Consider the following 209521-nt stretch of genomic DNA (forward strand, 5'->3'; position numbering starts at 1 on the left):
GTTTCGTGTTTTTGCTTGATCTCCTCTCACCGGCGCTACTAACTTACACACAAACATGAGAACACAGACGTACGCCGTACCAGGGAGCGTTTTATTATGCAAAAGCTTTCGCCCTGCGCAGCGGCTGGGCTGTTCTGGCTCTGACGGAGATCCATCCCCACATCGGAGAGGCAGAGGCGGAGGAGGAGGAGGAGGAGGAGGAGGGCAGCGGGGTTGCCGTGAATCACGTAAATACGGGCAGCCATTTTGCGATAAACTTTTTTTCAGGTGCTCTCGAGAGGGAGCAAGAGAACGAGAGAAAAAGTTGGGACATGCATGGCGGTAGCGGCAGTGGTTCCACAGGGCACGGAGGTCGCGGAAAAGAGACAAGGAGGGTGGCTGGGTTAGGTTCGACGGTAGAAGGACGCGTCGAGAACGACGGCGAGGTGAGGGAATGGTGGTGGGGGGTGGGGGAGGGGGCGCTATGATCCCGACGCGAAGAGGTTTCGTGGGTGTGGGTTATAAGAGAGGCGAACAACCTCGCCGAGCGGAAAAGGGAGAGACAATTAATCTGCCATAGGGAAGCCCGCAGTGGTGTTCGGGGTCGACTCTTTTCTCTCCTTTTCTTTCTCCCCTTCAGTTTTATTCTTTTAAATTCCGTCACCCCCTGAGCCAGATGTGTCTACTCCGCCGAGTGGCCGCATCGCCCTTTCCCGGCTCCTCGCACCGCACCCCCGATATTCCACACGCTGTAGAACTCGCGCAAATGAAGAGGCTCGAATTTGGCCACCAAAACGGGCCCCAACGTTCGCCGCCCCTGCCGAAGCATCGCCGATGCGCGGGGGGGGGCGGGGGGAAGCCCTATAAGTTATAAGCGGGCTGTCCGGCGAGCCCGAAGCAATTACCGCGCGGAACCTCTCGCCGAGCGTACCTAATGGAACCATTAGCGTACGGGCGATAAAGTATCGATCATAGTTATAAGGCGGGAGAAGACGGCCAAGACGATCTAAAACCTGACTGCGGCACCCGATCGAGCCGCACATAATTGACGCAAGGATCAGTGGGTCCGAGCCGGGCATGGCACGAACCCCGGACTCGCGTATCATGCATACGTCATCGGCGAGCGATGGGTGCAGGGTAGAAGTGAAGTTAACCTAACCTAACCTAACCTAACCTAACTTAGAACGCGTTGCAGATTCGCAACAACAATTCCCGCGCATTATATTATGAACTGGAATTACCTAATTTCACCGGGGTCTCATCGCGCATCCACACATACCGACGTGCCACGTTGCGTTAGGTCTAACCTGTCCCGGACTTGTGCCGTTCCGGTCCTGCGTCCCGAGTAAACCACCCCATTTGGGCGTTTTCCAGCCCGGCGACCTCACCCGGGGGTAAATATATCCCTTCTTCAAGTTCGCAGTCCGGTCCGCGCGGAGTAGAGTTCGGCGGGAGCGAACCAGTCCGTTCGGTGGAAGCTCTTGACGAATCGGGATACGGCGTCGGCGGCAAAACGCCTCTCGCTGCCGCCAGACGCGCGCGGTCCTGCGGAAGGGCCAATCGCGGCCGGATCTCGGCCAATCGGAGCGCCGGTTTCGCTCGACGCGCAGCGCCAACCTCGACTCGTCAACTCCGCGTGGACTCGCTAGCTGTTCTCCATTTGGCGTCGTGCGGTCGACGTTTTACCCGATGAGAAACTATTGCCCCGTGTACACGGTTGTGGATGAGCGGCGCTGCGTCGAGGCGGCGGTCGGAGTGGAGGGGAGCCTTTGGAATATAATGGTAAGGGTTCAGACGCTCGTCACAGGCGAAGCTTTTTCAGGCCTACCAGCGACAGTCGAGCTTGTACCATTACATACGGTAAACTTGGGCGTCATATGTTCGAGCCGTACGGACAAGCGAGCATTCCCGAGGTGGCCCGAGGAGACGTTCAGCCCCCTGCTCCTTCCTTGATGCCCCCTCCGGGCCCTCCTGCCGCCCATCGATATAATACGTACCTACTCGGGTTGTCTCTCCCTGTCGGTTCGTTGGAACTTTTTATTTTTATGTATATAGTTTCTTTTTCATTCTTTATTTTCTTTTCCTTTTTTTAGCGCGCCCCTGTCGATAGCAATTATTAAAATACAGGCCCGGTTTTATCGCGTCAGGCAACACCGGACGGGGGAACCGCGTTTTCGAGCTACTGCACCGGTCGTTATCTTCGTCGCTTCTCTTGTACCTGTGTACTTAAATGTGTGTATGTTGTAACGATATGTATACGTATATGTGCTCACGTAACCAGGCCTTCCCAGGTGTAAATTAAACTTTTTTGTTTCCGGGATTTTAAGACATCTGTAATCAAATTTTTCGACATTTTTTTGAGAACCGTTTACAATAGTGCTTTCGAATATTACGCAATGCAATGTAGTAATTGCTTCAAAATATGCGCACACAGAGAAAGGATTTGTTGAATCTACACACGAGACGAATAGTATGTAGTTTCGGAAGCAATCGTTCGCCTAGAGATCTTGTATTATTGTCGAGTTATGCCTCATGTGAGTGTGGAAAATCACACATTTGACGATTGGTATACGCCATAAAAGTTTTTAAATCTTAACGACATTCGGTTAAATTCAAACAGAAATTTGTCGTATCTACAGTCTTTACAGCTCTCCGCAGTTATCTACATTTTCATGCATGTACGATGTGTTACAACAGAGACCGAGATTTCAGGTGAAAAATCGGGGATTTTCGATGAAAATGTGCGACCAAGTTTATTCAACCGACTCCTGCCTTCGGTTTCATCGTAAAACGAATACTGCCCTCGGCTTTCGTTCCTGTTACACAAATCAAAGTCAAAACTTTTCACGTCATACGGTCCAGATTAAAATAGCCTTCAAGATTTGAACGTATCGATAACTTATTTAATTTCAGCTCGACGAATATTAATCCTCATCCTGTATCTTTAATTTGTTCCAGTTGGGACTTTATGACTGTCTGAATTTAGAGCAATTTCCTGGCATTCTTATATTACATATTGCAATTTAAGGTTACTTGGAGCGTACGTGGGTATTTCTTGACGGATGCTTGTTCCGCCTCTCTATGGTCATTTTAACGCCGCGCCAATTGTCTCCGCCGCTCGTATACGTACCAGCAAACGAGCGAAACGCGAGTAGCTCAGCTCAGGCGACCGATTACCGATTTCCCGCCTCGCCGATTCCATGTATATGACGGAATGGGTTTTCGTCAAGCCATTAGGTACTATCGTTGCGAATCGCCAGTGCGCTAGGTACCCAAGCATTGACATACCTGCGATGCCCCCCGTTTCTTGCCATGATACAGTAATAATTCTCGTCGACGAAAAAATGCGCTGCACTAAGAAGTTTATGTCGTGATCCAGGGCCTCGAATACGTAATTACAGATCATTGCCTCGTACAGGGTTGATGTGGTCGGCACGCTGCAATACAAGCTGGTTGCAATACGTATGCTGTTCATGTGTCGTACGCGAGAAAAAGTCTTCTTTCTTTGTCCCGGGGTGCGTATTCTACGTATAACGGACCAAATCTATCCGCCTGCCGAAATCTCCCTCGTTTTTTTCGCCCTTCTTCTCACTCCAGCCGTCACCCGACGAGGGGACGGTCGAGTCAACGATTCGGGACAAACGGACGATTAGACGCAAATGGAATCATTAAGTACCTATATATAAATACTGCAATGTAACTTTGTAGAGGGTTAGAGCGAAGAACTTTGAAAGTTTCTTTCCAAATCTATTTGTTACAGAAAGAAATTCCAAGTAAAAAATAACATCATGAAGACGGAAAAAAAACGAAATTGAATAAGGAATAAATGGATGAGCAAAAAAATTTAATCCGTCTATAAAATCTTTCGCGGTGTATCCATACGTGTGTATTATGCAGGGTACCGTGTAATACGGGTACGTGTATATTGGAATATACGTTTCACGATCTGGCATTACTTGGCGACGTTCAAACAGCCTTTTTCGTTTCCTTTTTTCTCCTTCCTCGTCGATTTTTTGTTTTTTCTTCAGGTTAAAATAAACACAGGTTTCTAGCTATGTTACACCGGTAGTCGCCGCAGAGAGACTCTAACTAGCTACTGGTTTCCACAGTGCAGCTTTCGTTCGCCCACCGCCACACGGCGGCAAACTCTTCTTTCCGCAGGCTGCACGGATATATTATGAGATACGGGGCTCCATTTTGTACAGGTGTTCAGATATGTTTGTTGTTTTTCTCTATTTAATTGTAAGACATGTTATTATCATCTCAGTTCCATCTCGTTACAGAAAAATAAACGTATAACACGGATAAAAAATTGAAGGAATACGTGAAATACAAGGAGAAAGGAGAATGAGCAGATGAAATACAAATACCATTTGCATAGCAAAAATGTTTATAAGATACCTATACCAGGTATACTTCGCTTTCAGAGTCACGAAACACGCAGGGTTTGGAGTTTTAAACGATATTATGCAACGGAATTCGTTTTCTCGAATAGCATGTGCAAGGCTGCATATTCTGGTATATGTATTATATGTATATGTTTGAAAAATACATAATACCCTTACCATCGGCTATTCCTCGCATTTTCCCTTTAAATTCATCTTCGAAACACCTGATCGAAGGCAGTTTGAATTGACACGAAACTTCATAAGTGTACAATGTGTATGAGTGGTGTACGAAGGATACGGCGACGGCTTGAAAAGATTATATTGCATGCGTACGTACCTATACGCATACCGTATACGGGTATAACGTAAATGTGCCGTATAACCATAGGCAGAAGCGGAAGGATCGGTTGCCTGAAACAATGTTGGCCAGCCGTCACTACCCCGGAGCTTTGATCATTTTTTTTCCTCTCTCCGCCGTCCCTTTTTCGTTTCGTTTTGTCGTATCTTTTTCCCTTTTCGTTTCTCTCTCCCTGTCTTCTCTCCGTTTCATCTATTTTCTCCTTTTGTCGTCTCGAGTTTTAATTTTTTTATTTCATATTATTGTATTTTTATTTTTTACTCCCCCCTGCTTTATTTTAAACGCAAACCCGTGTTTCACAAGCCTGGCGGACGGACTTAGCGACCGACCGACCGACCGGCAAACGGTAGCCGAGGCTCTGAGGAACGACCTTCTCTAACCCGGAATATCTCGTGGGACCTGGCCACCGGGTATTCTCTTTTGGGGCTCGGCACCCTCCTGGTAAAACTTTGTTTTGACATTGACTGCGGCGGTCGTTCGCCACGCGCGATACCCACACAAACACCGTAGGAACTGAGTCTGGTTCACGAACAGAGGATGGGTATTGTTATCTGGACAAAGATGAGATTACGAACACAGTTATCACTACGAAATGGAGATTGCCTTTTATCCTCATCTATCTTGCACAGATATCCTGCACAGACCTGCCTATAAAACAACGCTAATGAAATAAAGTTTGACGCAAAGGAAATTCAAATATCCGTGACGTTTGCCTGTGAAAATCATATACGTATTTTCATTCAGGATTTGGATATCACGAATGAATGTTAGAGGCTCGGGCGTTAATTTAAGAAAAAATTTATATTGAGTCAACAGAAGCGAAACTAGATCTCTCGGTGCAAACATTGAACACGTTGCTCTGAGCAACGCGTGCAAGAATTTAATTACCACGAGAACAAAACATGCCCAGACGATGAGACAAATCGGCCACTGTACGAACAAGTGCTTAAAGTTGTGGAATATAATGGTACTTACTTCGCTATCTTATCTAAAGGATGCCTAACTTGCGCAAGTTTCATCCGGATTACGACAAGTCATATGAAAAACGGATTCGATGAAAAACGTAGCTGCATAACCGAAGAAATAATTGCTACCAAGTTACCACAGCTTACAGAGAAATCCTTGATAGTCCATTTTCTGTAACACAGTACGCATACAAGTACACAATGGTTTCTCTTTCTGACGTAAGACCAATTCGTACTACACCAAGTTCGCCGGTAACGAGAGAGACGTAGACCCTGTTCTGTGTTGTATCCATCGGGCACCGTACAATGAACGATCTCGGTGGATCGTGAATGGGATGACGTCACCGGGAAGGGAGGGGAGGGCATCCGATGCAACGCCGTCGCCCCGTTGCAGCAGCATCCGTCGGTTCGTTCTAATCTAATCTGTATACCAACATCGGGACTCGCGCCCCGGCTCGCGTCTGCTTGCCATTAATTGTGAGTTTAGCGTGCAGTCACGTGTGCTCATGCTGTATGCATTAGCATGTGTGTATCTCGTGAATCCGCAATGCGATTTGAAGCTGCTGCTGCTGCACGGGTGTCAATCTACCGTGGAGGGGGGGGGGGGGGGGGGGGGGGGGGAGAAAAATGACGACCTTAAGCACTTTGACATGATTTAGGTAATCCGCTAACTGAGAGAAGCAGAATGGGAGATAGAGGGAGATAGTTGAAGAATTGCGGTAAGCCTGGTTAGGGGACTTGAACAAAGAGCGAGGAGCAAAGGAGGTAGACGCGTTAGCCTGCATGAAGTGGGTATGCGTTCAAGAACGAGGAGATTTCGCATCTGGTCTTTTAATGAAATTCTAACGACCCAAAGGAACGTTTTAACGCGTAAGTGACCCCGAGCAATTATCTGTACGATTATATATATATATAATCTATACGTGTGTATAAATACAAATATACGCTTTAGTTGAGTATATAATATACACAGCGTATAAACGAGGCATGTTACATACCTACATAAACGCTCACGGCAAGAGCGGGAAAGAAAGAGATGGAGAAGCGGCAAAACAACAGAAATAAAAAGGACCTATGCACGCATAAACTCCGCGGGCTATGAGTAAATACGCTGGGTGGAAAAGCGTGAGAGGGATGCAAAGGTGGGGGAGGGAAGCCGTTTGATTTTTTCGTCTCCCCTTTCGAGGAGATACGGAGACCTCGAGTCGAGCTAATAATTTCTGGTTAAAGTGACGCGATACGTGGCTGAAACGAAACGACAAACCACGCCGAGTCTTCCGTTCGTTGAATCCTGATCGGTCAGCGTCGAGGCGGGAAGAAACCCACAGCGGCGATAAGACGAGGCGGTCGCACACGCATACCTACTCACCTCGTTTAGCGTCTATTGTCTCTCCGGCCGCGGCGTCGTCTCCTCTCCTGCAGTTGTATTGATTTTCACTTTACTTTAACGCATTAACATTTCCAAAGTGTACACGCACACTACGAGCGAGGCCCGTCAGTCTCGAAGTCGGGCGATGCGAGGCGACCAGACTCTCAATCTCACTCTCCGTCGGCGGAAGATATACCTACCTGGCCATTGTGTGTATGCACTGTGCATTCACGCTACGCGAGACAAAAGGGGCTCGGCTCCTTGGGTGGTTTGGGTCGCTCGGTGTGCCGCGACGAGCGATGTTGACGCTTCGAAGCCCGCGCTCTGATTGGCCGACACCGCGCTCCGATTGGTCGGCGCGCTTCGCTCCGCGCGGACTCAACTTCTGCCCGCGTTTCCACAAGCTTCTCTCTCTCTCGCTCTCTCTCACTCACTCACTCAATCTCTCCCTCTCTCTCGCTCTCCGCGCTCAACCGCTCCCGGGCCCGAGCGAGCTGCAGGGAGAAGCCTCGAGAGTTGAGAGGTCTCTCTTGAAAACAGTCTCTCAGCAGCAAAGCACCGAGATCCCCGACGAGATATGGATTTTTCTTCTTTTTTTTTCTCTCTTTTTTCTTTTTTTTTCTTCCTTCTCTTCCTCTTTTTATATTCCACGCTTGCCTACCCTCCATTTTGCTTGCTACGGGTCTTGTCTGCCTCCCCGATCTCCGACTACCGTATGTGTCCTCTGTGTCGTGTGTGTCAGCTGCTATCTCGCACACCAACCCTCGACTTTCCTTATACCCCTCTCTTGCCTACCCCCCGGGCTATCCGCTGCGACCGCGGAGAGAGGCAGCACCGGCTACGTATATACGCGATCATCTACCGCCGACTAAGCCGTGGAAGTTGAAAACCGGTCCGGTGCACCGCGTGCAGCGTACGGTTTTACGTATACCGGAGGCTTTCTTTGTCAGTTCGGATGTTTCTTCGCGTCGATTTCTTTAATATTTTTGCACGGTAATCCGTCGAGATTCAGTCGTTCCTCAACAGTCGTCATGGCTTGTAAATTGAGTAAAATTATCACGGATTCAAATTTGTCGAATTGAGAGAAAGCGTTTTGGGTTAAATAAAATTTCAATTTTCGAAAAACTCACACTTGATGTGAAGACTTTGAGTGATTGAAATGCATTTCAACTGCATTAGGTTGGAATGTTCGTCATACCTGTACTCAAAATTGAGACAAAATAAGGCCTATTATACTATATCTGTGGAACACGACTGTTACAAATTTGTTAACGTTGATAATTTACTCACCGTGACGATTGTTTTCTGCAAATATGGCAAGCCATCCGAGATCCGCGGTGTGTGACGTATTGCGTTGTTGTCGCGGATCGAGTGTTGAGGGTGCGGACGTATAAGCTACGCGGCAGATGCTGTAGGTGTTGATGTTCATCATTGGGGCTGCAGGCTGCAGAGCAGAGATCTGGCGTTTCGATTTAATTAAGCACCCGCCCGCGCCGGCAGCTGCCTCTCGATTTCTTTCATTATAATTTTCTCTAATATTTTAATTGGTATTCGCCGGTATAATTACGTTACCGTCCGCGAAGCTTTGCGCGAAATTCTCAAGCATCGTTGTGACTGTAATTAAAGGCAATGATTAGAGCGGTACCCATCCGATCCCTCGACGGATTTATTGTTTGTACAGCTTGTGAATAAAGAAATAAAACAGCAAATTTGAATAAATAATTGTAACCGATCACCGATCTGTGCATAGATTGGCTCGTACATGAGTCAAATCTAATAGTGTTGAAGGTTTCAACTTCGCGACACGTTTTTGAATTTCAGAATATGACAAAAGTCTTATTACCCGTTATCGAAAGCTGTGTCATATACCTATGTACATCTGTTGAATAATTTTCGTCGTGCACGACGGAATTCAGAGGAACATTGTGAAATATGAGGTTATTTGATTTGCCTGCAGATGTTTTTTATTTGAATAGAACATGTTTTTAATACTATGTAAATACCATTTAAAAGGTTTATTATCATCGTTCCGTGTATGTGTTCGTTATGAAATTTTCAAGATATTAACTATACGAAAATTTTTAGCGGTAACATCACCTACTTCAACTTTTGCAATATTTGATATTTTGACTGGGCGCCTTACACCACTCAATTGCATACATCAATCAAACGAACGAATCTACCGGAAAATCTGTCGATGAACACTTGTAGTGTAACAAAATCAATATCCCGTCTTCGCTCTGATCACTGATACACTTGTAATATTCTGGGCTTCTCTGTTAAAAATGATTATGAATTTACTACACATTTACTGTACAAAAGAGTTGTCAAACTACAAAATCAGGCTGCAAAGTTACAAATTCTATATAGCGACATTAATTAATATATATTTGTCTTAAATTCACGGTAAAAATGTTCGATTTTACTAAAATTTATTAGAAAAACAAAACCCTAAAAAGTAATTTGAATTTACTAAATTTTGTAGTAAATTTGTTGTATTTGTAAGTTGCTGAATTCACTGTCCCGTATCCGAATAAAACTCCCGATACGGTGTAGGAAGTTCGATAAAGAAATTTTTAACAGTGTTATTCGTTGTCTCTGATTTCTCTTTTATCCGCAGAAGAAACACACCTGAAACTTGGCGATGAGACGAAGTCGCTAGTCGCATAGAAAGACGCAGCGTTGCAGCTGCTGCACGTTGCTCATCCGTTGATCGTGAGCGGGTTTCTTAATGAATTAAACTAATCGGTCAATGGGCAGCTGTGAGTACACACGCGTTGTACCGACGGCCAAGAACCTGCGGGAACCGGAAGCGCGATCAAATTTAGCCGCACACCAATGTACCTGCCTGTGCACGCGTATTGCATACCGGTACATCCAACATGTATGCAATATGCGTATACCTATACATACACTGATACGCAGGCGAGGAAACACGCGTGGAAAACGGTGCAGAGCGTGAGCGAGCCGAAGCTTCGGAGGCGAAGAGGCGAGGACATTATCGGTCGTCGTTCGCGGTGCGGTTGTGCGGTGATGGCAGCGGGGTGGTTGGCGCCGGGGGTGGGGGTCGGGGGCGGAGGACGGCACCGCAAGGGTGGCCAGACCGCAAACGAGACCGGGGCTCCGCTATCTGCTATCTGGATAACCGCGCTCGCCGTGCCGCGACCCGACGCCCACCCCCGCCCCCGATTCCGACCCCGACCCGACCTCGACAGAGATACAACCCGCCGGCCCGGGGTTGTATTCTCGCGCGTGATAGCCAATATTACGCGTATTCACCGCGCTAATTTCACCCCAATTGACAAGATGAACGAGCCAGAAAACAAAATATAGCCGTTGTCCGTCACGTATGGAACGCTCATCGTTCCCGCCCCGCGTGCACTCGCCTCGCTCCGTCCGCGTGTCACGGCTGCGTTCTAACGGTGTTAAAGGTTATGTTATATCGCAGACATGTAGATTCTTGATCGAAAAAAATTGACTAGTGGTTGATTTTTTATAACGCGTGCGATTGGAAATATTTTACATGTAATTTACACCTTTTCGATCATTCGTATATACAACGTTCAGATATACCTAGATACATGCCTGTGTTTCTGGTACCTGCCGTGTGACGAATTGAACAGAAATTTGGTAAATTTGATACGAAATTTCAATTGACTTCGAAGATCGACAAAGTATGGGTATTATGTTTTACTCAATTATTGCGATTTGTCTCAAATGAATTTTGTAACCTAAAGAGCACTTACAATCTTGATTTCGAGATAGAATTATATTTTTATCGAGTGCAAATTGGATTTATAATCAACGTACGTTCTTTTGAAGTCATAATCGTTGAAGAAAAACTCTATTTGAGCCATCTCGGTTTGGGGATTTATTCTTTTTAGTACCTTATATATTACCAAAGTGTCACAAAAACTAGCAAAGTGGAATTTCGATTAATTTTGTAACACACACATGATTTCGCAAAGTTAAACATCAATTTCACATCTGTCGTAATGACGAAAACTTTTCAATGGTCCTTCTCGGATAATTAAAAATGTTGCAATAAGCATATTTCTTAAAAAAGTGGCTTGTATATATAATACAGTACGTACTGCGAGAAGTGTGACCACTTTTTGTAAATTTTATGGTACATACACCGATATTGCCTCGGTAAGTATGTTTTATTATCGAATATTAATTTCGTTTTTTACAAGTAGCACCACTCAATAAACCTTACATTACGTATCAGAGGCCGCAAATCTTGTACATTTATAGGTCTATCTGGTGTTTATTCGATATTATGAACGTAATAAAAAATGACGAACATGTTCAGTATCACTGATAACAATAAACTGCTGAATTTATAACCCAAACGACGATTTTTGCATGCCCAGGTGATTTGTAACCTTCAGATAATCGCAGAAAAATAATTATGTATAATATTCTTATTTTCCATTGAAATCGATCTGCACTAAAATTTGAAAAATTCTCAAGGTAATTATGAATATCATCTCTGATACATGACTGGATTTAAAAAAACCGTAATTTTTAATATTCAAACCGGTCCAACGTAGACTCTACTAATCCTGAACAAGTTACGTACTCGAATCACAAATCTATCATTCTATTAACTGTGTTTTGAACATAGCCGTGTTGATCTCGAATAATAATATCAAGACAGCAAAATATTTAGCTTAAATATACATAAACATGTGCCTTGACTATCAGGTAGAAGATACTAGTCCAATTAAAGTTTTTTCTTACAACGCTTTGGAAAATTTTTATTAACCGAACGTCGTCTTTCGCTGGAAAGTAGATTTGAGAAAAAAGTTTAACTTTTCTGCTTCAAGCGGTAAAATAATTTATTACAAGGTCAAAAAATTACCGAGACTGCCATTGACATGGTAAAACATTCAGCATCGAGCGATAATCACCCCGCAGTGAGGAAAGTCAGATTCTCCTGACAGGCGGACCTAAAAGCCTCGCGCTGTTCGGCGGCTTATTATTCCACACAATGAATCCGTTCTTGGCGATGGTTGATTAAGAATTTCCGAGTGCTTAATAGCGGTCAGGTTATGCACTCTGGGCGTTCGTTTCCTCGACGAGCACGGCTCATGGCCACCTGCGGCAAAGCCTGGCCGCTTTCGGATACGTGGTACGCTACACACTTGCATACATATGTATAATACGCGAACGGGTTTCGAGAGCAGCTATCAACGCCTCCGTAAAAGTAACCTGGATGGGTAAAACGCGGCTGCGTTGCGCACCAAGTGCAGTGCATGCGGCACAGAAACGGAGGTGCGGGAAGAATGTCGTTGGCTGTTATAAAAGCGACGTGGACTAGAAAGTAGGCACCTGTCGACTTTGTACAACACTAGCAGTCCGTTGGGGTTCCGCTCGCTAATAATTTCAAATGCTTCTCGTGGCAAAACTGTTAAACACAGGGATATGCTCTCGCGGACTTTATTGTAAAGCTTTTCGCGACCTTAAACATAACTTTCCTCTATCCGCAAGAGTGTGTGATTCCGTTGCGACTTGATCAACAAATATCGTTATACATATCTTCAAAATCGTTGATCTGGTTGCAACGAAGTGTAGCTTAAGACCTGGCCAGACATTGTAGCTATCCGTAGTAAAACAAAAAGAATCAAAATCGGTTCCGTGGTTCTCGAGTTGTAAGCGAACATGCATCGGAAGGACTTTCGAGCTTCAGGCATGTAGAGATTCTTACAGGCTCGTATGAATACAACCGAAGAAACTCAATCGTTACAGATTGCCGGCTGCAGCAACGCCGGGCCCCGCCCCCTTCAGGCCCAACCAAGAAAGACGTAATGATATGCATAGGTTACGCATGCATAAGTATATGAGGCGTCAAGCATGCATAATTACCCCGAGGTCGAATATTATACACTATGCATACCTACACGACATACACGTTGCGCACACTAGTTCTCCGTATACACGATATAAATTATTATCGCTCTGGGGCGTCCGCGACGCACGACGTTGATATTTACAAAATATATCCTATACGTATACATATATATATATGTATATATGTACACACGTTTATTATTGCATACGTTGAAAAGCGTTTACACAACTTCTTAATTCAAACTGTAATGTAGGCACGTTATACGGACTTTGGTATGTAAACGAAAAGCGATACAGGCTGCGGGCCATGCGTGTCGGAAGCTAAAACGTCATGTCTATAACGTACCAAAGTATAAAGCCTCGATTGCGGAGTTCTCACTCATCGCCAGATAGTTTGCCACAATGGGTAAATAACCCAACGGTACAATGTGAGCAGTTACAGAGCTGATAAGTCGATAAAAAATTGTATGCAAAGTTCAGTAATTAAGGGAGAAGAGTTGCAGATAACGTATGAATGTTGTCATCGGAAAGTTACTTGCAGTGCGATAGTTAACTAACAAGCCTGACGTTATATTTCATAAAACTTTCTCATGCTGATGTTGCGGAAAAAGCGTAGACAGAAAGAAAAGTAGCAGTCTCGTTTCTTATTACATAAATTGTAGGTACGATATCTCATGATGCAGTAACGCGCGAAAAATATTCAATTAGCCGGGGAGAAATCGTTCTTTTTTCAATTTAGATCGTTTCCAAGATTTACAGATTTTAAAGCGTTCGACTCAGTTTCGCAGAATACGAAGTATGCACCAAGTTTCAATCGTAGATGAACACTTCGATTCGCTCATAATTTCGAAACGAATTATTCATTCACATTAGTTTTCAAATATAGGTACATAATGCGAGATTGATACATTGATCCGAGAATTGATAAGAACGAAATGATGTATGGAGAAATCCGTACCGGACATGGGATTTATCAAAATTTATACGTAGAAGTACCGATCGTTTTGTTAATCGAACAGGCCATAAATATATGCAAATCAAATCACCTGGAAACACGTTCATTCTATGATGAACTTATCAAACTCATCCGCATCTCGTTCCAATTATTGAATATAAAAGTGTGTACAAGTTCAATCAAATCGATAGGGTTGTCCACCCGCTTTCGTAAATTCTCGTCTCTTCCCATTTTTCGCTTTTCAACTCCGAGACATCGCTTAGTTGAAATTCTCTACGGGTGCGACGCGAACAAACGAACGTCAATCAGTTCGACAACCGGGCTGCTGTATCCGCATGTCATGTACACGAACATACGTGTTTTTAATTAATCACGGATCGAGGAAAAAACCTCCGATGTTACCTCGCGGAGTGTATAAATCCGTGAAAATATCAGCGTGCGAGGCGTAGAGAAACACAAATGTGCTCTCCCCCGACGGCGGCGTGTAGTCTGCCGGGTGGGATCGGCTCGCTTCGCCCGCCAGTAATTTCGTTATTGTATTGTTGATCCTGCATGCCCACGCATCGACCGCAAAATGCGTTGGGACGGGGCGAGGCGGTAAAGGGCGCGTCGCCCACTCAGCACCGACCTCGGCTCAATTCTGCAACCACGCAACCAGAGATAGATACAGGTACCTGCCAATATCGCCTCTACCTACATCACCTAAGCCTTCCGTCCGGAGATCATTGGGGAATTATGTTAGCACATATGTTCGCAGCATCGTATATTCTACAGACAGGGTGGCCCGTTTCATATAGAACGGTCATAAGTATCTCGAGAATTGATGGGGGGTCTCATCCACCGAGAAAAGTTTCATTTGTCAAGGATACTAGAAAATTATAGCGTAACGAGTGTCGTTATAATAACGGTTCGAGTATTGTTGAAAGTTCAGGAAGAAGTACGAGAAAATTTTGCACGAGTATAATTCTTCAGTGTAATTATTATACTTGGAAATATAAATTTTATGCTCGTTGAAATATTAAGTCTGTTCAGTTTACTACGGTTTTCTTGTCAATATGGGACACCCTGTTATAACATAGCCATATGGTTTACAGACCGTGCAGCTACTACAGTGCAGGCACTTAATCAGCGCGAACTTATGGAGCGGGAACTTGGAGTGCAGATATTCCGAGACATTTTGCTATGTATAGTGACGTGTCGCGCAGAAATCGAGGCAGGCGTGCGCGTACAGGGTAAAGGGGTAGGCGCGTCTGCACGCACGTTGGAGCGCTGTTAATTTACCGCGGACGCCGTTGGCTTACCGAAGCATTTCGAATCCGTTTATGTGGAACGTAGGTATTCCGTACGTTGTATGGGACTCTCCGCACAATCTAACGCGCTTCAATGCACGCTGGACGAGTCGAGTGCCGTGCGTGACTTTGCTGCGAATTTTTTAAGGGTAATACAACGTAGAACACAACGTGCCTAAACGAACAACTTAGGAATTCATCAGCAAAGAAAGGTACCGCGATGCTGATCGTTGGATACCTGGCCAAATTATTCTTCCATTTTAATTACAGATACATGTATAGCGTCAAATTAACGAACTTATTCTTAACAAGTATAATGTGAAGCTCGTACGCTCATAGCTCATATAAATTAATTGATATTGGCCCAAAACATTACACTGAGAGAAATTTTTAGTTCCGGTTAGCGCTCAGTTCTTAACTATTTCATTTCTTACCACAATCGAAAAATATAGGTTTAGGTAGAAAATGAAAATAAGTTTTCTAGCTGTTACCGGAAAGTCTAGTATCTGTTACTATTCTTTCTCATTTTGATCACTGTTACTATATTTTCTTGTAGCTGTTGCGAAAATTTAATGCTTGTACAACAATAAATTGACGTTAAAGCCTCGTTTAACTAAAAAAGTAGAGTAAACCTCGCAAACTGATTTTGCGTTGCAATTACCAAAAAAGGATCGACGATAGCGCAAAATGGTTGCGCGTACCTCGTTTTTCGTTATTCCAACAATATTCAAACAGTTTTTTTAACGATACCTGTTTTACTGAATTTTTCTAGTTACTATAACTATTGAAATTTTTCTCAGTGATACACACCGCATTTTACAAAATATGGGATAAAGGTATATATTCAACAGAAGGATTTGTTACTGAAAAGGCAGCAATTCCATAACATTAAATGCAAACAAAACGAATTTGACACAACTCAAGCAGCGTTGACTTTGTCCTGAAAGCTGCAGCAATATGGTTTACTATTTCCATTTCTTTCAGAAAAAAATGTGAATCTGGATAAAGGATTTCGTTTCATGCTGAAACAGATTGCGTTCGTTCTAAATAGTTTGTTTGAAAAAATCTGGCACGAAAATAAATCCAAGCAACGTGACGATTTTCACACTAAACTATCATTGAAATCCGCGTGCGATAATGTGATTGAGGTTTGAGAAGGTATCACGTTTACGGTAAAACTGCACGAACGTCTGATGCAGCATGAGTCTATGTCTGCGTTCCCCTTTCCAATTTCGTGTTTTCTGTTTCTCTTTCTGTGTCATGTAAGCGCACCCGCGCGTTAAATAGAATTACGCGCGATCCAGCCGTTGATTTTAGTGGGTATTCAAACACACCGGATCAGATAGTTGGGTAAATAGAGACTGAACGCGGTTATAGGATCTATGTAACATGCGCGTACCCACAAAGAGGGAAGAGGCGGTGGTCAGAGGTAAGTCGGAGCCTCGGACCGGCCTTTGACGTTCCCTGACCGAATGGCCGCCACCTAAATTGAAGCTCTAAATGCATCGTGAAGAAATACAAACAGCCGAGGTGAAAACCGGTTACGCATCTGTCTAAAACTGAGCTACCGCACGACGCCGTTAGTTCTCGGGGTCCTTTTACCGCACCGCGCGCCGCTGGCTCATCGCCGACCCAAAATTATCACATCCTAAAACGCTTCTGGTTATTACAATAACCACTTTTTAACAGTCTCATGTCAATTATCAATTCCCCGAAGAGTTTCCCAGCATTTCGTGATGCATTTTATGATTTGAATTTGGCGCCAGCCGTCGAGTATAAGCGAGTGTAAATCTTACATAGCATATTGCGCATACTTTAAGCAAAGTGTAGAAGATCGGCAAATTCCTGCTTCGCGGTGAACGTTGACGAAGTTTTAAGTTTGCGGTTGTAACTGTGAAGGCGGTGTAGTATATTGCGTGACAAGGGACGAAAGTTGGCGATTGCGACGAGTGTGAAGTTTGCGCCTGAGCGAAGCGACGGCAAAAATCACACGAGTTGCGGTCACCGACTTTTGGCCCGAATCACACACGATAGTTTTTATCACAAGCGAATGAAAAGCGGTGGAGCTTTGCGTGGTAGTTTTGCAGGACGCGAGTGTTCAATTTCTTGACAACACTGAGCTGAAATTCGCTACTTTCGTCCCGCTAAACTGCTACGCAAAGCTCCATATTTCATGCATGTGTGATAAATAGGAATTTATATAATGCGAGAGTATTTTACTTGTTTTTTCATGCATGTTTTCCGTACAAAAAGTACCTGTCCCTATGACAGGTAGAGTGAGTCTCCGAATGCATATGCGCGGAGTACAGAAAAGACCACTTTTAACTAGAAGTTAGAACTAGAACTAGAAGTTAAAAGTGGTATTTTCCATCCTGCGAGCATGCGCTGTTACAAATAAATCTGGTAGTACGCGACCCTAACCTCAATTTTGTGCTTTGTGAAGAAACGCGTAACATACTCTTGTTCTATATAAATAATCGCAGCCTTTTCGCCTCGCGCATTTGTAATATTCTTCTTCGGCTCACCTACGACTCATATTGCAACCCGAAAAGACCAAGTTTACCTCCTTATTACACAATGTACTATTTCTCCGCTTACGGTCAAATATCAATATTTCTAATATTATTTGAAACCATTAGCTACTTCGAGTTTGCTTGTTCCCACAGTTTGAAATTGCAGAGTTAGTCTCATGCGTCATATATCAGGACAACTCTGCAATGTACGATATTGATAAAGGTTGTGAATGAATTGCTTTTGAATGAAAAAGAAAAAACATAAATTACAGAAGAAAACTAATTCCCGGAAAAACTATTATTATTGCAAAAGGGTCCGGAAGTGTAAAGATTAGAACATTCATGGAAAGACGTTACACCAATCTTCGCGATTTGAGCGTCAAGAGATTCGGAATAAGAATAGACAGTGAGAATAACCTGAAATGTAGAAAACCAACAATCAAAAGATGGCGACAGAAATCCAAAGCCCGGGTAACATTGAGCGTATATATCGTATGTAACACGTGTGCGTGCGTATGGAAGACGACGAGCGGTAATAACGTAATTGTTACTTGTACGTACGTATTTTGTGGAAGTTTCTCTCTCCCTCTTTCTCTTTCACTCTCGTACCTGTCAAATTAGCAGTAACAACTAATAATAGGCATATTCAGCCGGGGGTATGATATTCAAAACACGCGGCATCCACTATGCTTGTAGATAGATATAGTGTGCATACGTCTATCGTAAATGTATGTACGCTTCGCACGCATATTATTATCATCATTCTCTTTATTATCATTATTATTATCATGCAAATACGCGCGGCGCAGGCAATAAAGCTGACGGGGTGGAGTGGAGAGGCGCATATGCAAAGCGTTCGTATGTATATGTTCGTATCCGCTAACCGGCGTTATAACAGGAATATATGCATAATACATATATATACACACGCTGCGATGGTGATGAACCTTCCATTGAATGCGCGAGCTGGCGGCGTGCATGCACGACATTACTAATTATAATTCTAATCTACATTCCTATATATACATATATATATATACACACACACCTGTCTATACGTATCGTATTTTACTTACGTATACGCAGTCCGTGATGTGACACCGTTAGCATACTCGCAGAATATCAATCCTTCGAAGATCTAGAGTCCTGCGCCAATATGGGCTATTCCGCGTCAACCGGATCAGTCATCTCTCAGATATTTTTTTAATTTGGCATGTGGATTGTGTGGGAGGAGTTACATTTTTGTGCCAAAGCGCGAATCTCATAATGCAAAATTCGATTTTTTATTAACAATAACAAATTAGACTCCCATTTTTTTCAAAAATTCATAACTTCGGCAAAAAATTAGATACAATATATTTCTTTTTTTTCAAATTACGCGGAAAGCTCCATAGAATTTAAAAAAAAATACGAAATGGTAAAAACAAGTTGTTATCAATTGTTTATTTAACAATTAATTTTTCAAAGATTTTTAAAACAGTGACTGACACGATCAAAAAATTTTTTTAAAATTCTGACATGTTCCTTGAACTGTACTACAACCTGTGAATTAATTCCAGAGGGGTGTTTTTCTTCGTTTTCGAGTAAAAAATCATTAAAGGTGTCGATGCGCATGAAATTGCGGCCCGCCGAGTCTCTACGTCATGGCGGGCGGCCGGTTGCCGTCCACCGCTACACCGCGGTGGCGTCGCAGCGTTATTTTAGAGTCATTTTCACGATGTAGGACATGATTGAAGAATCTGAAAAAAATACTGTACCTTCACAAGGCCTGCTCAAAGCGATAAGTGAAGTTTCAGGAATGTGTTTTTCACCGTTTTTTTATTACAGAGATTCAAAATAACGGTTACACACCATGAGAGTGCACATAAATGATAATAATTACATAACTTGCTACTTATTTTAAAATAAAAACACATTCTTGAAACTTCACTTATCGCTTTGAGAAGGCCTTGTGAAGGTACAGTATTTTTTTCAGATTCTTCAATCATGTCCTACATCGTGAAAATGACTCTAAAATAACGCTGCGACGCCACCGCGGTGTAGCGGTGGACGGCAACCGGCCGCCCGCCATGACGTAGAGACTCGGCGGGCCGCAATTTCATGCGCATCGACACCTTTAATGATTTTTTACTCAAAAATGAAGAAAAACACCCCTCTGGAATTAATTCATAGGTTGTAGTACAGTTCAAGGAACATGTCAGAATTTAAAAAAAATTTTTTGATCGTGTCAGTCACTGTTTTAAAAATCTTTGAAAAATTAATTGTTAAATAAACAATTGATAACAACTTGTTTTTACCATATCGTATTTTTTTTTAAATTCTATGGAGCTTTCCGCGTAATTTGAAAAAAAAAAATATATTGTATCTAATTTTTTGCCGAAGTTATGAATTTTTGAAAAAAATGGGAGTCTAATTTGTTATTGTTAATAAAAAATCGAATTTTGCATTATGAGATTCGCGCTTTCGCACAAAAATCTGACTCCCCCTACACAATCCACATGCCAAATTAAAAAAATATCTGAGAGATGACTGATCCGGTTGACGCGGAATAGCCCATATGCGATTTGCTCTGATTGGTTCCTCTATATTCAAAGCCGAGCGGCGAAATCAAAATAAATATAATCGATTCGCTCTAATTGGTTTCTCCAATATACGATCCCAAATCGCAGAAAAGATTACAAGTCTGTATCCACAGGGAACTCTGCCGCAGGCTGCTGATACTGCTGTGACGATACGCTGTGCGCAGTTGTCTTCGGTGGTTGATGGGTTTCGTTTGACCTCCTGATTGCCCCAATAGAAGACAATTTAGTCTAGAGCTACACGGCGTTCACACGAGGGATAAAAATGGGAGGGTTTTATCTTCGGAAGTGAGACTAGACTAGGGTTATGTTCAATAGTGAATCGCACCGTTTCGAACCAGATGAAATAAGATGATACCTGCGTACGCGAGTATATTATTCCAAACGAATTTTGTAATATCAAAATCTTTTTATCCTGCAGCCTGTTGTGCAGAAATAATTTTCAAGTTAAAAATATTTAGCGACAAATACCCGAAGTTTAAAACTAGCCGAAGCTACGAAAGATATGTTTAGGAATTATTTGGCTCGCTGCTTGAAACGTTGGTTACAGAATAAACATGGCAGTCATTGACACACTTACAATCCCATTACGCCTGTACGAGTCTTTGCAATGCCACTGGTTGTGAAGCACTATTTTATGCCAAAGACGATTATGGCAATAATTATACTCAGTTCCTAATTAACGTTTCGTTCGCTGGCCTACAAAATAGCTAAAATTTTACCGAATAGAGCTGAAACTATTTTGCAAAGGTCGCGATGCAAATTTGAAGTAATGTTTTTCAGTAGGCTTCAAAAACTAGTGTAAAAAGAATTAGATAGATTCGAGATCCCTAGGAATTTTACGACCCACGGTGTTGGATGAGCACCATTTGCGCTACCGGCTGCGCGCGTAGGGCTGAGCAGAAAACAAAAAAGAGTCTGCGGCCGATGGGCAGCAATGCAAGCGGTGCTCATTCAACACCGTAGGTAGTAAAGTTCCTAGGGATATCGAACGTGTCGGAATTTATCCAAGTCTCTGTACTTTCTAGGATTTTTGCAATCCTATATTTCTGGTTGCGAAATCCTCAATTTGATTAATAAATTCTGAAATGTTACTTTTTGCAATAGTTCAAGGCCGAAAATTTTAGTATCTGGAGTAAGAGTTGTACTGTAAAATATCAGGACGAGGAGTGGTAATGGGAGATAAAATTTTTCAATAATTCTTATCGTCATTATTACTATTTTTATTATTCATATCATGATCACAATCATTATTCTCATCATTTTCATTGTTCTGTCCAGACGTATGAGTATGACGTAAACAAATATTTACACTTCGAATTTACCTCCGCGGAGTAGAAAAATATGATAGCATGTATGATGTAATTTATATACAAAATGTACATATGTAACGTCAACTTGTATTAATAATAGTATTTATATCCATGTATATATGTATAAGTGTTGTATTAGTATGTATAACTAATAGTGTATTTACAATAGACTCGGACATCTTGAGATCTTGCTGGAAGGATTTCTTTCTTTCACCTGTTATTCATAGATTTTTCTTCTTTTTTTTCAAGTATGCATGCTATAGCGGGCAAGGGAATACTTGGGTTCAGTACATCACTTCGTAGACCGTCGCTTTCTTGTCACCGGATCCTGTAACGATGTACTTATCGTCGGCGGAAATGTCACAGCTCAACACCGACGAGGATTCCTTAGACTGTAGAAAATGTAGAATCCCGTAAGATTAGAAAACTGGTTAGCGGACGAAAGAAAAAAAAATCACTGTAATTCTAACTTCCGTCAATTTACCTGAAAGATGGACGCTCCGTAGGGCGTACGCCAGGCATTCAGAAGGTTGTCTTTTCCAGTGGAGACAAACCACTTCCCGCAGGAAGCAAATCTGAGTGACAGGACGCAGGACTCGTGAAGGTGCAACTGATACTTGTCGGGTTTTGTTGCGTGGAGGACTTCGACGTTAGAATTCTCCATACCAACGGCGAGCCACTCCCCGGTCGGACAGTATCCCAGGGAGAATATCTGGGACGTAAAGTCGTGCTGCTGGAGTTGCCTGCCTTCTCGGAGGTCCCAGGATCTGACGGTGTTGTCGAGACCTCCGGTCCAGAGCTTCGAACCGTCGGCGGATATATCAATGCACGAAGCGCCGTCCGTGTGTCCTTGGAACTGTCGGACAAGCGTCTGGTTTTGGAGGTCCCAGACCGCGATGTTTCCGTCGCTGCAGCAGCTGAAGCAGACCTTGGAGTCCGGGGAGATAGCCAATGCGTAACAGGCCGGTGCTGACGAGGTGAGCTCGGCCTTGATGCGGGGCGTGGGACTCGCCAGGTCCCATATGCTGAGCTGACTCGCCTCCCCGCCGACTATCAAAGTCCGACCATCCGGTAGGAGCTTCACCGATCTGATGTAGTTGTCCCTCTGAAGGCAATCGAGCTGCGAGACGGGCTTCACGTTTCCGCTACCACCCTGCCCGATGTCCCAGACCTTGACGCACCCCTTGCCTCCGGTGTAGACGTACTTGGTGGGATTCGATATCGTCACGGCGCATACGACCTCACCGTGCGTCAGAGTGTTTATCTGACGCGCATGCCTAGGTATGCCGGGACCGATCAAGGCGTCCGGGGGAAAAGGGACCGGCTGCATCTGACCCTCACTGGAAACGTGGAAACTGTACGCCCTAAAAAAATCATCCGACTCCGCATCAAGAGAGAATCCCTCCACCTAAAGGAAGACTCGAATACCGCGCACGCGGCACCGACCACCGAGGGAAACCAGGACTGGGAAATATTCAAATATACTCACGGCTTGCCACCAGGCACTCCCAACGATCCCATCGGCGCTCGCATTCCCCCGTGAGGATCGTAGAGCTGCTGCGGCGGCGGTCTGGGCGCCGCATACCCGTTGTACCCCAGCATGTCGACGTGGGGATGCTGAGCGGTCGGGGGAAGGTGATGAGGCGGCGGTCCTGGTGGATAGTGCGGGGGATAAGCGCCGGGAACTCCGGACGGCGGTCCCTGCATCATTTTCCCCGATCCAGAGGGTTTCGATCCGCCGCCCGAGCCGGAGGTTGGGGTCATAGGTTTCGATATCGGTGTCGTGGTCTTCTCTCTGTCGTCCATCTTCTTGGCCGACGGTGTGCTGGCGTTGCTGCTCGTACCGCTCCTCGGCGAGTGCGGTGGGGCCTCCTTCTTCACCTGGCCGCCCATCGGGACCGAGGACGAGCCGATTTTGTCGAGACCATTTTCTCGCGGCGAAGACGTGCCGTTTACTGCTGGGCTGACCGGACCTTCGCTAGCGTCATCGACCACCAGGTCCTGGTCACTCTTTTCACCGTCACTCTGCTGCAGAACGGAAATACAGAAATCGGATATGAGGATGCGCCGTGCATAAGAAGCAGAACTGTGGACGTGATCTGTGTGCGGTAAGTTGGTTCTACTCTGTCTTCGTCGCGACGATGCGACGACATCCGATGCGATCTTGGCACGGTAGTTTAAACAATGAAGTTGGCCGGAGGGAATGTCAACTAGGCCCTGGTATTATAGGTTCTACATACAGGTACTCTCAGGTAGTTGGCAAGGACGGGAGGTGGGGAGAAGAGGATGGAAGGGAAGGGAAGGGAAAGGACTCGTCGCGGTAAGAATAATGGTGTATACGTACGTGGGCCATGTCTTTTTCTTGTTCCTTCTTCATCTTCTTGACGTGCATCTGGTGCTCGTGGTGGTTCTGAGAGTGGTGGGAATGATGCTGGTCAGGTGGACTCCTGGGCCGACTGTACTTGTCCCCAGGCGATATGGAACTTCTCTAAAACACATGAGACGCATCCATGCTTTCGAGAAGTGGCTTTTTGAACAGCGTCTATGTACTAAACTACTTCGGCGATATTATTATACCCACGACAAGGCGCGAGTCCAACAGTGTTTATACATGATCTTGTCATCAAGACGCGTTTATGGACACTGGTGAAAGTGTTTTATACCGTGAAGTACACGCGTTGGCGTGTTACTTAAGGAGGCGATCTTAAGAGTTGTTGCTTTTATATATATATATATAAAATTGCTAAGAGATGATGTTTTAGCCTCTGTCGCTTTCAAACAATGCTATCAACACTGCTCGAATCCAAGTACATTTTTTGTGAGAGTCATTAGTTTGATCACTGTTGTAACGCAGAGAACGTTCGAAAGCTTTGGACATTCCAAGTACCAGATATTAAGAGTTCGTGCGAAATGACTTACCTAAAAGACAACAATTAGTGCCAATCTTATTTCTTAGAAAACGTGAAATCATATGTATACATGAAATCAGATTTTGGTTTTGAGCAAAAATAATGGATTTGAAAACTGAGAAAATTTACAAGATCCCTTCGTTGAGGAGGTTTAGATTCATAGCTGCCGCGTGATAATTCTCATTTTTCCGTGTCAAGGATTAATTTTTGTAAATGCGAATAAAAGTGAAACTTGTTTCATTAAGTGAAATCCTAGCTTCGGACAAGTTTTAAAAATCGTTCAATCCAATTTGAAATGCCTTATATATTGTTGCAAACGTTGCAAAAGGCTCGATTATTTTTAGTAGGTAGATCCACGAGAAGGTGTCTCACGGCATATCGTAGAAAAACTACTTGATTTGTAATTGCTTTTCCGTGGTTTTTTTGCTTCCCTGCAACAGACACGCACGCGTTAAAAGAACTCCACTTTTTCTAGAAGTATAGAGAGTCGTATATCCTCTTGACTGTTATCCATAAAGATTCAAAAGAACGATTCGAAATTCCGATGGTATCTCAGACCGTCGATATATTCTCTGAAATATCAACACCATATCGATATTATTACTGCGGTATCGGTAGGCTGAAACCGGGCAGGTTTAATGCGCGCGTTTGCCGGTGCCAATTACGATTTAATTGCCTGCTCATAAGATTTATTGCGCTACTGCCCCGTGACTGTTGTCCATGGTGCTGGAAGCAGGCGGGTACGTACAGGAAGACGCGCAGGTGTGGGTACCGACAAAAACTCAGGTGAGTAAACGCGCTAAGGCTTTAACGGCTCGCAGCTTACGTCCGTCGATCCGATGGGATCAGACACTGATTGGCTCACGCGTTCCGCGAACTCCGTAAAACGTCTACGATTTATTCGCCGCGTCGTGCCTTCATGCTCTCAACTGGACTTGACTCGACCCAACCTCAAACCTCGGCAATTGCTTAATGGGATTCGGAAATTCCACCCACGGCACGACGTTCGCTAAATTCGATCTTTGTTTCGTTTCACGGTTTCTCTGCATCCGCATACATACGAGCAAGACTTCTCATAATCGTGTGCGAGTGAAGCATGAAAGTTCGTCGAAGATATTACTTATACAATTTAAATATGTAGATCTTTCTAGATGTAGTTCCATGTATACCAATAACCCTGGATGTCAATTGAAAAGAAAAATCTAACGGTATTCGTAAGGTTCAGCCTTTAATGTGATATCGCAACATTTCCAAGATTTTCCTCAATTTTAAAATGATTAGATCAGCAGAAATATATGATCGACGAAACGCAAAGAGTACAAAATAATTCCGCAACCCGACAATGTTCACATCAATCTGCATACGTAAATAAGGCAAACTACATCATTTGCCGTAGAGAATTACTTTCCGATTCAACAACGAAGTTGTTCTTATCGTGTACCCTGTGTGTATCCACGGAAGTTGAAAAATCACATGCGGAGGATAGAGTCGTAGCAGAGCGGAGAGGTTAGCACGTCTCCGCGGCAGTGTCAAGCAGAGTGCAGAGGTCGAGGGGTTCAAAGGGCATCCGACACGTAGACGTACCGACGTTCGCGCTTTTTTTCAATTAACCAACCGACCCAACCAACGCGCGGACGAACTCGGCGAAACCCGAGCCTGAACCATGTAACGGAGGACGATAATGGAGCTCGGAATGTCCGCATGTAGACACAGCGGATACCGCGGCACTCGCGTCAGGTGCGTGTCTTCGTGTCGGTGTGTAATACGTGGGTGTTGATAGTGATAAAAATACAGAATGCCTATGTGCGCCGACTGAAGGAAGGGTCCTGGAAGAGGCAACAATGATTACAGGGTGCAGAAGAGCCTTCCTGCCTGTATATAATACGAAGGGCAGAGATGAGCCGTCGAGTAGATGAAGAGGAGAGGAGAGGAGAGAAGAGATGGAAGAAGAGGCATGCTATGGACGAGAGGACAGAATGAGAGGGCGGTCAGGGGCGGGACGCGGTCTCGAGGTGATCACAGACGAGGACGCTAACCCGTAATACCTGCCTATCTTCTCTCCCCGTCTCCTTTGCCTTCCTCTCACTCCCCGATTTCTGTCCGTGATCTCTTTCCTCCGACCCTCTCTGGTCTCCTCTGTTCGCTCCGAGGTCCCTATAGAAGTTGCGCCCCGGGTTTTTCTTCCCCCCCTTCCCCGACCGTTCCCGTCCCCTATTCCCATTCTTCTTTACTTTTTACTTCATTTTTTTTTTTTTATTTTATATACCGCGGCCTCTATTTGTTCTCGTTCGATTATAGAGATTGAAGCTGTAGGCCCGGTAATGGATAGATCACGAGACTATCTATAGAGTCCCTTGTACCATTTGTAACCAAGTCGTGACTGGGCCAAATCGATCCACGTTTATTTCGGCCTGGTTCGGACGGCGGCGGCAGCGGAGATGATGACGATGAATTCCACCGTACCGATAACCCATTACCTCGTAAAGCTATGCGGCGAGCTACGAGGCTCGGTCTCATTGTAGGCGGTGTACGGTTAATTTGGTACAGCGTTATACAGATGAATATCTGCTCGGTTAAACTTCTGGTATGATTCTGCCTAATTACCGCTTCGAGAAATTAAATCCAGGTGTCGCGTTGCTTCGATTGCAAGTTATATTTCATAAAACGTATACAATATTACACATATACATGTATATACAGCTGAACATTCGGCGACTGTCACGAAGGTTACCACGGAACCAAAGACTTGATATGAAACATCTGAGATTTGACGAAAATAAAAATTCATTCGCGATGAAGTAAAATTCGTAATGATGCTTTGGAAACAAGCTAACAATTCTCGATCATAATTTGAACAATAATTTCGCCCGCATGGCCACCACGGATCCGAGGACACCACCGGCCGAAGCTATTGCCGCGAGATGCACTCCGAGAAACAGTAAACTGTAATTGTGCATAACCGTAAAGATTGTGACGTTTTGCCGGACGTATGAAAAATGCGAGCGAGCGGAGATAGATAACTGAATTAAAATTTTTGCAGCGGTAAGCCAGTGCTTGCCAAAGTCCCGAGTCATGTCGTACGATGCAGGTTAAAACGTATATCAGCTGCCGCTGAGAGAACGGTTACGGTCCCGGCAAACCACGCATCAGACATTGCCGAGCAGCCAAAGATCAAACCTTTGATCGCGCAGCACCGAAATGACAGACCAATTGCCAACGTGAAATATGATGAGAAGAACGCCAAGGAAGGTCTGAGCAAGACCGTTAAGATTGGCAACAGATTGAAAAAGATCCTGCGCAAGATTCCAGCGTGAGTTCTGTGTCGTTTGGATGTACTCTATGTATACATATGTTGCATGCAATTAGAACTTGCTTTTCTGTACGAAATCCTGCTGTGACGACTTTGAGCACGAGGACGAACTTTCAGCATTTTATACACGGTACGCCGGTGAGCAAAGTACGCGATTCGTTACAGTCGGCTTTCAGGATTTCTGAAATCTACTTCAGTCCGTTGACGATGTCTCGTCGATGATACGTAGACGAAAATAAACGAATTATCAGTTTGCAGTATGATGATTGGCTCGTTGTAGGTAACCCCGTGAGTCGAAACCTGGTGTAAGAGTTTCAGAACTTTGTCAAAAAAGCATTTATCGGATGAATAAAAAATATTTTTACAAAAAATTTGTTGAAAAAGATATTAGAATATTTGTCAGAAAAGTGTAATTTTTTTTTGTTTGTTTCGATCACACTTCTCTTTTCAAATCATTGACAATCGGTTTCTTTTTTCTTAGGACACAAAAAGACAGTAAATATTTAACCAGGCGGATTCCTCTCCTTCGCTTTAAGAAAATTCGTATCGTATCGAATTTTATATATTACAGGGGAATCGGTATGGGTGATCCGTCTGTGGCTACCGCTGAAAAGGCTGGTAAAACCCCGGAGAAAAGAGGAGCAATATTTTCGTACGAAGCGAGGGATTTGTACTATGAGAAAAGGGCTGCGTTAGCTGTAACAAAAGACGCCAAGGTTCGTTTGCGGCAAAGCCTCGGGAAATTCACCATCTTATTGTCTACTACTACTTTGCTTCACGTACCTACAATAGAACTACATCTGCAGAATAGTGTATTTAGAATTTTAAGGCTTTTCATTTCTGATTTGTTATTTATTTTACTGCCGTCTAGGAGGAAAAATGGTATTCGGCAGCGGCAACAGCAGCTAAAAATCAGATCTCCGCAGCATCAAGCGGCTTTACACCGATTTGGGAGTAATTTTCTGCTCAATCACAATTCCGAATATTACGTTATATTCTACTTCGTGGATTAATCGAATGGAAAAAAGTGTTAAACGTCGATCTGTATAAATGAATCATATATAGATATAATTTTCCGTAAAATTGCAAGTATACGGTACTTGATCTAACAAATTACGAAAGGGTGGAGCTATTCGTCGTGTTTATAGGAAGCTTTGTAACCCTCTACGAGAAATAATTTTTTTATTTAGCAGTCGAAGTCACGGGCACGTGAAGCTCACCGCAGTTTTCTCGATACGAGCGTATACGGACGAAGCTTTAAAAAAAAAAAAAAAAAAATGAATAAATTGACGAATAAAAAAAATCCCCCCCAAAAAAATTACGTCCGTCTCTCTCCGTTTCTCTCGCTATTCTAACACTTGCCAGTCGCAACTATTGTTTACACAAGCAATCAATAATTGTGGTATATACTCACGTGTCTCTCCTCGGCGGAACTCATTCCTGTAACAGAAATGAAAAAGAAACATTAATATAAAACGAGGCGCTAAATGACAGAGTACAACGCGCATCGATGTAGAATAATTATATTGCGTGGGTAACTTTCGTGCGTATATTCGACGAGTATTTAAATTGACCAATGCCTAGTTATTCGGGCGTGTTTTGCGTTGTGTTCGCCGGCAGGGTGAGAGGGGCGACATTTTAGAGAGAACACTAGGCTTGCGAGCGTGTCTAATACGTATACAAGCTACACCTACCGGGTACGGACGCACGGCTCGTACAAAATGTCAATAACATTGAGCATACATCGGCCATGCCTCGTTCCCCGGCGATTGCATTCATGCATATTTATATTTCATAACAGGGCATATTTCTCGTGGATGGGGTCGCGAACGGCGCTGGGGAGGGTGGATGGAACGGGGGCGGAACTGTGAAGGGTGGAATATAAAACGTAATATACACTTTGAAACGGGATATTGTTTGGATATTTTGCAAACAAACTAGTGTGTATATTCATTTAATGCATTTCTCGACCCCACGGCCGGGGATCGGAACAGCCGGATGGACGATCACCGGTGAGCCGGACTGAAGGCTGTCGCAGATCGTTACATATAACCTATATACCTACGTTATATATCTATATCCAGTATTCAGCCGGCCCTCGCATTGCCTGGATTCTATTTTACCCCGGGCGATTCATTTGCGCACCTCACACCCTCGTCGCCAATTTTTAACCGACGATTCGTACGACGTGTAATAATTCCGTCGGCCGATGATGCATGTTGTTGAAATTGTAAATATACGATTTTAATATTAGCTTCAAACAAATCCCGCCTCGACGAAAAAGAATTTTTATTATAATTTTTATTTATATATCTTCATCCGCCCCACTGCCACTTCACCCTTTGATGTGATTCTCATACACGCAATCTAATGCAAATCTAAAGACGAGTAATCAGTTTATTTAAGTTTTTTTTTCTTAGCTCCTGTTTATGTTCAACAAGAACAAGTGAAAAATACGTTGCAAATTGACACAGCGTAGCATAAAGTTAATGTCGAAGTATCTCGTGAACATTGCCGGTAGAAACAAGAAAAAAAACATAAACACTAACCAGGATCGGCCTAGTGAGGCTTTTTGATTCGCACTCTCTGAATCAGAGGGAAATAACAATCGAACGATAAGTCGAACGATGAAATTTGGTTTCAACGCGATCGTCGAGTATCGCACAGGCGCCACGTGTTCGTCCACGGATCTTCTCAATGTCGTGTGAAATACCAGATACGCGGGGTAGATTTCTCTGCACCGATGGAAGAACACGTGGACGTACAGCAGCTTCTGGGATCCAGAGCTAGCTGCTGGCGCAAGGCTCTAAAGCTTCACAGATTGGTGACATTCCTCGGATTCGCAGAGAAGCCCGTCCTCGAATTGCGCGAGGTATTCCGTGCCCTTCGTACGGTATGATCAGAGGTTTGTACGTGTTACGTCCCGCGTTCCCGAGCCCAAGAAGAAGTGCCTGTCTACCCGCCACTTGGCGCGACGCTTCTCTGGAAGCATCTCGCTCTTCCGGGACGTCCAAGGAATGCGAAGCGTCGTCTCGGCGGCAGGCATCCCCTTTATTCATCCAGGATAACGAGCCTTCGCAGCTCCGAAGTAACGTGGCTTAGGGGTGTTTAATGCGAAGTGGTTTAAGCGGGCAATCCGTCTTGAGAGTTTGAAATTGAAACTATTGATATGGATCGGCAGTCATTGCGTGCGTGGGTATCTTTAAATACAGCAAAAGTCAACACCTATGCGATTATTGTAATTATTACCGGAGGAACATTTTTAAACTGGGGCACATTTACGTAAGGCATTTTTTGGCGATCCACTGGTATAAGAACCAAGGTATACCAGAACGATATTGTGCGTCACGTAAACTATACTTTGGTTCATTTTGGTACCTGTACTCAACGGCTCGCCAAAAAATGCCTTTTGTAGAAGCTTCGAAGAACCGATCAGATCGAAGCGCCATCTGGCGAACCTGTAATAAGTTGGCCATGCGAGTAGAGCAACATTCCATCTCGTGGTCATTCTGAGTATCCAAATTCTAGATATTCGTCATATTTACATTATTTTTACAACTTACAAAGGGACGTCGCGTTGGTCCAGTATAAAGGAATTAAGTATTTTCCCACACAGTATGGAGTCACATTAAATTTTTTTTTCACGAAGTTATAAGGTACTTAAATTTTCATTTATTATACGGTTTACAATTAATTAAAGCTATAAAATCGTATATACAGCTTTATTTACATACTAAACTTTCTCTTGGCCTTGTATTACTCGTGGTACGATCAATTTCACTGTGTACCTACACTTGTATTGAACATACGAGTGACTTAAAAATCAAACTAACGTAAGCGAAATAATTAAATAACAACCGATGACTTTGTACCAAACTCATATATTCAATTGCTGATTAATTTTTTTTTTTTTTTTTTGGTCACGCGATGATAAATGATCAGATCTTTGAACGTTCAAGTAGAATCTTACGCCGTCTTTAAAGCATTACGGAATATAATAAACTTGGTCATGCGAATAGTCGAGAACGGTAAATAATTCTCATTGAAGCATGGACGTCGAAAACGAAGCACTAATTAAATTCAGCGGGAAATCGGCATCTGCCATCGGCAATCTGACCTGAGTACATTGGTTAATTTTAACAATTAATTAGCTACTAAATCGATTTTCAGGGAGACTCTTCAATTTCGTTCCAACTTCGGTAAATGACAGATTATATTGAAGCCCCGATACACCCGTGAATTCAAAAGAATAATCAGGTTCATGGTCAATTCTAAAAATAGTACTTGCGTTGTTCTTTTGCTCCATGGAGAAACGACATTTGTCAATAATATCACAATGTTAGAAATGCGAAAATATTCTACAGAAGTCCGCATCATTTTGTGGTTTTCATTTTACACTAATCGGTGTGGACTTTTATTGACACCGTGAATTTTCTGACAGTGCATAGGGTCCAACGTGAAAAACTGAATTATACTATTTTTTCACCTCATAATTCATTAATCTTAATTTACCGATTCAAGAGAGATAAAGTGTTACACAGTTAGTTAGTTAGGTAGGCGATAATGCCGTAGGCGAAGTTAAGATTTATACCTTGAGAGAGACGCACGCTTGTATTTTCTTTCACAATCAGCCATGCTGAAATGTAAGAAACATGATACAACACTCTGTTTGAAAAACGAGATTATACATACAATTTGATGTTTTCCACCAACTGTCTCGTTATTTTTTCCCTATCTAAGCGCTGTTACGAATATCTATCGCGATTAGCGGTAAAGCGTTTTTTGCCTTGCATTAAATAAACTTGTACGCAAGAAACTTGTATGCAATAACTGTAGATGAATTTTTTTCAAGCTTTCGCTTCCCTCGTTAGGCTTTGCGATCCGTACCAAATCCCGGATTACGTATACCGATACGTTGTAGGTAAGTGAACAAATGATTGAAAACTCGCCTCAGCTTGTTTTTGTAATTTTTCAACAAGCAACGTTTTCATTGCGCATCTTTTTTCTTTTTTTTTTATCTATTTCGTAAAAACGCTGCAATCTCGATAGGCCAAGTTTTCGAAAATCAGACCGTTGGAACTGTGAATAAAGTTCTACATAAAATCCTACCAATTGACATAATGCGCTCATAAATATACTTAAACAATTAATTAATTAATACAACAAACAAATTCTTTTCAAAACGACATAATATCAAGTCATTTTCAAAAATGAAATCAATTTTCACTAGATTGTTCCCACGACTTTCGAACATTGTCGACAAGTGAAAGTGAGGAATTTTGGTTCCAATTTCGTTTCTAGCTCCAGCAGAGGTAACTCGATTCGACATTCACAACAGGAGAAACTCTGCCTAGAAATGAGTAAATGGAGAAGAAATAACTTACCACCGTTGCTCTTCATATCGTCTGGCTGTCCTCGATGATGATCGGACTTCCCAAGGATGGAGAGAGGGTGACCGCCGCTTCCCCCGGGCGCCGCTCCGGCCACCGGAGGCAGACCCAAACCCTGGAGCAGAGCGGCTGAGGCGGAAGTTGGCACGGGGATTCCGGGACCCGGGCCGAGGCCGGGAAGCCCAGGCAATCCGGGGTGAGGTCCCATCGCTGCACTGGGAGGCAATTGCTGGGCCTGCATTTGCTGAAGAAGTCTGGGAATGTCGGGCCTCTGTTGCTGAAAAGCGTTGTTTTAAATAAGTCACAGAAGGCGGGCGGATTGCATCATCAGTTAATATCTAAGAAGCTAAAAAATTACTTAAACTGCTTGAAAATTCGCTAATTTTTAGCGAACTTATACCTTTGTTATATACTTCATATACCTTTCAGATAGTTTACGTAACGTGGATTTTACAAAGGGTTGAAATTGCGACATATCATTTCTGACAGTCTGGATTATCGAAGTGCTACAAGGTTATTACGGACGGTGAATGAGCGTTTTATGGAAAATAGAGAAGACTTGAATGGATCCCTCTCGTAGATTTGAAACAGGGGGCTAAATGAATCTTTTCGAAAATAATGAAAAATTGACAATAAACAGGTTACGCAAAGTGTATTGACGGTTGTATAATTAATCCAACTGATCAGATTTGTATTGACGTTAATAATTTATGAGGTTGCAGTTGGTAATGTTAACGTAACGAAACTTGGCGAGAAAGACCATCATTTTCCAACTAATTAAGGATATTCTCTGAAAATGCGCACAGTTACGGTGACGTTAAGGGGATGCCCTGGTGGATTTCGAATTTGACGTATAAATCTCCAAGTATCGACAGCAACATATCTCGAACGCAAAAAAGGACTTAACAGCCCCATTCTATACGCAATTCTGAACAAAAGCACTCCAATACATTTTCATTTGCCGCAGAAATAAAGAAATAGCATCGATTCTACGAAAAAGCAGTAGTAAATTCGTCGATTTCATGCCATTTCTTTATTTCTGACTCAAATGACAATGTATTGAAGTGTTTTTGTTCAGAATTGCATATAGAACGGGGCTGTTAGTCCACTTTCGCGTTTAAGATACGTGGACATTGATATTTAAATATATATACGTCAACGTTGAAATCGATTAGGGCACGCCCTTAAAATAACTACACTCTCCTAATAATTTGTACACTCGATTAATTACATCTGCACAAAAATCAAGAGCCCCATACTCGCACTTAGAACATTGATTCCATGGTTCAATTAATTTGAAGTACAATTGACCAAAATACATAGACGCAACCTCGTCTGCGTTCGATTAATCAAGGCGCGAATGTCTAACGCGCGGAATTCGATTTGTAACAGTAGTTTTACTTTTACTTTTTTACTTGGATCGATTTTTTGTTCGACTCGTTTTTTTTCTCACTTTTTTGCCTATTGAAAATCACTCTGTGTATATTCGACAGATTACCGGATACCAAAAGACCCGTAGAAAGTACATTTTTCCTGAACTTTTTTTAGCGTAGAAGACTTCCAATCATTATCGCACGTATTTTTAACACAGACGTGGAAAATTATACCGGTAATATTCCGTCGGGGCAATTGACTAGAACTCGGCGTGACACAATTTTGTATCTTCTTTTATTACCAATGCCTTTTTGTGTTCCCTTGCAAGTTTATCGATATACGGATGAGAGCAAAAACTATGAAATTTTACGCTCGATCGAGTATACGGGTGATTTATTCGCGGTGAGTAATCGTCCCGGTTGACTGCGTGTTGAAACAGAGAGGCTACGGTAAAAAGAGAAGCGAAAAAACCACCGCGTGTATTACGTGCGAATGCGTGACACAGCCGAGGAACGACCTGACATACTGCTCGTTGTATCCATCCGCGGAACAACGGAGAGGAGGTGGGGGGGGCTGTTCTTGCCATAATCATTAATTGGACCAAATAATTAATATCGTTAAAACGAATCAACGCAAATACTAGACAGACGCGAGGGGTTAATAATTCATCAATTGCGGTATACTCGGCCTGATTCCAGGATTTCAAAAGATTTCAAGAGATTTCACGAAATTTCACGAAATTTCAAGGATTCCAAACGATTGTAAAGATTTAAATGACTATAAACAATTTCATTCGGGGAGCCGGGCCTCGTTGTCACAAGGCTTATACACTGAGTAAAATTTCATTTGTTATAGTATCTAGAAAAATTCAGTAAAATAGGTATCGTTAAAAAAAACTGTTTGAATATCGTTGGAATTACAAAAAACGAGGTACGCGTTACCATTTTGCGCTATTGTCGATCCTTTTTTGGTAATTGCAACGCAAAATCAGTTTGCGAGGTTTACTCTACTTTTTTAGTTAAATAAGGCTTTAACGTCAATTTATTGTTGCACAAGCATTAAATTTTCGCAACAGTTGCGAGAAAATGTAGTGACAGTGATCGTAATGAGAAATAATAGTAACGTATACTCGACTTTCTGGTAACAGCTACAGAACTAATTTTCATTTTGTACCTAAAACTATATTTTTCCATTTTGGTAAAAAATGAAAATAGTTAAGGACTGAGTGGTAACCGGAACTAAAATTTTCTCTCAGGTATTATGTATTATCTCCGCCGCTGGATATCGGTACGAGCGGTGCTATAAATTGAAGTTGAAGTTCAATGTTTGTAACAAATGAATGTTGTTAACTAGATTATTACATCATATGCGGCCTCGCAGTGATTGAGAAAACTGAAATTGGACATAATAAGTAATTATTTCCCATCTTCTAAATATGTTGTTTTTTTTTCATTTCAATGGCTGCGTTGGAATATTTCGCAGTCAGGTAATCGGAAAGGTGATTCTTGCAGCTTTCATTTTATATATATATATTTTTTTTTTGATGTTTGAATAGCGGGTCAGTAAGATATTCAAATTTTTAAATAAAATCACCAACGGTATTCCGGACTTAGAAAACCATGGATTTCGTGTTTTCCATGGTTTTTTAAATCCGGATTAAGTTTTTCGAGTTTTTTGAAGTCTGAGTAAAATTTTTCATAGTTTTTGGGGTTTTTGGAGTCTAGGTCGACTATTTGATGTATTTTAATGTGGTTTCCAGGAAAAAATACACTGGAGAAAAGAATTATTGCTTAAAAATATACATTGAAAACCCAAGTGTCTCACATCAATACAAAAACAAAAAACAATGGTGAGAAAAACAAATTATTCATCATTTTTTACTAGTTGTCGTCATTCAAAATACTTGGGACGCCACCATTTTTTTTTTTTTTTTTTTGAAAATTCGGGAAACCGATTCGATAATTCGATAAACACGAATTTTCTTTAGGTGCGCAAAGAATGCATCTATAGTGCCCATGTCCAAATTGAATGAAATTTTTATTTTAAAAAATTCTATAAATCAGAGAGTCAAAAAATGGGACAACTAGCATCGGTCTCCACTACAAAGATTTCAAGAATTTCATAAATTTTCAAAGGATCTCAAATGATTTCATAGATTTTAAGGGATTTCAAGGATTCAGAAAGGGGCACACACCAGATTTCATAAACGATTAACCCCTCGGACAAACCGTTAATATGTCACACACGGTGAGGGGAACTTGCATTGCACGCATTTGTATCGACACAAAATATACCTCCAGATTTATATTATTCCTAAGGCACGTCTATGTTGAAGATGATGTCTTTCGTTTGATCCCGTAAATCGTTAGAATAATCGGTGGAGTTTGCCGAATACGGGAAACTGAAAAATTAGGGCCCATTAACCCTCCGCGGATATACCGGCTCCATAAGACCCCAGAAACGAATGTATTTCTGATGGGACGAAAAATAACAGTGACCACGAAGGTTTAATGGCTTGGATAAGAGGCCGTAACTACATGCACATTGTACATGCATATTAGGCGATTTCAGATCAGAGCAATGTTTAAGTTTTCTTCTGCATTATTCTTATTCTTTGCAAATAAACTTTCTTTCCCAGGGTTCAAAATTCTTGAATAAATACGAAATGTAAAATCAGGGCTTACAAAAAAAAATTGAAGAAATATACGAAGTTTCTGATCATTAACAATGATTCATTGATCGGTTGTACAAAACAGTGATAATACTTTGGCGTAATACTCGCAACGATATAAGACGAGCAAAAAAATTAATATTAAAACCGAAAGAAAAAAAAACGTTATTATGAATAATACAAAACATCAATTTTCCATACTTTTTCCGTGATGACGTTAAAGATTGCAGGTAATAATTTTTAACGTTCGACATGTATGCATTAGCGTCACAATTATAGGAATATGTTATTGCCGTTTTACTCGGCAACCCATCGACATTGCATTATTATACACGCCTCTGTGCCGTCACGTCGTGTAAAATAATCCAATAGTGCAGTTATTACAGTGTGCTTTTGGACGTCACTGATTAATACGGGAACAACGTGCACCCTGACTGTAGGTACGAAGTACGAAAATGTTAATTGACGCCCGTTCCACGTGACATTTAAATATATACATATACGTACATGAATTTTTTCCACCCTACTTCCCTAAATAAACTTTAAATAATTCAAAAACAGTTGCTTCATTTCTTCCGATTTTTACCTGAACTCTACAGAACAGTCTCGACGAATTGCACGACCTCGAAACCTGACGTTATTTTATTTAGAAGAGCAATTCGTCTAGATTGCCTGGTATGATGATATGTATTTTTTCCAGATAGTAGCACTAATGCCCACTAAGACCTTGCAGTTACAAATTTTTTGAAACATTAATACTCTCACAATGAAATATATACTGAGAAAAAAGTTTTTCCCATGTTATTTCCACAAGAAACTTCGATCACAAAGCGGACTATCTTAGATTTGAGGTACAAATCTGAAAAAATTAGACAAGTGATTTTGAATTATTTGAAGTTGTTTTGGCGAGTGGGAAATACTTCGTCGACACCCTAAATAAGTACCACCCTAATATATATAGAATATATTGTGACGCCGGATTTTTAGTGCATTCGGCCACCCGGAAAACTGACCAAGAACTTACCGTGAGCACAACGAATTGGCACCTTGCGATGAAAGATATTGTAGGGTGCCTGGCGTGATCAACAAGCCTTGAAATCTTTATCTTTGCTAATCCTTTGCTGATATCCTCGGTAGCTCACTGTCAGTACCACGGATAGGGGAGGCGTATTTTTGGATAAAGAGAGAGACTCGATAACGACACACCATTTTGAAAAATAAAATAAAAATCATATATTTTGTATAACAGAAGCGATACAGCACGAAAGAAAATAAAATAATGCAATTTCGCTCTTCGAGAGTCAACAACAAAGTAACAAAGGATCCGTAAACACGGCAAGAATAAGAAAATTAATCGAAAATTGAACCAATTCTTAATTCATCGAGCTTTCTCGTTCGCCAACTAAAACTAGAATCAATCTGAAAAATTCTCAAAATCTCAACTACGTTCTGAATTCTGACATTAAAGGTAACAGAATACGGTAATCGCCACGAGTACAAAACTTGCAAATAATTCTTGTCGGCGTGCCAAACACGCCACCGACCAGATGGCATCCTCAATCATTATTCGGCTCGGAGCGACGACGCAAGCCACGAGGTGACTTGAAAAAACTAAACCAAACATTATTCTCAAACTGTAATCTGACAGAACGGAACCGTAATCGAAACCTCAAGCGAAACTAGACTAGAAATTAAACTTAACTTAGTCTCAAACCAAAATGAAACCTGAACCGAAATTAGTCGAAACCCTAATGTTTACTGAAACTCAAACAGAACAAAATTAATTGACTTAACACAACCTAAACTCACCTGCATATCAACAATTCTGAAATTCGCCACAACAAAATACTTATCGTGATCGCTAACTAAATCGATACGACTAAAACTCAAATCGTAACCGTAACCTTTAATCATAAATCCTCGCATAAATCCCAAACTCAGACTCAACTCGACGCATCCAAATTCGAAACTTTTTCAAAATTACTAAATGGTCCATTCGCTATTACGAACACTCACAATCAGTTGCGGCAATTTGCGACCTACCCGAGAGGCGACACTGAAAAAAACACGATACCGCGATTTGACCCTGTACAACGGAGTTTGAGTATTACTTTACACAAAAAATTACTCAATTCGGAACCGTGACTCTGCTCGAAATGTTTTACTAAGCAAAATTTTCTCTACTCGACAACGCGAGATTCGGGGAGATTGCGGCCACCAAGCAAGAAGATCGCTAAAAGAATTTCGAGCAAGTATCGATATCGCAAATCCAAAATGGCAAGCCGTTACTTCGTTACTGTTAAAATTCGGTCGCAGGAAATTAAGCAACGCTACCATTCCACCACCACCGCAAGAACGCGCCCCATTCCTTCGAAATCTCGGCCGATCGCCATCCTCGCAATTCCAATAAAAACCCAAACGAGAACTTGGTAGCAACGGAAGACCTCCGTCACAAATGGTCGCCAGAACTAGAGAGATTTTCAAATCAATCAACCTACCGCAACGCGAATACTTTTGGATCCACCTGCGACGCGACGTTGTGCCCGCAAGAATCCGCAACAATTGACTTTAGATCGATTTCGTCGATTGCGCAATCCAACGCGCACCTGCTGAAACGTCGCGAGGCAGAACTTAACGCTAGATCGCAATTTCTTCAGCCGCGCAGTTCTACGATGAGTCCGGCGGCGAGGGGGGGGGGGGGGGATCCTTCGTACCTAGTCGATCCTTCGCAAGTCCGGTGATCGGCCGATGGCGACGAAAATGTGGGCAGAGGCTGCGGCTCGACGGCCACCGGCGGGAATCGCGTCCGCCTTGGTTTCCAACGATGCGGGGATCTTCGTTGACTCCCCCTCCGCAGCCTCGACATCCTTCCTTCGAGATCGTCGCTGTTCGCCGTTCCACAAAATCGCTGAATCGTCACCGACTCCTCGCTTGGTGCCGTCGATACTCAAAAATAAAAAAAATAAAAAAATTCTGAAACATCTTATTCGCTACCCAGTACCAATGTCCCCCGTCCCCTATCGAAATATCGGATGCGTGACTCTGGTTCTGGCGATCTTTCCGAAATACTTCGACAATCGTTACCGCAAAATCTTTACTTCTGCTTCTGCCTAAGGTTTAGGGAACCGTTTGTAACCGGCATTAAAGATACGTTACTACGGCTACGTTCCAAATATATATACCGAGTGCATCGCTAACGGCTGAATGGTTTAATGCGCATGCGCTAAAATTTGAAAGCAAGAGCAATTATTTTGTCAGAGCGACCAACATTCATAAATTCAGATTACCGACAGCCGTCAAAAGTTTTAAGGTTACACACATCGCGGCGAACTATCACCTGAATTTATGAATGTTGGTCGCCCTGACAAAACAACTGTTCGTCCTCTCGAATTTTAGCGCATGCGCAATGAACCATTCAGTCGTTAAAAATTCACTATGTATATATCAGGGTTGTCCTTAAAAAATGTCATTTTTAATTTCAACCGGCTCACCCCCCAAATCGGTTTCGAATTATTCAAAAATAATTCCCGAATTTTTTCAGACTTTTTCATCTCAACTCTGACCTGCGCCCGCAAGAGGGTGTACCTTGTAACCTCCGTTTAACCATTTCCGGGGCACATTAAATCTACCGAACGGATCTCGATAAAATTTGATACAGGGGGGTTTCTTGGGTCGCTGATTACAAATCTGAGCTGAAAATTTTTAAAATCGAAACGACGGATCCAATATGGCCAACCAATATTCAAAAAGTCAAATTTCGCCGAGGTCCAAATTGAGGACCACGCTAGTCTACACTCCTGTTACCTGTTGACAAAAATGTCGGAATAAGGCATCGTTCAACACACGACGCGATCTCCCCTCCTCCCTACGCGTAATATATCCCAGCGTTTTACTTCGTCAGCACGGCGACGAGCCGTAATTGCTGCTTCATTAGCCAAGTTTTATTAATGTGATCCCCGCAGGCTTACGCGTTGCAACATTGCCGAGAGGGGAGAGGAAAGTGAATATTTTGTGGTCGTATTATTACACCGTGACCTGCGTACAAGCCGACGTTACCAGCACCCGCATAAACACCCACGGAATTCCGCGGCCCGTAAAAAAATCTCCTTCCGGACCGGCGCGGCGAGGCCGCATCTCTCTTTATGGCCCCGTTATTAAACGAAATATTGATTCAACCCCTGTTTACCAAGTGATACATATTCATCGGTGCTTGGCGCCTACGTCCCCTACCCCTCATCGCTCTCGGGTTTCCCACCCCTCGCAACGGTTTCGTGTTTGTACATGCACTGATTACCGATGCTAATATAATACGCCGAAGCCTCGACCCAGCCGCAAACACGAACATCCGCGATTGCCTAATCGAGCCTAGTTTTAGAGTTACGTTGCGTTGCATCGCATCGCCCTCATCTCTCACTGTTTTTGTTTCATTCTTGCATTATGGAATCTTTGAGCAGGGTTGCCGCTAATTATCGATTGAAAAATGCCCCGACTGCGATTCAAGTTTTTCATTTGAAAAATTTCAACTTTCCAGATAAGCACTTACGTATGTTATTATTCAAATTATAAAATAAAAAAATTTAATCAATCGTTACAATATTACAGTTTATTTCTTTCAATGTTTTTGTTACATTATACTTAAATATCAAAGTAGGTTTTCATTTGAAACTAAATCACGCATACACTGCGGGTATGCTATAAGTATTTCGCTAAAACTGTGACATACGGAACGATGTGAGAGTTTGACCATCACAATTCAGTTTTTTCAGGAATTCAACAAATATCTAAAAATATTCCAGTTTTTCATGAGGCTGGAGTTAACAACGTTCAACGTAACGAAGCGTTGAAACAAAAGTTACTATTCTGGACTTTCGGAATATCCGAAGAAATTGAATTTACAAAATCCGTATACTTCAATATTGTATTACGGTTCTAGAGTTGCAAAATAACGTGTTTTTTTTTTAATGCATCATTACGATAACGTTGCACACTGCAGCCTGTTAGATTTTTCAGGTTTTCAGGTCTAGCAACAACCCTCTGAACATTAGTTCAAACTCTACAGTCACGTGAACCATTCTCTAATCGTATTCCGCAGCGTATATAAAAGTCACAAGAAGCCAACTTTGATCATCCGAACGAATTCTCAATTGCAAATTTACATATATTAAACAAAGTATACTGTTAAAAATTTGGCCGAATCTCTTATGAAACTAACTCCAAATAAACCGAAACAAAATCGGCATTTTTTTTCCCTATAATTCACATGACATCAATTTGCGTATAAAATTTGTACAGGTTTTGTCTAATAATATTAATCCGGGTAAAATTTGCACCACTTCGTATATATATATATATATATATATATATATATATGTTTGAAACAACACTTGAATGTACATGAAAATTTTTAAAATTGCATTTTCAGGTGTATTTACATGTTCGAACAAGTCAAAAAATTCGGACGGAATAATGCGCACATAAATACATAAATTCCCAATTAAATTTGAAAATTGTAAATTTCAAACAAAATAACGTATTTTACTCAATGACGAAATAATTTTAAATGTCTTCTTTTGTGAAAAATCTTGTGGATTCTCCAACTGTGGAGTACTTTGCACGAGCTACGGTTGTTTCATATTTTATTTGTTTATTTGTTGACCAAAAGATTTCACGTATTCGCGTATCTAATTGCCTGTTACTTATCAAGTTGTTCAAAGCACGAAAACGTGAAAAAAAAAGTAATCTAGCAAGATAGTAAAAAATAAAGACAGTATCGAAATTGGTTATACCAACATGCTGATTTGTACATCAAAGTTCCATCTAAGACTGGCGCGTCTAATCGTAAGCTGCTGCGATAAATATATCGAAGCAAGGGGGATTCGTTTTCTCTATCCGTGCTGCCCAATTTCCGTTGTAGGTACGAAACAGGCGCAGCGCCAACGAAATACCAAACTGGGATTCCAGAGGGTCTCTAACCATGCGCTAATGCGAGGAAGGCTGCGAGGTGATCATCGGTAAGCAACTTTACCGATTTAAGTAGTACTGGGGTAGAAGAAAAAAAAAATCGTTTCTTAATATTTAAATAACTACATGTCCGTCATTACCAAATATACGTACATTCGTTTAAGTTTAATTAATACGAATCAAATGATAGAAATTATTTGATCCAAAGTTTTGTCGTCAATTTCGACCAACTGATAGCAAAACTTTTTTTAGGCCATCAGTATTACACACGATTCTAGGTCACGAAAAACACGTTTGAATTTAGTCTTTTTCTTTGTTTTTAATGCTGAAACTTACTGTTCGTAACTTATCCGCTACGTATTATCGTGTCACATACACCGTCTATCATATCCGAGTTATGCTTTTGTTCCGATTTGTAATAATTCTATATACAGGTTAGTTGATCAATCTCGATAAATTTCGTGTTTTTCTATAATTATTGTACAATATAATATAATACAATTCAATACACATGTGCCTATAATGTAATTGCAAGATTGCGACGTTGTTTATTTTTCAATTTTCTGTACTATCACTGCCTGTAATCTTCCTTGTTATTTTTTGTTTTTTTCTTTTTCTTTTTACCACCGAGACCATCGGTACAGATAGAGTATAAACCGATATTATTTGGATCCATGCAAGATAGAATCTTATCGTTAAGCGATGTTCGAATACACGGCGTCCTCGTCAATCAAAGCTTGACAAATACATACGTAGACGCAACGTATTAGCGTTAATACGCACGCGGCAGATTCTCGCGCGGATCGACTAATTACAAGGGCTAAATCATCTTTCCAGTCAGGCAGCCTCGCGGCTACACGCGAAATATAATGGCTCTAATTATACTGGCTTACCCCCACGATTGTGTTGAGCTCCGTCATGGTTACTGTTTTCGCCCTTTCCAACGCCGTCGCTACTTGCTGCTGATGCTCCTGCGAGAGGAACGGAAGAATCTGGACGATTATGGCGTTCAGTCTCTTCGCGATCTCCGTCTGAAAAAGGTAAAGGAAACATTTAATTTAAGCAATGAACTTGGGTCAAAGGATAATTCGATCCATCCAGGTTAGTAAAATTTTATCACCGAGAAAATAGTTCGTAACATAGCTCAAGTGAAAAAAAATGTCTGTTGGGTTACAACTCGTCGTCGGTACCGGGAACGCATTATACGTAAACTATTTTGTTAAGTAATATAACAGACGTGGATACGTAGAGACAAATGACAAAAAGAATCTTGTAAATATGGCGTAGTTTTATATTAAATATGCATGAAATGTTAAATTTCTTTGCATTTCGCAACAACAATTGTTTTTTTAACCAAAACACACACGACTTCGCAAAAATAACCGTTTCAACAGTATTTTATACATATAAATACTATTTTCGTCATGCGATTCAAAGATCGATTTCGCATTTTTTTCAGCAAACGTTACTATGAAGATTCCTTAATTGTTCGCAAGTAAAAAATGATTTCATCTTTAATTAAAAAAAAATAAATAAAAATATTTTTTTATATTCACAGAGTGTAATTTTTCAAATTCCGCTTTTAACAGGTCTGTTGCGATTCGAATATGTACATACACACGGTATATTGTAGGCACGCGGCATGTTACCAGGTGAATTGGGCAATCGATGCATATTTGATTACCGCCACTCCCCTAAACCAGTACAGACATATGTATATGGTTTACACTGTAAATAGTAGCATGCATGGCCGTATCATTGGATGAAAAAGATGACGATCGTTTCATTCGGCTCCATAAATCACCGCGTAAACACTGCAATTAGTAAAGCTGCTGGGACGAGTTAAATGGAGAGGGTGTTATACGCGAGTCGCCGAGGGGGCGACGAGAGAGATGGAGAGAGAGAGAGCGAGTGAGAGGGGCGGAGGGGGGGAGGGGGTGTAGAGATTGCACGTTTCACCGCGTTCAGGGTTATTCGGGGTCTATAATAACGGGCACTTTGCATGTTTCCCGCGTCGAGTTGCCTTTTTTCATCTCCGCTTTCATCCCAGAAGCGTCAGGACTTATTTAAAGAAAAACTCGCGCGGCGCCAACGTCGCGGGAGACGATAAAAGCTGCGAAGCACCACCGCGTGGGGCGGGGAGGCACTCGTCACGAATCCCGACGACACTTTGCCGTTAAAGAGAAGGGACATTTTTTTTCTTTCTTCCTTCTTTTTTGTTTCTTACAAGGACTCAGCGTGGGGGGTTTGTAACGTTTGAGAAGTATACCTAGAAAAAAAAAAATGTGCCAACACGAGCCGAGTTGAGATGAAAAGTGATCGGTATAAACTGTTAATTTGGAAAATGAAAAGGATTCATTGCGTTTACCATGAATTTATTATTCGCGTCTGACAATTTGCAACTTTTTAAACTAGATGGTACGCTTTACAACTTCATATACGATTATACGCTATTTTTTCATTTTATACGTAATTTCTCGCTTGTTTGGTATAAGGTGAATTAATTTGACAAAAATAAATATATTAATCGATGCTAATTTGCGGGCTAAGGGATTTTAACGCGACCTCAAATACTGGTGTAAAGTAGTTAAATTTTTAAAATTGCTGAGAAATCTTTGAAATCTCTAGTTATCGTTATTGTATGTAAGCGTCAATTCGCGTTTTGATATTATGCGGTGTTATTGAAATATCCATGCATAAGTTCGTAACGTTAATGAGACGATACAATAGTGATAGGAAAAATAGTTACTTTGTAAGATTAGGATTATCTGACATTCGATAAACCGTAATCAACCCGAAGACACTCATATTTCAATAATACAATGTTTAAAGTATAATAATAATGTTAAGTAAATGATAATTTAACATAAAGTAATTCGAAAGTTGTGAAACAGTGATTATTCGTTTCACAGTTCCGTTATACGTTAACATTTCCAACTCGAATCTCTTAAATACACGATATTTTTCCAAACAATACAAGAAAAAAATCCTAGAATATACACCAAACGATAAAATCTCTGGGCAACCGCAAGGATTTGGTGGAAGAAAGCCGAATGAAATACGGTATAAAATAAGCGTACCTATATCTTTGCATAATATAACGATACAGCCTCGGATGGTAAAACGGCTATCACAAACAAGGCGAGGTTTGTTTCAGTTTTCATATATTTTCACACATTTTCACCCCCTTATTAAATCGCGCTCTCGTATACAAACCAGCGTACGTTATACTATACAGTATACTATACATACGTATGGTACATACAAACTGCTAGAAGCAGGATTTCAACAAGCAACGAGTTTTGTACCCCGTATATTTATTTGGAAGTAGAGAGAGAGAGAGAAAAAAAAAAGAACGCAAGAAAAAAAGCAAAACTACGCTTCGTTAACCTCGGATATACAAAATGTTTGTTTATATTCACGAAAACCCGCGAGCTCGTTCCCGAAGCTTTACCTACCCCACGAGTATAAACCTTTTCCCACCCCCCGTTTTGCTCTTCGTCCTCCCCCCCGCCCCTTCTCATTTTCCCTTCTTTTCTCTTTTTCGACTCGTTCTCGTTTATACCAAGCCTGCGCCATTTTCAAAACCCTCGTTATCACGCTCGTTAATTATTCATCCAATTTTTTGTGCCAGGATTTCAGCTCGTTTGATACGTAGGCTTCAGCTTATCACGTTTGGATGATAGGTATAATACAGCTGCTACCTCATGCATACTCATGCAGGTGTAATGATAAAAACGACGAATGAAATATACCAAAATATCGAGGGGAAAAAATGGCCCGTAGCTGTTATTACAGCTATAACGTTCCGCGAAAGGATCTATCTACGTATCACGCAAAATACCTGCGGTAATTATTTCGACTACACTATTATTCTGATTGGGTGCAATGAAAATCGGTATATTCAAATTGCGAAATTATCATTCGCGACGCGTCGCGTTCCTGGGTTCCCAGGCCATTCATTTTCATACCTACCTATAATATTATACACAGGTGCAATTGTATACGCATACATAAACAAATATGGGCAAATAATATACATATGGTATGCATAGGTACCGCATGAACTACATCATGAATATGCATATACATATATATATATATATATACATATATATGTGTATATAGAAATTTTTACGCATAGTGATGCTGTATGTATACATATAGGTATATAATGAATAAATATGAGTGTATTACATGTACATACGTATATATAATGCACTCGATTCAAGTACATAGATTGTAAAAATCAGCTATACAAAAACGGACGCAAACATTTTTCACTCGTACATTTTTTTTTCTTTCTTTGTTTATTTGCACATTATGTGCAAGAGTTATGAGACGCTTGAGCAACGGTCTGTGTGTACGTAACGTAAGAGCCTCATAGAGTCTACACGGAAATTAGCATATTTTAATTATGAAGATATAAACGCGGCGCGAGGCTCTCTCCTTATGGAAAATACAAGAGAGATTTGAAAATATGACCGTAAAACATAATCATGTCGTCTATCACGTGATAATTAATCCAGAATTGAATTCAACGAATATCATCATAGGCGACACTTCAATTATAGCCAGTTACGATCATTTATCAACAAATAAATTTTGTTTTACCTTGAAATATTGATATACAGAATTGAAAATACATTTTTTGGAGATTAGCTGTTTTACTTTAAAAGAAGAGAGGGGGGGTGGGGGGGGGGGGGGGGGGGGGGGAATTGCCCCACATAAAAGAATGATGACGGTAATTTTCTAATACAAACTTGTTGTACGTACTTCGTGTATAATTCAGAAGTTCTGTAATTTCCCGTTGTTAACGGCGCGACCGCGTCAAGTAAAAACATTAACTTCCAACCGGCAGAAATCAAAGTCGACGGAACTTTTCCAAGAGTTTCCTACTACAAGTAAGCATATGTACGGAATAAATATAACACGCTTATTGCGTTATTGCGACATTATGATTTTTGACTCGGGAGGTAATTTATTTCGACACTTCTATACATGATGTACAAACACGCGCCTTTCTTGCCCACGCATATTTTAGTAATTCACGCGAAAAATGATCCGAGTTTTGTTCAATTCATTTATTAATCATACATGACGGTAAATTTCTCTCCATTTCTATACACATACACAGTTAAAAATAATTTGTGTCAATGTTCAAATTTTTGTGTTAAAATTATCACGTTATTTCGGAGTTGATTTCACATTTCGTATACTCGTGTCAACTCTCCGAAATTCGTTGCTTGTGACAATCTAGGGGGAATTCTACAGCAAATTGCATCATCCGCTATCTTTGATAAGTTAAAAAAAAATCATCACATACCACTGCAGTTATATCTTTAATCCGGCATCGTAACGTTGAAATCCTCTTTCATCAGGTCAGATATAACATATTAAATTATAATGTTATACAGCAGCTAATGCCTTGAATCAACTTCTTTGACATTACGATATACTGTAATTTAACTATTAAACCTGCGTATCATGTATCCGCTGTCAGGCGCATCGTTTACATCTTAGTTTACATTATTATACGTAGTCATATTATACTCTGCCCGCTATTTGCGCAGAGACCATCCCTTGAAACGTAGGTATGTACGGTGATGATCATTATTGGGTTCCCAGTGGCTCAATATTTTTTTGGAATCAAAACTGAAACGAGTTTTCCTCTTATAGAACTATGATGTATCTATGATCAACGTATCGTTTGTTTCTCCCGTCGCTGCGTCGCTAGTCATTAATTTAGGCACATAAAAGTTTTGATTCAAAAAAAGTAGAGAGCCACTGGAAATCGGTTAACGAATATTACTGCACTAATAATTTGGCGCGTGAAAAAACGTCCATTGCGAGTGAAATATAATTTAGAAAAAAACACACAAAGAAAAGAATAAACAACGGTGAATGAAAATAATACAGTAGGTTGCAGAAATTTAAGAAAAAAAAAAAAGAAACAAAAAATGCGTCTCCACCAGAGAATAATAAAAGAAGTGACACAATCGTTGCGGTCGAATTGTCGAACGAACGAACAATCGAACGAATATCGTCTTTGTCTTGCTTTTCAGACTCCATAACAAATCTTTGTCTTTTTTTCCCCCCGAGCGAGATAAGCGGGGGGGGGGGGAAGAAGTCGGAGGAAGGATCGAGGAAAGCGAAAAGAAAAAGCAAAAGCAAAACGAAGCACGAAACACCTTTGTCAAGTTAATCGAATTCGTGACGGCACCGATACGGGAAATTGTTACAGAAATCGAGGATACGAAGTTACTGACGGACAAGGCCAACTGGAAGATATCCTGCAGCGACAGACTCGTCTGCTGGTTAACGTGGGTCGGTTTTCACCCGTGTTACGGACACGCAAACGTTGTGCGAGGGTATCCGGTTCATCCGGACGACTCTTGACCAAACGTGGAACGATATTGGGGAAACCATCAAATAAATTCACCGCCGGGACCGTAGATAAAACACACAGACACAGAAACGCACGAAGGCCTACGTCTATATACACCGCAGGGCGTATAAATACATTCTCGGACCGTGCGGGAAATAAAAATATACAACCACCTCCTCCTCCTCCTCCTCCTCAGAGCTTACTCCGCGCGGAGATAGGAGAGGAACCTGCGGTTTTTCCGTCTAATTTCAAAAGCTTTCGCGGTATACGGCTTCGTGTATATTATTATTACCTTTCCTCATCCCGTCAACAGGCTTGTCTATTTCCGAGCTCGTCTTAAGCTGAGTAAACAGACGGAAAGTTATACTGAATACGTATCGCCTACCGACAGACGAGCGTAAAGTCTCTAACCATTTCCTCCGCACCTTACGTCGTCCAACAGTTCGTACTCGGAACGCGAAATCTGTGTCACGTTTAGATACGGGTTTAGCACAGCTCTCGTAGAGTTTTCATTGTCAAATTTTCAGCTCACTATTGCCCGTTTTACTAGATACGAAATCGAGCCAGTTTTGTCTCGGTATGCATTTTATACTCGTTATTGCGAAAAGTATTTTCTATTGATACACGATGTTACGTTACTCAAAGTTATTTGAATAGACACGCCAAGCTGGCCGAAATCGTGGAAAGTCATTTAATTTTACTCGAAGTCACATGAAGCAACTGGAGAATTTCAAGTAGTATTATAAGAGATATTTTCAATTAGCTACGTCACTTATTAAAGTGTTATAATCAGAAATTAAATACGAATCAATTGAGATAAAGACGAATAAAATTCACCGCAGAGCGGCAGGCAGCAAGAAACTCTTATAAATAACTTAAATAATAGTTGGCATCGGATCTGCGACTGTGTGAAGTTTCTTCCAATTTTTCCAACAAATTTAACTTTATAGATAACGATCGATGTATAAAGATAATATTGAGTCGAATTAGACGAGCTGGAGACGTTAATTGACAATCGATTCGTGTAATTAGAACGACTGGTGTCAGGCTAATTGGCAACGTCGCTTTCGCGGAGTGATAATTAGAAGGATCTCTGTGCAAACGAGGTTTATAGGTGCCAAGAGATTCGGGGGCGCGCGTAGAGTAAATATAAAGACATTACTCCGCCTCTCTCTCTCTCTCTCGACTTGTCTAGGAAACCTGATGAATCTATCCGTCTGCCTCTTCCTCTGCAGCGAATAATTCATATATCCAACGTCGACGATCAACTATTAAGGGAATAATCGAGTGCCAGGGATGTTCGGAGGGATGAATCATTAGTCAGTGTATGCCTGCGTTCAGCGCTGCCACACGGAGCGGAATATTCTCGTACCGAGTCAAATATTATTCTTATCCACCATTCCACCCGCTTTCTTGTCTGTAAATACCGCTCTTCAATTAATATATATCTAAGGTTATTCTTCCCGTTCGTTTATAATCCGTGCAGCTCCGACTCCAGGAGAGGAAAATTACAGATAAGGTAGATGATCGAAACTGTTTTCTCGAAAGTGTGAGGCTAGACGAAAAATGAAAATATATCCAAAAAACAACTCACTGATTGTGAGAGATGCGATTGGAACTTGATTGAATTAAATTTTATGAAAAAAAAAATGACTCGAGTGAAAATCGTTAATAATTATGTAACTTTGTCATTAAGACCGAAAAATATTTTCGACATGTACGTAAAATTAAAGACTGACATCCTAGAAAAAAGGTTTCCATGAGGGGAGAAAAAAAAAAAAAAAAAACTACTAACGCAGTTACACTGTTTCAAATTGGGCCAAAGGGTTCATAAGAATATACTTAGCTCAAATCTAACAATAAGAAGTGCCTAACAGCATGTGAGTCTAGTCCGTTTTAATTTTGTGCAAAAAGAAGTTTACTAGTTGTTGCTTTGCGAAATTTTACGGCAAAATCTATAATGATTGGACCTTTTATTAATATATTCGACTTCAATACGTATGTGTATATATAATATTGTTTTAATTCGAAAGAATCTGACTGTACATCGGTATTCGGAAAGGGTAACAAGGTGCAGGATTGACTTGAATCTGTCGCAAACCACCAAAGAGCGAAACAGCGGCTTTTACCCGCAGGCCAAGAGTAAACAAGTTCTATACATATACATATACATATACATTCGTGAACCGGTACGGTTTATACGATTTCATCCCTTCCAACAAACTCCAATCAGTCGCCTACCCCTCTGCACTTATCAATATAGATGCGAGATCCATGCCGAGTAAACTTTGTCCCTTCCCGCCACTCGCTTCACAATCAGACGGTATAATGTAAACGTATATAATGTACAGGGAACGCCGAGTGTCGGTTTGCCTAGCGAAAGCTTAATATCCAGCTTGAGCAGGATGTAGAATCCTGCACGAATGCATTGTGGTGGCGGGTATGTGTGCCTATAATGGGGGGGAGGACATCTTCTTGAACAGATAGAGCTTCGGTTTCTCCGCCCGCACCCTTTGCCGCTCCGCGGATGTGTATCGCCAATATTGACCGAAGAAGCCGTCGCCATCTCGACTCGACAAACCTCGACTCCGTTCGCCTCGCGTCTTCCTTTCACCCAGCCACCCTCGCCCCGTCGTCCAACAACCACCTCCTTCCCTTCCCTTTCCTTCCCATGACTGCGTCCTCTTCAGGGTTTCATCCCACTGGCGGGACAAGGACTATTTGACTTCACCTGTTCAAACACAGTCGGCACACATGTCTTTCTTCCCTTTTCGAACCCCCCCTGGCGGTCTTCTCGTACAGAGGGATCTGTCGGCGATGTGCAAAATCCGAGATTGAGACTTCTAATAAGAATCTTATAACGTCAACTCGTCGATTGTTTTTCTAGTCGGTAAGATTGACTGGTATATTGTCTCTGTAAGATTTCGGAAATTAGTCAAGTTTTGTAGGTTATTGGCGCGGATCTCTTTGCATCAATATTCATCATTTCATCATTTTAAAAAGTCAAACGGACACGTTGTACCGAAACGTTTAATGATTCAATTGCAATCGTTTAGTTTTCAAACTAAAATCTAAATCCATTAAGTAACAAAATTTCAATGTTAAATAAAAATTCACACCCCACAAAGTTGAAATATCTGAGCAAGTCGTTAAAAATGAGTAATTAAAAACGTTATGTCTGACGCAGGGAAAGCCTGCAAGAATTTCCTTCTTTTTTTTTTTTTTTTTTTTACTGTATCTCGCGCTGGTTCATTAATTAACGCGTTACGCGATTCCACTCTCACATTCGTCTGAGGAATAAAGCAACCGTGTACGTATACGCGTAACCAAACACCGTACACATACATACGCACAATACGCGGAGGGAAAAATAAAGAAGGGAAAGCACTAGCGGCGCTACCATTTTTTACGCCACTTGACCATCACCGCGTACACGTGGGAGGGGGGGGGGGGGGTTCAGCCTCGTTGCCTTTACCTATATCTAGATATACGTTAATACATCACGTCCCCGTTGTCTCGGGGGGATAACGCTAACACAGTCCCTGGACACTTTCGCAGCTGCTAAAAGGGCGTGTCTGACATTTTACGACTTTGCCGAGTATCCACACTTATTTTAACGCCACGCCTGATCGCGTGTCCCCAACTAATCGCCACTCGAATCGACGTCCTTTCGATCTTGCACACGGCCTGTATACCCTGATACCTTGTATAATATATCGATACGGTTAGGTATGCTACCACGACCCATATCCGCAGAATCAGGAACATAAGTTGCGCACATAATAACGTGTTATATTCGTACTTGAGAACAGACGTGAGCGATAAATCAAATCGCTCTTCAGCTTCGGAAACTGTAAGATGAGATGCGGGAACTTGTACGGAGTGACAAGTGGAAATAAAAATTATACGTCGATATCAGCGGTAGCGTACTGATTGTGTGAGAGAGAAGTTTACTCAGGTGATATTGATCAATGAGTTTGCATAAGAGACCACTTCGAGTCAGAGTAACGGATCGTACGGCAAATTTGAGAAACGATCGTACCAATTAGAAACCATCATTTGAAATATAATTACCAATCGTAGCTATGTAATTATACTCGACGAAACAGCCGAGGAAATCGATGATTGTATGATATGTTCTGTAGGAAATCTATTACACTGTTATGTATATTATATCTACAAGCTTGGCGAACATGCCTCTTGGCATTCTTGACACTAACGAAGAATGATTTCTTCTATTAGGAAAGATACAAGACACTCTAATCCAGAACTTTGGTCACTATCCGAAACGGTCGTTGCCTGCTATAAAATATATCACGAGGTTGAAGTTTGTAACGTTACTTTAACGTTGCACGTTTAGAAAAATCGTTACTTCGCAACCTCGGGATTGTTTGAAATTCGGCTAGTAAATCATAACAAAGAAAACATGTTAATATTTTGAACCGCCAACTCTTTGAAAGTTGTTCTAAAATTGTACATCGATTTATTCCACGATGTTTCGTTACGTTAAAATTACCAACATCGACATGGCAATGCATCGAATATTCCGTTGGATATCCACCCGTTACATAGCCATGGTTAAGAATTTTGTGTAAACTGAGGTGAAAGTTTCGTAGGGTAATTTCTGTATCTGTATTTACATTTCTAGTATAGTACAGTACGGTATAGTACAGTACAGTAAATGTGGGCGCTTATAGAAACTGGTCTACGAGGCTCTAGGATCTTCCGGCTTATCGATCATCCGGGGAGAAGAGAGGAGGAGTACAAGGGGAAGGATGACTTGCGGCGAGTAAATATTTGCCCAGATATCACTCTCCGCGTTTATCTCTTTAATGCGCTCTGCAAACAAGCCACTAAGTCTCGAGTGCGACACTCCGACCCCCGTACTAATAATAACAACAACCAGAAGGCGCGGGTCCCCGAGGTGCAGATTAACCGTTTCTTCTTGCCAGCTTCCTGGCCCGTTTTTCTCGTCAAAACAAAGGCTCGGTATATAGGTACGAGAAATGCTGAGGGAGAGAAAGAGAGAGAGAGACAAAAATTGATATCTGCTTAGCTTGGAAACAAGCCAAGCTACACGCGATATGTTGACTCCCTCCACCATCATAGGCGAATCCCTTGTACAAACTCGAGGAATTTATTGATATTCATCACGAGAATACTTTCGGAATTTGAGGAAGACCGAATTCTCGAATTTAATAAAACTCGGTAAACATCGACTGAACTGACCAGGTGCTGCCTTTGATCGACGCTTTAAAATTCAAACCGGAATTAATTGGCGACGGTAAACGTTTGATGTTGCGACTTGATTTGTTCTATCGGCGGTGTATCGATTCCCACGCGGAGAATCGAATCACGAAGTCACGAGTAAAAAAAAGCCCGTGACTAATGAACTCTCCTCGAGACAACGTCCGCCGATTCGTTCCGCAGTTGGTTCGATGATATTGTAAGAAGGATTAAGATTACAAAGCGTCGGATCGACTGATTGATTCGATCGTATAACCCTTATCTCTAATGTAGACTTCTACACCAGACGCGGATAAGTCGAGAAAAGCCTGTCCTCGATAAAATCAAAGCTGCCGATGATCTACAATATCCATACATGTATGATAATCCCAGAGATTGGATATGAGATCGATTCGATTCTCGCGCAATACCTCGTGTGAGAAAGCATTGCAATAATAATTTTAAATTAGAAATCAACACGTCAGATACACGATTTGCAAACGATATAAAAAAATGTCTTGCACGTGTCAGATATGTAACTATTCTGTTGCTAAATATATAGTCGTAGAATAGTCGGAAAGACGGTGAGTTTTATATACACTACGAATTGCTTACGACGGAATGGTGCGTCGACTGTTATCGTTTAATGCGCATGCGCTACAATTCGAGAGCAGTTGTTGGTCAGGACGACCAACCGTCATGAAGATAACCTCAAAAATTTTGACAGTGTCGTTGGAAGTTGTGTTCAACATCAACTGCTGTAAACATTTTTAAAGTTACATGTATCACGACGAACTGTCGGCTAAATTTATGACGGTTGGTCCCCCTGAGAAGCAATTGCTCTCCGATCTTAGCGCATGCGCATTAAACTACAGCAGACGACGGACCGTTCTATCGTCAATAATTCACACTGTTCGTAGAGAAGAGGATGATACTTGGATGGCTAAAAAGTATCGAGTTGGCTGCACTGTAAACGCGATTTGATGAGTATCGCAGGGTAGGCAACGCAAACGAACGTACGGTTTCAAGATGATGAGTCAGCAATAAAAGGCAGCAGACACTCGTCGGAACCAGCGGACCTCTTCTCTCCATGGGGGGACACTTTTTCATCATCGCCCCCCTTCGCCTGCCTGAAGGAGTTACGTCATGCGGGATCCCTCGCTCTTTCCGGCCACTTGGTCTTATTAGGGGAAGCCAATCAACGGGACCGCGTCCGAATGAAGCGGGTGCGGGTTCCGTAATTCCGTACGGCCATGACAGCAGGGGACTTTCGTCTGACGTATGGGGATAATTGGCGTGGGTGAAACGACCGCCAGTCAATGATAAATCGTGACTTTTAACGCCGACCTGAACCGCGTGAAAGGGGACACGCGATTATAGTTTCCTGAATTATACGGCCCTGTGACTCTCGCGCCATCGGGGCTCGGATTTAATATTACAGTACAGGATACGGGCTTAGGACGACCTACACCCATCCAGATCAGGGTTGCAATTTTTTTAATGAAAAACTAATGCATTAACCATTACTTTTTCAATTCGTAATGGAAATAATTTCCATTACAACATTAAATTACTTTCATTAAAAAATTTGCAACCCTGATCCGGATGATAACTATTTTTCAGCAATTATAATACACGAAGAAACACATCGCGAATTGGTTGCCTAACGAAATTCGGTCCAGGCTGCCCTTAATTAAAATTAATGCGGTGAATGTCTTTTTCAACTTTTTCACCTATTCGGTAACCAAACGAAATCAACACTGATCGAAATTACGAACAATTACTACAGGGTTACCAGGTATAAACAGGTGAGTTAATGCTATTGTACCTACACCCATCTGTATACTCATTGAAATTTTTATGACAATATACAGAATTTCATTACCAACACGATGGTATAAGATTGCCTAGGTAAAATCGTTTAAGATTATTACCATTCGCTGCGATAGAGTAGAACGCAGCATAAGCTGCTGCTCGTGACGAAGGTACATCAAAAAAGACAACCCTACTGCCGGGAATATCGAGAATAATTTTTTCAGACTTTTTCTACCCTCCCCGCAACCCTCCGAGTGTCTGAAACGATGATATATTGACAATAATAGCAACATTTGTGAAAATTATGAAAAAAACATTACATAAATTCTGTGACCAAAAACCAAAAATATTCCGACTATAATTTAAATGGTCAGACTCTGGGGGTGCCGGGGAGGATATAAAAAATTTGAATAAAATCGCGGACCAAATCCAAGAGGGTGAGGGTCAGACCCTAGTTGAATTGAAGTAGAATGCTCCATATGTAAGTGAACAAAATGGGTTTAACTAGATATTATACTTAAAACGCATATTATAATTTACTAACTACATATCACACAATGTCTCTACATTATGGTATTCAGGATGGTATTCAGGAATAAATAATGGCTGATGAATCATTACGTAAACTATATTTACCTGTTTGTGCATTTCCACGTTGAGTCCGTACGACATCTCGTAGTACTGAAACACAAATTACAATTAATTATGCAAGCAAAGCTCCACCGGAGTCTCCAGTCAAATTGTGTCCATGCTGTAATCAATATTCCCGTAAACATTCACCAAACTTGCCATTCAACATCATTGGCAAAATTGTTTTCCTTGAAAATGATTCTCTGGCAAAACTGATAGATGAAATTTTGAATCGTGTTTTGACATCGATTGACAAGATTCTAATTCGGTAAAAAAAATTATCTTCATTCAACGGGGGTAAATTATTTTCTCTTCCCTCGAGTTTTTCCGTTATTTAAAAATTTAGGGACAATATGAAACCAATAAAAAAGGAAATAGTAAACAAGTGCACAAATCGACTGGAGACCAATGATAATATAGATTGGTAATTGATCGAAAGGTTTGTGATGGCGTGCGGGAAAAACATGCGTATTTATGCAAATATATATATAGGTATACATGCAATGTATACAAAGTATATACAATATTCAACCACAGGCCGATCCTCGTAATTATCTCGTTTTCTTACATGTTTTACAACCGGAAATCTATACTTAGCAAAGATTCTCTGAATTATTAGGTAAGCTTTGGGTATAAGCTGAATTACAAGAATATTTAACGTGTCAGATACGACATGAGAAAATTGTATTTTTGTCACACGTGCATGAAAAATGAGGCTTTGCGCAGCAGTTTAGCAGAACGAACGTAGCGAATTTCACCTCAGTGTCGTAAATAAAGTTTCGCGCATGCGCGGTCCACAATTGCTTCACTTTCGTCCCTAGGGCGAACAAATCGACCACTCGTGTCCCGCAAAATTACCAAGCAAAGCCTCGCCACTTTTCATTCCCGTGTTACAAAAACTACCGTGTGTGACCCCGTGCCAAAAGTTGACGATCGCAACTCGTCGCAAACTTCACAATATATACCGAGTTGTATACACAAAGATGACGTAATTTAAATCGTCAAATTCTGCTGCTAATGCCCTTATTCTGTGGGTTTTCCTTTTTTTTTTCTTCAATCAATTTATTACAAAATTTCTCAAAAGAAAAGAACTCGCACCGCAACGGAATACCCCCATTACGTATTAACCGCTTCAATAAACAAATGACGGGATTTCATCGACTTTCGCAGAACTCCGAGAACAGAATTATAGCCGGTTTGCGTTATTGCGGTCGCCTCGTAGTCAACTAACATCAACTTCATTTGCGTAAATTTCTGCGCTACTAGAATATAATATAACGTATGCTCGTATTCCGAAAGCCAATAAATACCAAACTTCCGGGTATTGAAGATTAACCGTATGAAAAGGGATCGAATGGATCCGTCGATGTCTGTTGCAGCAGCGTAACTTTTATTCAGTTGTAAGAAATCAAATTGAATATCAAGAAACTCGAGCTTTTACTATAATCGAATGATGCGAAAGACCAGTTTAATGGATTCTGAACCGTTGGGTAGGGTGCGAACTATACCGATATTCGTTCTTCGATTACCAGCTTCGTCCTCCGATAATTATAAATATGTAATGACTAAAAATGTTTTCTCGTGTCAAACGAATATGTATCGTACAAGGAATTGTCGTTTCCGTTTTTTTTTTACTTATTTTTTTACCCACAAGAGAATCCAGTACAAACAAATCTTTTTATACAATCTCGAGAAATTTTTCTATTTATTAGGCATTCAACGAAGAAAAGTTACATACTATCGGTATCGATATGAAAAGTTACTTGTACCTCACAAACGCGAGATGCTACCTGTGATTGAATGGAAATTATTGTTTGTCACCACGTGACGTCGAGGACGTCAATTCAACTGCGACGGATGGTTGAGCAATACAATGTTGTACAACTTGCGATTATCATCGATGAAAAATAATCGGAGCACAACGTTGTAATCAGACAATTGAAAGGTTTTTTTTTTTCTTCAATTACCCATAATTCGCGCAGTGAATTGTACGACTAACCCCCCTCAAATCGACACAAAATAATTCAAAAACAATTTTCGCAATTTTATAATACATTAATTCGAACTCACACCCTCTAAATCTGAACTTTTTTTCATTTAGTGTCGATTGATTCCGCCCGTTAACTTTCCCCGTTTCCTCTCGGTTACAGGTAAAACGTGATACGAAAGCTGCCAACCCACGTCGACAACGAATGACAAAGATTGAGATTTGAATACTTACAACTGCATCAATCATCATCGCAGTTGAATTGGTCATTATAATAATACGATGCCGTGACTGGAGACATAAATCGTGATAACGGTAATCAGGACTTTGCTGCTAAATACTCCGCTATGAGAACTATACGTATGCATAAACACTATAGGCGTATGTACGTTAGAAGAGAAGTGAGCGTTGCGTATTCGCATACGCGATACGTGATAAATTGTACGTACACTGTATTTACGTGCACATGTGTGCATATGCATGTAGCATATACTTACTTGATTGATTTGATTTCATTGTCAGTTAAAAAAAAAAAACAAGCACACAAGAGCGCATAATTGATATTTTAAGAAACGATCACGTATCTGTAGTACCGTACCACCTATACTTTTAAACTATGTACGTTACCTGTTATTCAATTTATATATCCCGGTCACGGACATTATATGATAACTTTTATAGATGTACACGATAATTATGAAAGCCAAGCCAAGCCATGCCGAGTGAGTGCGAGTGTAGTGGAGGAATTCGATATTATGCCGGGTCAAATGCTCTCCGATCGCCTTTTCGCTCCCAAGTGCATGCGAAGTCACCACCTATACGTATGTGTATATATATATATATGTACATACATACTATGTGTAATACGATAAACCTATTAATCGATCTATACGATCCCCTGCCGTTTACAATAATAATCGCCGTGCGCATTGAAGAAGTATAATATACTACACACATGCGAATATTTTGCGGTGATAATAAAATTTCCACGACGGTTTTCTGTCAGCAAGTTTGATAGTTAGCCGTATAAGATTAATCGTCTTGCAAATTTTTTCACGATCACGAATCAGCTTCGCTAATAAATGATACTTTGTTACAAAGTGAAGCGATTCATGTGACGTGTATTCGTCGTCGATTGTTAAAAATTGAACCAACAAAATTTACATCGATAATGAAAAGAGACTTCGTGAAATTGAAAGAATTGACAAAGTTTTCTATGACTTTATAAAATACCACGACTCTCAGATTTGGTAAATTGGGAAAGAAGCACTTCTTGTATGAAAACTTGACACCGTAGAAATTCGTCGAACTTAGGACCACCTGTTATTCAATCGTTATTAAGATCATTCGAACAACAAAATTCGAGAGTGAAAACTGTCCTTTTCCGTTGAAAAAACACGACTGCCATTGTGAGATTTTTCGTTCGTGTCGCGTGCGACTTTTTTTCTGTTCAAATATTCTAACGGGTCATTTGAAATAAGAGACCCTTCGTACTCGAACAAAGGAAAAAAAAGTGTAGAATAAGAAGAATGACGAAACAAACTAAGAGCTGAGCAAAATAGAAAAAAACAAAACACGCCCCGGACAAATTAAATAATGTGATTTATTGATTGACAGTGTCTCACCATGACGTAGTGCCGCTGCATTTCTGTCTTCTCCTGAGCCAATTTCTCCAACTCCATTTTAATGCTGGACAGAACGAAAAATGCGGGAAAACGTGCGTATTAGTACAGTTAAGTTAACAAAAAATCATTCAAAGGCAAGGCGTCAATTCGCCGCATAAATCAACATTATCAGGTGATATTATTTTTGTTCTGCCTTCGAGCCATCGTATTTCAGAGACGTTGTATTTTACAGGTTCGAGGGTTAGAGTGCAGAGGTCGAACGGATCTACATATATTATTAGGCGGAGTACCAAACCTGACGTGTGGTATCAAACGACGAATTAGAATAAACGAAAAAGAATTAACAATGGTAAATAAGAAATATAATATGCTGGTACGCATGTACATAGTATAATTTATACACACGTGTAGGTGCCGTTATTAAAAGGATAATAATAATAACAATAATAATAATAATAATAATAATAATAATAATAATGATGACAATGATGACGATGATAATAATAAGCAGCAGGATTAGGGTAAGTACAAAAGTACCTGTTCCTAAAAAGCTCATTCAAACACTGGTTAGTGGGCCAAAACACACGCGGCTGAAGCTAGCAGCCAAAATTAGCAGCCAAACGTTCTAATATTCATTCGCATAGGGTAATGAAGTGAAAAAAGACAAAATTTTGTTAAACACCTCGAAGCCCCGATACTTTTATGGAATTATGAGGATAAAATCGAAGTGCATTTTTTTCTATTTCCAAGAAGTTTAACACGTTTGGCCGCTAACTCTGGCTGCTAACTTCAGACTCGTCCAAAACACACATGTGTGATATGATCAAGGTATACACAATAGAGTTCTTCTTCTTATAAATGTAAATTTCAATCAAACCAGTGTACACAATAGACGAAAACACGAACATGCTGTAGCATGTGTGAAAACATTTTTTTCTCAACTGGACTGACATTTTGTTCGTCGGACTCTCGGATTTTTTACAAATATATTTGAAAGAATCGAAAGTATTATTGATATAAGATTACAGTTTCATAATCGTTGAAAATTTGTAATCATGATTCACTTCGATAAGATTTCCAACTGTTTCGCGCAACGACTTAGTGAGTTTCTAAAAAATCGAATTTGAGACAAAGAATAAAAACATATCAAAAATGATTGCGTGTGAAAAAAACTCGCGTAAAAAATTTCACACAGCTTTCGTCGCTCTGAAATCATAAAAATAATCTGAGAGATCGACGAAAAGAGTATAATAAGTCCAGTCAACAAAGAAGACCTCGTGTCTGTGTTGCGTGTGATATGCGTAAGACTTTGACCAGCATATCGCATAGCAAAAATCTCTGTAACGATATAATCATCAAATGTAATGAGGTATGCAAATGCGTGTATGCATATTGAATTGTATATATATACATACACGCGTATATGTATACCAATGTCAAAATAATAAACACATGTATGCATTGGGAGATTTGTGTTAGATAGACGTTAGAGATACGTGGCAAGTAAATATGCGCATCCATATAACACGATATATAACATAAATATGTACACATAGTATAGAGAATAAATGATAAAGCTTTGTTCGCTCAAATTCTCTGTCTCCTCACCATGACGTAGTGTCGTTGAATCTCGATTTTCTCGGTAGCCAGCTTGTCGCATTCAAGCTTTAAGCTGTTGGGAGGAAAAATTGATTAAAATAAAGAAAAAAATCAGAGAAAGTGTAAATTGAGATTTCTCGTTGACATGACGGGTCAAATATTCCTGTTATATACTATATACTGGGAGAAAAATTAGCAAGAAAAACACAAGTAACAAACACTGTATTAAAAAAAAAAAAAAAAAAAAAAACAATATTTTACCATAATAGCTAACTACGTACTGTATACGTATTAGAATGTCGTGAAATGGGGTTGTAAGATGAATATAAATATTTTATCGCCACATTAATGAACAATCGCTGTGAGAAATGTGAATTGAGAAAGAGAAAGCGGAGAAAAGCGAATCAGGATTAATCTTCAAACTGTTTGTACGTAATACTGAATGAAAATTACACGGTGTAATCATAAAAAGCATAAAAAGACGTTCACGTCACTGATGTTAAACCTCCGATCGCGAGACCGATAGTGACGCTCATTTCTAAAAATAAGAGTCTAATTATCGCCAATTAACAACGTCACCCTAATCCGTTCGTATGCGGCACTGATTCCAATTCTAGGGGTACAATTTTTTTTTCCACGTCTTACAGCCCCATTATTTGCCACACGAAGGCACTTTACACACGGAAATACGTTTTCAAGATTCAAAGATAAACAGTTTCATTCCGTGTGAAAAGTATGAAAAATTTCACGACACATAATATATAATAATGCAATGATGTTCGTTCGGAAAAAAAATCTCATTAATTATATTTAAAGAATATTATTTGTCAACTTGGCAAAAAATATTATAAGTTGGTATATCACCAGTTGATGATTTCTACATTTGATGATAATATAAATGCCAATGAGTCTATAATTTATCCGCTCAAGTTCCAATATAAACACACTTATTGGTAAACTGAGATATTTTTTTTCTGAGTACATGATATTGCTCTGAAAAGAAAATACGTGAACGTTTTATTGCAAAAAGGGACCCCGGTCTTCGTTCTTGAAGACATAAAAAAAATCTAGTCGTAATTTCATTGAAAATTTGGATAACTGATCGAAGGTTAACATTCGTCAAGCTGTAACAAGTAAGTAATGTAATCATACGTCAATGTGAAAAATTCAATTTGTTAGGGTTACTAGAAAATTCCGGTCCAATGGGTACCGTTACAATGACGGGTTGAATATTGCTGGAATCACAGGAAAACGTGGTAAAGTAGCTGGTTTTACTCCCCCGTCAAACTGGCAACGTAGTTTATGGACGACCCCTTACGGTGACCGTAACGTTAAATCTTTACGTTTATTGTCAGTTGACTGAATTTCTTCGGTCAAGTAAGGCCACAACGTCAATTTACCGTTGCGCCGACATCAAACGATCGTAAAAGTTATAAGAAAATATGGTACGAATGATCGTAATAAAAAAAGAATAGTATCATATATATCAAATCTTGTGATTACAACCAAAAAGCTCAATTTCATTTTTTACTCAGTACCGTAGTTTTCGGAACTAGTTATTTACGGGGTCCCTACTGCGGTAAGGCGTTCGTTCGTAATAACACAAAATATGGTAAAGAAACCAACGATAATGCCTGGGTGTCTCATTATACGCTAAGTGTATAAAATCTATGCGCTTTATCCGACGTTGCAGCAGACAAACAAACAAGTTGCACGTCTTCGGTCGCGTTACACGTTTTTCTAACGGACGGCAAGGAGGATATACGACAGAGGTATACATATAATAAAAGTTATATGCATACTGATAACAATAGCGCGTAGTGTAAAACAAGCCAGGAATATGTTTACACAGAAAATATGGACACTGTAATACGGCTTACGCGTTGCGTTGTATTACGGACGAGGATTTATCAGACACGTGTCTAATATTTTGCCTATGAATCATAAGCTTCGAAGTAACGCTCTCTTGCATACTCAATCTGTCTAATAGGCACACGGGAGTTATATACGTGTAAGCCGAAAATAGACGTTTACATAGTTTGCACGTCTGTTGCAACGCCTTGCGGGAAGTGTGATTATTATTACGGTATTGAAAAAAGATACATCGGGTAACAAAAATATTTAATATAAAGAAATAATTGAAATAAAACGTCGCTGAAACTACAAGCTTTTTATTTTACCTCAAACAATTATGTAAAATTCAAATCAACAACAATAATGTTTGCTGAAACAATTTTATTCGTCATCCAGCAATTTTGCAATGAATGACGTTTTTAATTTATTTCTGTAGTCAACACAATATCATGCGTAAGATTGTATTAACAACGACTGATGTTCTTGTAGAATCTACCTACATTACAATTCTTGAACAACTTATTGTTAGTTTATCAGTCATTTTGCGTAAATTCAATCATTATTTTGCAATACTTAATACACACTGAACCAACGTATGTATAATATCGTTACGAAATATTTAAACTCGTCGCATGGCATTTAAAAGAGCGGAGTATTGGCCAAAAATTGTAATGAAAGTAAATTTTCAATGAACATCTCATCTTTTAGAACCGATACAGGGAATTCGAGGCAAAACAGGCACTCAGGTTGAACGTGATAATTTTAGAGTATTCCGATGTGTTTCGAACTAAGGAAACACGGGCATTTATTTTACAATGAATAATTTAGCTCGATTTTCCGCCCTGTGTTTTTATTTCTGAAAAACATCGAGAAACGTGAAAGACTGTTATCAAAAAATATATTAAAGACTTTTGATCTTACCGACCGTTTTGCCTCGGACTTTCCCGCACCGAAACAGGAAAAAAACGATTGTAATTACAGCACACAAATGTTGTATAACTATTGAGTGGCATGAATAATATAATAATTGAATTATACATGTTTTCTTCCATAATTTTCTCTTTATAGGGCAAATTGAACGGTCAAAATATCTACATAATTGGTGACCTGGAAACAGTTGAAAATTGTTTTGTTTCACCATGCGTTACGTATTGCGATGAAAAGATAAATTTATAACAAACGCACACACGACGCGACGTTCGTCACTTCCCCCTAAAGCATTTCTCGATTACACAATAATTAATAATTAAGTATGTTTGCATCTTTCGTCGTCACATTCACTTACAACGTTTATTCAACAATCTAATCTAACCGCGCTCTGTAATCTAATTACATTTTCCTTTCTACTTATTTTCGCATGTATGTACATATGTAAAAATTGTACTTGAGCTGGTGAAACAGATTGTTGGGTATTTAAATAGCCGGGATATTTACCAGGGATCAGGATGAGGTCAAGATACAGAATTTCACACGATTCTTGACACCGATGCACCATTTGTTTTCCTCTGGAGTTGTTGGACTTTTTTCCTTTCATTGATACAAAATGTTTCTATTGCTTTTCTACGGTCGCAAAGATACGTATGGTTTTGGTACAAAGAAAGTCGATATCGAACACCGTGTCAAGAACTCGAAGAAAAAAAATCGAATGTTAATAAAAAATAAAGTTTTGCGTTTCCACGTCTAAACAACAGAAATTCAAATTCGCAATCTGTCATGACCTTCGGATTTAGTACTTTCAATTTCATCCACGTCTTGGCTAATTACATGGCGGCATTTGATGTTGCGCAAATACGCGAATGATGGGAAAAAAGAGACGAAAAAAAAACACTCATAATTTGTTTGATCCTCCAGAAATTCCTCTCTATCTGTTTACCATCAATTACTAGCAACTTACTAATAAACTGCTTTAAATGCTTACACAACCATTTACTGTAAGGTTATGCTAAAACGTTTAAAGCTTTTTTACACGGTTAGAGTAAAAAACAAAGGTCGCGTGATCGTGGTAATCAGTTTCTTGCATAAAGAGTTGATGAATTTCGCACGTCGCGGGTTCGTTAACACAAGTATTATACGATATACCCGAATTCAAAGACACTCGTGACTCTGCGATAAAGCCGTGATACAGCTCAATAACCAACGAGCTGTATAATATTTGTATAAGAAAAAAAGAATTAGAAAAAAAATAAATAAATAAAAAATAAGACGAAGATGAAGATATAGAAATTGAGCAAGCTACACGCATATAAAAACTTGGGGTGTGACGTGTGGAGAGGACTGGCTTTTATCTAAATTAGCACATCGATGAAGTGTGCAAAAAGCGAATCGACATTTACCACATTACAAATTCTCTTCATATTGTAGGTTAATTAATTAATTAAATTATTTTTATTCATGCCACTCATCGGAATTGCGTTTTACCATACGTGGTACTGGAGATTAGTGCAATTTTGAAACACCACCGCGAATGGCACGTCGTAACGGCATTATCAAAAAATACGATGAACGCCGATCTGCTTACGCTAATCGATGGATCTACTTACTTGTGATATTGTGCTTGGAGAAAGCTGAACTCTTCCTTTATCCTGTCGCACGATTCTACAACTGTGAATTTGAACGGTTGTCCAGGCTGGGGGGGTCCCTGAAAATGAAAAAAAAACATGACGTCATGAGTCGTTTCAATTTTATAGATGATCAGTGATGGTCTTCGCATGCTTCGCGAAGAACCGAAAATCCGTCATTGAGAAGTAAAAATTAAAATCGAGTACAACTGTAACAGCGTGAACTTTCTGCGTGGTAAACCTACTAAATTTCCAAAATTATACAGAAGTGTAAAAAAATCAAAAAATCCAATAATCCAATTCTTCGGTAGAAAAATACTTGTAGACCAATTTCTACGACGGTATATTTCGAATAACAATTTCACGGAATGTAGGGAGGAGTAATGACGGCTAGTGAATGCTGCACTAGAGTAAAATGAAAAGCATTGCATGATTCCTGCAATTTGAGCAATCAACGTGCCGTAATGAAATAACGAACCCCGCACAATTCTTACAGAAAATTGGCAACCGGCGAAAATTGCTGAAACTGTGCCACTTTGCGGATCAATCTGTACTGACCAACAGTTGTTATCATCGCCACGAGTCGATCCGATGAGCCACTTTGCTTCTACAAAAAATTGTTGTCAAATGTTGGAAAGTAATTGGACCCGAGTAGACCGATGTATGGGTTGTATACCGTAAAAATATCAATGTCATATCATCAATTCTTCACGTTCATAGTAGAAGAGCATACGTTGAGAATAATCCCTAGTAGTTGCATTTCAACAATTAATGGAAAATAAAAAGGCAATCCACAATTCGTTTCGTTGATACGCGATATCTATTATTATACCATGTCCCTGCGACGATTACAAAAATAACTGTGGACAATTATAGTTCGAACAATATTTTGATAAGAAAATACAATTTTCACAATTATTCATAGTCAGCGTTGTACGTATAATCGTTTGAGTCACAGTGATAATTTACCTATTTTTACCAGCTATTTTATATCCATCGTTAGTATATTTAGATAACTTTTCAACATATTTCTTTGCGGTTTTTTTTTACTATTTCTGATAGTTTACTATTCGGCTTTGAATACTCGAGAGTAATTATTGCGATACAATGTAAATTATTATTGCTAGAAACAAATTGATTGAAAAAAATTGTGAAGGTTGAAGGAATAATTCATTTCCGAAAAAGTTACCTCTCTGCATCTATACATGTATTACATAGATTACAAGTTTTCGTGACCGCTGATTACGAATCTGAAAGCGGATTTTGAAAATTCAAGACGACCGATCCAATATGGCGGGACGAAAATTTCAAATTCGATCGAATCCAATTAGCGACCCCAAAAACCCCTGCATAGAGTTTTTTTTACAGTATTCGATGAAATTTGAAATCTTGGTCTATCATATCGGATCCGCTATGTTGAATTTTCAAAATCTGATTTCAGATTTGTAGTCTGCGACCCCAAAAACCATCGAATACTATCTTGTTATAAAATTTGACTCGGCACGGCAATGCGTGTCTCAAAGGGTATGCGTATAGGGTGAATAGAAAAGGTGTAAATTGCGCTATTAAACAGCAGGAGTTTCGTCGTGTGTGTAGATGGCTGCAGCTGCGCATGCATTTGAGCATTATAACAACGATTACAGCTGCTGCCGGAGAGGAAGAATTAGCCGCGGCTGCTCAAGGTGTTGCTCTGCACCCGGTAATTAATTCGGTATGGTAGTTTTAGGTGCAGCGGAGTATTAATACACGATGAGGATCGAAACTGGCACGGCACGTTGCACCGACTACGGTGAAAGTGCGGAACCTGTAGACCGTAACCCTCCGACTCAAGCGCCTGCACGAGCGCGACGGTGGAAACAGGTGTTAATTACATGTTCACAGTGTCCACCAGGATTACACGCTATGGAACCAAAACTATAGGTGTCGTACCCTACGGTGCACCGAGATACGCGAGCCCCAGTCATTACCTCGCATCATGGCGGACCTGCCGAGTTTAATGGGCCGCACATGCGAGGGCACGCTATTCCAGCAGTGGCACAATTTTGCAATACCATTCTAAGCGTCCTGTGTTGACCACCTTACGGTTCACGGTGCGATCCGAAAATCATGGAAAATGAAGAAACTCATTTATCGGAGAATGGGCCACGATACAGGCCCACGAAACAAAAGTGTAGGAACTTGGATTTTCAGTAAATTGCTGTTGAAAGTGAGAAAAATAGTAATACACAGTCGTACTGGGGAATTTAAATTTAAATTTTCATTTTAATTAGGTGCTTACATCTGATTTTCAAAATCTTCTCACCTTCAACAGCCATTTACTCAAAATTGGCCCGGAAGACGCCCCATTCTGAATTCAGATTCGGATTCAGCGATAAAAAGTACGTAAGAAAACATATTTCGCATGCCGAGTTCAGACACTGTTCTTTTTTTTTTTCGCGGGCCTGTGTTTTCGCTCGCGAACTTTGTATTTTGCGTGTGGGACGCATATTAATCCTTTTTTTTTTTTTAACAAATGGGCTCTGAACCACGATTAACAGAACATTAAACGAGATTCAATATTCAATTTAACAAAGACACGTCGACCAATTCAAGATTCTCTAGCAACTGTTCAGAATAATGGAAGAAAGCAACGTCGACCCTGTGCTTTAGTAGTCCTCGACGAAATGTCGAGCGGTGTAAAACTAACTTGAGCACGGTTTTATGTTGCAAAGTGAGAAGCGCGAAGTGATAGGCATTTCAAACAAATGCCTGTAAGCTAGTGAACTCTGTGCTACTCGGTCCGAGCTTATTTGAATCTGTTTCTTTCCTTAGTACGTTCTTTATTATAAGAAGAAGGCCAAAAGATAGAAAAAGAATAAGAAAAAGTCTCGTTCCACCTGCCGCAGTTCTCTTACATAACGCACTTATTGGTATAGCTTTCGAAAAGAAACATGCATGAATTGAGCCCCGAAAAAGACGGCCGGACAGTCGCGCGTGGGCTTTTAAAATGACACAAAATCGCGAGATTCAGATTTCGCCTAGTGTCATCAATTTTCACTTATCATCTCAACGAACCGTTCGGTCGGTGTGTCATACAATGTCAACATCGTAAGAAATTTACGATGCCCAGATCTATTCCTTTGAATTATCGTCCCAGCTTATTACACACCTACATGTTATACGTAGCTTTTCCGCTGTCTCGAAATATTGAAGAATTTGTAACACGTATTGCGGCTGTGTACGTATAATATCAAACTTCGCACAACGGGCAACAAGAAGGCAGGGAAGGATACCCGCGGGATCATATTTCTTGAATAAATTTGTCACCCCTTTTTGTTCGAATTACGTGCACTCGTGCAGAGCAGACTCTCTCCGGTTAAACGACAAGATGCAGCCACTCGGTTGTATACGAATGACTACTTGGCAGTTTGCCGTTTCTCTCCACCCGCCCACGGAACACCGAGTCAATGTTTGAAATTCTACAGATTAACCCTATGAGTCATACTTGTAAATATTCTTACCACCTATTCTATATATATATATAGGTTTTGAATACACTAGAGTAATTATTGCGATATAATGTAAGTTGATTGAAGAAAATCATGGAAATTGAAGGAATAATTTATTTCCAAGAAAGTTACTCCTCTACACATATATACATGTTTTACATAAATTATAAGTTTTTGGGGCCGCTGATTACGAGTCTGAAATCGAATTTAAAAAATTACAAATGACCGATCCAATATAGAGGACGAAAATTTCAAATTCAATCGAATCCGTATACGTATATTCGTACATGTGTGTGGTGTAGCAGCAACGTAGCTCGTGATGGCATCCAAGAGGAATGACCCCTTGCTCCCGTTCGAACGACCGACTAAGACAAATTGTACAGAAGCTATCACTTTGGTCAACCAGAAAGCATAACAACAACGATAGGTTTGTTAATAACACGTCGATTCGCTTCGTACAATGGGAATTGAATGGCAAGTCTACTCGGAATGAAAGTTAATCTTATACCGACCGTGTAGTGAGCTTTTGTTGATATTCGCGGTGAATCACTGAGCGATTTGTTCCAGTAAGTACTGTGAAATGTTGTTGATTCGCTTTGCACTGAGGCTATCTCAGTTCCAATTTAACCGATATCCACTAAGGACGGTGACTAATTGTACTACTAAATTGATTTAAACTATAAGTCTCCGCGAGGTCTGAAGTTAGTAACGTTAACGTGTTAAAACATTGAGAAAAAACCACGATTTTAAAATTGTACAGTAAAATCCAAAGAATTCGGGTTTTAAAATATGTGTACCTTCTGAACTTTATTGCGATTTTGCGGAATTTCAGATAATCGTAAAGTTGCGAAATAACGATTTTTCCTAAATAAGCATCGTTAAAACAACGTTATTAACTTCTAACGAAATAAGTAACTGGTAAAAATATAACTATATTTTGACTAGAGGTTTAGTCAGATTTGGTGATAACTATATTTAACGTAGTTTGACCAGTTATATCGATAATAACCAGACACAACATCTACCGTAGAAAGTAGTCGATTTCGGTTTGAACCCACATTTGAACAGTGGTTCTCTCAGCGCAGGATTCATTCGTAATGAAAAAATCTTAGCAAATAAATATGGCAAACAATTTATATCATGCTTTTCGTTCTAATTACACATTCGCATCGAAATTTCACTAGAAAAAGAGATTCTTGGAAATGTATTGCTACGGGTATTTCAGAAGCAGGAAAAGTATTAACAAATTGCAGTCTCTCAATAGTGCCGGAACAGTACAAGAAGGTAAGCGATTTTCTAAAAATTCCGGCAGGCGTCGCTTCACGAAAAAGTCGCAAACTCTCTCAGAGCCAGCCACTTATGCACGCGCGTATATATGTATTGTGTACATCGGTTAGACTCCCATTTCAATTTATTTTAACCTGAAAAAATATTTGTGTGTCAATATTTTATCAACACATCCATTTTTTTTTTTTTTTTTTCATTTATACATAATTATTCGTGCAAGCGATTTACATGAAAGACTGTGTGTTTAAATGAAAATAAGTTTGTTTACGTGGTTAAATAGAAATGACAGACCGATTGCGTTTGATACGCTGTCCTATTGAGACAGTTGTGCTTCAAAGATAAACTTGGGCCCGGGAGCGGGGGACAGCAACCGAGTACGAAAGCGGGGAAGCAGCCCTATTGAGAGAATGCACTGTATAGCTAATTGTACATTTTTGCTACTAGGGAGCTTGTTACTGATACGAAAGTGATAAATGGAGCACACTAGGTGCGAAACTCGCTGTAGTAATTTGTGGAAGAAAATAGATTTTTTCGCAGTGACAAATCGTTTGTCTGGCACGGAATCAAAATATTTTGATATATTATCGGAGAAACGTTTTTCGAGATGCAAAGTTCACCGAACTTTGGTTAAGCCTCGAAGCTTAAGTTGTATAATAAGTAGGTACACAAGCGAGCCGCTCGACTGAAAAGCCAAGAATTGTTTTGAATACGTTTTCGAGGATATAAACTTTGTTAAAAATAAAAATTACGCTTACGGACGAACCAATGTCGAAAATTAAAACCGAGTATGAATAAAGAAAAACCTTAAACCAGTCCCAGGCCATTTTTTTAGTAAAATTAATCCCTTTCTTGAGAGGTAAACTTTCTTGGGATTGCGAAGGAATAACCCAGAAAAAGAAAAACAAAATTAGGAACTCCGCCCGGTCTGATTCTTTCAAATTCCAAATCCCGTGATACTTATAAACGTCAGACAAGCTGATGTAACAATTAAGTAGGAAATCCAATTCTTCCGCAACATCAAGCTTACAAAAAGCTTTCCAACTCACCTTGATACTTTGTATAACTGTGCGCATAAGCACACGTTTCTTTTTTTCCTCTCTCTGATCACCTTCTCAAAATCCCCGTTTATACTGTTTTACTGTGTATTACATTTATTTGTAAGTATGCCAAGAGAAGACGGTGAATCTTATCAAGCCGAACGGCTGACTGCGCATGCGCAAAATAACAGATCTCTATCGGTCGGCAAGATCGTACCGCGGTTATGTTTTCGTCTACCAGGCAGAGTTGCCAACTTACTCGAAGCGGGGCACGAGATGTCAAAACTCTCCCGCGTCAACTTGTGAATTGAAACTATGATTTTACGATGACTCATCTCGATAGTCGTCGTTCATCGGTTGGTTGACTATGAAAGTTTTTCAAACCTAGCATCACTACCACCAACTCTCTTTAACCTGCCTTAGCCGACAGTTGAAGCTCGGAGTGGTCAGCCTGTACGCAAATTCGTCAAAGCTCGCGCATGCGCGGTCCGACTTTACTGTCGCCTACTAAGAATAAGTTTCACAGTTTTCCCCTCTCGGTATGGCGACATGTATACGTATGTACACGGAGTTGGAGGATGGAAGCGAGAGGGCTTGAAAGAAGCCTTATGCGTTATAAACGTTGAACAGCTACAGACTCGCGTGTATTGACAAAGGTAGGTATACTAGATGTGTAGATACATACAATGTCGTACAAAAGACGCGCACGTCGCGACGGCGTGGCTTGTGAGTTCGATAATTGAAACGCAAACACGTGGCTAATACGTAGGTACAGGTGTTTAGCAGTTCTGCTGGAAATGCCTTGATAATACGAAAAATATACATCGTCTCGTTCGGTTTGAAGCCGAGGAGCAAAAGGTTCTTTGCTTATTCCTTTCACGTCTACAAAGGTATATTTTCAGCTTCACTAATTGTTAGCCGTATTAAGGCGAAGCGGCCGAGCAACGGCGCCGCATTATGCATCGTGGCATTGTTTTCCGTTCTCTGGCGGTGGTGTGTTCTAATAGAGAACCAAAATAGGGTACGCCGCATTATTAAACGACACGGCAAATATCGTCGCACGTTACAGGTACGTACTGGAAAATTGGCTTTTGAAAAGAAAAGGTTATTAACCCCTGATGCAAGTTGGGCTCTATTGGCACATCCCCTAAGGGAGATAGCCGGAGGGGAAAGAAGAAGTTGGGCTGACTAAATTTATGTACTTTATTTACATAAAACTGAAAGTATGTAAGAATCAAAATTAATGATTTGGAACTTTAAACTATTTGCACTGTGTTTTAGGGTGTATGTAAGTGATTTGACGATTTCACGTGACATCAAACGAATCTCTTATTTAATAACTTGATACTTTTGAGCAGTCGCTATTTTAGGATGAGATTCGATGCTCTCTCTACAGTGAGAATACGTAATGTGTGATAAAAGATTTCAAATCTTTGATAGTAATGATTTCAAGCGGTTTTGGATGATAATTTCGAGTGTTACTAAGGTAACGATTTCAGATTTTCAGTTAGACATTGTAGTAACAAGCTACCGATGATTTTGAGTTCACTGACGAATTGCCGAAAATAGCCGAAACTTTTTAGTTCTAAAATATACATGCCACAAATCGACGATAGATTCTTTAGACCCTACATTTGTTCAGTTGTGAAATGACGTGCTAATAATTTTGTATATACCTGCGATATAAATTCAATTCCAAGCTGTTGGTTACTACCTACCTACCTACTAATAGTAATACTTGTATTTGTCCAGATGAATGAAAAATAAAAAATCGGTTTTGAAACAAAACATTTTACAACCCACGAATAGTACACGTTATACTTCCTTCAGTTTCGTATTCCAATAAGCTAAACATTTGTCCATGTAATAACTTGTAAACGCCGTTCGATAAAAAAGCGGCATAGAATATATTTGTACTAGACGGCAGACAATAGACATACAGGGAGGGCCAAAAAAAAACCTAACGGATTTAAAACTTGAATAAAATCCGAACACATCAACCAATTTTTAGAAGTTTTCTTTTCACTTTGACTCGAAATTAGAAGAATAAACCGTTCGTTTCATGTTTCAAAATCCGAAAAATCTATTGCATGCCGCAGCCTCGTCAATGGATGACAAAAATTTTTTAACAGCGACGTGTATTTTTCTCTCATTCTTCTTATTTTTCATATTTTAAAATTCTCTAAGAATTCTTATGATCAACGTGATCGAAGATTTCAAATATAAATAATAAGCATACTAAGAGACAAACACGCATTGTTCTAGATATTTCGTAATTTATTGAACCAAAGTAAATTAGGTCTACAAATCGTAATTAAAGACGGAAATTAAATTGAACATTTTTTAATATTATTTATTTCACCCAGCAACATTTTTGAAACTCATTTTTCAAAAGCTTGTATTTCAGCAAGGAATAAAGATTTTTCAGATTTCCCAACGCAAAAGTTTTATTCTTCCAATTTCGAGTTAGAAAAGAGTATCTGAAAATCAGTCGACGCCTTCAGATTTTACTCACGTTTGAAATCGATTTAGTTTTGTTCGGCTCACCCTGTAGGTACGATTATCTCCTCATCTTCACGGATGCCGAAAGGTTTTTCCTTCCCCTTGCCTCTCAGGATCAGAAAGGAATTCCGCGGTTTCGACCGATATATATCGCAACGTAATTCGCTGCTATATTCTCGCGAATGCGGATTGTGCCGACCACGGCAGACGACGTATGCCGCCATCCTCTAACCACTTGCCGCTTTATAAATGCACGTAGGTAGGTAGATGGCGGTGGGTACTCGGTGTACGTGGTCAGTGGTCAGTGGTCAGCGGTCAGCGGTCAGCGGTCAGCGGTCAGCGGTCGGTGGCTCAAAGTTGCACCGATCGCTGCTTCGATCCGCGTTATTATACATATGGAGGATTCCACGTCAGTTCGACTAACCTCTGACCCGTGGCTAAATCCAAAAATATTCCAAACAAAATTGAAGTGGGCGGGCAAAACGGTAATTTTTTAACAAATTAATCGTTTTGTTTCTTTGTTTTGGGGGGATTTTCAGAGTTCATCTTCCCTGCAACAACAATCTGTAAATTTCAATCAAAATATTTAAAAAATATAAAAATTTCGAAAATATTGTTTTTTTTTTTTAGTAATTATGATTTTGCAATTTTGAATTTTTATTGAAACTTCCAGATTGTTGTATTAGGTAAGATACATGGAACCCTGAAATTCCCAAAAAAAATTATTTATGAGTTGAAAATTACGGATTTATCTGCTCGCTTTAAATTTTTGTTGAAATAATCTGTCTACCAGGTATGACGTTATATGTAGGTATACTGTGTGGATTACACTTACAGAAATCAACAGAGTAAAAGGTACGGAGGATATCAATTCTACTTTATCCTTTTAATTAACTCTCTTGGAACAGTCGAGGATCCTCGCTAAAATCCCGCCTTCTTGGGTAATTTATTCCATCAGAATGTAGTGCCGCTTTTATTACCGAACAGCGAGACGATGTGTCAAGCCTAATCAGCGATGGTTCATATCATATAACTCGTTTATACACCTATATACGTTACACAGAAAAATAAAATGACACGCGTGTCGAATGAGCGTGCAATTTTCCTAGTATGAATTACGGGGAAAAAATGACGTGTAATAATTACAAAGCACACATGTGCGTAATCATTTATTATAAAATATTTTTTCTATTAATTAACGATAAGAGAAAATTCGAAATACCAAACAGAAATTCGTCTCATGTAGTATATGTATAATTTGTTACAGATAAATAATTTTTTTCGAAACGAAATTATTTAGATGTTTTACCTATGTAGGGGGAAAAAGTAACGCAATGTTTAAAAATAATGATTTCACCTTCTTTTCTTTGCACCTTGTATACGTGCAAATAAAAAGATCAACTGTTTGAATTTAATTCAACTTAATTGACTTAATTATAGCCACTCGAGATTTTGAACGGTTGCTTTTCTGTTCGATTCATAAACTGTACAATGATACCACCAACGTATGAATGATAGCTTTGTTTTGAAAGGGCTTTCCCCATTCTCTTATAGAACGTTATCGCCTTATATTCGCGTTTATATTACAGAAGGCCAGTGATAAAAATAAAATTTTTATCGCTTTATCGTACGTGAAAATAGATAACAACGGCAAACGTTTTACGAACTTTTATAACTCGTAAAATGTTATACGTATATATGTTTGTACATTAGGGTGGTTCGCCAAAAAAAAATTATTTCTTTTCAGTGCTGCTCCCTCATGAAACTGTTGTTTATGATGAAACAAAAATTCCCTGCAAATTCTAGTTCGATCGAATAAGATTTAGAGGGTTCCGTTTTCGAGTTTTCGATTTTACATTGAAATAACACGTAAAAAAATGATCACCTTAATTCACCGTCGATTTTGCGTGAAAATATAGAAGAAAATGAAAAATATCAAGTATTATATTTAGTACAACAAAGGTCTACAGATGTTTTATTCAATTTTGCATATTTTGAGAATTACTGTGAGTTCAAACTGAAAAAATGGACAAAAATCTAAAATAATCGTTTTATATTCAGAGAAAATTGAAGTTTTTATTATTTTTCATTTTCGTCTATATTCTCAAAAGTCAAAAGCGGGACCTCTAAATCTTATCCGATCGAGCTCAAATTTGCAGGGGATTTGTTTTTCACCATAAACACATCAGTTTTATGAGGAAGCAGCTCGGTAAAAAAAGAATGATTTTTTTTTGTTTTGTGGCTGAACCACTTTAATTTACATATAAACACGTCGATGAAAAGATTTTTAAATCGGATCTATTTTGGCCCTACGTGCACGCACACTCACACATACGCAGACCCACCATTAGTAAAATACTGGACGAGACGTATAAAATAGATAAGCGGATTGCTGAGGGATAGATATAAGATATGTATCGTCGCGTAGTAGATGCGTGATTATATAGGTATATAATCTTATAGAATATACGTATAATCTATGTCTATGTACATATAATGTATATACGTGCACAAGTACGTTGCACGGAAGACGGTTTTTAAAGAGCGATAAATGACGAAATTCATTTATAGCGTAAAACTCAGTGCGGTGATTTGTCGACGAGAAAAAGCGCATCGTCATCGTCGCCTTCATTGTCGTCTCGTCACGCCGTCGTGAAGAGAGCGACAAGTTAAATATTTGAACATAGAATTCCTCCGCGAACGGAAAATGTAATTAGTATGGTGACGTATTGTTTGAAAGCTTTACAAACAATTAGCATTGATTGAACACAACGTACTACGTGTACAGAGTGAGTAGCTAACGGTCCGATGATCTAACGCGCATGCGCGAACATTCTAGAGTAAAAGCGGTTGTTTTGTCAGGATGACCAACCGTCACAAGTTCAGATGACTAAGTCGCCGCTATGTATGCGACCGCAAAAATGTTGGTCGTCCTGACGAAACGACTGCTTTTGGTCTAGAATTTTCTCGCATGCGCGTTAGACCATTCGACCGTTAAATACTCACTCTGTACACGTGTACATAATGTTTATTACACTTATTCTCCTATCAAAATGTATAATATAGTATAAGAATGTACTCTGACGGTGAAATTTTTGCAGACGAAGTGTAACGCTATATGCATAGACCTTTTTCGTCTTCCACGATTTTCAGGCTTACGAAGTTTCAGTCTAACCCAAAAATCCAAAATTTAAATATCGTTTCATCACCGTGTCGGATCCGCCATTTTGAATACCGAAAACCAAATTTCAGAATAGAATGGAAATTCATTTATTATTTTTACAACTCGTAACGAGTAAAAAAAATTATCTTTCGATCAAGTTTCGATCGATCGAAAAATCGTATACATGATTTTTTGCGATAAATTAGCCGCGATGAAAGATAACATCTGCAGTCCAGTAATCATAATATTATAAGTATCTATTTGACGCCTGTTATAAACCTATAAAAGCTGATGCAATAGTTATCGTACCGCCTTTGAAATAAAAAATACATAGTAATAATAAGAGACACGGAAATGTTAACGGTATATGCATATCTAAATACGTAGCTCAAAACCGGGGCATTGTTATTGTTGGCTGTGTGGTTATATCTTGACACCAGCATAACGGTATCGGGAATATCCAAAGTGACCCCCTTTTCATGCATTATATTGTCTTATCTAAATACCGCGTTAAACAATCTTTCTTTACACTCAGATTTCATAATAATCCGTGGTCGCTAATCAATTAACGCCGTATACACACAAGCCTCAACGGTTATCCGCAATTGTGATAAAACCACGTGAAAAAGTCCCAACAGAATCATAATTTATAAACAAGGAGAATAACTGTATTACAAAATAAAGAAAAAACGGACATTTATATATTTTCTCAATTGTAATTAGAATAACTCCAAGAGATATTTGAATGATGGAGATAATAACAACGCTGCATTCCAACCTGTTTCAAAAGTTTACTCGACGAAGATTGAACACTTTAACGAATAATTATAATTGATGTTTATAAAACTGTTGATTTTTCATATATGAGCCCAGATCAATAATGTAGTAAATTTTTGGCGACTGATCCAACTTTGGAGAAAATAAAAAAATTAAAGTAAATATATAATGAGCTGCTCGAATAGAGGATAAAATAATAATACAATACGGTTGGGTAACAAGAGCAGATATCGTCAATCCTCCCTCGTCCGCAGAAGAAGCTAAGCTAAAGATCTAACAATAGAAACGACAATATAGCCGGGACGTAATCTGTTAAGTTGGAAAATGGAACGGCAGGCGATACCGAGGACACGTTACAGGCAGGCAGCGGAACGCAGCGGCAGCAGATCGTTATCATTTCGTAGAGATCTGTCTGCAGGTATCTACGGAGCTTTATGGGAACCGAACCTCGGTCGCATATACGTATAACATGTTTACACGTACATGTATTATCAGCGAGTGAATTGAGCACAATCGCAGCAGGGAGTAGAAGCCGTCATTCGGAATAATCTGACACCGGAAGTAACGTCAGCATCTGCAGAATACGTGTGACAGGAATTAATACTCATATGATATATACACACACGATCACGTGTGCGGTGTTAATTAATTGTATCATTTTGTCACATCTTTGCCGACGAGTTCACGGAATATTAGATGATGTCACGTGATAATCGTATGAGGTGCAATATGTACTCGGCATGTGCTCGAAGCTGGTTCAATGGCATATTGAGGATATGGATTTTTAATTTTCTCTTCGATTTATGTACACTTATCGCGTGTAAGAAGAAAATTATTCGTTTTACCATTCTCGCATCGTTAAAAAAGTTTGTCGTTTAATTGTGAAATTCACCCAAACACGTTAGTCGTGGCGATTATCGCGGGTTATTAAACCACATTCGGTAACAAAATCATCATCGATCGAGTGAAATAAAATCGCATCACTGTTTTTTACGATATCTAGCAAATTTCGACGAACCTTGATATGAAATCACGTCGACTATTTCTTATTCTTATTACACACAGAGACAAAAATGTTACTCACTTTGTTGAATATATATTCTTCTAAATAATAACCGTGATAAAACATTTCATTCGCCGGTACGACAGGTAAATATTTCAATTAATACAACTAACAAAAGACAAAGTTTAGGTAATATTTAGTTGAACGAATATTTACATTATACGGATCACTTAAATATGTCGTAGGATCTGAGGAAATAAATGGCTATTCAATCAAGCCACTGACAGTTTTTTATCAGTGTATACACTGACCACTTTCTAAATGTATATCCAACAAAATTAGTCACTGCCAGAATTTGCTTCCGTAATCATCCTGCTATCTGAGATTTCGCGTAGGTAATCTGACGCAGGATTTTCGGCTTCAAATACATACATATAACCAACTCCATTCGCGTAAATTAATCATGATTTCTCTTTCACGTAATTCTGTTAAATCCGTATAGCACGGAAATAACAGAGTATAAAAAAGAAAAAATTCCAAGTTCAAGTTGGTTTAAAACTCCGCAATGCGTGGAGTCGATAATTATTCAGTCAAATCTCGGTCTGTTCGATGAACGACGAAGAACTTTATCCGCCCGTAAATTCCGCCCTGTTAATTACAAGCATCTAGAGAATACGTGATAATTATCGGAAAAATATACAGAAACACAGGTATGTAATATTAATGTAATATAAGGGATGCACAATGCAGCGGTATTACGGGACTGTTGGTAGAAAATTCAAGCTTTCAAGATCCGCGTTGAGAACCTCTGGGACGAATAAACAGAACTGTATTGTATTTGGGGGCTTAGCCTGGCAAATATTAGCCACCATATCGCTTATGGTGCTTGTTGAACGAGGGCGACGCCGAGGGTTCGGGGCGGCGAGAGGGAGAGAGAAAGAGAAAGAGAGAGAGAGAGAAAGAGAGTGAGAGAGAGAGCCAGGGGTGGGTAGAACTTCATTGGTGAGTCACACACGTGCCTACGTATAAGTATTGGGTGGCTGTAGGTACTATATATAAGTTACACGTATTACAGACACACATGCATGGGTAAGTGGGAGGGGGAGGGGTGTTTGTCTGTCCGTTCGTAGGTCTGTTTGTCCTCGCTCTCGGTGTTTGAAGAACGTCGGTGCTCGGTCTGTGCAAACCCCTCATTATTGCGAACAGTGTACATAATCTATATATACACACACGCACGCGCATAGACGCAAGTAAACAAACGCACACATCCACACCCACGTGCTCCGCCGTGCAAAATCCTGCTTTACACCGCGTTGCACATCCTGCTGCAGTTACGCCTCGCGATCGCTTGTGCACTTATGATAGAGGCGTATTAAGAGACCGGCCGAATAATCAGTTTAGTCCTATAGATTCTGCGCATTTTTCGATGCATCGGAAAGCCTTTGGCTACCACGTGGATCGAAGTCTTCTTCATATTTTAGTGCGAGTTTCGGGTTTTGTCTCAATGATAATTCTAGCGTCAGCATCAAGAGTCACGAACTTTGTGCACTTTTTTCTTTTCTTTTTGTTTCGTAATAAGAGGTCAGATATTTTGAGGATACTCTAAAACTTTTTGATTCCTGGCAACTTTTGTAAATTGCCATTTCGATGTTGTTACAGAAATTTACAAACGTCGTGATCATTGAACGTGTATTGACACACGATATATATATACCGTTGTGATATTTTCTGCGGAAACCCTTCTGACCATGGCTGGAATTCCTTCATTTTTCCAGCCTGTGAAAATTCTTCGAAATTTCCGCAAGGTTTTCAAAAATTTCAACTATTTATACGGCCATGGCATCTTGCCGTTACTAAGGAAAAAAATGTCGCTAGTGGATAAAAAAAGATCGCGGGAACGTCATTTTTTTGAAGGTGTTGTGATTGGATTGAAAAAGTAAACAAGTTTTTCGCCTCGCAAACTCGTCCTGAGCACGTAAATCGAATTTCCGTAAAATGACTCAGTCCCGTTAGGTTTTCAAGTGATCGATACAATTGCGCTAAAACACCGTGTCCCTGAAATTGTTTGATAAATGGGAAATGATTTGGGTAAAAGTAATATAATATTGTAATTTTAAGTACATTTAGCTATTTTTAATAGTGTTGCAGGCTCGTTGAACAAATAGATTTCATTATAATGAGTATAGTTTGTGATTGGCAAAGGGACGATGTTAATGTGTCAAGAACTCGTGCGGTCTATACAAGGTCTAGGTTAATCCAGTCCCAAAACAAAGTACAGCACTAATGATTCTTGGAGACGGCCGAATCATTCCCTTCCAGCCCGATGATTGAAAGCCGAACCTTATCGATTGGCGAGAACCAATTTGCAGCCGGAATTTGATCCGCTGAATTTCCGATACAGGATACGAGGTATACGTATGGAAGGTAAAATAAATTTACACCGGTATGATACGATGCGATAGAAAAAAGAAAAAGAGGGTAAAAAAAAAATATCTGTATGTACGTAAGCATGTTTCTTTTCCCCGGGTATATTACATAAGGTGCGAAAAGTGTGTGTGTGGATGACGCTGCTGCTGCTGCTGCTGCTGCTGCTGCCACACTGAAGAATGTACCTTCGGCTAATGGGGTACGAGGGGTCGGAGAAGAGGGGCTTTCAGATTAGCTCGAGGGCTAAGCTGCTGCGCTGCGGTGCGGCCTTTGGGTGGGTCAAGTTGTGTGTAGCGCCAGAAGAATGAGATTTATGCTCATTACGGGTAAATTGGTTAATGGCTCGCGTCGTCTGCAGAAATAGGCTTTCCGCACAGCACTGACTCCTCGGCTGGCCAAATTCGCTCTCTCTCTCTCTCCCTCCCTCCCTTTCTCGCCACGTCGGTGAACCTTTCACCGCAGAGGGTATTCGGTGAAAGAGGCCACCCGAGGCAACTCCGTGTTCTCCGCTACCGCCGAAGGATGACGCGTGCCCGGTCGATCCCGAATTTTGCGAGTACAGCCTCTTTCACCGGATATACACCCAGTATATACCAATAACATGTACGTATTGTACATAGGTGTGTGCATATACGTATATATAATATACAAATACGAATGTGTATGTACAGAGCTGAAAAATATTCTCGGAATGGGATTACCGCTGGCGGATCTCTGGTCCGAGCTGAGCGAAGAAAATTACGACGTAGCACAAAAATCGTTCGCTTTAAGGGGAATTGCTACGGGAGCCGGGGGGAAAGGACCGAAAAACAAACCCGAGGGGATTCGCCGAGACTATATCCAAAACTCCTTTCAATCTCGGTATTCTCTGTTATACCTCACTTATACGGTTTCATGTAATGGCTATGGTTTCTCGTACATCGGAAACGATATCTAATCAATTTCATGCCGGTCGTTATTATATTAAGAGCAAAATGTATCTTGTACAAGCAATTGTGAGCAGTTGTGTAAATCAGTACGCATGAATATACGCAACTTTTTACTTGAAATAATTGTAATTTTGTTAATTATATTGAAAATGTAATAAACAGCATCCTATCACATCAGCCTTTTTATCGTCATTGTTTTTCCACTATTCTCTACAGTTCTTTCCAAAATGTGTACCGATTGATAAAATCGAGCTTCAATTTATATGAAATTTTATCGAGAGCATTATTTTACGTGGCTCGGAACTTCTTGAGGCACAAAAAAACATTCATTCAAAAGCGATTATCATCTCTCAACGAAATATATACGATTAGTATTTTGTCAAACATTCAATTCTTTTAACAACATATCAAGTTAATTGGTATTACAGATTCTTTGACAAAACTTACAAAATCCATTATAAGAAAATTTCCAACACCAGTGGCCAATAAACTGGAAAATTTCAAGCTAGCAGATTGTGAGCGATGAAAATTTCATCTATGAATCTCTTCATAATTTATCGATCTCAATCTTTTCGATTGTCACTTCGTTCCTGCCACCCAGAGAAAAAAAAAAAGAGAGAGATAAAGATGTTTATCGGCGTTTAGAATAAGAACGATTTGAAACGACGAAACTGACGTTGGTAATTCCCCCGAACCCGTAATCGTCGTCGGAATGTCCTCTGTGGACTTTTGAGTGTCTCTGAAAAAGGCCTTCTCCACCTCCTCCTCCTCCTGGTCGGTCCCTCATTCTCATCAAGATTAGGGTGAGCGTGCACGAAAGCTGTGCGTGTGTACACATATACATATATTTATATAATGCAGTGTCACGTAGGTAGGCGCTAGCTGTCCTGGGGGATGGTGTCATGATTATATTATCGGCACCGAAGCCCTCTTCGGCCCCCCAGGGGTGTTCTCGCCCTTCGTTCGCCCTTCCACCCTCCTTCTTCCCTGTCGACGAGGGACTCTCTCTCCACCCCAATATACGCCTGGATCGTCGCACATGCATATAATACGACTTGAACGCGATCCGGGTAGGTACGCATAAACCCACCTTCGCTGCAGCTCTGCCAGGGTCGAGAGTCCTGCGCCTGACATAATAGCCGATGTCCCGAGGGACCAGACGAGGACCCCCGGGGTACCTAGGGGCCCTTTGTTCCACCTTCCTCGAAGGGCAATACGCAGAAGCAGGCAGCTGCAGTTCGATCGCACCTTTTCCCCGATTCCTCGTAGCTCGCTCCGTCGTGCTCGACCCACCGAATCTTTCCTCTCCCTTCCTTCCGTGGAAGGTGCAGGTTACGCCACTTGAAAAAAGGTCTTCTTCGGATTTCCCCTTCAATGATTGCGTGTGCAGTATATACCTACTTTTTGGGGTTTCCGGATATTGCGTTTCTGCACCGGACTCGTATATTTTTTCTATTATTAATTATTGTTATGTAGTTAACGAGCGTTAATTGGTGCTCATAAATACCTTAATGGTTTTATAACAAGTACATATCGCGGCACGTCAACAGATTTTCCGAAACCTCGACCGTTACGAGATTATTTTGAATTATTCAATTACTACAAATGAGAATTTCAACAATTGTTTGCCATCGCAAATTTCAACGCCGTCGGTGAAACACGGTCTTCTCCTCCGTTATCGCAATACAGGTATAATAATATGCGGTACCTAAATACCTACATGTGAAAGGTTTTATTTTCTTCGCACGAAAAGTAGGAAATAAGTAAATGTGTATCATTATAACGTGCATCGAATTGAGTTTAGACTCAACATTAAATACCGTAAACATAAATAACGGATACCAATAGGATGATTGCAATAATTTATATTATAAGCTACAATACATTCAACCTTTATATTCGGCACGCAATTGAAAACGATTGCAATAACCGTTGTTTATATGTATATACCAGTGGCAGTCATATCACCGAATCAGGGGGAGAACGATGGAGTTGGTTGTATATTGAGTAAACTTTGATCGAATGAATCCACAATATGCAGCACTCGGTGTGTGTGTGTGTGTAATGCCAGCCATACAAAGTACAATGTATATACGTATATGATACAATACAGAGCCAGGCGGGAATTGTCTTTCAATTAGTTTACGAGGCCGCGGATCGTTTCGCGCCATCGTCATCCCTTTTGTGTCCTCGACTTTTCACGCAAGTTCCACGATACGCACACATGCAGCGCGTAGATGGGGGTGGAAAAGTGTGCGGGGAATATTGCCGGTGGCGGATATGAACGGAAACAGACTGCATCGAATCCCTCTAATGGATACCCAGCTCGGTGTGTATATAATATATATACACACACACACACACGCGCGCGCACGCACCCTAAATACAGGCAATTTACCGAAAGCCATCGGCTCTCATAAAAGTGTCGTTTCGGGGATAAGGGGTCGTCGCTTTGTAGGTCCCCCTGTCCTCCCTCGGCGACCCGACAACAACCCGGGTTCCAGGAATGAAAATAATCCCCCCCGACCCCGGCTCGGGGGAAAACCAAACCGACCAGCCGAACCACCCCGTCACGATTCATGACGCTTCTATCTATCTATCTATCTATCTATCTATCTATCTATCTATCCATCTATCTATCTATCGCTGGCTCGCTGACTGGGAGCTCGAGCGACGCAACCCTCGCAGGCACCGACACCTAGCAGCTACAAGCCGGTACGAGGGTCGTGTAGAGGAGGCGAAGGGTGTTTGGTTGCACCCTCCCTCTTTGTACGGCGACACCACTGCTCGACGGTGAGATACGAGGGCTGTTAACTGTTCAAACATCCTCGCAGCACGTGCAGGTAGAACCTGGGTTTATAAGGCTTTTACTTTCTAGAAGATATGTAGAACAGCGTTCCTGTGCAGCGAGCAGTCTCCCTGGCGCACCATTTTCCTTCCTTCCTTGCTCATTTCTCCTCGACGACGGTTCGGCTGTACAACTTGTAAGACACCGTGTATGCATTGGTATAATTTAATGCCGAAATCACGTCCGGCTGAAAAGTACGTGGGCACGGAGCCGGGATATTACACCTCGGTGAATGATGTAGAATTTTGCTACGTTGACTTAACGACGCATGGTGTGAAATTCGGTAAGACATGTTTAATTAAAAGGTAAAGCGAAAGACACGCGTACCTTGCAAACTCACTCGTAGCAGCGGTATGTGGCGGTATAAAAAATTACTGTTCAATCAAGTTATTTGTAATGTAACAGGCACAACTGCAATTTTGGCAATTTCACACAAACGGAATACAGAAGAAATATAAAAACAAATTGTGTGTAACGGGACCGATCGCTGCTTCAACGACTAAATTGTTCTGGTTTTTTACCAAACGAATCGATAACGATCACCAGAACGGAGAACCGAGCAGGTACATATTCAAGGTTGAAGGTTTTAGCAAAAGTATCTAACGACCGTAAGTAAATGACAACGGTAGGTACGAGGTACGCGCGTCCTTCAAGACTGTAACAAAAAGGAAATAATGGAAACGGCAAAAGAGATCTCGAGTTATCCAGACGAATCATTGTTCACGCGTCACAGTTTGCTGCCGCTACAAGTATAGTCTGTATGCCTATTACGTACAACCAATACGTATCTTCGAAATTGCTTCCAATTGAATCGTACAGCGATGACGTGTTGAAACTGCAGTTCAAAGATTTTTTTACATCCGTGTTAAAAATTGCAACGGTGAGTTTTTACGCTCTTTCTTTTTACCGTCAGTTTGTTTCGTTTCGGTTAAGCTGCTCGGAATTTTGGTATCTTGGAGATGTTTTATTTTATTTTTTTTTGCAAGTCTGTACAGAATGCTGTGTAACACGATTTGCCGGATGTAGATATAATAAAATACGAAGTTCAACATCGCGGATTCAATTGTGCGGTATTTCAAATTCCCGGAGCATGGTACTTTGTTTTCTATTTCGAAGTTATTTGACGCCCGAGTTCCGAATTCCCGTTACATCTGCGTAACTTTCCGACGTTGAAAATAGCCGCAATCAAGTTTGAAAACTCATACGACTTCCTCGCAAATTGGGATAGCGTGAATATATAAACCATTCTACGTCAAATCTCTAGACGTTTATCGTTCGTCCCGCATGCAAGCCCGAAGAAAAATATGTGAAGAAAATAGAACGAAATCACCGAGGCCGGAAACGAGCGTCAAATGAAATCGTGAAACGATGATAAACGGCATTAATATGTCGGCATCGATTAGGACGCGACGATCGCGATGAGAGATCATATTCTTGTTAGTACCAATAAACCGCTGGTTCAAAAATACGAACGAACGTTGTAACAAATTAATAATAGTGTACGCGGTAAACATAGATGTATAATATAATATACACATGTGAATTTACGTCTGGATGATAAATAGGACAAATATAATACAGCGGTGGCGGTAGGAGGAGGGGAGGAGGTGAAAAGGGGAGAGAGAGCGATAATATTTGTACAGGTTGCACAAACTTTAGAAGCGGTCGATCAACGCGACGGCGTCCATTTCGTGCAACGCGACGGCAACAGTTGTGTCAACTGGGTGAACGCGGCATGTGACGACGATGACGAATAACGCGAACGCGGGCGGTGCCGGCGAAAATAGTAATCGCCAGTTTCTTCATTTCGGTCGGCAATTTCATTTCAATTGCACGTCCAATATTTTTATCGTTCCGAACGTTTCGAACGATTCGAACGTTTCAGAGGGAAATCTTTCGCGGTTATGCTCTCGTTCGTCAAGTGTGTAAAAATAGAAACAAGAGAATGACAAAATTCTCACCGGATGACGGGCAGCTGCCGCGGCAACAGCTGCCGCGTTGATCCCGGCGCTTGGATACATCCTCCGTTCCGTTGGTTTGAGGGAAAGCGGTTTCGTCCGATAAGGGGTTCTCCTTTTTTCTATAAATATACGCACAGCGGATCCAATCACGCGATAAAATGTGCGTAAGGAAGGTTTCGAGGCACGCACGCACGCACACACATACACACACAGAGAGAGAGAGAGAGAGAGACGCAAGCTCACGGCACGCAGGTTTAACCGACGACCTGTATCACCGGTCAGAGCATTGCTCGGCACAAACTGCACAGTGCACACCACCGATCACGGTTCACAGAACCATCGGAGAACACGACGGCATCGCAACACCGCGTCGCACCGCACAATTCACAACGTTGAACAGAGACACTTGACGCACTTGGTTGTGTCGGATTATTATCCATTCGCTTGCAGCGGCACGGACGAGCGTCAGGTGCCCGACTATCCGTTTTCAAGACGCCAACGTGCGAGACTGACGTTAAAACTCGACCACTGCGCGCGCGGGTCGCGTATCAACTATCAACTGCCGGTAGAGCCGAAGGGGAACCGCACTTCCCCCACCCTTGCGACCCGAAGCACCACGTGGCCCGCCAGCTTCTCCTCTTTTACTCCCCTCCGGATACCACCGCCGTACAGCTCTTAAGGATGTGGCGCGCGTACAGTCCGGTGAAAAAGTGAAGAGTGAAATTGAAGGTGAACGAGCTCAAGTACGATATTTTTTTGTTAACTTGATTACATGATACTTGAATATTGGGAATTCGTCAAATTCGTACGACTCTAAGTCACGATCATGATTTTATCGGAAATTGAAATTAAAAAATATCTACACCAAAACTTGAAACATTAACTTGGATAGAGATTCCCTGTTTCGAATCGCTTGATACTGTTAAACGATTTGAATCATAGATTCGGTCAATTTCACTCCACGATGGCTTATTTTGTTGAGAAAATTGGTTTTCACAAATTCACCGAGACAGATTGACTGAAGCAGCCCATTTGAAAAGTTGTCACTTTAAATAGGTTATATTTCTAGTAATTACATGAATGTTGAAACTGAGAGATATCTTCTTGGCAATATCTTCTAATCACCGGAAACATAACCTATTTAAATTGACAACTTTTGAAACGGGCTGCTTCGGTATTGTAAGTGCGGAATAGGAATTGGACCGCACTCGAGTGTAAATGTGGATTATGAAAATTCGAGCCTATGCTATGTTCACAAAGATTGAGCCTATGTCTGCTGATTCCATGTTGCCAAAGTAACAGCCTCGTCGAAAATCGCTGCGGCCAAGTGTATACCGTACAAACGTTTTTGGGATATGCATTTGTAAAAGAAACAAGTCCAGACGTTCTTAGTTTCGTATTCAATTTACTTTACAATTAGCCGCAGATTTGGAATCCTGGTTTTACAGCACGTCTCCGCTTGTTCCGACACATTTTTCTTCGGTCTGTACACCCGATTCGCATCCTTAACGAAGCGCAAAGCCGGCGTATTCCCCCCTCCCCGCCCCGTTCCGGGCCCGTGAGCCAATCCTCGTTGCCATTCCGGCGCGAACCGCTATACTTGGCGGTACGGAAGCAGTGACACTTCGTGTCGCCGCGATGCACCGACGCGGCGATGCGGTGCGGTGCAAAATGGTCGCAGTAGCCGAGACGCGACTGTATGTGTCTTCGTACACCAGCAAGGCTGATCAAAGATTGACGCGCGGGAGACTTGAACCGTGGCTTCGCGCGTCATACATATGAGGTGGAGGAGAGGTGTATCGGAGTTTCCGCGCCGCTGCACTTTGCGTCGAGGAGCTTCGGTTATACGTCGAAGCGTAGTCGAGACGAAGGCGATGATTAAGTTTTGTCACGGCACGTACGTACGAGGCAATAAAATTGTAGAAAGAAACCTCCGCGTGGATGGTTTTGTTTCTCGATACGCACACGTTATTATCCTGTCTTAATTATGTTTATTTCAGAATCGCGTAGCTCTTCGGAACGAAATCGTCCTCTTTTAATCGGACACACGTATACGTGTAAGATGTGTATTATGTAAATGAAATATATCTAACACAGAGAATATCTATCGCGGAAAAATATACGATATTCAATACGCCGATCCGACAGCGGATTACTGCACGTATGCTCCGCGTTTAATTCTGCAACAACAACGAAAAGTAGCTGCAACAAGGAGCATTGTATACACGTCGAATCGGCCGCTGCATAAGGAGCAGGGTCCAAATCGCGTACGTGAAAAGAGGCGCACGTCAAACCATCACGGCGAATAATCACCGACTTACATAGCTATAGAGCACGGAGTGCAAGGAAGAGGGTCACGATGCAAGCGCGCCGTCCGCGTTTGTAATCGGGGGCGCATTCGAGAATGTGTTTATTGGTTAATTGCATCATTCTTGCCGAGAGTCCGACTGCCAATTGGCATCTTCGTCAATTGCTCCTTCCTTGCATCGATGCGCGCCGCACGTGTGATGGACTCTCTCGAACTGCACGCTGCGGAGACACCGCGGATTATTATACATTACTTTCGTTCGGTTGCATGCACGCGGCACGTAGATATTTAGCGCGTATACCGAGAGTTCGTTTTAAAAGGACTTGCTCGAAGCGCGCGCGATTCAACCTACTCGATTTTGATTGGCTGGCATCTGTGCTCGCAGCCTGAACCAAGCCTTCCCTGGCAAGAACAAAATCCCTAGACTCGACCGGTTGACAAGTGACAGTCAACCATAACCTCTGGCCTATTAAGAATCGCCGGGTCACGACGCCACTGAGATCCACTGCGCATCGCTGCCTATCATGCTGGTGACATTTTTACGAAGTTGGCTACACTTGTAAACTAGACGAGTTGCAGTTGTCGCGCAGATCCTTTCAAGAAGAACTCACGGTATCATATTCATTCACACCCCGATGCACAATGTCTTGCATTAAGCGTATACTTTTGTTGGCGTAGGTACGTACCTACTGGAACTATACGTACGCTGTGTAATCTTGAGCAGTTATCTTGTACAATAGATATTTTCTACGCTACGTCAAGGTATGTGTAAGCACGTTATATCGGTTAACGATAATTAATATAGCTGAGCGACTCCCGAACTAGTCGTCGTCTAAAATGTTATTTATATTCAGTATTCGTATAATCAACTAGTATGTATTTATAGACACATACCTATGTGTGCCAATACCCGGCTATTATATTTAACGCCTGACTTATCTGAGGACATGTACATATTTACACAAGTGAGCGGACACGTAGTACGGTGATGGACGCTTGTAACGTTGCATGCCGATGGGAAATCTATCGGAAAACCCTAGAAGAGTCACACACGTATACGGATAAGGACGATACTTTACCGCTAGCATGTGATACACAAGTGTCGTAACGCGCGGTGTAAGAACATGGGTAGCCGGTGTAAGTATAGGCACAGTCGCGGTGTCTGTATGGCGTATGGGATGTATAGTCCCGTCAAAGAAGTTAGAAGATATATACTTCTCAAGACGTTGGGCCGAATGTTATTAAAACACTATCCCGACAACTCGGTTACGTAGCCTACCAAAAACTTCTGAGAGCTGGCATTATTGTATAACTCATTTTAATGTCCAAACCGATACTTTTATTCAAGTTTAATGGATCGCAGCTCATTACGCTTGCGGGAATGATTTATTTGAAAATCTTTCCGGATCGATGTTCCATTGATTAGCTTCTGGATTAATCCGTCGACATTATCCAAGTTATAAATAACAAACCACGGCAATCGGTCATCTTCGGAAGTATGTTGGTGTGTACATTACAACATTAATGCTAATATGCTATATTGCGGTATATTAATCCGATGAGATTTCCGTAGAAGTCACAATCAATTGCGAAGAAAATGAGCCTTACTTTTGCAGAGACTGGTATACTATTGTTCGAATCAAGTTTTATTTCACGACGTTGTGCAGTTGCACGATATTATTTCGTAGTTTGTTTATTTCGACATTTTTGATCAGATTGCTTGATCCCTAATGTAAAGCCACACCTGCAGTCACCCGTGACCACGCCTGAGGTTTATTATGATCAGAGTGATATTTTATCCACGGTGTGTAAGCTAGCTGGACGCGTAAAAATTCTTGGGACATTCGGGAACCGCACGTTATGCCTGCGCCTTGCACAGGGTATATGCGTTATATATATATATATATATATATATATAAACTATATATATACTATAATGCGAGAATAGCGTAGGTGCAAGGAGCGAAGGAGGTATAAAAGAATGTCCGTAATGAGTACATACACTATATCTGCATACATAGATGCCTGCATAGGTCTGTTCAAAATGGCGGCGGGTAGATCGTGTGTGGGTACACAAGGCATGTATGTACGTACTACCTATGTATGCATATGCGCCCATCTGGATATGCATACAAGGGTGGTTTTGTGTACCTATCCGCATTACACGGGGCACATCTAGCCACGCGGGGAAACCAAGAGCGAAGAGCCTGGTAAAACTCCGGAGCGAGTTTCTATACACACCGCGAACTCGCCTCCCGTTCCTTCCGTCCTTCCTTCCCTTGTTCGTACGTTAGTTCGTTCGTTCGTTCGTTCGTTCGTTCTTTGCGAAGTCCCGGTCGGATTGCGCTGCCGCTGCAGTTCGATGCGAAACGCGAATGCTCTTCACTGATTTCCTTCTCTAAATATGGCCGCCGCGTCTTTCCCCCTTTGCGACCGCGTTCCCTCTCGCCGTATTTCCCGGATCCGCTATCCTCGGTCGACCGAAGGTTCTACTTGATTGCCGGGGCATCTTAAACCCGGCGAGTCCGCGCGGAGCGTCGACCCGGGACTCGGAGCCTATAAGAACGCCGGACGAACGACGGGGGCCAATCTTGGCGTGGAAAAATCGGAGTTACGCCCAGCGGGAATAAATAGGCGTATCGGTCGGCAAAAACGCCAACCGCGTTACCGGCTCTTGGCACGTGGGCCAATGGCGACGCGTCTCGAGACGAGCCGGCTCGGCGCTCACTCCGCGCGGACCGATTCCGCAGGCCTTTATTATACTTTATGTACCCCAGGCGGAAGGGGTGCCGTCGAGCGACCCAGGGGTCGTGGCAAAAACATGCAGCACGGAAGGTTTCCGAACCTTTCTGTTCCTAACCCCCGGGCCTGGGGTTTGGGGTTGGGGTCGGTCGGGGCCCGACTCCGGACCCGACACCAGCCTCGGCTCGACTGCCGGCGGAGAGGGTATACGGGGTCTGACGTGGAACCAATTAATACCGAACGAAATGGCCGGGTTCGAGTTACTCGGGACGCAGGAATTTCAAACAGACTCGTTCACAAAGAGCGCCTGGCGTTTAGGCGCTCCGAGCGCGCCCGTTGTGTGAGCGAGTGTGTATTATACCCTCGGAAACGGTTTTGCACCGCGAGGCTAAACACGCCCGTTAACCGGGGCTAAAAACGAGGCGATTTTTATTTCTCATTTCACATTGTTTTCCTTTATTTTTCCCTCTTTTTTGTTTAAACATAATCTTCTTTTATTTTCACATTTTCAAGGAATATATATTACCTACTACCTACCGTATACCGTTTGCCGTATACCTGGAAACTTGCACGTAAACGTCGCCTCCGAGCCACGGGATTTTTCGAATCACGCGAGGAACGCGCGGATAATGTTCGTACCCACGTGTACGTTTGTGTAGAAGAGGTTGTACCTACTCGCGCGCGCTTTTGAAACCTCCGCGACGCGACTCGACTCGACGGGATGGGCCGGGCGTTAATTAGTCTAAACTAAGTGCTATTGTCTCGACTCTCGTTTGCGCCATTCAAGTTTACTCCCGAACACCGCGGTCGGACCGAGTTTCTCGGAGGAAGTGTGAGCCGTGGGTAGGACGGGTGGGCAGATTGGTTGGTTGCAGGTACGCGTCATTCCGTACGGCGACAAGTTTATTACCCGCACGGTCGGAGGATTTTGGTTATGCAGGGCGAGGGCGCGGCGTGCGAATCCACGTACAGCTATAACACCCATTTCTCCCTATATGTATACCGGGGTGTGGGTATTATCTAACCCGAAGTTGTAGGAGATGTGTAACGAGGTTTTGGTTTAACTGGAAAACAGTTGATTACCCTTCAATTATTGGAATTATTACCGCAGCTTCAATCCATTAGCGCGCATATAAACTCGATTTTCAATTACCCCTATACGTGCAGGGTATTTATTACCTCCGTGTATCTGCACCCCTAAGCCTCTACTTATCCACAGCTATACCACGAGCACACAGGCCACATTCGCATATTGCGATACACACGCCGATCCGGCGACTATCGCTACGAGTTTTCACGATCTATATTCCCGAGCTGGTACAATCGTTTCACGTTTATCCGTACTTGTTTCACGAGACTCTTTCGTAAAATCCTAGGCAATTTTCATTTCGAAAAATATTCTTCGCCGCAAGGAGCTTGAACTTTATCGGACTTGATCGAAGTATTGTCACTGATGTATGCCCTTCATACATGCCAATCGAAACTCGAAGCGAGTTTTATGTCTTGTTGCTAACGTGTTGTTCTTATTGTTAACTGCGTTTATGTGTATACAATTCATTTCAAAACTGTTTATACAGGAAACGTATTTAATTACTATGCGGAAGTAAGGATGATCTCTTCGACTTTCTGGCTTGTTTGCACAACGCAACTTATTGCACAAGTCCCGTAAACTTGTAGCTCTTGAATTAACTTTTCGTTGCGAGAAACTCTTTTTACGTCAATTACATCACGGACTCGCAATACTTCGTTATTTAACATCGATTCTGAGCTAATTAATGCTCATGCTGGCCGCTTATTCCTTACCGTTGATCTAACTTATGATATATATTTATTGGCTTGTCAACTAGCCTGCTTTCATTTTACTCCTGCAATGTTACTCGATATTAACAATTGGTTTGAATCGTATAATAATAATAATAATAATAATTAGTAACTAACTTTTTTCAGATTTTTCAAATCGTATGTACCCAGCCGAATGACACAGTCTTGAAATTGTTTCGAAATCAGAAATGAAAAAGTTAAGCCAACTGTCGTTGCTCGAAATCTGACTGTTCTCATTTCATAAGATAATCTCACCCGGTGAAAGATCTATTTGTGTATCCATTATCTCTATGATAGCCTGCATCTTCCGGCTGTCAGTTATAGTTATACATTTGAAATTTATCATTTTCGTTACCCGTAGATGATAGGACACGATTACTACCTGCTTGCCTGCTGGGCTCTTTTGTTTCACTGGCTAGAGGAGGAAAAAGGGAGAAGGGTAAGAGAGCGAGAGCGAGAGAGAGAGCACGAGAGAGGGAAGGAATATAAGCATGTATTATGTACATGTTCATTAGCCTAGGGATGTTACTCCTATGATTCAAAGATCGTATAATATTGCATACAATTTGAATACATAACGAAACTTTGAACTGAAAGTAACGCAACATTAACAAATTACGAGGAGCACGAGTACGGAATAGATAGAAGTCTAACATGCAGACGGTGTAACTTGTGGTACGTATATATTTTACTCACAATCAGGGCCACAGAAGAGTAACGTGGAAAAAGAATCGACCTCAGGAACAAAACCAGACTTCATATGTTTCGTTTCTTATTTTCATTATTGTTTTTCAGCGCCGAATATGTACCCCATTCGTTCCGCTGACTGGCAAACTGCAGAATTTGTCTAGCACAGCTCTTTACACGAGTTCGTACTCGTGGCGTAGTTGTGATACGAAAAGAAAAATGATGGGAAAATAAAATACGGTTTGTGCTACATAGGTGGAAACGAAAATATACAACTCATCGGTTTATCTGCACGGCAGTGCGGCTTCGATGTTTTATGTAGGTGGTGGACCAACATGTGTGCACATATCTATGTACATAATCTATCCTAGATCCGTATAGTGTCGGCGTACATAAATATGGTTAGGCAGCATAGGCGGGTAATGGAAATTGGCCGTTTAGCGTTTATAGGTTTCGGGCTCAGGTTCAGGACTAGCTCCATACACATGGCTGGTAGTGAATTGTCGCACCTTTTTGCGGCATCCGGTTGATTTGCGAGCTTTGGTGACTCTGGTGTTACGAAATCATCCTACAATGTGCAGGTTTACCTAAATTTAACATGTACACGGACAAAAAAGACTGCTCAGCTCGGCAAAATATTCTAATTCGTTCGTATAAATGCCGATTTTAACCCATTCTACGGTACCCTTATTGCGTTGAATAGTAACAGCGTTAAATATTATTGAATCATTTAGTAGCCCAGTTCCGAGACTTGAAAGAATTATGTAGCGAGAGCAATTTGTTAATTATTGCAACACGAGCATAATTATTCAACTTTATAATTCACGTAGCGCATCACGTTGCAATTGCCCCTAAATCGCAGGTGAGTATTATGTTTAGTACGTTCGTCGTCTCTCTCTTGCAAATAAACTAACTCCTCGAACTATTCGACACATGAGCGAATAAACTTGTTTTTTGACGCGAAGAACAAGATGTATTTGAAGGGAAGAGATCTCCCGGTCCGTGGGAAAGAAATTGTTCAATGTGTGATGGAACACCTGACATGTCAGTATAAACACGAAAATTCAGACACCGGTTTTGTTCAACTGAATGAGATATTTTTTTTACATCACACGTTTTACGAAGGAGAAATTTTGTTCACTTTAAGAAAAGCTTGTCAACCTCGCCATATTCGATGTGCATGAACGATATGCCACATGGCATAGAGTCACATGATAACGGCCTTGATAGAGCTGTGTGTATAACACACAGGATATTTCTGTAATTCATGTTTTTAACACATGGTTAGCTTGGCAACTGGGTTAATTGATATTATATTCACTCATTACTAGTACATACGTGCCTATCATGACATGAGAAAGCAGATTAGATTTTTTTTAACTAAACACTGTGTTTTGTACTTTTCATTATACGGAATATACTGTACGTAATAACACACAGTAATGGACGTACAAGAGAAGTTATGATTATCCATATTCCATGTAACGTGTCTCGGATTCCGCAGAGATTATATTATATTTTATCAATGTGTTGCGCGCAATGTAAATACAGTTTTCATTCTACTCCTAGAAGAAATCTTCTACCACAATTCTGCAAAGTCGAATGTTACTTCACTCTCACTTCCTGATTGCGTTGACAAATTCTTCGTCTAAATAAAAAAAAAACATTTGTTTTTTCACTCACAATATCAACCAAATTCTTATGAGATAAATTAAGCGGTAACATGTTTTTTCTTTTAAGCCTAAAATCTATTTAATTGAAAAACTGATCAGGAAGCATTAATAAATCCTGCGCGACGCTGTTCGAGTTATATGAGAGGTATAAAAAGGTCGGGCACGAAAAAAAAAAAATTGCACTCTGGTATCAAGCACGTTCATTATGTAAAGATGATTTTTATATACATGAAAATGATACTTTAAGCTCTGCAATCAGTTACACGTGTATGATAGGCAGATATAGAGATATATGTATAAAGGTCATTTTGTGGTTGCTCAATAAGGTTTTGATCTCACAATTTTGTATTTGCTGAAATTTTTTAAAGTGACTCTCTAATTAGAATCATCTCTAATGCCACATAATTTTTTTTCTATGCATAAAACCGTTTTTCATTTATGAACATTTAAGCCTCTTCATAGTTCCATTTTTTTCCGACTCTCAACAAATTCTTAAAAATGTCATTTGTTGTTCAGATCATTACCCGATAGGCGCCATGATATGAAGTTCTCTGTTTTCTATCTTTTTCTCACACCTTGAACGTTTTTTATTAACAGAAATTAATGTTTAAGATTAATCGAATAATAGGAGTAAAAACGATTCGAGAATTGTTTAAAAAGTCTGAAAATGTTCAGGCGCTAATTTATCGTGAAATCAAAAAATTTTCAAAGTGTTGAACAATACACTCAAAATTACAAAACAAAAAAAAAAGCCAATTGACAATTTCCTGAGAATTTAAAAAAAAGTGAAAGTATAAAAAAAGTTTTAATATTCGCAATTCTGAAACGGTTGCAAGAAGAGAAAAAAAAAAACTTGAATAAAAAATAATTGAGGGTCCTAGAAGTTGTCTTATCGCCTGAAAAAGTTTCCTCTAAATAAGAAATGATTGATGTCAAAACCTGATCGACTTGGCATGGAACATCTTCACACGTGTGTAACTTGTATGTGTGGGTCATGCCTTTAACTTGACCGTAAAAAGCACACGTGACAATACGCGTAATTCGGTTGCGATTCAGGGGGAGGGGGGCTACAGTTGTTTGCCAATCAACATACAAAAGGCTCAATTTTACTTGCGGATTAAATGTCACTCCGGTGGTTCTCTAGGCGGACATGCTGTTACACACATACGTATGTGCATCCTGGTACAGGCGAGTCGGTGTAACATCCGTAGAAAAGCGATATTATTTCCCTCGCAGGAGTTTCTGCGCTAACGGTAACAATGCGAGAGAATAATGCGCGGATACAGATGCATGTACATACGCACATTGTACAATGTACATGGAGAATTCCGTGCGAATCCGACCAACGTCTTACCCTCACAATTTCTGATGTTATTTAATATTTTTTCTGCAATCGTCGCAACTCTGAAACAGTACCCTAGTTTTTTTCAGATTTTTCATTCAATTTCTTAGTTATTTATAAATATTGAATCTGATTTTGAAGAGGAAATTTTTAAAAATTTTCAAAAAATTCTCATAAACTGTATTTCCTATTTCAAATACTTCAAGACCGGGCCCATGATGAGTTGATTTCTTTCCATTTTTTTTTTACGACTCTCAATTTTTAGCTGTCAATTTTTTAATGAAACCGGTCTAGAAATGTTCTAAGTGAAGAATAGAAGTTTTGAGAATTTTCTGGGAATTATCAGACTGTTTAAACAATGTTTTAGATGATCAAAAAAATTAAAAGTGCTAAAAAAAAAAAATTGGTTCGTCATGGGTGCGGTCTTGAAATGTTTGGAAAAGGAAGTACAGTTTTTGTGAAAATTTTTTGAAGATTTTAAAGAAGATCCTTTTCAAAATTACTCTTAATAGTTATAATTAATTGACAAGTCGAATAAAAGTTCTGAAAAACTTCAGAGTACTGTTTCAGAGTTAGGCCTATTGCAGAAAATTTTTTGAACAAAATCAAAAATAGTGAGGGTCAGGCGATGGTCGGGTTCGTATGGAATTCCCCAGATACACATGCTTTTCATCTTGATGGATATGGGGTGTTCCATGCAAACTCGATACACATTTTTTATTTTAGCCAGGGGACTTTTGTATAGTTCAGTCCCTGTAAACAGTTCTTAAAATTTTCTTAATTTTTTAGAACAACTCATGCTCAGTCTATGAATTTTCTAACATGTCTTAAAGGCGTTTCAATTGATTTTTTTATAAGAAATCGCGGAATAAGTAATTTAGTTTTAGATTTAAAAAATTCTTACGCAAACCTCGGAGTCGTTTTTTTTTTTTTTTTTGGTATCTAGTTTTCTGTGTTCATACTTATGTTAGAGTAAAAACAATTTACGGTCGTTCACACCTCAACATATTGAAATTGCACGATAACCTGTATTTTCAAATATTTCATACGAAACCTGTTACGTACAAGGGACAGTTCATACCAATTTGGCCCTTCGAAGATCTGTAGTACTTAGATTTTATTGTTGATTTTGTTTATGTGTTCTTGAGAATTTGAAACGCTCTCGCAACATAAAAAAAAAACTCTTAACCGTTTCTGAATTTGAAAAAAGAAAATTTTATGCAGTATAAAATCTGACGGAAACAATTAGAAAAGTACTTCTATTCTGAAGTTTAAATAAAAGTTTTCTAAATCGAAAATCAAGTAAGTAATTTAGTTTGTAAATGTTGAAAATCAATTGGAACGTTTCTGATAACGAGAAACGTTTGAAAAGTCGTAGTTTGAAATCGAGTTCTTCTGAACATTGGATATTTTGAAAAAAAGGAAAAAAAGGGGAAATTGAAATCTCTGTATGGGGTTTCAATTGGACGTGCTGCATTGTTTTTCGTTCTTTTTTTCTTTATTTATTTTCCTTCTGTCACGGTCCCAGCCTCGCGATGCGCAGCCAGACGTAAAAGGTCTGAGGACCTACTCTTTGTACCTTAAACGTCTTCTTTTTATTACCCGCGCTTTATGCGCTTTGCAATCATATATGCGAGTGAGCTCTACGTGATCTTGCATCTTTCAAGAAAGTGTTGCGATCCCTGCGGCCAACTTAATGTCATCTGTCCGCTATAGATTATCGTATACCCGGTATTTACGTATATTTTTTGCCATTGATTTTTGCTTCTTTTTTTGAGTGCTACATTATAGACAGCGAATGATTGCACATGTGTAAGAGTGCGAACAAGTTCACAATTATTCTATTTTATATTATTATTTCCACTTACACATACTTCTGTAGTCGGTTTTTATCGCCTGGGACGATACTTAAGTAATAATTTTTTTCGTGAAACGATCAAGCATATCAAGTTATGTGCGGTGAGCGTCGCTTATATGGTGCATAGTAAATTAATATATGTACATACGTATGTAAAGATATACGTCCCGCGCAGTTTGATTTACTGACAATGAACGGCGTCGTGGTATTCTTTACAGCGTGATATTCAACACCTTTCATTTCTTTCTTTTCAATGTATCCGCGAACCATCTCCCGTGCAATTACTATAATAAATTATTCATGAATTTTCTGAGAGCTATTACGTATCGTGCAGATACATTTAGGTGGGTTACAGAAAGTTTCAGTTTCGACACAGATATTTATCATCGTTCAGAGGTCGACAAATAAAAAATCTGTATAAACCCACTCGTTTTAAATGCAGATATGTATACAATTTTTTTACATTACGATTAGTCAAATTGATGCAAGCAACAGAACAGTTTCATTAAACGTATATATACCCATACCACATTAATAAAAATCAGTATGTCGAATGAATTAATCAATTCGAGGTAGAATTTCAATTTTTACCGTCTCTAATTTTTCGAAAGTATCCAGGCTTTTGAGTTATAGCTACAGGTGTGCAAAATTTGGGCAACAGTTTTTCTTAGAAATTATACACAAACAAACATTCTTTTGTACATAGTAAACCAATAACCCCAACTTGGAAGCCTACAGAAACAGGCAATACTTAAAATGTTGGTGAACTGATTACACTTCACGAAACAACTATGACATAAAGTTCAAACATTTTTTAATAATATTTCAATAATAAATATTTCTTGACTTTTATACGTGATTAGTAAACTGAGACGAGTTTTAGAAATTCTGGTTTTTTATTTACATCAATCAACACGAGATTTAGAAGAAATACAATGAAACGCAAGCAACTCGCTATTCCTCATTTCTCAAGATGAGCTTCTTCTGTAAATTTTGTCACTGAAGCGGCAGCGATTATTCGCTATTCAGACGCGAGACGTTCAAATCACGCGCCACGTTCAAACGTCGGTCACGTGGCTCGGCGCACATCGGCCATCATGGTATCAGGCGTCTACTTTTCTGCGTCGTTGCGTTACATCTGCGCTGCTTGCATTGTCTGTCAGATATCGAGTTCGCGATCATTTATGAATTCAGTCAATGTTTGTGGCTAGGACTTGGAACCAATCAATCTCTTGCATTGACATATTTATCAACGTTGCAAGGTTAGAACGTGGTTAGAACGTATTTTAAATCTCAATATTGTCGTTAGCGTCAGACTTGGAAATTATATCTGCTACTAAACACCAAGTGAAGTATTCGTCGCTCCGTGCTGTCAAAATTTATTCTTCTAGAAATGCTTACCCTGCACCGATCAATCTTTTCGCTTTTTACGCTACGAACGGGCGGAAAACAGCAACGGTATTTTTCATCGTTCTCTGCGATGAAAGACCCGCACCACGGATGGATCGACGGAAAGATATTGAAGTCTCCGATAGCCAGCGTACCAGCCCCTAACCTCACTTCGCCTGTCTCTTCGTTAATATCTGACGAGGCAAGAATGATTTGTGACAATCAGTGGTTTCTTAATATTTTCGAAGTTTACAATTTTTACTTGAATATTGCTACTAAGGACCGTTCTGGTGATATTCAATTTGTTTCAATCTCAGTACAATGTGATATGTATACTGAATATGCGTTCTTACATCAGTTTTGACTGTATTTTGCAGATATCGTAACACGGTGCTTGAAGCAAAGTTACCTGAGCAACCAAGTGAAAATCAAGTAGTGCTAACTAGCTGTTCGCATTGTGTCTTGGCAAATTTCATCGGAAGACAAACTTCTGGCTTCAGAGTAGGTATAATTATCAAGCTTTCAAATACTGTAAAAGCTTGATATTAACTGGATGCAATTGATGATTTACAGCGATATGGACGACGTTCCTAATAATCCAGAGAATCGTAACAATGCCCTACAACAAAAAGTAACTCGGTAGTAAAAATGAGTAATACCTTTGTTGATTTATATAATTTATCGGCGAGTATTCTAGGTGCTTCTAAAAAGTAAAAAATTCAAAATAGTTTCACAGTTCATTTTATCGTAAACGTTAAAAATTTGAAAACAGGCAATCGTTTCAGATGCAAGGATGTGGCCATCATTTTTTAGCTCAGTCGAGCAATATTTTACTGTATACAAGGTTCAAGACCAATTCGGCCTTCAACATTGTGCCAAAGAAAAAACGTACTCTGCATATCATGTTGTCTTATATATTTACTATGTTTATAACATAAAGTATACAGTATTAGCTGTGTCTTCGTCATATTGAGATGTTGCTCGGAAATAGATTCTACTCCTTCTAAACTATGTCAGATTGTAATTAGGTCAACTCATGCTATGCTACTATTTGCTCCATAAATTGCCTTATCACATTAAACAGTGTCTTCAAAAATAGTTGTAAGTGTGAAACTTATCAAATCAACTATTCGTAAATTTGTATCGGATTGTTAAAATAGCTCAATTCTTAGTACAAACATCAATGGTCTTCTCTGTTTACTGTTCAAACATTTATATCTATGCGTGAGAGTGTTCTAGTAATTTCTTTCTGAACTAAATCATGAGAGTTTTGTTTCAGATAAGAACTGCTTTGACTGATGTGTGAGATATAAATAAACACACCATGTTGTGTCATCTGAGATTGGAGTTGTCAAGTGACGTATGTGAAGGATTGTAGTCAGCCGCTGAGGTAATTAGAACAAAAAATGAATGAATGTATGAAGATAAGCAAGCACAAGTAGTCGTACATCATCACAACCATGGGCTCGTAGGAAACTAGTGCGATTGTGATAATATGCTTACTGCAGCGAAAGGTCAGTTAACAAAATTCTTTAGAAGACATAGGTATTTGGATCATTCAAATAAGACTGATAGAAAATCTCTTGAATGTATGTATCTATGAGTACATAACACGTACTGCCCACTACAATCATGTGTGCTAGAAAATTTATACAAACAACACTGTATGTAAGAACTGGACACAGTTTGCAATATGTCGTTTAGATTATCAGATAGCAGGGACATTGGTTATTAGATCAATCAATTGTTCTTATATCGAATACTTAGTTATCCGATGTTCAGAGTAATAATAATGATTTTAGACAATGCAGATAAGCTTGACAAATAGTAACAACTTCTGAGATACCACGGTAAAATTTCAATAGAACGGGAAGTTCGCTGGATTTTTTCAAAAAATATCCTGATGCAAAGGAATGATGAAAAAATAGCAGATGGGATGAAAATAACTTGAAGAAAATGCGTCTTTTATTCGTCAATTGACTTTTAATACATTATTCTCTAAATGAATCTAATAATGGACTGAACGATTTTGAAGCCTGGAATTTTTTTTTTCTAAACTTGTATGTACTTTATCAAGTGATGTGCTTTTTTTTGTACTATAATGCTAATGAATTGATTCCACATAACACAAGTGAAATAACTTTTCATCAAACTGTGGCTTGTAATTGTAAATGAAATTGGATTGTTCTGGAAAAAGAGTTGGGTACCTGTAGATAAAATAATCGCTGATTGATTATGAAAATTCATATTTTCATGTTACAGAATTCTGTCTTCGTACAAGTAACGTAAATATAGACCAACCTGGAAGCTATTAATGAAAATTTTTGTTTGACCGGTGGTATTATCAAACAAGAAACTGAATTCGATCATTGCTGTCCTCAAATAGCCATGTTATCAATACTGGTAACCCCTCCTTTTCAAGGTAAACTTGATCACCAGCTTTATCTTGTTCGGAACTACTTGAACTCATACTTTTTGGGAGCAGAGTATTTTAGTGAGGTATTGCTCATGCTTCTCAGTATATATATATACGTTAGGCTGATTAAAAAAAAACGGCTAATTTTTTTTTTCAAAATCCTCACATAAAAACTTCCGAGAATGTGTGAAAAGACGCCTGTAAAAAGCAGAGCCCTTAATATTATTATTAAGAGGTCGCGCATCGGGAATTTCTATTTCCCGTTTAAATAACACAGGAATAAATTTTTTTAAATTTTGCAATTTCGTATTTGTGCAACGGCTCATTGAATTAGCGGACCAAAGCATATTTTTGTAGGAAATTTGACGCTCTACAAAAAAAGTCCTTACAAAGTTTTCGATAGTCACACTCCTTCAAAAGTTATTCGAGGTCAAAGTTGAACTTACAAAAAAATTCAATGTTTTTTTTTTTTTGATGATACTATGAATCTTTTCTCATTATTTTGTTATAAAGATATATTTAATAAATATATCTTACTCTAATTGGGCTTTTTCAATCATTAATTTTCCCATCGAGTCAATATAAAGTTACCTTACAAAAATGCGATGTTAAATAATAAACATGTTATCATGGAGAATCCATAACTGATGCATTTGACTATTTAAAAATGTAATTGTTCCGAAATCTATCCTCTTTATAACAAAATAATGAGAAAAGATTCATAGTATCATCGAAAAAAAAAAACATTGAATTTTTTTGTAAGTTCAACTTTGACCTCGAATAACTTTTGAAGGAGTGTGACTATCGAAAACTTTGTAAGGACTTTTTTTGTAGAGCGTCAAATTTCCTACAAGAACATGCTCTGGTCCGCTAATTCAATAAGCCGTTGCAAAAATACGAAATTGCAAAATTTAAAAAAATTTATTCCTGTGTTATTTAAACGGGAAATAGAAATTCCCGATGCGCGACCTCTTAATAATAATATTAAGGGCTCTGCTTTTTACAGGCGTCTTTTCACACCTTCTCGGAAGTTTTTATGTGTGGATTTTGAAAAAAAAAATTAGCCGTTTTTTTTGAATCAGCCTAATATACGTATATCGATAAATCGTGGCTTCGTACATTGGACGTGTTGGTAAAAACTCCGAATTTGCTCTCGCGATCTGTTCCATTGTAGATTCAATCCCCAAGTTAAGTGTAACTGCTCAAATTTTTTCAAAGAAAATTTGCTTCTGTTTTTTTATAATGAATAATATTAAAACAGCAGTATTAACCTGCACCACTGACGATCGATAAATGGTTTGATTTCTTTACTCATATTCCAATATTCTTTCTACTTCGAAATGACGACAAAGAAGAACAAATTTACGATGTGCAGAAATTATCTTACCCGTCTATTCAATCATTCCGATCGAATTTTCAGCGGCATAACCGAATATCAATGCACGAAATGAGACTCTATTTCTTTTCTTAATTTCTTGTACTTCCCATTATATTTTTATTCAAATGGGTTTGTTAAACTAGGCCAAAATTGAAATACCAGGTAACTCTTCAACTTACTGAATCTTATCAAATAGGTAATGTATCGTCGCCAATGCGTGGTAGTACCGTTGTCTTGGAGCAAGAAGTGCAGTTGATACGTATCTTAACGTTTCACAAGCTTGGCACACAGATAAATATCAAGAATTTATTGTTCCTTGAAATGAGCTGTGCTGACAATTAGGTATAGTTGAATTTATAAGATGGTTTTAACAAGCTGTTGCTTTACTTATTGTTAGCAGATATCAATCAGCATCAAGTGGAGTTGACTGAAGTTGGGATTATCGGAATGGAGAGAAAAACCAAGTAACTCAAACCTCCGAACGAAATTTGCTGAAAATAAAATGGCTTTTGACAGCTTAGATTGATTACCACGAGCCGATATTAAAGAATGTATCACAGATGAAATCAGCCACTTGAGATTGTGATCTTGTTTTCCATCACACATCTAGTAGATTGGACATCAAAATGCTTACATATAAAATCCAACGGCACAAAATAATACTTGACAAAGATTTCGTAGCAAATCACAAAATATCAGTTAAGCTTGAATTTAACTCGATAATTAACTTTAGAAGAGCAATCAGATATTTAAGTAGGCACTTGAGAAATACCCGTCATCCCGAATCGTACACAAATGTATATTAATATCTAATTGCCACTTTGATATAAGTACTTTATGCGAAGAACTATGTATGTTCTGTTCTTTATTGCGTTGTATATACGTTTTACAAATTTGTTTATCATGTTGTAAACTCGGTCCATTCTATTACTTATCTCGGTAATTCCAATGCAATCATTCCGTGTTAACTCATTGTCAGGCCCCATCGTTGACAAATTACTGTCAAGTAAGGCTACACGTATTTTTATTTATGACATTAGCAAAGTTACTCAATGTGCTCATATATTTTTCGTCAACCATGATATGTGCCGTGACGTCAAATATGAAGCTCAAACACTTCTATTCGCAATAAAGGCATGTGTATACTGCGTATGCATGCATTTTATATGTTATTAGCATTATTATTATTATTATTATTAGCAAACCGCCAATTAGCTTATATTCTGATTATAGTCTTGTGACTTACACAGTGTAGTACTTTCTTTCTTTCTTTATTACATCGAGTTACGATGAAGTGCAACTTTTCTTTTCGAGTATTCAATTATTTATATTCATAGGCACGGGTGAATACAAAAAAATGCGAATTCGCTGCATTGCAAAAAGTTAGACCTACCTTCACCTAGGTCTTGAATTTTCAAATCTTTACCTGATTTATAAATTTGAATCCCCGACATGCCGGACAATCGTTGACACCACAGACTTTACCTAAAAAAATTCAGCAATGTGAGTAAGAAGATATGCTGAATTTAAATAAATTTTTCTTCATCAAAAACGAATGGATAAACGTCGTAATTTAATTCTTGAATATTCAAAAGTGGCTTGTCCTAATTTAAGAATATCTTGCTATGAATCAGTGATAAAAATAATCTAACAATCCAATCAACAGTTGATATGCTTTCCCATGACAACTACGTGATTTTATATAATTCTTTAGCCGGTATAGAATCCATTGAAGATTTTGGGATAAAAAAAGTGTTACCTACTAGTGGTAAGAGTTTTAACTAATAAGTGAGAGAAACACATTACCTTTTTGTTTTTCTCAAATTATACAAATATTGAGGTAAAAAAAAAAATGTGTACAATTTTTAGAATTTTATTGTTACCTACAATTTACCGTGCCTTAATGTACGCCCAATTTGACAAAAACGATGACACCTCCATTTTCTATCCTAATCATGTGTGCCTATGAGTAAAACTTGCATTACCACGGTCTTTCAGTGCAGACCAGTATTCAAAAAAAATTTGATACGTAAATAACAGTGCCATAAAATACTTTCATCTGTGAGTTGTAGCCCATTTTAAGAATTCTTAGTGATTAGAACTTTGTTAAAACCGAAATTATGCTTCGGCTGTTCTAATTGTCAGTTTATTTTCCATGGAATGATAATTGATACGTAACTAGAGACAAAAATAGTGTATCTAACGACGATCATGTTGATTTCTCCGCTCATTTTGTACCCAAGTTTGAACTTGTTCAACAAATTTCGCAATGAAAAATGTTTTCCTCTGCGTTGTGAACTCTAAATTTTTTGGACATAATTTCATGCCAAACATTTTCATCGAAGGGTTAGTTTTTATACCAAATAGTCGACGAATATTTTATCATTTTTGAGAATATAGTGTACAGAAGTCACCACTTGTGTACACCTACTGCTACACTGAACTGGCATTGTTAACTCTGAAAAGTGTAAGTATCCGTATAAACGCTATAACTTGCGAATTCGCGTGTATCTAGTCATTTTTTTTTCACAAATTAATTTTTTGTATTCAATTTTATGACGTACTGACTGGCTGCTTAAGTGCTCTCCGTCGTTTTATATTTACCATTTGAAATTTATTGTAGAGGCACAATTACTTTTCATCAGCTAAATGGATGTAGGGAAAGTACTGGTTTCTGTCAAAGATGACTTCCCAGTTTTAACAAATTTTCACCTTTTCGAATTCCGGGCATCCGAAAAAGAGGCTTTTAGAAAAATTTATTTCTATTTATTTATCTGTTTACCTATCCAGACAAACTACCGCGATGATCTCGGAAACGGCTCGATGAAACAATCTGATAATTACAAGTTTATACAAAGTACATAGCAAGTATTTTACAAATTACTATAAAAAGATTAAAACGCTGCAATAGGAAACAATTTTATTAAATATACAGAAACCATTTTATGAGTAAAAGAAAATACTAAGTATAAATTTTTCAGATAATAGTCGATACCTCTAGTAACTGAATTGGTTTGACAAGTAACGAAAAGTGCCGCGAAAAGTATTTCTGGGGTCGTATTTGTCACCTTAATTCAGAATACAAAAGAGAACAAAGCGTTATGAAGATATAAGTTATTGACATTTTGACTCAGCAAATCGCATGCGGTTTTTCTATTGAAACAACCTTTTGTACAACCTGACGGAACAAAAAGGAATAGATTCAAATGACATGGGTCAAATGTCGTGGTATATCAAGTCCCACCAGAGCTGTATTATAATGTTTAGCGCACTTGAATCGACATCTCTCCTCGCTGCGCAGGATGATATACCTATAAATATATTTATGTAAGGTCAGAGTGTGGAGGTCCTTTTCTTTCTCATGAGAATCACGTTTAAGATTGGCTGCAGCATTGATGAACGTGTACAGACATCGCTGCACCTACACACCTCAAGATCAAAAAGAGAATGGCTCAGGTCAGACAATGGGAATACTGGAGGTGTACAGTGACGGGTCGTATTTATCGATAGAGGTTAATCCGCAATGTGTTCGATAACAGTTATTTATTATATTTCCTCAATCAATCATAATAAATAATTCATCGCATTTTAAATAAACACCTAAATAAATAAAAAAAACTTGATCTAAATCGGAAACAAGGTCAAGTGATCCAATCTACAAAAATTGTTCTCGAATGCATCCGTTCATTTGAACTGTCCCTGTCCTATTTCTACAGTGTAATTCAGTCTAAACGACTTTTTAATGAATCCAAAATAACTGCTATTAGTTGAATCAAACGTAGGAATTAGTAGTTTAAATTGACGAGCGAAGAAAAGCAATATAGTAGGGAATCGTAGCGGTTTTAGCAGCGTACTGTTCTGCTCTCCAAATTTCCCCAGACAGTAAGCGTAGTTGTAAACGACGACTGTCGCGTTGCTACTAAAGCGAATGAATGAATCAAGGATAACTCTAACTTTTTCTATAATTTATCTTTCATTGTTTCGTAATTTCTTCGTACTATTATCACCTTCTTTCCAAGTTTCTAGTCTTCACAATGGAGTTTTTGTTCAACAGGCGCCAGTGGCGTTCACGTCAAACTTTCTAACGATAACTTTAAACACTTGTGGCGTGGCGTTGCGCCGCGCGTTGCTCTTTTGCAGCCAGTGTCCATTCGTACCGGGAACATTTTCGTTCACAAATTTCAACACAAGAAGAATTAAATAATAATCTCCGTTCACAAATATGCTTCTATTAACACAAGGGTGACAAGCGTATATTATAAACGAAAAATAAAATTCGCAATTTTCACCTTAAAAATTATTTGTCGTCGCAAAATAATACTTTGGCCAAAAAAACTCGAGCGACGAGTAAAACTATCAAGTAACGTTAAGAAAATTAAATACTTCTCGACAGGTTAGAAAATCATTTAGCCACATCTCCTCGAATTTTGTCAAATTTAGTCCACTATTCGACCGAAAGAACATCCCTTTCCTTCAAACGAGTCACGATCCTACTCGCGGATAGAGAAATTTGCATCTATTTCGAGGTCATTCGTGAAGACGAGTTGCACTCTCTTCGACAGCAGAAATTCGGATTCTTCGAAACTGATTCAATATGGCGAGCAGAAGGACGAATTCTGAAAGTCCCCAGAGGTAATAATATAAAAAGAAAAATGAATGAGACAAAAAAAAACATCCCCACTTACTGTTACATCCAACGAAAACGGATGGCGAGGTTGTCACTCTACGATAATTCGCACCGTTGACGCATTACGTAACCGTCGTACGAGCTCGGCGCGCATTGGCGGTTGAGAGACACTGGTGATCCCTCGTACCTGCAGGTAACAGCCTACATTTCTAGTTTTATTTTTCACCGTCTCTGCGCATGCGCGAGAGGTCTCGCAAGCAATGCTTCGCGTCTGGTGTAGGTAGCTCGGTTATTGGTGCTGGCACCGAGGTTTCTCAGTTCGGTTGAACGTCTGATCAACGGCTCGTCGTCGCACGGTGACATATCCGAGACCAGGCGCAGGTGCCCGTCGTGTTTACGTCGTGCCTTTGCATTCGCAACGGTTTATATTATGCTCGCCTCATCTTCGATTCAATGCTAAAATACCCAAAGGCGAATAAGTAGTTGTTTTTGTTTGGTGCTAATTGTTGTAGTGGTGATCGCAAGTGGTTTTGCGGATCAGTTCTGTTGTGTACAAACACACGCACACACAGCGTGTCGAATCGTGCACCCTGCCAAGTAAATTGCAAGAACCCCACACACCCGGGTGCTTTTGGATTACACACGTATACGGAAATTGGCAGCAACTCAAAACACCTTAAACTCAAGGTGAGTCTTCGCCCCTGATCTTCGCTACTTGTCGGTTCATTTTCGCTCCTTTTCTCTCTATCTCTCTCTCTAAAATTATGTGTCACAAGCAGTATGCATACGTTTCCGTGCACTTGCTAATAGGGTCGTGAAATCAATTCTCAATAGTTTTATTCATCTTCGTTGCAAGGATACCTACTTTGATGATTTTTTACGCGGAGAAATGGAAAGCGTTAAGTCAATGTGTATTCCACAGTACACAAGCCCATAATTCGCGTGACGCGCGGTGAAGTTTCAAAAATATTCCTTTGCTGTATTTCACGAACATAGAATACACAGATGAGATCGTGTCCCTTACGTCATTCGGCCGGTGACCGCTGCGCCGTATAGTCTGTATACAGAGTTGAAGTAGGTTGCCTGGAAAGGGGGGAGGAGACATTTTTCTCACACGCTGCATTGAGAATTTGGTGAAAATGTATTGGCGAGATAGTTAAATAGCTGTTTTGCTCGATGCTCAGCTTAATCAAACACTTTTGAATTTTCGTGAGTATTGTTGTCGTTTTGAATTCAACAAAAACAAAACAAAAAACGGAGATGACCGTGACGTTGCGTTGTTTCGAGTTCTTTTCTTCTTTGTTGCTTGCTTCATTTGCTTTTGATAGTCCTGTGTCCAGCGGTTTGTTATTCTTGTTATTGGATCGTAACATTTCAATTGGCAACCGTACAGACGTGGGATTTTAACGATCGTTTTTGTCAAGCTTCACTATTTCAACTACCGGAGTTTTTGTTTTTTCAGATGTCTGTAAATGTGGTTAGTCAGGACTCGATTACATATTTTCCTATTTCTATTCACCCTGACCCGCTTTAGCGCAGTAATTATACGCGTGTCCGTATTCGTGGATCGTTTTTATTCGTACATATCGTTGAAAACACGTATAATGAAGAAACTGTAGTCTACCGCAAAAGGATAACTGGCGGAAGATTGTTGTACACGAAATACAACATAGATTTGATATTTGTAACACTGGGTCTGTGCAAGATCGTCATCAATCGTGTAGTATAGTTGAATGTTAGGAAAAAGGAATATTAACTTTTTGAACCGTAAATTTTTTCTTACAGTCAAATTCCATGAAACTGGGTCCATGTATAAGGATTCTTGAGTTTGCTGATTTCAAAAATGGGTTCAGATCTGAGAAATTTTCAAAACTTAAAATGGCGGATCCAATTTGAGCGAATAGGATCAATTTTTATATCTTCAATCTGCCATATTTTGAATTTTGAAATTCTGACATCAGATTCGTTTCCAGCCACCCAGAAAACCCCCGAATAACAAATTTCAAGCGAAACGGATCATTTTTATATTTTCAGTCCGCCATATTGAAACCGCAATTTTGAATTTTTTGAAATTCCGACATCGGATTCGTTTTTAGTGACTTCAAAATCCAAGATTACCGAGTTCGATTTTTTAGTCTTTAGATTTTGTAAAAACAGGCATTTTCAACACTTTGTTTATCCATAGCGCCTACTATATTCACAGAATCATTATAATCCTTCTTAAAACATCAACATTGATATCTTAGAAGTCCAATCATGCAAAAAACTGACAACGATACCTCAAAAATTGAATATAAATCTTGAATAACCGATTCGAAAAAGGTGTCTCATATATGTTATGCTGTGGCGCAAAGGGTTAATCGGTAATATATACTTGAACTTGTATAAATCATCCTAGCATCGTAATAAAATTTATAAAGTAAACGATTCACGAGTGCAGGTAATGTACATATTTTTGATTAAGGAACAATGTCGGTGGTAATTTAATTTTATTCAAAGCGAAAACACAACGGCAGCCCGTTTCAGAAACGTTAACTCCATGAGACTTCGATCTGCGGCGGCAGGAGCAGAGAGTTTACTTGTGAGTAATCACAAATTGAAGTTGCGCGTTGCGGTTCGTTTTGATTTTAAGTAGGCAGACGGTACGAGGTCGTCCGCATCGTTATCTCAATTGGCATAAGGTTCATGTACGTATTAGGCATGAGAAACGGCGACACGACGACGGGCTTGCACTTGTGTACAAATTTTAGTTTCAGGAATGAGTAAGTATGCGAAGACGACTCCTACCTGTCCATACATGTGTGTTTGATTCATTGCACGTTACAGAGATCCTCACGCCCACGTAAGAAATTTTCTAAACAACGCGATGAATTTTATTCAAATACTTACGGTAACACTCGCTTCATAAGCCGCAGCTGCGAATTCCAGAAGTTTGTCATCATAAATATTAATTGCCGTAACCTCTTTACCTTTTGTCTAATATGGATATACGTACCTTCTAGGTGTCTATTATATAGCAATGGAATTGTAACAACTGTGAAATGACCTAGGAGTTCGTGAAATGATTTAGGAGAGGGACGGAAGATAGATAAATAGATAGGTAGATGTGTACATTAATATCCATATCAATGCTCGAAAAAGCAAAAGAGGTTTATACACATTTCATGATATTGCACATACAATGAGCATAAATCTTCTGAGAAGAGGAAGACGAGTCGTCGAATTCAGTTTCGAAATAACTAAGAGTGATGGAAATCTTTGAAATCTTACAGTATACTTGTTTGGATATTACTGTAACTAAAAGATATGTTAATAGTCAGATATAAATATAATAAATGTTGCATTAATAATAAAACACATTTCTTCATGCTCAATCAAAGCGAATTGGTCGGCAAGTAACGATTTATTTTGCGCAATGGATTTAAAGTACGTACTTTTTTTTTTTTATAAACGAAAACCGCTATTTCGCGACTTGGGAATTGTCTGAATTCGAGTAAATCGTAATAAAGTAGGACACACTCATATTTTGAAATCCAAGTTTCTTTAAAGGCATTGGAAACATGAATATAGTGAATTTCTTTTCAATGTTTTGTTACGATAACGTTAACAACTTCAGTCTCGTTCAAATTTCATACGAAATGCCGAAGAAATAAATATGTCACATCCATCATTCGGAGTAATTTGATCGTTACTTGCCGACCGATTCTGTTTGATTAACCGTGAAGAACATGTCAAGTTATCGATATCCGGACGGATGTGTCGTTGATCTTTCGAAAATTTGAAAAAATGACAAACCATTGCGAAGTAAATTTCAATTCAGATTACATTTTTCGATGAATTGAATTCCGTGGCATGGTTTACAAATTTTTTCTCGTGAATTCCAGTACGAAATGAGTTAGCCAAAGTTTTGTATTGTTCCTCTTTCCAGAAAATGATCACTCTAGAAAAGTTTCGCTCTTTACATTTTTCGATAAAATTTCTCATATTTTTGAAATATATGTATGGATAATTTTGAAAGAGTTAAATTGTTTAATTAATCTATAGCCGAAGGTAATAAGACGATTCGGTGTTTCCTTTTTACTTCCAGTTCCTCGAGTTACTTCCTTTGCTCATTGCTCCGTGTAAATCCTTGTTTAAAAAATTCGCTTCAGATACACGTTGTCAAATATATGTCTTCCGATGAAACGTATTCCTATTAAATGATTTTTTTCTACATCTACCTGTGACGCATCGTGGCACCATTGTTAAATAAACTATTGAATATTTATAGTTACGGCCTGCCGGAATTTTACGAAATCACACGTTTCAAAGCTTTATAAATATCGTTCAATTAGCTCTATGAAATTAGAATAAACCGCCTTGTCAATAATGATAATATTGGTCTGTGTTTATGCTAGAATATTATAATATCAACGCAAGTCGAAAAGGTACTCTGCATATTCGGCAGGTCTATGTCCAGGGTGTCTACTGCTCCTTAAATATCCTTCAATCCTGGAACTAATCTGGGAAACAAAAATTACTCCTTAGGTCCTGGACAAGTTCTGGAATATTTTGATTTATCCTGGAAAAGTTGATATAATACATTTTTGATTGAAAACTGCGACATTTTATTTGTAACACGCGGCCTTGAATGCGTTAAATTTTAACAAATGGATCATGCAGTCCTTAGCAATTCGTTCTGTATATGAACTACTACATATATGCATAAATTTTTTGATCCAACACCTATTCAACTTTCCTATCCTTGAAAATTCGTACGAACACAAAATTAAGGTTCCAGAATTTTTTACAATCTATTGTCCAGAAAACTTCTGGAATGGTCCTGGAATTTAAATTCTTAATTACAGTAGACACCCTGCATCTCGAACGATGTATAGTTACAATAACGAAGTTAATTTCGTGGTGTAGAAAACGAGTTTGTTTTTATGAGTACGCGAAAAAATTCTACGTTTATCAAAAAGAATTCCGAAGATCTGGCAATCGTTATCCAGACGTTTTCAGGGGCGAGGTTGAAATTCCGAATTTTAAAAGTTCCGAAAGCACCAAATTCTGAATTTTTTGATGGCGAAACTTGAAGTAAAGAAATCAAACTTGGACGAAACATCAATGTTTCGAATGGTCCGAAACCCGACACTCAAAGTTCCATAAATGCAAAAGAAAGGGTAAAATTCCGAAAGGATAAAATGCTGAAAAGGCATAACTCCGAACAAGTTGAGATTCCGAATTAGGAACTTTTCAAATTCGGAACTTGAACCCTGCCCCGTTTTTCAAGATGAGTTTAAATGGAAGTGCGTCATTCAATGTTATATTACATGAAACCCAACACATTGCAGGCGAAACCAACGCGATTAGATGCCTCGTGCAACAATATCGAGAACCGCATTGTATTGTGTTACCAAAATAATTATCCATCGAGCTACGCCCCCGTAATCATTGTATATATGGAGTATTCCACGTCAAATTAGCAGTCCATGTTCCTCATTCTCTTCGATTTTAATAATTTTTTGGTATGATGTTCATACCAACCCAAAAAGGTCTCGGAATTTTTTTCAGATTTTTTTCCAACGTTGAACTTTGAAATAAATCGAAAAAACAAATCCGAAAACAACATTTTTAAAAATCTGAAGTAATTCACACAGATTCTATGATTTGAAATGTGATTTTCAAGCATCACATGATAACGAAACCTCAATATTTACTATTTTTTTCGGAAGTTTGTAGTTTTTCCATGTCGGAATTAGAGTTTCTGTTTTCTGATCCCCGATATAAATAGATCACAGAATCATGACAATAATGTGATTCCGCAATCTTTTAGATCGAGGCATATAAAAAATACAAAAGCAGAAAACAATTCCGTCACGGAAGAAAATAAAACTTTGCGAAAAAAATAGTAAATATTGAGTTTCCATTATCGTGTGTTGCTGAAAAATTATATTTTGAAACATAGAAACCGTCTCAGTTTTTTAAGAATTTTACAAACCGCGTTTTCGTAACTGATTTAGCGATTTTGTATAAATTTCACCAGTGGCTGAAGGAAAGTTGGTAAGAACATCATACTGGAAAATGGTTCAAATCGAAGAGGATGAGGTTCATGGGCTGCTAATTTGACGTGGAATCTCCCATATATAACCTGATCTCCCTCACGCACTCGTCCTACGCTATACTTCCTCGGTTTCTTATGGGTCATTCGGAGTCAATTTTAAGATCAGAGCGCGTACCTGGTTTATACACCCTCACATACGTACATACATTCCGACTACCTTCGAACCCTGCAAACCGCTTGAAATTCTTTCTTGGCACGACGAGGTTTAGTCACGAGCTGAGGACGGGGACGTGGCTTGTTTGCCTCTTAGAATTTCACGCGTCATATTATATGCTGCATACCTTTACGTATCGCTCACTTCGCACTCTCCAAAAATCCTTGGATTTCGAATGATCAAGCGTGTATTTTCACTATACAGAAAACTGTGAATGGTGTTACGTATGATAATAAAACATCTAGTCTACGATTGGAACTGACGGCAATGTCGTTTTATACCATTCGGTCTGCGCTAATAAATGAGTATTGGTCACAGAAAGAAACAATAAAATATCTGTTCGTTGAAGATTATCGATTTTATTATGATTCTTTGAGTTTATTGGTGCACCAATTATAACCTATAGGAATAGAACAGGCACTACCTCTATAATACTTGAGTGAAATATCAATAAAAATAGTCTTTATCGTGACAGATACTATTTAAGTCTTCATCAACAGCAATTTACAGTTATAATATTTTGTTTACGGTTGATTTCTTGCGCTATGAAAAAAACAGCGACTTGCGCACAATTCTTGTACTGCAATCCATGATACATAAACTTTATTTGAGTCAGGTGCGTACCACGAGCTTGAGATAAAATATAGAAAAGTGACATTTTTTCAAAGGGTTTTCATTCAGATCTAAAAACCCAAAATATTACACCGAAAAGTAACGCAATGTCGAAACACTGAATGTTTCGAAACAAAAACTTTCCGCCCTGAATTTTCCTGAAAGAATTTTGCGTTTTCTATGGTACCACGTGCACCTCTCAAGTCCAATACTTGGTGAATACTTTTCTGCGCCACATTTAACAGCGAGGAAGCATGTTTCGTTGGGCAAGATGCGCACTGAACAGAAACAGTGAACATATTGTTTTCTCAAGAAAACTTTGGCTTCGTGTGAGTAAGCAAATTTCTGTTTCGAAGGACAAAAATTAAGTGAATATTGCTGATTTTTAGTTCAACTTAGAAATTACTCCATAAAGCTATCCTCCTGACGATAAACGATACTTATACCCAGATATCAGTGCAGTTGATCATATTTTCTTGCAAGACTATACGAAATCCAGAAAAATTAGCCGAAAAAAAAAAAAAAATTTGGCTAGTTCGACCAAAGTTTTTCTTCAAGTGTCGAATTACACAGGTGGATGAACAGCCTCAGGTATGAATTCTTTCTACCAACAGATCCCGGAAACCCTCTGCAATCTCTTCGACCCTAAGCTAGAGCCTGATTCCTGATGCGCCTACAGGAAAGGTGGATTTTTATTGTGATGTAAGTGGTCGTAAGAGTAAAATCCGACCACGAGTTTGAACACATAATTTCCTCGTCGCGATCATCCTTTCTATTATATTCGAATGCTGAATCTGATTCAATGAAAGTCGACTTTCATCTATCTGCTGTATGACTGACTGTTCAATGTTCATGCTCCACGAATTAGCGGTCAGGTCTTGAGTATTCAAGCGAACGTTGCAATGCGCTGCATGCAGCCATTAGAATGGGTGCATCTTTGCAGCGGATTATTTATCAGAATAATTGACGCATTTGCGAATTTGAGTTTAATGACTAAAGGTTTTTCCTTGAAACATGGCACAACTTTCATAAATTTTTCTCATTGCAGAATTATCATATGTACATAATTCATATTACAGGATTTTTTTTCTTACGTAGATACAGTATTAACTGAAATTAGTATGAAATCGGAGAAACCGCCACTCCTTGAGTCTTTAATTTGTTTCGAAATGAAACGAGAACATGACCATGGATTAATCGTATAATATCCAACAGGTGTGACAATCGATTTCAACAAGTTTAAACCCACGTACCTCCCTAATTACCTATTTCACAGTTCTAATTTTTTACTTTGCCGCATATGTTTGTCCGTAAATTTAGGCGTATTGTATACGAGGGTCTAAACGTGTCGAAATTAAGGTTTCGTTGTTTTTATTACAGGCGTACGGCTTCTTCTGCCCGGGGGTTTTGTTCACGGCTACTGGTTACCGCAGGCTTCGTTGTTATAGTTATAACTAAGTATAGAGAGCCGCTCTCTTCGCGTTAACGTATTTATTTACTCACGTGACGGCGATGGGCAGCAAATCAACTTGCAGCCTGTGCTTCCAACGCTTTCAGGCGAGCTTTAAAAGACTCCGGGTAGTCTGGTACAGAAAACAAAGACAATCAGCAGGAATACCTGTATAACACTGCGTCGCGTCGGGTCTTTGTTCACCACTATCGGTACTGGGTCAGTTTACTTTACGCTGATTGGAACGTGTGTCGCGAGTTGAAAGTCTCGACCGAACTCACCTTCGTACGATAAGAATAAAGGAAATGGATACACCATCGGCGGGAAGAATAATAAAGCTGAAGGTTAATATTTGGATTTAACAGGTGTTTGTGATAACGCTGATGGAAATAAGGCTGTGTATTGGGCATTCCGCGTCGATTCGACCAGGGTCTAACCCTCAGCCTCTTGGATTTGGTTCGAGATTTTTTATATTGTTGTCCCAATTCGAAAAATCATTTCAACCCTCTTTCAGATTTTTCCTACCTTCCAGGTGCCCCAAATTATATAAATTCTGTGGTTAAAACTGAAAATGTTTGAACCAAAGTCGAAGTAGGCAGGCGAAACGGTGATTTTGTATTAGATATCATTTTAAATAATATGTAACTTTTTTTAAATTCATTTCGATTTTTTTTCTTAATTTTCAGGGTTCAATATGCTGGTTATGTCTCCACTGACACAAAAACAATCTGTAAATTTCAATTGAAATTCAGAAATAACATTCAAAATTCAAAACCAGTTTTTTAGTTATTTTGATTTTTCAAGTTATAATTTTTATTAAAATTTATGTATTGTTGCTTTATTACGGAAGATACATCGAAGCCTGAAAATTCCCTCCAAAAAAATCTAAGAAAAAAAAAAAAAAATGATGGATTGGTTAAATAATTAATAAAAACTTTCTGTTTTGCCTGCTCTCTTAAGCTTTAATTGAAATATTTTTGGCTTCTCCCATACAATTTATGTAAGTTTTTAATATTTTTCAAAAATGTGGGAATCACTGTTAAAATACCATTTGAGGAGCTCTGAAAAACCTGAAAAAAATTGGAATGATTTTTAGAGTTGAAGCAACAATATAAAAAATCGCGTACTAAATCCGAGAGGGTGAGAATCAGAGGTGCCTCGTATATAGAGTTGAACATTAAATTTTGTCAGATTTCGTGGAGAGCTAATTGTTTTGTAATTTATTACATTGCAAACCAGCTAACTCGATGACGATTTAACTTTGTGGAATATTGTGTTGATATCAGTGCAAAGATAAAAAAATATGTTCATTCCGTGTTCAATTGCAAGTCGCACGAGGCAAATGTTGAAATGAATCTTCCTCAACACAATATAGCTATAAGGAATGAGGATAATACGAAAACAATCGTGACTGGACGAATGGTACAAGGTATAACAATAGACCGGGTTGAGTAGGATTACTCCGTAGTTTTGTGAGCATATGTTGAGGTTCTGCAGTCACGAAATCTGATTAAATCTTCGGCAAGTTAATCACGTTACTGCATCGACGCATGTTTAAGAAAAATTACTAATTCGCACCTTTATGACTTTCCGAAATTTAGTAAACCATTCACTGAGAAAAATTTCATTTCTTATAGTAACTAGAAAAATTCAGTAAAACAGGTGTCGTTAAAAAAAACTATTCGAATATCGTTGGAATTACGAAAAACGAGGTACGCGTAACCATTTTGGGCTACGTTCGATCCTTTTTTGGTTATTGCAACGCAAAATCAGTTTGCGAGGTTTACTCTACTTTTTTAGTTAAGTAAGGCTTTAACGCCAATTTATTGTTGCACAAGCATTAAATTTTCGCAACAGTGATCGTAATGAGAAAGAATAGTAACGGATAATAGACTTTCTGGTAACAGCTAGAAAACCAATTTTCATTATCTACCTAGAACTGTATTTTTCGGTTGTGGTAAAAAATCGAAATAGTTAAGGATTGAGCGGTAACCGGAACTAAAAATTTCTCTCGCGATCAGTGTTGTAAATAAAATGTACTCTTATTTTGAAGAGCCATCTCCTCGAAAGTGATTCTCTTTACCCTGTTGTATCGTCGTAGGCCAACGTTACTAACTTCAGCCTCGTCACAATTGTCCATTGCAGGAAAATGATGAATTGTTCGGTTAGCTGGCAAGCCCGCGTTTAATTGCGCATCTTATACCCGCATTCTGTTGTTTCCGTCTCCTCGTCGTCTGCGTAATGTATAGTCGTATACCCTTTCATTACAATTCGTATACATAACGGGTCCCTGTGTTTAGTTCCACCTCGAAACGTCGTCGCGCAGCTTACGACAAAGATCACAGTATACGTTATCGGTACCTACCTATGTTTGTGTAGGTTATACGGTTACCGGCTGTATTTAATTGCTCGAAACGACCGAATCAGTCACTCGAAATCATTCCATTTTGTATTATAGGCACGTATCCCGAAAGCTTATTACACGGTATTAATCTTCGAGGAAACTGTAAAATGAGTACAGATCTGACATTCGAGCGCACAGACGACAAGTTTTTCGTTTCCCGGATAAAGCTGTTGGGGTATAAAACAGGCTAATGGATGACAAGTCCGTCGATAGTTTATAAATTATTATCTGCACCATTAAACCCGTCTATAGATATACTATACACACATTATACTGTGTAATATGGATATTTTGAATTTTTTACTTTCATTCAGCTATAATTGGCATAATGCTCGAGTACTAAATGAATTATTTAAATGTATTTATAATCCAAATGGGGGCGAGTCGTTGTGATTTCAGTTTGTTGTCTATAATGCTATATCTTCTTTGATCGACAAAATATCTTACTGGGCCTTGTAAATATTATTCGTGTAAACGGACAATTTGTTTAACGTGAAGCGTGTGGATCTCAATCTCTATTTAATTCATATTAATTATTTTTTATTAGTTCTAAATACGGAATTTTTTGATTGAAAACTACTTAAATTGTCGTTTTGAATAAATGTGCGCTTAGTACTATGCAAACGCATAGATTATTTGGATCAATTAATATTTATTAAATATGATAATTTTTTTTTCTCAGTGCACGAAATTACAAATTCAACAGTTTTGATCATGACCAATAGGTACTGTTGGTTGATCTTCGTCCGAATTTCTTCGTTCGTCATTCCGCCTTAAAAAATACGTGTTCATTTAATTTCTATTATTTCGTTAGTCAGTCACTTGCATAGTTCGCAATTAGAACGTGTTCGTCAATTAATTTCCATCCAATGTGGATAAATTAGCCCGATGAACTTTTACCTTTGTAATTTTCACACAACCGTGTTATTGTTTAAAGTCCAGTCCAGAAGCAGTAAGCATTAATCATCAAGTGTTGCGCATTCTTTGGAAAAGCATGAGGAAAATATGGGAACAGACATTGAGTAGTCACTCATACATGCATGCGGTGAATCGAACGAAGCATTGCATACAAAAGATACACCATTTGCATCTGGCCTATCGATGCCCGTTCGTTTATAAATTATTTTGCGTCACTCTACCAGCGTCGTCATTATATATATATATATATATATATATATATATATATTATATATATATAGAATTAGTTCGCTAGGTATCGGCGTGAATCACGTGACAGTATACGAGAAGAGAGGAGGCCATGCAAGAATTTCCGACGCAGGTTCCACGGTCACGTGCAATCGAGAAATTTGTTTAATCAATTGTAAGGTACAAGGTATGCAGAGTTACCCGCTGCCACGTGGCTCGTACAGCACGTGTGGTATGCTCACGATGATTTGTTACAGGAAACTTGTGTATATTCAGCCACGTTATCAGGTTAGTTGATTTTTTATAATATCGACAAAGGTCGATACGTCGTTGAGAAATTTGTGCAGATGCCAACCTATCTGAAACGTGTTTGCATCAGGTTGTGTACACGATTACGTATAATTTAGTATCAGTCGAGTCGGTAAAACTAGAAAATTACCGACGCGTACAAGTTGCGCTTTATTTGTAACGTTCTCACAAACGGCAGAACTATCGTAGCTTCTGCAAAATTGCAACGTAACAAGAAAAACGCCCCTGCACTCTCTCTTGTCGGTTGTTCACTGCCTGTTCGACAATACCATAATTAACCTGAATGATTGTTATTATTCTCTCAGAACTTGCTGAAGTTTATTCAGTCTACCAAAACTGCTGCGTTTTGTGTCATGTGAATTACAATCTAAATTTCTTTTTAATCTCTACTTTGCGAGCGAATAACGAATTCCACTGCGTGGGAAAGATCTAAACAAATATTGAAAGTGTTTTTCTCGTCTTGTTGCGCGAAATGAAAGCGCCGGGTACACAGACGTATGATAATATCAAGTGTCGATTGGCCGAGGAGAGAGAGTACGAATTTTTATTTTCCAACCTTGTAACCGCTTGCGTTCTGTGCTAGCATTTGGTCTTTGATAAACCGCAATACGTATCCACAGTCGCCAGCACTTGCGGTAATGATAACTGCAACTGTCACGGAAAGCAGCGTTGTATGGACGAAATAAAATTATAGATGTATCATATAATGTAATATCCACGATGATACCTTATTCAATGGTATACTTTGCCCAGAGATCTGGCTGTGTTACGTTTCGTTTAATTAAAATTTGATCCTCGTAACTGCTATAACGGTATATGATATAAAATTTCGCAAATGTAATATATTATTTTTTTTTGTTTCCCATCAGTTTTTTAAACATGTGAGCAAAAACTTTTCTGGCAGTTGAAGTTACAATAATTTTGGTATATTGGCTTCAGTTTAGCGGAACGAATATTAATGAGGCTATCTAACTTTTACTCCAATAATTTACTGAATTTACGTATCTGCTCGTATAAATTGCAATAGATTATTTTTCTTTCCAATTGAAGTCATGTTCAACTTTTGTGCGGAAATTTCACGAGCTCAACTAATTTGTGGCAGCGAAGTTTGCAAAGTTGCAGAAATCTCTGTAACAAGACTTACAGTGAGTCATTGTAGACAAAATGTGATTACGTACTCGAATAATGCAGCACGTGAGAATATCACGTTCATTGTTTGCACTTAATCAAGAGGACTACTCCATGTATACAAAATGAGGACACTGCTCAGTGACTCGTCTTGATATCCGGTGAAAAAAAGTTTCCTGGATGGTGTTGAAAGACTTTTAGTGAACTAGTTTAACGTCGTTAAAATTCAATCTCACGTTGAGAAACGTCCGAAAGACGAGAGTATTTTTTGGCGTGAACTTGACGCAGACTACATAATACGTTTGGGTTTGTTCGAAATATACAAAAAGCAAACTAAGTCAAGCTCTTTTTTACTTCTCTAGCTGTACAGGTTGATGTATACAAAGGATATGTAGAGCTACTTATACCTGCAGAAAGATATGTATGGCAGCGATCGATGCTAAGTGGTTTATTATTTTCGTAGAAAAATTTGCAAATCAGTTTAACCTGACGACTAGCTCCCTAATATAAGCGGATTTCCTTCTATACACCGAGAACAGCTCCATATAACACGGTGCTGCCCATCTGATATGGTTCAGTAGAATCAAGTATGTTGGGTTGAAGGCTTTTGCGTCGTTTACAGTTAAAAAAAAAAAAAGGTTGCGGATGCGACCTTATATCGTTTATAAATGTCTTAAATAAAAATACATTTTGGTGCTTAAAGAACGTATCCACCAAGTGTAAGACATTTTTCCTTTATGTATTTTTTTCAGCTAATTTTAATGTAGATATGCGTTTTGCGTACATTTGTAGCCGATGCCATGAAAAAAAAATCGTCGCCCTTTTACTAACAAATTCTATACTGTTGCAGGCACGTTATATATTTGGGACAAATGGAAACGTTTATTTTTACGCCAATTTGCAATTCCTCTACCTCGTAGCAGTCATGCTAATTTTCGTTTTCAACGGTGAAATATTTTGAATAAGTAGGCTATTTGTCTTTAACTTAACGGTAAGTTAGCTTGATGTTTTTTCGGCTCACTTGCGTATTTCTTCACACAGCAAAATATCTATACAGCAGGATAATCTTATAATGACGTGGTGTGTCGACACGTTTTGTGTTATGAATAAGAAGCTGCCTATTACTCGAGGATCATTACTGATATTAACCAATTAATAATTTCATTTTGTACCTGGCGTGTTACTCTCGAATGTAAAAAGTTCTTCAATGTAACGGTTAGATCGCAACTCACTTGGTGAGTATCTATGCAACTCAGAAGTTCTAGACTTTTTCGTGTCAATTATATTCAAACTTTATTGCCCTTTAATGAAGGTATAGTTGCTGGTTCAAGAAGGATTGCCATTACCTTGTGTAACCATTGAACAGTTAAAGTTCCGAATGATGATTATTTTTTTTATAAACATCAAGTCTTCATGGGTATTGTAAAGTTATGGAAAAGAAAGTCGTCAATCAATCTGGCGAAGACCTTAACTTCAGAAGAAAAGATTGAATTCATAGGACGTTTCTTGGTCTTTACACAATTTCAAGCTACGTCGAAGTACTTTGAACGAATTCGAGATACTTTTGAACCATGCGATGTTCACCAATCTATGAATCGGGATATACCTGCAAGATGAACTGTTCTTACATACACTCAAGGGTATTCCATTATCATAATTATTGTACATTCTAGCGTGAATACTGCAGTTAGGAACAGCGTCTCAATTCTGTTTCTGTAATGGTAAAGGGTGAATTGAGGAGGATGCGTCGCGTCTTTGTATTCGACACAAGTGTAGGCGGAAATGATTTCCACGCCATACTATACGGCGTTTAACAATTCATGCTGTGTCTCATGCCACGCACGATCGCTTGGAACGGAGTGTCTCGTACGAAGTAAGTAGGTGGACACGAGTACCTGCATGCTTCATCGTACAAACTCCATTCAGCGTAGGTGTCTCGATACTCATTGTTGGTTATTTAGTTCTATTAAACAATATCCAAGCCTCCAGCATCGCTGATCGCTTGACGGCATCGCAGGTCGCAACTTCTCTCGCATTATATAGACTCGAACATGTGTACAATGTACCTTATTTATCCTCCCTATAAGCATGATGTCACTCAAACACTGCTCTTCCCTAGTATTTGATCAGAGGCTCATGACGGATTTTCAGTCTGGGTATAGACATTTTTGTGCAGAAGAGCTCCCCGAATCATCCAACTCAGTCCTAAAAATTACTGCAAATATTCGGATCTTGTCCTCTCTGAGACTTGCATTCGAAGAACGTATTGAGGTTGGTGGGTATGGGTCAGAGGCAGATTCGGTCGGCATGAAATGAAATGACCCATTGCGACTTATGCCTGGATGTATAAATGAATAAACTCTCGCCGATGCCACGTCATGCTTAGCGCACGAAATTTGTAGATGTAAATTAGAGGCTTCCAAAGCACTGGGCAGGTGACATTCGTTACTACGTTGAATTGACGGGGAATGGATGGATGATAGTGAATATTCCTGATCAACCAGCGATGAGAGATCAACGATTATTCCTACGTAAAAACTTGCTGAATCACGAATATCGGTGTGATTTCACAGTAGCTTATATTATCGGTGAATCGGCTGAATTTTGATGATCACCTTCGAGTGTTTGAACTATACCGTGCGAATTTTTTTTTATACCTGTATATTTGCATAGGCGGTGAGAAGCGGGTTGGGTTCGAATATTTGCTGAACCATCGCTCCATTGGTATAGTATAGGTAGGCATTTCTGACGTGTATGTTCCGAACCGTCTTTTTTATTCTTAACTTTTTTCATTTAATAATAACGTCGTATGCGAGTTGTCGGCCGTATCGGATAGACCAACTTATCTTTAGGAGGTATCTATCGCTAGCTATTAATTAATGAGTACAAATGTTTTGGGGATGATAGATTCGTACCTACTGATCGTAAGTATACTGTACAAGTGATCTAGTTCGATGCAATAATAAGTCGTTATCGCTTTTTCATAAATTGTTTCGCACAATAATTCAGATAGAGTCAAATCTGATGATTATGCTTGCGTATGTTGGTACGATGAACGAAAGGTTTGACACAACAGTTTCGAGGTGAAAAATTGACGTGACGAATCCGCGCTCTTTCTTGTCTCCCTTTCGTGTTTTAACACAAACAGAGGAGTCATAATGTTGAAACATTTCCTTAGCACGATCTGCACAAAGTCAAGTGCCTCCTCGATTTGTCATCGTTGAGAAAAAAACTTCAGAAGACTCCAACCTGGAAGTAAGAGTTGAGTCACTCGCACGTTCGTTTTTCAAACGCGCGTTATCAAGTTTCGAAACGATGAACCGACTCAGTTGAATCAGTTCAACATCGCGAATGAGACACGGGTAAACCCATGGAGTGAAGATGTCCCGAATAACTTTTCATGTCACCCCCGTTTTTTGGTCTGCAGAATCGTAACCTCCTACAAACTGTTTACGAATAAATTACTTGCACGATGCTTTGAAGCTACGGAAGTACAAAAGCTCTTTTTTCTCAATCGACTTGAATTAGTGCTAATGCATCTGGTCTGAAAATAGGTCATAAGGTATACTGTATTACGATCAAACTGCATCGGATGGTAGAAACTAGACTTGGATTGCCAAGGGGCTATTCACATTCGAGTATACTCGCTTCTTACTACCTTACTACTGGCGACTATCGGCGAGTATCGACGAGTATCGACGAGCCTTTGAATAGATAGGCAAAATAATTTAAATAAGGTAGTAAGAAGCGAGTAAACTCGAGAGTGAACAAATAGTCCTTCGGCGATCGCACACCGAACCATCCTAATACAGTAATGTTCATTAATGGGTTTCCAGTGGCTGACGTTTTTTTTTTTAATCAAAACTGAAACGAGCTTTCTTTCCACGGAAATTTTACGAGTCCACGATGAACGCACCGTTTGTTTCTCCAGTCACTTGCGTCGTTAGTCGTTGGCGTGTAAAATTTTCTTGGAAAAGAAACTCGTTCCAGTTTTGATTCGAAACAAATAGCGAACCACTGGGAACTTATTAATGAACATTAACTGTGTATAATCATCAACGGATTGAGCTAATCTTTTTTGCTTTATACTGCTCGTACATTTTTCAAGGTGAGGTCGTTATTTCAGGCTATGTGTACCTGTAAGTATACGACATCTGGACATAGTGTGCATGTAGGTGTATCTTACCTACGGCTTACCGTCGTGCGTACGTTCCTGCCTATATTTATATATGTATGTACAAAAGGCGAGGCTACATGAGAAAGGTGAGATCCAAACGGTGTGTCACTCCATTCCTTATAAGCCGGCGTACCCTGTGTACCCACGTCAAAATTAATCGCGGATCGGCTTTTGACGGAGATAGCATTTTTCAGCTGACGTCATCTCGTCAGAATAGCCGACAAACAGACAGGTTGCTGACTCTGAAATTTCTCACCCGTGTTCTCATCTTGCTCGTGTTTCAGTTTCCAGAAAACGAATCGGGTAAATTCTCTCTGCATTCTGGTTGCACAGACTATGGGCTCGAAAGTTTGCTTGCAGCTTATCCAAGTGGACAAACAAATCGTCTAGTCGAACTTATTGTTAGACCGAGTGTTGTAGAGTTAGGAGGTATATCGAGCGCTAAACAAAACCATCGTTGCAGCTTAACCGTTGTTGATGTGACATGTGCTGTTAACTATGCATACGTAGGTGTAGGATGGCTCTGGGTATGTGGGTACTGTACACACTACGGTGCAACTCGATATGAAAGGCGACGTGGCGCGTAGAGTAGGTATATATCTATGACAACTTCCGTTTCCGGTTTCAGTTATTTCCTATCATCAAATACCATCGAATCAAACCGGCTAACCGATCGGGGCGGCGCTACTGCTGGTTGTAATGATCGGTGTCCTATTTCTATACCTATAAAGATTTTTTTGGCATTCTGGTGAAATTCATTCGTTGCAGCTCGAAACTTTAGATGAAAGCAAGATGGTCCGATTTGAATTCCAACACTATCCCTCCAATATCCCTATACAAGTATAAAAAAGTCCTGAGTGACGTTTTAACGACCAGCCACAATCCTTGGACCGAGAAACATGGAATTTGGGGGGTATGTTCCTTTCATCACGTAAGCACCCATGATGGACGGATTTTTTGAAAATCGACTACTGAGAGGAGGAAAAGAATTGAAGCGTGTGTTGTTTTTATCGATATCTATTGGGACTGATGAGATATCGATTTGGTTTTTGCTTCTATGACGGCTGCTCATTCAAATACCTGAAAATGAATGTCGGCATTTTTTTTTTTCAATTCCATTCTTGAAGGTGTGAAATAGGATGAAATGTGTTTTTATGAATGGTTCGATATTTTTCAAACCCAATGCGATATCGACTTGGATTTGCTTCTAAAATTTTTAGTGTGCCAAATCAATTCTCCTCACTGACAATTCGTAAGGCGTACAGGGTCGGTACTTAGAGAGATAACCCCTAGTAATTCAGAAACTAAGATGTGTTTGGAGGTATTATCTGTATCTGCATTCGTGCGACTCACTATTTGCCGTAGAAAGTCATTACAATGCAAGTAAATACATGATAAGTTAGAGTCTGATATCTGATTCTGTAGCATAATATGATTACACCTAGCGAGTTATGTCTTCCTAGAGATCGCTGTAGGATCACACCTTACAGAATGATCCCATACGCGCGCACATCGACGAACAAAAAGTGCAGACGCTAGACGTGTCAAGTAGGCCATATTACACGATTAATTCGTCTGTAAAGTTTGTTAGTGGGTCACGTTATGTGGCCCGCTGTTTCAGGTCGCGTTGTAGTATGCGTATCGTTGCAAAACAACTGTTTATAATTGTCCGATGCAGTAATTAATTGTTTTATGTAGGTATAGAATCGCACGGAATGGAATGGAATGAACGAATAAACACATTACGAAGCTCTTTGTCAATATTGCGAAGAATTGCCAGGCTGTAGGCTGACATTCCGTCTGATGCCACGGGATTTTTTACGTATCTATATCGGTATGCATTGTATATTTGCGTTGATTGCTGCCGCTGATGCGTTGCTTTATAATTAACTGCGAATATGTTCAAGTACGAGAAACAATGGGAGAGCTGGATCTTTGATTCTAGCCTCGCGAGGTTTCTTTTCCTGGCAGTTTCTTTCGTCGGTTAGCCGCTAAAGAACGCTTATGGCCATGTATACACTAATTTGCGTATAAATATCGTGACGCGAAAATGTAAAAACTTTCCCTAGTTGTGTCAACCACTTTCTACCTACCTGTCTGTCCTCGTGTAGTAACGAAAGATAACACACGTGTTACGTAGGTGGGTACTTTTTGCGATTCGGTCTATATATAGCGGTTGAAAACCTTTGCTCTGATCCCGTTTACTAGATGACAAAGTCCTACTTTCAATCGGCATTAGTAACACACGTCTTACAAATTCGGAGACGTTTATGCAAAGTGGTAGGTATCCGGCTGTCTGAATATTTTCTATATATAATTTATATCCACGGAACCAAATTTTTGTTATTTTTCAACTGGTTATAAAATTAATTTTTTACGTGTCAAGTTTATTCGATGCTATGCCATTTTTTTTTTTTTTTTTCACGCAAATGTTTGCGTACTGCATCGAGAGTGTTCGGTGAAAAGTCCCAACGCGAGTGATTTTTTGCTGGGAGATAGGAAATCCGATAGCCATGCTATGCGGGACCATGAAATGAATGTGTGTGCAAAGTTTGAAGTTATTCCATCGATCAGCGTTTGAGTTAAGAGGCCCACCACATCGGAAAATGTTGTTTCGAGATAAGCGCGTTTATAGTTTCGCCCTTGGATTTGAGGTTCATTTTCAGTCACATTCGCAGCTTTCTCGCAGGCTGATCTTTCTAGCCTTGAACTCTGCTTTAACGATGCGCACACGGTTGCGCTATTTCACTCAAGTGTTCACAACTATTTCAATTTTTGTAAATTTCCCATCGGCTTTGGGCCAAAATGATTTTAAAAGATGTTGCTGTAATAATGTAGAAGGAAAATGTTCACCGATTTTTTTTCGAAAAGTTGCGACCGGATGTTACCCCTTAAAGTACAAAGTATAATATTTTTAAAAACATTCGAATGGCGTACAGGTACATACTTTTAGTTACGCACGTTTATTTGGATTTCGAACGTTTGTTGTTAAAGAGTCAAATCATGCCCTGTGTGTTGGATAATGTATGATCTCCTTTTTCTTAGTTTCCTAAATGGATGGCAGATCACTTTCACAGTTTTTTTTATACACGCAGGAATCGTTTCAATCTGCATGTGTGCTGCTAAAAGGTGTATAACCGTTGCTCAAAGCGGGCGGCTTGTTTATTTTCACGATAATGAGTTTACCTGATATAGATATATCAGTGCATCGAAAATCCATTACATAGGTATACCTTCGAACAGCTGATGTAACGATGCCAATTACGTGACCGCGAAAAATATTATTCGTAGTGTTGATGAGAAAATTACGTATTATTAATAGTAAAAAAGAATATAAACTTTACTATAGGAATTTTACCGACGAACGGAATATAATATAACGCAATAGAGCATCGATATCGGCCGACGAAGATCGACCCAATTAATTTCATCCACGAGGCGTATATACGAAAAGGGCTAGCGTTGCGTCACGCGAAGAGTGCGCCGACAAGTTTAAATTTACAAAAACTCTTGGCTTCGGACCAAAGTTGTTCTGACCACCTCGAGAGGGTCCCTCATGGATTCTAGAGTGTACGAAGATGACGACGTCGGGGCATACAGGCAGAGGCTATACCTACCTTTGTGCCTTGGTTACATACGCAGCCGGACGTCGCGCGTCGCCTCGAGATAGCTGCGAGAAAACGCGACGTCGTCTGACCGCACACGGCGATCTTGCGAACGACTCAATGGCTATTATTAGATCATTGGATTTTATTCAAATTTAGAAAGCCTCTACGCGTCCCGCGCGCTGTTCTCAATTCAGGCTTGAACCCGGAAGAATTTTTATGCGGGCCTAATCTAGAGTAACGCTGCTTATGTATGGGAAATTCCATGCGAATCCGATCAACATTGGTCTCTCAAAAACTATATTTTCTATTCCTTGTAACATTTCAAAACCGGGTCGATGATGAGGCCGATTTTTTGCCATTTTTTCCAGTACTTTTAATTTTTTTGATCAATCAAAACATTGTTTGAACGATCTGGAAATTTCTGAAAAATTATCAAAACTTCTATTTTTTACTTGTAATATTTTTAGACCGATTCCTTTAGGAGCGATTTTTGTCTATTTTTTGGCACATTCTACTTTTTCTTATCAACTTCATAATAAAACCGATCTAGAAATGTTCTAACAAAATAACTGAGAAACATCTTTGATGGAAGTTCAGAGAATTGTTTTGGAATTTCCGGACCGTTTAAACAATGTTTTAGTTGGTCAACAAAATTTTAAATGTCGAAAAAAAAAAAAAAAATTGAAAAATCAGGCTCATCATGGTCCGGTTTTAAAATATTTGTAAAATGAACGGTGAGGATCAGATGTTGGTTGGATTTGCATCGAACTGCCATATGCATGTATCGTCGAGATTTTACCGACCGTCATTCTACCCGTGTGCGTTCCTTTTGGCACAATCACGAATTATTACACGCACAGGTGTTAAAGTTGTGTCGGAGCATAGGTATGAACTTCGACTGCGGAACGGAATGTAAATTCAACGCCCGTAGGACCTTAGCATGAACGGGTATGCAAAACTTTCCATCAGCAAATGGTGTATAGGTACGGTCTGCTGGTCAATTATTTATGGAACGAAGAAGATCGATATGCGGTAAGGACCATGGTGTCTATTCCTGTACGAGCAAAAATGTAACGGCCCAGCGAAATTCAGATTCATGCAATAAGTATCGAAGAGTGCAGTCTCGTCATCGTGAAGATATAGGCAATGAATGGGGAAAAATTTTGCACTAATTGTAAGGTCAACGAAATTACTTGATGGTATTATTTAGCCAGAATTTGAATCGTTTTTATATTCACCGAATGAATTTTTGTTGGTAAAATAAACGTCACTTTTCAACTTGATGCGTGCGTTTTTTTGAAAGCGAAGTTAATTTTATCGACAAAAATTCATCCGGTGAGTATAAATAATAGGGCCCGTCAGCTTTCCAGAAATATTATGCCAGACACAGAATTGAGAAATACAAAAGAACTGTTTGTACAACTTTTTGTGAAATTATAAACAATGGAGAAAGTCGTCATAATTTTCGTCTCCAGAGTAATTACGAATAATCGTTCCTTCACCTTGTCCGAAAATTCTTTCGCGCACGGCGGTTACAACTCGATATTAAATTGCAACACATAAATTACTGCGTGCAAAAGCAACGTTCTTTTTTACACATGGAATACTTGCAGATTCAGGGTAGTTCGCTTAGTTACCAGAAGAGCATCATATTAGTGATATGTTGAAAGTTGTACAGATTGTTTTTCCTTCCATGCAGAGTTATAACATCCTGAACATGATCATGGAGTTAGGATGGTACTCGACCTCTTTATACCTCGACAACTGGGTTGCGAACAGTGATTTGGTACATTGGAAGAAGTCAAATTTTCAAAATCTGAGTTTGTTGATGCTGTATTGACGGTTTGCTAAATTCAGGTAATCCTAAGGTTGAAAAATAACGACTTTTTCTGAAGAAGAATCAATAACGTTGCAAATTTCGGTCTGATGTTATTTCGCGGTCAAGTTTTCCCTTTTCGCAAACACTTTTCCTTGCACGAGTAAATTTTTTTTCTTCACGCCGAAACGCACTTCATACGATTTCGTGTCGAAGTGGGCCTCGCCAATTCAAACTTGTTACACGCAACTCCTCGATCATGTTATCATACAAGTACAATGTATACCTATACCCATTCATATATCAGATATATCGGCATTCATCTAGGCCGCCATTTACGCGATAATATAAGTACATACAGACTATCGTTGAGCTGCAAGTAGACTTATTTTGCAGGCTACGATACGAATTAGCGGGCGAATTCTATAGATAGAAACGTGCGTTACTCCCCTGTCAATTACCGAGGCTCTGCTCTTGGCATTGGCTCTCTAGCATTGCTGACGTGAATGTTTCCTGCTGTCCAATTTACTTCCACTTCGCGGTCGTTAGCGCTAGGTATTAATTGTTTTAGCCCCCAGACACCTCTCCTGTAGGTCCATGTCAGCGGAATTCTGTATCGTCCGAGTAGGAACTGAGCTAATTCAATTGACATCTGTACACGATAGTCCTCAATATCGACAAGCATCGTGTGAGGTGCAAATATTTTCATAATTTCTTTTTCTACCAACACACAGACTTCAATGATTCAAAAATCCAAAAGACCGATGTCACTTTGGTTCAATCAGTAGTTCCAGCTGCAAATGAATCAACGGGCACTGCACTTTATAGGCTCTGCGATTCAGCGAAACGCCGTCAGTTGTGACTCGATTATTTTTTTGCTTGCATGAGGGAAAGCCGAAAGTCTGCACTCCTGGGTTTTTAGTCCTGCCGTGCTGCACCAGTGAGATTTTATCGCTTACATAGCCACCGTTAGGTACGTCCGACGAATTGTTGCGCGATGACTTTCACTGGATTTAAGGCGGCGCGAACTTGCTTGGGTCAATTTTTCATGACATTCAGTTCGACAAGTATATATACGTATAGTTGATACGGTGTAATATCTGCGCACATTAATTGATTCACGAAATTGAGTCCTCGGCGTTGAGTTTCTTGTACGAAAATCGATCGTGGTTCAGTGAATCTTTCACCAATCATATTCTCTTCTAGGTTTTTCCACTATACGACTGAAAGATCAGATTAGCAGTTTTAATCCCGTAGTCCTAACATCGCGATTCTGGGATATCATCGTCTGACTATGTATACCTGTCGTATGAATCAGTATGTGAGATGTGTATAGTGCGAATTGTTAACAGTCACGGTATTATAATCACGCGAATTTTTTATATACTTAAAAAAAACAGTCGTGTTTGGAATCGATTCAACTTCACTTCCAAACTGTGTAACAGTGCAGTGTATTCTTGGATCGGTGGTAACGGTTACCAATAATTTTCTATTCCATCTATTCAAGCCATTTATATAATATTTAGATTAATTGAAATAAGAGGCAGCTGTAAGAAACTGCTCTTAACTTAATATAACGGAATCTCAACGCACTTTACTCCAAAGGCTAAAAACCGTCTGACCCGCGATAACTCTTCTCGAATAATAACTCAGGTTTATGGGTTTGAGTGGAACTAGAAAGCGCCGACAGTGTCATCGTTCTTCACGCGAGTGCCGGACTCGTTCGTTCGGTCATCGGTCTGGCCGATTCACGAATGCAGCACCTATAGATACACGTTTTCCTCCTCGTGGCTTATCCCACGCTTGTGAGAGGCACACCGTAAATTTATTTCCAGTGACTCATTCGAATTCTGTTGGGCTTACGGCGCGAGTTCCTCTGGCTGTTGCAGGTCGGTCGACCTCCCCAACTTCGGATTGGCTCATCGTCAGTTAGAAATATCTTGCACCGGTGCGGCATGGAGAAACTTGCAGACAGACCTGAATAGCATAGGCAAAGATAGAAGAAGTTCACGCGATTTCACTCGGTTCGTTGCTGCGGCAGCTTGATCAGAGACTGCGATTCGCGTTTTCATCGCCATTCGTGGCTTCTCTGCAATCCAGCTTCGTGGATACAAGTGGCAATCTACGTTTACAAACGCCGACCACGTCTTGTAACTCGTCTTCGTCCCGGTATTGCGGATGTAATCATCGTCTGTGGAATGCAGATCAGCGGTCCTCTATCGTGTTTCCGTCCGTGCGATACTCTCGATATTCAAAGTGCCTCAGGTACATGGTCTTTGAGCTTAATAATTCAGGCTTTTTTTCTCACGCTCACGAACAACCTCCACTTTTCCCCCTCCTCTATTTCCGCCTCCGTATCTTCACATCCCGAGGTTCCTTCAACATCGGGCAGTTTCACATGGTATAATAGTCTTTATTACGCTATACCCTCACTGGGAAAATATCCGGAGACGCCATGCTCAGCTGTCCCCAAACGTTGCAGTTAAAATTCGTACTCGCTGTCTATTTAAGGGTCGCCTAAGGCTTGAGTTGCACCTTTTTTAGGTACTAGCCAAAACACGGTTAGTTTTACTATCGTTGCATAAGTATTCAATATTCGTAAACCATTTTCACAATTGGGTGTCAGGTATGAAACGAAGAAAACCTAAATTGCGTCTGCATGGTCATTGAAAGGTTACGATGCTTTTTTGAGTCAGCAACAAATAGACCTGAACAAGTACGCGCAGAAGTCGTAGAGAGTTGGCTGCGATGCTGGTTCGATTTAGCCTTTTTGTAAGAAGGCAGTCAATGCAATTGTCGATAAGTGCTGTATCTCTTTCGAGATGACTTCACGAGTTGTAACGAGTGAGAAATTAAACGTTTGTATACTGCTCGCGGAGTACAGCGTGGAATCTGCCAACCTTGGAAAGATTCCCTCTGGTCCGATGCATCTTACCTCTCACGCTTTATTCTCGATACTTAATATCCGCAACTGGTTGTAAACTGGATTTCGTTGAGCACGAGTTGTGCAGAAAATTGAGAGTCAAGGCTGTTAACAACGAGCGATCGAATATCTCTAGATTTTACTTTTCTTGCTGTGCAATCGAACCCAGCTTGTATGGTCATATTTTGACGTATATCACGGTAGAAAAATTCTATCCCCATATCATGTTTCTCCGCAAGTAAGCGGACTAATTTTCAAGAATTAACAATCAGGCATCGATGTCTTGCCACGGATAACCTTACCTGTCGGTATAACTCCTAGGTATAGTTTACTTCGTAACTGTCCGTATGTGCATGGCAATAACTTCCGTTAACGGTTAGATCATTGAAAGCGGTGTGACCGGTTGAGTCGGTTGAGCCGTCTAGAAACGCTACCGTTAAACGGTGAATGAAATCTCTATTTACGTTATTACTGACTTACTGCAAAGCTTGAAACATGTGTACGTTGTTATATTATACGAAATTACGAACGAACTATAGGCAAGGAAAGTGTGGAATCCGGTGAACGCAGGAAACAGTCGGTTAGTAATTAGAAATCAAGTTGAAAGTGTTCTCAGTCTATCGGCGTACTGGAGGCAACGAGGTTTTCGGTATTACATAGATTATTTTCACGTGCGTCATCGACATACCGCTTGTTAAATTAGTGCATCATTTGATCGTTATTCATTATTCTTAAGAACAATCGGTTCTCAGTGAATGTGTGTATCATAATGATAGAAGAATAGCCCAGTAGTAATTTGTTTGAAAAGGCGAAACGAGCCTTTTGTGAGTTGTATCGGAAGACCGAGTTTTTCTCTTTACCCTCGTCCTTCTTCTTGTTCTTTTTCTTCTTCTTCTTTGAAGCGGGGAAGACCGCTCTGTTAATTTCGCGTTGATGAGATATACCAGAAGGCTGAATTGTCTCGAGGGGATAATAAACGAGAAAGCGAGGAATGGTATCGAAGTGCAAGGTGTGTAGAGTGTGTTTTATTTCTTATCGTCAGTCTTATCTAATTTCGCCTCTTTCTAAAAGTCTTACGGTGGTGTTTCTGGCATGATTAGATATACAAATCTTGAAGTTTGAGACTTGCGATAACCGACTTGTGCACGTGCTGGACGATGGTGTGGTCGGATAATTTACTGAAACGTTAGTTGTCACGCGAAACGAATTCGGCCAAAGACAGCCAGAGGTCAGAGGTCGCGAAACTAGCGGAATGGCGGTTCTGACGTAGAACTCTACCTATACCCAAATTATTGAGCGTTATAGGTAGACGTGTGCAGACTGCTGGCGTATTTCAAAGAAACTCAATACCTTCTTCTTTACACACTTAAAAAAATTGATACGTTCTAAGTAGACGATTACTTGACTATAATTAGCAAGTGAATTTTGTTTTAATTTGAATTCATTCACTTGTTCCAAGGAAAGCTTTTTCATTTTACACCTAATCGGAATGGATTTAAATCAATATCAATTTATTTCATTCCGTATGATCAATTTCTTAGTTATGTATGCTAATATACAAGTAATATTTTACTTGCGGAGATGATTTAAATGTTTACTTTTCAGTGCAGTACATTTCGGGATTCATCGAAATCCTAATTTGCCGTCGAATATTGTTAGCGTGTAATATAAAAAAATGTTAATTATTTCAATTCCATATAGCCGTTGGTAGTCTGTAGGTATTTTACAGTGAATTTTCGAATCAATCTCGACACTGTAAAGTGATTTTCTTAAATTTATATTCAAGCCATATTGTATGATAAATTTCATCCGTTTCCTTCAGCTTCAAAACCATTCTCTTTCACTCCATAATTTCTACAACACGCACATGTAGGACACGTTTTCAATAAAAATCTTCAAGCAGGTAGTCACACGTGAACTTGAATACGTAATGCGTTATACGTACGTAACGTATATATGCGCATTCGTATAGTACAGGGTTATGTATTTGTATAATACCTATCCACGCATGCATGTATAAACAACTTTTAAAGAATGCGCAAACGCATCTTTTCCGAAAATTTACGTCTGCGCATGAATTCTTTTCAATGGGATTGAACAGTTGTGTACCTACGTCTTACACCGCGTGTAATTCCTTCGAACTATGAATAAAAGTTTCATATAAAATCGCCGGCAACAAACGATCATTATAAACGCAGCTGCGTCCGTTTCGCCGATCCGACAATGAGTTCCAACAAGTACTGCGTTGTTCTCTTATTCTATCCTCTCCTTGTCTTTTTTCACATCCTTTGCTCCTTCGTGCATCCTCATTCTTTCCCAGTGCACGATCCTTCGCAACGTCCTGCGTCGCCGGTGTGAAACGCCGAGGGTCACGCATCGCTGTTACGCAGGAATTTCTCTCGGAGCCTCCCCCCCCCCCCCCCCTTATCTTTCTGATAATTAAACCACTGATTATTCATTCTTTCATGTTGTATACCTGCTTTTCGCACGCATTATCACGGGTTGTTTACCTGTCGCAGTTCACCGCTGCTTGGAACAATTTTTCCACGTCTCTGTACATTGGAACTTCCGTTTCGTATAATTCGTACTTCAAAAAGATCCCGCCGTCTTGTTAACACTGTATAATTCGGTCTCTGATAATATGGTTTACGTGAATAAAGTTGTTACACAATTGTCTCATGTGCTCAGGTTCACGTTTATACACGTATAAGTGAAGGCGGCAAAGTTCGTTCTGTTACCGACGGTATGACGGATTAACTAGTAGTAAACTACTACCTGTAATGAGAAAAGGTTATCATCTTACTCGAGATTCATCCGTGACCTGTGAGTGATAGAATGAATCTCGCTGACTGTGAGTGCATTGTTGTTACAGTGAAAATTACCCAACGTTACGTTTTATTCGAATGCACGCTAGCCAAAGTGGCAGTTTTTATATCCTCTGTTTCATTGGGTATGATGTACAACAGCTTGTACGTACAATCCGCGTGTAGTTTTACTGTTCTCGACGGCATAAGAGAAAACCGATTTCATGAATAAATCTAATGGATTTATAAAGAATTTTTTTCAACTGACATATTTTTCGACGCGGATAATTTTTTTTTTCATGTAGTTACGTGTTTGAAATCAATGGATGGTAATTTATTCCAGAAGAGTAAGTCTCGATACATCTGATCACAAGCTTGAGGGTCGTATCTCTTTTTAAATTATATTCCAATACCATACGTAGTTGAAAGCAGTGATTCAGATTTGCTGCACTCGAGACGGTGGTGAGATACGTACTTGGAATACCGATGAACGGAATAACTAGATTATTGAATATCTATTTCGCGCGTTGAAGTTATTTTTGTTTAAAACAATGTATTTGATAAATTTTAAGATTGCTGTATGGAATTTGAATCGAGTTACACAAATGTGTTATTAAATTCGCAGATTGTGATTCGCTTTCATTCAATTTGTCGGAAATAAACTAATTTGTTACGTCATAGTGATTTTCTTCGGGCAACAATTATTCGAACAAGCGAATGAATGCGAATAATTGCACGAATAGACGGCGTTGAAAAGTGACGACCAACGATTGCGCGCACAAGTACTATCGTAAGAGCGTCTGTTACACAAGTCTTGGAAATCTCGTTATATTTATAGATTTCTTAATATTGCATACTCGGTTCTATAATAGATGCCTCAAATTTTCTTTAATTAACAAAGATTCAATTCTGTATACGGAAGTCAAGATACCGATGAAATTCCAGAATTATCTCTATCGAATGTATGGAATCACTGTTGTTTCCAGTTACGGAAAACTTATAAAATCTCTGTACCAATAATAACCAGAAAACCTGCATCAAATTTTGTATTCAAATTTCGAGAAAATTGTAAGACTGTTGCACAGAAATATCGTGACTAATTTCGGCCTTTTCAAGTTTAAATTACTCCCATTTTATAACCGAATATGCCAATCAGATTCAGAAGGTCCCAAGTCACATTGATATCGCATATTTAATCCTTTTTCCAACCATATTTCATCCTGTTCGGTTGATTGAATTAATTTTCTTTGAATCGAGAAGCTTTGGAAAGATGATTTTTTTTTCTCACCTAAATCCACTTGGTAGTTTAAAAATATTCCTTCTCCGTCAGCTTACACTTATATGATTATATTAATGGAACATAGAGTGCCGTAATTACTTCAAACTATCCTATAAAATGTGTAGCAAAATTGTATGCTGCGCACATCCCAGAATTGAAAACAACCATCCGCAGTGTAGAATTGTAGAATCAGTGCGACATGTTGGGAAATGACGACGGAAAGTATAATTCTGGGAAAGGCATCGTCGATCTTGGAATTCTCAACGCGCCCGACTTAAGTTAAATGCATACTGTAAAACACCCCGTCAAAACTTGTCTACTCATACACATTTCGCTGTACAGACGTTCATACCCATAGCATAATAAAATATGTCGGCTAATTCGCGTCTGCAGGATACAAGGTCGAGTATGGTGAGTTCCCGATCCCAGACAGCAACGTCAGCCGGCGAGGATACCAGGAGCGAACTCCCCTACAGGAACTACTATTCAGCGAGTGAACTTCCTACGGGGGGAGGCGGGGGTACGAACAGCGGCCCGGCCTCCCTTTCGATGTCCGTTGACATCCACAACCTGGTCTCGTCCTCCTCGGCACCCGCCGCAGCGCCATGTCCCCCCAGCCCGGATCCCGAGGGACCGCCGAGCGTCGCCCTTGGAGCGAGTAAAAGCGACCCCGAGGAGGAGGAGGAGAGCTACGAAGGCTTCGGATACGGAGACGGCGACTCGCCCGGAAGCTCGGCACCCTCGCCGACGAGGTCCAACCCCCCACGGTAAAAGATCTCTCGAGTCTTCCTATCTTCACTGCACTTACTCTCCCTTCCGAGTCCCTCAGCGTATGACCTTTGCCGTCTTGCCATTTGCGTCTGCTAAACGTGGCGGCTTGTTGTCGGTGTGCGGTTTTCTTTTCTTTCCTAGCGCGGTGTCTGTTTTCATTACCTGGTAGCGGAAAGGTGCAGTGTGTAAATACCTGCTGAGCGAAAACTTACACCGGAAACGGAAGCCCTGGGACCCGGTTTCTGATAACTGTTTGACTTGGGTTTGATTATTTATACGACGCACTCTTGTTACTATTGATCCATGGATAATCAAGCTAAGGAATTATGTTCGAGGAGCTCGATTGTGAGTGAGAGGATGAAAAAAGGCCAGCTGCTTTGGATTTCTGATGGACCCAGTGCATCTGTTAGAAAAAACTAGACGAGTATATAAAGCACTTCCAAACACTCGGGACCAGCCTCTTTATCCTTATACGTACCTGGCTTTTATATTTGTTTGGGTATGGCGCAAGACTGTGGGAACAGCTCAGTGCTGAGTAATTTTTAAACATATACTATTAGGCGAAAATTGTACAAGTTAGTAAATTAGAAAAAATTATTTGAATGGTTAATTGGATCTTACGTTGAAAACTTTTTGAACTTGAAGAAAAGCAAGGTTTTCGTGCAATGTAAAGAAACTTGTTCTCCTCTGGTGATATTGCGAAGTCTTTGGTCATAGGTGCACTAGAAAATAACAAACTGATCAGCTTTCAACTTAGGGACCTAATTCTAAACTGAAATTGGATAAAGATTGAAAAGTTAGTGATCTAGATCAAAGGAATATTTCGAAACTATCTTAACAAATCCTTGGAAGATTGCGCAGTGATCTCTGTATCACCTTTGTATTTATATCCTGCAAATATCGCGTGATTGAGGTCGAAAATGTTCAGTCGTAAAAGTTAGAAAAACAATTTCTCCAGGCAAACTAGAAACATCGGGATTCTGTACAATGTTAAGATCTTTCAAGACTAGTAAGACTAGGAATCGATGGTAAATTTATCAGCTGCGAACCTGGAAATCCACTTCCTTGATTAAAATGAGGGTCAAGTCGAATATTTCGAGTCACTAGAAAGCGATGGATGGATAGATCCAGAAGGATGCTGGAAGGATTGGAATTTTAAAAGATAAGGGACTCTTTCGATGCTCGACAAAAGACGACGCGATGAGGGAAAGACTAATCCTTCGTTGCAATGCGGCCAACGTTTCAAAAGTCAAGGGCCTGCTGCACTACTAATTCAAGTTTATCTTCTCAAAAGCGAGCGTGGGAACAGGGGTACAATATTCAGATCATGATCAACCGCATCTTTTTGGGCAATCGGAAGGCTGTGGATATTCCGCGTGTCCGCTTTCAGAGACAAAGTTACGAGCTGTGAGTTTTTCCAAAAATTTAATCCGTCCTTGGCGTATAAGGAGAGAGAAAAGGTCTATAACTGTAAGTTGCAGGTACGAGTAACAGTCGATAGAATGCATATAGCGGACTTTTCGATTGGCTCGAATTCGTCAACTGTATCGTGAAACTAAGTGGTGTAACAATTATGACGATGGTCTAGTGCCGTGCAGACATCCGTTTGCTGCTCGGCCTTGTGCATGAAACTGTATCCATTGTAGATATGATGTAGTTATTTACACCACTGTAGCATAGGCAATAGGCTGCTACACATATGGGCATGGAGCGAGAACGCATGCTTTGGTACGCAAAGATCGTAGTTGACTACCAGCAGGTGGCCTTGACGGACCAAACGGTCCCGACGTGTGTGCCAAGTGCAAAACAAGTACACGGTGACCACCTTATCGCACTTGCAACAGAGCACAGCGTGAGAAATGCTGAAGTTGGAGTTAATTGCTTAATTGCGCGTGATCCGATAGTGGCATTCCGTGACAACTCGATCTGCCGCTATCTTCAATTTCTTCTTGCAATTATAATAATTATGTTTTGGAACACCTGCAAGCGAGAATACGTGAATGTTTGCCATTTTTTCCTAAAACTTTTTCTTCGTATTATAGTTCTAATACCTTTTAAATGTTGGTTTATTTTTCTTAGCATCAAGCGTCTGTACACTTCGGTTACTGCACATAATTTTTTTTCGCGAAACTCAGTTCAATTGTGATTTTTATACACTTACAGGACGTTGTCAGACCTCTTGAAATTTCTAAAACAAATATTATTTTCGTGATGTTGTTATTATTTTTGTTTTTTGAATAAGACTCGAAGTTAGAAATTTCAAATTGAGAAAATGTAATACCAAAAATCTTTGTGCGAGGTAATTGGAATATTTAAAATTATTTTTTTCCTTGTATAATTATGCAACTTATTAATCCAATTAGTTGAACTATAGCAAAAAATTTCACGTACTTGATATACTCTATACAACGTCCCGTTGATCGGAAAAAGAAATCGGAGGTGAAGAGGGTCAGCGCCGGTAACATTTACTGGAATGCTAGATTATAGTAAGCTTCATCGGCATGCTTACGAATTAGATGTATAAGTATATATTTAAAGTACAGGTATACACGCTTACGTAAGACGGCGAGGGGGAAACGGCAGTCATGCAAGACGGGGAACAGGTGCTGCGAAAATTCCATGCGCAAATCAATTTCACACCGTTCCGTTCGTTCCCCGCGTACAATATACTGATATATTTTTTCCAGTCTTGATACTGGTTAGTCCATGGCGAACACGATTACTTGCAACAACTTCTGGATCACGCAATGCGCAAGTCACCGAATGTCAAGTTTATACGTCAAGTCAAGTTGCACCGGCGTTGTCTAATATTTTCACTTCAACCAAGTATCGAGATGAATCCATGGTGATGATAGTATTTAGACTTCAAAGTTGTCGAAGCAGACGATTTTCTCCGGCCTAATTTAGATGGTTACGACAAATTTAACTGATTTTGAACGAGGCTGAGGTTAGTAACGCTGATGTAAAAAAAACATTTTTAAAAAATCATCACTTTGGAATCTGAGAATGGTTTCGAACGAGTTGGTTTCTCAAAGTATGAGCCCTTTATGCTTCGTTACGGTTTAACCAATTTCGAACAATCCTTGAGTTGCAAAAAAATATTTTTCCTAAACATAAATCGTTACGCTAACGTTATTAACTTCAAACTTGAAATTGCTGATGATTCGAATCAATTCAAACCTGTGTATCGGAGTATCGTAATCTCGTTTTACGGCGAACAGGTCCATGCGCATAACCTGAGGAGATAAACTTCCACAGGTCACAATTTATTTCTACGACAATGAAGGGTGAACAGAACCCAGGCGTGCCGTAGGTTTAGAGCCAAGGATTACTAGGTGCATTTTATCATTCCCAAAAGAGTGGATCATGACGAATGAAATTCTGCAGGGCTGTGAAAGCTCGAACTCTTCTCTTCTAAAGTAAACTGTGGCGTCCACAAAAATTGTACTTAAGGTTTACACTCGGATCTAAACTGCGTACAAGCTGTTCTCTACTATGCAGCATGTACACATATTTTCTTACGTGACGCTTGGGTACACAAATATACATTCTCTAGCCTTCGGATGCAGCCTCTGCTTAACTCAACGGCCACCCCATGACGCGTAACGTGTCGACTTTATTTATCGAAGACGGTTCGAGGGCTGAAAACCGTTCCTCAAATGTATTGCATCTGTGAAAATTCGTTATTAACAGAGAACAATAGGTAGACAAGGACAATTTTTGCACTTGAAGGCATATCTTGATCAGTAGGCACGCGTTATAAGAAAGTGAATTTGAACGACGGTCAAGGTGCAGTTTCCGGTGGTAAAACCAGTCGTCGTTTGAATACACATTTTGTAACGACCATTTCGAGGGCTCGGGAAATCAAGCCCAGTCATTATGGTAATTTCTCATGCAGACGTAAAGAATTTACCGCGCCTTGCGATGATTAACGAGCATGCTATCTCGGAATACACAATCCTCTAGTTGACTGAAAAAAATCGCATTTATATACACGTTTGACCTTAAAACCAGTCGGAAAGGAAGGACTTGTTAGACCCGCAAATTCGTGGCTCGGAAGGACATTTTGGTACAGGTACACCTCGGTAAGATAAAAGCCGTTTGCATTGGAGTATGTGTTCCTAACTACTTATACCAAGAGCGTCCTGCTTGTAAATTCGACTATTTGAAAGCCTCGGTTGGGGAGGAGAAAAACACAAAGGAAGCCAAGAGCCAAGAAACTCGCGTACCGTCTGAAATTAATTCACAATGCCATGTCGAGATAAGGCTCCGGGCTCTAGCTAAGCTCTGTACTCCTTATATCTTACAGCTATACTTTTATATACTCAGGAATTATTTGACGGGTATTCACCGGCGTCGCGTAGCTTTGCCAGCGGTAATTTCATCCTACCAACAGTAAAAGAAGCTTACGATAAAGAAGGATCTAAAGAAACGTGGAAAGTACTTGCTAGCTGAAACTGGCGCCAGAGGCACTTACCGCAACCATGGATCATTATTTTACGAGGGATAAACTTACCTAGATGATGCAAGATGTTTTCTATTCCTCTTTTTCATGTACCAAGCAGAGACGGAAGAAGTCCTCCATGCAGCATCGGCAGACATTCTTGGCTCAGAACATCGTTGAGACGAACTCCACCTAGGTAAGCCGCATTATCGATTATGACGCTTCTTCCACCACTCATAAGTTATTACATACTCGAATTTGTACTCATTACGCGTCACTCTACAATATTCGATACTCTGATCTCATCTAATAGTTGCGATCAATGTACAGAAAACGATAATCGAAATCGTAGATTACAAGCAATATTAATACGATATTAAAAAAATTGACACAAATCCAGCAGTTCGTTTTTCTAATGACATGTGTCGCGGATTGATTTGATATTGCGGTAGTTTGTTAGAATGAATAAGTCTCCGAGTTGAATTTCTGTTAAACTTCATTAGTGTGAAAACATTTTACAGAATTGCCACGGTTGCGAAATGAAAAATTAACCACAGAAGCTTGTTGTTTTCGTATGAACGCAAAAAACGAAACCAAATTAAGAAAAAGAAATAAAGCTTATTCCGTATTCATAAAAACAGTTTTCCACAATATCACAGTTGTAGTTGTAGATTCTGCGTTCTGTACATTGATCATAAGTTAAAATATCTGTTAAACTTCATACATACTTACATCTACACACGCCACACGTAGATAAACATATATGTAAATTGAGAGATAAAGCTTAAGGTAAGGCTTGTGATTGATTTACAGCCATATGGAAGAAGGTTTACCGAACAGGCGCTGGGGTTCCTTCAGACAGTAAGGAAACAATCTACATCTAAATAACCCTTAGCATTTTTCCGATTGCAGTTCGCTATGTAATCTCTGATCTATCTTTCTCTACCTTCTATTGCATCCTAGTGTTAAAGTTTAACCTTCGTACGTGTGATGGGAAACTAATGAAATTGCGATACATTATACTTGTGGAATTTTATGCACTCGGGAAGTTGAAGTCTTTACTGATTCGGTACACATTGATCAAGTTACTTTAATTGTCTCTCCTAACAAACTCGTTCTATGTATACGTATAGAGAATATAACAAATTTATATGTTACATATCCTCATCTTCTTTGATTTTTCGTGCTATATTTGCATTCGTACAATTCTGATTTTCTTCGGTGCGGTAGGATATCCTCACAGTTGATCGAAGCCTAGTCTAATGCATGGATTTATGTACCCACTTGTTCAGGTATATTAACCTATAAAGTATGAGTCATCGAGAGACTAGATTTCTCCCGCCAGGAACGGTGTGGCTTACCTGCTACTATAGAGCTAATATAATCCGCTAGAATAGTGATTGATCATGGCTTATCCTCATCGACGTATAAAAAGACAAAGAATTCACGTCTGCCGTTTGTTTCATTATTGATACTCTTTGTATAAGTATGTAGTTGTGTGCATTCCATTGATACATATTTATCGTTTCGAAGTATGACCGAGTAATAGTTACGTTGCAATAGGCGTAATTTATTATCTGTTCGGTGTATACTGTGCAAAAAACGTTGAATCATGATGAGACTAAACTTACGTAATGCTTCGACTGCATGTAAAACTGTTTATTGCTAGTCGTGAAAATTTAAACTCAATAAGAGCTCACGTTAAATAGTTTCAAGTAGTTCCTCACAAACGGTGAGGAAAATTCGGTTCGATAGAATTTAGGTCCATCATTTCAAGTATGTATGTGTATACATCGTACTAAATTAATATTTGAGAACATGTATCGCAAAGTTCGCATTAACAAGTTTTTTGCATGCGTAGATATATAATTTACTCAGCTGGGCGTAGGTAACGTGTATACCTGAGTATAATGTGTATGTAGTAGTATTACACGCAAAGCCTGAAACGGTGAGAGGCATCTTCTGTAATGTAAATAAAAGTTATTGCAATGGTTGAAACACGCGCTTCGTGTTATCTTAACGGAAAGGGGGAGTAAACATGAAAAACATCGCACAAATCACGTTATGAGTTTCATGCACTAAATTTTTGATTCAATACGGTTTAAAAATCACATGTGCATGAAAAGTGGGGCTTTGCTAGGCAGTTTAGCGGGAGGAAAGTAACCAATTTCACCTCAGAGTCGTAAACATAGGTTCGCGCATGCATGTACGTGAAGTCAGCATATCAATTGTCAGCAAATCAACAATAAAACGAAGTTCTCTTCGCATGCAGCCGAGTTCTATAGTTACTGATACATTTTAGTATTAGTTCTGTCGATTTGAGTAAAAAAAAAGTGAATCGAAAAAATGATCTGCCAACTTCCCCTAGCAGACCAATTTACAGCAAATGAAAAACACAACGGAGTTCTCTTCGCATGCAATCGAGTTCTATAGTTCCTGATACATTTTAGTAATAATTCTGGCAAAATTGCCCGAAAAAAGTAGATCGAAAAACAGAACTATTACTAAAATGTATCAGGAACTATAGAACTCGGCTGCATGCGAAGTGAACTTCGTTTTATTGTTGATTTGCTGACAATTGATATGCTGACTTCACGTCCGGCGCGCATGCGCAGTTCACAATTGCTTCACTTTCGCCCCTAGGGAGAAAACATTGAGCACTACCAGGCAAAGCCCCACCACTTTTCGTTCGCTTGTTGTAAAAACTATCGTATGATTCGGGCGAAAAGTTGACGATCGCAACTCGCGTGATTCTTTCGTCCCTTGGCATACAATATACTATTGAACTATCGATCAAATAATTACAGTTTAATTATATTTTTTATTCTCTATCAGTTATTCGCACACACTTCCACTTTGGTTCTCATAATTTCGACCGTACGTTTATAACATCAACATGCATATGATTGCCTCTGTTATAGACTCATCATAAATTTAGCCACGATATAACACTGTTAATTAAAGTCGCTTATAATTGGAAGAACAAATTGACGGTGATGCAACTGAAATGACAGTGCTTATGCAGATTTACAGGTGCAGGGATACCGCGGTTATTTATTAAGTTTATTTTGACGGGAAATTGAAAATTGGTCAACTATTCTAAGCTTAAGCCTGATTGGCCTGTTAACGTTTTCTGTATAACCACCTTTGCGGCAAGCCTGTGTAACATACTCCAGTATATAACATCTCTCCATATCTTTTTTTGTCTCATGTTTTTCATTTCATTCTTCCATTCTTGTTTTACAGCTCTGGGAACAAGCGGCTCAGCTCCAACGCGTTAGCAAGGTGAGAACTAGATGGAAATAAGTAATTACTTAAAATTATACAGTACTTATAGAGTGAAGTGAACTTGTGTGGTGTACTTATTTTATTGTTAGTAACTTTGTTTTTTCCAACGATCTTGTCACGTAAGGACGTTTATAAATCCGTAATTAGTGAAAATTCTGTGAGCTTGTTTCGACAATAATAACCTTTGCGCAAGAGTGGCTTATGCCGCTTAGGTAGGAAAGGGTTAAAAAAATTCATGTAAAAAATTGAATGAAGCTGTTCTGAGTTTCGGGAAAACAAAGGCTGAAATAGAGTGCCCGTTTTTCCCGCGTAAAAATAAAACTGTCTACAATAAACGCTCAGGAACAACAGCTTCTCTGTTATATTTACAGTTTTATGCTCAATGAACCAGGGTCTGCAGAAGATTTGAAAAAACACATCTGTGTTTATCTGCGGACAAATCGCGGGATTGAAAATATTTTTTATCGTTTCCTCGTCGCCGCCTGATGCCGTCGTAACTCGTCTATTGACCCACTGACAACGATCGGCTCAACTAGGTGTATACATAGTTTATTATTTATGTCATATTGATTTACCTGCGCGCAATGTGCCGGCCAGCAGCCACTAGCTTGGTCAACGCTCTACTTGCGCCGTCCGCCGACGCTCGGCAGCCAGTCTAGTTTTCTTGCTTTCTACAATTCGGTATATTATGACTATAAATGGGGATAACTATGCACACTATACGCTCAAAGGAGAGAGCAAATACGCATAAAAAATTGAATCTCAATCACTGAACTGATGCATTTTGAATCCGTCGTTGGAACAGTTAGATTCGTATAAAAAACATAAAGTTTCGTTAGTAAAAATTTTTCTCCATGCCTGAGAAAAGTTGGCAATAAAAATCTACTTAATCCTCAATTTAAAACGGGGACTTGTATCGATTTCCAACGATCGCGCATATTCGCCGTCGCGTCGCTTGATTCCACTTTTTTTTTAAATGTGTATACTGAAAGTCAGCAGAATTCTACATTGCCGACCGTAGATAGCATCCCTCCAATTGTTTCTATCTGCTCTACCGTTGGCGCCATCTGCTGTTAATCTGTACGAAACTCACGCGGCTCATGCAATGAAGTTTGCGCTTACTTGGTAACTCGCCCGTTCTTTCCGTTGGTAACTGAAAATAATATCTCTCGAAACATTGGTATGACAGAACTCTGTTTCGATACCATTCGATGATGCCAGTACTTGAGATTCTGAGTGTTTAAAATTTACAGGGTTCCGTACGCACAGGGAAAACCTGGAAAACCGGAAAAACTTGGGGAATTTCGAAAATAAGACTGGAATTTTAAATCTGTCGAAGAAATAAACTTGTTTTGATACGAAGTACTTTCGATCTTGAGAAAAAAAAATGCACTTAGAATTTCGGTTCATCGCATGCATGCATATATTCTATGTTCATTACTTAACACCAAACCTTCTTTTGTTTTTTTCTTTCTTAAGGAAAATCGCAGGCTATTGTTTGTAAATTAATGATCAAATAGCAAAATATTTGCTAGATAATATTGAAGGAACATATTAGTATTAATGCGTCAAAAATTATCCTTATTCAGTGGCATATTTCTTGAAAGATTACTAGAAAAATTGTATTATCAAGCTCGCATACATAGAAATCTCGGGGAATTTCAGGTTCCAAAAAGCTTACAATTTTTGAATTGACAATGATTTTTTGTTTGCTTTAATCATCATTGCTTTCTAAAATCAATGTAATATATAATTATTTCATACGATTTCAATGCTCTGTAAATAATTAATTATATATTTCATTTCCCTGCAATTGCAGCTTATAAAATAATAGAGTATAAGAGTGAAATGCAGTATCAAAAAAAAAATTATAAATGGCAACAACGAATTCTTGGAATATGAAGTGTGGGTGTTTATAATAGCTATTTTATGAACTATTAAAACGATAACGTTGAACGTTAATAAAGAAAAAATTTGGAAATTTCACGACTAGAAATTGTTTTAGTAATAATTTATATTTTATTCGTTCAATTTCGTGGCAAAAAGAGAGTTGACGTATTTAGAAAATTACAAATTTATACAGACCTGCGGGGAAGAGGCAATTCAATGTAGTAAACGAAGCTTGGATTGATTTAGGAAAGTTTTAAAATTTTTACTGATCGTACTGTAGCACTGGCTTATGCTAAACTACAGCCCGACACACGAATAGGTAAATTTAAATTCATCAGCAGAACTGTTCTAATTATTATAACCGCACGTAATTATCGGCCAGTATTCATCTGTCGTAACAGCTTGAGTTTCATTTATCCTGAGAACCATTACAGGGGTTGCCATATTTAACGAACGGCAATTATCCAAATGTCTGAATTAGCTACGATTAGTCTTCGCAAAATGATCCGAGCTCTGTACATCCATTCGAAATTTTAATACCCAAGATTCGTCGAGCGTCTCTGGTTCTATTTTCGTCAACAACCCCAGATATGGTTTATTAGCATTGAAACAGATTCTATTTGCATCGAGCCGTGTCAGGCCGGCTGAAGCGCCAACAACTGTGGTTCACTGATCACAGTTTCGCAACTATCTGCGAAGATCTGCTTCTCCTTCTTTTTACTTCCGTATTTGCTTAGTATACTGACGAGACTTTCCGCCTTGCAGTCAACTCTATCGAAGCAGCAGTTTCAACAGTTCTGGGAGAGGATCAACTTGCGACACGGCAGACGAAATATACAGCGACGTGTCCCTAGAAGATGACGTCTTAGGTCTCAGCCATAAGGTGAGTGGTCATCGATCTTTTATGCTTGACAATCAGTCGTCATTTCAATTTCACGCCGCAGGGAACGGAGTTGGAAATTTGCTTGCTTGCGCGGTTTCGAATATATTTAAAATTGATGCCGCTTATCAATATTTTATTCGTCATTCTCGTCGTGCAAAGTAACAGTATAAAATTACGATTGAATTTTACTTCCTGTACTATACGCTAAAGTCGATTTGATTACTTCGACTTATCAAGCGTCGTTGCCCCAATCCGAAAATATCGTACAAAAGCCCATCGATATACATGGTAATCATAAACTATTTATTGCGACCCGAAGTAGGCCAAACACGATTTTTTTTTTTTGCGAATTCACCATACATCGCGATTAAATATGGCCTAAGAATTGATTTCCTAATTCGAATAAATGTGGTTTCATTTAATTACGCAAGTTATTGTTCTGGCCAGTTTATTGTTGAGTCCAATAATGTTTCTTTGTAAAATTCAATTTGACAAATATTTTCTCTATGTGTGGTATTCAAGAATTGATGTGGTTGCAGATTTGCAATGTGAAAAGACAGAAGTATGTTTGAAATAATATAATATTTCAATATTGAAGTAGCTTATCGATATTTTCTGTTGAATTATTTTCGTAGATTAATCGCAATCAAACCTGAATTCGGTTTTTATGTTGATTTATTCATCTACTGGAAAAATGATTCATTGAGAAATTATAATTGTATATTTATTATTTTGAATTTGAATTTATCAATCTTTGTAAGTATGGTCGAATTAAAATTCTCAGGGTCCTTTCTGTTTTTCTTCCGATTGATGATTCAAATTGTTGAAAATAAAATATTTAGTACGAATAAATTAAAGTAATAGTAGAAATACGGTTATTCAATCTGTCCGGACAGAACATAAATTTCTTGATTCGAAAAACCGCGTTTCTGGATAATAATAAATACGGAATACAAACAACGAATTTCACTTGGGAAAATTGCAGAATATTATAATTGCCGGGCATTGCCCGATGAGAAATCGACTTTTTAACGTCTGCTGATCAATCGAGAGTATAAAATGTAAATGCAACCCACTTTAAAAGTAGATTACACATTACACTTGGAGTTCCATACGTTCTGACCTTCTAGCGCTTGCCGATGCTTCGGAAACTGAAGATTCTCGTTAGGAGCGAGGGAATGTCAACGGCAGAACTCGATCAGGACGACTTTTACTCGAGTCACACGATCGACTCGCGACTGCCGCCACAGCTTTCCACTTGGAGATATTCGCTATCGGATCCCTTACATATATGTGTCGAACGTTTTAATTGGCATTTCTAACGCAAACACTGTTTCAATGACACAGGTGTATCCGTATATTCAATGCCAAATCAGCTCAGGATTGTTTAACCCTTCGTTGTCAGACTGGATCAAATAGACCCATAGTCTGACTTCGAAGCTGAATATCTGTAACGGAAAGGGCACAAATGGGTCCTTTTGTACTATCTAACAGTAGTTTGCGGAACATTGTGACCAACTTTTTGTGTCAGAATGATTATGCTTTTCGAAGCGTACACGACCGAGCCATTTTTTACCTCAGAGTAGCCCATTTTGAAAGTATCGCCCATCAACTTTATGAAGAAATATTCAAAATTGAAAAGTTGTAATTTTGTACGTAAATAGCGTCTTTTTGCAAATTGGTAGCATTTTGATTTTTTTTTTCCACTACCTCGATATTTTATTTTTGAAAAAACGATGGATTTTTATTCTAGAATGGCTGAAGTATGGTTCAGATTTTTTTGGTTGACATCAGACTGATAGTTTGCTTGTAACAGCCATTTGAAATCCGACGTGGGTTAATTTGACCCAGTGTGACAACGAATGGTGAATTCCAGTCGATGAAATTTATTTTTATCGAGGTCCTTTTAGCGATTTTTTATTCGTTTCCAAAAATTGTAACCATCTCGTAGACGATAAATAAATTATTGATACGGTGGAATATTTTACTTCGTGTAAAAACGGACTTGCCTTTTTGGATACCACGTGATGGATCGGTGGATTTGCCACGCGTATTGATTGACAGCTGGCAAAACAACATCGCCACGTGTTTCAATGCTATTTATAAAACTTGCAAATACAACACAGTTGTCAATGTTTCGTAAGGCAATTTACCACTTCGGTACGTTGCACTAATTTCGATTTGGTTTAGAACTTCCAAACTTGCATTTCGTATACTTTGATATTTTCTCTTGTGCTGTATGAGTGGCTTTTTCGAGTGAAATTGCTTGAACTGTGCCAATATTTCACCCAATCGACTTTCTCAATATATAATTCATGTGTTTATCGTTAGTGTAAAGTTTAATACATATAATATAAGCGTCGATCTGAAAACGTCCACTCTCAGACGTTCCGAAACATATAAGACTGTGTCAAATTTTATATTCTGTTTAATTTCTACAATATCGCATTCAACGCGTTTTTACCTCTATCGTAAAAATCTTGAACCGTGCAACGATCGAGGAACAATCTACGGTGAACGAGCCGAACTGAACCGGTCACCGGAGTCTTTGGGAAGTTGTCAGTCGGCGCCGGTCACTTGACTGGGACGGACGATTTTCATCCGTTGTGCTACCGTCCGCAGATGGGATTGTGCGTGAAATGGTACGGCAATTAGTCCGTGTCTTTCGAATCGGTAAATCGCCTTCGCCTTGAAGTCGATCGGTCTTCGTCAGCTTGTCCGAGTCTCGGTGGCGGGTAATTCAATCCGTAAGCGGGATGAGCGATCGCGTCAGGCGGCAGAGTGTGGCGAACAGAAGTGGATGAACGATTGAATCCAAGCTGGATTGGAGGTGCAAGTACGCGTTTAGTCGTGGGTGGGTCGAGGGACGCCCTGGTGCGTGAAGTTGAACGAAGCTCGAGTGTTCGGTGGGTGCTGACGCCGAACCCAAGACTCGCCTTGAAACAAAGGAATGAGTTTTCGAGAAGAGAGCTGAAATCGCGTTATTCGATGAGTGCAGTGAGCGAATGGCGAGGGATTCGTAAGTGCGGTGACGATTAACGACGTTGAGGAATCAACTCGGAGGTTGAGTAATGATACAGATGGAGTTGATGTAAAGATGAATTGTATACGTATTGGTATTCGTTCGTAATTGTTGATACCTATCTGTAGAAATTTTGGAGTTTTTTTGGGATACCGATAACGAATCCACGATCAGACTTCCAAAATTTGTAATGGTCGATCCGGTATAGTGGTTCCATTATCCGTGGGCTTTAAAATCATTAATCACGAATTTGAATGCGGAGTTCGGAATTCGAATTTTATATAATTATTTTTTTTTTTTCTCTATGAAATTGCAGTCTGCAGTGTGAGACGAGAAATTCGAGAGCTGGTTCATGGCTAGTCTAAAGCGATCTGTATGTTTTTGCATGGTGAAAATTAATTTTACCAACTTATCAAAAAATCTAGTAATTCATTCGAGTAAACGGAGGCTTAGGATATGTCTGAAGCTCATTGTCTTCAGTTTTATCATCAGCTTTACGCGATAATTGCGAAGAAATTATGAAACTTCAAAGTTTCAACATAGTGACTCGGTTTTTAAAAGATTTCAAAGTTCATCGTTGGGTTAATTTCACATTGCCAGAGCTTTTGTAACTTTTCGCTAAAAGAAATATGTTTGAATCTTAGTTGAAAAACTTAAGAAATATATCAGAATCGTACTTTTCAAGAATAATACCGTAGACACAATTTGATATGTATTTTTTCGTACATGATACGATAGAGGCTTGGATAAATAGAATTGGGTACCCAAAAACTGAATTAATATCACGGATCAACAATTCAGGAACATGGACACGAAAATCTCAACAGCAATGGGTTGTAATTTACTTATTCCAATGATTCGCGGAAGAATGAACTTGGTTCTACATATTAGAAAATTATTTCTTAACAACTGCGGTACAGGTTTTAAAGGAATGTACCTTCGTCAGATGAAGGAATGCGGACGATGAAAATTATTCTTACAGTAGATACCTCGCATCATTAGCCACATCGTAAAGTTGCATGCACGTGTATGCACTTATTTGTATGGATAGTCATGGCGATGATTCGATCGTGCGTTTGTTGCGCATACATACGCATGCATGTATATACTCGTATTGACGAGTCGAAAGACGCGAGCTACGGAAGTAATGTAAACCCCGGGAAAACTATCTTTAGCCCATTTTATACACACTGAAGTATAAACTTGACTCATCCAACCGCTGTAGATGGTTTTACCGACGCCGACTTACCCTATAAACATGTATAATATAAACGCAACGATCAAATAAACGAATCAAAAAATGTACAATAAATACCGAATGTTGTACGGATGCACAAAAAATTTATAAATATTTTTACTCGATGTACCGCTAAGGGCAAGCATCCTCTATGGACAAAAAGGGCAGATAAGATTACGCGATACTGGAATGTTCGACCATGGTGCACGAACCTCGGTAACGGAAAAATTGGTATCGAGCCTGCCTTCAAACTGATAAAAAGATCCCAAAAGAAAACAGAAACGTTCTCTACGATAGCTACATGCCAACGACGACCGAATACCAACATGGGACTCTGTTTGTTCAGTCGTCAGACAGTACACACACTTAAAGCGGGTTATCACCATACGTTCACTTGACCGTTCAGCGCGTACTTCACAACGGACCTGCGTTGTCAACTAATATAGCCTACAAAAATATCCCGTGCAAAATTCATTCTCGAATAACCGTGTTTTCAAAATTCTCCGTTATGAAATTGTCTCGGCGGAAAAAGATCCGGTAGTTTGTGGTAAAATTCGGTTATATGGGATCGAGTCCGGAGAAATGTTGCTGCCAGTCTCCTCACTCGGCATCAGCGTCCGCGACCTACAACCAGGAACGACAAACGCATCCGACTTACGACCCTACGACTCAAAATCAGCAGCCGCCGTTGCCCCGGAATCAGAATCAACCCTGTCATAGTTTTACCCCGTACAACCCGCCCTGCCCGAGCAGATTGTACCCGGAACCTAAGAAAAGCACGTTTGGATCGACACTTTTTACCGGGCTTATCATCCTCTCGATTTTTGCCTTCCTGTACTACTACTACACGTACGTCCTGCCCAGGACAGGGTTTCGAAACCTGACTCGTTCCCCCTTTTACGAAGGCCACAACCCGACGAGTTTTCACTTGACCAGATCAACCATGGTAAAGATTTCACCGTGTAATTCAATGTTGTATATTCTTGTAAGTAGATTCGTGAATTTGTCAAAAATTGATGGAAGGTAGATTTTTTTGTCAGTCGATCGTTGCTTTCTGGTACTCTGTATGATTAGGAAATTGAATTAGATCGAAGAGATGGAAATATTTACTTACACATATACGTATGAGTATTTCTTAGGTAGACCAGATTCAGGTTTTACCGGTTCGAGGTAATTTCGTGTCACTAGTTAAACTTTTCCGTTGATGGTGTATAATATGTGTGTGCATGTATAATACATATGTATATTATATATTCTGTCAAGGTATGATATGATTTCATGTTAGGCTTGATAATCGAGATGACCATTTTTTGTCCCGACGAAATCATTCGAATATATAATTTAGAAAATCGAAGAATCTATTGAGATCCATCGGATTGGACTTAACGATCACTTGCATTTGAAAGTAACACTCTCTTGAACTAAAATAAAAAATCTCTGAGTAGGCAACTTTTTAACGATTGCGTGAAACGTGTTAACTTATACCGGAGATTAAAATTGCTCAGCGTCGCGGATGCTTGTTCATTAATAAATTGTTTGCAAAAACGAAGGCATCGAATGCTACTTTGATGAGAAGTGGATTTTTTTTTTCGCGTATCGCGTCGCCTTAAACAGGAACTAAAGTGAATGCTGTTAAGATCAAGCCCAACTAATTGGATACATGAGTAAATATTTGTGTCTCTTTGAAGTTATATATATATATATATTTTACCATACGATTTCTCCTACATTATATTTTTGTTTTTTGGGAGACTTTTGGCTGCAGGTGTTCATCGCTGGACTAAAACCGATACTTTTAAATGCACATATATATATATACATATATATATATATACTGGGTGTCCCATTTTAATCTTACATCTAAATTATCTCGAAAAATATTGCTCTGATCAAATTTTGTTTGAAACAAAAGTTTTAGAGTTCAAAAGGGGACGTTCAAAAAAAATTTTGTTGAAGGTCCCAAATTTAAAATAGCGACGCTACGATGGCTGACATGGTTTTTTTAAGGGAAACCTAACTTTTTTTTATGACAAAACAATGCATTGCATTGAAACTAACAACTTTTGTAAGAAACATTTTTCGATTCGATTGTGGTTTTCATGTTGGAACTCCATTTTTGACTATTTAGCGCTGTCCGGAAGGTACCATACAAAACCCAAACAAACCCAAACAAACCCAAACGAACCCAAACAAACCCAAACAAACCCAAACAAACGTGTGCATGCATCTGTATGGTTTGTATGGTACCTTCCGGACAGCGCTAAATAGTCAAAAATGGAGTTCCAACATGAAAACCACAATCTGAATCGAAAAATGTTTCTTACAAAAGTTGTTAGTTTCAATGCAATGCATTGTTTCGTCATAAAAAAAAGTTAGGTTTCCCTTAAAAAAAACCATGTCAGCCATCGTAGCGTCGCTATTGTAAATTTGGGACCTTCAACAAAATTTTTTTTTGAACGTCCCCTTTTGAACTCTAAAACTTTTGTTTCAAACAAAATTTGATCAGAGCAATATTTTTCGAGATAATTTAGATGTAAGATTAAAATGGGACACCCTTTATATATATATATATATATATATATATATATACACACACCAATGACTGAAAATGTAAGCTCTCTTTATTTTCGTTTTACGCAATTATTTATCCTTGTCCTGGTCCCAGAAAGCTTAGACTTTGGATTGTTACATGCATCTGCTTCTAAACTTTAAGAGTTACTTCACCTCGTTCCGTACCCTCGTCCTCGACGTTTTTCCTTGTAGGGATATGCGTCGGCGGATGAGGTTGGCGAGTCTGACGAACCCGACGATATTCACGAAAATGACTCCGCCGAGTTCGTTGCCCTGCAATCTTCCGGAAGGGGCAGGCAGCCTTCGTTGGTAGGTGCCAAAGCGCGACTTATTGATCATCGACCCATCCCTTGACCGCGATATCAACGATAAGCCTCACGTCACTCACGCTAGTCGTCTACCGCATGGTCATCGATTCTTATAAGATACGACGTGTGTGCAGAGCTTTGAACTGTGTCAAGGTGGAGTCGAAACTTTGGTTCATTTGATGATGGATACAATACGCACGTGTGGTAAAAATTGAAATGTATTTTTTTCTTTCATTCTGATAGAAAATCAATCTTGTTTTGCAAAAATATCAACACACTATTTTGACGTTCGAAAGTGTACGTATACGACCGTTGAGGCTTGTTCATTGAATATATAATACTTGTACTGCACAGAATCAGTTCAGTCCGTTACCGACTTGCTGATAAATCGCATAATTGAGAACGAAAATCTGTGTGGGTTCAAATATTTTCAAAGTATTGTTATAGTTTGATATAAATTTTATTTTACATCTAATTAATTGGTAAACTAATTGAACATTAGTCAGATTCTTTGAGAATATATTTAAACCTCAATTTTCGGAACAGTTAATTTTCCTCAAATGAATCACAGTTTTTGGCTAGTAAAATATTTTCTTTTACCGTACGAAGAAGCCTGGTTTTCGAGATAAGTTTTAGTGCCGCAATTACGTAGATTGCTGAGAAAACTTTCCAGACGAGAACTGTTTAGTACAAAGTTTTGCCCAAGTCGACAAGTTCCGCTTCATCCATAACGCACACTGCACAAGTATCGTCTAGGAATCGGTGACAATCGAAAAATTTCACATCTGTAAAATTCATGGAAAACTTAAATTTATCGGTTTGAATTATCACGTACAGCCAGAAACTGGCTGGCAACGATCGACTCACGTGCAGTTTGATTTTTCAAAAACAGCAGGGAATTCGAAGAGATGTAAAGCCTGGTCAATCGACGGAGCCTTACCTTCGCTGCACGAGGGTTTCGATCGATTCTTCGTCAAGGAGACAAGACTCTTCCGACAACCTGTCTGGTCACGGAGGCAGGAGCAAGTCCTGCCTGGATGGCGTGCCACGTTTGAAAACTAGAAACGCCGGAATATAACCAACTTCACGTGCAAAAGATACTTATATCTTGCAATCCCACTTCTTAGATCTCCGGCGAGTCTTTCGGCGATAAAGTACGTTCGTACTCTTATAGGCATCGTGATCATTATACCGAGTTTCATAGTTACCGGGATATACGGGGTGATTTACACACTTCGAGATCTCGGCGATCATTAGAGGTCTGATCAGTGATATTTACGTACAAAGTAAGAGAGGGATTTTCATTGAAAGCGATGGAACTAAGCTGCTTGCTGTGAGAGATGATTCAAATAATTACATTCCTTTGCGCAAATGTGACGACAAGGTGCATATTTATAATGCAGGGACACTTATGCAATTACAACTGTGCAAAGACTTGAGCCGTCGTATAGGAGAAGGTATCTCTAAACTCAAAGCTATGATTCTCGCCATGTCGTTCGAATTACATCGTTTTAAATTCATTAGACACAAGATAGTAAACAAACCGTTTGATCAAACTTCACGAGGCAAACAGACTCGTAAAATTTCACCAATTTTAACCCCGAACTAGTACAGTAATGAGAGTATTTGAAAGTATTGAACAGGTCATAAACTTCTCCCGAATATTGAAGTATGCTAGAGTTCCGGACGGTTAAAAAATGTTTCGCTCTGTTTAAAAAAAAATATAATCAACATTCAAAGAGTACGGTTTGATCAGTTCTTGGCTTTATTTTAATGCGTGTATAATGCAACGTATACATCTTTAAGCTTGCTATTAGATACAGGACTATATCCTTGAATTCAATCGTGCAGGTAAAGCATATATCTATCGTTTCTAAGATACTGTAAAGTGTAATGCATGTGATGAACGGACGAAGTTTGTTAGGATTTAAGGCATCTCTTACGTTTTTGCATACCGATAAATAACGTAAACGCACGAGTTTTTGAAATTCATCAAACATTTATGGTACGCTAGTGTTATAAACAGAAAACAGCGGTACGACTGGATCTTGAGAAATAATTCATTGCTATAAGTAGAGCAAATATTGACAAATCTGCGTCGTTTAGAAGTTTAGAGACATGATATCCACTCAGACCACAGATAAAATATTGATTGTACAACTGAACACCAAATAGATTAGAATGCAAATCACGTCTTAGTATCTCGATTCGTTCGTTGAATTTTCTGAAATTATGTAAAATCGTTTAAATTTTTTATGCTCATGTGATGCCAACGTCTTGTGTCATAACTAATTGTAAGCTAATGATAATCCTGACAAGATTCGCAAAGTATTAAACGGCTCGCCGTTCCCGTTTCGCATATTGTTCTTGTGATCTACTTTATTTTGAGCAATTTTTAAGAGCAAGGCTCATTCCACACGAACATGCTTTTAAATGCGGTTTCTTTGAATAGCTGTGACGAAGCGTTTGGCCAGTCGCAGGATCCAGTGGCGTGAGTACAGTGGCCATGTTTAATAGTGACGTGGAGAATCGAGGAGGAAAGCATCGCGTAACAATAGAGGAGCTGAGCAACGTTGGCGTGAAAAAAATAAAAAATAAAAACGCGAAAGCAAATGCCGTGATGTTCTTTTGATAAATTTTCTTTCATCAATATCGACACTAACTTCTCTATGCGATAGATAAATTTTAAAGCGTAATAAAATTTCTATTCATACATTAAAATTTGTTCAGTGGAGCTTGGTACAGATAATTATATAGTGAATAACGTCATCCGATGAATCAGAGCGTTTAACAGAGTCCGGGAGTCTTGGTTGCTTCCGAAGACGAGCGACTCGGAGAGGATAGTCATTCTTCCGATTACCAGATTATGGCCTGCAAGATGCAGCGCGAGAGCTTCATCAGTTGGAGCGGCTGGCCTTTCATCAGTTTTTTGATTTTGTTGGGCAGCGTTGGATACACTGCGTGGACGATGTACAAGCAACACGCTCAGGGTGGTTCTTCAGAATAGGGAAGAATCATTTCTCAACCCAAGAAAGTGAGAAACTTTTCCGATTAACTGTGACATCATTGCAAGTATGTATTATTCGTGAAAGCCAAAGCCTTGGTCGCAGTATCTGAGCAGAGTTATTGAATGATAGGGTTCGATATTGCTGCGCGAAACGCTGTCAACACCTACTCGCTACACTGAGAGAAATTTTTAATTCCAGTTACCGCTCAGTCCTTAACTATTTTCATTTTTTACCACAATCCAAAAATATAGTTCTAGGTACAAAATGAAAATTAGTTTTCTGGCTGTTACCAGAAAGTCTAGTATCCGTTACTATTCTTTCCCATTACGATCACTGTTGCTATATTTTCTTGTAACTGTTGTGAAAATCTAATGCTTGTGCAGCGATAAATTGACGTTGAAGCCTTGTTTAACTAAAAAAGTAGAGTACACCTCGCAAACTGATTTTGCGTTGCAATTACCAAAAAAGGATCGACGATAGCGCAAAATGGTAACGCGTACCTCGTTTTTCGTAATCCCAACGATATTCAAACAATTTTTTTTAACGATACCTGTTTTACTGAATTCTTCTAGTTACTATAAGAAATGAAATTTTTCTCAGTTTATCGAAAAACCGTTCCCATCATCTGCATCATGTATCTAATTCATGCTTGAGCAACGCGCGGACTGGCTCTCGTTATCGGCATAATTAAACCACATCTGGAACATGGCCATCGTCTGGTCGGACGCCATCTGAGTTTCGACTTGCAGGTTCACGGTGAGATCCAGGGATTAGAATACAACTGTTACCCATTAGTGCCTCTTCGAATCGGTCGTTGTACGTACAATATTTATGTGTCTATGTCTGTTCATATTATCAGGAGATGTTTGATGTTAGCGAAGCGGTTTTCACTCGGCGTTGTTGTTTGGATTAATCGAACTTGATGCAGCTAATTATAGAAAATGTAGTTGTTGCTTGACGAGTGCAAGTGAATGGCTCTATTTATGTGCGTATCGGCCAGATAGTGACCACAGTGATTGAAAACGAGTCGCCATTATTTTTTCTGGTTAGCGGTAATTGAACTCTTACAGTTACAGTCACGATATGACTGCCGTATAACCCTATTCGGTTTTACCCTTTCTTTATTCTTTCATGTTCAGAAGAAAGGTGAAAATTGACTTCACTGTCAGATCTCTCCGTATATAAATAATAATCTTGTTTGTTATAGGCTCGTGATTATTCGTAAGCCTCTGCTTTTTAATTCCTCTCTTCGTCTTTAAATCTTAACCGTCTTGATGACGGTGCAGGTCTCTATTTTATGCAGCCTGAAATTTGTCTGCTAGAAATTATATTTCGAATGATATTGACGAATGCAATATTGCACTTCATTACTCACCGCAACTTTGCGTTTGATGCAATTTGTAAGGTTAACTTTTATCCGATGATTAATACGTCGTACACTTGTAGTCCAAGAATTTATCATGAGTTATACGCGTCAATGAGTCCATGAATCGCGAGCTTTCTTGGATCCCGAGAATTCCTTGCGAATTAAACAAACCCATTCATGTTTACATACGTTCAACCCATTCCACGTCGGACGCCGTATATTACAATTTATATAGAGCAGTGACGTAGCTTGAAGAAACCCCAGCGAATTCACGCTGTAGGCTTTATTATTCCCATTCAGGGTGCTCAAAAGTCATATATGAAGATTTTTCAAATTGAGCGTAGAATCAACCGATAAGTCAAAATATCATTACGTAGATTCTTAACAGAAACATTATTCATAAAATGTGTAACATGCTGAGATCACTTGGTTATCGAATAGTCGCAGATGTATAAAAGACTTTCTATAGGTACTTCCTCCAATAGGTGATCATCGGTCCCAATCTTATTGTTAGACATTTATTACCGCATGTATTTCAGTGCGTGGTATGGGACCGTTAAAGTTTTCTTATAAGGAGATAACCTCTCAATAGGTGGGTTTGAGTAATGGTTTCTGTTTCTTCTTGCATCCCAAGTCAAGAAGTGAAAGAGACAATGGCATTAGTTCTTCGATGTTATTCATTCCGAGTTTGGAATTTTCAATTCGCATTATATGCTGCTTTCTGTTAGTTGAGATCATTTTCTTTCGTCTTATTGATCAAATCGGTTCGGTTAGAAAACTTCACTGAGGGTAATATTCACGCCTTTTTCCGAATTCTGCCATTTCACACGTAGACGGTTTAATTGGAAAATGTCCCAAATATTGCAAAAAACTCCACATCCTACGGTACTTACTGAAAAAAAGCGTTAAAGGAACCGTATAGGACGCAACATCAATCATTTTCTCCTCAAAGTGCGTTCGATGAAGCATCGGACATTAATTTTACGTCCGTCAACATTATTACGGTACACATTTCTTCCTCGTTCCAACGTAGCTTTTTTCTTTCATATATTTCATCGTTCAATTCTGAAGGAGGTCAAGTCATTTTCCCCTCCATGCTGCACCGCCGTATACAATAAACTTATCATACCAATGAGCAAGCTGTGCGTGTTTGGCTTTCGAACTGTTACCAGTGCGAGCTAGAGTGATCTACCAGTTTCGACTCATTGTTTGTATTTACTCCATTATTCATCCCCGCCTTCAAATCATCCATACCATTTATTTTTATGTGCTTACATAATATATTGAGCCTTTGTGGCCGAAACTTGTCGACGGTAATGTGAACCAGACGATTATCATTGCGTATATTAAACGTGTATAAACCCCCAGAAATGTTTCGTTCTATCGTAATTTTCGAATAGCGTGAAATACTCGCCGGTTAGCCAAGTTAGCAAATTAGATTCCATCTTTCGTGGGTTGTGTCCGATGTGCGCACCAGTCAATTTACTGCCAACAGTGACGTGAGATGGTTGCAAAACGAGCACTGCGTGTAGTTTCAGTCATTCTTTCGAACTGTAAGTAATCTGATTTTTCTATCGTTGTGAAAAGGTATAACGTCCATACGTACAACTTGATACGAGCACAAATTTTTGATGAGGTGTTTCCATTGATACACAACTATCGAAAAGAAAGGTTTCTTATAATTTTTTGTCACGACCGATTATAGGTGTCAATCACTATTTTTGCCATTATTTTACGTAGAGTGATACAAGCGTACAATTATTCTGTGGTGCCAAATAAGAAAAGTTCGGTTGAATATTTTTTTTTTACGAATAGCATCGAAAGCCTGATATTCCAATAAACCACCGAAAGAGTTTTCGAAGTGAGGAAAATGAGGTATTTTTTGCTATATAGTTCGAACCATTTATAGTTTCACATTCCGTAAGTTTTTTTTCTAATAATAACAACAGGCAGGTTATAAATTTTACTTCAAGTTAGTTCAGTTTTTTTCCTAGACATTTCAAATTTTTTATCTAACAATATACTCTCATTTTCCATGTAATTCGAAACTTACAGATTGAATAATAAGTCTTTTTCTTCAACCTTCCCAGTGCTTTGACAAGTTAATTTTCTTAACTTTTTGTCGAAGGCAAATTACGGAGAGTGAAGTTGATTCGTTGTTAATAATTGATTTACGGAGTGTGTCGTTTCAGGGTTGAAATTCAATAGAATTACAATTGTTTTGGTGATTCAGCACACTGTTTTAATTCCATGTTTTACAATTAATTTTTTTGTCAGAAAAATAACGAATAATTAGACCATACCAAAAGTGAGAATTTAATTAATTAATCTTTCAATTTATGCACTATAATGACTAACGGAAAGTGAATGTACCGAAGATATCTTACTGACACATGACACACTGATTTGTGTAAGAAATTCATTTCATTAAAAGAAAGAAAAAAAATGTATAAACTGAAGAATTGAAAGAACTGTACTTTCGAAACAGAGCCATGACCAAATTAACATCAGTCTTAAATACTTGAATTTTGTGATTAATAACCAACCGAATCAAAATAACAATTCCATGATTTTTCACGCAGCAAAAACTTTGAGCGATGTAGCGAAAACATTCGTGACATGTTATCACAACCGTTTTTACAGGCAAGATGTTTTTCTCTTTCAAGTAAACGTTAAAGTTAGCGAAATACAGCGACAGTCAGTGGCGGGTCAAGTTGATGCACGGTTAGAAAAAAATGTCCCAGCAGGTCCACTACAGTTTTTGGGTTCGTTTGACCATTTTTTTAATCTATTACTAAGTGAAAAAAAGAGGAAAATTTACGGATTACACGTCGATATGACAATTTAAATGTTAAAATGACAAGCATTTGTGTCATATTCACTGACAGAAATGTAACAAATAGCACAAATATGAAACGGACCTGCTGGGACATTATGTTGAGTTAAATTTTTCCGACTGTGAATAGAATGGGCCCATAAACGTGGTTGCAATCGAACGCGAACAATACCCAACGTCGCATATTGGCCGCACCCTTCTTGTTTTAAAGCGAATGGGTCGCCTGTTCGTCCGTTGCGTTTGGAATATTTGAAAGTCGTAATCAACAGCAGAAGCAGTTTGGTATAAGGCTATCAGAGCACACAGGATACATGAGTCATTGGCTACGCACCGGGTAATCGGAGGGTCAACAAGGGTCGGATGACTTGACCACCACGGCCGGAGTTGGTTTATAGTCGGTTGATTCGCTCTTCGTGTCGTCTCTGGATGAACGTTACGTTACGACGATCAAACGTACCTACGTTACCCAATTCTATAACCCCCGTACGTGCCTACCCACTTGTAATGTGTGTTTTATTACACTACGCGGCTCACACACCCCGGAGAGTGGGCGCGTCCGTAGGTAGCGTTTGCATATCAGAGGCTGGAAACAGAAGAACATGGAGTGAAAAAATAGCAAAGGAAAGTACTCACCTGGATCGAGCGGACACGTGTGTTTCACCGGTGTCGGCATTTAACTACGTATATATACCTTTTATGCACACACTCTGGGCACGCACGTTAGCCGTACTTTCTCACTGCGGAAAGGAACCTGAGCCTGATTATTATTACATTAATCATGTTTTATTGTACGATTTAGAGTGTTTTTTCATTATTATCAAAACCATAATATCAAGTGGGGGTTCCTAACATCCATTAAACCTACATCTTCCCACAACCGGGTTAATAAATCTCGCCCAGGAACTATTGCTTAATTGTTTTTTTTTTGGTTATTGTTATTAATCATTTGTCGCAGAATTTCCAATGAGTATGGCTGGCCGTGGTCCGACCTTTTGGAACTGACCGTCACATCCAAGATTTCCCATCCTTCTTATATTACTTAACAACGGTCACAAAGAAAATTTCTTTATGTTTCAATGGAGTCTTGATTGGAATAATGTAGAAGTGTATTTTGGTCCAGGAATCAGTGACAGTGAGATACCTGTACTTATCTGCAACAAGTCACTTTGTCGCAGTTTGCCTTCGTCATTCCGGTGATTTTTTAACTAGTTGTAACGTACACACTGTAAATTAATGAAGGTATCAGAATATTTTCTCTTAGGAATTATAGATCGTTTTTGTATTTTTTTTACATTTTACAACTTTCACTTACGACGTGCGAATGCAGTACGATATCTTTGCTTTTGTAAAGTGACTTATTTACGTTCCCTCTCTTGCATCAGTTGCTCATATTAGGAAGTAGAGTCTTTTAATTCTTGAAGCGTCGATAAAAATTAATTGCTTATCTCAGCGTGGATGTTGACTTTTTGATAATTGATCCAGAACGATTTTCCTTTCCCTTATCTTACGAACTAATGTCGTAGGAATACATTTTATCGTTCAAGGTCGAACAGTCGTTGCAGTCAGAATAGTTGACGTTGCCTACTGAGATCATAGAAGCTCTTTTCGAAATTAGAACTGTTGAAACAATTAATTTTTTCTTACACAAAGTTTTATAACTTGGTTAAATTTTATGATTCGAGTTATAACAGTTTTTCTATAAAATCATCTTTAGATTACATTTTCTTTAGTAATCTAATGTTATCAATTGTACAACGTATGGCACGAGATATTTTTCCTTTATACCTTTTCCTTTCCTTTGTCGTTTCTATTACGTTAAATCATTTTTCTCAATAATCCGTGTTAACGACTATATATACCATAAATTCCGTTTCAACGATGTTATTTCCTGCTTTTTTCCTTCAGCCTGAAGGTGACGTTACTTCGCGGTTATCACGTGATAGCAGTGCGCACAGATTTATTCATGACGGTCGTGCGTAATATATATAATATATGTATACATGTATATACATGCGTATGCGTGCAATTGTATATATAACGCATTGTACGACGGGTGTGCTCGTTGCTTGGTAGCTCTGCATCGTCCATTCATTCCTAAGCCGCAGTGGTGGCCGAGCGTTTATATTCCTAGACAGTTTGATAAAAATGCAAAAGTTAGCAGATAGAGAGCATATTTAACACGGCGCGTGAGCTTGCGGCGTAAATAGCCAGAGCTTTGGCGCGTCGGTTAAAGTCCGACGCCCGTGTAAATGTAGGCAAGTAGCAACGTTCAGTATCCGAGGCGCGAGCGCCGACTTCGCGTCGAGGGAACAACGCGCATTTAAAAGTCAAAGCGGCAGTCTCTCTGGCAAAGCAACGCGCGTGAACGCAACGAGGATAAGAAACGAGTCCGTCGCTGTTGAAGAAGCTAAGGAAATTCGCGACGTGTCGATTGTTAATTTAGCGTAAGACAAAATAAAAAAAAAAAAGTAAAAGATGAAAATAAAAAAAGAACCTTTTCATTTTACTCCCTGATAATTATCATTGTCGTACCGCGGGTGGGTTTTACGTGCGTCGAGTGTAGATGCGTCGATTATCCTATTGATTGACCGTATTCCGCGAGGATTCGAGTTTCGTTTAACGCGGTGAAAGTGAAAACGTGAAGTTGAAAACGAAAGAAACAACAACTAATATTAAAGACTTAAACATGTACGTAAAGATGTATCGCCGTTGAAACGTACCTACTTATATATATGTGTGTGTGCGCGTATGGATGTATAAACTGTACAACCTACGTGACGACTGTTTTATGATTCTTCGGCTATTTCTGCAATAGCGTAAGTTCGGTGGATGGCAATTGTAAAAGCTATACAGGTTTGGATATACTGTAACGGTGAACGCAGCGGAGAAAATTGCGAGCAAGAATTCCCCCTCGTGTAGTTGTTGTATACAATATGGTATTGTGAAAATACTCCATGCTGGATCATATATATTATATTACCGCGTATATTGCAATTTCGCGCACGCGTCAGCTCGAGGTTATAAATTGATGAGCTAAGCGAGTACGAGCTGTACGATTGTATTAAGTGTTTGCAAAATAGAAAAGAATTATAATAATGATACGAGAATACGATTAAGCGTTGAAGAACTCCGAGGAATACGTTTTCGGTTCGAAGTATACGTGCTGCATCAAGTGTATCGTATACGTTAATGATTGGTAACATGCGCAGAGTTTAATCGTTTTGAACCGACAGAAACACGTTGAATTATTGCGAAATTTTTACGCGGACGTTTCACACTGACCAAATTAAAAAAAAAAAAAAAAAGAGAACATAAAGTCGTTAGGAGAGTCGTTGAACTTGAATCGTATCCGTCATATATTCCTAAACACACATATAGAAATCTTATAAATATTCTGAAATGATGAATTTAGATTTGCGTACGCGTGAAAAATTGATGCGTGTAAATTTCTAACTAATGGGAATAAATTTTTACTCTCTGAATTGCATGATACGGAAGTATGATTTGTTTGAAAATTTACCCATTGCGAAGATAACAGTCCGTATTCCAATGAATCATTTTTCTCGTTGTATATTTTTTGATTGACTTATAATTTAGCGTGTCACATTTATTTTCCTTTGCGATATTATATATATATATATATATATCTGTATATGGAATATTTTGTTGCAATTCATATATAAAAAAGAAGATAAGCTCCTTTCTCCGCGTCTCTCCCCCCTCCTTCTTTTCAATCTTCCACATGTATTATATATATACACCATTACGCGCAGTTGCGATACGTGTCGCTATAATATCATATTATATCGCTTATTGTTAGTTTGCCGGTGCTCACATCGGCAGCAACAGCCCAACGATTCGAAACAGCGTCGGGTGTAAGAATTCCTGCAATACCTCCGCGTTTGTCTTGTCGTTGAATTAAATCGCGATCTGCTCAGTTCAATTTTTTGGTGATTACAGGCAGATGTATGAAACGCTTTTATCAATATTACGAACATTGAACGAATGACAGTCAGAGAGGTCATTTTAAACTGCGAAGCGTGACCCGCTGATTTATTTTTATTGCTGCGTTGTTATTGAACGTTCGAGTGTCGAAGTATATTACATGTTATAATCACGAGACATTAAATTTCTCGATTGCGGCGAAATCGGTTTAAAACTGTGTAGTGCCAAAGTGAAATAACAATAATAATAATTAAAATAATAAGGTGTAAGTGGTAAACAATTGTGTCGCACGCATAAGTGAGAAAAACAAAAACTTGGGACAAGGTTTATTCGCTTAAATAGCCAGTGACTCACGCAATGCGCGACGTTGCTCGTCGTATTCGTGTAAATATAACTAGGTGTGTAAATTTATCGATCTTTCGTGCTGGACTGCAGTGATAATTTGGGACGCGGTGGAGATATCGTAAGGTATTCGGAGAAAAAAATCGGGACCAAGAATCAGACGGAGGTTATTGGGGCGATGAACGCCGTCGCCGTTCCCGTCGATCTGCAGGAATCGGAACTGGAGAGCCTCGAGAATCGTCGACGTCGTGGAATGTCCGTCGATCGCGGAGCGGGGGCGGGTGCAGGTCTTGAATACGACATGTGGGAGGGTCAGTTCCAATTTCTTGGACCCAACGGCGCGTTGATGGCCACCAGTCCCGTAGGGCATAACTTTGGTCAAAACTTCGATCAGGACTCACCTCAGAATTCGCCCAACGACGGATACAAAGTTACCCAGGTCAATCAGTGGTGCGATCATCTCACGGATCACGTAAGACACCCATCCAGTTGTCAATGAACATTTTTCAATTACCGCCGAACCTTATTCAGACGGCTTTAATCGCAGTTTCTCAGCCAGTTCTATAAATATTTACTTTACACGCGTCATTGAAGAAAATATCATTTTTTATATACTTATTAGAAACTTTTTGTGAAACGGGATTCGTTGTAGTAACGATTTGAATATTTCTTGAAGCGCAACAAAAAATTTGGTACTAGTTAGCATTTAGTATTAGAATTTGACATGTCAGTACTACATTTTTTGGTTACTGCAATATTAAATATGTTCCTTTAGTTGTTTACTGCATTTTTTTTTTTTACTTTTTTACACTTTTATGAAATGGTCGCAATTGGTAGAAGAAAACATACAGTACGTGACCACGGTCAAAAAGAATAACAAGATCCATTATGAAATATATATATATTTTGGTTACAGTTACAAGCCTCATTTTCATTTGCTTCCCGAAACTTTTTTTTTTATAGTAAAAAAGGAATATAGTCAAAGCCTGTATAGTAACAACCGGCAGAAAATTCTCTCGGTGGGATTAAGCGTAAATTTAAAATTTAGGCGGAATGCAGATTCTGTCACTTATGGGATGATTAGTTCGAGTCTTCGAACTCTAGCACAGAAATCAGAAAAACCCAGCACTTTCAGTCAATGCTCAGGCTTGTACTGTAAATAATTTTTGGTTCCTTGATGAATTAGCAATTGACTATTGTTACGTAGAAATAAGCGAATTCAATTTTTTTTGTCGTCGAAAATTGACTGTGTTTCTGTAAAGTCGCCCAATCGATTATTTGTTTGAATTTCACTTCCCTCGGTCTCTTGATTCGCCACAAATAAAGCCTCTTTCTTACGAATAGAAGTAGCTTTCGACGACACGAATATTTTGGTTTACACGGTTATTCGAATTTTCGTCGAAAGGTTTGAAAAAGATTACCGCAATAATGTTGATGAAAATGAACCAATACTAGATTCGGAAAGCCTGAACCTTTATTCGCGTCATTGTGTTTCTCAGAATACAATTTTATGATATTGTGACGAAAGCTGCATTTTCCGCACTTGATAGAGTTGATTCATACTTATTGTTAGTTACACTGAATAATCTAAACTCCGAGAATTCAAACTGATTGGCAAATCAAACGCTCCTCGTATATTTTAAACGCATTACCAGTCCTCAGAGCAAGTATTCTGATTCATTTAGAACTTATTTGTAACATATATTGTATAAGGTATAGCAATACCTGAAATACTTAAGTTCACATCGTGTACCTGTTTACAAATTTAAAAATAATAAATCTCAAATACCTGCCGATGCTAATTCGAAGTAAATCGGTCAAAGATACAACTCGATGACGTTTATTCTATACATATTATTTTCTATATATATCATTTTCTAAAATGATTATTTTTATTGTGAGGATTTTACACATTAAGTGATATAGGTTTATATACACATCTATTTCACTTCGTAATGACTTATGATTCTAACCGAAACAGTGATCCAATTTTGAAGTAGCAACCCGAATCCCTCACAGCTACGTAGTGAATATAAATCAACCTGCCATCTATTTCAGATATTTCTATTTTGGATAGACTCAAATTTGGTGCCTATAACATTCGGCACAGGTACCCGCATGATCTTATACGGAAACAATTGATTCAAATTACAATTGTAAACCTTCGGTTAATTTATGTCATTGTCGGCAATAATTGATTTGTACATGTAACGATTTGTCGGAAGATTGTACTCTCGACTTGTTTTTTTCGTAGAGAAAAATAAAAATAATGCACAGACCATTTACGATCTAATTTTTCATGCAATGTGTATTTTTCACCTTTTCCGAACAATCAGCTTGGTAACGATCACGTGCCGTAATTACGACGAATATTTTTTCCCTTCTCTTTTCGATTCCCGTTAGATAAAAGTCAGTGACGAGGCGTTTTAACTTCGCCACTATCAGTGGTGTCCATTTCGTTACCAATATAGCACATTATCGTAGAAAATAATTAAAGCTGATCGATCGAGCGTATGAAACTTCATATCGACAGATTTAACTCCGTCGGCCATGACGAAGATCATCACGGCCATATGCACAAGAGCGATTTTGAAATCGTGGCCATGTTTTCCTGACGCTGTTTGGCAGACTGCGTATAAGTGGCAGGTTTCCAAAAGAACGATCAAAAATAGTCAACTCGGCAATGTCCTCTCAATCTTGCGGACGGGCAAATTCAAACGGTGAAAAATGTTCCGACGCTTGTTCCAAAACTCGCTCACCAAGCTCAATGAAGTACTGTATATACATATATACGGATATTTATTTGCGTATTAATAAGAATTACACAGAGTATATCGGCAAAGGTTTATTTTTATCTAATCGTAATTAGATTCTTGCATAAGCTGATCGATTTACTAATTTTTCAACCACAGTGACACTTGACAAGCGCAAGTTTGAGTATTGGACATCTTTTCGATCCTCTTGTTCAACTTTTCTTCTTTCACTTTTGTTCCAGGTTCAATTGCTTCAAGAGCAAATGGACGCTTTGGCGGACACCCGCTCTGCAGGCGAGGAACGATACGCCAGGGCGAAACAGGAAAATGCCACCCTACAGGCCAGGGTCCTCATGCTTGAAGAGGCGCAGCGCGACGCCGAGACAAGAGCCGAAGAACGACTTCAGGTGAGAATTCCAAGTCGAATTTAACGAATATAAATTCTATAGCCCGGTCTTCAGGTGCAATGAGAAAATTTCATTTGTTACAGTAACTAGAAAAATTCGGTAAAACAGGTATCGTTAAACAAAACTGTTTGAATATTGTTGGGATTACGAAAAACGAGGTACGCGTAAACATTTTGCGCTATCGTCGATCCTTTTTTGGTAATTGCAACGCAAAATCAGTTTGCGAGGTTTACTCTACTTTTTTAGTTAAACAAGGCTTTAACGTCAATTTATCGTTGCACAAGCATTAAATTTTCGCAACGGTTACAAGAAAATATAGTACCAGTGATCGTAATGAGAAAGAATAGTAACGGATACCAGACTTTCCGGTAACGGCTAGAAAAATAATTTTCATTTTGTACCTAGAACTATATTTTTCCATTTTGATAAGAAATGAAAATAGTCCAGGACTGAGCAGTAACCGGAACTAAAAATTTCTCTCAGTGTGGCAGGTAAAAATCTTAGACCAGTCATTTGAGTTTGGGTAATGAGAGGAGTTTCTTCATCTACGAAGTTATTACTTGTGCGAAACCAGTTATCAGTGTTGAAAACACGATTGTTCCGAATGATATTTGAAAGAAATAGAAAATCGCATAACTTCATCGAAGATTCGTATAGGCTAACATTCATCGATTTGGATATCAAAGGTTGGATGAACTATTGCAATGAAATGCTCCCGTAATTATTATATTGTTTTTAAACGTTTGGCTGATACATTATCCAGTAAATAGATTACGGGATAATGCGAGACGTCCGAAGGTATACATATAGTGGTAGAGGATACATAAGATACGTGATCTATGACGTTGTACGAGTCATACGTGTTACGTAATGGGATTTGCCAACGGTCGATAAGCTTAGAAAAGAAAACTGCACAGGGGAGTTTGAACGTCTTCTCTAATTCTATATTCTCTTTAAAGTAATATATAAGTATACATGGATCGCTCCATGCCAAGTCGAGACTAAACTTCATGCAACTCGGACTTTTTATATAATATTTTCCATCTTCTCGGCAGAGATCTAAGATAGTTTTCTGATGTACCTGAAAGAATTCAAAAAGTCTTGTATATAGTGAACGTTTCTTCTTCAATACGGATGAATTCCGGATATTTACAGAGTATTTTGGCTGCAGTTTATTATATACAAATTAAAAAAGTGAAAATGAAATGAATTATCGGTTAAATCCTAGGTGATTAGGGTTGAACCTGATAATGAGGCCGATCGGCGTGGAATATTTTATACGGATGCGGTTGAAGTATTCATTAAAAAATTAAGAAACTTAAAAAACGGAGATAATTATCGTACCTTCACCTCCGCAGCTTTCTCATAAATCAATCCGTTCTTGCGATTTCGCATGGCGGTGACTTTGATAGAATTCCATAATTAGTTTACGTCAAAACCGATTTGTGGCTGACCCCATTAAATATAAATAGACGCAAGTCTTTATTCTGCACGCATTCGGTAATTCAATTCCATTACGATACGTGGTCTAATTTAATTCCGGTTAAAGATGTATAGGTATAGCTATAGTCAGAATTATCTTTGTGAATCTTTTTTCCTGATTATAAACTAGTTCTGTTCATTCGTTGGGGTGTTCAATCATTTTAACATATTATTCAGCATTAGCTTATCATCCTGTATGTACAGGTAAGCGTCCGAAAAAATACTGCTAATAAAAGTTTAGCAATAGTTGATAGAAAATGTGTTAGTGTTTTGTTCACTGTGGTGTGGAATTTTCGAATTGTTTGGAAATTGCCAAAACTTGTAATGTATTTGAAGACTGATTCGAATGACAAGAATTCCATTTCCTGGAAGCTCCCAATTCTTCGAGAAAATATATGATGTTACTTCATTTCTAAAATCACCTGAATCTAGATATATTTCCTACTTCAGAGTCTACAAATATACATTTTGAAATTCTTCAGAATATTCGATCAGCTCAATTTTTCGTATATTTTACCAGTTTACTCGTATATGCGAGTCCTATTGATTGAACAGAGTCAAAGAACAAATTCAAGTCAAACCTATTAAAGCCATTTTAAGTAATTTTAATCAGCCATATTTTTTTAGTGCTCTACACTTTGATAGACTGCAACGAATGGAAATAAAACGAAATTTTAGATCAAAGGAGTTTGAAATGAACGTCTGGAAAAAATTTAAAGCTAGCGGTGTAATCTTAAATTAAATAACGTCCTATCCCAAATTTCCGAAGTTTGCAATTGTTGAACGTATTTTACTTTACCGAGCTGAACAGTTTACTTTACTGTACTGAATTACTGATACGTTAGGAAGGTCCCTTATAAAATACAAGCGCTGCTCGTTATTTGGTAAGGGACCTTTGGCTACTAACCTAAAAATAATCGATCATGACTCGATTAAATCGATAAAAATACACCAATTAATTGATTATTTCGTAAATTTCAGTACGTAGTCTTAATGTTGGAAAAGTTTTCTGGTGATTTATAATTCCGTTAAAAATATTTTTAAATTTTGGGTAAAAATATTCATATGCGTTTCACTGATTGTATCAAATAGGTACTTAGTAAGTAAGATAATGATAATAATTGATACTTCAATCACGTAAATTGCCATTGTATCGCGTCGTTCATGGGTGTGAAAAACAAAAACCGATCGTGAAGAAAAAATAATCTATTGTACTCGATCAATCGGGAAAAAATAAAGGATTTAATCGAAAATCGATTATTTTCGGTGATTATTAACCAGCACCAAATACGCAACGGCGGAATGTAAAACGTATTTAAAATTTGTTATACCGCAGGCCGAGCAACGACGACACAGGGAGTGGGCCGGGCGTTTGGAGCGAGAGCGTCAGCTCCAGCTTGAAAATTATGCGATAAGACTGCAGGCAGCCGAAGTCGAGAGTACGAATCTTCGCGACGAGGCGGCGCGGTTACGGGAGCAGCTCGAAAAGGCGCGAGCTGACCGCGCCGCCCTTCAGGAGGCTGTCGAGGACGCTCGCCGAGAATCTCAGGAGGCCCAGGAAGCGGAGCGCAAGGCGATCGCCAAGGCGAACGAGGCCCAATCACTGATGCAGGCAGCGCGCGAGGAACTCGTCGCCAGGACTGAGGATCAACACCGACTGGAGGAACTCGTTCAGGAAGTGACGCGGCTCCGAGCTCGGAACAAAAGTTAGTTGCCGCGGTGTCGCGAGACGATTCGCGAGGCGCCGATTTTATTTTTATTTTATTTTTTTCCACCATTTGAAAAACATTTTTCAATCAAGGGGTCAATCACTTTGTAAAAGTTACGGGCACTGTCTACGATTACACGGGTTACACGTGAATACAAATATTGGTAAGATTGTGAAAAGACTGCAAAGATTACAAGAAGATTACACGGATCGCAAAGAGATTGCAAAAATTACCAAGATCCCAGAGACGGCAAAGATTACAAAGATTACTAAAATAATGCAAAGATTTCACGAAGATTACACGGATATGAATTTTGTAAGAGATTACAGAGATTACATGAAATTGCATGACACACGTATACCAGATTGCAACGGTAATTATCACCTTGGTTGTAACGTAGTGGAAAAACAATTTATCGTTGAAGGATATCTCTTAAATGTAATTTTTAAAGATCGCTGTCGTATTTGAAAATTTTTCATTTCAATAACGTGGGGAAAATCTCATTTCTTTACGTTCGTTACCACTCACAATCTGATCTTGACAGCATTTCGTAGAGAACTTGATTTACCACAGTAGCGTCCGTTGCAGACTAGCCAAATTTGTAACTCAATCGATTCAAAAGTAACAATCAAGTCTGGAAAGTCAGTTTTATGTAAAAATACATCTTCGAACATCTTTAGTAAGTATATTATTGATTTGAAAGTAAAAATTTCAGTAACAAATTTGTTGGCAATACAGTTGTTCATAAACACTTGCGTAAAACAAAGTCTGTAGATTGGACTGTTCACACGTCATGAGTCTTGATGAAACATCGATCTCACATCGCAATTCGTTTTTAACCGTTCTTAGTGTTTTTATCAGAAAAAATGACATGTTCCTCGTGTTATTTAAATGGCAATACTTCGAATTCCGAAAGCGATTTTTTAAAATTAGACCTAAGATATATCCTTCGGCGAGGCGAGTCCAACACCCCAGTGGCAGGAAGTTACAGCGCGTCTGGTGTACGCGTATTAAGGTGGACGTAACGCGTGGGCAATACTTGTCCATATTCTTAAATTCCTTTAGTTTATTCGTCGATCAGTGGTGGGCTCAAACCTGATCCTCGCCTACGGAACATCTTAGAAGTCTGAATTACAATATCGCTCGCTCGCCCACGTTCGACGATCGTCTTATTATGATTCTTTGTACTTCTGCAGTCGAACAAATTGTCAATCTATTTTTGCAATACGCTTTCACACGCAGGAGTTGGCAAAACAGTTTTACTTTTACCATTTGTTTTGAGGATTAATTTTTTTTTACGTTTAAAACTTGTTTTTCGATACGGTTTTTACACGCTTACTCGAGTTCTTGAAACTTCTTTAAATGGATACGTGTAACGTCCAGCAAAAATCTGCATAACATAATCAGATTTTTAAAGTTGTAGTGTTCGATTAGCAAAGCTGCTAATTACGATATTTCTTTTGACGTTTTAGCGGCAGTTCGGCGATCATTAAAAGTCTTGAAAAATGTAATCACAGCTTTTCAACGACGCCGCACGGCTCCTTATTTGTCCCCCGGCAGTATTCTTGCGGAAAAAAATACCTGAAAACGCTCGAATGGAATTAAAAAAGAAACTCTCCGCATTACTGTTCACAGCATACTGGAATAATTTTATTTCAGACAACATGATTGAAAAGTTCCAACTTGTTACCACAATATACCGAAAGTGTTAATCGCTAAGTTTCCGAGCTGCGTGACTAGAAATCAACATAGCACAGACTTCTCGTGATTTTAATATCGCTATAAACTTGTCATTCCTTAAAGGTTTGGAAGAATGCCGTGACGAGCTTCAGGCGGCAGCAGCCCTGCAAGCCGGCCGAGAGCTTTTGATGCTGAATCCGATGGTCAAGGAGAATCTCAACGTGGAAGCGAGTCTGGCAGCGGAATTGCGAGAGGGAATGAGTCAAGATCAGGTAATTAACTGCCCTTGCATTTTCAAAAGCTTATTTAGCAGTGACAAAGTTTTTCACCCGTTTCCGACCTTCAATTACGACACTGCCATCAACGAAAACGTTCCTCGAGTTATCGGCTGCCGCAAACCTCGGATAACCACGAACAGAATTTTTTGGTCCCTTGTTTTAACGTGCCAAAAAGGCAACGTATCGCGATATAAAAGTCTGGTCATAGTTCGGAAGACTTGTTCGAATGACACGATTTCCATACACGTAACCGGCGAAAGCTCTGGAATTCCTCTTACATCACAGGAATTAGCGTGGAATGATACAGCGGATAAAAATTTCTGCCAGCCTACTGACTCGATTGGTTTGTTCCAGTACGAACCTGACGATATCACTGATTTTCATATGAAACAAGTTATCAAACTTCTCTTTGACTTGTACCAGTATGTTCGAAGTCCAATCATGTGATATTTTACAGTGACAAACATGAAAACTGACTAAAATTTTGATTGAAGACGAATAATTCATTGAGGGAAAAATCTCAGCTATTCGCGTAGTTTTCCAGTAGTTGATTTATGATTTGTCTAATACAAAATATGATATTTTTTTTCAAGATTTTTGTAATAAAGATAGAAGTTAAGATTCGTTCCAACCCCAAGTCAAGGTTCCGATATATTTCTTTTCTTAATCACCCTGAGAAATAGGCATTTCAATTTTCATTGTCCTAATTAATTATCCGGTTTTGAGCCAAAGTCGAGGAACGTTATTCGCATTATATATGCAAAAAGTTGCATTGTACAAAGTTCGTTATATTCATTGCGTAGATAATGATTATTATATTTAGTAAAAGACACGAACATAGAATATTGCCAATGCTGCAGAAACTTATTCCATAGTTTTTGAATAACGCTTACTTTTTGACCATGATTCATTTGCTTTATTTACAAAAAAAAAAAAAAAAATTTCCTCCCAACCTATGAGTACATTCTGTTGCACTGTACAAATAACACCAATGTAGTGTGCACAGAAAACACCATTGCACATAATTTTGACTTTGAGGAAATAAGGGGACCTACTTGCAGCAAATCCTTGGTACATGCCTTATTATGTATCGTCAAGTTTTTTGCTTTTATAATTATTAATATTACAGGTAATTTGTCTCGTGTTATTCGTACATATCGTTGATAATTTGGTTAGATGTTCAATTATGCGGATATAACACGGCAATGAAGTCATTTAATCATATATATCGGTAGAAATTCAGTTCCATTTATCTTATAATATAATACATCCGATTTATAAAAAAATTTCGAACTCACTAACCTAACATAGTACATACGTATAAGTTTTGACAAAAATCTTCTTCCGAGGACTAGATTATAAACAATAATTGTGAAATTATGTAATATCACGCGTTCAAGTGATTACACGCTGGTACCAATTTGATTTTGTCATATAATATTGTGACAAATTTGTAACAATTTATCTTTTTTTTGTTAATTTTTTTTATTTTATTTATTTATTTTTTTTTTTTGTAATGTATTTCTGATTAAATTGTTTTTTACTTATCTGATATCGCTTGTTATGCTTTTATTTAGAAGCATCAGTGCTTTTTCGGGGCTGGTAGCGGCACTTGTTTAATTAAATGATTACCTTCGATAAGCTTTTGAGAATCATCGTCCTGTCGCGATCATCAAAAATTCACTCAAGATCAAGAAATTATTAATTATTATTTTATCATTATTTTGAATGAGTTAAAATTTTTCGATGCATACAATTTGTCAATAACACATTTTTTTTCTTGTGTCCAAGGCTGTCTTGTGATTTTTCGAATCATGAGCATCCTATCTGAGAGTGCATCTCGTCATTGGTGAAAGCACTAGAAATATCATACAAAATTCTCCGACTAGCGACGCGATGACGAGCTTTCACTTGTATGTCACTTTTTAGTTCGACATTTTCTCACTTTCTAGTTCAATATTTCATATAGTCAATCCTCTTTTTTCGGTGTAAATTTATTTTTTCTTTTTTTGATTCGTTACTACCGGCCCTGTTATTCGTACACACCTCGTTGCCAGTCGTCTTAAATCCATATTTCGACCATCATTACTCCCAATCTATTGTTAATCCGATAACATACGATCCTTGATACCATTGTCCGTGAAAAAAAATCAGCCATTGGTAAATTGTGAGCTTTAAGTATCGCTATTTATTACATGAGGGCAAAACGACATAGTGTTAATTTTTACTTCTTTTTTTTTCGATTACATTCCAGCTTGCTTTGCTTTTTACGACATTATAATGCATACTCATTGTAATTTGTAATACATATGTGTATGTAATATATACGTATATGTATGTTAAGAGCTGTGCGTACGCCTGTATTGTTTACCTTTGATTACGCGAAAGATCTGTATTAGACAATAATAGCTGTACGAATCGTGACGCAGTATTCCGTATTGATTTGTGTTGTATTTTTAAAAATACTCTTATTAATTGAATCCAATTTTGAAATCGTTTGACGTTTAGCAGCATGTGATCACCGCCAGTAAATAATCCCGTTGCATTTATACCCTTATCGTTATTTCGTCTCGTACTTGTACACCTGTGTTTCTACGGTAAAAATTAGGCATTCGATTTATTTGTTTTCTTTTTTCACATACAGACGGACGGACAGTCGCACGCTGGTCACGGCGAGTCCTGCACTGTTTCCGAGGTAAAATAATCACTCTTACATGCAATATAACGTGAAAGAATTAAAGCTCTTCTTCCGTTTTCTCTATTATATGCTTCCATGCTTCGATAACTTTATGAAATCTGGTGCATACTAATCACTCACAGCTTGCCCTATTCCGTATCGATAATCTTCAGATATTCGTGCATGATAAGATTCTCAAATAATAATAAGAAGTCCTCAAATTCAACCGAATCTTTTCTGCGTACGTTATACAGAATTGGGCAAAGCCGGAATTCTTTTTTGGGCAGAATGCTGAACGAATATTGGGAATATTGTTTACCGCTCTGTGTTACTCCTTCTGGAATCGAAGCCTCCACCCTCACTTTGCATGGTCATGGTGCATGGTATTTTAAGCCCGTATGTCGCGGATCCGAATAAACCTGTCCAAGCATTTCTTACACACCCTGCGAATTTATATAATGGTGTTCCTTGATTTACCGATTACCAATATTAATTTTTAACACTTGTATACCGTATTGACACCAAAACCTTGACTGTATTCCTCTTGATACATACATAACACTTTGAATATTGCTCTGGACCGTCATCTCATTGTAAATCACTATCCATATATTTCAGCAAAGTTCTGTTGTGTGACATATGAAGACCGAAAACCTTACTTCTAATACTAACACCTTTTCGAAAATTTTTTGATTTGTTGTAATGATTAGTAATAAAAAAATAACGCTTTTGTATACATACGATATTTTTTTGAGTATTCTGATTTACTGATTTTTGATACGCCTCGTGTTTTATCAGGCGGTGGTATGAATAGAAATATGAGTAACTACCGATTTTTATTGACGAAATCATGACGGCGGAAAAATGATAAAACACCAATCGCAATCTTTTTATGATCAGGTCCACCGTTGAATTCTTGACCGATAAAAATTCTATCGTTGGTTAAAATTTGTCCTAATTGCATGTTCGATGATAGATTAACAATTCAAGTTATATAGAAACTGAACTTTCATGCAAAAGTTCAGCTCGTTGTATGATGCCGGAAGTAATGTCAAGCAAGTGCCATGTTATTTTTTTACTTACTGACCTTCACGCGCGCGAGCAAAAACAATTTACTCATTATTTCTGCGCCTGAGCATACCGCTAGAAAATCAACACAAAGTAGTTCAGAGGAAAAAAAAGTTGACTCTTTCTAGTCTGTGAATATTTAATTCCCATATGACGTTACTAGGAACAAAAAACGGAAACGGTCTCACAACGACAGTTAATATCGTGAGGTTTGAAATAAAAATGTAAATTTCATAATTCTTTGCAGATGAAACAGGCCCTGAAAGAGCAACAGGAGGTAAACACCCAACTGAGGGCGTATATCGATGGGATATTGTTAAATATTGTTGAAAATCATCCGCAATTGTTAGAAGTTAAGCACGGGCATTAACACACCCTCTCTAGTCCCTGACAAACTCCCTCCTGTTTTTCTTTCTCCAGATCTCTTTGAATTCCTCGTATAATAATCCTTATAGTATAGACATCATTGAGTTGACCCACTGGTATCTCCTGTTTAACACATTTCACCTGTAATTTATGTAATTTATTTTATCGCATAAATTATTGTGGTTGTAAGAATAATAATTACCGTATATCATCATATTACACATCCGAATGTTCGAAACGTGATATATCCGTCCACACGAGCGTGGAATCAATATATGTAATACATACACACATGTGCATGATATAAAAACAAAAAAAAAAAAAAAATGAATGAAAGAAAGAAAAGAAAAGAAAACAGCAAGAAAATTATCTATCGAAAACAAGAAAAATAGTGAGAATATAAAATAAATGAATATATATACATATATATATATGTAAATATATATAAATATGTATATATGTATGTATATGTATATTATTGCAGCCTTCCATTTATTTTTTCGATAACAATATTGTGTCTTTACATAGCTGAAAATTTATAAAAGACGTTTTTCTTTTGTCTGTTATATTAATATTCTAATAATAAGAAAATTTTTATACTCATGTTGTATCAGTTATTATCATCGTAGGATATTATAGATATATACATATTTAGGTGTATTAATACAGGTACGCGTAATCTCAATAACCTGTTTTGCTACAGATATGAAGTCAATGAAACGACTGTCTCAAAATTATATTCTCAATCGTCATATTGAAAGTTTTGAAATGATCCGTTGTTAGGAGTCATGCAGTATAATTTAACGCTTCAATGTGTATTAATCCATACATTGACTGTGATTGGACAGAGTTAGATCTGCGGCTATGTTTGCAATGTATGAAGTCCCTCGGAGATCGAAAATATGGTATAATATTATAGCGCGTTACTTAATGTGTAATAATAAATAATTGAATTTAGTCTTATAATAATTGAGAGAGAAGAAGGATATATAAATATAGATATTTTCTTATCATCCGCAACGTTTTCTCCCATACTGTAATATGGCCGTCCCTTCAACGTCCTTTGCCGGAGGCGCCGTCGGTATTTCACCGATGAAAAAGTCCACGACAAACAGATTGTTAACGATATGAAGAGCTGCGTGTTTTATGCATCTATTTAATCGTTTAGATTCATAGTTATGAAAGGAATATGCATGTGTTATACAGTAGTTGTGTGTAAACTTAAAACGCGTGCAACCCCACAGCAGCCGTGTATTGTACATCATTTTGTCGGCATGACCCATCTCTAGATATTTTCAATTAGCAAATTTTAACACACTAGACTGGGAATAATGCTACTTAACAGGCCTTCCATTGTACGCAAAGTTTTTTTTTTTTTTTTCAAGTATCTAGACACATTATCGGTCATCATTTATTTTGGGTTACATACCTACGTCAACGAAAAATATTTTATAAATATGTTGCACCGTAAGATTATGAAAATCTAATCATATTTGTTGCTATTCCAAGATGGAAATATCCCACATGTACAATACTATATAAATAATGTATCAAATTAATATCGTGGGTCACATAAGATATGGAAAATTGAAAATATTCTACAAACGGTTTTTCCGGGTCGCATGGAAAATGTTTTTGAAAATCGAATAATTATTCCGTATACTAGAAACACGCCCATGTTACAGAAGTAAGGAAAAGAGAAACAAAACGAAGTTCACTTTTAATTGTTGAAAGGGAACTTCTTTTTATTTTTTTTTCCTTACTTCTGTAACATAGACATGTCTCTAATATGTAGAACAATTTTTGGTTTTATTTTTTGCGAATAAAGTACAGATCTGAGGAGGACCCCCTTCGAAGGGCAGATACGTCAGAAAACAGTTGACGGCTTATTTACTGACCTCAAAATCTTGAACTTATCTTTACCACACAATATGCAGTAACGTAGTAATATCTCTTTCAATTTTATATACTTACATCCATAACTTGGCTTGTACTAAAAATGAGTGGAAGACCTGCTTGAACGGAAAGATAATAAATTGACTTGAATGAAGTTTGGGAATAATTGCAATAAATTGGGTCCCTATCTATCGATCTGTATACATACTTGAATATTATTAACAGCAGATTTGTAAATATAATTCCGCATCTGCGAAATCTATAAAACGGCTCAAATACGAAATGGCGGAAATAATAATGTATAAAATAAACTTTAATATGTACAAGTTGAAAACGTGTGTATAATGTTTATAGAGTAGCCTTAACCCGGCAAAATATATATATATATATATATATATATCTACAATCGTGAACCTATTTGCCAGTAGAAGAAGCTGAATCTCTTATTCTAATTATGTATATTATAACTGAATTACCAACGGTGCTGAAACTGTCTCTAGAACAGATTTTTCGTAATCGGTTCACAGAGATTTCTGCACCAGCCTCTTTACGATGTGCAGATATACCGTAAGTCCAAATCACGATGGGGTTTCGATTGTACAACTAGCCGATAATTTCATCGAATCTCGTGAAATTTATGCCATTTATAATTGTCTATATCGTTTAATCGCGACGTTGCGATCAGTTGATTTTTTGATAAATGAAAAATAAATACGCAACAAAACTGACATGATCTACAATTGCTTCATCTGCTTGAGTTTGCGCACAAGTACTTTACCTTTTAGAAAATCATTCCGCCCTCCAAATCCCAGTAGCAGTATTTTCGTCTAAATTTTTGGCTACAGATGTGAATATGTGTGTAAGTAAAAAAACGGACTGATTCAGACTATCTTCTTTACAATATAAACGTCAACCTTTATTTGAACTCGATTTTTTGTTATGTGTATTAATAATATGGCCGTAATATTTAATTTTTATATTTCCAATGGTGATATAATAATGACAATAATAATAATAATAATAATAATAATAATAATAATAAATCGTATCACAAGTATATAACTACACCCACACCTACGCGAGGATAGTTGTAATATTTAATATTAATATTTATTTCTAATAAATCGAAAATCTGTATAATTGTTAATATTATTTTCAAATAAATTATACATTCGTGGGAGGATTGCGCTGAAGAAAGCCATAACGTAGAGCTGAATCCGACTTCTAGTAACTACAGGTTAATCGAGCTACATGGTAGATAAAGGCATTATCGTTATAATGTAATGTGTACAGATTATGGATAAAAATATGGAAAATTTGGACCTACATACATATACCTATAATATTGTATGTATAGTCAATTTGCGATCCGAAGTCTCGAGATCATCGGTAAAAATTATGATGGCACGAGAATCGTTTTTGAATTTATAATTTCGAACTCGTGACCGTAGCTGTCTGCGAATATGTCACATACTGTAAAAACGAAGACACAGTGACAAATAGTGTAATAAATTGCGGGCATAAGGGGGATTTTAATTCGATCAGCTAGTCACCTCAAAGCTCGGTTCTTTGATTTGCATTATTTTTTTTCTGCACTTTATTTGTCAATTACCAAAAAATTGAGTTTCGTTAATTTTGAAAATTAACAAGACGTGTGAGTTCCTCAAGTTGTACATTTTTTGTAATATTGCAATTTACGTTTTACAAAGTATTCATATAGCTGAAAAATTTTGGAATATCCATCGCAAGGTTTTGCCGAATAACAGATCCGTTCCCTACGTGTCTTTATTTACTTGATTAAACTTATATTATTTTCTAAATTTGATAAATTTCTCGGGCAGTTTATACATTTCAACTTATTCCTTTTCCAAAAATTTCATGTTAAAAAGAACTGAGGTGAAGTTCACGATCGATTGTTATAATTTCGCTAGAATAAAAGAAGAAAAAAAAAAATTAAAAATATTCCATTACCATATCGTCTGTGAAAGCTCGAATGAATTTAGTTAAAGAAACATTCATTCAATTTCCATCGCAAGTGTACAAAATAACGCATTTAGCAATATGGTATTTAGATAATTACTGAATATAGAGGATCAGGAAATTTTTTGAAAATTTATATAAAATTAGAGAATATCACGTATAATTCAGAGATGGATAATACCTTTCGCAAACTTCAAATTTACAAAAATTGTCTCTCTTGCTGCAGTGAATATCAATATTTTGTTAAATATCACAGAATTCAGCATAGGAGGCTAGTTGAATTGAACTAAAACACCCCGGATATTCGCACTACGTATAATATATGCATCCTGGAAGGAAACTGATCGTGATTGTGCACAAGTATGGTGATTCGGTACGAGAAACGCGTACATAAATTGCCGATGAAGTAACCCTGAGCAACTCAAGAAACAAGGATAACGAACAAAAATCATCCAAGGATTTTTTATTACATAGTAATTTTGATTTCCTGTTACAATTTCTAGACTTTTTTCACTGCGGTACAATAAAAAAGTACTCGTGCGAATATGTGTAGAAAAAGTCGTGTCAAAAACAGATTAGTCTTGTTGATTATGCGGTAATTGCCAGTTGAAGCAGATCAAACGGTTCCTCTGGACTTCGAAGAAGCTCAACTTCAACGAAGGCATGTGTGTTACGCCTAAATGCAAATCGACACCAGTCATCATAATGTTCGTGTGAAGAGGCGTGATAGAGTCTCGTGCCAAGCACGGTAAAAAAAAGTTGCAGATCACGTAACCCGTGTTGTACGTTATCTAGATAATATTATCTAAAATAATCATCTTAGACATATTCACCTGATCCTTTATCTTACGGAGATAATGTGAGTCAAGTTCGTCTTTCATATTCATCTAAATAAATCCGCTGTACATTTTTTTGTACGACTTGATAAAGATAAGGTCGTGGTTGTTTGCTCAACGATATTAGGCGACGCGATTCAGAGTTAGGTCTGTGACGTAATTTCGGAAAAATAAATAATTAAATAAAACGTCTCTCTGAAGGAAACTCTTCTAAAGAAAAAAGATTCTATGAGCCAAGTTTTCTTTGGAGTGTTGAAAATAATATCTCGTTGCTTGATCTAAGCTTTTCTTTATTTTACCAAACCGTCCGTTGTTAAAAAAAAAAAAAAATCTGCTCTCTAGTTGATCCCATCAAATCTTTCATTGCCTCAAAAAAAAAAAAAATTATTCCGCAATATTTTTTGGGACAACAATTCTTTTGTTCTCTGTGTAACAGAATTACCAATTTTTATCCTTATCTTTTTGAATATATAGATGAAAATGAGGATGATCTTATATTTTATAGAGACAATTGCACGAGAAACTATCCGTAATCTTACGTAGATGAATTTGTACGTGAATAATCTTATCCTCATACTAATTATCTTGTACAACATCGATGGGTTATACGATTGCTGAAACTGTGATGTAGCTGTGCTCATCCCGCACTTATTTACTGTAAAGCTCGTTTGGTGCTTCGGGCATCAGACGTGCCTAAAAAGCACACGCGGCCGAGCTTCGAAACGTTGAAAAATAATAAAGCATCTTGTGCGGATTTTTGATCGAAGGCTACACGCGAGTACTTCAAATTCGGTTAATGCGCTTTGTAGGTGTCCTTGTTTTGGTACCCAGTCACGTATCCTGACTGGTCGGGGAGGTCCTTCCGCCCTGCTATCCCTTTTCCTTTTCCACTTTCGTCAAACCGCTGTTTGTGCGATCCCGTGTACTTGCTCACATCCGTTAGTCTGTCCACCGTCGATGCCGCCTTTCCTGCCTGATCGTCGGTGCAAAAGTGGACAAAGAAATACCTTCGTTAGTCATTAAAGTTTAGAAAGATCCGTAAAATGCGTTCACCAAATTACCGTGGGCCCAGACAAATATCAGAACCCAGATACATGGGTATAATACAGGGCGATTCATTTGGAATAAACATTTTTTTTCTATCGTCGGAAAAACTTGTAGACAAAAATTGAAAAATATTCTTGTCAAGAACTCGTCGGCGCGATATGCAAAGCAATCTGTTAAAATTCTGTACAAATGCGTTGAACTTTAATCGCTCGTCAGTCGTTTACATGAAATAGAAATATACGAGACCTTACGTTTGCAAAACGGATATGCATAAACCAAATATACTCATATCTATGCCGTTATCTGCGGGCATGCTGAATGTTACAAGTAAAAGCGCTTTTTTAATGCCTCCAGGTCATAGTCGCGAGGTACAATGAAATAGCGATTTGAACGGCTGTTTCTCAAACCACATATCTCTTTCGTCTATATTGTTATTTTAAACGACTAGGTTCGGTCGTGAAAGAGACGTCAAGTTTCTATAGACATTTATTAGCGTGCCGAGTGAATGGCTTGCACGTATATTTATGGGAAGGGCTGGGCTGCGGGAGTCTTGCAATATGAATTGATGCCAATCGATCGTCACGAGCTGTAGGCAAGGGCGCGTTGTTTTTAATTTAATAATATTGACCTGATTGTACATCGCAAACATACCTACATATATATCTATCTTCAACGTGTGTCGCGAACTGTGCTTCACTTTTTGTGTCTATATTTGTATGTGTATACAGGTATATGGGGCATTCCAGCTCAGTTCAGTTGGATAGTGACGCTCATGTCCTTCGATTATTTTTAACATTTTCAATTTAAGGTACTAAGCTTATAAGGAAAGTATACCGGAGGTATATATCACCGATTTTCACCATTCTGTAAGAAAATGTTGTAGAACATAATAAAGTACTGGACATCATTTTTTTTTTTATTGCGGGCTAATTCTGTCGTTTAAGGGGTGAGAACCACTCCTAAAGCTTAATCCCAAATCATAAAGGCTGCAACCCCTAAGAGTGAAAATGCTGCGCATATTATCGTTGGTTGATAATGAATAACGTACACTGAGAAAAATTTCATTTGTTACGGTAACTAGAAAAATTCAGTAAAACAGGTATCGTTAAAAAAAACTGTTTGAATATCGTTGGAATTACGAAAAACGAGGTAAACCTAACCATTTTGCGCTATTGTCTATTGATTGCAAAATCAGTTTGTTCGATTAACTGTAATTTTTTAAATTAAATAAGGCTTTAACAATAATTTATTGTCGGACAATTATTCAATTTTCGCAACAGTTACAAGAAAATATAGTAACGGTGATCGTAATTAGAAAGAATAGTAACGGATACTAGACTTTCCGGTAACAGCTAGAAAACTGATTTTCATTTTGTACCTAGAACTTTATTTTTCGATTGCGGTATAAAATGAAAATAGTTGAGGACTGAGCGGTAACCGGAACTAAAAATTTCTCTCAGTGTACAGTTGGTTTTATCAAACAATATTACCTTCTTATCGCGAAATCACAGAAACACGATTTTTGTGGATAAACTTTACGGGTCACTTTTACCTCCTAAACGGCAAAATTGGCCTGTAAAAATACATGTCGCATGTTTTTTCTTGTACTATAATATTTCATACACGTCACAGTATAAAGATAATCGGTGATGTACACTCCAAGTACTTTTCTTGTGAGTCCAGAAACTTGACGATCTTTTCTACATTCTTATTAAAAAATACACCTGAATGGCGTTATTTTTTTTTTTTTTTTTTTAAGAAGAACGATACCGTGAGTGCTCATAAGTGATTTAAAATTAAACGCAAAGCAAAAAGTTGTATGTTGAAGATACGAACGTGTAAAAATAGTAACAAGATTTCTGCAAGAAAATAAAACCGAACTTCTTCCTCTAACGAGGCTAATTGGCCGAAAACCGATGCTCTTTACTAATTTTATTATGAAATAGTCGTACATTGAGTATTCATCAAAGTATAAAAAAGTCTCTTTAAACACGTAAAAGGAATGAAAAATACTAGAATTATTATGCTTCTCGAATCGCATTCAAAGTGGTTTAGAATCTAGTATATTTATCGATTTTAATTTAAGATGGCTAATTATATTCACAAACAGAACACTATTTTCTACAAATTCACCACAATACATTTTCTGGTCGTGTTGGCATTGTTAAATATTCAATCGTACAACATTTCACCGATATTAATTATCATCAACAAATCGTAGCGTCGAATCGACTGCAAAAAAAAAAAAAAATCTGTTTCAGTGATGTAGAAAATAATCTTCGGATTGAAATAAACCACCGTAGACTGAAATCGAACGAATATACTAGATTCTTAACCGTTTCAAAACGATCTAAAATGAAGCATTGATATCTAAAATCTCATATTTTGAAAATATTATCAATTTTAGGAGAAAATAAAAACGAGATCTTTAAATAATCCTTCTAGAAATAGAAGGTTATCATTGTTTTATACACTGAGAAAAAAAAGTCAACGACTAATTTTCTTCATTTCCAGTTTATTTGGTTCGAATAATTTATCATTCGGAACAACCACTTTTTAGTTGAAACAAAAATATTGATGCATTGATTTGAATGCTATATGCTGTCGAGTTTGATGCATTTCAAACAAGTACGTATTTTATTTTATAATATTAAACTGGATATTTCGGAACGACAACTTCGCTTGAATCAACAAACCTCATTTAATTCGTGAAAGAATAGTACTTTATCCGCTTGAAATAGTTCTTGAGTTGCTATAATATGTACTACATTTAATTCAAGTTACTGACTAATATAATGAAATATAACTTTCCTCGGTTATTAAACAATCACGTGTAGTTCAAAATAGCAAACATACACTTGAAATTGATTTCAAGAACTCTCGATACCATCGCATTCGCGCTTGCAATAAATGAATCATTGTTTCTACGAAATGAACATTATTTCACTGAAATAAAATTTTTGTTGATTAGATAATCTTTTGATTTTTTGATGCGCATGTTTCACGGTTTTCAACCGGAATAATAATTCATTCGAAGTAGTATCAATTTCGGTCACTAGAGGGCAAGTTTTCGCACTTGAAAAGTAGCTTCAAAGATGTTTACATACTCGAATCATTCGCATTACTCTCAACGTGCCAACTAAATGTGATGCGATATGTTGCGTTACGATTTTGATCCATTCATGTTTTCCAAAAACTATTTCGAAGTGACGCTACTACACTTGTTTGGTCGCATTCAAAAACAGTAGCATGTCGTGTTGAAAAAATTTTTTAAATTTGTAACCCAACGATATTTACACCACGTTTATGTATCCGTAATACTCAAATACTAAAGGATCATTGAATTTATTTAAATACATTTTTCATCCAAATACGGGTTTAATCGTTGTGATGTCAGTTTTTTCTGTACAATGCCAAATCTTCTTCGATCGGAACAATATCCCATTGGTCGTTTTAAGCATTATTTGAGTGAAGTGACAAGTTGTTTGACTTGAAGCATGCAGCGTTTCGATAAAAATATCGAACCAGAAGAGCAGCTCGGTGAGTTATGTCGCTCAATCTCTATTTAATTCATTTAAATTATTTTTCATTGTACCGAAATACGGGTTTTTTTAATTGAAAAATACATAAATTGTCGCTCTGAATAAGTGTGCTGTCAGGACTATGCAAACGCATGGATTATTTGGATCAATTAACATTTATTGAATCCAATAACTTTTTTTTTCTCAGTGTAGTTTTTTCAAAAATTCTGTGACACGTTTAAACGAACACGCTTGTTTATTTTTAACAAAAAATTTGGTTGAATCCATTCCTTGTCTTCATTCCCATAATTGCAAAATTCTATCCAAATACATAATAATTCGCATCTGACGCATCCGTTGCAGTTATACAGCTATTTATGAAAAAGGCACAACTCTATAATTTCGATCAGTATGACCAGACGTATAAAGTTTGCAAAAAAACCGAAGGACACGAGGGTCACGACGTAGCTACACAGAGCTGGAATATGATATTATAGACCTTATAGGTATGCCTGACTTTTGTGTGCCATAGTGCGTAATAGCCCTACGCGATCTGGTATTCCGCCTGAATAAGTATAGCTTGTCCCGCATACGTCACGGAAGGGCATTAATTTTGCGATACAATCTAGCGTATAAATATCCACTCCGTGTTTATGTTTGCGCGTTAGTATAGCAACAGCTACGTCGTATATTCTGCCTCACAAAAGTGAAAATCCTCATTCCGCGTATTTTTTAACACGATATTTCTTTTTCACATTATTTTGTTGCTTTGCCAAACAATTTTATTCTGCGAATATTCTGCGTAACTCTGAGAAAATTATATCTATATTACTCAGAAGGTTGCGTGCACTTCGAATCTACAGATAAATTGAAAAAAAAAAAATACTCGGAGCTATCCGGACAAGAACCAAGGACTTTTTTTGAATTGCGCAAGATTTTCCTACGTTTTTACAGTTGGATGTTTGTAAAATTTTGAGAGTCGTTATCATCTAATAATTATAAGTAAGAATTCGGCAATTGTCTGTAATTGGAAAAAATCATATTTATGATCTCGGAAGGGAATATTTAATTAGTCTACGGAATATTCGTTAATCTAAATCAAAATCGTTTCGGTTTATTACAGAGAGAGTATCCTGCTACAGATTTGATACGAGTATTTATAATTTTAATAAAGAAATTCAATACCACATGAAAAATTTACGTGAAAATTGAAAATAATTTATTAAAAAATTCGAAATTCAATTAAAATCGAATAAATTTCAATGTGATACAGGATTGCTCTGACAAAGTTAATAAATTTTCAAGATAGAGAGGAATCACCGAAACATATGAAATTCGCAGTACTTGAGAATAAATCAGAGAGATCACAGGAAAGTTGTAAATATTTCCACAACGAAAAATGTGTAAAGAAAATCTTCATCGGTGTATAGATTCAGTCTCGAGATACATATCTGCACTAAATAGGAACGAAATTGCCCCGCTATAATATAATTATCAAGTACGGTATATAATCATAGGCAGATAACGCTTTCGAAGCAATTACATGATCACCGTATCAAAATTATCTTAGAATATTATCGATACTCGCGCAATTAAGTTATATTATCGGGAGAAAATTATCGATATAATTAAGATAGAGACATACCGCATGCGACGAGACTCCGGGCGCCCCGCAGTTGGCCATTTTATTTTTGAGCTCCTCCACATCGACTTTCTTGTTCTTCGCAAGATCATCTAGGTACGCTTTGTACTGTTCCAAGCCCAGCTTGACGGATCTGGGACATGAATGAAAGTCTCGCGTAATTAACCTGCGGTTCGCAGTTCACAGTATTGTCGGTTAAGTTCATCTTTTATCCTCGTCTAGATAAAGCTGCTGTTCGTCTTCATCTTTGGCTGATTTGTAAAGTACAATAGAGATAAGATAAACTGCCAACTGAAAACCTGTACGTTGAGACATATAGGCGACGCGATTCGAAGTCAAGACTATATTATGTAATTTCGGGTAAATTGATAATTAAATAAAAATGTCTTTCTGAAACAAACTCTCCGCAATCTTTTACACTGGGATAACGGATTGTTTGATCCAAACAAATATTTCTTCGACGGTGGCAAAAAAAGATTTCTTCCTGGAACTAAATTTTACTTGATATCACAAAAATTTTCGTTTTTCAAAAAAAAAAAACCTACACTGTCTTGTCGATCGCTCCGAATATTCCATTACCGCGACAAACAACTGTTCGCAGTAACAATAACATATCTTTTTCGCCATCTGCGAAGAAATATTTTTTATAAATCAATGATTCTTTTTTTCACAGTATATTAATAATCTCGCGATCTTATCGTTATCTTTTGTATTATCCAGATGAAAATGAGGATACAATCTTAACTTTTATACAGATTGTAGGAGAAACCATTTTTCATCTTTCTTACAGGTGAATTTGTACATGGATAATATCATCTTCATCCATAGATAATATACTCATTATCTCGTACAACGCTGGACTCTAATAACGGCAAACTCACTTGTGTTTTTTGAAGTATATCCCCGTGTCAGTGGTCGTGATTTTCTTCCCATCGATGACCTTGGCCTGCTTCATCCACTTGTCACTCTGACTGAGTGTTATTTGTTTGCCGTCGCTTTTTGGGTCGCCAAACTTTGAGAAGGCCTTGAAACTCGCTGTGAACGATCCGGCGCCTGCTGGGCTTGCCGGACTCGCCGGACCGGAATTTCCGGTCCCTTCGGCACCGGCGTCGATCTTCAAGGCCGAGAGGCCTTCGCTGGGGGGCGTAGCCGCCGCTGGCGAACCGTTTTCCACGCTATCCGACATTGTATACTCGTCTGTAAATAATCAAGGGGCTATAACGATGATGCCGGTCTATGGCCAGTCCTTACCAACCGAGTAAAGTGTCGCTCATTTCGACTGTTATCAGAACCTAAGCATTTCTGACCCGAAAACATCAAAGAAGAGAAATTTGTTTCCAGCTGCATTCCTTTAATTGAACCGCCATCACCGGTGTGAAAATGTCGCGGTTAGCGCGATTCTATATGCAGTACCGAACACAGATGTAATCCAACAGCTTTTACGTTTCATGCGAGAATAATGCGAGAAAATGTATTTCTACCATAAGTAGCAATCCAATTTCAGTCATACATTTTATGGTATTATCGTTGTGTGGAACAATCTGTTTTTTTTTTTTTTTTTTCATATTTGTGGCCGGAAATACATGTAGAATTGTGCTACCTGCAATGATAATGTTCTGATAATAGCTGAAACAAGTGATATTTCACTCGGTCAGAAAAGACTGATTGTATCCTCTTAATTCAGAAAGTTACAGCTGCCACTAATTAACGGGAGGGAGAAAAACTTACGATTAACCCACGCGTCACTTTTGCTTGCTCGTCGCATTACAATTAGATATCCTACGGATCGAGACTAATATCTTTGTATCAAATTACCGAGATAAAAAGCCGGCTCATTGGATAGGCGAGGCTTCGAGAAATTTTTTGCCGCTTGGTAACAAGATATGCAGCTTCTACGTATACACCGAATCATGATGTTATTAATTATACCTATATTATAATTGAGTTTTCATTCGATACTAAAAATATCTTGTCATAATTTTCATCTATACAGGTCTACATTAGGGTGGTTCGAAAAATCTGCTATTTTTTTTCCAAATCACACGTTTCATAGTTGTAGGAATAGGAAATAAGACACCTGTTAGAATTTGAGCCCTTAATGTTAATATTTAGTGGTGTTCTATTTTCTAATAATTTTAGTTACTTTTGAATTTTGTAGCTCGGTAACGATACAACGTACATAAATGTCCGATACATATTCTTGTAGAGAATACAATACTCTACGAAAAAGATCACTTGTAATTTTTTCATACCTCGACTCTTTCAAAAGTTATTCAAAGTTAAAGTTGAAATCTTAAGTGCTTATATAGGTGGAATTACATATTATTACTTGTAATAATTGCAAAACAAATTTGTTAAAGTTGAAAATTAATTGAATGACATAATTTTACAGCGGTTAAAATCCTTTTCATTAAATCCTCAACATTTTGTGATAAGTCTAGTGTTTTCGCAGTTAATCTCGGAAAAAAAGGAAATTTATACATGATTTCAACTTTAACCTTGAATAAGTTTTGAAAGAGTTGAATGGTCGAAAAAATAGTACCAGACCTTTTTGTAGAGCATTGAATTCTCTACAAGAATATGCATCGGACTATGTACATTGCCTCGTTACTAAGCAACAAAATTCAGAAGTCACTAAAATCATTGGAAAATGGAAGGTTGCGTTCAGGAACCACTAAATGTTAACATTAAGTTCTCAAATTATAACAGGCGTCTCATTTCCTCTTCCTACAACTCTTGAACGTGGAACTTTGAAAAAAAACATATTCGATTTTTTTGGTCCACCCCAGTCTACATGTGCAAGAAAGAATGCTCAAGAATCACTATTTCAAAAATAGTACCAACATGACATTCCAAAAGCCCAAACTACCATACATTTTGAGTTGCGCCTGATTTTGAAAAATCGCATAATTTTTTGCCAGAAAAAAACACAATTTCGAGACAAAGAAAAATATTCACTGCAGGTGTAACAATTGAGCACACCTAAGAACAGCGGCGGTTTACGTGCAGTATAGATACTAGTGACGTATGTGCATGCCTAGATAGAAGTATGCATATCACCTGTTGCGTCGTACAACTTGCAAGTACGATGTTAGTCAAACGATTAAGTTCTGCAAGGTTGCCTTGCGTGACTCGCTTGGTTACGAATACTAATTAACTATCGATGCAAATTCAGCTAGATCAATTTCAGAGCTTGATGAATTTCTACGAGAAGGTTATCGAATCGTTACGAGTCAACAATCGAAGCATATATGTGTATATCTCACGATCTGTGATATACGTATGTATTACTTAGATTACATGTAACACGTATCGCGTGCTCCAATTATTGAAGGAGCAGCTGAATAGCGAGATTAGATTGAACTGTAAGTTAGAGTATAGATTAAGTTAGGTCACGGCTGGAAATATCCCGACCGAACCGAAGTTTGCTTTAACCCAACGAATCTGCACTTAATTCTAGATCTATTTATAAATGAGAAATTAACTTCATACAGTATAAACCAAAAGCGGTGTCGTTACTTTTAGACTTCGAGTAGGCGTGGTTTTCGACATTGTACGGTTAATTACATTTATGTTATGAAATCAGTCCTCCTAATGGACTCGTGCGACTGTCGAAAATAACACTATTCGAACGTTCTCGCTTTGTAACAGTATGCTAAAAAAACATAAACAAATGCGATTTGCAGTCCCGGTTGATAATTAGCTACCGTTCGTAACCGTGCCGCTGGGTGTTGCTAATTTTTTCCTTTCTGATAGCGGTCTTACAAATGGTTAAAAATTTACGTTTCCACTTTAGATTCAGCCGCAATAGTCCAATGACATCGTTTAGCATGACTATGTACAGTCGGTTATTGTACAAAATTATATACCTACGACCAGTGTCCGTGCCAAATTCAGAGAATGTTGAAAAAGGAGTCAATTTATTATAATTCCTCCGAAGAAAGGAAATTAATTTCGTTTACGGTGCGCATCAGCCTGTGTGAATCGCAAAAACGATTTACTTGAACGAGAATTAATTGTTAAGTAAGACTAGTAAATACAGGTTAAAAACTAACAAAAAAAGTGTCTCCGTACGAATTCCTCTTTTTTGTTTGTTTCTCTTCGCAAATAAACTGGCATCGATCGAAGGAAAGTTTGGCCAACCGAAGGTCTGAAAAGACTCAAAATTTGGATGCCACAGTGGTATTTAAGCAATCCTGGTTTCTTGCAAGGCACTTTAGTGGAGGGAGGTGACGATCACGCGTTATAGAAAATTGATATTGCGTTACATTTGCACCGGTTGACGGAAGGTACAATCTTATCAGCGATAAGATTACTGTGGATGTTTATCGTGCGAGAGAGCTTACATTATGCCTATAATTTGACACAAATATGTAGGCGATAAAAAGAAATCGGTAAATTATATTCGTGCGTGCTGTTTACAAGCCATTAGAAATATAGGTACTTCGCATTTGACGAAACGCGCCCATTGGCAAACACATCAAGTCGAATATCTGAGGTATGTTGTATACACAGGTATGATATGTAAATTGCCATAGAGACAGCTCCTCGATGCGCATCGGATGTTCCCCCGATCATCCTATTTGCTGGTCGTTGCGTTACCGAACACAAAACTCAAGCTAGTCTCTAAACGCATTAAATGCGAGCCAACGCACAGGTCGAGGTCGCGATAATTGGTAATGCGTTACATCGTTCACCGAGCGTTTCAGGGCCATTACGTAATGTGGAAAAGAGCTTAAGCAAGGGAACAAGCGTGTGCAGTTGACTTTGGCTAATTGGAGAAATGCAGCTTCGGTCTCGCTGTGGTTATTTATCAAAATATTCGCGATTTTGGACTCGGGTGAGAATTGAAAAGAATGTATTTTTTCAACCTATTAGGTTCAAACTTGCTGTAACTCGCTTGATAATCAGAATGTGATATTGATTGTTATACGAAAATTGACGAGTTACAGCTTTCTTTTTATTAAAGATTGCTGGCGATTATCATCAGATAAACAAATTTATCGCTGGTACGTACTATTTTAAATTTTATTCTCCAACTCTTCCGAACAAGAGCCTTAATTACAAAAATAAATGAAATTCTGACAGAATTTTTGTCGTCGAATTAGCTGCTCCTAACAAAATTCGATCTTTTTTGATATTATTGACGGAACTGATTGTGTTTCATCTCCGTTAGAACATGTGCCACTTTTTACGTAAAGATTTGGAGAGTGTAATAATTAAAAAATATCGTTACGTACCATGAGTCCATAACTAAAATTAGTGCCTTGAAGTTTGATTTGCATGAGTGATTATACTTCTATAGTTGGTTGTAGAATTTATTTTTTCTCAGACTATTACAACCTGACTGAACTGAGATTTTTCCTACTGTCGAAAATGTCTTATTTGTATATAACTTAACGAGGAACTTTTCATCTCTTCCGTCTCTCACTCTGCGATGATAATTCTGCAAAATTGAGATCCATCGACTCGTTTATTCATATTACATTACATCTTCACTGATTTGGGCGAGCTCAACGAAGATGAATTTCTGTCGTCCATGAGATTATTTGTAGCTCAGACTAGGCGATGATATTACTGCAGGGTGTAGGAAGGGGATGATGTCATGGGTCGTTAGGATTGCTGAGTGTAGAGATAATAAAATCAATATGACTCGAGGCTCGTAAGAAGCAGCGTCTTGTGATCACGGTTTTTAGCAACCGCATTCGGGGATATTCTGCGCATGAAATACAAACATATTGTGGGCGTTGAAAAATTCTTCTACCTGTGCTCAAGGGTACTTATAATGTTTGAACTATGGAATTTACAGACGAATGGATCGTATCGTCTGAATCAAACGTTAGGAAACAACATAGTCAAAAATGGCCAACGGTGTTCAAGAAATCTCACATTGTAGTATGATTACAATGCGGAAATGGACTGTACTTACACACGTCTACCTTTATCCTTTCTGACGATAACTGTTTGCATAAGTTTTTTCAGCCCGCCTCTGTAGATCACGATGGTAGCCAAAATAAGCCCAAAAACATTACAATTGGCTCAAAAACACCAGACCTTAATCATTTTGATTGTTCTGATTATAAAATATTTTCTCACATTGTCGATATCTTATTGTTAGCCAGTATCATTCGAATCCGCTCAGATTCGTTTCTTTTGCATAACACTAGGGATATTGTATCATCTTTTCTTAACTTTTGATTCAGACCGTTCGGCGATTCATCCTTCCGAGCACGCAAATTTCTCGAGAATTGTGTTTAAATTATCCGCGAAACGATAAATCTATAATCAATATAGGCATGCTTGGATTCACGTATCGTATCTCACGTACGTGAGCATCCGAAATGTGTGACAAATTAACTTGTTTCAACCAAGCGAGTAAAGTCAGTGGCTAATCCGCGTTATTTCATACCTATAAATAGGCAGTTATGCCAGAGTTGCTTATTGTGTCATCGGTGGATATGGAACCGGAAGACGCGAGGTAGGTTTTTTGTTTACCACGAACGTTCGATACTGTGCGTGCTACGAACACCCGAGGCTTCCTCCAAAACTAATTTCAACTACACACGCGGCGTCATTAGCGTCGTACGGATAATTAAAAAACAACTGGATCATGCCAAAAATTTTCAATCTCACCAACTGCCGCACTTCGTCAATGAAAAATAATTTCCGTAGTAAAAACTTCTCTTAGAAATTTCAAATCGATATATCGGAACTGTCAATTGCTGATTGCTTTATATAAGCTGTCCATTACACTGTTATAATCCGATTACGGTACTGATTGTAAAAATTAATTCTGTCACGAGAATACTAAACGTTCAGTGATATCAATATCCGTTTAATCGAACAACATACACGCAGACAATTTATTTACTCTGATCTGACCGCACTAGAATATTGTGTTTTAATAAATAAAATAATCTTTCAAGTTATGATAATGAGTTTGTAAAATAAATAACCGTAATAATTATTCACGTGCAATTACTTAGTAGAAAAACAAAGGGTTAATATTTAGATTTTTGCAGTCCAAGTCTTTGAAAATTCTTCAGTCCCATTCAATTTCACCATGCACTTATAGTCTTTTTTCTCCTCGTTTGCTTTTCCGCAACTTTTCTGGCCTTTCTGCCCTACAAAAAGCTCGGCATTACGTTTCTATGTACCTACCACCCTACCGTCGTCAAGCTTGACGTACGTACTTCTCCGCCATACAAAACACCCTGCATGCAATGTTTATTCGATTCTTTTGTTAGTCTTTTACTCCCCTGAACCGTGCCGAGGATCGGAAGACGAGTTTAAGGTTTCAACATTTTCTGTTCGCTTTAACAAATCTAAACATAGCTTCATAGCTATACCCGAGCATATAAGTGAACTGAAGATAATCTCTAAGAATCGACATTTTTATGTCAAGTTAATATTTTCTACCATAATCGAAAAATATAGATCTATGAAACGATAATGAGTTTTGTAGCTGTAGCCAGAAAATCGGCATGTGTGCTGTGATTTGTAACTATAGTAATTCCTATTATATTTTCTTGTAACTATTGCGATAATTGGATGTTGGTTCAACAATCAATTATTTTCAAGGCCTTAGTCAACTGAAAAAATACACCCAACTGAACGTATTTAATTTAATAAAACAAGATTAATACTACAATAAGTAGTATTGTAGTATTGACGACTGCAATCGCACATATATGTCTGGTTCGTTTAGCCAAGTGTTCTTTTAATTCCAAAAATATTTATATCGTTATTGTAGCAATGTACCCATATTATTTGAATTTTCCGGTAACCATATTGAACAAAATTTTTCTCCATGTAAAATTGTAGTGTTTCCATTTCACCGTGAAACTAATGTCAATGTCCTCTCGGTGAACACCGCTAGTGTATTTTTCTCTCTCGGTAGGTATAGCCGAAGAGCAGGTTCAAGTGAAAGCAATTTCGGCAGGCCGTTTCAGCCCTCTCGCAAGGGGTGACAGAAGGGAGGGCGCATGTGCCATATTGATCAGGGTCTCTACATCCGTGAGCCCGCATCTGGGAATGGTGTTGCTCTACGCTGTTGCTGGATCCCTAACACGTTTCTATGTGTAAATCGTCAGGTGTGTTCATTCGTACGTACACGCGGAAGCTTGAAATAGGTGGTTGCGTATTACGTTCCGTACGCAGACGCGGAAGGAGAGCATTAATGAGGGGGGAAAAATCACGGGAATCGTCACCGAGGAGTAACGAGAAGAAATTATTGGATAAAAAAATTCTTCGATATTTACGCGTGTGATTCCAAAAAGCGATCCGGGCAGTTAAACAACCAGATTTAATGGCATCGTTCAAGGATTTTTTCCCCTTGGTATACCGACCCTGCACTTTGCATCGATGACGTGATTCGCTGAGTTACGTAATAACTTAGGCAGGTTTACCACGATGTAAATAAACAGGTAGAAGGTCGATAAAACCTGTTGACAATTGATCCGAACACGATATTCGCTGCAACGTTATTATTATAACTTTGAGGCTTCCGGTTGGGTCTGTCTTATCTCCGAATTATCATCGCACTCGACAACAAAGTCTCGTCGACAACGATCATTTGTCTACTCACACGCGATACGTAATATCAAGACGATGCATCAACATACATCGGAATACAAACTGATCGTTGAATTAGTATTTACGTGAATTCCGAATTAAATGAATTGTAAACGTACGGCTCAGACTTAGATAATCGGTCCGTCGATGATCGTTTTCGAAATGCGTATGTGCTTGTATACCGTACGTGCTTGAACGTAAAATGACGCAACTACGAAAGTTGAGCATCGAATTAACACTCTGTTGCCGTCATTTGTGTATAGAAATAACTTTTTATCCTATTGGTGCAATGTGTATACATATATATTAATTTAACGCTGTAAGTATTGCGCGTGGCTCGACTCCAACCGAGCGCCTCTCTCGCCTTGGCCGTGTTTCAATGTAAAAAAATAAAATAACAAACGAAACGTAGAATAAATATAAAACCGTCAAAAACACAGCTGCAAAAATTCCCTCATATCGATATATCCGGAATTTCGCACTTTCGCAATTCATAAATAATACCGTCGTACAACAAGTGCGGTTCGGAAATTGACGCCAATGTTGGCGATTACGTCCCTCTAGGGTCACCCACTGAACTCACTTTATGTTTAGTTGACTTGACGTGCCTGCGGCTCGGACCCTGGATTCCTCCGATGATATATCGCGCGAGTGAAAAGCGAACGACGAGCGGTTCGGCTGATTAGAAATATTCGGAATTGCCGCGCCGCGCTTGCGATTATGTCTGGGACGAGACTGCGGCACCCGTTCCTGAAATCCTCGCCTTCGCCTCCACCGCCCCAGCTTTGCCGCCGCCCCCACTCGCCCCAGTTTGGTTTGCTTGCCTGCTCCACAGGGTTCATAGATGGCCAGTTTCTCGTGCGACACTTGCCAAATGATTAGCGGCAGAATTCATCTCTTGTTTTAGTTTTTTACCCAATTTTTATCGCGTTTTGGGTGCCAAAATGAATACAAGTTCTCGAGTGTGGGACTCTTTGATATTGCAGCCACTGATAAACATGTTTTTTTCCAAATATGGACATATTTTTACTCAAAACTACACAGACAATTTTGTTTGATAATTTTTTTCAGATATTCTGCAAATCTTCTTTTGAGAATGTTTATATATATATCAGCGGTTTATTAATGGTTCTAAAATATTATTTTCTAACAATAAGTAATTTTGTATTTTGTGCGGTTCGCGTTGACATCATTTCATCATATTTATCTGAATACTTTTTCACTTTTTTGAAAAACTGCATAATTGTTGATAAATTTCGTTAGCATTACATGCAATTGGATAGAACTCGTCTTTTTTTTTAGGAATATTTCAATTTTTTCCTGACCCTTCATCTCGGTTTTTACTATACATTAACGGAGGGAATATCTGAAAGTGTAAAATTTTGCTCCAGAACTTCATTCGTGGACTTCTAAAATATAAGTATTCAGAAAAGTTGTACATATACTTCTGCGTAAAAAAATGTCCTTGGAATGAGCGGATTTCAACGTCTCAATACTAAACTTCATTTAAGCTTGAAATTTGGCATTTTGTCTCACTCTTGTAAAATATAGTGTACAATAAGAAAAACAAACATGGCATGCGAAAAGTGTGATCCATCAGTTGGTCTTGATCAAATACTGTACATAAAGAATTGACAAAAATTCATTTCAGTTAATTAATCTCTGCCTGATTTCATTAAATATTTAATGATGTGGATATATTTAGCTACTTGTATCCTGTGCAAGTACAGATTTCCGCTGAATTTCATCGATCAAGAGTATATGATTTTTTCATGCCAATAGTACAAAGATCCGAAAAATACATTTAAATTAATTTTATAAAACGTCAACAGTTTTGAGAAGCTCTTTACTGAAGTTCGGTTTTGTTTCCCTAAAATCTAGTAGTTAAATACAAAGAACCGATTCGTTGAATTTACCAAACATTACGAAAGAAATGTTTTTCTCCAATACCTGCTTGAAAATTTTTACTTTCGAAGTTTATGGAGTGTGCGCAAGGTGCCCCATTTCCGAACAGTGCGGTAAAACGCTGTTGGCGCATGCGCACAACTGAAGTATTCGATTCTACACAGATAAGTTGGGCTTTCTTTGGTGCATGCGCAGTTTCGAATATCTCAATTTTACACTCTATAGGATTGAGTACAAGTTACCTAACCCAAATTTAACGCGCCGTCAGTGGCACCTTTGCTGCGTCTGAAATCAAACTTTCTTTAAGAGGTTTTGGAAAAAAATCGTATATCACACGTGCAGATGGGGGATAGCTGACTCGTGTGGTTACAGCGCTCGTTTTTGCGGATCACGCTTCAAACTTCACACTCATTGGACATTGTCGCATTTTCCGATCTTGTAATATACAATATACTATTTTTATTCCGACAGATGTCATTTGATTCAACAAAAAAGTTTTCAGAACGATGGCTTGGGTTGTTGATTGAAACCATATTTATTGGATAAAAAATATTTCTTGCGACATACTGAATAGAAATTCTTTATTGTTTATCTTAAAAAAGAATTACATTAAGGAATTGCGCATGCGCATATTATAAATGATAAATTATGATTTGAGTTTTAACAGATTGTAGACTGCATAACTTTATCGATAACAACATACGAAATTCATTTTAAATATTTAATAAAATATGTTTTAAGACTGCGGTAAGATTATTAATAGTATTTCGATCTGAATTTTCAAGAATATTATATAAACCCGATTTGTCACTAATTAATGGTAAATCTGACATTATTCTTTTGTCATGAAATGTCTTACATTCAGTAATCATATGTAATAAACTATTACATTTATTACATCTATAAGATACCAGATTCTTATTTGCCTTAAAAATTGCTCCAGCAGCAGCTATTCTACAATTTACATCATTTATTTTAACAGTTTCAATTGGTACATTATTTGGTACAAATGAATACGTATAGTTTCAACTTTAAGTAATTTCCACACCCTCATTGAGATGCTTTACAATAACTTTATGCTTCTAGCCTATATAAATAATCACTATATGTTTTACATAATTCTTCCTTGTTTGCAGGTAATGACTCCAACGAAAGATTCTTTAATAGTACGTCTTTTTTAGTAGTGACAAAAAAGATTTGTTTAATACCGCAAGGCCTGGTTATATTTAACTAGCATAGTTTCTTTCGACATATTTGATCACCATATTCGGTAAATTCAGCAAATTTTTTGTGTATACATAAAAGTCTTCCATAAGGAGCATCATTTCTTCGTATCGTAAACCTCACAACCAGCAGAAGTGTAACTTGAATGAGCTAAACGTAATCAATGTTACATACCGAAATTTTACGAAAACGAGGACACGAAAAACGTGACCTTGGGCTCTTTCAAGCGTCTTTCTTTTGATTATCTGAAGAGTATTGCAAACAACCACAAGGTGTCGCCAAGGCTTTCGCGTCTCCCGCGACAAACAAATTCCGAGTTACAGATGAGTACGGTCATATCCTTAGAAACAATTTGGATCTAGCTTGGCAATTGAACAATTATCTATGGTTGTGAGTGCTACTGGACATCAAGAATACCTAGTCGTCGGTATTATCTGTGCATGTAAGCGCACATTCCAGTGATCAATGTCACAGCGTCGTGACGGATCGGTAGATGAAAAATTTTATTCCGAGTTTAAATAAAACTCCGTTCATGCATTACAGAATTTCACTGCAAACATATTTAATATTTCTGAAAAGCTATTAATTGTCAAGTTTAGACGGAGTAGTTCGAAAACGGTTATGCACATCCATGACATCAGCCTAAGCATAAGATAGGGGATATCCCAAACTTTTTAGAGCATTTAAATGAAACGTTGTGTGAGCTGTCTGATTGTAAGAGAGCTGCAAAAATGCATTGTTGAGGAATAATCGATGCCCGTAAGGTGGAATCGGTAAATTTAAATTTGCAGAGACATCAGCTTTACGCACTCTTTGTTTTCAACGACCATCAACAGACCTACGAATCCGCTGTTCATAACAGCTGTTTAACTCCAACCAACCTTATTATACTTATATTTTGTTTAAACCCAATCCGATTACGCAAGTTTTTACACATTTGTGGAAGAAAAATTTTTGATTTGCAGTATTATCTTTAAAACAATTGGTGTTCTTTTTATATACAGTCGGACTTGATACAGTATAAATGCCATGCATGTTATCCAAATTTGTTTCACATACTGAAAATAAGATTTAAGGGATTACTCTGCTGCAACGAGCGTTAAAACAAGCTAATTTTCTAAAATTAATTACGGATAAACTGCTGTTGCAATATTAATAATTTCTTAATATCAACTCACGTACAAGTTAGGGAGTGTGATCAAAAAAATGTTCACTCGAGAAACCGGTGCTCAAATTTTAAACGCGTTTTTCAAAACGATGTACACGACATATCGAGTGGAAATCAATAAATCGATTTGAAATTTGGTAAAGGTTTTCAAAGGAATAGTAATTTTCGACTAACGAACGATTTTGTCCGTTTCATTTTTTGGCTAATAGTTATTAACGATAACACAACGGATTGTTCAGTCGAAAACGTCGAAAAAACTTAAGCAATTCTCTTCTCTTCGCTAAGAAGGAGAAAAAGCTTCGTCATCCGAAAGCGAATACAATTTAGGAAATGAGCATATTTTTTGTCTGTCGGACCACCGATACTAGCGATATCATGTACACACCGATCGACCGCGCACTAAAACTATCGAAAGGACATATCCTTATCACGTTTTATATTTTTTTAATATAAATATTGGCACACACTCCACGACGTGTATATGAGTTGATATCAAAAAACTTTTATAATAATAACGAATCAGTTTTTCTGAAATTAACTGCCAAAAATTAGCCTGTTTCGTTGCCCGTGGCAGTAGGGTATAAACCCCTTAATTAAGCATAAATTCTGGAATCGCAGGCTGTAAAACGTGGGACTAAATCGAAACTTTGCTTCGGTATCTTTTACATAGGGATTGATGTCAATTTCTAGATACTTTCTCAAGGGTTGAAGAAAATCCCGTTCTATACTAGGTGAAGGTTGAATCGAAACGATGCCTGGATAAGGATATTCCTACAAGTTATATACCTATACACAGGCGGAAGCAATCTGGTGTTATTTTCGCACGTCACGTAAGGTTTATGTATGGGGCATTCCACGTCAAATTAGCAGCCCATATACCTCACACCCTTCGATTCTGATCATTTTTTAGTACGATGTTCTTACGATCCCAAAAGGGTTTTGGGGATTTTTTCAGATTTTCGTCAGACACTGCTGAAATTTATACAAAATTACAAATTCAATTACGAAAACGCCATTTTTTCAAATCTTAAAAAAACTCGCACTGATTCTATGTTTCAAAATGTGATTCTTGAGCAACACACGATAATGGGTTCTCAATATTGACTATTTTTTTCGCAAGTTTTTAGTTTTCCCATGGCGAAATTGTTTTTGCTTTTCTATTTTTTATAAGCCTTGGTCTAAATAGATTGCAGAATCACATTATCTTCATGATTCCGTGATCTATTTAGATCGGGCAATAGAAAATACAAAAAAAACTCCAATTCCGACATAAAAAAACTGAAAACTTACGAAAAAAATAATAAATATTGAGATCCCATCATTGTGTGGTGCTTAAAAATCACGTTTCAAATCATAGAAACTGTGTGAATTGTTTCAGATTTTAAAAAATAGCGTTTACGGAACTGGGTTTACAATTTTTTTCAAATTTCACCAGCGGCTAAAAAAATATTTAAAAAATTCCGAGACCTTTTTCGGTCGGTATAAGCATTATGCTAAAAAATGATAAAAATCGAAGAGTATGAAGTACATGGGCTGCTTATTTAACGTGGAATGCCCCATATACATATATACACCTATACTGTACTTATTGCCATTATTTTTTAACAAAATCCCACACGCTTGAATCACGCTTATGTTATACGCTACAGACTTTTTTTGGGTGCATCAATGCGATCAGAATGATCCAAGTTTGAAAATTTGTATGATAAGGTTCAGTCGTGTTGTAATTTGAAAATTTCAAAAGGCTTCATTCTCTACACGTTACTAAACGGTCAGTAATCTAAATAATGAAACAGATTTCTTGAAACTCTCTTTAAGTGATCAATTATCTGCTGGTGGTAGTTAAAAGCGTAGAGACCAAGTAAACTACCATTTTTCAAATCTTTAGAATCGTTTTCCGTTTAAGTTTTAGAAGCTTGATGAATGATCCATAGTTTCCTAAATTCGAAAATATGAGGTAGGTCCCGATGGAAGATTGTGCACATGTATGGATACGTGACACACAAAGTTCACGTCTTAGCTCAAAGGCATACATCAAAATGTCAGCAGTTTGAAACGTATAAAAATAATTTGGCAACAGTATGCTCACGCGTCCCGTCACAAGGTTACCAATTCATAGCATGTAGAAGTTTCAAGGGTGGATCTGGGGATCCCGTTAATCTATTCAACGCTACTTGAACTGATTCATGTGCCAAATTTCACAACCTTCAAGCATAAGCAAGCTCTGGTGGCCTTAACTAGCCATATGCAAAGGTACTTGTTACTCATATGTCAAAAAAATATTTATTGTGTTTGCGTTTTCTTACATTCTGCACCTAAAATTTATAAGAAAGTATTCTGAAACAATTCAAAACGCATTTCAGGACGTGTTCTATGTTTACTCGATACAATATTATAGAATATCAATACATTTTTATACAACATTAAGATAGTAGCGAAACTACCGTATAATATCTCAAAACCCCGTAATGCAGCGGGACAGGCTCCGGGCTTATCTGTAGATCCTTTTCTTTTCTCTAAATTGATGGACACCATGTAATATAACATAGTATCGATGCAAAAGTTCATATTAATGTATAAAATCTGTGTAATATTGTTGCAATACATATGAAATATCATATTGTTCAAAAATTTTACTGCTCACCTCCATACTCCTATTTTTTGGATAACTCTTGCAGATATTCATAAAGGTTCGACCAAAATACTTTTCAAGCTACACAGGGTTACCAAAGACAAAATTCAAAACCCCAGACAATAGACACTATAACAGCATTACAACCTGATCACCTGACGCGTTGACTGAAGATATATATCCCCAGTCAACGCCTGCCGAGATACCAGCGTGAATATGGGGCGTCAACGAAAAAAATTTTGTCCGACTTATCATTGAAAATGATAGATTATATGTGACTTTTATTGTCATTTTTTATCTTTTCATCAAAGTCTTAAAATTTCTAATA

The 209521-nt window shown here is 38.8% G+C and overlaps 4 protein-coding genes and 3 long non-coding RNA genes across 25 annotated transcripts; 4 read left to right on the top strand and 3 right to left on the bottom strand.

The window, feature by feature from the left end:
* Nucleotides 1-21461: 21461 nt before the first annotated feature.
* On the bottom strand, nucleotides 21462-88837 carry LOC124221455 (protein groucho). Of its 4 annotated transcripts, none has more exons than XM_046631501.2 (11): nucleotides 88284-88837; nucleotides 66844-66941; nucleotides 60851-60914; nucleotides 57245-57289; nucleotides 44073-44210; nucleotides 33168-33450; nucleotides 29198-29223; nucleotides 23909-24052; nucleotides 23054-23592; nucleotides 22049-22928; nucleotides 21462-21956 (listed from the first exon to the last, which is right to left on the bottom strand). In XM_046631501.2, exons 1-11 carry the CDS (start codon nucleotides 88341-88343, stop codon nucleotides 21849-21851), a joined length of 2385 nt encoding a protein of 794 aa, XP_046487457.1. In that variant the 5' UTR covers nucleotides 88344-88837; the 3' UTR covers nucleotides 21462-21848. The 4 variants fall into 4 exon arrangements, with proteins under 4 accessions (XP_046487457.1, XP_046487459.1, XP_046487460.1 ...); XM_046631503.2 differs by lacking the exon at nucleotides 60851-60914 and adding an exon at nucleotides 62459-62522 and having other exon boundaries at nucleotides 33168-33444; XM_046631504.2 differs by lacking the exon at nucleotides 60851-60914 and adding an exon at nucleotides 62459-62522 and having other exon boundaries at nucleotides 22049-22904.
* Nucleotides 88838-89935: 1098 nt separating this feature from the next.
* LOC138191158 (uncharacterized) lies at nucleotides 89936-107069 on the top strand. 11 transcript variants are annotated; one of them, XR_011177476.1, is made up of 6 exons: nucleotides 89936-90180; nucleotides 102106-102305; nucleotides 102481-102604; nucleotides 103383-103617; nucleotides 104366-104525; nucleotides 106295-107069. It is a non-coding gene; the product is annotated as an uncharacterized lncRNA (long non-coding RNA). The 11 variants fall into 11 exon arrangements; XR_011177474.1 differs by lacking the exon at nucleotides 89936-90180 and adding an exon at nucleotides 101842-101976; XR_011177475.1 differs by lacking the exon at nucleotides 89936-90180 and adding an exon at nucleotides 102677-102742 and having other exon boundaries at nucleotides 101850-102305.
* A 1829-nt stretch (nucleotides 107070-108898) lies between these two features.
* On the bottom strand, nucleotides 108899-110666 carry LOC124221488 (uncharacterized). Its single transcript, XR_006883829.2, has 3 exons — nucleotides 110583-110666; nucleotides 110281-110513; nucleotides 108899-109326 (listed from the first exon to the last, which is right to left on the bottom strand). It is a non-coding gene; the product is annotated as an uncharacterized lncRNA (long non-coding RNA).
* A 165-nt stretch (nucleotides 110667-110831) lies between these two features.
* nuf (rab11 family-interacting protein nuf) lies at nucleotides 110832-187792 on the top strand. Of its 4 annotated transcripts, XM_046631520.2 has the most exons (11): nucleotides 110832-111211; nucleotides 140831-141204; nucleotides 145774-145848; nucleotides 146466-146513; nucleotides 148899-148937; nucleotides 151596-151713; nucleotides 173344-173508; nucleotides 176327-176696; nucleotides 178503-178651; nucleotides 181302-181352; nucleotides 182650-187792. In XM_046631520.2, the coding sequence occupies exons 2-11, from the start codon at nucleotides 140846-140848 to the stop codon at nucleotides 182770-182772; spliced, it is 1497 nt and encodes a 498-aa protein (XP_046487476.1). In that variant the 5' UTR covers nucleotides 110832-111211; nucleotides 140831-140845; the 3' UTR covers nucleotides 182773-187792. The 4 variants fall into 4 exon arrangements, with proteins under 4 accessions (XP_046487476.1, XP_046487478.1, XP_046487477.1 ...); XM_046631522.2 differs by lacking the exon at nucleotides 181302-181352; XM_046631521.2 differs by lacking the exon at nucleotides 146466-146513.
* On the top strand, nucleotides 154729-170526 carry LOC124221469 (uncharacterized). Its single transcript, XM_046631537.2, has 5 exons — nucleotides 154729-154776; nucleotides 156319-156918; nucleotides 158736-158852; nucleotides 159744-161885; nucleotides 170022-170526. The coding sequence occupies exons 2-4, from the start codon at nucleotides 156535-156537 to the stop codon at nucleotides 159927-159929; spliced, it is 687 nt and encodes a 228-aa protein (XP_046487493.1). The 5' UTR covers nucleotides 154729-154776; nucleotides 156319-156534; the 3' UTR covers nucleotides 159930-161885; nucleotides 170022-170526.
* ringer (tubulin polymerization-promoting protein ringmaker) lies at nucleotides 184597-203007 on the bottom strand. 2 transcript variants are annotated; one of them, XM_046631542.2, is made up of 4 exons: nucleotides 202848-203007; nucleotides 194572-194887; nucleotides 193694-193823; nucleotides 184597-188453 (listed from the first exon to the last, which is right to left on the bottom strand). In XM_046631542.2, exons 2-4 carry the CDS (start codon nucleotides 194874-194876, stop codon nucleotides 188274-188276), a joined length of 615 nt encoding a protein of 204 aa, XP_046487498.1. In that variant the 5' UTR covers nucleotides 194877-194887; nucleotides 202848-203007; the 3' UTR covers nucleotides 184597-188273. The 2 variants fall into 2 exon arrangements, with proteins under 2 accessions (XP_046487498.1, XP_068993302.1); XM_069137201.1 differs by lacking the exon at nucleotides 202848-203007 and adding an exon at nucleotides 202384-202401.
* LOC138191159 (uncharacterized) lies at nucleotides 198316-201954 on the top strand. Of its 2 annotated transcripts, none has more exons than XR_011177482.1 (2): nucleotides 198316-198530; nucleotides 201591-201954. It is a non-coding gene; the product is annotated as an uncharacterized lncRNA (long non-coding RNA). The 2 variants fall into 2 exon arrangements; XR_011177483.1 differs by lacking the exon at nucleotides 198316-198530 and adding an exon at nucleotides 198597-198699.
* Nucleotides 203008-209521: the final 6514 nt, after the last annotated feature.

Source organism: Neodiprion pinetum, chromosome 6, assembly GCF_021155775.2.
Source record: "Neodiprion pinetum isolate iyNeoPine1 chromosome 6, iyNeoPine1.2, whole genome shotgun sequence".
Classification (NCBI taxonomy): Eukaryota; Metazoa; Arthropoda; class Insecta; order Hymenoptera; family Diprionidae; genus Neodiprion; species Neodiprion pinetum.

Bases quoted from the DNA above. Each gene is read 5' to 3' on its own strand.
- LOC124221455 (XM_046631501.2), bottom strand. From the start codon at position 88,343: ATGTATCCAAGCGCCGGGATCAACGCGGCAGCTGTTGCCGCGGCAGCT. The intron at 29,224-33,167 runs GTAAGTTATTTC...TTTCTGTTACAG, and splicing joins CGATATGAAGAGCAACGGTG to GAATGAGTTCCGCCGAGGAG. The intron at 22,929-23,053 runs GTGAGTATATTT...TGATTTTTTTAG, and splicing joins GGAGTGCCTGGTGGCAAGCC to GGCGTACAGTTTCCACGTTT.
- nuf (XM_046631520.2), top strand. From the start codon at position 140,846: ATGGTGAGTTCCCGATCCCAGACAGCAACGTCAGCCGGCGAGGATACC. The intron at 151,714-173,343 runs GTGAGTGGTCAT...CTTTTGTTCCAG, and splicing joins TCTTAGGTCTCAGCCATAAG to GTTCAATTGCTTCAAGAGCA. The intron at 181,353-182,649 runs GTAAAATAATCA...AATTCTTTGCAG, and splicing joins AGTCCTGCACTGTTTCCGAG to ATGAAACAGGCCCTGAAAGA.
- LOC124221469 (XM_046631537.2), top strand. From the start codon at position 156,535: ATGGGATCGAGTCCGGAGAAATGTTGCTGCCAGTCTCCTCACTCGGCA. The intron at 156,919-158,735 runs GTAAAGATTTCA...TTTTCCTTGTAG, and splicing joins ACTTGACCAGATCAACCATG to GGATATGCGTCGGCGGATGA. The intron at 158,853-159,743 runs GTAGGTGCCAAA...TTTCAAAAACAG, and splicing joins GGGGCAGGCAGCCTTCGTTG to CAGGGAATTCGAAGAGATGT.
- ringer (XM_046631542.2), bottom strand. From the start codon at position 194,876: ATGTCGGATAGCGTGGAAAACGGTTCGCCAGCGGCGGCTACGCCCCCC. The intron at 193,824-194,571 runs GTGAGTTTGCCG...TTCATGTCCCAG, and splicing joins ATATACTTCAAAAAACACAA to ATCCGTCAAGCTGGGCTTGG. The intron at 188,454-193,693 runs GTATGTCTCTAT...ACCGACGATCAG, and splicing joins CCGGAGTCTCGTCGCATGCG to GCAGGAAAGGCGGCATCGAC.